General features: G+C 44.3%; 2 protein-coding genes and 2 non-coding genes across 10 annotated transcripts; 2 read left to right on the top strand and 2 right to left on the bottom strand.

Moving 5' to 3' along the window:
* Positions 1 to 19563: 19563 nt before the first annotated feature.
* Positions 19564 to 23700, bottom strand: TOB1 (transducer of ERBB2, 1). Of its 2 annotated transcripts, none has more exons than XM_049771016.1 (2): positions 23457 to 23700; positions 19564 to 21524 (listed from the first exon to the last, which is right to left on the bottom strand). In XM_049771016.1, the coding sequence occupies exon 2, from the start codon at positions 21377 to 21379 to the stop codon at positions 20318 to 20320; it is 1062 nt and encodes a 353-aa protein (XP_049626973.1). In that variant the 5' UTR covers positions 21380 to 21524; positions 23457 to 23700; the 3' UTR covers positions 19564 to 20317. The 2 variants fall into 2 exon arrangements, with proteins under 2 accessions (XP_049626973.1, XP_049626974.1); XM_049771017.1 differs by having other exon boundaries at positions 19564 to 21322; positions 23457 to 23605.
* A 90284-nt stretch (positions 23701 to 113984) lies between these two features.
* Positions 113985 to 256622, bottom strand: SPAG9 (sperm associated antigen 9). Of its 6 annotated transcripts, none has more exons than XM_049770948.1 (30): positions 256294 to 256622; positions 220722 to 220842; positions 197685 to 197755; positions 191091 to 191185; positions 183736 to 183886; positions 170911 to 171118; positions 168768 to 168867; positions 167527 to 167648; positions 159871 to 159928; positions 156799 to 156951; positions 156321 to 156372; positions 152358 to 152488; positions 149630 to 149686; positions 148506 to 148679; positions 146555 to 146684; positions 145441 to 145530; positions 145019 to 145186; positions 143748 to 143919; positions 143188 to 143406; positions 141598 to 141796; positions 137928 to 138053; positions 135870 to 135950; positions 134777 to 134844; positions 130983 to 131131; positions 128164 to 128335; positions 124238 to 124351; positions 122688 to 122726; positions 121164 to 121340; positions 119400 to 119549; positions 113985 to 117617 (listed from the first exon to the last, which is right to left on the bottom strand). In XM_049770948.1, exons 1-30 carry the CDS (start codon positions 256594 to 256596, stop codon positions 117502 to 117504), a joined length of 3966 nt encoding a protein of 1321 aa, XP_049626905.1. In that variant the 5' UTR covers positions 256597 to 256622; the 3' UTR covers positions 113985 to 117501. The 6 variants fall into 6 exon arrangements, with proteins under 6 accessions (XP_049626905.1, XP_049626913.1, XP_049626929.1 ...); XM_049770956.1 differs by having other exon boundaries at positions 137928 to 138050; XM_049770972.1 differs by having other exon boundaries at positions 141598 to 141649.
* On the top strand, positions 187565 to 187671 carry LOC125996972 (U6 spliceosomal RNA). The gene has a single exon (XR_007491616.1). It is a non-coding gene; the product is annotated as a U6 spliceosomal RNA (small nuclear RNA).
* Positions 256623 to 276123: 19501 nt separating the features above from the next.
* Positions 276124 to 276230, top strand: LOC126026025 (U6 spliceosomal RNA). The gene has a single exon (XR_007501557.1). It is a non-coding gene; the product is annotated as a U6 spliceosomal RNA (small nuclear RNA).
* Positions 276231 to 288358: the final 12128 nt, after the last annotated feature.

Here is a 288358-nt window from a genome sequence, read left to right as displayed (position 1 = left end):
CACTCCCAGTCTACCCTCCTAAACTTGGGGGCATTCTGTTGCACCTGCTTCCAGGCTGAGAGTCCCCTTAGGGAAAGATCTGCAGCCTGAGGGACCAAAATCCTCACTTGAGCTATGATCCCAAACAGAGAGCCCACGTTTCTTTCTTTCTTATTTTTTTTCTGGGTCACACCCAGCAGCACTTAGGGATTACTCCTGGCTTTGTGCTCAGAAATCGCCGCAACAGGCATGGGGAACCATATGGAATGCTGGGATTTGAACCACCATCCTTCTACATGCAAGACAAATGCCCTACCTCCATGCTATCTCTCCGGCCCCCAGTGAGCCCACTTTGTTCTGCTTTCCTGATTGACACTTGGGATCCAGGGTAGCCCCTTCTTGGGGCTTGCTGCTCAACCCTTGAGAGTGCCTGACTGTTACTGTCATTACATCCATGTGCCAATGTGCTGAATATGGGCTCTGCCTTGCTCTTTGGATTCTTTGGGAGTCTTTGGAAGCTTTGTGGAGACAATGCTTGGGCCTTGGGTAACTGCAGGGCTTCAGGAACTAGAGTCTGGCCCTGAGCTATGGCTCCCTGGCCAACTATGGGCTCTGCTTTCTTATAGTTTATCTCTTATCTAATCACCTCACAGACTGACTTGGGGCCAGACAATTCAGCACTTAGAAAATGAGGGTCTTGGGGCCAGAGCGGTGGTGCTAGAGGTAAGGTGTCTGCCTTGCAAGTGCTAGCCTAGGATGGACCGCAGTTTGGCAATACCCGACATCTCATATGGTCCCCCATGCCAGGAGCGATTTCTGAGTGCATAGCTAGGAGAAACCCCTGCGTATCAAATGGGTGTGACCCATAAAACAAAACAAAACAAAACAAAAAAAAGGAAATGATGGTCTTGAATCTGTGCTGATTTCAGGCATTGCACATGGCCTCTGCTTCCTTGTCCCTGATACAGAGCCTGCCCATGGTCTCTGCACTCCCAGCAAGATCTCAGAAAGGATGTGCTGTGTCTCTTGGGGTTGGGGGCACCACTACCCCTGATCTGAGACACAGGGAGATGGACCAGACCCACTGCTCTTCTGTTTGCATCCCTGCTTTCACCCTCCTTTCCTTTCTTGCTTTGTTACCCCAAACCTCCAATCTCGCCTCTTCACAGGCCTGGTCAGGCACTGGCTGTTCAGGACCAGTCCCAAGGCCTCTGGCTTTTTCCATCCTCGCCTACCCTAGCACCCCTGGCCCCTGGGACACTCAGTCCCATTGTCTGGCCAGCTGCTCTAGAGTCTGATGTCACCCCGACAGTGGGACCAGAGAGCAGGGGCAGAGGTGGTGGGAGGGATGAATAAATACAGAGCCACATGGGGGATAGTAGGGCTTCCTGTGCTGGGGGAAAGGCCTGGGAGGGCCAGCGGTGGGCAGGTGCTGGCTATGTGCCAGACAGTGCCCCTAACCCTTCACCCTGCTAGACCCAGGTCTGCTTTAGCATTCAGCTGGTGGGGCAGAGCCAAGAAGAGATCCAGCCAGATTTCAGACTCTTTGTGTTTTTGTGTTTATCTTGGGGCCACACCCTGTGTGGGTTGCTCCTAGTTCTGTACTGGGGATGTGGGGGGTAGGCCTAGCAGTGCTGGGGACGAGGAAGCACAGGCACTGGAGCTAAGGATGAAGCCCAGGCCTTCTGCATGCAAGACACGCACGCAGCCCTTTGAACTATCTCCTGGACCCCCATTTCAGAGCTCTTAAAACTAGGGTTGCTTTATTTCTCCCAAGGTTACTTTATTTCTCTGTCTCACACAGATAAGTACACATATTCACAAATGCTCACATACATACATACGTACTTCACACACACGTTCAACATGTACTTGCATATGCTCACACACATATATACATACTCACACATGGATGCTTACACAAGACCCGGAATCACCCGGAATCACCTGGCTGCTGTGGGTGCACCATGTCATGGGCTGCAGGGCTGACTGTGTCTAACTCACTCATCGGCAGTTGTGGCCTAGATTCCTGAGCAGGGCATCAGCTCTGCCTGCTCATTCCTTGGGCCACTTGCTGTGCCTGGAGAAGCCGCCAGGATCTGAGGCTACACCAACGCTTTTCTCGAGGGTCCTTGCCCCTCTCTGGTATGACTTCAGACCTAGGAGTGTCTTGTTTGGAGGATCCAGAAAACCTGGGGCCCAACCTGAGGAGGTCAGGAGGTGGGTGCTGGGTGAAAGTGGGTCTCCTGGCTGTGAGATGCTGTGAGGGGGTCCCTTCCTCTCCCCACTTCCTATCTCCACTTCCTGATGTGTCTCTCACTGCTGCCCCCATCCTCCCCTGGTCTCAGACCCCCTTCTGAGCCAGGAATGTGGGATTAATATAGGTAGGAGGTGGCACGTTTCCTGGGCTTTATTCTTGGACGTGGCCTCATTCTGGAATGTGCCCCGAGGTCAAGTGATGGGGCTGTGACTGGAACTGGATGAACCCCAGGAAGGGCTGGGTGAGGGTGGGGTGGCTCAGAGTGAGGGTGGTAGGGCTATGGGTGAGCTTGTTGGCTTCTGGGCCCTGTATATCTCAGTGTCAGGAGGTGTCTATGTGTCCCCATTCTCAGCCATCTGAGGACCCTAGTTCATCTCTAGTAGTGCCTGACCTCCCCAGTCCCACACAGACTAGGAGAAAGCATGCCTTAGTTCCCAGACTTCCACATTCCCTGGTGGAGACTCACAGCATGTCTGTCAGGGCTAGCTGGCCTCTTGGACAGTTCCTGTCTTTTCAAGGGTCCAGATACCAGGTAGGATATTCATCTTTTGTGTCACTGTGAGGGACATAGCCTGTCCTGTTGGAGAGGCTACTGCTTGTTTCTTTTCTGGTGTGACTGAGCAGCTAGGATGCAGAGAAGGGGTTGGGATTATGGGGGTAGGCTAAGGAGAAGGGAAAGATGGGATCAGAGATGACCCATCCCCTGATCTGATTGGGACATTTCCAAAGTTCATCCCTCCTGCCATTCCGCAGAGCAGGCTGACTGGCTTGGCTCTCCCCTTTCCCTGCAAGGCCTGGCCACAGAGGATGTGCCACACTGCTGTGGGCTGCAGGAAGTGGGAGGAAGTAGGCTGGAAGAGCCTTCTATGGCACACAGTGCCATTGACAGATGCTGAAGCTGACTCTGTTGCCCAAGGTCGCAGAGCCTGTGAGTGGAGGAGCTCAGACTCAAGCCCAGCCTGTCTGACTGACATTAGAGCCTCTGTTCTCCTTGGGACAACACAGATACTTGATCTGTTTTGGCCAGTTCAAGGCAGAGCTTCTCCTGGACACCCAAACCTGCTCTTTCTAGTGGTCCCTATTCTCTGGGGTGCCCAGCTCCCTGGGAGGTTGGGAAGCTGTTCAACAATAACATCAAACTCAGCTTAGTGATTTCAAGGAAAAAGACTTCCTTTGGGCTAGAGTGATAGTACAGTGCATAGGGTGCATGCGTTGCACATAGTTATTCTAGGTTTCATCTCCAGTATCCCAAAGGGTCCCTGAACCAGCCAGGAGTGATTGCTGAATAAAAGTAGGAATAACCCATCAACATTGGTAGGTGTGATCCCAAACAACAATAACAACACAACAATAACAAAAAAAGCTTTTTTTTATTTTTGAGGAAGTGAGAATTTGGGTCATACCCAATGAGTTTCAAGGGTTCTTCCTGGGGCTGGAGCGGTGGTGCAAGCTGTAAGGCAGCTGCCTTTCAAGCACTAGCCTAGGACAGACTGTGGTTCGATCCCCTAACGTCCCATATGGTCCCCCCAAGACAGGAGCGATTTCTGAGTGCATAGCCAGGAGTAACCTCTGAGCATCAATGGGTGTGGTTCAAGAACAACAACAAAAAAAAATTAAGTGTTCTTCCTGACTCTGTGCTCAGGGGTCACCCTTGGCAGTGCTCATAGGACCAGGGGTGGTATTGGGGTGGGTCCCTAAGTGCCTTAGCTCCTATACTAGCTTTTTGGCCTCTGAAATAAGCACTCAAAATGGGTTTCCTAGGTATTATTAATAATTATTATCATTATTACTTCCCTGACTAATAGTTAACAGTGTGTTCCACAGACATGATCTCATTAAATCTCTATGATGCTTCGTGTCTGCCATTCACCTCCATTGCATCATCTCTCATTTCCAAGGGAGGGAAACTGAGGTTCTGGGAGGTGGGGCTGTGTGCTCACGGTCCCTAGTCCTCCAGCTGACAACCTGACAACATGTGATGACTCCTGGATCATGTAGAGTTATGACTCCCCTGTCTTCTGCCTCCCAGATTCTAGAAGAGTGAAGTATGAATAGCCCCTCATTTCTTCTCTCTCTCTCTCTCTCTCTCTCTCTCTCTCTCTCTCTCTCTCTCTCTCTCTCTCTCTCTCTCTCTCTCTCTCTCTCTCTCTTGCATGTGCACATGATATCTTCCTCTCTCTGCCAAGCCTGCAAGGAAACATGAGCCCTGGGATTCTCTGGGAAAGACCAGGTCTTTAAGGCTAGCTGAACTCCCCTTGGTACAGCAAAGATCACATTTCTGAGTTGAACAAGTGCAGAGGGACAGAGAACAAGAGACCCCAAGAAGTGCAGAGATCAAAAATTACACTCAGGGAAGAAGAGGGGGTATACCCCCTAGCCCCACTCACCCAGTTCTCATAGGAACCAAAGCAAGCAGGACTGTCCAGACAGGAAATATGAGACTGAGAGGTTAAAAATTCAGTTCAAAGTCTGAGCCTTAAGTTCATGTTCTTTCTCGGGCAGGGAAACTGGGGGTTGTTTTTATTTGGGTACATAGTGGTAGTGAAGCATTCTATTCAGTTCTCCAGCAGTGGGGCCTCACCTCTTTCCATGCTGGGGAGCTAGGCAGAGTGAAGCCCCAGGAGAGTGGTGTCTTCTGGGCCAAAACAGCAGAGTTAAGGAGGGACCCTTACAGTTCCCAGATCCCCGCAGGGGCTTGGCCACACGGGAATGGCATTCCCAATGAAGTGTCCCAAATGACAACCTCTGGGGGCCATTTGGCTCTGGCTAACAGTATATAACACCCCCTCCCAATCTCCTCTAATTTCAGCTCAGCATGAAGCTATTGCCAGCACCCTCAAAGCGTGTTCCCCAAACTGGAAACCAACCCCTGTGAACTGAGAAGACTTGCTAACTGAGCTCAGAATAGAGCAAGGGGGTGGAGGAGAAGGGGGTTGACGAGGCTCTGAGTTCAAGAAGTGAACAACCCCTCTACCAGGGACTCCTAACTTCAAGGACCTCTCCTAATCACAAACCCAGGACATTTTGTCTATAAAGGTAGGAAAGCAAAAGAGATGACCCCTAGAGGGAGCTTCTAGCCTGAGGAGGTATCAGCCGGTACTGAAGTGAAAATATGGTATAAGGGAGACACTGCGGGGCTTCTTCTTCCCAGGGAATTCTTCCTGGTCCAGCTCATCCACCTGGACTCAGTGCACAGACATCCCTCCCGAAAACAGCTCAGAATGAGGATGCACAGGTCAGGGTCCAGATTATGAGGCAAGGAGTCGCTTTCCTCAGGTACCCCTGGTGAGAAAGAGAAGGCAGGGTTCAGGTCTTCTTTCCTTCCTTGGGAGCCCAGATATTCAGGGCCTACACTTCTCAAACTGCTCCATTTTCCATGCTTGGTAACATCTCCTCAATCTAGAATCCCTGAGATGGGCAGGATCTCTTTTTTCTTTGGGGTTCATATGTGTAGGATTATTTTGGCCCCCGGATTATTTTTTGCCTGCAAAGTCTTAAAGAGGGCCAGAGGGATAGCACAGTGGTAAGGCATGTGAACGATACAGGACAGACCCCGGTTGGAATCCCGACATCCCATATGGTCCCAGAGCCTGCTAGGAGGTACTTCTGAGTGCAGAGCCAGGAGTAACCTGTCGGGTGTGACCAAAAACCAAAAAAAAGAAAAAAGTCTTAAAGATTTTATATCTAATTTTATCAATTCTTAGTCCCATGGAAGATCAGGAAATGTGTTGATTTGGAGAAATCTAAGGTTTGGGTTTCATTTTGGGGGGAGAACTCTCCTGCGGAAACTTGGCCTGGCTTTGTGAGCCTGATGGTTCAATGCTCAGGCCCAAGGGTGTTCCAGGGCTATTCTGGAGGTGCAGGGGGCAGGGAACAGTCACATGGAGCTGAGTGAGCCCAAAACATGAGAACTGGAGGCCTTGCACCGTTCCAGATATCTCCCAGCCCCTGGGGAAAGTTTCCATCTCACTTTGAGACAGTCTGGGAGCCTGATGGAATCTGAGCCCAGAGCAAAGCTCAGTGAGTATCTCAAGTACTGGTAAAGCCCAGAATGCAAGACACAGGTATGCAAAGTGCCTGCAGCCACTTCTCAAAGAATTTGATCACGCAGATATTAGCAGTGACATGATAAATCAAGGGCCAGCACCTATCCTCAAATCCTCCCCCTTACCTCATCTTGCCTTTAACACAGGTTCTTGCTTCTGTCCAAGGCTTAAGGGCAACCTGGGTTGTTAAGTAAATTGTCACGCCCAGGATGATGCTGGGGGTGGGTGAGCTAAGCAGGTGGTGGGCTGGGAAAGAGAGGACCAAAATTCCATGTTAAATGACTTCTAAGTGAGAAGAGATTTGTTCTCTCATAGGCCCTTCCCAGAGTGTCACCCTAAGAGGCAGTGGGCAATGATGGTTAAGGAATATGAGCTTGGCACTCCAATCACCCCAAATCCTCACTTGACCTTGTCATAGGCTTTCTACTTCCTGCGCTTTATCTGTAAAGGAGAGAACTGGCACAACCTACAAAGGATTCTTATGAAATTTAAATGAGCTTCCAGGTACAAAGGCTAGAACAGTATCTCTTCAGAGTCAATGCTGCAAAGGGTTGGCTATTCTCGCTGAACTTCTAAGGCCATGCAACCCTTTATTTTATTTTTTTTTTCATGCAAACCTTTCAAGACTGTGAAAGAAGGGGCCAAAGAGGTAGTACAGTGGGTAGGGCTTTTGCCTTCACACAGCCAACCTGTTCTTTTTTTTTTTTTTTCGATCCTCTGGTGTCCCATATGGTCCCCCAATCCAGGAGCGACTTCTGAGCGCATAGCCAGAAGTAACCCCTGAGCGTCACTGGGTGTGGCCCAAAAACAAAAGAAGAAGAAGAAGAAGAAGAAGAAGAAGAAGAAGAAGAAGAAGAAGAAGAAGAAGAAGAAGAAGAAGAAGAAGAAGAAGAAACCCAACAAACACTGTGTTAGAAGACCCAGTGGTCCATTAAAGAAGGCATTGGGCTCATACGAACTGTGTGATACTACCAAGATCCTTATCATCCGGTGCCCAGAGTGAAAAATACAGCGGGTAAGGTGCTTGCCTTAAAGAGCAGCTGGCCTAGGCTTAATCCTCAGCATCTTATATGATCTTTCCTGCCAGGATCGAGTCCTGAGCACAGCCGGGTGTAGCCCTAGACCCATAACTAAAAACAACCCCAAATCCTTATTATTCCAATAGGTCCACGTCAGGTCCAAGTGCAGCTCCCTATCATCCTTTCAAGTCTGGAAGAAAAGGCACATCGTTGGGAGAATAGACTGCTACATTTCAAAGGAGTTCATGCAGGAGGAGTTCCAGATGATGTGTCTCTGTTCTCTCCTTCAGGGTTCTTCCAGTTGTCCCAAACCTTGAAGGAAGGGCAGAGATGGGGAGGCCCTCTTCCACCTGCTACCTGATTCAATTTTTGTGGGTTGGAGCACAAATAGGAGTCCTCTTTCAAAACACATCTTCTGAAGTTACCACTACCACTCCCTTCCACCCTTCTACCAATTTTTTTTGAAGATTCAGAAAGAAGAAATTCCCCCCAGTAAAATCTTGATATAGCCATGTGAAAACAGGGCTATTCGCAAAGACTGTTTTCACTGTCTGCTAATGGTCTTGGGGTTTGGCCCAGGTTTTAAATGGATTCACCATCCTGCTTCCTGAAACCAGACAGGAGTTAGCAGAAAGGTTGGCAGTGCTACAGAACCAGAGAATGTCTAGAGGTCAACAAGGCCAGGTTCTTTTTAGGAAGAAAGTTTAGAGGACAGCAGGTAGGTCCAGATACACATACACACACACACACACACACACACACACACACACACACACACACACACACACACACACACACACACACACACACTAAAGATTAGTTCAGTACCTTGAACGACTGAACCTGTGTCTGGGGCAGGCAGACTAGCACAAATGATATTTGCAGGTTCTTTTATTTCATATTCCATTTTTTCCTCTTCCTTCTTTCCTTCCTTCCTTCCTTCCTTTCTTTCTTCCTTCCATATTCCATTTTTCCTCCTTCCTTCCATATTCCATTTTTCCTCCTTCTTCCTTGCTTCCTTCCTTCCTTGCTTCCTTCCTTCCTTGCTTCCTTCCTTCCTTGCTTCCTTCCTTCCTTGCTTCCTTCCTTGCTTCCTTCCTTCCTTCCTTCCTTCCTTCCTTCCTTCCTTCCTTCCTTCCTTCCTTCCTTCCTTCCTTCCTTCCTTCCTTCCTTCCTTCCTTCCTTCCTTCCTTCCCTCCCTCCCTTCCTTCCTTCCCTCCCTCCCTCCGTCCCTCCGTCCCTCCCTCCTTCCCTCCCTCCCACTCAGGGCCTTGTGGCTCTATGCTCAAGAGTTCAGAGATCATTCTGGGTGAGGCTGGGGATCATATGGGAGTGCCAGTGATTGAACCTGGGTCAGTCACGTGCAAAGCAAATACCCTACCCACTATGTTCTATCTTTCTGACCTAGATTCCATTTCTTTGGGGAAATTTTTCAGCTAAGTCACTTATGTTCAGGGGTCCATAGAGTGCTGGCATTAAATCTAGAAAGGAGGCATTAAAAAACATGTCCCCAGCGTTAATTCCATTTCCCTTGGGTCCAATTCCACACCAGTGGGAGTAGCGGTCCTCATCTGCTAATGCCAGCACTCACAGTATCCTTGGGTACCTATTTGCTGCTAGAAGCCCAATTAGATGGAGGCCAAATCCAGGCTGGTCACATGTCTTCCTAGCCTGAGGAATATATTCAGACATTGTTCTATATCAAAACTCATGTTTAGGGGAACCTCACAACCCAGCCTTCACACCGCTCACAGGGCTGGGGTGCTAGACTCTGCCATTTCTCAACTGCAACCAGAAAGGCAAAGAAATAGAGAAACTCAGGAGTTGCAGAGAAGTGGTGTTTAAAAATAGAAGCAACCTGAGGCTGGGAAGGAAGTTTATGTTTGATTTTTAACACTCAGCACCGGTCCTCCCCACCTCCAGCACACCATAAAGGCAATGTTGCCCTGATTTTGTAAATTGTGGGGTTTTTTTTTTTTTTTTTGGTTTTTGGGCCACACCCAGTAACGCACAGGGGTTACTCCTGGCTATGTGCTCAGAAGTTGCTCCTGGCTTGGGGGACCATATGGGACACCGGGGGATCGAACCGCGGTCCGTCCAAGGTTAGCGCAGGCAAGGCAGGCACCTTACCTTTAGCGCCACCGCCCGGCCCCGGGTTTTTTTTTTTTAATCATTCTTTTGGAAACCCTTGAGAAGTGTCTCCAAGAAGGGATGTGACCTCCAATCTATGCCAAGATTTGGCTAAAAATATTTCACACCTGTTCTCCATTCTGCACACTGGTCATATTTGATCAGTGAAGTAAAGTCCTCAGAAGGCCAGAAGGAATGTCTTTTCCCTTCCAAGACACCTCAATATTTTCCCCTTCTGTTAAAGCTCCTTCTACCTGCACTAGTGAAAATCATTAAGCATGTGGCACTTCTTTCGCTAGAGCTACATTTGAGTGAATGCTATTCCTGAGCACTATTGTTTAAACAGCCATGAATAAGCATTTTGATGCCTTTCACAACAAGCCCTGATACTTTAGCAAACATTTTTGGCTGCCCTCAAAAGGGCATTCTAGTATACTGGGTTTAAATCAACTTGCTGATTGTAGGGGAAAAAAAAAAAAAAAGAATGCTGAAACACTGGTTTCATAGTCTCAAAACTATGAATACACTCAGGGGTATTTATTACTAACATGAAGAGAATGGTTTTCAGCTAGGACTGTAGTATTTAATAATCTGTTGATGCAACTAACAGACTGGGTAACAAAAATGTTAATAATAAAGACAGTTAATTACTTTTTGGATTTATTTTAGTGGGTGGGGGTGTGCCTACCCAGAGATGTTCAGAGGCTACTCGTGGCTCTACACTCAGAAATTATTTCTGGTGGTCGTAGAAGACCACGTGGGATACTGGGGATTGAACTCAGGTGGGCTGTGTGCAAGGCAAGTGCCCTGCCTGTTGTATTATCTCTCCAGAACCTACTTTTCTGATTTCAAAGGACAACAGATTTGAATTAAATTCTGGACCTGATTTTTATTTTTATTTATTTATTTATTTAGGTGTTTAGGCCACACCTGGTGGCGTTCAGGTGTTACTCCTGGCTCTGTGCTCAGAAATCACTCCTGGCAAGCTTGGGGACCACATGGGATGCCGATAATTGAACCCACCTCTATTCTGGGTTGGCTGCATGCAAGGCACATGCCCTACTGCTGTGCTATATCTCTGGCCCCAGGATCTAGTTTTTAAAATCATTTTTGGTTTGCTTTGGGGTCACACTGGCAGAGCTCAGGGCTTACTCCTGGCGGTGCTCAGGGGGCCCATATGAGATATCAGGGATCAAATCTGGGTTGGCTGCCCTCTTATTGCTCCGGCCTCAAATTCTGGACTTCATTACAGATTTTGTTCCTTTAGATCACTAACTACTTTTGATTTTTGAGGTGCTAGGAATCACATGCTAAGCATTGCCCTCTACCATTAAGCTATACTGACAGCTTTTAAAAGTGGACTTGTTTCTCATAGCTCCTTGAAGCAGTACAGTGATATCACCATACCCATTTTGCAGATGAAGAACTGAGCAATTTGGGTCAAATAACTATGCTTAGGAAAAGAATTAGGTCCATAATTTCAAACATCCTCCAGACATGAATTACCTCCTAATTACATGCTTTCCTTCCTAATTATGAGATGATCTCAAAGTTCCACTTACAAACTATATGTTCAAAGCAAGTCTTTCTAAAGTACACGTATTGAGAAATATTTCTATTGAGAAATAGGAAAATATAAGTATTTGAGAAATGGTTAGTAGGAGTTTTGCTACTTACAAATCAAATCCTATTCCCGACAAACTCTTTAAACCAGTGAAAACCTACAAAGCCTATAAGCGTTCAGCAATATTTGATCCAAACAAAATTTTAGGGGACAGGGGGCCGGGCGGTGGTGCTAAAGGTAAGGTGCCTGCCTTGCCTGCGCTAGCCTCGGACGGACCGCGGTTCGATTCCCCCGGCGTCCCATATGGTCCCCCAAGCCAGGAGCGACTTCTGAGCATAGCCAGGAGTAACCCCTGAGCATTACCGGGTGTGGCCCAAAAACCAAAAAAAAAAAAAAAACAAATTTTAGGGGACAAATGAGCACTAAGAATTTAACAGTAGACACTTAGCATGTGAAGATTTATCTAGCTGGAAAGTACAGAAATGATTCTGCATCATTTTTCAAATGGGCTTTTCTGTTTACTGTACACATTTTAACTAAAATGTGTCAAAAACTGAGGATAATACAGTGGGTAGGGCATTTGCTTTTTTTTTTGGGGGGGGGTCACACTCAGCAATGCTCAGGGGTTATTCTTGGCTTTACACTCAGAAATCGCCCCTGGCAGCTCGGGGGATCATATGGGATGCCGGGATTCAAACCAGCGACCTTCCGCATGCAAAGGCAAACTCCTTACTGCTGTGCCTATCCTCTCCAGCCCCATAGGTAGGGTATTTGCCTTGCTCGCCATTAGTTCAGATTGATCCCCGGAATTCGATATTGTCCCCTAAGCACCACAGGAGTAATCCTTGAGTACAGAACTAGGAGTAACACCTGAGCATTGCTAGATATGGCTCAAAAAAGCAAATAGAAACCAGGAACTAAAAACACATGCAGAAAAACACCTAATTGCAACTCTAAAGGTTGCTATAGCTCATGCATAATTATTTATGCTTATAAAATGTGACTTTAAATTTTTTTTGTTTTCTGTTTTGGGGCCGGAGCAATACTACAGTGAGTAGAAAACTTGCATTGCACACAGTTGAACTAGGTTAAATCCCTGGCATCCCATATGGTCCCCTGAACCACCGAAGTGATCCCTGAGCATAGCACTAGGAGTCAGCCCTGAGCACTGCCAGGAGTGCCCCCCCCCGCAAGAAACACAATTTTGGGGTGCACATTTAGTGTTGCTTAGGGACTACTCTTGGCTTGCTGCTAGGATAGCTCACTATTGATGGTGCTTTGAGGACAGGAGATGGCCATATTTTACAGCGCGTTTGTTTACAGGGAGCAGAAACTTGATGCAGCTGTACTTCTCTCCCTCCCTCCCCTCCCCTTTCCTTCCTTCCTTCCTTCCTTCCTTCCTTCCTTCCTTCTTCCTTCCTTCCTTCCTTCCTTCCTTCCTTCCTTCCTTCCTTCCTTCCTTTCCTTCCTTCCCTCCTTCCCTCCTTCCTCCTCCCTCCCTCACCCTTCCTTTCCTCCTTCCTTCCTCCCTTCCTTCCTTCCTTCCTTCCTTCCTTCCTTCCTTCCTTCCTTCCTTCCCTCCCTCCCTCCCTCCCTTCCTTCCTTCCTTTCTTCCTCCCCCTCCTTCCTTCCTACTCCCTCTCCCTTCCTTTCCTCCCTCACCTCCCCTTTCCTTCCTTCCTTCCTTCCTTCCTTCCTTCCTTCCTTCCTTCCTTCCTTCCTTCCTTCCTTCCTTCCCTCCTTCCTTCCTTCCTCCCTCCCCCTTCCTTTCCTCCCTCCCTCCCTCCCTCCCTCCCTCCCTCCCTCCCTCTCTCCCTCCCTCCCTCCCTCCCTCCCTCCCTCCCTCCCTTCCTTTCTTCCTTCCTTCCTTCCTTCCCTTCCTTCCTTCCTTCCTTTCCTTCCTTCCTTCCTTCCTTCCTTCCTTCCTTCCTTCCTTCCTTCCTTCCTTCCTTCCTTCCTATTCATGGTCTGTGCTAATCATTCCTGGCAGTGCTGGAGGACCACCACACATGGTGCTGAGTACTGAACCCATGTTTGCCACATGTAAGGCAAGTGCCTTCCCTCCTCCACTATTTCTCCAGCCCCTTGGTTTTCTTCAAGATAGATTTTTCAAAAGCAGCATCAAATAAGATATTTCCTGTTATCCTTAATGTTTTGTTTTGGGGCCACACCAGTGGCAGCAAGGGATTACTCCTAGCTCTGAGTTTAGGAATCACTCCTGGTAGGCTCAGGGGACCATATGGGAAACGGGATTGAGCCTGGGTCAGCCACATACAAGACAATTGCCTTACCCTCTTTACATCTGTCCCTGGTTTCCTTAATGTTTTAAAATAAAGGTGAAAAGACCATCTATCACAACTAACCTTATAGAAATGTGTATAAATATCACCATTAGATTTTCAGGACTGGGGCCAGAGAGATAGCATGGAGGTAAGGTGTTTGCCTTTCATGTACAAGGTCGGTGTTTCGAATCCCAGCATCCCATATGGTCCCATATGGTCCCCTGAGCCTGCCAAGAGCGATTTCTGAGCGTAGAGCCAGGAGGAATCCCTGAGTGCTGCCAGGTGTGACCCAAAATCCAAAAAAAAGGGTGGGGGGGCGGAGAGATAGCCTGGAGGTAAGGTGTTGGTTTGCCTTTCATGCGGTGGTTCATATCCGGCACCCTATATGGTCCCCCGAATCTGCCAGGAGTGATTTCTGAGCCAGGAGTAACCCCTGAGACACCACCCCCCCCAAATTAAAAAAAAAAAAAAGAAAAAAAGATTTTCAGGGCTGTGGAGATAATGCACATTTTGCATGCCATAGGCCCTCAGTTCAACTCCCAGCACATTTTGACCCCCAACCTCCATTTAGTAGACCTGGTGGCAACCCATTCCACCAGCTAGAACATTGCTAAAGCCAAGGGTAGCCCTGTGCTTCTAAATACTTCTGGAGGTCTCTAAAACTTCACATTTAATTTGGAAAGATACCTTTTAAAGTGATTGTTTATTTTTACTTTTTTTTTTTTTTGTTTTGTTTTTTGGGTCACACCCGCCAGCCAGTGCACAGGGGTTACTCCTGGCTCTATGCTCAGAAATCACTCCTGGCAAGCCTGGGGGACCATATGGGATGCCAGGATTCAAACCAATGACCTTCTGCATGAAAGGCAAACGCCTTACCTCCATGCTATCTCTCTGGCCCCTTTACTTTTTTTTTTTTTTTTTTAATTTGGGGGCCTTACCTGATGGTGTTCAGCACTTACTCCTGGTTCTGTAGTCAGGAAGTACTACTGGTAGTGCTGGGGAACCATATAAAATGCCAGGGATAGAACTTGGCTTGACCACATACAAAGTGCCCTAACAGCTATACTAACATTCAAGCCCCCAAAGTAAAAAAAAAAAAAAAAAAAAAAAGTTAATAGGTTGTTCTACACAAATAGGAACAAGAGTTGAAGACTATTTTGTTATTTTGCTTTGTCCATTTCTTATCATGTCTATCAATGAACACAGAAAAAGGGATGTGTGGAAATAGCCATAGGGCAATGGCCACAGTTGGTTTTTTATGGGGGGAGGGGTCACACCTGGCAGCACTCAGGGGTTAGTCCTGACTTTGCGCTCAGAAGTTGTTCCTGGCAGGCTTGGGGACCATACGGGATACTGAGAATCGAACCCAGATCTGTTCTGGGTTGGCTGTGTGCAAGGCAAACGCCCTACTGCTGTGCTATCTCTCTGGTACCCTCACGTTTTTATATAGAAGGAACATGGTTACTCACACCCAGGCCTTAGTCTGAAGAAGCCATCTAGGTACTCTAACTTTAAAAATGTCATTTATAGGGCCTGGAGAGATAGCACAGCGGTGTTTGCCTTGCAAGCAGCCGATCCAGGACCAAAGGTGGTTGGTTCGAATCCCGGTGTCCCATATGGTCCCCCGTGCCTGCCAGTAGCTATTTCTGAGCAGACAGCCAGGAGTAACCCCTGAGCACCGCCGGGTGTGGCCCCCCCCCCCAAAAAAAAAGTCATTTATAGGGCCTGGAGAGATAGCACAGCGGTGTTTGCCTTGCAAGCAGCCGATCCAGGACCTAAGGTGGTTGGTTCGAATTCTGGCGTCCCATATGGTCCCCCGAGCCTGCCAGGAGCTATTTCTGAGCAGATAGCCAGGAGTAACCCCTGAGCACCGCTGGTGTGCCCCCCCCCCCAAAAAAAAAAAAAAAAAAACGAAATGTCATTTATAAGACTGAATTAGAAAAATTAGCAAAATCAGAGCAAATTAGCAAAATCAGAGCAAAATCAATTGATATTACTGATTTCTGAAGAACGACTTCCAATACTTTGGGATAGTGTAAATCCACCAGAAATAGAAAGTACCTCTCTCAAAAAATCATCATGATTTCTCAGTCTGGCCAGAAGTCTTCACCTCATTAACACACTTGTAAGAGATCCTAGTCACAAGACATATAAGTAACATACACACACACACACACACACACACACACACACACACACACACACACACGTCCTATTGCTCCTGATTTCTAGTCAGAATAGTAGCCAATCTTAGGGAACAAGTCAGAGTCTCTAAGATATAAAACCAAGCGATCTGAACCCCCACAATCTGTATCCCAAGTCTGTCGCTCATTGACTTTATATCCTTGTGAATGAGTTAATAAACTGTGATCCCAGGGTCACATGTAAAATGAGTTAAAACTCTACATGGCCCCTAGTACCAGGTTTGTTAAGTGAATTATTTAAAACATTCAACCCTGCAAGGGCTGCACTAACTTTTCCATCATATGTACAGATATAATGGATGCCGGGTTTTGAAAATGAAGATAATGCCTTCTTAATATAACACAAAACGGAGGAAGCCTGATCTCAAGTGAGCCGAGGCACATTCATCAAGCATCAATTGATGGGCATAGTAAACAAAATTATGGTTTGATTCAGCAGTGGCAATCGCATGTACTCGTCGTCTAATAAGGTGGTTTTTCTCATAATTTGATTTTGTCCTAGAGTTGTTATCCTATTCCTGATACAACCACACACATCTATTCAAGGCTCTCGACTCCTGTGCCAAAATTCTGTTTGCTGTCTGTGCAGGAAAAGGGTGTGGAGAAGGTCTTTAAACTAGCATTTTACTTCTCACAGTAGTTTATGCATGTCCAGACTTTATTTTCTTTCTGTCACAGTGGTTTACTCTAAAATAACCTAAGTCTTAACGATTTGTTAGGTCAGCTCACAAGTAAAATGCCAGCATATAAACCTTTTTCAAGGAGACTGAAATTCACAGCAACACATATAAGAAAAACATTTTGAACCAGGGCAAATTAGGTTTCATTCTCAAAATCTCAAAAGCTAAGAAGTTAACTGAAATCAGAGCAGAGTGTTTTTCTTTTTTCTTTCTTTTTCTTTTCTTTTTTTTTTTGGGGGGGGGGCCACACCCGGTGGTGCTCAGGGGTTTCTCCTGGCTGTCTACTCAGAAATAGCTCCTGGCAGGCATGGGGGACCATATGGGACACCGGGATTGGAACCAACCACCTTTGGTCCTGGATCGGCTGCTTGCAAGGCAAACGCCACTGTGCTATCTCTCCGGGCCCCGAAGTGTTTTTCTAAAGTGTTTTAGCTGCAGTTTATATTAGCTGTCTAGGGGCCGGAGAAATAGCATGGAGGTAAGGCGTTTGCCTTTCATGCAGGAGGTCATCGGTTCGAATCCCGGCGTCCCATATGGCCCCCCCCGTGCCTGCCAGGAGCAATTTCTGAGCCTGGAGCCAGGAATAACCCCTGCGCACTGCCGGGTGTGACTCAAAAACCACACACACACACACACACACAAAAAGTGGTACTATATTAGCAGTCTAAAAAAGATGGACATTTAAAGGAGCTGTCTAACAAGGCACCTTGTTTGAGAAAAAATGGGTAAAGAACAGGGAGATCTCTCACCATGGAGCCATGCAATCTATAAAGGTATTTGTGCACACCAGGAGAGGGCCATGGAGAGGTTGCTATAGTATCTTTATAGAAATGAAAAAAGATAGGGAAAACCTATTGAGATAATTAACTCATCAAATTGGCAACCCAGTTTCCTCATAGAAAAGTGTGAAGGCTCTGAGGACAGAACTGAGACCATGATGCAAGCTTTTCTAAAGCATGCTATACAAAAGCACTTTTTTTTTTTTTTTCCGGTTTTTGGGCCACACCCGGTGACACTCAGGGGTTACTCCTGCCTATGTGCTCAGAAATCGCTCTTGGCTTGGGGGACCATATGGGATACCAGGGGATCGAACCGTGGTCCATCTTAGGCTGGTGCCTGCAAGGCAGACAGATGCCTTATCGCTCGGCGGCGTCACTGTTCTGGCCCCACACAAAAGCACTTTTAAAGATGTTTTCATTCCAATTGTGGAAAGAAAAAAAAATAGAGGATAAAAACACCTTTGTTCAGTCTTAAACACAAAACAAAACAAAACAAATTCAGGTCCTTAAGGACACTAACAAAACTCAAAATTTCCGGAAGCCAATTTAAGATCACATTTAATCTTTTTTTTCTGGTTTTTGGGTCACATCCGGCAGCCCTCAGGGGTTACTCCTGGCTCTGCACTCAGAAATTGGTCCTGACAGGCTCAGGGGATCACATGGGATGCCGGGATTCAAACCACTGTCCTTCTGTATGCAAAGCAAATGCTCTACCTCCATGCTATTTCTCCGGCACCTAATCTTTTTTAAGAATCAAACCAACATGTATACCCAATGAAAATTTTAGTAGACAGATTCCTAAAATCAGAGATTAAGCTAAAAATCTAAATTATATCTTTGTATTTAGACCAGATAGTTACAAATTCTATTGCTGTATCTACTGGCTAGCCATCTTATTCAGCTTTCTCATAAGAAGGCTGTCGAGTCTTTCATTAAAGTTAAACCTGTAATAACTTCACCAAGACTCCAACATTAACTGGTACTTAAAAACATTACTTATTGTCCCCTTAGCTATTCAAACTTTGTGATCACAAAAGCACATAATTGATAGTGTTGGCAGACCAGGCCCCTGCCAGTTCTACTCACCATCCTAATACTTCTTCGTAGCCTCATTCTGTCCACTGAAGGACAAAGGCCTCACCATGGAGCTGATGGAATAGTTTTGCCCTATTATTTCCAGTGCTTGTCTCCTTAAAACTTTTTATTGCTGACTTGGATGGGTAATAGACAAAAGGCTTTTGTAGACTGGTGTCTAAAATTCTCATTTAGAACAAATTTATTTCACTAGCAACCCAGACACTGCTGGTTTCCTACAAAAGTACAGAGAAAGTTATTTTTTCTTGTGTACCAATGATTTTTCTCACTAAAACCATGTCCATAGTTATTAATGGACAATTTAGGGAAATGGATCATTATTTTACTTTATCTCCTTTCCCAACTTACATTTCTTATTTTTCTAGAGTATTTTATTGGGGGGGGGGGTTGGGCCACAGCTGGCAGTGCTTAGGGATTACTCCCGGCAGGCTCAGGGGACTATATGGGATGCCGGGAAACAAACCCAGGTCTGTATGGGTCAGCCAAGTGCCCTACCGCTGTGCTGTCACTCCACCCACTCCCCAACTTACATTTTAAAAACCAACAAATTACTATAAAATGACATTGATGACTCATTTTTAAAACCCCTCACCCCCAAACTAGGTTAGCTATACATTTGCAAAACAAGTAGAAATTTTGCTGGGAAAAAGCACACAAACACAAGCACTTAGCAATCTGTCCCATCCTTCAGTTGACTTATTTAATAAATTCTCCAGCAATGGAAGAATGGAATTTAAATGTAGGGATTAGCAAATAGTCCCAGGCCTTTAATATAGTTATAGTCAGCTGCCTTGTCCAAGAAAGTTCTCTTATCTTTTTATGTTGAATAAATCAATCTTCGTAAATTACATAATTTTCAATCTATTCCTTGACTCTTAGGTGTCAGCATGACATGTTAAAATTTTTGCTACAACATGGGCCAGAGAGATAATCGCACAGCAGTAGTATGTTTGCCTTGCATGTGCCCAACCCAGGAGACAGTGGTTCAATTCCTGGCATCCCATAGGGTCCCAAGAGCCTGTCAGGGGCGATTTCTGAGGACAGAGCAGGAGTAACCCAAGCACCGCCTGTGTAACCCAAAAACAAAAAACAAAACAAAAAAAACTCTACAACATAAGGTTTTCTAGCCTTAGCTTAACCCCCCAAACATGGGGAGGGTAGATGTAAAATAAACTGCTAGAACCAGAAACTATAGCTAGGCCAGGCATTGGCTAGGTCACAAACTAGGAATCTGTGACACTCAGGAATTACTCCTGGCAAGCTTGAGGGACCATATGGGATGCTGGGGTAGAACCCAGGTGGACCACCTGCATAGCAAATGGCCTACGGGCTGTACTAGATGGGTCTGACCTCATACAGAACAACTTTTTAGGTGGCAAACTACTATCAGTTCCACTAACAGAACAATTGCTTTCCATTATTCCTTTGTGATTCAGTGAGTCAGACCTACCAGCATCATTAGCAGTTATAACTCCAGACTTAGATCTCTGACAAAGGCTTAAAGACAAAGACCACAAAAAGCACATTTAATTTTAAAGAATTTTAATACAAACTTAATATAAACTATTTCAGTCCCTCTTAACATAAGACACTGACTCAAAATACTTTATACCGTTTTTTTCAAGTATTGCACAATATAGGTACAAAATTAATATTTACGATTACATTTTCTTCCATAATATATAGCAAAAATCTTTAAACCTTTAACAGAAAATACATTTTTTTGAAAAAGCAAATATTCGTACATTTTAATTCCACCACTAAAGGAATATCCTGTACACAATTTTAGAATCGATGTCTTTAAGATGGATATTTTACAATTTCAGTAAAAAAAATACAACATGAAGCTGGTGCTATCACAGATCACTGTAGTAAAAAGATATAAATGCGACACCGTGTCGTAGAAACAATATATATATCCTCTGATATTTTACAAACTTTGTAGTAAATTAAATTATACAATTAGAAAAGACCAACAAACCCACGTATTAGTGCCAATTTTTTTATAAAAAAAAAATCAGCCATGTCCTTGCTATATCTTGAATACTGTAAGAGGCCATATCTGAGCGTATACTTTCAAATATACAGTCAGTATAAAATAACTTTTGTGCTTGGTTGGCAAATGAAAGATGATGCATATGCATGTTTTATTTTTGTAACCAAGCCTGAATGTATCCTTATTGTAAGCTTAAAAAAAATCACAAGGAGGTCATTAAAAAAAGAAATCCCCCTTGGGCTCAAGCAATTAAACTTGTAAGATACATTTATTATTTTTTCTTTTAGTTAGCCATAACAGGCTGAAATTGCTGGTTAGAATACTGCATGTTATTTAAGCTAAAATTCAAACCATCTACAAAAGATTTCTCATTGAGGCCTCCATAGGCCGCAAACACATCAAAGGCATTACTGTACTGGAGAGGACTGAGGTTAAGGGGGCTTTCACCTGGGAAAATTCCATTGGTACTACTACCTTGACCCTGCATATTAGGAAAAATAAATTCCTTGGCATTCGGAGAAAGAGCAGAAGTTTTCTGCTGCTGCTGCTGCTGCGGCGGCGGCGGCTGAGGCTGCGGCTGTGATGGTGGTGGCGGTGGCTGGGCGGGCTGCTGATGCTGCGACTGTGGCTGCTGCTGGCTGCCCAGGCCGAGCCCGTACAGAGAGTGCATTGAGGACGAGATGGCTTTCTGCTTCAAGAGGTCATTCACATTCAAGCCGAGGTTGATGGGAGAAGTGCGGGCAACCTTGTTGCTGCGGCCACTGTTCTTCATTTTGGTGGAGCCAAACTTGGTGGCAGCAAAAGTGGCAGTGGTAAAGGTTAAAGGCTGAGTGGAGCGGGCCATGAAGGTAGGGCTGACAGCAGCAGAGTGACCAAAAGGAGGTGATGGAGAGCTGGACACTGACGACGCCGGGTCGCTTATGGGCATAAAAACTTGGGCCTCTGGATTAAAGCTGTTTTTGATCTCCTTATCCAACTCACATCCGTTTTCATTAGTGTCATCCACATAAAGCACCTTCACTGGTCCCTTTTCGCCAATTTGGTAGGAAACCTCAAATGGATCAATCCAAACACTAAGATCCTGTGGCAGATTGCCACGCACATCATCAATGTCCAAACCACTTTCTTTGGATGCTTGTTCAATCACGGGGTCCACTTTCTCCCCGATATGTATACATCTAAACCCTGATCCTTTGTATGGCTTTTCAGGATACCAGTGCCCTTCATATTTCTTCTTCAGAAGTCTTTCAAGCTCTTCACCAAAAATGTTGACACGTCTCCTGGGAAGCTTATTGTACAGGTATGAAATAATAAAATTTAGTGCTACTTGGATTTCAAGCTGCATAGCTGCTATGTCTCAAAGTTAAGTTTGTGTTTCAACTCCCTCTCCCACACACACACACCAACTGTTCAGTTTGTGGTCAAGAAATAAACTTTCATTCAAAGTGCCAGTATTAGAAGATTATCCTTCACCTTGAGTGGTCTTGTTCCTTCAAGAAAAGCAAAAACAAAAAGAGACAAGTACAATTTAGAGAGAAGTTCCACCATTTTTTTTTTACCTCCCCCAGCAACCTCACTTTTGGAAAAAAAAATCTAATAAAAAGCCTAAAATATATAATCGGCTCAAAATGAAGGGGCGTACAGTTAGAACACTTTATCAAAGTAAAAAAAAATCTCATGGAAAAACTTAAGACAGAGTTAAAATACTCTTAGGCTTATAGTTTTGCTTTTGTTTCTGAATAGTAGAAAACTGTCTCCAAAATATATTAATGTGTTTCTTCTTCCCTTAACTTTCCTAAGAATGTTTATTGGAAACTATATTCAACACATTCACCAACATTTATGTCAGTTTTAGAAAAGTTGGCATATCCCTATCTGCCAATTTAAATGTGAATCCCCTATTTAAGTTTAATTTGGATATGTACGTACTATTTTAACCTGCCTTACTCTAAACATTTAGAAATCTGAGAAGTGAAGAAAAATTAACTTCTAAATCACTAAATACTAAGTTAACGGCCATCGCAGCGAGTGAAATAATGTTGAACCAAATTCTCCTATTTAAAATTGAAAACCTGAATTTACTAAAATAACACAATAATGGAGCTTCCCTGTGTTGCCCCCTCCTCCCCTAGATGTGGCTTTTATTTTTTGAAGTCTACAAAAAAATACACTTTCGCAGCACATGTAACTAAAGCAGCAATGAATCCCCAAACTCTTCTAGGTTTTTAATTCTGATTTTTTTTTCCAGGTTTCAGAACCACCTCCCTCCCTCCCTCCCTCCTTTTCTCGATAAGTGAACAGCCGGAGAGGCGTGGACGATAAGGTCGACCTTTAAACGTTTGCTGGATCAGCACTGGGTGGGGATAAGAAAAGATCAAGGGCAAACAGAAGATATTTGCTAAGGGGATCTATTTGTACACTGAGGTTGTTTGGAAAGGACCTTTAAAAAAAAAAAAAGAAGAAGAGGTATTGACCCATCTGTTCCATTTCCAGAGTGGTGGTGACAAAGGCAAAAACAGAGGAGAGATGACAGGGGCGGCCTCTTGCAAACTACAAACACGGTCCCAAGTAAATAAAAATAAATAAATAAATAAATAAATAAATAAAACCCGAGTTAGGAGGCAAAGGCAGCTAGCTGGTGAAGCCCAAGGGGCTTGGATGGAGGGTGTCGCTGCGAAAATGCAAGCTGGGCTGGGGCGGAAGGTAGTTTTGGAAAGCAACGCCTTAAGACAGGAGTGAGAATTACATAAACAGCCAGTTGGGTCTCATTAGATTTCTGCTCACAGCCTTGGGAGCCTGAGCGCTTGCAGCAGCAGCAGCAGCAGCAGCAAGAGGAGGAGGTGGAAAAGGAGGAGGAGGAGGAGGAGCTGGAGCAGCAGGAGGAAGAAGGGGTAGTAGCTCGCAGTGGTGGGGAGCTGGCAGGCGATCACGGGACAGAGCAGAGAAGCCCCCGGGTGTTGGCAGCGGGGCAAATAAACGGGGGACCACCACTCTCCGCCCAGGGTCAGCCGCTCCCTTCCCCCTTGAGCCGGAACCTGACCCGCCGCTCCCCACTCCCCGCCCCGGGGAGGCTCCTCCTGGGACCCCGCCAGAGAGCCCGGGGAGAGCACCGGTTCCCCGGCAGCAGCAGCAGCAGAGGCAGCAGCAGAGGCAGCATTCCCCCTTCCAGCCCGCCGCTCCTTCCTGGGGCGCCCCAAACCCAAAACCCAGCCCCAATCCCAACCCCGGGCCTGGTGGTGGTGGGTGGGTAGGTGGGTAGGTGGGTAGGTGGGTGGGCGCCGCAGAGCCAGCAATCCCTGAGCCCTCGAGAGCCCCAAAACCCGGGGCTCGACGTTGCTGCTGCTGCTAATGCTGTTGCAGCCGCCCCCTTCTTCTCCTCCTCCTCCTCCTCCGGACCACGCCCGGCGCCCCCCGACACTTACGGGCTGCTTCCACCGCCACGGAGCCGGCCGCTGGGGTTTGGGGGGGAAGGCAGGCAGGACCAGGGGCGGCAGGCTGGCTGGCTGGCTGCGTGCACGGCCAAGCTGGGGGCCCGGGGAAGTCGGGGAGGCGAGGTTCTCGGGGTCCGTGTCCGCTCAGCAGCCCCAGCGCCCGGCGGCCCAGCGTCTCAGCGCCCCAAGTCCGGACCGTGCGGCCACCCACTCGCTCCGTGCCGGGCCTGTCCGAGCTCCGCTCTTTCTGCCGCGGCGCGCGCCCCGCCTCTCGTTTTATAGCCTCCTCCCCGCCCCCCCGCCCGCCCTCCCGAAAAGGGGCGCGCGCCCGGCCGCGTCACACAGCTCGGGGGGGCCCCCGCGTCAACCATTGCCCGCCCATCTCGCACCCCGATTTCCACCGCCACCCCCATCCGCGGACAGCTCGCTCCGCCCCGGCTTGCCGACGCCATTGGCTAAGTTCCCGCCTGCCCATACTCTGACGGGCGTCGGAAGGCCCGGCTCGGCAAAGCCAAGCCACACCCCCTCGGCTCCGGAGTAGCCAATGAGATGGCGAGTTTGGGATTTTAGAGGCGGGACTAGGAGAGGATCTGGAGGACGATTGGAGAAAGGATGTGTCAGTCAGAGCGAGGGCCTGGAGGAGGTGAGGGGAGGCGCCTGACGTGTCCAGGCTGCAGGGCGATGCGAGAGACACACACACACACACACACACACACACACACACACACACACACACACACACACACACACACACACACACACACACACACACACACACACACACACACACACACACACACACACACACACAACCCAGAGAGAAGCAGGTGTCGGAGCAGGGAGGACAGTCCCAAGCTTCCCAAGGAGGGAAGAGTTTATAAAAATGCCCGAGCGAGTCGGGATTAAGGCTGAAGAAAAACCCCACTCGCGGCTGAGTTTCCAGTCGGCCTCCTGTGCACCTCAGGAGAAAGGGAACTTGCAACCGGGACTCGTGCACCCCCTGAATTGACTATTAATCACCTCCAGGCCTTAGGCTAACTGCCACCCCTTAAGAGTGGCAACTGCAGAATCCAAAGCGGCCGTGCCAGGCTTGGGGGTGGGCTGGGGAAGGGAGACTACCTGGTCCCCCAACAGGTGACCGTTTAACCGTCTCCGATCTCCCCGTGAGAGCCTTTGCAAGCCCACTCGGACCTCGGGGCGATCTGAGACTGTAAAGAAGAATCCCGTTTGATTGCAAAAGGTTCCCAGGCTCGAGCCTCGGGGACAAAGGCCTACACACTCCCCTATCCGAATGTGTAGGTGTGTGAGCGTCCCCTTGAACATAAATGCACGGAATAAACCAGGTGCTTTTCTCGGGGTGCACCTTTTAAAACCTTTTTCGCTCGATCTCTGTGCGGGGAAATAGTGTAGGGGGAGAGAAAGAGAAAAGGGGGCTCCAGGGCGGCGAAGAGCGCCCCTTTGCCACAAGCCAGGGCCAGGAAACACACACCGAGTGACGTGGGGGAGTGGACCTGAGCGAGCGTCCCTCTTAGCTAAAAATAAGTCCTCCCAGGTAGCAACGACGCCTGATTGGTCGGCTTCTCCTCCAGCGTCCTTGTGATTGGCTGTCTGGTATCCAGGAGACAGACGTCAAACTCGCCGGGTGGGCGGGGTGGGGGAAAGGAGCGAGTCCTGGGGGAAGGGAAGGGATGGGAGGGTGGGAGAGGGGAGCGAGGAGCAATGAATGAATGAATGAAACGCCCCTCGCCCATCCTTCTCTGCTCTCCACTCCAGGAGTTCTTACCCGAAAAACAGCAGTTGGGGTGTCGCCCACCCCTCAAAACGGAAAGGGTCTGCTCGCCCAACGTGCTAAGAGCGAAGTTTAACGGCAACTCTCCCAAGGATTTCGGTGGAGCCGGCTGGGTCCCTCGGATACCAACCCGCTTTCTGTGTATAATCTAGCTTGTGGCTTTTTAGGGACGCCAAGAAGCATGGTTGTGACCCTTTTTTTCCCCCTCACTCCTGCCCGTTTATCCAACCCCACATTTGCACTCCACAACACACACCGTTTAAAAGGAACTGAATTGCAAAAAAACCATGTCTGAAGTCACCGAGTGTGTGAGACTAGAGGGAAGGTAGGTTTTCTGGAATGAATGTACACTGATGACCAATTTTATGTTTAACAGGCTGATTCCTAAAACTTTATTTTTGGTGGTCACCTCTGGATGGGTGCATGGGTGCTATTCAGTTCTGGAGTTTTTGGAGGCCAGTCCCAGTATGCTGGGATATGCCCAGGCATCCTGCTTTGAAATTTCAGCACATGTTCTGGACACTGGAGTTGTCTTTCAGGACCCGGAATTTGCCCCCCCTTTTTTTCCCAGTGGTAAACAAGGAAGAAATGGGGATTTGGTTGTGAAAGTATGACAAATATCTTCAATGAAAACTGCTCCTTCTACTAATCAACCGCTGTAATGTTAATCATTCACGGAAAGCTCTTCCTTTGGGTTCATTTGGTTATTTTTTGTTTGGAAGAAAACAAAAATGTTTAGACACTCATCCACTTTAAGATTAAAAGCGTATTATTAAAAATTCTGTTAAGGGTGCAGAAAAAGAAGTATATTTTAGTGGAGACTGGAAATAGAATTGTGGAATATAACATAGCATCGAAAAATATAAGAAACAGATTATTCAAAAGAGAAATAGAACATAGAATTAGTTGAGCAAGAAAGGAGATAGTATGTTTTGGGAGTGATCTCCAGAGAAAAGCATTTGGTTTTTCCCTGTGCTGAAAAATAATTGCTTCTTTTTTCATTAGACAAACTGGTGTGGGAGCGGGTTCGCTGGACCATGTGTTTGGCCATGTGTCTTGATTTATAATTTGGAAACTATATTACTATAATTAGGGGAGTATATTAGGTTTGGCTGAGAGGAAAGTGACTAAAATAGCTGTATTGTGATTTGTATTTTCAGGCTGATAGATACTTTTCAAGAATTCTCTAAAGGAAAAGGACCTTCCCAATGTCCTCAGTCACCCCAGGTTTTAAATTTGAGCCTGATCATCCTCTAGGCATGGGTTAACTCCCAATAACACTTCAGTGAATGTTCAAATCAGTTATATAAATGACAGAGATGAGAGTTATTGCCAGTTTGAGGTTTCAAACAGAATCCAAATGTAAACCTGCATCTACAAAAGTCCCATAGATAACTGGGAATAGCAAAGAATGGCAGGCATTGGTAGATCTAAATTTCTTGCTTATTTCTGCCAACCGACTTCTCTTTAGCTATGAAATGGAGTAGGTGCAATAACTCATACCATGTCTGTTACAAATCCCAGGGGCAGTGCCAGAGCAATAGCACATCGATAGGACTTTTGCCTTGCGTGCAGCAACCCAGGACAGACACTGGGATTCCATATGATCCCCCCAGCCTGCCAGGAGCTATTCCTGAGCATAGAGCCAGGAGTAACCCCTGAGTGCTGCCAGGTGTGACCCAAAAACAAAACAAAACAAAACAAAATCCCAGGAGCACAGGGAAGGTGCAATGGCAAAAGCAGCTGCCTTGCAAAGTTGAGGTCATCCTCCTGTAGGCATCCCATGTGCCCTGGATGTTTGGGGCCCTAGGGACTCTGCCTCCAGGTGTGTCTGAGCTCTAAAACTGAAGTGTGCAATACCTTGTGAACATCAACACTGAAATGTGGGGAGCTCCAGGCATGCAGCTTTCAGCTGTGGCAGTGACCACTGCCACTAAAGTGTGTGCCTCCTGGTGAGTGCTATAGCCAACTGTGTAGCACTGTGTCCAGACTCCTATCCTGCATTTCACACAATACCTAGTGTAGAGCTTTACCCCCCCCAAAAAAAAATGTAATAAAGGCCAAAGAGATAGTACAGTGGGTAAGGTGCTTGCCTTGCATGTGGCTTACTCAGGTTCTGTGCCTAACCCTTGGGCACTACTAGGAATAAGCCCTGAGCATTGCTGGGAGCAGCCTCCTGTTCCTCTCCCAGTCTCTGCCCAGAAGAAATGTAATGATTGCTTGATAAGTAAGTTCCACTATCATTGTAAAATAGAGTTCTTGAAAGAATCCTGAATCATTACTTTATTCACACTTTTACACACATAGACACTCCCCTTTGATTTTAGAGAGTTCAAACTTTCTTTTTTCTTTTCTTTTTTTTTTGGGGGGGCACACCCGTTTGATGCTCAGGGGTTACTCCTGGTAAGTGCTCAGAAATTGCCCCTGGCTTGGAGGGACCATATGGGACACCGGGGGATCGAACCGCGGTCCTTCCTTGGCTAGCGCTTGCAAGGCAGATACCTTACCTCTAGCGCCACCTCTTTGGCCCCTGAATTCAAACTTTCTAATTCTCATTTTATGTCCTTGTAACTGACAGAGGATTTCTAGAGAATCACTTTTACATAGACATAGGTATTGTGTGTGTATACAGGATATACTGAGTGCATGTACTATGTGGACTGAGTTTATGTATCGTATTACTGTATGTATGTATGGTGTTATGTACTATGTATGTGTATATTGAGTGGCACTCAATGTCTCGCTTTTATGGAGTCAACCTTTTATTTGGAAATTAGTTAATGTAGGATTGAACTGTTCTTTATTTCACTCATTTATTCTAGACATTCTTCAACCTTTTCATACCCGAAGGTCAGCACCCATTTTGCATACCAGTCCACAGACCAGCAGTTAGAACCAAGGAGGTAGACCAGTGGTTTTCACCTCCACACCTGCAGACTGGCACTAGGGCCCTGGTTTGTGGACTAGTGGTTGAAGATCACTGTTTACACAGTTATGCAACACAACCCACAGTACACATGGTTTTTTTCAATTTGGTAATAAGATCAAGAATGTGGCTCAGTGCCTTGCACGTGCTCAATTCCCAGCATGACGTGGTTTCCTAAGAACTGTCAGTAGCAATACTCAAGCACCAAGATAGGAGTAGCTCCTTAGCTCCACTAGAATAGCTCCCCAACAGACAAATTCCTAAGCAACTAGCCCCAACATCAAAAGATAAATTTAGGGGCCATAGCAGTTGTTGAGAAGGTAAGACACTTGCCTTGCATTCAGCTGATTTCCTGGCATCCTACATGTTCAGTTTTCCTGCATCCCACCAGGAGTGATGGCTGAACTCTGAGCCAGGAGTAACCCCTGAACACTGATGGATATGGCCCCAAGCAAATAAAAACAAAAGATAGATGTAAAATGTAAAAAAATGTCGGGGGGGGGGGAGATTTGGATTCTGCTCCAGCCCTACTGTAAAAATTTTTAATAATAAACTGAACACTAAGTTAGGAAAAGTTAAGTAAACTTCACAAAGGCAGACTCACTATTTTTAAATTCAGTTACCCTGTGTTATAAAATTACCAAGTTATACACAATTGAGTTTTAGGTGTACAGTGTTCCAACACCATTTCCTTCACTACTTCCCTTCACCAACCTCCCCAATTTTCTTACGAGTCCCCAGTCTGCCTTTTGGTAGCTACTTTATATTCCCATTCAGAAATCCATTCTCCTCTAGTCAAGTGACCACTTCCCTCCACCAATGTCATGTTGTCACCTTCCCCTTCAACACTCTTGTCCCCCAACCTAAGGACAAGCTTCGTACTGGAAATCACTTCTCAGGCCCTTTGTTTCTGTTGTCTTTGGGCAATTGTTATTCCTCTATTCTGTTTTCTTATATCCTACATATAAGAGAAATCATTCTGTGTTGGTCTCTCTCCAGCATAATACTCTCTAGATCCATTCACATAGCAACAAATTGCATGACTTCATTTTTTCTTATGGTTGAGTAGTATTCCATTGTATATAGAGATGGTATCTTCTTTATTCATGCATTTATTTTGGGCACTTTCTTGTTTTCAGATTTTGTCTATTGTAAATGGTGCTGCAATGAATACAGGAATGCAGAGGCCTTTTCTACATTGTGTTTTGGGTCACTGGGGATATGTTCCCAGGAATGGAATTACTGAGATCTATACTTATTTTTTGTTTTGTTTTGTTTGGGCCACACCCGGTGACACCCAGGGGTTACTCTTGACTCTGTGCCCAGATCTCGCTCCTGGCTTGGGGGACCATATGGGACGCCAGGGGATCGAACTGCAGTTTGTCCTATGTTAGCGCATGCAAGGCAAATGTCCTACCGCTTGTGCCACCACTCCGGCGCCTGAGATCTATACTTTTGACTAGGGAAAACTACAGGATTTTTTTATGGGTTTAGAGGAAGAACACGTATTCTCCAAAACGGACAGGCACACAGACATTTTGATTAAAAGATGTAGGGGCCAGGGTAGGTAGGTATCATGGAAAGTATCATGTAGAATGAAATGAGTCAGAAGAAGAGGGACACACATAGAATGATCACACTCATCTGTAGGAAATTAAAATAAAACAACAACCATAGTATGAGAATAATACCCAAAGACAATAAAAATGATGGGGGGGAGTGGTTTTAAGACTAAGAAGGGACAACTATGACAATAATAGTTGGAAATGATCACTCTAGACAAGAACTAGGAATTGAAAAGAAGTAAGGTAATATGCACGATACCCCTGCAGTAATAGTATTGCAGACTAAAGTGCTTAAAGGAAAAAAGGAGAGAGAAGAGAGACAGAGATAGAGAAAAGAGGAGAGATATAGAGAGACAGAGAGAGAAGCTAAGTGTCTGTCTTAGAGGTAGGCTGAGGGTAGGGGTGGGGGACAGGAGGGTAACTGGGGAAATTGGTGGCAGGAAATCACCACTGGTGAAGGGATGGGTGTTGAAACATTATGTGACAAAAATTCAACTATCAACTCTATCTCATGGTGATTTAATGATAATAACTTAAAAAAAAGATGTAGGAGTTGGAGCGAGCATGCAGCAGTAGGCACTTGCCTTGCATGTAGCTTCAGAGCCTCAACCCTGGTTTGAATTCCAGGACCACATATGTGCCTCTGAACACCACCAGGGTCACTTCTGAGCCAGGAATAGTCACTTGAGTACTGTCAGATGTGGTTCAACTGTCCCAAATGTAATGAAAAGATAACTAACTTAAAATAAACCCATTTCTCATAGAACAGGCAATTCCACTGAAACTGTGTGCTCTGGTAGGTGAATGTCTCCTTATAACCTGCTCATTCTCTGTTATCTTGATGAACAAAAGTCCAAACTGAATCTGGAAATTTCCTGCCATTTGCCAAGGACGAGGAATTTAATTTTAGCCAGATATTCTCGCTACAGATTCTAGGAGTGATACAGTGTTCGCATTCTAAACACAAAGAACATTTATTTAAAGTTCTCTGAGAGCTAATGTTATTAGAACACTTTAAAAATATGAACGCTGGATTTCATCCATTGCACATGGTGTTCAGGAACATTGTGGTACTCTAGGTAAGGATATAGGTTGCATCTGTTGTGTTGCTGCTTATAAAATAGATCATATATATATATATATATATATATGTATATATATATGTCTATATGACAGTTTCAGCAGACAGTTGCTAACTTACCCATTTCCCTTGTCTCTTCCACTCCCCCTTGTCTTCCTTACTAAAGAGGGTAGGAGCTAAATACGTATTTTCCCAGGCTTCCTTGCAGTAAGGCTGGCATTGTGGCACTGTGCTGTCAATGAGATATAAACAGAAGTCAGCTGGGATGGGTTCAGAGAAAGCCTTGCTTTTCTCATCAAAGACACTTTCAGCACTTTACTATAAACGCTTCATGTAAAATGGCACAACTTAGTGAACCCCGCAGGTCAGAAACTCAGACAGGGCTCAGGAGGAGAGGAGAGGGAACTGGCTTCCACTTCATACAAATCCAAAATTTCAGCCAAGGAGATTCTCAACCCTCAGGAACCATCTACAGTAGATCCGTCTGCTCAAAGTTTCTCCTGTGATGGAAATGGGTTCCTTCTGCACTACTAAAAATGATAACCACTAATCACCTGTGACAACTGAGCCCTTAAAATGTGGCCAGTGGGGGGCCGGAGAGATAGCATGGAGGTGAGGTGTTTGCCTTTCATGCAGGAGGTCATCGGTTCGAATCCCGGCGTCCCATATGGTCCCCTGTGCCTGCCAGGAGCGATTTCTGAGCCTGGAGCCAGGAATAACCCCTGAGCACTGCCGGGTGTGACCCAAAAACCACAAAAAAAAAAAAAAAAAAAAAAAAAAAAATGTGGCCAGTGGGATGGAAGAAGTTTTTGTGCCAAAATTGATATGCCCACATATGGGCTGTGACTCTGGAATGGGACAGTTTGGCTCTGGAGCTTCCTTCATGGACATGTCTAGACCTGTCCAGTGAGCAGTGGAGGAGGTTGGCCCTGAGGGTTGGAGATATCTCCACAGAGTCTATGAAGTGCTCCTTTTGCTTTGGCCTCTCAGCATGGCAATTGGTTCTGAAAGCAAAGTTGGCAAGGGGCCAGAGAGATAGTATAGCAGACAGGGCACTTGCCTTGCATACAGTTAACCTGAGTTTGATCCCAGCATTCCATATGGTCCCATGAGTACCACCAAGAGGATTCCTGAGTTCAGTCAGGAATAACCCTGGAACATCCCAGGTGTGGCACAAAAGCCAAAAGAAGAGGGTCAGAGCAATAGCCTAGTGGGTAGGGTGCTTGCCTTGCACATGGCCCACCCAGGTTCGATCCCCAACATTCGATAAGGTCCCCTGAGCCTGCCAGGAGTAACCCCTGAGTGCTCGAGTGCTGCTTAGTATGACTCCAAAACCCAAAACCAAAACAAGCAAACAAAACAAAAAAATAAAAGAAGAAAAAGAGAAAAAGTTTTTAAGAGGAATATAATTCTGGCAGATGAATATAATTCTAGGAGCCACCAGCCTTTGATAAGGTTTGATAAGCCTTTGATAAAGCTCAGAAGCCAGATGGCACCACTGGAGAGCTACTCTAAGGGTTGACGTGATCACTAAGATAACTATCCTAAGATAATTCATGCCTCAAAGCAAAAAGAGAACACCTAAATCACCCTACCATGACTTCTTCAGAAGGAAATGTCAAAAAAAAAAATTTTTTTTTTTTTGGTTTGGTTTTTGAGTCACATCTAGCAGTGCTCTGGGCTTACTTTTAACTATTCAAGGATCTACCTGGTTGTGCTCAAGTAGATCATGTGATTTCAGGGATCAAACCAGGGTCTGCTGTATGCAAGACCAGCATCTAAACCCCTGTACTATCTTTCTGGCCCTGAAGTGTATTTTTAAAACACCACTGGGACACATTCACCTTTTATGCTGCCTCAAATGGATCTGATGGCAGGAGCAGCAGCAGCCTTTTTATAGCCACGAAGAGAATGCAAGCTCATCACAAGGGGATAGAGGCAAGGTCATCCCAGAGGTTCTCTGAATTAGCAACTACTAAGGGCTAGCTTGTTTCTGAAGCCACCTTAAGTGCTCCACAATAGATAGCTGAACAGAAACACCCCAAAAGAAACATCAACTTATTATCTTTAAGGAGACCTGAATTTGATTCTTAAAAATGTACTTCTTTCTAGTCTATGAGATCAGGGCTTGGGCCAGGGATATAGCTCTGCGGTAGAGCATTTGCATGTGTGAGACTCTGGGTTTGACTCTAGAGCCACAAAAGAAAATAAAGGGAAAGGTGGTGGTAGAAAATGATTAGGGCTGCTTTCTCCAAGTCTGGAATCGCTCATTATAGAAAATATAGAAAACAAAGAAAATAACAATCATCTTTAATCTCCCCCAGGCTGTGATAACAATGAAAAACACTGGCTCTATTTCCTGCTGAATGAGTTTCTCCTGCATTGGCAGTTTGTTTTCTGCAGTTCACTTAGCTCACATTGTTCATATTTTCTCCTGACACTAAGCATTTGTCACACTTTTTTGAAGGGCTGGAATGGCACCCAGGGTCTCCCCTGTGTGAGGCACGTGCAAGGCACGGAACACATCACCAGCCCTATAGTCATTCTTTTGAATGACTGCGGACTATTCTCTAGTTCTCTCATGAAATTATTTAATCATCGCTAGACAAGTAGGTTGTTGAGACTGTATTAAAAACCGATTTTATTCAACATTTTACACATCTTTTTTTTTTTGGGGGGGGGGTCACACCCGGCAGTGCTCAGGGGTTACTCCTGGCTGTCTGCTCAGAAATAGCTTCTGGCAGGCACGGGGGACCATATGGGACACCGGGATTCGAACCAACCACCTTTGGTCCTGGATCGGCTGCTTGCAAGGCAAACACCGCTGTGCTATCTCTCTGGGCCCCATTTTACACATCTTTAACTGCATCATCGATTATAGATACATGTAATATATATATATACACACATATATTTCTATTATATAACCGAATAGAATATAACTCCTGCAGTACTCAGAGTTACTCCTGGCTCTGTGCTCAGAAATTACTTCTGTCAGGCTCCGGTGACCATATGGGATGCTGGGAATCAAACCCAGTTGGCTGTGTACAAGGGAAATGCCCTACCTGCTGTAGTATCTCTCTGACCTCTGAGATGGGATATTTTTTGTTTGTTTGGGGGTCACACCCGGCAGTGCTCAGGGGTCACTCCTGGCTCTATGCTCAGAAATCGCCCCCGGCAGGCTCGGGGGACCATATGGGATGCCAGGATTTGAATCACCATCCTTTTGCATGCAAGGCAAATGCCTTACCTCCATGCTATCTCTCCGGCCCCCCATGAGATGAGATTTTTTTTAATGGAACACAACTGTGATACTGCGTTGCGGAGAATTCTATATAGGAATGGAATGAACTAGGAATATCACTTACGCTAGCATGCTAGGCATGTGCTCTACAACTTCGGGTGTTTTTCCTAGTCAATAATTCCTTCCTTCCTTCCTTCCTTCCTTCCTTCCTTCCTTCCTTCCTTCCTTCCTTCCTTCCTTCCTTCCTTCCTTCCTTCCTTCCTTCCTTCCTTCCTTCCTTCCTTCCTTCCTTCCTTCCCTCCCTCCCTCCCTCCCTCCCTCCCTCCCTCCCTCCCTCCCTCCCTCCCTCCTTCCCTCCTTCCTTCCTTCCTTCCTTCCTTCCTTCCTTCCTTCCTTCCTTCCTTCCTTCCTTCCTTCCTTCCTTCCTTCCTTCCTTCCTTCCTTCCTTCCTTCCTTCCTTCCTTCCTTCCTTCCTTCCTTCCTTCCGGCAGCACTCGGGTTACTCCTGGCTCTATGCTCAGAAATTGATTCTGGCAGGCTCAGGGGACCATACAGGATGCCAGGATTTGAACCACCGTCCTTCTGCATGCAGGGCAAACACCTTACCTCCATGCTATCTCTCCAGCCCCATACTTAGCCTTTTTGAGCCATCTCCCTGGCCACTGCAATTTTTCATTGAATCTTGATGCATAATGAAGATCCACTTTCCAGGAAGATTGTATTATTTTCCACTTCCAGTATAAAATGTTTATTTCACTACATCCAAATCAGCTCTCCTGAGGAAGATTTCTTTTTTTTTGGGGGGGGGTGTTGGCCACACCCTGTGATTGTGATGCTCAGGGGTTACTCCTGGCTCTGTGCTCAGAAATCGCTTTTGGGGGCCCGGAGAGAGAGCACAGCGGCGTTTGCCTTGCAAGCAGCTGATCCAGGACCAAAGGTGGTTGGTTTGAATCCTGGTGTCCCATATGGTCCCCTGTGCCTGCCAGGAGCTATTTCTGAGCAGACAGCCAGGAGTAACCCCTGAGCACTGCCGAGCAAAAACCAAAAAAAAAAAAAAAAGAAATCGCTTTTGGTTTGGGGGCCCATATGGGATGCTGGGGGATCGAACTGAGGCCCGTCCTAGGTCATTTGCGTGCAAGGCAAACGCCCTACTACTGCACCACTGCTTCAGCCCCTGAGGAAGATTTCTTGTTTTTGATCATTTGATGATCAACTTTTGCTAGACAAAATTACACCCCTTTGCAGTTTTGATTTGCAAATATTTGATTATGTATAGAATGAGCAGCCATATATCCATTGGTTCCTTGTATCTATCTGATTATCTCCCTTCCATTTTTGGCTGTCATTGTGATGGGCCAGGGCTGTGCCTACTTGGTTGGGGTGCCCCCTTGACTGGGAGACTGGCACGCTTTGGTTGAGCACTCACTTGGTTTAAGTGCACTGGAGATCATTACACTCTTTGGTGTGGCTTTGGCATCCCCAAAGGTAGTACCACTGGGATTACACTCAGCAGATATGTGGGGTCGTGTTAAGGACTGTTGAGCTCTGGGCAATGTTTGCATGGTGCAATCACTACTCTGAACCCCTCCTTGTATGCTATTTTGGGGAAGTCACACCTGACAGTGCTTAGGGCTTAGTCTTGCCTCTGCTCTCAGGAGTCATTCCTAGAGGGACTTAGCGAACCATATGGAGTTCTGGAGATCTAACTTGGACTGGCTACTCTACCTGCTGTACTATCTCTCCATCCCTGTTGTATACACTTCTAATGAATTTTGGGAGGCGGGGGGCACAGCTGGCAGTGCTCAGCTGCACTCAGAAATTGCTCCTGGAAGGCTCAGGGGACCATATTGGATGCCAGGAATCAAACCCAGTTCTGTCCAGGGTCAGCTGCATGCAAGGCAAATGCCCTACCTCTGTGCTATCTATTCAGCCCTCTTCTGATGAATTTTCTATTCACACCTTCTCTCCAGGTTTCCATGGGAAGCTTTTGCTAACTGGGATTCTGATAGGCCATTTCAATTTCAAATAGACCCCAATTTTTTTTTTTTTTTTGCTTTTGTAGTTATTTTTTGGTTTTTGGGTCACAACAGCAGTGTTCAGTGGTTATTTCTAGCTCTGTACTCAGAAATTGCTCCTGGCTCAGGAGACCATATGGGATGCTGGGGTCTGAACCCAAGTCTGTCCTGGGTCAGTTGCATGCAAGGCAAACGCCCTACTGCTGTGCTACCACTCCAGCCCCCAGACCCCATTGTTTTAAGGTGTTTTTAAGGCTTTGACTCCTGATTTCCCATCTATTGTTTGACTTTTTAGTAAGTGATCAGATTCAAGGGTGGCAATGAATGCTTGGGATTGGGAAAGAAGTACAGCAAGAAAAAATAAATTCTAATTATTGCCTTCACTCAGTCTTTTCAGATCTCTTTGACCTGCGAAAAATTTTTACTGATTACTAGTAATGGCTTGAAAGATGATCTCTCATAGATATAAACTCTACCTGGCATGGTTGCTGTAGATGAAAATGTCTGACTTTGAAAGCAACAAATTTGTGTTTGAGTCCTGCTCCACTACTGGATCTACACTGAGTTTCAACCCTTTTTGCAATAAATAGAAGCAATAATTACCTTTGGTACTGTGTGAGATTCAAATGAGCGGGTGCTGTGAAAATGCTTTGTGAACAGTACAAGCCAGTGTCGTTGCTAATATTTTCTTCCTTCCTCCTCTTCCTTCTCCCCTTCCCACTTCTTTTTCCTTCCTTTCCCCTCCTTCTCCTTTCTGATAAAAATGTGGTTCAGCTCAAGTAGGAGAAAATCTAAAATTGTTTTGGAACTTTAAACAAGGATTATTAACACCTTCTTCTCTTATACACAGTTCCCCCAAACCTGTGGTTCCCACCCTCGAAATGTCTCTCGCCCCCTCACACCTCGGTGTTGAGGTTGTTACTTAATTCTTGGGTTATCTCACCTTTGTGATATAAAAACCATTTGTGTTAGTGCCCTGTCTCTGCTGGACAGAATCTGGGCTTATGGGCTTAAGCATTAGCACAGTCGGTAGGGCATTTGCCTTGCACAGTCCAATGCAGGTTTGATCCCTGGCATCCAAATGGTCCCCCTAGCCTGCCAGGAATGATTGCTGAGGACAGCCAGGGGTAACCCCTGAACACCACCAGGTGTGGCCCCAAACAATACAACAACAACAAAATCTGGTTTCAAGCCTTACACAGTTTTCTGTCTTTGTGGATGTGTTCTCTAGAGTCTTGAGATTGATATGGACTGGGAAATAACTCCATTCTCCTTCCCAGACCACATAAGAGTATAGACTAGCTGAGAAATTTTGGTGGGTGACTTAGAGGGTTGGGTAGGGCTCTTAACCAGGGGTGTCAAGAGGAAGCCCAATAGGCAGGTGCAGATGATCAAGGATCTGTGGCTAGAAAATTGGAAAATTTTGCATTTGATAAATGGGAAGATGTTGAATGATTTTTTAGTAGAGAAAGGACATTATTGGAATTCTGTTTGAAGCATGAACTTAGCTCTGGACCACAATATCTAGGGTAGCACTTGGCACACAGGAATCATTTGTAGGTGTACAAACACTTTAATCACAATGGAGTAGTCTTCAATTGTGTGGTTATTTTTTATATTTATTATTATTGTTGTTGTTATCATCATAATCATCATTAGGTTTGGGGTCATTCCCAGAAGTGTGCAGGGACCAATGAACTTGCTCCACAGCAGGGGTTCACTGATAGAACCTTAGATTGGTTTATTTGTTCTTTCTCATTTGCTCTTTTATTCCTGTATCACTCTCTCCTGCTTCTTAGATTTCACTCTGTTGCAGTGGTAGGTAGCAATTACTGATCTTTTTTGGAGGGATTGATTTTTTATTTGGTGAGTTACACCAAGCTGTGTTAGGACGTACGCCTGGCTCTGGGCTCATGGATCATTCCTGGTAGGCTCAGGGGACTATATTGGAAGCCAGGAATTGAACCTGAGTTGGCTGAGTGCAAAGCAAGAACTCTATCTTCTGAAGTATAATTTTGGTCCAAGCCATGATTTTTTTGTTAATGGTTTTTTTTTTGTTTTTTTTTTTTGTTTTTTTTTTTTTGTTAATGGTTCTCAGGTCATTGGTTCTCAGGGGGGAGTCATTCCTGGCTCTATACTCAGAGTTCATTCCTGCTAGGCTAGGGGGCTATATGGAACCCAAGTTGGCCCTGTGCAAGGCAAATGCCCTCCCCATTTTACTATCTCTCCAGTCCCAAATCATGATAATTTTAAAACTGTTTTTAAAATTGATTGAGGTTCTATGATTTTTATGTTAATTATAGTTTCCCATGCACAGGAATTCAATGTCATACCTACCCCAGTGTACCCACCTCTGTCCCCTAACGATCCCATTGCACATCCTTACTAACTCCCTCCCACCAATCAATTGTGTGGATCAATTCTCCTGCTGAGCTGCCTATGGCTCATTGTTGCTAACTTGCCGTGTATCTTTAACTCCTACAGAAGAGAAAGATCATTCTTTATTTTTTCTTCTGCCTGACTTCACTCAGCATGATATACTCTAGTCATGATATCTTTTTGTTCTATGCACGTTGTGGCAAATTGCATGATTTTGCTCTTTCTTGGTTTGTTTGTTTGTTTGTTTGTTTTTGGACCACATCTGGTGGTGCTCAAGGGTTTCTGCACTCAGAAATTACTCCTGGCAAGCTCGGGACCATATTGGATGCCGAGAATTGAACCCAGGTTGGCCACATGCAAGGCAAATGCCCTACCTGCTTTGCTAGTGCTCCAGTCCCAGAAGTAGAGGTTCTTGTGAGACTTTCCAAGAACAGTCTTTTCAAATATCCTTGGGGCACATGTGCTCCCTGGCCTTGAGCACATGTCACCTGCATCTCCCCTTTTGAGATGTTGACTTTCCTACTCTCATGCTGGATTGTGTACCAGGGCTCTCTCCAGCTTTGGGGAAGCCCAAACGCTCTCTTGAGTGTGTTACTCTCTCCCTTTATTACCCTATGTTGTATTAATTATTAATTAATAAAGAGTCCTCATAGTGGAGAGTGATGGATGGGTTGGTGAGGCCTTTCTTGGCCCAGCCCAGCACTGTAGCCCCTTAGGTCCGTAGGTCTGTTGGTGCAGGGTGACTGTGAAGAAATTATCCATAGCATTCAGATAAAGTTTCAGGAGACATCCAGTTTTATTACGAGGCCCTAATCTCCATGTGCCATTTTCACTTTGCCTCAATGCTAAGCTTTATTCAGCAGTCTCCATCAGCTGCTCTGCATTCATCCTCTCTCATCCCTCCCTGCTGCATCTGCTTCACCCTTCTCCCTAGGTCACTCAATTACCAACCACAGACCCTTCCCAGCTGTGGAAGAGTCTCACCATACAGATAAGATTAACATTTGGCTTTGGGGAGGGGTAACATCCTATCCTTTCCCTTCCTCAGAATTTCCAAATAAAACCTTTTTTCACTTCAAAAAAAAAAATCTTTGGAATAATTTACTATTACTTGTGTAGGGCAAGGCAATGATCTAAAGCACAGGCTTTGCATGTGGGAGGCCCAGTTTCTTTCTTTCCTCTCCTCTCCTCTCCTCCCCTCCCCTCCCCTCCTCTCCCCTCCCCTCCCCTCCCCTCCCCTCTCCTCCCCTCCCCTCCCTTCCCCTCCCCTCTCCTCCCCTCCCCTTCCCCTCTCCTCCCCTCCCCTCCCCTCCCCTCTCCTCTCCTCCCCTCCCCTCTCCTCTCCTCCCCTCTCCTCCCCTCTCCTCCCCTCTCCTCCCCTCTCCTCTCCTCCCCTCCCCTCCCCTCCCCTCCCCTCCCCTCCCCTCCTCTCCTCTCCTCTCCTCTTCTCTTCTCTTCTCTTTCTTGGCCCAGTTTAAATTCTCAGCATGGCATGGTACCTAGGATCCCTGGAAGTAACCTTCAAGCACCACCACCTGTGGCTCAAAAATCCCAAAATATTAATAATAATAATAATTTAAACTACCTATGTAATATACCACAGAATTTTTGTTAATTCCTAAAAAGTAGATATCCTGGACCAGAAGTGACAGTACAGCAGGTAGGGTGTTTGCCTTGCACATGGCTGGCCTGGGTTTGATCCCTGGCATCCACATGGTACCCTGAGCATCACCAGGAGCAATTTTTGAGCTCAGAGCCAGGAATTAAGCTCTTAGTATTGCCAGATATGGCTCAAACAAAAACATAGCCATCCTATGAACACATCGTTCACTAAATTATAAATGAATAACAAGTATAGAAAAAAATTTATCTTATGGTCCCCTGAACATTGACTACCAGGAATGATCCCTAAGCACAGAGCCATGAGTAAGCTCTGAGTAAATCCATGTGTCGCCTCTCCCCCCACCAAATTTATTAACTTACAATTTTAAGGTACTTCATTATTTATTCTTATTTATATTTTATGTTTCTGGGTCATCCCCTGAAGTGCTTGGATCACTACTGGAAAACATCTTGGAAAACCCTGCCAAGAAGGTTCCCAGAGTGCAGAGTCAGGTGTAAGCCCTGAGCATCTCCAGTGTGGCCCCAAACCAAAACAAACACAAATAAATAAATAAATAAATAAATAAAATAAAGAACAAACATCAGATACCTGACATCAAAAGCTGATGATTTGCCAGTTAAAACATAAAGTTTTTACAAGTCTGATCAAGAGAAAAGAACTCAAATGCACAGTTTTAGAAAAACCGTATACGAAATGAAACTATTACAACCACCTACCTGGACAAGTATTGTTGGGCAGTCTTAAGGGAAAGAAGTTGCGTCATAACATGCAAAAACATTTCGGGTGGGGGGCCGGAGAGATAGCGTAGAGGTAAGGCGTTTGCCTTGCATGCAGAAGGATGGTGGTTCGAATCCCGGCCTCCCATATGGTCCCCCGAGCCTGCCAGGAGCGATTTCTGAGCACAGAGCCAGGAGTAACGCCTGAGCGCTGACGTGTGTGACCAAAAAAAAAAACATTTCGGGTGTTTTAAAAGTCAAAATTTTACTTTATTGTGGTTATTGCTTTGGCTAACCCTAGAGTGCTCAGGGGCTATTCCTGACAATGCTAGGGGACCACATGGTGCTGGAGATCAAAACACAGTCTCCTGAATGCAGAACTTGCAAACAAACCCTTTGAGCTACCTTTAGGGGCCCTCAAAACATTTTGAGATGTTTTGGGACCATGCCTGGTGATGCTTGAGTTTTTTTTTTTTTTATTTAAACACCTTGATTACATACATGAGATGCTTGAGTTTTTTATTTTTGTTGTTTTGCTCAGGGATCACTCCTGACAAGCATCTTAATTCTTTTTTTTTTTTTTTTTGCATCTTAATTCTTGTACTCTCTTTCTCACTCACTCACCCTAAACCACCATTTAAACCTATAATTAATAAGATACAAATATACAAACAAAAAATTAAGTTGGGGGCTGGAGAGAGTAATGCAGGTCACTTGCAGAACAACTTAGATTTCATCCCTGACATCCTCGAGTCTTACCAAAAATGAATCCTGACTCTGTTCTGAGAGTCAAAAGTAAGCCCTGAGCACCACCACTGGATGGTGACCCAAAATCAAAACTAAAAGTCACAGGCGGGGCCGGGCGGTGGCGCTGGAGGTAAGGTGCCTGCCTTGCCTGCGCTAGCCTAGGACGGACCGCGGTTCGATCCCCCGGCGTCCCATATGGTCCCCCAAGAAGCCAGGAGCAACTTCTGAGCGCATAGCTCAGTTAAGTTGGGGGCTGGAGAGAGTAATGCAGGTCACTTGCAGAACAACTTAGATTTCATCCCTGACATCCTCGAGTCTTACCAAAAATGAATCCTGACTCTGTTCTGAGAGTCAAAAGTAAGCCCTGAGCACCACCACTGGATGGTGACCCAAAATCAAAACTAAAAGTCACAGGCGGGGCCGGGCGGTGGCGCTGGAGGTAAGGTGCCTGCCTTGCCTGCGCTAGCCTAGGACGGACCGCGGTTCGATCCCCCGGCGTCCCATATGGTCCCCCAAGAAGCCAGGAGCAACTTCTGAGCGCATAGCCAGGAGTAACCCCTGAGCGTCACAGGGTGTGGCCCAAAAACCAAAAAAAAAAAAAAAAAAAAAAAGTCACAGGCAAACATTCAACTCTGAAGGAAAAAAAAATACAACTTATGAATAAGCACATAAAACAACCCACATCCTCATTAATAACCTGAGAAACAAAAAACAGTGAGCTATTTTATTTTGTCACTGTTTTGCTGGCCTTCAGGAAACATTGCCAACTACTCCTGCTGACCAGTGTGTGGGCTGGGTTGGAGGCGGGGGTCTCTCCCACAGAAATTCTCGATGCTGTAGGATGAGGGCGGGAGGGCAAGTTCATGCCACTCTAGAGAGAGACCAAATGCCCACATCTCTGCAGAACGTCATCGCTTTAAATATACTTGAATATACTTGCTTGTGAAATGGTTCAGACTTGCAAAGAAAATGAGAAGACTAGGCTATTTTGGAACCCTCTCTTAATTTGCTGGGTTGTTTTGTTTTGTTTTGTTTTGGGCCACACCCTGTGGTGCTCCTGGCTGCACTCAGGGATCACTCCTGGCAGGGCTCAGGGAACTATATGGGATTTTGGGGATCAAATCCAGGTCAGCTGTGAGCAAGGTAAGGGCCTTCTCCCACTGAACTGTTTCTCCAGCTCCATGGAATGTCTTACTTAGAAACCCTTAATGTGAGTTTCTAATCTAAGCCTTTCATCTAAGCTTGTCCTTTTCATTTAAGGTTGTCCTCAGAACCCAGTGAGAAAGAGACTGGAAGTTCTGCTTGTGAGGTAAGTCCTTCTCGAATCACACAGCTGGTACAGCTTCCGAGCTGGGACTTGAACCTCAGAAGTCTGCTTCCAGGGCCTTTGCCCCTGACCATGACCTTGAAGCAGACTTTCATAGGACTCTGTTGTATGGAACCTTGAGCAATCTCAGAAAAATGTTGAATAATCTCCTCTCCATTAAAATCAGAAAACATGTTTTTTTTTTTTTTTTTTTTTTTTTAAAATGGGTCACACCCAGCAGCGCTCAGGGGTTACTCCTGGCTTCATGCTCAGAAATCGCTCCTGGCAGGCTCGGGGGACCATATGGGACGCCGGGATTCGAACCGATGACCTTCTGCATGAAAGGCAAACGCCTTACCTCCATGCTATCTCTCCGGCCCCAGAAAACATGTTTTGATGCAAAGGCAAAAAGTGGTTACAGCTGGCAAGGAGAAGCTGGGGGCGGGGCAGGGTGGGTAGGGGTGGGTACAGGGGTGGTTGCACACTCTTTTTTTTTTAGAATGCTCTCACAGTGAGCAATTAACTTTGACAATTAAAAATATTGCTTAATTTATTCAATATATATTAGATATTAGACATCATTTCTACACCCTGATTCTTTCTCCATTTGACATCTCCATCGTTGTTTATGCAGCGCTATTTCCAGAAGCTTTTCTTAGTTCAAACTATTATCTTGCAGAGAAGAAAACAGAAAGCTCACCCCCACTTATCTGCCTACATTCCAAGAGCATTAATTTACCACTGTGGAAGAGATCCGATTTGGGTACATTTTGAAATACCTGTTTGTCACAAGAATTCTGTAAATGATCTGGCTGAAATGGCTTTCAGTGGACACCTGACATCACTCCTCATAGAATTTGCCCTTTGGTTCGATAGTGCAGGCTTTCCCTTCCCAGGCTTTTGCTGAGACATTGAGCTGAGGGGGCAGGGGAGGGAGGCAGCAAGATGAAGTGAGTGAGCCCAGGCTCCTGGGAAACACAAACACTTTGCAAGCAGGATACCAGATACATGGAGTGATCATAGACACCCCCCCTTTTCTGACCTGGTCCATTTCCCACCTGCCACTGGACTCTCCTGTCAGACCTTTGAGCTAATGACCTATTCCATATATCCATAATCACAGCTGACACCTGGACCACAGTGCCAACCCCTTGGCTTTCTCCTGCATACTCTCCCCTTTTACAAACTTACTCCCCTAGCCTACACCACAGGTCTTTATAAAAGGTAAATCAGACCTATTCCCCTTCATCTGTCAGGGTAACTCCTCGGTGTGTCCCATTTCTCTTAGGATGCAGATCCAATCCACGTCTCTACCCTGAGAAACCCATTTTCCCTGGCCCAGAATCTTCACACGCTTCCCGGGGCCCTCTTTGTTGTCTGATTTTCAGTAGGGCAGGTTATGATGGTCCAGAGACAATACAGGAGTTAAGGCTTGCTCTGCATGCAGCTGACTCAATCTATACCTAGGAGCAGCCCTCAAGCAAAGAGCTGGAAGTAGCTCTAAAAAGATATAGTACAGTGGGTAGGACATTTGCCTTGCTCACAGCTAACCCAGATTCAATTCCCAGCATCCCATATGGTCCCCCAAGCCCCACCAGGAGTTATTCCTGAGTGTACAGCCAGGAGTAACCCCTGAGCATTGCCACGTGTGCCTCCCACCACCACCGACCCCCTCCCAAAAAACCCAAAAAACACCAGTGCTCAGTTCTCTCTCATTTTTGGTGACTTTGCACTATGCAGATCCCAACTGAAGCCTTGAACCCAAAACCTCACCTCATTAGATTTTAGCTATTATGACACTAGATTTTTGTTTGTTTGTTTTTATTATCGGGTCACACCCAGCAGCACTCAGGGGCTATTCCTGGCTCTACACTCAGAAATTGCTCCTGGTAGGCTCTGAAATGCCGGGATTCAAACCACTGTCCTTCTATGCAGGACGTCCTTCTATGCAAGGCAAATGCCTTACCTCCATGCTATCTTTCTGGCCCCTATGTCACTAGATTTGTGTGCTTAGCCATACTTGGTAGTGCTGGTGTTCGAACCAGGCCTCTCACATACAAAATCTACATCCTTACCCTTTGAGCTTTCTCTCCAGTCTCAGCTCTTCTTTATGGAATTGTACAAGCCTCCTTGGTAGTGTAGCACCTGTACCCTGTCTTTGTACTGCTTGGAGCATTTTATTCATCAGCTGTGGGCTATACACAATGTCAGTTCTGCTCCCCACACTGTTCATGAAGTCAAGCTTGGGGTTTGGGTATAACACCACTGAATGACTGAAGGAAGGAAGGTGCAACTGAGTAAAGGAGAGAGTGTGTGAGTAATGAGGGGAAGGGCTGTTGCTGTCGCACCAGCTCCAAGGTGATAAGATGGCAGGATTATTGCCCCAGACTGATCTGCATGGAGCAGGTGTTAGCTGAGAGCAGGGCCACTGCTGCCCAAGGCAGGAGAGCAAAGACACAGAAGCCTGGTGGATAACCCGTGTCTCAACTGGGGGTTCCCAGGATATTTCAACGAGGCCATGATGACCATCAGACCAACCTGGCAGTGATCCCTCCTTCTGACTGGCACCAGATGTACAAAGCTGAGTTAGTGAGAGACACAGAGAAAGACAGAGGAGACAGAGACAGAGACACAGAGACAGAGAAACTCCCTTAGGTTCCCCCCACATTTACGTAGGGAGGTGTCTGCCCACCCCAGCGCCCAGGCACTGAGTGTAAATGTGATAGGTTGCAGGGCAGAGATAGCAGAGAAGGACACATTGATGGAGCAGTAACAAGGTCCTTGAACTTCAGCCTGTTAACCCCCGTGGCCTTCTTTCTGTTTTTGCACTTGTTTCTGGGTCACAGCCAGTCATGCTCAGGTGCCGATTCCCACTCTGCACTCAGGAATCACCCCGTGGTGGTGTTCAGGGAACCATATAGGTCGCTGGGACCAAACTTGATGTCTGCCATGTACAAAGCAAGGACATTACCTGCTGTATCATCACTTTGCAACCCCCACCCCCACATCCATTTCCCGTGGCCTTTTGTATGCTTTTCTTTTCCTCTGGACAAGGGAGGGGTTAAAAGCTACAATCCTAAGGTTCTGGGGTACAGTTTCTTCCTTGCCTCTCGTCTGAAGCCAAGAGAAATTCATTCTCTCCAAACAAGATTGATGAAAAGGGAGCTCAAGGTAGTTCCCAAGACTGAGAGTTTGTTGTCTTCCCTTGAAGATACCTCACCTAACAAGTGCCTTCTGGGCCAGTCCTGCAGCTGGCCCTGTGGGCTCCGACCTCCCCTCTCCTGGCTTCCCTGCAGACATGTCAAACCCTTCAAAACCTGAAAGCCTCTTCTGACTTTAAGTTTTCCCACCTACTCTTTGGCCTTACTGCTCAGTCATGCTTCTTCCAAAGTGAGCTTGACTTGAATCAGAAAGTGCAAAATTGTTGAATTTTCTGGAAAAGTTGAGGTGCCTGCCTTTCACAAGCAGGAGCTCTTGGGTTGGGTCCCCAGTGCCACTCACACACAGAATGTGTGTGATCTCTGTCTCATAGCCAGGTGTGTGCAAACACTACAACAACTACAGATGTGTGAACACCACAGTTAAGAGTGTGACCCTCCCACAGTGTGACCAAATCAGCTGCAGATAGAAGAGAAGGGAAGAGATATCCTTGTGATCTCTGTGCTCAAGAGTTTCAAGTCAAGACACAGGGACTTCTCTACCCACCCTACCCTAAGCAATGAAAAGATCCCAGAGGAGGCCAACTTTGACCAACTATGGAACTGACATATAGCATGTGGTTTATCAGCCTATATCTGCACAAATGAACATTTTGGTGTCTTTGGAATCTTGATTTATATTTGTTTACGGTTTCCATTTTTAGGATTGGGGTCACTTTGCTTTGCTGTCTCACAGTCACCTCAACATTTATTTTCTTTTTCTTTTTCGCCACACACAGTAGTGCTCAGGGGTTACTCCTGGCTCTGCACTCAGGAATTACTCTTAGCAGTGTTTTGCCTCAAAATTGCTTCTGTTCTGGTCAACCAGCTCTATCTCCTCTAATTTAGATTAACCTTTTTCCCTCCTCCCCTGGGAAAAGTGGATCTACGATAATGAATTTCAGTGGCTGAAGGCACTGTCCAGTGTTGTTACTGACAAGGGGATAGTGGGTTCTCTGGGCATTGGTGCATCTCTCTACCACTCTTTACTCCTTTATTCTTCCTGGATCCTAAGGCTCTCATGGGACTTTGCCTATAGTTGGAAGGGGCTGATACTTCCCAGGCCCTCCTGCACTGCCTGGAGTTTCCTATCAATTAATGTGAGCTATAGCTGTGTAACACATCCGGGCATGTCCAATAGCTTCACAATGAACTTGGTAGCACTGTGGGCTGAGGTGCTGTGTGGCAATGCTGGGAACCTTGCCTGCCATCCTGGGCTACAGCTTTTTGGTAACTGGCACCTGGAAGTTGCTACAGCCTTTCATATTCCTGAAGCCAGACAGAATGGCCCCAAAGGAGAGCGGTGCCAACCTTGGAAGGAGGTATGGATAGTGGACGCTCTGGACCTGAGCTCCAGAATTTGCCCAGCATTATTTCTGTCTTTTTCTTGGTGGAAAAGAGTTAAGTGGTTGGTCCAGACTTTGGGGAAGGCAGGGACTCCACACTTCATGGCCACATAGGCCACAGGAAGTGTGAGTCATGGGGACCATGATGGGACCATCTGCCTTCCCCCACCCCCAGGACGCAAGGCTTGTGCAAGGGAGGTGTCCCTCTGGGTGGCAGAGAGAGAATCTGCTGTCCCTGTTCTCAGCAGCAGATGGTCTCAAGGTCCCACCTGGGCTTCTCTGGGCCTCCTGCTGACAAGGTCAGAGCCTGCAAGACAGTTCCCTGAGCCCAGTAAACTTCAGACAAGCATCTAGCAAATCCTCTTGTGAAATCATCTTCACCAAGCCTAGCAATCGGTTGGCACCCCACAAGCAGGCAGGGGGCAGGTAATGTCTGTGTGGTTGGTGGGGGACGACTTTGCAGCATTTGCTTATTTCTGTGTTGTGTACACTCCTATTGTCACCATTGGGTGGGGAGATATCCAGCAGTGCTCAGGGCTTATTCCTGGATTTGTACTTAGGGATTAATCCTGGTGGAGCTTGGGGGGAACATATGGGGTACCTAGGATTAAACCTGTATTGGCTGTGTGCAAGGCAAGCACTCTACCACTATACTACCACTGTACTTTCATTCTAGTTCCCTATTGTCCTCACCAGTTTTTTGTTTTGTTTTGTTTTTGAGCCACTCCCAGTGATGCTCAGGGGTTACTCCTGGCTATGTGTGCAGAAATCACTCCTGGCTTGGGGGACAATATGGGACGCCAGGGGATCGAACTGCAGTTCATCCTAGGTTAGCGCGCACAAGGCAAACACCCTACAGCTTGCATCACTGGTGGCTCTGGCCCCTCCTCACCAGTTTTAAATCACCAATGTGATCTAAATGAATTGCAAGTTCAGAATAGATCTGTTCAACTGATTCTTAGCCCTGGACAAGGTATTTTTACACTTTCTCCTTATCTCTGGAATTTTCTAGAAAAAGTGAACACGGTATTTAAACAAACAAACAAAAAAAACAACCTAGACAAAAAAGCAAAACATTAGAAAGTTAGTACAACTCGGAGGGCACTTGCCTTACAGGAAGCCAGCCAGGATTCAGTCCCTGGCACCATATACAATCGGCAGTACCATATACAGTCCCGAGTCACTGTTTTTACAGACTCTGATTCAGGAAGATTTAATCACAGATAAGCCAGAGACTGTGCTTGAAGAGTAAGGGACAGAGTGGTTGGGATATGTGGTTCTGAATTGTTTCTAAAATCAAAATCTTTACATTACCTCATTTCAGGGGCCATTCTTCCACCAAAACCTTGGGTACATTTACAGGACTTTCCCATGGGTATGGAGGGAAAAGCAACCCAGTGAAGAAGTCTCTGACATAGCTGAACTACAGAACAAATGTGAGGACATACCTTGTGGCCCCAAAGGATATCTGACACACTCCCTGGTCCTTGGAGCAGGGAAGAAAAGCAGGTTATGGAAATCTGTGTTCTTGGCAAGAAAGGTCATTCTGGCTACTCTGTTTCCATACTCTGTTTTTGAGAAAGAAACTTCATCACCTGAACCAAAGATTTGATTCAAGGTGGTTTTTGTTGTTGTTTCTTTTTGGAAGTGGGAGAGAGTTTGAGTTCCTTGAATTTGCTGGCCTTTTCCCTTGTCCTTTTTCTTAAAACAACCTTCAGGCAGTGATGAAGTAAACTTAAGGTCAACATAACACAAAAACAAGCATCCCCCCCAAAAATAAGAGTGAACACACCCAGGGCTATTTCTCTTGCAGCTTAAGAGGAGAGCTTTACTTGTAAGGAAAGGGCTTGCTTTGTTGGGAGGTGAGTGGGAAGAAGGTCCAGGAAATGGAGCACCACAGACAAAGGAGGACATGGAAAAAACTCGCCTCTCTGCAAATGAATAAAGGGGCATTAACTGTCCTCAGTCTAGAGTTTGATCCAAGACTGCTGTGTCCCTGGCTGGAACTTCAGTGGGGAGATTTTTCCCTCTGAGCTGGGCTCACTGCTAGGGGCCGCACACTGGGAGCTGAAGCTGGTTCAGCTCTATGTCTGTGCTTTTTTGGAAAATAGTCAACAATTCCCATTTCATTTCTACTTGCAGGGGGGATGGCAGCAGCGATGTGTCTTCCTAGTTGAGCTCCCAAGACTTATATCCCCACTTTGGCCTCATTGTCTCTCCAAGTATCTATCCTTAGTTGAAGGATAAACAGTGTGGATCAAAGGAATCACATTAAAGACCAAAAATACTTTCAAACAGACTTGCCTAGATAGTTGGGGTGGGGAAAGAGGCCAGCGGAATTGAGAATGGACAGGAAATTAAAAATTAGACATCATGATTAGGTTATGTCCCCATCTCACTCACAAGACACTTGGATGCACCCAAGAGACAGATTTCAGCTTAGATGTGGGTTAGTTCCATGCTTAGCCCCTTGCCTGGGGGCCTATTCTTTTCCACAAATGGTAGCCAAACTTAGATGGTGGCTGGGCCCTCCCCCAGAGGGTTGCTCCAGCCCTGATTCAGGTGACCCTGGGCAGAAAAGATGCAAGTTTCTGTTACCGTGGCTTCAAGAGCCCAGTCTGGTGCTCACACTTTACCCTAGACCCAGTCATTGAGGTCAAGGGCAAGACTGTAGATAGGAGCAGGAAGGAGCAGAGTGTCTCAGAGGGAGGCAGATGCTCATCTCCAACCAGGTACCTGAGAGTGCCACAGCTTGCATAGAGCAATGTCAGGTGTCCGGTCCAAAGAGCATGGGGACCCAGATGCCTGTGGGAGAGGACCCAGCTGGCCTTGGAATGGAATAAGAGTGGCCAGGCCAGAAACACATACTTAGAGAGGCCGCCCACATATCAGAGCAGTCAGCAGTGTAGGTACAGATGAGATCAGCCGGAAGTTCAGGGCCAGGTGCCTATCCACAGAGCTCTGGGCATTTTTTAGACTGAGACCATCAGGTAGTTCTGAGAAGGAAGGCCTCCTACCATGCCCATCACCATCACATGTTCTGACCATCTACATAGACATTTTGTACAGGTATGTTTTGCTTCCAATTTTGTTTTTGTTTTTGTTTTGTTTGTTTGTTTGTTTGCTTTTGGGTCACACTGGGCAGTGCTCAGTTACTCCTGGCTCTATGCTCAGAAATCGCTCCTGGCAGGCTCAGGGGACCATATGGGATGCTGGGATTCGAACCGCCTATGTTTTGCGTGAAAGGCAAATGCCTTACCTCCATGCTCTCTCTCCAGCCCCCAACTTCCAATTTTTTTCATGTGGGCCTCCCAAGAGATGCCCACAGCTACTTCTAGTGATTCTTGGCCTATATAGTTAGTGATTCAGTGAAAGAGCCCAAGTACCATCAGGACCACATTGGGCAGTGCTCAGAGGCTTCCAAAACCACATCTAGCAATGCTCAGGGAGCTATGTGGTGCTGGGGATTAAATCCAGGAGGTCACATGTACAAATCTTCACCCCATATTCTCTTCCCAGCTTCTTGGTTTTCAATTTATTTATTTACTTTTATGTTTTGAGTGCCACACCTGACAATGCTCACAGACTACTCCCAGTCTTGTGCTGGGGGTATTCTGGGGGTGGCAGTCACTCCCTGAATTGCTTGGGTGATCAGGTGATGCAGGTATGGAACCAAGGGCCCCAGCACATAAAGTATTTGTTTAGATCATTAAGTCCCTTGGGCTTATCTCTCTACACCCCCCTCCCCCCCGATTAAACGGTTTCTATTTAAATGGTTGTCAATTTTGAGGTTAGATTTGCTTTTATGTTTGTTCTGATTTTAGTTTTGGGGTCATATCCATCGGAACTCAGGGTTTACTTCTGGCTCTGTGCTCAGGGATCATTCCTGGCAGGGCTCAGGATCCATGTTCGGCCCTGGGAATTTGAACCCAGATTGACCACATGCAAGGCAAGCACTTAACCCCCTGTCCTATTGCTATAGACTGCCTTTTTATTTTTAATTAATTTATTTTAGCAGAGTTGGGAATCGAACCCTGGGCTTTATTCGTTATAGTCTTGTACTCTGCCCCTGACATACAGCTCCAGCCCTTATTTTCTTTAGAAAGTTCTGGGGGTTTCCCCAGTAGTGCTCAAGAAGACCCAGGGGGCTTTTCTCAGAGATACTGGGGCTGATGGATGGATGTTTCAGTGCTCAGCCTTTGGTCCTGGTGATCTGACCCTGCTCATACCCAGTGGTGCCAGGGGTTGTAAAAGCCATGCTGGGGGTGTGGGAGACATGGGATTTGCACTCAGATCCTCCCCCTGAGCTATCTTCCATCCTTAACCTTCTTTGCTGTAATATGGTTTTTGTTTTCTGAAATCATGGAGGATGGCGAGCAACCAATTTTTGTGGTGGTTTGATGGCTTCACTTGGTAAATTTAAAAAGTTGGTAATTGGAGCCAGAGGGCTAGCACAGTGGTAGGGCATTTGCCCTTGCACAGCGGCTGACCTGGGATGGACCCAGGTTCGATCCCCAGCATCCCATATTGTTCCCCGAGCCTTCCAGGAATGATTTCTGAGTACACACCAGGTATAATCCCTGAGCACCACTGAGTGTGGCTCAAAAACATAACAACAAATCTCATCATATTGATCCCCAGATTTATGGGGAAAAATAATAAAACAACAAATCTGCTCTGAAGAACTGAAGTCTGGTGCCCAACACACCCAATTTAAACCCCCAGGTGTTGAGCTCAGATCACCATCATGGCAGTGCTTTGAGCCGAGCTCTGCCAACACGTGCACAGTACGGATGAATCCCCTTCCCCAGTTCTGAACTCTGACTCACTTTCCTGTGCCTCAGTCCTCGTTTGATCCTTCTACTCCTGCCTGCCTCTCCCACTGTTGACCGAAGTCCCATTTGATTACTTCCTTACTGCAGATGCCTATTCTCATCTGGGACTCCCAGTTAGCTAATTAGTTTAAAGGGCTGCCTCGGACCCCATATCACCCACCCTCCCAGCTCTCATATCACTTGTCTCCCACACACCACCAGACCCTCTACATTCTTCTGGTCATGTTTCACAACCCCTTAGCCCCCTACTGCCCTCCCGCCCAATGGGGCTTTCCCTCTATGCAACATCCTGGGTCTTCTCTCCCCCTCCCACACTGACTATGTTATTTGCTTTCTGCCAGAATCTTCCCTGAACAACGCCCACCATTGTGTCACTTTTAGGTTTCTGCGGAGAGCCTTATTGTACTCCAGCATTCCTTGCATCAATTCTCTGCTTTCATCCCATGTTCAGTTTCTTCCCAGCAGCCACCAAAAGGGCATCAGGGGCCATGCTTGGCCATTGGTACGACCCCATTGTCTTCATCTTAGAAGGTAGATGTAATTATAGCCTCTATTTTACAGAAGAGCAGAGCCAAGCTCAGAGAGGCAAATATCACCTGCCCAGTATGACACAGCTAGCAAAGGGCAACAGTGGGCTTTGCGCTCAGGTGCTAGTGATCCAGACCTTCATCTTCCCATTTGCTGGCTTCTCCTGAGAGTTGAAGAAGCCTCTCACCGACAAGTTTCATTTCTCTTTAATGTGTGAGCTCAGGACCGTGGGAAGCCTCTTGCTCCCGAGTCCCCACCCTGCACCTTCCCAGGTTCTATAAGAAGCCAGAGCAGTGGTGCAGCCGTAGGGCATTTGCCTTGCACGCGGCTGACCTAGGACAGACCATGGTTTGATCCCCCAGCATCCCATATGGTAACCCAACTCAGGAGCGATTTTTCAGCACAGAGTCAGGAGTTACCGGGTGTGGCCCCAAACAACAACAACAACAACAACAACAACAACAAAGAATTCTTTCCTGTGTAGAAACCCTGGCAACCACACACTGAGCGGGGTGGAAGGTATTTAATTCAGTGCTCTGCAAATGTCAGAGCAGAAGATCTTTGCATCTCTATGTGGGACTGGGGGGGTGGGGGGAGGGAAAGGCAATTCCTGTCGAGTGTGGCCTGCAGAGCCCGGCTGGCATTCTGAGTCAAGTCCCAGCTCAGGAGCGTGTATGACTTTGGGCGATTCTTCACTTCCCCATGCCTGAGTTATCTCATCATTGAGGGCTGAAGATAATACCTGCCTCTTGCGCTGGAGCTTATTGTAGAGTTTCCAGATCCAGATAAAGCCATCGGAGGGTGCTGGGCAGACTCGGAGGGCATTGCCTGAGCAAACACTGTTATTAGTCGCAGGGCACAAGATCTGGTTTGTTACCACCATTTTGCAGCCAAGGAAACAAAGACTCCAAGAGGTGGGGTTGTTTTACACCCCCATCATGTGGCTTGCTGAAGGCCAGACTAGAAACCCAGGGGTTGCTGGGTCCTCTTTCCTTCCATTCTCCAAGTGCCAGGCCTCCCCACCTCAGCAAATCTCTCCAGCTAGTGGGCTCCACTGGGCCCTGCTGACCTGTGCCCAGTTGGCAGCTGGCTCAGCTACAGCCAGGGGGCTGCAGGCTCCCAGGTGGGGAAGGCAGCTGCCTCCCTGGGGTGGCTAATTATGCAAATCCCAAGTCAGAAATGAAGGGGAGATTGGAGCCTGCCCAGGATAATGAACGAAAGAGGCTGGCTGCCTTTATCTCCCCTATTGTACTGCCTGCCCGGCAGCCTGTCCCCTGGCTTTATCGCCAGTCGCTCAGCCACGGTATCTCAGCACTTTTGTGGCAGGCGCCGGGAACATGAAGGTTGAGCCGGGTTAATAGAATTCACCAATGACTCACCCCTGGAGAGGACCTGTGATGGATCATTGAGCTGTCTTGGACTTCTTTTAGTCCCATGACTGTCCCTGCACCACCACCACCACCCAGGCAAGCGATACCTGTTTCTTGGCCCCCAACGATTGACCATTTTCCCCCACAACGCAGTTGCACAGAATCTTTGAATGCCTTTCAGCCACGTACCCTGTGCACTGAGCATGCGTGCCTATCCCTTCACAAACGGCAGGTTGGTGTGGCACCTCTGGTCTTTTTTGATTTTTGTTTATAGACACACCTGGGGAGGCTCAGGGTTTGCTCCTGACTCTGCTTGGGAATCACTCCAGGCAGTGCTCAGGTGATCATATGTGGTGCTAGAGATCAAGGTAAGTGACTTACCTCCTGTTGAATTCTCTCCCCTTCCTTCCTCCCTCTCTCCCTTCCTCCCTCTCTCCCTCCCTCCCTTTCTCCCTCCTTCCTTCCCTTTCTTCCTCCCTCCCTTCCTTCCTTTTCCTTCCTTCCTTCCTTCCTTCCTTCCTTCCTTCCTTCCTTCCTTCCTTCCTTCCTTCCTTCCTTCCTTCCTTCCTTCCTTCCTTCCTTCCTTCCTTCCTTCCTTCCTATTCTTTCTTCCTTCCCTCCTACCTTCCCACCATCCCACCTTCTCACTTTACTTCCTTCTTTTCTTCAGTTCCTTCCTTCTTTCCTTTGCTTTTTCTCTTTTATCAGTTTTTGGGTCACACTTTGTTGCTTTTAGGGCTACTTCCCAGTTCAGCGCTCACTCCCAGTGGTGCTTGGGGGACTATGAAATACTAGGGATCAAACCCAGTGCTCTTGTATACATAGCTTTGAACCATCTTCCAGTCCCAGGCATGGGGAATTTTTGTTTTGTTTTGTTTTTGGATCATACCCGGCAGCGTTCAGGGGTTATTCCTGGCTATCTGCTCAGAAATCGCTCCTGGCAGGCTCGGGGGACCATATGGGATGCTGGAATTCGAACCACAATCCTTCTGCATGCAAGACAAATGCCTTAACTCCATGCTATCTCTCCGGCCGCATGGGGAAAATTTTATATTTAAAATTATTTCTCTGAACTCAGCCAATTTGTTGGCCACATCCATAAATATCAGAACCCAAAGCCAGAGACACCGAAATGCCTTCCTTTTACCTCCTGGTCTGAACAGGGTGATGATGACCTTGACCAAGTAATGTCACAGAGCTTCTTCACAACCTGTTTGACTGGGTGTCTGAGGCCAGACATTGACAGTGGACACTGTGCTTGCATCTTCTTCCTCTCAGTAGCCTAATGACCAGAGATACTTCTGAGGGTATATGGACTGTCTTCTCACCTGCAAAGTCTTGGACCTTTAGAAGGCAAATACCTTTCCACTCTTCCTTCTGGGTCTTCTTTTTTTGTTTGTTTGTTTGTTTGTTATTGGGTCACTCGCTGTCTGCTCAGAAATAGCTCCTGGCAGGCACAGGGGACTATATGGGACACCGGGATTTGAACCAACCACCTTTGGTCCTGGATCAGCTGCTTGCAAGGCAAACGCCGCTGTGCTATCTCTCCGGGCCCTTTCTGGGTCTTCTAAAGTCTTCACCCAGGAGCCCCGAGACCCGGAGATGACTTGGTATCTAAAGTACTTGCTTGCAATCATGAGGCTGTGAGTCTATCCCTGGTGTCACCTGCTCTTACCCCCATGTGATCCTGGCAGCTCTGTTGTCAGTGGTTCGTGGCCACTCTGAAGCCAGCTGCAACTTAAAGTATCATGACAAACTCCACCAGTGAAAAAAGATGTGTGAGCACCACCTCCCTGCCCCCCATTAAATGTGCAGCCAAAGCAGTGTGTGACCCCTTCGGAGGCCAAATATGTGGACACCACTGCCTGATACACTCTAGCTTCAATCCCTGGCCCTGTATGGAATGGCCCCAAAATAAATGACAAGGCCAGGACCAGAGAGATAGTACAGTGGGTAGGGCACTTGCCTTGTACATGGCCAGCCCAGGTTCAATCTTCAGTATCCCATATGGTCCCCTGAGCACAACCAAGCATGATTCTTGAGTGCAAAGGCCATGAACACCATTAGGTGTGAGCTAAGCCTCGCCCCCCAGGTGCTGTCATTATGTTGTATATTTTCATTCACTCACCCATTCCAAAGACACACACAAACCTCAGTTAATAACAGCAGCTAACATTCATTTAGGGCTTCCCAGGTCTATGGCTCAGCTTTGTCCATAGTAAGTAATTTCATCCTCATCACTGAGGCTTCTCTGGGAAGGAGCTATTCATAGGGCTGGATTGGGTTTTTTGGTTTTGTTTTGTTTTAAGGCCATATCTGGTTAGTGCTCAGGGGTTGCTCCTGGCTCTGTACTTGGGAACTACTCCCAGTGGTGCTTATGGGACCACATGGGATGCTAGGGATGGAATCTGGGTGGCTAAATGCAAGATAAATGTCCTACCTGCCCCACTATCATTCTGGACAGAGTTGTTTTTGAAATGCGTACCCTGAGACACACAGAAGGAACACAGAAGGAACGCAATGTACTCCAGGCCACATAGCTCACACACACTAGTTCTCCTGCCAGCGCAAGACTTGGGAACAGAGCCAGAGAAATGGCTCAAGTGGCCGAAAGCATTCTTTACATGCAGGAAGCTTGGGTTCTATCCCCAGCACTGCATGTTCCCCTGATTACTGCTCAGGAGCAAGCTTGAAATATTGGGAGTAGCCCGTGGATGTAGACCCCCTCCAAATAAAAAGACAGAAAGGGAAAGAGTAGTACAGGGGAACTATAGTACAGTGGGTAGGGTGCTTGCCTGGTATGCTGCAGAGAGAGAGAGGGGGGGGGAGAGAGAGAGAGAGAGAGAGAGAGAGAGAGAGAGAGAGAGAGAGAGAGAGAGAGAGAGAGAGAGAGAAAGAGAATAGAAGGAAAGGAAGAAGGAAGGAAGAAGAAAAAACCTAGATTGATGGCTAGTTGATGATTTTAGGGGAGTCAAAGAAAGAGAGAGAGAGAGAGAGAGAGAGAATAGAAGGAAAGGAAGAAGGAAGGAAGAAGAAAAAACCTAGATTGATGGCTAGTTGATGATTTTAGGGGAGTCAAAGAAAGTAACAATTTTGATGAACTGTAAAGGATACAAAGGAGATTATAAAGGCAAGGCTAAAGAAAAAGAAAAAGAAAAAGAAAGGCAAGGCTGTGCTCCCTTCTGCAGCACATATACTAAAATTGGAACGAAGAAAGACAAGGCTAGTTAAGGACTTTTCTTTGCAAGGAGGATAATAGATATAAAGTATTGAAGTTGAAAGGGCCGGCTCAAGTTTAATATTGTATTTTGTCTGGTTTTGGTTTTGGGTAACATTCGGCAGTGCTCAGGATTTAATTCTGGCTCTATGCTCAGGGTTTACTCCTGGTGGTGCTCAGGGGACCACATGGAATGCTGGAGATTGAACCCAGATCAGCCATATGCAAAGCAAACACTACCTGTGTACTATAGCTTCAGTCCCCTCAAGCTTAACAATTTAAAAAATTTTGCAGTGCCAGGATTGAACTCAGGGATTCACACAGGCAAGGTGAGTAGGTGAACTACTCTACCACTAAACTATATCCCCAGTCCCAGAATAATGAGAAGTTTCAAGAAACTAGCTCATGGAGGGGAGATAGCAAGAAATGGGCTGGGCAAGTAGGGTGTCCAAATCATGGAAAGTCAAAGACCAGAGAGAACTTTCAAAGGATGGAAGTACAAACTTCGTATGCAGGAGGCTTGGGTTTGACCCTCAACACTGTATGGTCCCCAGACCAATGGGAACAACCGCAAACACTGAGCTAGAAGTAGCCACTGAGTAACCCTGGATATGGCTCCCATATAAATAAAATCAAAATGAAATTAAGTGCTGGAGGGGCTAAAAAGGAATTGCATTATTTGTTTTCTTTTTGTGCCACACTCCAGAGTGCTCAGGGCTTACTCCTGGCTTTTTGCCTCAGGGACTGCTCCTTATGGAATTTGGGGGACCATGTGAGGCATGAGGGATAGAACCCAGATTGGTTGCATGCAAGAAAATCACCCTGCCCACTATATTCTCTAGTTCCAGAAGTTGCATTTTTTAAAAAGTTCTTTTGCTTGTTTTGCAGCCACACCCAGCAGTTCAGGGCTTACTTCTGGCTCTGAGCTCAGGACTCCTTCCAACAGGGCTTGGGGACCTTAAGTGGTGTTGGGATCAACCCCAGGTTGGCTGTGTGCAAGGCAAGTGAACTACCCCTCCAACTCCAGGTATTGCTTTTTTGATGAGAAATGGTGACTTGTTAATGGCATTTAACAAAAGAGTGAGGAAGATTCAATCCCCAGCATTCCATATGGTCCCCCTAGCCAGGAGCGATTTCTGAGCACAAAACCAGGAGTAACTCCTGAGTGCAGCCGGGTGTGGCCCAAAAACAAACAAACAAACAAACAAACAAAAAAGAGTAAGGAAACTTGGACTATACCTGAAAGAAATGGGAAAGAGGATCAGATGATGGAAGAGAAAGAAACTAGAAACTTGGTGGGAGAAAAGTAATATTTGTGGGGATTGGGGAGACACAGTAAACAAATGACAAGTTGGCTGGAGCCTGGGCTTTCACTCTTTGAACTCCCACTTGTAACTCTGATCAGTAAGTGCTCTTCCTGGAGGGTGTGATTGGGATTAGAAATAATGGGTTGGAGAGATAGCACAGCAGTAGGGCATTTGTCTTGCACGCAGCCAACCCAGGACAGATCCTGGTTTGATTCCTGGCATCCCATATGGTCCCCCAAGCATGCTAGGAGCAATTTCTGAGAGCAGAGCCAGGAGTAACCCCTGAGCATCACCTGGTGTGACCTCAAACAAACAAACAAACAAGACAAATTCTGGGGACTGGAGAGATCTCACAGCAGTAGGGCGTTTGCCTTGCACATGGCCAACCTAGGACAGACCCTGGTTTGAATCTCGGCATCCCATATGGTCCCCCATTCCTGCTAGGAGTGATTTCTGAGCGCAGAGCCAGGAGTAACCCCTGAGCACCGCAGGGTGTGACCCAAAAACAAATAAAAAAAAAATAAGGCCAACTAAAGAGTCAGGGTGACCAAAGGTTGTACATTCTGTGTTGAAGTGAGCCCATACTCCATTCCACAGTCCACACCCAAGGGATCCACTTTCCAGTTTCATCTTCTCGTTGACTCAGATAGGAAGTTGAGAGTCTTGGAGGAATCGAGACAAGAAAGGTTGGTCCTCTTGAGCCCCTGGGCACAGATCCTGAGCATTTCAACCTTTGAAAAGCAGAGCCTGGCATCCAGTGTGTTCCTGTTCTCACCTCCCTTAGAACCTTCCAGGCTGGGTTTTGGTTTTGTCTCTCTGTACCCCATGGCACCTGCAACCTGTCCATTTCTCTCCACACTTTAGGGTTACCTTCAAGAAGAAATACATTCTCGCACAGTCCAGGCTGCACTACTGGAGTGGACTCACTTTCTCTAACTGGCACCTCTGTGCATTTTGTAAACTTTCCAGGAACCGCTGGATCAATTAGATCCCTATCAGCAAAGGACATAGATCTTTTATCATCTGACCCTCTGACCCAACCCCCACACTCCTGCCAATACTCCTCCTTCTAAGACAGTCTCAAACATGGCCAGACCCTTATACCTTAGACTTGTCGTCCTCTGCTCTTTAGGGACCCAAATTTGATGTCCTATACCCCATAGTTACTAAGCAGTAACAGGTATAACCCTGGAACCCACAAAGCTGCAGTAGAACTGAATTCTTGAACCTGCTTGACTGAGTATGTCCTGGAGTGGCCCCCAGGCCGCCTCAGCTAAACCCAAGTTTTTCTTTTCTTTTGGTTTATAGTTTTTTTGGGTCACACCTGGCGGTGCTCAGGGGTTACTCCTGGCTCTGTGCTCAGGAATTGCTTCTGGCAGGCTCAGAGGACCATATGGGATACTGGGAATCAAACCCAGGTCCATCCTGGGTCGACCGTGTGCAAGGCAAATGCCCTATCACTGTGCTATCTCTCCAGCCCTAAAACCGAAGTTTTTCAGTGAAGATTTTGTTTATCCTGCAGGCTGGAGCAGCAGATCTCAGCGTTGTGCTGGGCCAACAGGTCTCCTTCTCTGTCTCCTTCACTTTCTCTCTTAAGCCTATACTTCTCTCTGTTTGTGCTTCCCGCTTCCTGACCATCAGCAGGAGGCATCTGGAGCAGCTGCTGTCCCTGCATGGGAAGTGTCTCAGGCCCAATGGGAGTTGGTGGCAACTTGGAACTAGGGGAGAGCAAGAAAGATGCCAGGAACATGCATGGATTCCTCTGAAAGGGGAGCTCTGCATAAGGGTCCTCAAAACCAGAAATGACCCTACCACCCTGGGTGGCAGGCAGGGGCTGGAGAGACCCATTAGAGCAGTAGGTTTGTTTTAAAACACAGAGACAGGGACAACGGGACAGAAAGCGACAGAGAGAAGAAAAATGTCTGCCATAGAGGCAGGCAGGGGGCAGCAAACCGATATTGGTGGTGGTGGGTGTTGTGCCCTGGATGGGTGTTGAACAACTTTGTAACTGTGTCTCCTGGTGATTCAAAGAACAACAACAACAGCAGCAGCAATAACACTCTTATATTGTAGAGAATAAGCCAGAGAAAAATGATGGCAACATTTTGGTTAATAATATATCTGTTTAAAACTCAGGTATAAATAGATCCTGCAGCCCATTTCACCAACAGCAGTCACTTTCTTGGTCTTTTTTTGTTTTGTTTTGGGTGTTTTTTGTTGTTGTTGGTATTGTTTTGTTTGGTTGGTTCACACCAGCATTGCTCAAGGAGTCTCAACGACCATACAGTGATGCAGATCAAACTCGGGCTTCCTGCATGCAAAGCTTATGCTTAGTTCATGGAACGGCCTCTCCAATTTCTGTAAACAGCCACTGCAAGGGATAGGGAGATTTTAGGAATATAAGGGGTCCTGCCCCTTCCAGCCCCCACAAGGCTGTACCATCTTACAAAAACTGCTGGACTTGTGGGGAAAATAAAAGGGCTTGATGGGAAGCAAGGAGAGGACACATTCATAACCCTCATTCCTATTTTGGGGTTTGTTTTTTTGGATCACAAGTAGCAGTGCTCAAAAGACCAGATGAGGTACTGGGAATCCAACTTGAGCCAGCTACGTGCAAAGCAAGAATCCTACCTACCCCATTTTTCAGATCCTCAAAACATCTTTTTATTCAGACATTGTAAAATAGTAAAGCCACTTTGGAAAACAATTGGTGGTATCTTAAAGAGTTAAACATGTTCATCATAGCATCCCGAAATTGCATTTCTATTTACTACTGCAAGAGTAATAAAGGCATGAATGTACATAAAGACAGCTAAGAAAGGGCCGGGGATACAGCTCAAAGTGTGGAGTGAAGCTTTTGTACCCAGGAACAAGGAGCTTGATCCCTGGCACCCCATAGCTCTATGAGTATTACCAGGATCTACTCCTGAGCACCACATGTGGTGTAGTTTCCAAATATCCAAATATAGTATGGTTCAAAAATATTTTTAAAAAAGAAGTGTTCTTACAAATGTCCTAGCAGCTTCATTCACAGCAACCACAAATGGTAAACAATTCAGAAGTCCAAAAGCAAGAGAGTGGACAAGCAGTCTATCATCTACCTGTAAAACATAACATACTCTGCAGAAAAATGGGAGCTTGGGACAAACAGAGGACACAGACGATTCTCCACATTAATAGGCAAGAAAGGATAAAAATAGATCTAAGAGCACAAACTATAGAAATCTGGATCTTCCTTGAATTATAATGGGTTTATATATAATATATTGTATTTTATATATTTTACATATATATTTACATACATATATATGTCAAATATACTATAATTTTATAATATGTTATATATATTCTGATAAACCCAACTAAGTGGGAAAATGCATTAAGTCTACCTACAAACATCCTAGTGGAACCAACCTCCTTTAAAAGTGCTCCGAACACTCCCATTAGCCTATCGCTTGGGCAAATCATCTTAACAGAAAGCCTATTTTCTTATAAAGCAAGCATTGACCATCTGTCGCTGATTAAACTCTATAAATGAACAGGACTCTCTCCCATCGTGTCACTTTCACAGGATCAGACAATTTTTGTTTGGTTTGTTTTTTTTGAGCCACACCCAGTGACGCTCAGGGGTTGCTCCTGACTATGCTCTCAGAAATTACTCCTGGCTTGGGGGACCATATGGGACCCCGGGGGGAATCAAACCAGGTCCCTCCTAGGTTAGTGCATGCAAGGCAGATGCCCTACCGCTTGCGCCACAGCTCTGGCCCCAACCATCAGACGATTTTAAAAGATGTGGCGTGTGGAGGAACAGAATTGGGTTTTTAGAGCATCTGGTTAGGAGTTCAAATCCCTGGTGCCCACCAGAAACTGGCAGTTCTGTTGTCTGTGATCCCTTGCACCATATCAGCTGCTCTGCAACCAGGGCTGTATGAGCAAAAACAGAGGTGATCGCTGACAATCACCAGCTCAAAAGACAGCTGACAAAGCTGGCAGGAAATGTGGCACCCAGAGAAGCAGCTGTGAGCACAGAGGGGCCATCACCACGCTGAGTGCCTCAACCCAGAGCCCTGGTGAATACATAGGCAGGCCAGTGGCACTGCTAATGGGGTCCTGGGAGTCCTAGGGAGCACCACAGCTAAAATCAGATGAGTACCACAGCTTGTGGCAAACTCCTACAGTACCCGCCCCCACCTCGTCACCACCACCACTACAATATCAGCAGCAACAGTAACAATAGCAGCAATCAAATCACATCTACAGGCAAGTTTATTCCATGACTCGAAAAGCTGTCAGTGGATTAAGGCAGGCAGGGAAAGGCAGGGGAAGGGCCACTAAGCCTTTCAGGGTGTTGAAAATGTTCTACAGTACCCCTGCCAGCAGATACCTCAGCACATACGTCAATCAACACACTGCAAGGCACCTCTAGAATTGGCATGTGCTGTATTATGTGTGACTCAGAACTCAATAAGGTTAACTTTAAAAAAAGCCACTCCTGGGGCTGGCACAAAAGGTAGGGTGTTTGCCTTGCCTATGGCTAACTGGGTTCGATCCCCTGCATCCCATAGGAGCCCACCAGGAGTGATTCCTGAGTGCAGACCCCTCAACATCACCAGGTATGACCCAAAATAACAACAAAACAACCAGTCACTCCCCAGAGCCTGGAGAAGAGGTTGGTGCCTCTGATGGTCAGAAGTGGCCACAGCTCTTCCTCAAACATGCAGGCATGTGCCTTTCCACAAACCCTGACCAAAAATCAGGGAAGCCTCCCTTGAGGCCTGGCCTGGTGATACTACCAGGCTGGAAAACCGGCTCCTGGCAGCCGGGAAAGGTCCCTCTCTGGGCCTTGATCCTTAAAAGGCTGGAATTTCTGGCTGAACAAGAAGGCCTGGGCAGCTTCTCTGCTCCGCTCTGGGCAGGACGCCCAGCACCTCTCCCACAGGGACCAACTCACTGCCCAAGTGTGGACCGAGGGCCCCATGGGCCCCAGCTGGGGCAGCTGCCATAACAGAGGGAGGTCAGCTCCTTGCCCAGTTCATCCTGGGTTCGAGCCACCTGGTGCAAGTGGGGCTCCCTCCTACTGAGTAAGCACTGAGAGTCAGTAGCCAGGTCCCAGCGCCCACTTCCTCCCCATTATACTCTGAACCCGTGAAAGTCACTCCAGATCTTTATTCCAAGTGTGTATATACGGGGGGGCACAGCCCACAGAGGTGGGAACTGACAGAACAAGGTCTGTGGACTTTGCTTTTGTTTTGTTTCTGGACTAGCCCAGGCAGCACTCAGGGTTTGTTCATGCTAAGGGATCACTTCAAGTAACCTTATGTGGTGTTGAGGACAAAACTAGGATGTGCACATGGCAATTGCCTTTACCCTGTCCTATCTCTGCACCCCAGGCCTGGCCCATGGACTTGAAACTGTGAACCCAGTGCCCTGTCCCCCGCCCCCGCCAACCAAACTTCTTGCTGTGGGAGGGATTTTGAATGGGTCTGAACAAGAGCTTTCCTGGGTGGGGCTGAGGATAGAAGGGGTTGCCTCTGGGGCCAAGGGGGCTTCTGGCACACTAGAGCCTGAGTTCAGACAATTGAGGCCAGGGCACAGTCTTCAGATTCTGAATCTGCCCTGGAGGGCCCTTCTGGGATTCTCCATGGGAGCCCAGATGAAACCTGGGATCTGCTTCTGCTGACTGTGAGAACAGGGCACAAGAGCAGCCTCCTCTCTGCCCCAGAAGCCTCCAGCCTTCTGCCTGTTTCTCAGCCCTGGCTCCTGCCCCTGCCCCTGTTGCTCTCTGCACCTGCTATTCCTGCCTGGCTCAGTGTCTCTAGCCCACAGGCTTTGTTCCCAGGGGCTTCCTCCTCTTAGCTTCCCCAATAACTGTTGGTCTCAGCCCAGGGAAACAGACTTGGTGAACAAAATGCTTCCTCCACCCCCACTCCCACCCCCCAGTTCTGCACTTCCCAGAACCACTGTGTAGAGCTCCTTGCAGTGCCCAGGAGTTCGGGTCTTGCCTGCCCTGCTGGGCAGCCCTGCTCACAATGGCACTGGGAACCGCCCCCACTGCCCTTATCTGTATATGAGAGCATGTCTTCACCTCCCAACACAGACGTACAATACACACCCACACAGCAACCCACACAACACACAAAAAATACACAGACATACAATATATTGCATGCAACATGCAAGCAACATACCCACACAATAGCCATACATAACAATATATAATACGCCATAAAGTACACCCATACAATAATAATACAGCACACACGCAACACAAGTTGCAACACGTCCATACAGCACACCCATACAATGCACAGAACACCCAAACAATAATATATAACACTACATACAACACATCTATACAACACACAGTGTAACACATATACAACATACCTGAGACACATATAAGGCGCACATACAGCACTCATATAATACACACTCATACAATATACCAGACACAGCACAAATGCAACATACATGCAAATCATACACAACAAACCCATGCAACATCATAACACAGTACAACACAGGCATGCATAGCACATCCTATACGCAATACGACACATATAACACAGAGACTATACAACATACAACACAAGCATACAAAATATACACAACACATGCCAACCACACATTCACATTTAATGAGCACATATTCAATATCCTCACAAAAAATAAATGCACACACACACACAAAACTCACCTCTCAAGGGCCAGAGTGATAATAAAGGGATATAATAATAATAATAATAATTAATAATAATAATAAAGGAGGTAAGACATTTGCCTTGTATGCAGTCAACCTGTGTTCGATCCTCAGTGTTCCTTATGCCCATGAACCAGGAGTAATTCTTGAGTGCAGAGCCAGGAATAAGCTCTGAGTGTATCTGTGTATGGCCCCCAAACAAACAAACAAACAAACAAATAAAAAACAAACAAAAGAGCCCAGAGAGATAGCACAGCGGTGTTTGCCTTGCAAGCAGCTTATCCAGGGCCAAAGGTGGTCTCATATGGTTCCCCGTGCCTGCCAGGAGCTATTTCTGAGCAGACAGCCAGGAGTAACCCCTGAGCACCGCCGGGTGTGGCCCAAAAACAAAACAAAAAAACAAACAAACAAAAAACAAAAAACAAAAAATCAAACCTCACTGCACAGTCATCCGCACTGCACACCAGTACATATCAGCTTAACACACATATTCACCCAGAGGCCATGTGGTCAAAGTTGACATTTCTCAGTAATGATTGATTCAGCAGCTGATTTGGTAAGAAGCAACCCAAAGAGCTATGCTGTATCCTCGCATGGTTTTGCTTCATGTGAAACAGGATTTGAAATTTGTAATTACAGAATAAAATTGCATTTATCATGCTCTCCTCTACAATTCCAGCAAAGAAATATGACATTTCAGTTAAGCCCTGGTTGCCTTCACAGAGACAAATGTTTGGTTTCTGTTGGGCTTTTTGAAAAAGAAAAATTTGCTCCAGGTCTTTTGCTCTCCACTCTTTTTCTGGGCTGAGCTGGGCATGGGAAGTGGGGAAAGCTTTAAGACTTGCTCATTTTAGTAAGAGGCCAGCTGCCCCATTGGCAGTCACTCATTCAGCCTGGGTCCGCTCTCCAAAGCCAACTTTCAGCTGATGACAAAGGATATGTCAGGCAGGGCCAGGGTCTGGACCCCAAGACAGCACCTACTCCCCAACTCTCCCTGCACAAACCCCTCTGCTCCTCATCTCCAGCTCCAGCCAGCCAGTTTAGGTGGAAACACAAAGGGGGCCCGGTTGGTAGTGCCTTTGGGTTTTGGGGGACTGTGCCCAAGAGTGTTGGCAGTGAGATTGGGGATAGTCTGAACCTGGTGAAGGTGCAGGCAGTACTGGAGCCACCCCCAAGGAGACCCCTCACACTACACAGCTGTCACCTCTGTTCCCACCCTGCACCCCATCTGCAAAGAAGAGGGGAAAGCCTGAGCCCAGAGGACAATGCCAGCTTCAGACAGGGACCCTTGAGCTGAAGTCATAACAGTTGCCCTGTTCCCACTTGGTCCCAAGTGGATGTCCCAGCTGGGTGCTTCAGAGACTACAAATTTCACCTTTCAACCCTCCACATTCTCTCTAGGGTGAGGGCTTCCACTCTGGTTGGTTTGCAGCCTTAAAACCAAGGGTGGGTACCACTCTGAAACTCATAAGTAGGCACCTGCCTTAAGGGGTTTGGTACCCTTCAGGACCCAGGAGTGGACACCCCTTCAGACTCAGGGAGTGGGACTCAGGAGTGGCACCTGCCTTGGACCCTCCAGGCCAGAGCCCCAGGTTAGGGTGGTAGGGCACCTTCATCTTCCTAGCCCAGAGTGGACTCCGAGGGACTTTTCCTTTATTTGTGGGGGCTATATTTTGGTGCCACACCAGGCAGTTCTCAGGGGCTGTTTCTGGCTCTGTGCTCAGGTGTGGTGCTAGTGAGGGTCTTGGCTTCAGCAGATGCTTGCAAGGCAAGTGCCTTACATCTGGAACTGTCCTTACACCTATAACTATGCCTACCCCATTTCCTGGGACTATCCTTACCCTATGGACTATACTTATTCCCCAGACTATCCTTACCTCTGGTACTATCCTTACTCCTTAGACTATCCTTAGCAATAGGACTATCCTTACTTCTGGTATTCTTACTATTCTTACTCCCAACTCTAGCCTTACCCCCTCTACTATCTAGCTCTCTTGTACTATCCCTACTTCCTGTTTTATCTCTCGTGTACTATATCTCTTGTATTATCCTTACCTCCTGGGATATCTCTCCTGTACTATATATATTGTTCAATCATTATATCCTAAACTAGCTCTCCGTGCTAACCTTCCCCCCTTTGCTATTTTTCCTGGCCTAGTCTGATCTCCTGTATTCTCTCTCTCCTCTCTTTCTCTCTTTCTCTCTTTTTCTCCTTCTCTCTCTCTCTCTCTCTCTCTCTCTCTCTCTCTCTCTCTCTCACTCACACACACACACATTAGGAGATGGGAATAAAGAAAACCATTAAATCCTTATTAGATGGGAAGAGGTAGAGCCATCTCAGAGACTCAGAGACATGGGAAAGCCTGGCTCCAGGTCACTAGGGAGGCCAACCCAGTTGACCTGTGGCAGGGACAGCAAGTAGGCTATAAGCCTAGGCCACCACTGGACCCTGCTCCAATCACAGGGGAATTCTGAATGCCTTAAACTTAAACTCTCATACCTCTGCTTGTTTCCTCCTGTAGTCAGGCACTTGCTTTCCTTCCAGCTTTCCTCTCTCCCACTCAAGACCAATGCCACTACCACCTCCTTGAGGAAGCCTTTCCTAATTACCTGTCCTGCCCTCTACCCCATCACTCATGTCTCTCAGATTTTTTAGATTCCTGCCTGTGTGTTGTGTGTTCCCCCTCCAAGGGATGAGGAACATCTTTCTCCCTCCACATCTCTGCAAGCGCCCTCGGCGTAATACCTGATGACCCATCACAGGTACTCAGCAAAGGATTTCTAGCAGGAAGTACAGTTATTAATGATGTTGTTATTATGTGCAGCTGGTATTACCAGAGTCCTCACTTGAATCAGTTCTGGGCTTGGTAGGATAGTCAGAGCATCCTCAGCATTGAGGAGGCCTGGTTCAGGGGCAAGGAAATAAGGACCCCTGGAAATAAGTAATTGGCCCTGGGTCTCACAGCCAGGCTGGAACTTGGCCCCAAATGTAGCTGTTTCTAAACCTACATCAGTCCAGGAGCTGGATGTCTAAACATCTGCCCAGCTTCCAGCCTGCAAAGCTGTTTCCAGGAGCCAGCAGAGAAAGAGGCAGGGTCACCAGGCTCAGCCAGCCCCAGGAGATCTCTGCTACTGAGGACAGAGGTCCCCCTGGTGCTGCAACAAGTCCTGCTTCGACTTGCTCTTTTTGGACCCCTTGCCACGTTCCGAGGCGGCCCTGGTGGCTTAATCCTGCCTGGAATCCCCAGCTGGGCCAGGTGACAAGCGTCCCGCTGGCCCCCTGCCACAGGAACATGAAGTACCTTTGCACACAATCTCTCTTTGTCCCCAGCTGGTGACAGCCAATCGGCAGGCCCAGGGCAAAAATGGTAAAAGGTGGCAGAGTTTGTTTTGGAAGAGGCTGCACTTTCTCGGGTCTGGTCCTTTTCCACTTTGGGTTTCTGCCTGGCTGCCCCCCACCCTGCCCCCCAGGGACTGGCTCTGGGGTTTAACCCTGCTGTGACCTACAGGGGTGTGCCAGTGCTGCAGAGGGAAACATAGGCTATAATTTTCTTTGACCCTTTCGATGCCTCCCCCTACCCATGTTCGAAGCTCAATGGCAGACTGCCTCCTTCCTGGTGTCATATCCTTGTGCCAACCTCCAAGCGAGCTCCATGATCTTCTATCCTTCTAGTTGGCACTTTTGTATGGAGGTGGGAAACACACCTGGCAATGCTCAGGAGCCTGACTACCCCCAGCTTTATGCTCAGAAGTGGCTCCTGGGGCCGGGTAGGTGGCGCTGGAGGTAAGGTGTCTGCCTTGCAAGCGCTAGCCAAGGAAGGACCGCGGTTCGATCCCCCGGCGTCCCATATGGTCCCCCCAAGCCAGGGGCGATTTCTGAGCATATAGCCAGGAGTAACCCCTGAGCGTCAAACGGGTGTGGCCCAAAAAACAAAAAAAAACAAAAAAAACAAAAAAAAAAAAAAAAAAAAGAAGTGGCTCCTGAAGTGCTTAAGGGACTCAAACCAGGGTAGGCTGTTGTGAAAGACAAGCGCTCTAACTCCTAAGCTATTCTTCGGTCCCTCTCCAAACCTCCATACTTCTGCCAGGGCCTTTTAGTGCTTCCTATAGGACAGGCCTGTTATTCCCTTACACCTTTATTCTCCTGAATTTACTTCTTGATGGAATACGAATTCCCAGGCTTGGGGGCAGAGCAATAAATGGTACAGCATTGAGGCCATTTGCCTTGCGTTCGGTTGACCCAGCTTCAATCCCCAGCATTTCATATGATTCCCAGAGTTCCAACTGGAGTGATTCCTGAGTGCAGAGCCAGGAGTAAGTCCTGAGAGCTGCTGGAAATGCATAAATAAATAAATTTAATTTAATTTTTAAAAGAACACTCAGGGAGTTGGAGAGATAGCACAGCATAGGGTGTTTGCCTTGCACACAGCCGATCCAGGACAGATAGTGGTTCAAATCCTGACATCCCATATGGTCCCCCGAGCCTGCCAGTAACCCATGAGTGCTGCTGGGTGTGACCCAAAAACCAAATAAACAAAAAAAGCACACTCAGGCTTAGAGGGATTCAAGATGCTCAGGTCCATGGATCACTGTGGGCTCTGTTTCCACTAACTCCCTATTTCCATCCTCAGCAGCTCGAAGACCAGGCGACCTTTAGCTGGACAGGCTCTCGGCTTCGTACATACATACAGCTCTCAGCTGCCCAGCACCAAGGTGCCTCTGGGCCAGGGGCTACTGAACTCCACTCTGTGCCTGTGTTCTTGCAGCCAGATGCTGACAGTGCCAACAATCTGAGCCTCTATTTTCTCCTGGCAAACAGAGACAACCCCCCATCCCCTACATACGTATTTCTGGGATTCTTTTGTTTGTTTTTGGGTCACACCCAGCAGTGCTCAGAGTTACTCCTGGCTCTGCACTCATGATTCACTCCTGGCAGGATGGGGATGGGGTTTATGGGATGCCCAGGATCAAAACCAGGTCTACCAAATGAAAGGCAAATTCCCTACCTAGAATTCTTGTGAACATCCAGTAGAATCATCTGAGACAAATGCTCGGCACGGTAGTGGGTGTTAGGCTTGCTTGCCTATGTCCTCTGTGTGTGTGTGAAGGGGAATGGAGAGGAGGCTGCTGGCCAGGGTGATTAAACAGTACTCACAGGAAACCTCCCCACCACCACCACCCCCCCCAAAAAAAAAACAAAAAAAAAAAAAACTGATGGCAGTAACAAAACAGGAAGAGGAAAAAAACTTTAAAATTTGGACTGAGTAAAGGCAACAGTATAATCACCATCATTTATAAAAACGGCTTCCCATTAATGCCTAATTCCCATGAAGCGCAACAATCATTATCTCATTACCTATGTGTCAGATGAACTTTGTTGTAGGTTTTATTTGATTAAAACAGTGAACTTGCAACATGTCTGCTCAATTCTTCATTATCTTTGGCTTCTGGAACAGGTCTCTCTCTTGGCAACTTTTTTCTTCTGAATAAGAAGGGTTTGTTTTCCAGGACTGGGTCTGCTGAGGGGTTTGGATCTGCAATGTGAGAGGGGCCAGGCCCAAGAGATAGCTTCCCACCAGGGCCCACCTTGGAATATGCCCATTCAGGGGTGAAAAGTGAACTGGGTGTTGAAAACCTTGGGGGGCTTTGGTCTCAGGTGAATATTATCCTCTGCATTGATTTTGTGTGTGTGTGTGTGGTTTTGGAAGGTGCTAGGGTCCTTATCCTCAACACATGGAAAGTTCTAAGCATTACTCCCTGGATTCTGCCCTCCTCTGGGAAGATGTGATCTGTCTTAGGCACATGAGCCAAGATCATTTTTCTCATTTTCTGACATCCAGTAAAGCCCCTCTCACTTCCTCCCAACCTCTATAACAGACAGAAGCTATGGGCTGCTGGCTTTCTGCTCACAGAGAGAGAGCTGAGACTGCTCAACAGGGAAGTGTCAGGCTTTGACAGTTCTGAGGAAGACAGGATATAATTGCCTGGGGTGATGGGCCTGGACAGTGATTTGAAAGAACGCAGGGGTGCAGCACTGCTGAGTAGGCTGGCATAGCCCTTGATAGCCAGGCTTGAGCTATCACTGACCCCTGACAGCCTGGGGGGGTCTCTACGTGTGTCACTGCAGTGGGACTATTGCTGCAGACCCCTCTGCATCCAAATGAGCCACTTTCCAAGATCAAAGGCTGTTGTGGGGGAGGGAGAATTCAGGAGGAAGAAGAAGCCAGTTCCAGAACCCAGCTCCCAGGTGAGGGTTGTTAACCCCTATGACAGTTCCAGGAAAGGAAGGCCAGAGATCTGGAAGCAGGGACTCATATTAGCGGTGGGGTGCAGGGTGGATATGTCCAGAGAGGCATCTACTTACTCACATTTGGCTTTTGAGGTCAGAGACAAGGTCCCCCAAGGATGGGTGGGAGACTGTGGGAGGGCCCCTGACAACAGGGCTGGGTAGAATTCTGGCTTGCCCCTCCATCAGAAACAAGCATCCAGGAAAAAAAAAAAATCCCCCCTCACCCCAGAGCAGTGCTCCTCTCTCCAGCATGGCGCCCTGCCATGGGGTCCAGATCCTTCACCTTTGGCCACAGGACAGAGATCTAGAGCATCTCTCCAAACAGAAATCAAATGCTAGCACGCTCCTAGAGTTTCCCAGGAATCCCATTTTTGGGTGTTGGGATTTTTGGTATCTTTTTAGGGGTGCACAGTGCTCAGGTGCTCAGGAGTTACTACTGATTCTTCAACCAGAAATCACTCATCGTGGTGTTCTGGAAACCACATGGAATTTGGAGAATGGAATTTGGGTCAGCCACATTCAAGGCAAGAGCTGTACCTACTGTACTATTTCTCTGGCCTCTCCTCGGAGTTCTGTTTAATAAATGTAAAGAAAAATAGACAGTAGGTTAATGTTAGGCATATATTTTGCTTTAATCAAATGTCTAGACTCTGCTGGAGAGAGAGCAGAATCTAATCATTTCAGCATGAATCAACATAAGAACATTTCTTACTTCTTTTTGGGAAGGCCATACCTGCTCAGGAAGTTACTCCTGGCTCTATACCCAAGGATCGCTCCTGGTGTGCTCAGGGGGCCATATGGTATGCTGAGGATCAACTCCAGATCAGGCTAGCTTCCTACCTGCTATCCTATCTCTTTAAATCTCTCTCTCTCTCTCTCTCTCTGTGTTCAGCCACATGCACAGCATGTACTGTATTTGTGTACTGTGCTGTCTCTTCGGCCCCTAAGATCTCTTTTTTTTTCCCCACGAACTCTTTTTTATTTGTTTTTTTGGGTCACACCCAGCAGTGCTCAGGAGTTACTCCTGGCTCTACACTCAGAAATCACTCCTGGCAGGCTCAGGGGACCATATGGGATGCAGGGATTTGAACCACCGTTCTTCTGCATGCAAGGCAAATGCCTTATCTCCGTGCTACCTCTAGCCTCCCCCACGAACTCTTCAGTTGTTCACACTTGCAGTCCATCAATCAGGTGAACCCTATAGTGGGAATGTGCTCAGAGCCATCCACGGAGTGATACCCACCCACCCCCAAACTGTAGGGCAGCTCAAAGCAGGGATTTAATTTGGGCCTAGCCATTCCCTACTGGCACATCGCCCCCCTCAGACAGTCTAGATGGTTCAGCTCTCCCTGCTGTGAGAGACAGACAGACAGACAGACAGAGTGAGTCTTTGCTTCTGTCTGCATTGATGAGGGAGGCCCGTGGGAAGTGCTGACAGGCTGCTGTTTAACCTGGAGCCATATCTGGCCCTCTGTCCAGACAATCAGAGTCCTCCTTCTCAGGTGAAGGATTTTCATGAGGTCTGTGTATTCCCAAGAGGAGACAGTCTTACCATGTCACACCATGCAGAAACCTAGTGCAGAAACTTGGTTGATAAGCCTCCTGGTGCAGAAGCCTACGACAGAGGTCGAGGTGTGGCCTCACCTCCCAGGCCCCCATTGAGGGCCCCAGAATACTAAGGAGGAAGCCTCTCCTTCCCCATTAATCTGCAGTGTGTATCTCACTTAAAAAAATAGGGGCCACAACTGGCAGTTCTCAAGGCCCAAGGCCACTTCCTGTGGGGTTCAAGGGCCACCTAGACCACACATCCAACTTCTTGGGGGGGTAGGGCAGTTAATCATGTGGGTTAAGGGTTCGGACTCAGGGCCTTGCATGTGCTCGACCAGTGGAGTGAGCTTCCCAGCCCTCACACATGTGTTTTTAGCCTGCAAGATCACATTGTGGGTTGCCTATGAACCTATAAATGAATCAAAACATGAAGCAGGCACCCATTTCAAGCTAGTGGTCTCTGGAGACAGAGGAAGGAAACTGGGCTAGAACAGGTGATTCAGTTCTATTGTCAAAATACTTAAAAAAGGGCCCAGAGAGATAGCACAGCGGTGTTTGCCTTGCAAGCAGCCGATCCAGGACCAAAGGTGGTTGGTTCGAATCCCGGTGTCCCATATGGTCCCCCGTGCCTGCCAGGAGCTATTTCTGAGCAGACAGCCAGGAGTAACCCCTGAGCATGGCCGGGTGTGGCCCAAAAACAAACAAACAAACAAAAAAAACAAAAAAAACTTAAAAAATACTTAGATACTTAAAAAAGTGTCTAAAGGAAACGTAGCAAACTGCAGCCCCGGAGTTAGAGCAAAAGACTGAGTTCATTATGTGGGAGGCCCAGTTTCCATTCCTGGCACCACATGGTCTCCTAAGCACCAGTGGGTGTGATCCAGACGTTAAGAAGTTTTTGTTTTTGTTTATTTTATTTGGGGGGCACACTCAGCAATGCTCATGGTTCACTCCTGACTCTGCACTAAGGAATCACACTTGGCAGTACTCGGGGGATCATGTGGGGTGCCAGGGATTGAACCCAGTTCAGGCACCTGCAAGGTGCTCTAGACTTAAAAAAATTTGGGGGGGGGTGCTTTTGGGCCATACTCGATGATGCTCAGGGGTTACTCTTGGCTCTGTGCTCAAAAATCGCTCCTGGCAGGCTTAGGGGACCATATGGGATATCGGGAATCAAACTAGGTCAGTCCCAGGTTGGCTGCGTGCAAGGCAAACTCCCTACTGCTGTGCTATCAAATTTTTTAAAATAACAAACATAGCAAAATAGACGCTGGAGAGATAATATATGGCCCAGGGGTCCTCAAACTTTTTAAACAGGGGGCCAGTTCACTGTCCCTCAGACCATTGGAGGGTCTGACTACAGTAAAAACAAAACTTATGAACGAATTCTTATGCACACTGCATATATCTTATTTTGCAATGAAGAAACAAAACAGATACAAATACAATATGTGGCCCGAAGGCCATAGTTTGAGGACCACTGAATAGAAGGTAATTTCTCCTTGCACATGGCCAACATGAGTTCAAATCCCTGACACTCCATATGCTCTCAGAGTCCCACAAAGAGTGATTCCTGAACTAAGCTCTGAATACTGCTGGGTGTGGCCCAGACATAAAACGAAAAGAGCATCTGAAACAGGATATCAAATGTGGGGTGGGTCCTAGAGTGATTTAGATCCCTGGCACCACACCGTTAACAAACCCTGCCAGGAGTGACCTCCTGAGCACTGAAGTTGGAGTAGCCTCTGAAGACCATCATGTGTGCCCCCGCCCAGTAAAAACATATCAAGAAAAATCCCATCATGTCCAAGAGGAACTTCAGTGGGTGGACTTCTCGTGGCTGCTGCTGTGTTGGAGAGAAAACGTGGGTTCCATCCTGGGCTCTGGGGCCCAACAGCCTGTAGACTGGGAGCACCCCCTCTTTGGTGCCCCCAGCCCACCTGCCTCTCCTGTGCTTGTGGTTTGCTCTCGAGCCCAGCTTGCCCCACTGAGGGACCAATTGACCTCCTAGGTGCCCCTCCTCCGTGTCCATCCCTGGGGCCCCAAAGAAGGTTCTAAAGCCAAAGTCACCTTGATGGGCCCGTGTGCTGGGAGGCGGAGGGTGTGGGAGGGAGCCCGCTGGGTCCAGCGGGGTTAGAGCAGTGCGAGCCACAAACAGGTCCTGCTGGTTTGCCATTTGGAGAGTTTGGCCCCAATTCCCATGAGCCGGTTAAATGGTAACTTGTCTTTTGGCTGTTTGTGGAAAAAACGACAGGGAATGGGCCAGCAGCTGGCTCGAAGCCTGAGGTGCCGAGAGCTTCTGGCCTTAATTGGGGTTCCTTTCCTTTGTGCCCCCCTCCTGACATGCCAATGCTTGGGAGCCGGTTCCCCAGGAAGCCGTGGTGCCCATTTCACAGGGGGAAGCACAGAGGCTAGCACAGTGAGGTCCCTTTGAGTCACACCCTGAGGCAGAGCCAGCTGGGCGGGACAGGTTCTCCTCCCCTGTTTCCTCAAACAGTCACATGCCCTGTTAGCCTTCGGACCCCTCAATTTGTGTGAGGGTGGGTGGGGCCCCTTCCCTGACGTGTGCCTGCAGACGGCACTGAAGATCAGAGCTCTCACTTCCCCCACCTACACCTCAGTCAGGGGCCAGGTGGCTCAGAGGGCCAACTGGAGAGCTCAGGGCCATGGGCAGGCCCCGGTCTTGGCTGGGCTCGCAGGCCCTGCCCTGGGTCCTGTACAAGCTCAGAAACACACTCTGAGTTTATGACTTAAGCAGGCAGCTGCCGCCTTGTCTGGGACCACTGGTGTCACCTGTGGTATCACCTGGATCTTGCCTGTCACCTTGTGCTCACTCAGTGTCAACCTTCAAAAATCTCAGGTGGGCGGGTGGGGCACCCAAGGTAGTCTGGGTTGCTTGGGGACAGTCTATGCGAGCCCCAAGTCCCAGGGTGGGCCTTGTGAAAGGGCTTCAGGCTGCACCTGCCATACAGGTGCCCGGAGTTGAAAAGAGGCCCCCAGATCACCTAGAGGAGATGTCCTTTGGTCACATCTGCTCCTGCTTCCCAAGGCCCCAGTGTCGAGGAAGTGGCTGAGAGCTGAGAGGAGAGCTGAGGCCACAGGACCACAGCCAGCCACTGCTGCCAGTATCCTCAGTCCGCTCCCCTTTGGTTCTTCTTTATTTTTTTGTTTTGGTCATTCCCAGCGACACTACTCAGGGGTTACTCCTGGCTCTGTGCTCAGAAACTGCTCCTGGCAAGCTCAGGGGACCATATGGGATGCAAGGAATTGAACTGGGTCCATCCCAAGTTGGCTGTGTGCAAAGCAAACGCCCTACTGCTATGCTATCACTCTGGCCCCTCCCCTTCAGTTCTGAACATCAGTGTGGGGTTGTGGATGGGGGTGACACAGCCCATTCCAGTCACAAGACTGGCCTGGGTTGGCCATTGGCCTGCAGGCAGCTCTGGCAGCTTGCTCAGGCCAGAGCAAAGGCCGGTCTGAGTGGGTTCTGCCTAGTGGGTTCTGGGAGAGGAAAGCCAGACCTGGGGCCCCACCACCTCCCTTCATTCCTGTGCCTCCTGCCAGGTGCTACCAACCTTTGACCTAATTATTCTCTTCTGAGGAGCATGGGACTGGGTGGGGGTGTGATTGTGTCCCCAATGCCTAAGTCCAGCCACTGACCTTTGAGGGGCATGGGTGGTTCTCTCCTGTGAGGAGTCTGCAATGGACCCCAACCCCCACTTTCCTTTCTGGACGTGCCTCTGAAGGGCTGGTCTTTCTCCCCTAGTTTGCTGGACCTTTTGCTCCTCAGAGGCCCGACTCCTCCGAGTCACCCCACAGGAACTCGAGCACCCTTGGACACAAACTGGCACTGTCCTGACAGAACCAGTTTGTGGCCAAACAATGACATGTCACAGCCCAGTCACGCAGGGCTGAGCGCTGGTCAGCTCAAGGCCACGGGGGACGAAGAGTCCCCCAGGAAGTGGCTGAGCACATGTGTGTTAGAGCCTGCCTTCGGGTGTGTGCTTTCTCACAAGCAGCAAGACTGCGCCTCCCCCCCCAGAGATAACACAAAGAAGCAGGGGTGCACTGTTGGTCCCCATGGCTGCCACCTGAAACCCTTGAAGTTTGTAGGGCTGACACATTGGAGGCCACCGAGTCAAGTCTGGGGGACTGGGAAGGACATTGAGAGCACAGGTACAGCTGGGCAGGGGTGGGATGGGACTTTGAAATAAGTCCTGGCTTCTAAGTCTTTTGGACAGGGAGAAACAAAGCTGGGGTTGAGGCCAGCAAGCCATTGGGGGCTGAGGCGAGGAGCCCCGGGCCAGAGATGCTAGGGGATGAGTCCTGGAGAAGCGCCCCACTCCTGTCTTACAGCGCATGAGGAAGCAACTGCCCCCAGAACCTCTGACAGAGAGGAAGTGGTTTTCTCAGCCTCGTGCATCAGGGATAGGGGCGCTGGCCTGCATGTCGGCAAGTTCAGGGGCTCACACACTCAGCATTGTGCTTCTGATTTCCGGCACAGCTGTGGGGTGTGGAGGCACCCTGCACTGCGCCCACCTTGGGTGCAGGGGACGCTCTGCTGGGGCTTTCCAACTGCCTCCTGGGCCTGTGACAAGGACCCACCTTGCACCTCCACCCTCCAGACGCGAACATCTTCCAAGGGCTCCTCTGTCTGTATTAGAGAATGACCCTCACTGCGGTGGGCCGAGGATCCCTGTCTTCCCTGACCTGTGCACACCCCTCTGCCAGGTCCCATTATCAGGGGCTCCCCTGAAATAAGCTGAAGACCTCTCCTTGCTGGGCTTATGGCCTAGTCGTGCTCCCCCAGCCATCTCCAGCACTGTGCCTGGAGCTTAGAGGATCACTTCGGTCATTTGGGGGGGGAGTTCTCTAGCTGTGGGGGCTGCTCCTAGTTCAGTGCCCAGGGGACCCCTCCTGTACTGGAGCCCTCTGAGCCATGGTCGCTGCCTGTCAATCTGATCTTTGGAAACAGAGATCAGCCTCAGGCTTTGCTTTGTTTGGAGTTACCTGGTCAGGTAGGAGAGGGGCCGGGTTTGAACCCCATCACGTAGGGCTCAGGGTGGACTGGGAAGGCCCATCCCAGCTGAACCCATCCGAATGGGATGGTGCTGCGGGGGGCTGCTGCATGAACACCCAGGCACCTCCATTCAGGACCGGCTCTGCAGCCGGCTGAGCGGGTGATGTCAGCGTTGCCATGGAAACCCTTCCCCAGGCATCCAACAGGACCAGCCTCCCAGTGCAGTTTCCCTTTGTGTGGACTTTGCTATGCGTTGCCAAGGCAGTGGGGCCTGCTGGGCGGGTTGGCAAGGGGTGGGAAGGCAGACAAAACCCCATGGTGCCTCCCAGCAACCAGCAGCTCACAACATGGCCCAGGAGAGGGAGGGGCTCCGGGCAAGGTCCACAGGGCTAGTGCCAAGGCCACAAGGTGTGTGTGTGTGTGTGTGTGTGTGTGTGTGTGTGTGTGTGTGTGTATGTGTGTGTGTGCAGAACCCCCCAATCCCCATCTGACAGGAGCTGTTAACATCTTTAGTACTGTCTTGGGGTCCTGATGCATCAATATCACCTGGGCCAGGGTTTTGTGGCAAAGGCTAACCCCAGACACATCCCATCTGGAATGATTTGGATGTGAAGTCAAATTCTGAGAACCACAGTTTAGGGGAGAAGGAGGTTTATAGAGCATCGGATAAGTGCAAATAATATCTGGGAAGTGAACAGAGAAAAGCTGTTTGGGTTGTTTTTGTTTAGTTTTTGATTTGGGAGCCACACCTGGTGGTGCTCAGGGCTTATTCCTGGCTGTGCTCAGGGATCACTCTTTTTTTTGTTTTGTTTTTTTTTTGGGGGGGGGGGCCACACCCATTTTGATGCTCAGGAGTTACTCCTGGCTGTGTGCTCAGAAATCGCTCCTGGCTTGGGGGGACCATATGGGACACTGGGGGATCGAACCTCGGTCCATCCTACGCTAGTGCTTGCAAGGCAGATATCTTACCTCTAGTGCCACCTCTCTGGCCCCTCAGGGATCACTCTTAACAGTGCTCGGGAGACTCTATTATGCCAAGGATCTAGTATGGGTCAATTGTGTGCAAGGCAAGTGACCTACCTACTTTACTATCTCTCTGGCCCCCAGCCTTTCTCTGACTTTGAACCCAGACTTTAGTGACTTAATCTTGGGCAAGCAAGACAGGGAAGCTGAGTTTCAAGGCCCTTCACTTAGAAATGCAGACAAAAGGACTGGAGAGATAGCATAGAGGTAGGGCATTTGCCTTGCATGCAGAAGGACTGTGGTTCAAATCCCGGCATCCCATATAATCCCCCAAGCCTGCCAGGAGTGATTTCTGAGTGTAGAGCCAGGAGTAACCCTTGAGCACTGTCGAGTGCAACCCCCCAAAAATGCAGAAAAAAACAATAGGGCCAGAGAAATAGTACAGTGGGCATTTGTCTAGCACACAGCTGACCAAGGTTTGATCCTGGTATGATGGTCCCTCAAGCACTGCTAGCAAAGATCCCTGAGCAGAGTCAACAATAAGCCTGAACATTGCAGGGTAGTTCCTAAAAAAAGACAAAGCTGGAGACTGGGAGGTTCCTGGCCTCATCAGGACAGAGGCAGATGGACACAGGCCACCTAATTGACTCCCCTCCCATCTCCCAGGGCTTCTATCTGTTTTTCTGCTGGAAGCACACAGCATGTGTGCTTAACATGTGTGTGGGTTCCTTAACACCCAAAACCACTGTCTTTTCAGAAAAAGTTCCCACCCCAGCACCCCTCTCTATCTTGTTCTGACACTCATTAGGCCTCTTCCTTCCCCAGGTGAGCATCCCTGCTTGGAAGGCCTTAAGAAGAGAAACTCCATGATCTATGCTGGCCTTTCTCTGGTCCTCCCTTCAGCTCTCTTGCTAACCTGGGGCTGCATCCTGCAAGTTTGGGTCTGTGGTTCTTAAACCCAAAGGGTAGGAACTCCACATTTGTCCTCTGGCTGAGGACTTGTCCTCTCTACCTACAGTAGAGAGGTGTAGGTACAGGCAGCTCTGGTCCCGAATTGGTCATGCCAAGAATTGTTGGCGGGCCTCTCAGCCCTGTGCGGCTGCGTTCCTGCCTCGGCCATGACTGGGCTTTGCCTATCATTCTTTCATTGAACAAGTATTTCCTGAAGTCTGCGACATGCTAAGAATTTTTTTTCTGTCTTTAAACAAGCTAAAAAAAAAAGGATGGAGATGAATTAAAAAAAAGAAAAAGAAAAGCTCTCTCTGTTAGTACCTGTGATCCCCGACTCTGAGTCACGTTTGCATCACTTGGGGACCCAGGGGAAATCCCTGTCTTCCCATGGTTGCAGGAGAGTCTGGCCACACTCCCAGGTCCAGCCTTGTGCACTCTCAAGACAGAGATGCCATCTACAGCCTAGGAGTCTGGAGGGTGAGTCAGAGGTCACTAATTCTGCCTTGACTACCTGGGCATGCCCAGACTTGTCTTTAAGGATCCCCATTCCACTTCTGCTGGCAGGTGAGGTTGCCTGGACCCCCCAGACTGGGACCTCAGTCACAGACCTTTCACCTCCTTTCTGGCCTGGCCAGCCTTGGGAGCAGACGACACAGGTCCTGCTTCCCTGAGCGGAGGACATGTGGGTGGCCAGACCTGGCCCAGCCTGTTGTCATTTGTCTGCTCCAGAGGGTGCAGCGAGCAGTTTCACGTGGCAGGCACTGGATATACCTGCCAAGGGGCAAGCAGACACTCCCAGGGTCAGGGGTTACTCCTCTCATCCCATCAAACCTCATCTCATCAAACCTGCTTATCATTGGGGTGTGAAGCCCTCTGCTTGGAGGCAGGAGTCTCCTGAGCTCTGGGGTTTCTCCAATGTTCCAGGGGAACAGCCAACCCTGACGGTGAGAGATTCCATTATGTGGGATAGTCACACATTGGAGCCCCTGGAAGGCCTCCTTCTCAGGCTGCGTTTGCCCTGAATGAGTGAGATGAGGAAAGCCAGGTGTGTATGTGTGGTGTCTTGCTAACATAATTCTACAGCGTGTTCTGAGAGAACAATTCCCTCAAAACCAGAATGTGGAGAACCAGTGGTCATGCACCCACCTGCTATGCTGGGAACTGACCCTCCCAGGGGTCCAGCAGGGAGAAGAGGTCTGGGAGTTGGAGCTAGAGGTTTGGCCTTCACAGAGCACCCACAGGCCTCTTTGGGGGTAGGTGTTCACTTGCAGCTGTGCCCAGAGGGCTCTAAGTGTGGGATACAGGAAGTATCCCTTTCCAATAAATAGGGATGGTTTCTGCTTGCTCCTCCCTAATCACCCCTGCATCCAATTCACCAATCAGAACAAAGCAGACAGAGATCAGCACCATCTGCATAGGCTCCTGAACCAGTTTGGAGTTTGAGCTCCAAAGCAAACCCCGATGGCCACAGCCTGCCCTGGACTTAATGTGACCAGTTGAGTTTCTTTCCATTTATCCATTTTTAAAATTTATTTATTTCTTTAGTTTGGATTTTAGGTCATACCTGGTGTTGCTCAGGGCTTAGTTAGCTTCTGGCTCTGCACTCAAGGATCACTCAAGGCTCAGGGGATAATACAGGGCTTTGGAAACTGAACCCAGGTAGGCCATGTGCTAGGTAAACATCCTACTCACTATACTATCTCTCTGGCCCTTTATTTGGTTATTTATTTTTGAGGGTGGATGACCCACACCCAAAGGTAGAGGGTAGGATACTCCCTGTGCAGTGCTCAAGAATTGCTCCCGGGGCCAGAGAGATAGCATGGAGGTAAGGCATTTGCCTTGCATGCAGAAGGATGGTGGTTCAAATCCTAGCATCCCATATAGTCCCTTGAGCCTGCCAGGAGCGATTTCTGAGTGTAGAGCTAGGAGTAACCCCTAAGCGTTGCCAGGTGTGACCCAAAAACCAAAAAAAAGGGCCCAGAGAGATAGCACAGCGGTGTTTGCCTTGCAAGCAGCCGATCCAGGACCAAAGGTGGTTGGTTCGAATCCCGGTGTCCCATATGGTCCCCCGTGCCTGCCAGGAGCTATTTCTGAGCAGACAGCCAGGAGTCACCCCTGAGCACCGCTGGGTGTGGCTCAAAAACAAAAACAAAAAAAAAAGAATTGCTCCCATAGGTGCTCTTCATTGCATGCAGTGTAGAGGGATCAAATTTGGGCCTCTGCTTGCAAAGCAAATGCTCCAGGTCATCTTTTTGTGAAATTTATTTATTTGGGAGACACCAGCAACAGAGCTCAAGGATTACTCCTGGCTCTGCATTCAGGAATCAACCCCGGCTGGCTTGGGAGAGCATCAGAGATGCTGAAGATCAAACCCAGGTCAGCTGTTTTCAAGAAAAGTACCTTGGTTGCTGTACTATCTCTCTGGCCTCTAATACTTTTTTTTTTTTTTTTGGTTTTTGGGCCACACCCGGCGGTGCTCAGGGGTTACTCCTGGCTGTCTGCTCAGAAATAGCTCCTGGCAGGCACGGGGGACCCTATGGGACACCGGGATTCGAACCAACCACCTTTGGTCCTGGATTGGCTGCTTGCAAGGCAAACGCCGCTGTGCTATCTCTCCGGGCCCCTCTAATATTTTTTTTTTTTTTGGTTTTTGGGTCACACCCGGCAGCGCTCAGGGGTTATTCCTGGCTCCATGCTCAAAAATTGCTCCTGGCAGGCACGGGGAACCATATGGGACACCGGGATTCGAACTGATGACCTCCTGCATGAAAGGCAAACACCTTACCTCCATGCTATCTCTCCGGGCCCCCCTCTAATATTTTTTAATCATTATACAGGACCTGGGATGGCAGCTCAAAGGGCTGGAGTTCATGCTTTGTGTGCAGGACGTCTGAATTTAATCCTTGCACCTCAAGGTCTCACCCCATGGTCTCACCCATCGCTCCCAACACCACCCGGAGTAGCTCCCAGCACCCAGAAGAGCTGCTAAGAATATCCCCCCAAGACCCACAGGATGTGCCTCTTGGGGGGAAAAAAAATCATTGCACAAACCCTAGGTTAATACCTGCAAAGAAGCCCCAAAGACCAAAGATAATCCGAAACCCTCAAGTATCGTTTTGCTACTGCTTCTAAACACAGTGCCTAGGAAACGCCTGTTTCCTTGCCTCTGAGATAAACATTTTCAGCACTTGTAAAATGCAAACACATTTCATAATCGCTTTCTACAGCTAAGGTGCCTTTATTTTTTTTCTGCTTAAAAAAAAAGTCCTTGAGGGGCTGGGGTGGTGGTGCTAGAGGTAAGGTGTCTGCCTTGCCAGCGCTAGCCCAGGACGGACCATGGTTCAATCCCCCCCCCCGAGTCCCATATGGTCCCCCAAGCCAGGAATGACTTCTGAGTGCATAGCCAGAAGTAACCCCTGAGTGTCACCGGATGTGGCCCAAAAACCAAAAAAAAAAAAAAAAAAAAAAAATCCTCGTAAATCTCTGGTGTCATAGAATCTAAGAAATTGAATATGTCACTTTGCAGAACGAAGCACCCAGGTAATTTGTTCCTGCCCCTCAGCACCACACAGAATTTAAAGGAACCACCAGGCCCCACTGGAAGAGCTCAGGATTTTGGAATGCCTGGCTAACTGTCTGTGCCTAACAGAGGTTGCAATTTGACTAATATTGAAATAAATCACAACAGTTGTAGGACTAGGTAATCCAAAGCTCTAGGGACCCACAGAGAAAAGAGAAGTAATCAAAGGGTTAGTGAGCTCCTGTATGCCAGCTGCAGGTGGGAGGAGGGCATCTTCCACAGAAGCAAGGCGCACAGGTGGCCCACAGACAGCCCAGGGATTAAGGTATTTGCCTTGCACATGGCTGACCTGTTTCCCTCGCCAGCATCCCATATGGTCCCTGAACCTACCAGGAGTAATCCCTGAATACCACCAGGTGCTACCTCAAAACAAAGCGTGGGTTCTCCTCTCTCCCTGAACCTTGGCAAGGAAGGAACTCCAATACTACTCCATCCCACAGTGCAATGTCTTTATTTTTTACTTATTATGGTTTTGGGGAGCTACACCTGGCAGTGCTCAGAGCTTACTCTTGGCTCTGTGCTCAGGAATCTATTCCTGGTATTGGGAGACTATAAAGGGTTCAGAGGGTGAGCTTTCTATGAGGTTAGTGCCCTATTCACTGTATTATTTTTGACAATACCCCCTTTATAAAAATTATTTTTATTTTTTGTTTTTTTGTTTTTGAGCCACACCCGGCGGTACTCAGGGGTTATTCCTGGCTGTCTGCTCAGAAATAGCTCCTGGCTGGCACGGGAGAACATATGGGACACCGGGATTCGAACCAACCACCTTTGGTCCTGGATCGGCTGTTTGCAAGGCAAACACCACTGTTCTATCTCTCCAGGCCCTTATTTATTTTGGTTTTTGGGTCACACCAATAGTGCTCAGGAGTTACTCCTGGCCTTACGCTCAGAAATTGCTCCTGGCAGGCTCAGGGGACCATATGGGATGTGGGATTTGAACCACCAACCTTCTGCATGCAAGGCAAATGCCTTATCTCCATGCTATCTCTCCGACCCCTGAAAACTATTTTTAAATTAAATTTTATTTTTGGTGTTTGGACTACACTCGGTGGAGTGTTCCAGACCACATGGTGACTGGGATGGACCCCAGCACTCCCAAGGCAAAGTCTGCTCTCAGCCCTTTGATCTCTCACCCCACCCCAAAGGGCATCTTTTAGCAAGTGCTGCTTGTTAATCTGATTGTTTTCCAGAGTGGCCAGACACCAGACAGGCCCCAGCTGGGCCTCAGACACCACCCTCCCCCAATCTAAAAGGCAAGAGGAAGCTTTTGGAGATCCCTCAGGGAGTGGTCCAAAACCAGATGGGCCACACCACTTAGGTGCTGACCCAGTAGGGGGCTCTGGGGTGTGTGTATATAAGAATTTATATTTTTAACCAGTTGCTAGAGGTGCTGGCACTTGCCTGCCCAGGTGGATTTACTGAGTTGCTCTCTTAAAATGCATGTGCTGGGGCCCCATTGGCCCCCACTTGGATTTGAGGTTTTCAGGATAGAGGTGGTGAGAATTCCACAGGCAGTTCTCACCTACTGCCTGCTCTGAACCTCACTGGTAATCGTCCCCACAAAGCCAGCAGGTATAAATTCAGTTTGTGATGTCTGCAGGGGCCTTGGAGCTCTTGATGATCTGCTGTGGTTCGCAGATGAGGGTCAGCTGAGCGGGAATTCTCCCAGCTGGGAGGGAAGCTGAACTGGGCAAATGTGCCTCCACACCTGTGTCTTGGGACCCAGTAAATTATTTGCTAAGACTGGAAAAACTGTGTCAGCCTATTGAGTTTCAGTGGGGTGTCCTAAAACCAAGCCTTCAGGTTCCTCCAGGATAGCACCTGAGTATGTGATAGAGGCTGAATGGCACTAGCAGGTGGGTGCTAGGCTCATCCTGCCAGTCTATTAGTCCCTCCTGACCTGAGAGACAATCATTGATTTCAATTGCTTAGAGATATTCATGCCAATGTTTCTTCCTCCACCTCTCTTCAGCCCCGCCCCCTTCGATCTTGTTCCTTTACTGAGCCTTCCCTGTCCTACCAGTTGGACCCCTGGTCTTTCTTGTGTCTTGCCCTCCCCACATTGACATGACTTTGACCTCTGGCCCTCTGAGACACCCTGAGGGGTCACAGGAGGCCAGATGGCCCCAACCTGAGGGGTCACAGGAGGCCAGATGACCTACATCTGAGACATTTGACCTACACTAGCCCCTGTTATGCGCAGGCATGAGTGGGCAGGTGATCTGAGGGTGAGGACTCAGCAGAGGCAGGGAACATGAGGAGAAGGCTGTGTGTATGTATGTGTGAGCATGTTTGAGTGTGAGTGAATGGATGTGATTATGCAGATAATCTCTGCACCTCTTAGAGAAACTCAGGAAGGGAGGAAAGGAAGAAGGGAGGAAGAAAGGGAGGAAGAAAAGGAGGAAGGGAGAAAAGGAGGAAGGGAAGAAGGAAGGAAGGAAGGGAGGAAAGAAGGGAGGAAGGAAGGGAAGAAGGAAGGAAGGGAGGAAAGAAGGGAGCGAGGAAGGGAGGGAGGAAGGACAGACCTCAGCATTAACATTGAGGCCTGTGTGCTGTAGCTATATGGGATCATTAACAGCAGATTTTCAAACTGCACCCCAGGCTCTGTTCATCTCCTGAAATCCCAGCCTCAGCACCAAAATGCACCTCCTAATTTTTACCCAAGTTGCCTTCTTAAGGGGATCTAAAGTGGAGCAATGACTCAGCCTGCACTCACCAAATGATTCTCCAGGTTCCCTGCAGATGCAAGTCTTAGAATCAAGCTACCCTTAGTTCTCACCTTCTGCTTTATTAGCTTTTGGTGCCCCCAAAACATCCTGGACCCAGAGTCAGCAGCTCACCCCTCACCAGCTATGTGACCTTGGATAAGTTGCTTAATCTCTGAGCTTTTAAAAATTGAAGAGATAGTATAGAGGACAAGACACTTGCTTTGCATGAATCCACCGAGGTTTGATCTGCAGTAGAACCCTGAGTACTGCCAGGAGTGAATCCTGAACACAGAACAAGAATAGTAGTAAGCCCTGAGCACTGCATGGTATGCCTTCCCCCAAAATGACCTTACACTCAGAGCAGTTAGAGACAGTGTTTGCCTTAATCACCAGAATATACCCAGCACATAGGTACCCAACAAATATTTTCTGAGTCAGTAAATGGATCAACTTAAGGATTGTGTTGAGGGGCCGGAGAAATAGCATGGAAGTAGGGCATTTGCCTTGTATGCAAAAGGACGGTGTTTCGAACCCCGGCATCCCATATGGTCCCCTGAGCCCACCAGGAGCGATTTCTAAGTGTAGAGCCAGGAGTAACCCCTGAGCGCTGCTGGCTGTGACCCAAAAATCAAAAATAAATAAAAAAGGATTGTATGGAATACATACAGGTAACAGCATTGGTGCTAAGTAAATATTTCTGGGATCTGAATCAACCAGATACCTATATTTCCATCCTTGCCCTTTCCTATAACCCCTTGTTGGAGCTTGGTACCTATGGGTACCCCACAGGCAGTGTACCCATAGCTAGGCCTATGGGTATCTCACTCACCTCTTCCTACACCTCCCTGGTAAATCAACCAGCCAGCCAGCCCCCAGTGACTCTCCAGTCCACTGAACACCTGTCACTCTAACCATGCTGTCTGTTCAACACAGGACAGGATCCTCTTGGGGGCACTCCCCAATTTTCATCTGATGGAACCTCAAATGAGCAGCTGAACATCTCCCCTTAGACCTGCCACAATCAAACCAAACATCCCTCCTCTCCTCCACATTGCCCCCACCCTGCACTCTCTGATGCCATGGCCACCCCAGAAACCCTGGACCAAAAGCCAGGATCCACCTAGGACTGCCCCAGCAGGCCCGTGTGGCTTCTGACCTGTCTTCTGAATCTTCCTTTCCACAGAGCTCTCTAGCCCTCTACCCTCTTAGCACTGGACCCATAAAAGCCCTTGCCTTGTGTTACCCCTCCCCAAAATTCCTGCCTATCTTACCTGAATAGTGAGACCTTCCCACAGCTGGGAGGGGTCTGTGGTTGGTAATTTAGAGTGGCCTGGGGAGGGGTGAGAAAGAGAGATGCAGCAAGGGGTGAGAGGCAGAGGGAGCAAGATGGATGGAGGGCAGCTGAAGAAGGCTGCTTAAAAAGCTTGGCTTAGAGGCCATGTGAAAAATATGCACATGGTGGTTAGGGCCTTGTAATAAAGCTGATGTGTCCTGAAACTTCATCTGACTGCCTGTGGATCATTTCTTCGCTGTCACCCTGATACCTACAGATCCGCCAGACCGTAGGGGCTGCAGGAGTGGGGCCAGACCCAGAAAGGCCTCACCATCCATCCACCACCTCAAGGACTATATAATTTAATAAGTGATACAACAGCCTAACCTCTATCCTCCTGGATGGCCTCTCCCTGTCCTGTCTTTGACTCCTCCTTGTCTTCCTCCCAGAACTTTCCCCAGGCTCTGCCCCTTTCTTTCTTATCCTTTGCCTGAACATATCCCTCAGGGTTTCCAGGATCCCAGGTACCTGCCTCTGCCCAGCCTCTTGGCCCAGCTGGTATCACCCCATTAGCTGCCTGCAGAGCTGGCTGGGCTGCCTGGGCTATCAGCTGGGATGCCTTTCCTCCTTCACCTCAGCCCTTCCTTGTGCAACCCTTACTCACCTTTCCAAGCCTGTTCCTTGTCACCACCTCCAGGGAAACCATCTAGACCCCACCCAGCCTAGATTACAGACTCCACGCGGTTCCATATAACCTGGGCATGACTCCATCCTTGTGCTGACCACATTATTTTGTAATTATCTGCTGAGGTGTTCAGCTTCGCTGTGAAATGATTGGTTTGTGGGGGGCAGAAACCACGGTTACTCATCACTCTGTTCTTTTGTACATGGCTCAGGTAACCCCCTTTCCAGATACTCTTGTTTTAGAATAAGTCACCCCATAACCCAGTGGCTAAAATTGGCTTTTTGAATTTATTTTCCAGAAGGATCACCTCAGCAGTATGGGAGAACTCAGAACCACTGCCCAGCAGTATTCTGGGAACACCAGGTTTTGGGGGATCAAACTCAGGGCCTCACTTGCATACTCTGTCACTTGATTTTGGTTTTGGTTTGGGAGCCACACCTAGCAGTGCTCAGGACTTATTTCTGACTGCACTCAGGGATCACTCCTGGTGATGCTCAGAGGACTTTATGGGGTGCCAAGGATTGAACCAGGGTAATCCATATGCAAAGCAAGATCCCTACTACCTGCACTATAACTCTGGCTCATCTACGCTTGATTTATCTTCTGAATACCCTCTTTTGGGGAAATTTCCAAGGGTTGTTCCAAGGATCTGGGGCCACTTATTTTTTTTAAAGTTCCCCTTTTAAACAGATTTTTCATGGCCTCACCTGGTGCTACTCAGAGCCTGAGGCTATCCCCAGCTGAGCTAACTTGGCCAGGCAGAGGCTGGCAGTGCGTGGCATTTGCTTTCTCACTTAAGCAATCTCCTTAATCCTAACAATTAGGGTTAGGGCCTTGTCTTGTACGCGGCTGACCCTGGTTCAAATCCCTAGTACCATATACTTCCCCACCCGAGTATTACCAGATAGAACCGTGGATGCCCCCAAGCACCCAAGGGGTGTTCTCTGTTGTCTGTTGCACTCACTGCAGGACTCACAGCAAAATACCTGGTAACCAAGTGTTTTCACATTGCCAGTTATCCCAGTTGTCCAGGGTCTCTGCGAGTGGTCCCAGAATCCCTTGGAGAAGCCTGGAATTTGCGTCAGTCTCAGGAAGAATGTGGTCACTTGGGGCCAGCCATGACCTGAAGCTCTGGATGGTGCCGACACATGGTGTAGTTGATGCCTGGCTCCTCAGGGCTCTGACCCACTAGCTGCTGTCTCGGTGGAGGAGTGGGTGGCACAGGCTCTAGCTGACTTCACACTCCTTCATCCTGCAGAGCCCGAGGAAAGCTGTAGGACCTCTAGAACACTCCCCCACAGGAGGCTACAGTTGGCTTCTTTCGATTCTTTGGGTTACTAGTGAGTCACTTTCACCCAGATACAAGAGGAGGGGACAGGGATCCTCTTTTCAATGGCAGGAGAGTTGCAGAGTTTTCATACCTGCTTTAAAAACAACACAGAGAGAGGCCGGAGTGATAGCACAGTAGTAAGGCGTTTGTTTGCCTTGCACACAGCCAACACAGGATGGACCCCGGTTCGAATCCCAGCCTCCCATATGGTCCCCCGTGCCTTCCAGGAGCGACTTCTTTTTTTTCTTTTTCAATATATTTTTTATTTAAGTAACATGATCATAGTTGGGTTACAGTCATAACGAGAATGCCCCCCTTCACCACTGTAACATTACCCCCCCTTCCCATCCCCTACCTGTATTCGAGACAGGCATTCTACTACAGTTATTTGTTTTTAAGTTCAGTTAGTTGTATTTTTTTCCTTAAAGGATAAGAGTAAAAAAATATAGTAAAGGTGTGGTAGTGGCAATTGCCGTTGTTTGCATAGGTCCAGAAAAATGGGAAAATGGAAAAAAATTCTTGACCTGATTACAAAAAGGCCTCACCCCAGAAGTTTATTGGCGGGCCCGGAGAGATAGCACAGCGGTGTTTGCCTTGCAAGCAGCCGATCCAGGACTAAAGGTGGTTGGTTCGAATCCCGGTGTCCCATATGGTCCCCTGTGCCTGCCAGGAGCTATTTCTGAGCAGACAGCCAGGAGTAATCCCTGAGCACCGCCGGGTGTGGCCCAAAAACCAAAAGCCAAAAAAACAAACAAACAAAAAAAAAAGAAGTTTATTGGCATGAGACTGACTCTGGGTTCAGGCATACCAGTCCGTCCAACTCGAGTCATTCTCAAGGTCCCGGTAAAACTTTTTCACACTTTAGCTATTGTTGGTATCAGATTCTTATATTTAAAGACTCTGGATTCTGTGCATTTCTTTCATCGATGTCAGGCTGATGTGGAGCATCCTCTAGTTTCAGCATACCATTAAATGTGGAACAATCTGCCCTGCATGCAGGCTGTTGCTGAGTCGTCTCGGTGTTGGGAGCACTCTTTGGAGTAAGTCAATGCCAAAGCAGTGGTAGGTCTTCCCTGGTAGAGGCTTGGATCCTGGTAATGTTATAGACAATTGTGGTTGTTTCCATAGATGGTATCCATTGTTCAGGTGTGTGTGGGCGATGCCCATTCTTCTGAGGCCTAAGCCAAATCATTATGCCAATGTTCAGGGTAAAAGGCCTAATTACATTACCAAATATGTGTTCCCATTTCTATTAGATAAGAACTTGTTTGCATATGTATTATTTTCCCATTTTAATGTGCTTATGCAAAAGAGAAGCAATGCCACAAGATATTGTTAGTGCATCTGGGGGCCGACGAAGAAAGTCCAACATTCCCCGTAACTTGGTTCAAACATGAAATTTATACAGAGATACTCTTCTGTAGCATGAAATAATTAACGATGGGGCTGGATGGCGGTGGATGGCGATGGATTTCTTTTTGCCATCCCAGGCCACGTGGCTCAGCAACCCCATGAACCAGCGAGTTTCAGGCCCAGGTGAAACGCGAAATCACTCACTCACAGGCAGGCGTCAGGAAGCAACAACTTTATTCATGCCCTATTCACCACATGTGTGTGGCCTACTCATAACCTTTCAAGCATTCAGCCATTCTAGGCTAGCCCTGCGTCTTAACTCACTTTAGCCATCTTCAGGGCCAAAGGAAACGGCCAAAAGGGCAAAGAGCCAAAAAGGGCCGAATTCCCTCGGTTCCAGCCTTATCTATCTTTTCCAAGACCCCTCCCAGGAATGGGAGGGTTTTGCAGGTAAGGTTACACCTACTATTCAGTTCCCAAGACCCCTCCCAGAAATGGGTGGGTCTCAGGTACACTACACTCTTCTACCAGTATTGCTTATAAAACAGATCTCAAAGGGGGAAAATCAAACAATCAAATAACAAATCCAGTGGGCAAAATTGTCACTATATGAGGATGTTCGAAAAAAGTTATAGATGTTAAGGGAATACATCTGAGATATACAAAGGAGATACACGTGTCCCTTTTATGTTTTAGAAATAGTCAAGAGGGAGGGGGATGTTTCCGAGACACCACTGTGATTTGGACAAGCGAAGAGAACGTGGAGCCATGTCCTCCCCTTGTTGCCTGCTGAAGCTTCCGACTCCCCGAGAAGCATTTGCTTCCTAATTGCTGGAAGTTGAAAGTTCACCAGTCCCCTCCCAGTCCCTTGCAGGAGCAAGGAAGCCTGGGGTCTCTTTTAAATTGCACCTCACCGGAACCCACTTGCTGGGACCCTGAGCAGGTGTCCAGAAATAACCCTGGTGACGGGGAGGAAGGAGAGAGAAAGCTGTGGGGGGCAGCCGAGGCTGCATCTTCACCTTATCTTGGCCAAAAGCCTACAGCATGAAACCTTGCCGTGACGCATTGCCTGCTGAAGCTTCAGACTCCACCCAAAAAATTACTGTGAAAGATATATAATCCACCTTGGCCAAAACAAAAATCATTAGTACAGAAAAATGGTTAAATGTGGGGTAACAAGAGATGGGAGTGAGGGAGTAAAGGAATAAAACGAGCACGAGGAGCGACTTCTGAGCACAGAGCCAGGAGTAACTCCTGAGCGCTGCTGAGTGTGACCCAAAAACTAAACCAAAACAAAACAAAACAAAACAAAAAACCAATGCAGAGGGACCAGAACAATTGCACAACACGTAGGACATTTGACTTGCATGCAACTGACTGACCTGGGTTTAATCCCTGGCATTCTTTATGGTCCCTCAGCAGTACCAGGAGTAATTCCTGAGTGCAGAGTACGGAGTAAGCCCTGAGCATCACTGGATGTGACCCAAAAACAAAACAAGTAAAACAAATAAAAACAATGCAGACTTCAACTATTTTGTGGGTCACACTGCCCCGTACCTAATTCTCCCCACCCAGAGTTTGAACCTCAGCACCTCATGCCCTCCCTCCAGTGTGAGAGAAGTTCCTGAGGACACTGGGTGTGGCCCTTAAACCCTGAACAGTAAAATTAAAAGCATCTTCCTTCATATGCATTGCAGGTGCAGAGACAGCGCCACTGAGGACACCCATGTGGACTGTGGGCTCTTGCTTTCTCTCAAGCAATTAATTACTTTTAGTTATTTAGCTGTGGGGGGTCACACCACAGAGCATTCAGGGACTATCAGACCTATGCCCAGCATTCCCAGAGGGGTCATGCAGTGCTAGGAATGAAGGTGACAGAGACTCCAGCTGTGTGTGTGTGTGTGTGTGTGTGTGTATGTGTGTGACTCCTGGTGGTGCTTGGGAGGCTATTCGAGATGGTGGAAATCGAACCCAGGTCCACTGTGTCAAAGGCCAATGCCTTCCCCACTGTGCTCTCTCTCTAGTCCACGTCTTGGGTTTTATTTACCATAAAGGTCATGCTGTGTATGCGGTTCTGGACTTGATCTTTTCCTCTTTATTCCCAGTCTCCCATCTCTTCAAGAGTCAGGGCATGATTTCAAGAGTCAAGAGATGACTTCCCAGCTGCTCCATCATAAACTGGGGTGACCGAGTAGGCGCCCCCAACGCTCCTTTGCACCCTGTCCTCACTCTCCAGCACTCAGTCTGGGCCTCCAGACTCTCTTAGCTCTGCATGGTCTGGGGCTCGGGGCTGCAGAACTCTGCAACCCCGGTTCCAGCCCAGAGGCACACGGGTCTGGGGCAGCTCCCCCCAAGCTTTCAGGTGAAGAGCAGAGGGGGCAGGAGCTGCAGAGGCGCGGGGTGGGGTGGGGAGCTGATTCTGCTCGCCTGGGAAGGGGCCCCCCCCCCCCCCCCCGCTTATCATCGCCGCCGGGCTCTGGCGCCGGTTACGTAAGGAGCCGCTAATGCTGCTTTCCTCGTCGCTGGAACCCAAATTAAAAGAGGAAATTATTCTCCTGATGCTCAACTCGCCTAATCCCCATCTGTCTCTCCCCGGGTCGCCCGCGCACGCCGAGCGCTCGCATGCAAAAGGTCTTGAACGCGCTCCAGATTTCTAATTTAGTTTGCTTATGCAACCAAAAATATGATGGCCGCGTTTCCTGGGGGTGATTAAGTCTGTATTCTGGGCTCCCAGCACGCTAAAAACGGCAGTCGGCCCCGCAGCTCGCGAGAGCACTACGCGCCGGGTTGAAATTTTTTATTTATTTATTTATTTTTTTTGGTTCCTCCCAGGCATAGCTGGTGATGGGGCTGCAGGAGGGAGAGGCCAGCTCGCCCCGCACCAAGGACTGCCACCGAGCATCACGCACCAGGCGGGACAGCTGTGGTTCCAGTTGCCCCAGGGTCCTTCTCCGACTCCAGGTCTCTGTCCCAGCCCTGAGCTGCTGCAAGCTGTTCCTTTGCACTGAAATCGCGAGAAATCAGGCAGAACTCTCCAAAGCATAGCGAATAATGAAATAAATCAGTCATTGGGAGAATAAGGTGCAGCTGATTTGGGGGGGGGGGTCGGAGCACCACCCCAATGGTGCTCCTGAACCACCGTCCAACCAGGCCTCCAGCAGGAAGAGCCTCTCTGTCTGTGTCTCCGTCTCTCTCTGTTTCTCTGTCTCTAACTGCAAAATTGGGTAGAGGGGCACCCAAGACTAATAGTAGGAGGGTGGGGCCTTTGCCATTTGTGTAGTCAACCAGGCTGAATCCCTGGCACCAGGGATGGGACATCCAGCGCACAGCTCCACCAGGAGTGACCCCTGAGTAGCATTGGGTGTCACTCAAGCCCCCTCCCACCAACCAGAAAAATAAATAAAATGGTGTAGGTGACGTCATATTGAGGCAGATCTGATTTAAAAAAAAATTGTCACGGTACAACAATGCAGTGATTTAAAAAGCCAGTCTCAGAATGGAAGCTGGCACAGCTGGTTACCTCGGATATGGGGTCCAGGGATGGGAAGCTGGAAAAGAAATGGTTTATATGACATTCTGTTTGGTTTGGATGGAGACTGTGTGTGACTTGCAGTAAGTCTTTGCTTTCATTTTTTTATGGGGGAGGGAAAGTCTAAGTCTCCCCAATCCCCAACTTTATTTTGGTTTTTGATCACCCAGGCCATGTGCAGGGCTTACTTCTGTGCTCAGGAATCACTCCTGGCTGGCTGGAGGGGAGAGGCAAGGGGGCGATGCTAGGAATCGAACCCTGGTCAACTACATACTAGGCAAGTGTCCTACCCACTATACTCTTAGCTCTCTCTGACTCCCCATCTTGTGAAAGTATCCCCCCACCTTGTGCAGGAGGCCTGTCCTGGTCTTCCCCTTCAGATGTGTCACACATCACCCTGTGATGTGACTTGTCAGTGAGGCTGAAGTCAGAGCACTATTAAGGTGGCAGAGCTTTCCCTCTCTTGGGGGCACAGATGCCTGCTCGCTCCCAGAACCTAAGAGTACTGCCCTGAGGTCTAGGTCTGAACGGCTACTCAGCCACCTTGGGAGCAGTGTCTCCACTTGTAGGGAAGTGGGGCCCTAGAGACAAAAAACCAGGACATGTTTCTGCAATCTGACAACCACTTCTTAGATCTGGAGCTCAGGAATCCTTTTCTTCCAGAAGAATAATTGGGGGGGGGTGTGTAGAACAGGTGCAAGGAGGGGGATCAGGTTTCAGGTGACACCTGAGCACAGAGCCAGGGATAAGTCCTGAGCACCTCCAGGTGAGGCTCCAAACAAAACAAAAATCAACAAGAGTATGAGAAATCAAAGGCCACCTCAGCTGTAAGAGCTTACAGAGAAACAGCTGGGGCGTCATCCCATCGGGATACGTTGGAGGACCCTCAGCTTCCCTTTGCGTGGTCCTGATCACACGCACATCTGTGCCCACATGGAAGCACACAGGTACGTTTACATACTTACAGACATTCAAACACATACGCGTAACAAAATGTCAACACACATTCATACATGCATGCACAGGCTCACACAGAAGGTTCACACCAGCACCCTTAAGCCAGCATGCTCACACCCCCGTTACACACTCATAGTCCTGACAGTAGAGCACTGGCCCCGTGCCCCTCCCTCAGGTTCACCCCACACAAGCCCACAGGAGCTGACACCCCAGAAGATGAGCCCACAAAAGGCACCAGAGCACCACCGAGACGGCACCTTGGTGATCTCAGAACCCCTAAGCCACAGCAGCTGTGTTCACACAGTGGGGGTGATGGGGGGGGTGTACCCATAGACCCCATCCCACTCAGTGTAGAAGGGCCTCACTCCTGTGGTCACGGCCTTGCCCTCAGATACAGCTGCTCTTAGGACCTTGGGAGGTGGGGGACTATACGGTGGGAGGGGTGCAAAGGCCCATGGAGGCATATTTAGCAAAGCTGTTCCCAAAAGGCTTCTGTCCTTAGAGTATTTTTATCCTTCACACTCATGTGTCTAGCAGACTGGCGGCTTCACGACCAACACGACCAACAGGGAGAAGGGCTGGACTGGATCCACCTGCTGCCTTAGGACCATACTTGCCTGTGGACCACACTCATACAATCACACAGATACACACAGTATATAATCAGGCATATGTTCATAACACTCACACATGCACTCTCTCTCTCTCTCTCTCTCTCTCTCTCTCTCTCTCTCTCTCTCTCTCTCACACACACACACACACACACACACACACACACACACACACACACACACACACAGGGTTCCCCAGGAGCCTGCCCAGATGCCCCCTCCCTACCAGAAAAATGCTGCAGGGCCAATTCTCCAGTCCCCAAACCACCTGTCTCAGGGTCTCATCTCTTAGGTGCACTTTGAGGAGGGTAGAGAGGGGTCTAGGGCAGATGGAAGGGGGCTGCTGCCTCTTCCTGACTTCCCCCAGGGTGTTTCCCTTTATCCCTGCCCTGCAGAGAGGTCAGCTTGTACCCGGCCCCCCAGCTGGTGGATTTGGAAAGCAATTTAATCCCTGGGTCTGACGCACCCACTTCGCCACCGAGCAGGATCTGGTGCCCACAGATCTGATGTCAGAGACAGCCCTGGCAGCACTCCAGCCTGCCTGCCCACATGGCAGCGTGGCAGAGCCCAGAGGGGCCCTGGTTTCACCGCTCAGACCACAACCATACGCTTCACACTGGGCCCATAAACACCGCGCCGTGGAGCAAATGAAGCAGATGAAAAATAACACGGCTAAGGAACCCGCATTGCCGAGTAAAGACACCAGATAAGCGAAACATCAGGACCCGAGTGTTAAAGACACAACGACTATATTTAGGCAGAGGGAAAAACTGGAAAAACTAACACAGACTATCTTTAGACCTTTATCTCGTGGCAAATATTTATTAAGCACCTAGTATTGGTCAGACTGTTCTAAATGGGGGGTGGGACAGTGAAGAGACAAAATCTTAGTGGATCAGCTGGGACCCAGAGCCTTGAAGAATTAATAGGTGATCAGAGAACCCCCCAATTCAAGGTATCATGTGCTAAATGATGGTCAGTGTGATGGGAAGAAGGCAGGGACATGGGACTTGGGGGACCCTTATTTTGTATGAAATTTTATTTCATTCTGGGGGAAGGACACTTCCTAAAGTAATGCCCAGGGGACCCGGGGTCAGTCCCAGCAATACTCAGGTACCAACCAGAAGTTCAATGCTCAGACAAGCTGTCATGGGGCTATACGGCTTATACCTGGCTCTCCTTTGGGGGCCTAACTTGAAAGGCAAGCATGGCATGATCTCTGAGATGTCTGAGCTGTCTCCCCAGTACCTAGACTTTATTTTCAAGAAGTTTTAGATTAAGAGGAAAAATCCATTTGCACTGTTAGTTCCCTGAGCCTTTTCCTACCCTGCTGAGTGTCCTATGAGTGAGTCTCATGAGAAAGGTACATTTCTTAGGATCGCTCAACAAGTCAGTCTATGTATATTTTATTATGTGTGTGTGTGGTTCCGGGGATTGAAACTGGGGCCTCCCATATACAAGGCAAGTGTCTTAGCACAAAACCACAGCCCCATACACACGAGCACAGACATATTAACTAAGCTCAGTACTTTATTCAGATTTCCTTATTTAACCAATTTCCTTTTCTGTCCCTGAGTCCCTTCCCCCTCTCCCACATCTTCTTGTCTGGGCTTGTTGATTGTCATGTTTATCAGCCTCAGTCCTGTGTGACCTCGGTTGTTCTGGGAGGTCATTCTGGGTCAGGGTGAACTAGGTTTCACTGTTGCTAGGACGATGGATTTGGGGAGCAAATGTGGCAGAAGCCACATACAGCTTGTGCCACCCCTGTGTCTGGTGGCCCCTGATGTCCTTGAATGCCCAGTTCAGGTAGTGTTTGTAGGGTTCTCTGTCAGGATCTCCACCTTCACACACATCTTTCCCTACTGTCCTGGTGGACAGGAAGTAGCCCTCACGGCTAGGAAAGAAGCAGGAAAAAGCTGAGGCTTCTTGGGGATTTGGGCTCTGTGCTGAAAGTTCGCCTCTTTTCCCCTTTCTGGTTGTTGAGAGAGTCACAGGCATTTTGGTGACATCTGTTATAATCCAATGACACTTTATTTTGCTGTCCATCTTCCTCCTGCTGTGGCTCGTGGGAGCTCTTGCCTGTGGGCTCCTCTATCCTTGTACACATCTTTGGACAATTTTTATTTTTTCTTTCCAGTTCTTCTGGCACCGCAACTGTCTGGGCTCATCCTGTGTGCTTCCTGCCTGCTTTTCTAAAACTAGCCATTTATGCGAGAATCCCCAGTCCCCTTTATTGTGTGATGGCTGTGGACACTGACATCTAGTCACAGGGGGTCAGGGGTTTGGTGCTGTGAGTTCAAATATGGGGTGAACGGGGCTCTCTGAAAGGCAAGTGGGTGAAGAGGATAAGAAATGAAGAGGAGAAAGGATGAAGAAGAACCGCGAGTGCCAAGGTCCTGGGGTGGCCTGCTCATTGTATCTACTGGGGCTCAGGAAGTCATTGTGGTCAGGCAGAGGGGATAATGGGGAGGGCAGACAGCAGGGGCCACAGGAAGGGGCCGAAGGGGCTCTGGCTTGACCTTGGGTTGACAGAGCCGGCCAAAAAGTGACAGGATGGGACCAAGCTGGTGGCCAAACCACGAGTGCTGGGACTTGAGTGAAGGGTCAGCAGCAAGCAATTGAGGTGTTGGCCTCCCTTGATCACAGCCATATAGGTGGGGCGTGTGGGATTGAGATGCCTGAGCAGAAGAACTGTTTTTTCCTACAGTTGGGAACCATCTGGGTGAGGCAGTATATTGGTCTGATTTCCGGAGGGAAGGGGTAGGGAGAGGAGGCTGGAGGGGTGAGGGTTTGGGAGATCCTGGTCTAGCTGGGTTCCAGAGGTACACAGTTCATTGGGTCTGAAGCCCAGGGCAGAAAGAGGGGCGAGAGGCAGAGAGCACTGTTTGGTAGAAGCCTGGGCTCTGTGTCTTAGCTGTAGGCATGCCTGTGGCTGTCTGTGTGAGTGAATGGTTAGTTGTTCTGTTCATCAGGAGCTGCTGCAGGGAGTGACCTCCAGGATGCCTTGAGTCCTGGTTTCTCATCTGGGGTCTCAACAGAGACTCTCATGGTTGGCCCCAAGAGCTCTGAGAGACTGTTTTCCTTCTTACATTTCTGTCATTTTCAATTGGGGGTGTATTCCCACATTCGCTGTTTTTGTTTTGTTTTGGAGCCACATCCAGTGGTGCTCAGGAGTTATTCCTGGCTCTGAACTCAAGAATCATAGCTGGTGGCCTTGGGGGACCATATGGGATGCTGGGATCTACCTGTGTCAGCCATGTGCAAGGCAAAAAGTCTACCTGCTATACTATTGCTCTGGCCCTGCCCTACATTTCTTAGAATGAAAAGTAAAAACTCTACCTTGAAAATCCATTCTTATTAAAAGGTGGATTGAAAAGCAGCATGTTGGGGCTGGAGAGAAAATACAGTGGGGAGGGAGTTTGTCTTGCGTGCAAATGGACGACCAGGATCCCCTGCACCTCATATGGTGCCTTGAATACTGCCAGGACTAATATATGAGTGCAGAGCCAGGAGTAACTCATGAGCACTGCCAGGTGGCCCCAAACATACAAACAAACATTTCTGTATCTTCTAAAGCTGAGCAGGTCTCTGCCAGCACAGTCGTGGTTCAACGTGCTGTAAGTAGAACAGTGTTCAGGAGTAGAAGCCCAGCCAAGTGGCCTGAGTGAGTGAGAAGCAGCCTCTGAAAGGAACCTCCTTCAGGTCTGGGCTGTGCAGGGAAGCAACGAGGTTGGTCTCAGGGACACATCCAGGACTTGGAAAGAGTGTGGCAGGCCTGCAGGAAGTAGCCTGAAGCTACACAGGGGCTCTGGGCACATATAGGGAAGAGCAGAGCCAGGTGGAGGTCTGAATGTGTGGCTTCTGCCCTTCAGATTCATGAAATTAAACTCAGGCCAAAGGCTGTGTCTACAGCAGGTGGAACCCCTCCTGGTGCCGTGCCCCCTTGGGAGGATCCCCCCTTCCTGGTCCTGAGAATCCCCAAAGCCCTAGGCTTGGCTCTCTCTCCACCCAGCCTAGAGAATAACAGGGGATCTACGGTCAGTTCCCAGGGGCGAGCCTGTCTGTCTCTCCTCTCCGGGGCTCTGACCACCAGCCTGGGACAGTCAGGGCGACTGGGACTGGTGGGGAGGGGGCCAAGCTGGATGTGGGAAGTCCACGTGCAGGGCTCCTTATTTCTGAACAGTCTCTGCCTGGTCTTGGCCAGGTGGAGGCATCGACAGTCCCAGCCCCCAGCAGCAGGAGAGAGCCCCAACACTGGGGCCTTGTCAGACCTCACCCCTAAAGGTCACCGCAAGGCTGGAGGGGTTCAGGTTGCAGCAGACGGGACAGGGGGGCAGTCAGCCATGGGTGCACAGGAAGCCTAAGGGGGGGGGGGCGTCCAAGGCTGCTGGGGCTTGGGCGAGGTTATTTATAACGGCGGGTCAAGTTACCGACCTTCAGCCTGAGCCCAGCGATCCGCAGCGATTAGCATCTCCCCGCTGCCCATTGCGCACAAGCGAACAAACAGGGCTCTGTGCGCCCGCCCGGCTCCCTGCGGGGCGCTGCAGGAAGCAGGATGTTGACCCGGAGTCTGAACTGTGGTTCCCTGGGCGGGCCCAGCCACGTGGGCGCTGGGGAGGTGGGTGCGGTTTTAGGGGGAAGGTGCGAGCGCCCCAGAACCGCTCTGGTCCCTGGTTCCCAGGTGGCAACGCTGCTCCACCCTGGATGGCAGCTTTACTGCTCTCCTGCCGGGGTCCGCTCAGGGCGGGGTCCTCCAAAGGCTACAGGGCTCACGCAGCTGAGACCGCATCCCTCTTCCACGTGGTGGTCCCTGGAATCCCAAGGCCAACTGCAGACTCCTCTGTGCCCACCTCAGTCCCAGACAGAGCTGAAGCTCAAAATGGCCAGGGACTGTGCCAAGGTCACTCGGCCTGGTGGGAGTCCCTGACTCCCTTCATCTTCCCTCCTTCCCCTTCTCTCCTCCCCACTCCTTCCATCCTCCATTTCTCCCCACACCTCTTTTCTTCTTCCTTCCTTCCCACTCTCCCTCCTCCCTCTCTCCTCCCCTCTTTCTCTTCCTCCCTCTACTCTCCCTCCCTTTCACTTCTCTCCCTTCTTCTTTCTTCCTCCCAGCCCTCCTTTCTTCCTTTCTTCTTTCTCCTCCCTTCTTTCCTCCCTCCTATTTCTGTGGGTGCCCACTTGGGACTAGGCAGAAACCCTCTCCTAGTATCCACAGTCCAGGGATCAGAGATGGTTTCTGAGTCCCTGGAATGTGGGGTCCTTGGGTGGGGTCACATACCTGCAGCTACTATTGGCCTGGAGCGTCAAGGTGTGAGACGGGGAGGAAGATTGAGGCAGAGGGCCAGGAGGGCAGCCCATGGTGGAGGTGGCCCGGGCTTCCTGTGTTGTCCCAACAGGCCATGTCTACCCTGTGGGCCCTGCTCAGTTAGCTCCTGGGGTTCTGAATGGCACAGAGGGTGTGGGATCATTTGGGCCAGTCTTGAAAACCTTCCTGGAGGAAGCCCGGTCTCTGCTGCTGGGGGAAACTGAGTTTGAAGAGGAGGAAGTGAGAGGCTGGGATCCGAGTCAATGCCTGGGAGCGTTGGGTGGTCTTTACTGCTCCTTCCTATTCCCTGGCCACTACGAACCAATTTTTTTCTTTTAATGGGGAGCCTGGCTGTGTTCAGGGACAACCCCTGGTTGGGTTTGGGGGGTTCCCTATGGGTTTCTAGGGACTGAGTAAGGGTCAAACAATGCAAGGCAAGTGACCCACCTGCCTTGATCGCTCCACAGTTCCTGGAACTAGGAGCTGGGGTGAGAGGTCAAGGTGTGAGGTGTGGCTCAAGGTCTCCCAGTTGTCTCTCCTGGACTCTAGTCTGGCTTGGCATGTGTGTGTTAGTTTGGTCATTGGTGGCTGGCTGGTGAGGGAGGAGGTGTCACTTGAGCTTGTGGCCTTTGGGGGGGGCCTGAAGCATCATGGACTGGGGGGGCTAACTCCATTCGTAGGTGCTGTGTGGGACAGAGCAGGGCTGACAGATGGGGGCATGTGTAGTAGAGTGTCTTGAGACTTGAAGTAGGGGTGGGGGACAGCTCTTTGGGCCTCCTTGCCAAATAGGGTGAGGTGTCAGCATGGGACGAGGGTGGAGAGGGGTGCTGGATTGCATCATGGGGAACAGGCCAACAATTTCATCCCAACCAGCCTCCAAGCCCTTGAGGCCCTGGGGGATGGGGATTTAAGGCCCAGCTGAGGGGACGGCCCTTGAGCCCCCACTTGAGCCCCATTTAGAGGCAGGGCTGGAGAATTGCATGAGGTAGGGGAGACAGCTCTTTCTGCATTTCATGCTTATTTCTGTAGTGCCTTGATTATGCAGGGCCTCCCCAAAAGGTGGGTTCAGTCCCTCTACAAAGACTAAGCCTGCTCCAGGGCCTTTTCTTCACAGTTCCATGTCCGATTGTGGGAAACAGCTCAGGCGTCTCAGCCCATTCCCCAGATGAGACAGGGACCTTCGGCTAGGCCAAGGATGTGGGAAGCTTTGCTCCTGGCTGATATAAGTCTTTCTCCTGGGAACAGGTACTCCACACTCTCCTCTACTATATGGGGGACATGAACTTGAAATTAACCCAACCTGGAGTCCAGAGGTGGCTCCATGGTCTCAAACAGCAGTTGGCACACAGGAGACCGTGAGTTCAAATCCCAGTACCAGTGCTATGACCGTCCATCCTGCCAGCCTGCCGTGGGCTTCCAGACAAGGACCAAACAAAGCCCTGCACAAGGAGAAAGAGCAACATCGGAGCTGCCACACCCATAGAAGCCACTAGAAGTCTCCATAAAGCTCAGACCCTTTCTCTCTGGGCACCAGCTGAGGCCAGGCCCTCGGCCCACAGAACACACGCCTCAGCAGGCCTGACTCACAATACAATGGCTGCGTGGCCAGTTCCTTTGTGGGACTCGAGGGGCCCCGAGATCACACAGCCAGGGGTGGGTGTGAGCCCTGTCTTTGAATCCAGAAGCTGAGATCAGCTTTGGGGTACTGTTTTCTTCCACCATTTACTAGTCTCTCATAATACTTCTAATAACCGGCCCTGCCTTTGGCTCACAACGCACTTTCACACACTCTGGTCTTCGAGTCTGTGAATCTCTGGCCAGCCTGTGATGAGGACAAGAACTGGGGCTTCTGAAGCGGGGGTGGGGGGCAGGTTCTGCCTCTGGTCTGAGATCACACAGCCTGAAAATGGTAGGTTCCTGAGCCCCTGAGTTCTTGCTCTCACAGCCAGGAGCTTGTGTGGTGACCGTGTTGGTCCACCTCCTGCGACAGTAGGGAACCAGCAATCTCCTGTGTCCACTCGGACCCATCACCTGTAAAGACTGGAACAGAAGCAACGATGGCCAAAAGAGATGGTGATGACCTGTGTGTGTGTGTGTGTGTGTGTGTGTGTGTGTGTGTGTGTGTGTGTCTCCCTGTAACCCTTGACCCTATGGCCAAGCAGAGAGTGGAAGGGACCAGCAGTTCTTGGGAGAGGGGGATTAGGAAGGCAAGGGGGACACTTTGTTCTCACTTGTTTGTAGCAAACAAAAGGGAAGAAAAGGAAAACATTATGAATTTCTTGAAAGCTCAACCTACCTGGAACAGGTGTGTGTGTGTGTGTGTGTGTGTGTGTGTGTGTGTGTGTGTGTGTGTCCCTCTCCTTGGACATACCTTTGCATGTCCTTAACTCAGCAAAATGAAAATCCAGTGGCTGTGTCAGATCCAAACTGTCATTTTGGAAATGTCAGTGACCTGAGGAATATGGGTGCCTCAGGGCTGGCCCCAGTTCCATGAGCTACAACCCAGGAGAAGGCTCAGAAGGCTCTTGTTTATGCAGGGTGGGGGTGGGGTCCTATGGGAACAGTTGGGGGGGGTACACAGGGGTTGGGGCTCCAGACAGGCATTCCCCAAGAAACCAGAGCACTGGGGACATGTGAGAGGCTGACAGGACGTTCTGAGAAGGGGCTGGGGGCCAACTGTCTCCTCTGAACCCAGCCAGGAGGAAATGTTCTCTTAGCCCTCCCCTACCCCCTCTACCCCCCAAGGCTGGTTCCAAAATAACCCAGGGCCCAGCAGACACATGTCAGGGCCGCCCTGGCTGCCCGCCCTCCCATCCAGAGGGTGTGTGGATAAGGCTGAGCTCAAATACAGAGGGAAAGGGATTGCCAGGGGGGCCCATGGGCTCACCTACCCCATTCCTAGCAGGCTCTGCACACCTCAACCCAGAAACCAGGACGGACCCACCCCAGGATGTGTCCCAGCAAGTCCAAAAGGGAGCTGAAGGCTGGACCAAGGGGGATAGGACCAGGCTGGAAGCAGGCAGTGTGTGTGGGGGGAAACACCCCTCCAAGAAGGGTCCCCCAGTACTTTTATAAGCGTCACTGCCCACAGGATCCAGGTCGGAGGACCCGGGGGCCCTCCGGGTGGCGCCAGTCCTGCCCTCTGTTCTCTCCAGCTTCCCAAAGAGGCCGAGGTCATAAACCCGGGGGGTGTGGGGAGGCAGCCAAGTCGAACCCCAATAAAGTGCGGCTTGAATGGAACTGCAAATACTTGGTCCTGCTCGCCCAGGTGGCCGCCACCCTCCGCGCCCGGGGTGCAGAGTCAAAGGGCAGCGCTGCTGACGCACTTGTCGGGGAGACGCGCGGGCTGGAACCGCCACGATGTTCCGCGGCGCCCCGAGGTCGCGAGCCCGGGCCCGGGCCCGGCCGCGCTCCCTACCCGGGGTCGCACACTGGCGCCCGGGCAAGGCGAGCTGCGGCACCTCGGGGTCGGGTCCTATGAGGTCCTTCCCTCGCGCCCCGCAACCCGACCCCGCTAGTCAACTTGAAGGGGTTCGTCCCGGGCAGTTTTGCTGTCACCGTCGCCTGCGCGCCGGTGGCGTCCCCTGGCGGTACCTCGGTGCCTCGACTCCGGGCTTTGGGTGTGGCTGCAGCCCAGCAGCCAGGCCTGGAACTCTTGGATGCCCAGGGTTTGCGGGGTCCCGAGGGGAGCTTGTCCCGCACCGCTAGTCGCTTTGCTTTTCTGCATCTGAGCATTGATTCCAGCCCCAACCTGCGCCCCAAGGCTCCTGGCTAGGAAAACGACTTCTTTGCACTCGGATTTCTCCCGAAAAGCAGAACTACGTGGACCCACTCACCTGGTATCCACGCTCTTTGGGACCCTGAGTGTCCCGCTATCCAGGCAACTGGGTGGGCACCGTTGGTCGGGATGGCCACGGCCTTCCTTCCTCTCGCTTATTCGGTTTAATGCATAGAACGTGCCACGGACGAACGCCCTGGTGGACGCAATCATCGATGGTGATTGCTAGTTGAAGTTTGCAAGCTGTCAGAAGTTTTCAGGGGTTTTTTTTTTTTTTTTTTTTGGTTTTTGGGCCACACCCGGTAACGCTCAGGGGTTACTCCTGGCTATGTGCTCAGAAGTTGCTCCTGGCTTGGGGGACCATATGGGACACCGGGGGATCGAACCGCGGTCCGTCCAAGGTTAGCGCAGGCAAGGCAGGCACCTTACCTTTAGCGCCACCGCCCGGCCCAGTTTTCAGGGGTTTTGAAGGATCTGTGCTTCCCCCAGCCAGCATTGCATATACAATTGCAGTACAGCACGTGCAGTAAAAGATATCAACAGAGGGGTCTGAGCGATGGCACAAATGGTAGGGCGTTTGCTTTGCATGCAGCCAACCTGGGAGTGATCCGGGTTTGATCCCTGGCATCCCATATGGTCTCTCCAGTCTGCCAGGAGAGGCAGAACCAGGAGTAACCCCTGAGTGCCACCGGGTATGATCCAAACACCCCCCTCTAATGTAAACAGAGCGGTGACAACCGTAGCATAGCTGGAAGAGCTTTTTTGCCTTGCATGAGGCCCACCTGGATCAATCCCTGGCATTCCATATGCCCCTCACTGTCCCCCCACCACGTAGAGTAAATCCTGAGAGTAACCCCTGCCCCCCCCAAATAAACAAAAAAGAAAAAGAAAAGAATATCAACAGGGGATACTGGTGAGTGACAAGAAACCTTCTAATTCTCGACCCCTGTTTTCCAGAATGAGACAAGCCAAGAGGCAGAAGAGTCAGTGCGCCAGTACAGCTCCTAGGGAGAGGACAGAGCCCTCCACAACCCAGGCCCCTTCTCAGTTCTTGGGGCCTGGACTCCTGCCTCAGGGCCAGGTGTGCCTGACCAGGGGTGAGATCACTGCCACAGCAGATGCCTTCTAGGATGAGACGACAGGTAACGTCCAGGCAGTTGTGAGGTAGGACGCTTTCGCCAAGAAGCCTGGACCCCTCCCACTCACTCCCACTTTCTGCCCCCAGTACACCCACCCACCTCCATCCCCCGGGGCTTCCTGGGGAGGAGGGTTAGAGGGCAGGCAGGCCCTGGGCCTGTTTTCCAGGCAGTTGTCCAAACAGTCCCGGAGGGAACCAGCACCTGGAATCCAGAGCTCCTAGAATTCGAGGGTGGAGCTTGTTCTGGGAAGAGTTCCAGGGCGACCTTGATTCAGGCAATGGGCAGCCAAGTGGACAGCCAGGTGCACATGTGCCAATCTCTGCACCTTGGACACCTCCTCAGAGGCAGCCCTTCTCAAAGGGGACAGTTTTGCATCGAGGACATTTGGCGATGACCTTGTTGTTGCAGTTGGTGTGTGTGTGTGTGTGTGTGTGTGTGTGTGTGTGTGTGTGTGTGTGTGTGTGTGTGTGCGCGCGCGCTCCTGGGAGGCCATGGGGCCATCCTGCAGGGCTGGAAGGCAGCAAGGCCCCAGTATCAGGCTGCATGTTTGCAGACTGACCAGGAAGCGGTGCCTGCATGGAAGTCTCTGGGCTCAGAGTGTCCCAGGAGCTGTGCCTGGGGTCCTGAGTGGTACCAGCCTTGGGTCCCGAGTGGCACTGGAAGTACAGGGGCAGGGAAGGCAAGAACTCCTTTGCTCAGAGGCACAATCCTCAGCAGAGGCCCAGAGTACTTTTGAAGGTGGTGACCCCAGAAGCCAGTAGCCAAGAGTCTCTTCTACAAAGGAGACTAAACCTCATACCTGCATGGTGTGTGTGTGTGTCTGTTCAAAGTGGAGGAACCTCCTCTACCCCCAGTAAATCACATAGTGGGATAACCCCTTACCCCTTCAGAAACTGCTTACTTGTGGGTGGTCTGGGGAATTAGGGGTTCAAAACAACAGAATGTGTAAGGCTGTTGTTTCAGGGGGTGGCCCTCAGCGTCTGGTCAGGCGGGTGGGGCAGGGCTCAGGGCTCTGGTCTGTGCCTGGAAGAAGGCAGCTGACTAGGGACAAGCCCAGACACGCAGTTTCTGCCTGGACCGCTTGTGGGGGGGGGGGGGGAGGCTGAGCAGAGTCAGGACCCACTGGGGGGACAAGGTCCCCCTGCTCCTAGGCTCGAGGTCTCTTCTCGTGCATGCTGCAGATTCCTGACAAGGGACTACCCATTACTTTTCTCTTGCCTTAGCTCTCTGTAGGTGGGTCCCCCACCACCACCACCAAGTTTCCTGCCCTTCCCAGGTGTGCCCCTATGGGGCCCATCCTACCTCTATCAGTTATCTCCATTGGGGTCTCAGACCCTAGTCCCCTGAGGACTGGGTTGCCTGGCTGCTGCCGATTCAGGGTACCAAGGGCCCCCAACCTTCTATTCCACTCCTGTGGTCCACCCCACGTCAGAGCCCCTTCTCTTCCCTTCCTCCATTACTGTCTCAATCTTTCCCTTCAAGATCCAACAACTTCTTACACATAACTGGGGGTAGGGGAAACAGGGCATGAGAAGATAAACAAGACCTAAACCCTTTTTGTGAGGTGGAGACTCCAAGTGGTGCTTAGAAGGCCCAGAGCCACCTCTCCACAATTCTTATCCAAGAGCCAGCTGCCTTGTGGGGGTCCAAGTGTGTCCTTGCTTGCTGGAGGCCATCTGGGCCACCTGGTGGCACTTCAAGGCTCCTGGAATGCACCCAGAGAAGATCTAAGGAGCCTATGTGGTGTCAGGGTTGAAACAGGGTCAGCCACATGAAAGGCAAGTGCTTCAATTCCTATGCTATCTCTCCAGGTCTAACCCCACTTTCTTTTCCCTAGTTTTTTGGCCAACCCGATGGTTTCAGGGCTTACTCCTGGCTCTTCCTAGTGGATTCAGGGGACTGTATGGGGTGCCAGGGATCATACCTGGGTTGGCTGTGTGCAAGGCAAACACCCTATTTGCTGTACTATTTTTGGCCCCAGGCCTACTCTTTTGTTCCCATTTTTTAGAGTCACAGGGCTGAAACTCCAGAAATCAACTAGCTAAATATGATTGGCTTTATCAACTCTTTGAGAAAAAGGCCCCCACCCTGAAAATTTGTTTTTAAATACATGGAGATGCCCCAAATTGTACCAGTTCTACTACTGGCCCATCCAAGCACTACTGGAACACAAGGGTGGGGTATGGCTCCCTTTAGGAAACAAGGATCTTTCCAGGCTTTGTCATTTCAGAATAGAAAACTGTATGGACCAGGAACCAGAGAGAACAGTAGGTAAAGCTCTCGCTTTACACACAGCTGGCCCAGATTAGATCATATGGTCTGATCCCTGTGCACAGAGCCAGGGAAAAAACCTTGAGCACTGCCTATGCTACACAAAAACCAAAGACCTCACCACCATCACTGCAAAAATACCTTGCAAATTAGAGTTAAATGGCAGCCTGAGGTGAGGGTTGGAATGCAAGGTTTGCAAAGACAATTCCACAAGCCTCTCCAAGAATGACTGCAGGGGTAGCCTGTTGGGGCCACAGTGGGGACCGAGGAACAGACCCTGGATTTATTCCAGTCACACACAATCTCCCCCTCTAATCCTCACCCCCTGCTTTTTCCTGTTCAGCCACAGTTATAAAATCCAGGAAATAAATGTGGATTGATGGCCTATAAAAGGGCTTAGTGCTGTGCCCTGCTGGGTTATGTAACTCCTTTTTTTTTTATCGGCCTTGGATGAGGTTTCTTTGCAAGCCAGTCACTAAGCTGACTCCATGACATTTCCTTTAGCCTTGTTCTGATGGGGCAGCAGCAAGACATTCTTCTGTACCTTCAAAGGCCAGAAATCAGCGTCGATGTGTTTGTGCCACTGCTTCTTTCATGGCATCGAGCCCACTCGGACTTCACCTTGGCTAATGTCCTGGACCCTAGATGAACTATCTTTTTTTTTGGACTCTGGGCTCTAGCTGTCTTGATGGGGAAGCTGGAAAAAGGCATATTCCAAAGAAGAACTTTGGCCTGATAGAATCCAGAGACAGCCTGGTAGAAGTCAAAATCTAGTCAGAGCTCTGCTCTAGGACAGCAGCTACTTTGGGCCTCACTTTGTTAGGAAAACAAACGAGTTTCCCTTATCTGTACAATTTGATCCCTATAAGAGGCCTCCTCCTGGTCTGGTCTGGCCTGCCTTGCTGGGTCGACAAGCGAGGACACAGGGCAGGGATGAGAGACTGACAAACCTAGGGTAATATTAACACAGCGCCACCTTGTGCTCAAAAGGGAGCAGTGCCCAACCCTATTAGGTTTCAAAAGCATTATGAATACAGTAAACACTGCTGTGTCATTTGTCGCTATTTTTTTTCCTGTTTTAATACTTCCTTCTGTGCATGACTAGGAATAAAGCAAATGTGCTGATTCAGAGATCACGGGCCTCCTATGTTTATAGTTCTCCTGGATCACACCTTTCCCAGGCATGGGGGAGAGATGGGAGCCAGAGAAAGGCCTGACAGGGTCCCTCTGCTTCCCAACATGATCTAGAACACTGAAAAATTAACTAGAAATATAGATATGTTGCTTGAATTAAAAATGTAAGAAGTCTTCCTCTTGTTTTTGTTAAATTATTGAATAGTCAGAGCAGACAACTCATCAATACTATTTGTTTACCTAGTGCGTTTATCAGTCATACTACTCCACCACATGACAGTTTCTGTATTTCCTTCCTTCTTAGCTCTAATATCCATGAGGGTGTGTTACTCACTCTCACATTCCTGAGAATGCAACCTCAGGAGCCTCTGAGGTTGCAGCTGAGTATGGCAGGTGCTGAACCAGTTGCTGTCACAGGAGCACTGTGCGTAGTAGTCATCACAAGCACCTCTGTGGTGTGATTCCTTTTGTTTTTGGAGGTCACACCCAGTTTGGCTCAGAGCTTTACTCAGGGCTTTGCATTCTAGATCACTCTTGGTGGGACCTGGGGGACCATGAGATGCTGCGGATAGAAGCCAGGTTGGTCGTGTGTAAAGCAAGTACCCTCCCTGCTGTACTCTCTCCAGCCTCTTCCTTTTTATAATAAAGGGATGGAAATGAAGAGACTGCAAACTAGTTTAGCTTAGTTTAGCAAACTAAAATGGACCCAGGATTCAATGGAAGCCTCCTGACTTCAGGCTTGGTCCTCTTCCTACCTCGCAGGGATCTCTAGTGTGGATCGAATGCTTTCACCCAGAACTCAGCTCAGTGTGGCCTGTTACACTTCAGCAGGCCTGGTCCCTCTGATGCCAGGCTCTCGGTCATTTGTGGCTGATAAACTCCAGACTTCTTTGCTGACTGACCTGTGAACTCAATTCTCTTTTGTTGTTGGTTGTTTCAGGGCCACAATAGTGATAGTCTTGGCAATGTGAGGCAAGAGCCCTACCAGCTGTATTATCACTCCAGCCCCTCACCTGTGACTTAGGGTGACAACAGTGTGAGCAGGATGAGCTGCTTTGCATATATGCTCTCTCTCTCTTTTTTTTTTTTTTTGGTTTTTGGGCCACACCCAGCAATGCTCAGGGGTTACTCCTGGCTGTCTGCTCAGAAATAGCTCCTGGCAGGCACGGGGGACCATATGGGACACCGGGATTCGAACCAACCACCTTTGGTCCTGGATGCTGTGCTATCTCTCCGGGCCCGCATATATGCTCTTCATAATACCTGAAGCATTAGTTTCTTTCCTGTGAAAAAATAATCTCATCACAGTGAAGCTGTTAATGTCTATTTATTGTTTTAGGGGTCACACCCAGCAGTCACGAGGACATTAAGGAGCTCCCAGAATACACTTAGTAGATAACAGAGGACACACATGCAGTGTCAGGGATAGAAGTCAGGGCCTTACACATGCTAGCAGGTGTCCTACCACTTGAGTTTATCTCTCAAATCCTTATGAATCAAGGTAGCAGTAAGTTCCAAGTGCCTAAACTTCAGTCAGCCATAAGCCACAGAGAGTACTGGACTGCATATGGGTTAGGCCTGGCAGCAACTCATTTAGCAACTAAGAATGAAAAGAGCTGGGCTCCTGGGATAGATGCTGGAGTCCAGTTAGGCTGCTCTGAATGAATTCTTCTTAGGCAGTGTTCCCAATGGCAGGAGCACAATGACCTGGGTAACCATTTTCCAAATACACTGGGACATATGAGAAAGAAGTATTACCTGAGAACTCACTTGGTGATTCTGGCCATACCTACAAAATCTGCTTCTGACCTGGTTAAAAACTGAGTCTTGGGACTGGAGAGATAGCAGGAGATAGGGCATTTGCCTTGCATGCAGAAGGATGATGGTTTGAATCCCGGCACCCCATATGGTCCCCCGAGCCTGCCAGGAGCAATTTCTGAGTGTAGAGCCAGGAGTAACCCAAGAGCTGCCAGGTGTGACCCCCCAAAACAAAACAAAAACAAAACAAAACAAAACAAAAAAACCCTGAGTCTTTTATGGGAAGTTACTGGTCTTTCTGAGCTGGAAAATTTTTGTCTAACTCCTTCAAAGCCGTAAGTCAAATCATAGCTACTTTTGGGCTGTGAGTGGGAGCCAATGTATTATTTGGACATAAAAGCAGGTAACTAAACTATCTGGCTCCTTTTGTACAGCACTGTTCACTAGATTAGAAATTCCAAGCCAATAGTCCCACTTGCCAGAAAATTGGGCCATGTGGGGAACTGGATCTAAGCCCATTTTAGACCGGCACAGCAGGCTTGGTTGATGTCCACGCAGACAGCAAACTGGGGCAAACGAGAGCCAGGGTCACAGAACCTGAGAAGCAGGATCTTCAATCCCCCTGGCTCTGTCTGGACTTGATGGCAGATAATATATTCTCCAACCCAACTCCCACCCCAACACCACCAGGTAAAATACCTTGAAACAAAAGACAAAAAACAAACTGGCATTGTATAAAAAGACATACTTTTTTTGTAGTTCCCAAACTACAAAAACCTTTCCCAACAAATTGGTAAAATGAGGTCCTCGCCTTTCTGTGATGGCAGATGTGCTCAAATCTAACCTCTCTGAGGCCAGAGAACTAGATGAGAAAGACCTGTGGTCTTTTTTTTGGAGGTGGAGGCACACCTGGCAGCGCTCACGGATTATTCCTGGCTCTGCGCAATTTAAATTGCTCCTGGCGGGCTCAGGAGACCACATGGGACGTCGGGGATTGAATCTGGGCCTGTCTCTGGTTGGCAGCGTGCAAGGCAAATGCCCTACCACTATGCTATCACTCCGGCCCCCAAGACACGTGATCTTTTTTTTTTTTTTTGGTTTTTGGGCCACACCCAGTGACGCTCAGGGATTACTCCTGGCTATGCGCTCAGAAGTCGCTCCTGGCTTGGGAGACCATATGGGACGCCGGGGATCGAACCGCGGTCCGTCCTAGGCTAGCGCTGGCAAGGCAGGCACCTTACCTCTAGCGCCACCTCGCCGGCCCCGACACGTGATCTTTAAGCAGTATCTCCCCAATAAGATTGGAAAGGTGTGTTTTTTTTTAAAGAGATCTAGAGCTTTTGTTTATTTTTGAATTTTTTAAATAATTTAAGCACTGTGATCATATCTGGAGCAGGCATTCTCTCTCTGTCTCTCTCTTTTTGACACATTGGTTTGCATTAATATTAATGAAGGGGTACCATGCATGCCACTTTATCCCACTTTTTTTTCAGAGTGATCAGTTCCAACTATTATTGTCATAGTGGTCCCTTCTCTGATTGCACTCACTGCTCTTTGTGACAAGTTTCCTACAATGGACTAGTCCTCCTGGGCCTCATTTCTATTGTCCCTTGATATTATCATACTGTTGAAAGACAATTTCACTACTGGGTGGGCTCAGTACCAGCTATAATAATAGCATTCTTATCCTGTTCCTCTGAAAAAAAAATGAAAAGAGAATGTTATTTGTCCCTGCTACTGCTCTGGCATGTTCCTGTTCCATGCTGCTACTCTGCCTCAATGAACAGGTTAGTTCACAGAGATGAAAAAATAAGATTCAAAAGAATCCACTGCCTAAAGAATGGCATGGCAGCCACCCCAAGACCAATGGGGCAGCTGCTGGGGTAAGCCCTATAAGGTAGGCATAAGCCAGGCTATTACTTCTATGATGGACCATCCTCACTGTACACACGACTGAGCTGGCCTCCAACAGGCCAATCAGGACTACTTAATCCTCATGTCTAAACTCCACATTTCTTCCACACGAACACTTCCATACCTTTGCAAAGAATGTGGATGCACATTGGGCTACCTCATGGTTTGTTTTATAATCATCCCTCTCCCAGTGTCTCTCCAAGCAAAGGGATCAAAGGTAAGTATCATTTGTTATTCACATTACAGCCTACCTCTTAGGACTGAGTAATCTGGCAAATGGTGTGCCTGAGTATCATGTGTAGGTTGTTATAAAGCACTCCCGCAATTCTAGAAAGCCCTGCTCTTATTCATACCTTGTCTGAACACGTGAACAGCAGACATGAGTATTCCTACTGTCCACCTTCAGGCAGTACCAAAGAACCCTCAGAAATGATGGGAGATTGGATGGAAAATTACTAGACTTTGAAATAATCAAATTCAGATCTCCTTGGAAAAGCAAAAAACAAAACACACTGGAACTCATAAATGTTTCATATACATATTTATATATATTTCATGTACAAAGTTACATTCCGAACCCCAGGGATTCCATAAAAGAAATAAATACTGAAATAACTACATTGCTAAATGAGCTCTTTGCTCAGAGAAATGATATCTCAGCCTCTAAGAGAGAGCAAGTGAGACACTCTAGAACCCATGTTTCAGATTATAGAGGCAACATGATTCTGGATAAAACGTCTAGGACAAAAAAAAAAATTAGAACACAAAATGGTTAAAATATATTCAAATATTGAGAAACATACAATAAAATTAATCAAAAGGACATTTCTTAAGAGAAAGAAAAGCTACAATTAGTGTTACAAAATAGTGTTAAGCCTGTTAGAAAAGCATTTGTGATTTCCATTTTGAATTCTCTCTACTCTTACTATACCACAAACTGGAAACAAATGAGCCCCTTTCTTAACATGATCAATTCAGAAGACCCCTATATCTAAGTTGAAAACTTTGGTAAAGGCCATAATACTCAGAAGGAAACACATATTCAGTTCCACAGCACTGGCAAGATACATATGCTTTAGGCCAGTTTTATTTTTGTTTTGCTTTGTTTGGGTACTAAGGCAGCCTGGTTAAAGGGTCTACTCTCAAATGTAGAGAGACCATCCTATGAAACAGACAGTACAATAACTGAGAGAATGTATTTTACCTTTTTCCATGCAAACACACTTAATTGAAAGCTATGTGCTGCATTATTTTGGTGCGTGTTCCAAATTTCTTAGACTCACAAAGCTGCAGCTAAGTAAGTTATACATTTCTATTTTGAAATTTTAGATCCATGTGACAGATACACAAACACTTGAGTTTCTATTTTGTTTGTGTGTGCTGTGTCTTGGTAATAGCTGCACAGTAGCAACTTCACGTGGCTCAACCTTATATATAAAACCCCAAAATAACAAAACCAGAATTCTCCAGCATTCCTTATTTCTTCCAACAGGTATAACTTTCTTTTACATGGAGAGATCAACTTGAGGTACTTAAGCCTCTACTCTGCCCTTGACATGAGAGCTACAGGTAGTTCACATCATTTTTTTTTTCCTGCCTATAAGCAGCTTGCCATTTTGGCATTTTCTTCCAAAGGTTATCACCTTGACCAAAGTGAACTTCACAAGAAATAAATCCATTTGGAGATGTGGGGGAAAGGGTGGGGAGAAAGGCATAGAAGGGAGGAAGTAAAGCAATCTGTAGACAATATTTAACAGAAGTTACAAACATAAAGACAAGCCCCTAAAATCAATTGTACAGATGCTTTTATACTCTCTCTAGTCCCTGATGCTAATGAACAGGACCACAGACAGTCTGTCAGTTTTATATAAAATAACCACACGCCTCTATCTTCCTTAACTTAAAGCCAGTAAGTTTTAAAAGAACAGTTACAGTTATCATAATCTGTTTGCATTTTTCAGTTTAACTCCTGATTTGCTCAATTACATTCGGTCGTACAAACATGTAAAAAAAAATCTGAACAGCAAATGGAGTCTCCCTCTGGGACGTCTGCTACTCAGAGTTAAGATTCCCACACTTTGGTGTCTCTTTCTTGTAAAGTTCTACAACATTCCCCAAAAATATTTAATAATGTTTTTTCTATGGTATTACCAAAAATCACTCTGATTTAAAATAAAATCATAGCTTTAAGTGGTGGGAAGATGGCCTATGATTTGATGGCCAGAAGAAAAGTGACTCAAAGCAAGAAACTATTCTTTTAATACAATTTTTATGAAAACTTTATTTTATCTAGCCATCCAAAGTGGCCACAATTTTTACCATGTATACAATGTGCTTATATATAGACACATGTAGCCAAAGGCTTCCTCCGGCTCATTAAATTCCATTTAAAAAATTCTAACCTAATCATATAAATGCGTATAAGACACTAGAGTACTTTTTAAAAATATCTTTGCATGACAGGTCAGAAACCAAACGCCTAGTACCCAAGAAGGCTTTAATGGTATGAAGACTTTGCTCTGAAGCAGTCTTTCTGATGACTAGAGAGCCTTTATACCGTAGGTTTGTATTTTTAATTAGCACTTAAATTGATATTTAGTTTGCTTCAAGTACTGTCTAAGAAATGATAGATAAGACATTTCCATAAAATTTGAGAGGGGGGAAAAAGACTAGCAGAACAATGATTTTTAAAACACAGTAAAGACCAAGGAGATATCTTAACTTGTTTTAAAGGTAACTTGAAGAGCATGCTGGAGCCTTGGGCAGCCATAGTTCCCTGAACACCAGCCCCAAGCACTGCCAGGTGTGTGGCCCCAAAACAAAACAAAAACTCAAAAAACAATAAAATCAAGGTAATCTCTGATATGGAGCTGTAATGGTGCTGTGAGTGAAAAGATGGAGTTAACATTTACTTCGTGGCATCTTGGCTTTTCCCCCTTCATCATTTTCCTCGTTGGAGATGACATTTTAATATCAAAAGGACACAAAAGCTTAAATGTGCCATTTACATACTAAATATCAAGTGCCAGATGTTTTGTAGTTTTTATATAGAACGTGAGGAAGTAACATTGATAATTCAATTCTATCTATATTCCCTACAATGCCAGGCTAACCCCATCCCCAATGCAGCTTTACCCAAGCAGCCTAAGAATGAGTAAAGAAATAAGATTTTACATGGAAAAAAAAAGTCAGCTAACCACCACCATCTGCTGGTACAAAAAATTTCAAAATGTGTTTTCCATTAAAAAAAACACACACACACAAAAATGAAAAACTCCCGATGCTGAGGCATATCTTCTTCAGAAATAACAAGCCTTTCAAATATGTCAATATGGAAATGAGCCAGAGTAATTAAAAGAAATTCAGAGTATGCAGAAGCAAGCCTCATAAACTAGAGCTCTTAAGTCAGAAACAGGAAATTTTTATTTAAATAGTGTAGACTTAATTTCTTTAATATAAAAACCTCCCCCATCTGATGAAAACAAAGTTTTATATAACCCTATAAACAAGATTTGTCAGATCTGAAAGTGAAAGTTAAAGTAATTTACAGTTAGCTTTAAATGCCCTCTTGGGACATTTAGATAAATCCTAACAATCCACCTGATATTAGTTTGCGTCAATCCTAGAAGACTTTGGGGGAAAACTCTACTATTGTACTTATAGTACAGCTTCACTTATCAAGCGTATCCATTAATTCCATTATTAGTAATAGCCAAAAAGTGATCCTTTCAAACGAAGTGAGTGACATTAGCTGTGGCAGAATGACCACATTTGGATTGCTTTCTATAATTCACCAGTTTGCAGAAAGTAAACATTTTTTGATTTGTTCATAATATACTGAAATTTCCTATAATACTGGTGCAGTAAAACAGCTAGTTCTGTGTTGTTACAGTAGGACATATTTTGTAATAGAAAGTTAACAGGGAAAAAATGCTCACGCATTATGTGGTGAAAGTCCTCACTAAGAGAGCATTAAATAAAAGGGCAAAGGGAAAAAGAAACCATGCAGAAAGAGCTTCCCATCTCCAACTTTTTTGCTACCGGCTCACTCATTGCCATACATCACTTGCCATACGATCAAGTGACTTCTTTCTGCTTTGGCAACAGAAGGTTCTAGTGGAAGATCCTCTCCAAGAAGTTCTGATTCTCCACCTTCATCACCTGGTGGATGATAAAGAGACTCAGGTTAGGTTGAGAATGAAATATGCAGAATGATGTATTTCAGACTTAGCCTCACCATACTCTGCCCACAAAGACTAGACACAAAACCTGTCCTATTGCCATGGCAGAAAAACAGTGTGCAAGAAATGCCACGAGTCACTCTTCACTACTGACTTCTGAAGAGGTTGATTCATTTTCCAGATGACAGCTAAGAAAGTTCATTCTACTATGTTGGAAACTCAACCCATATGTCTGCCAACTGAAATGAACAGAAATGGGAAGCCAAGTAAAGAACATTCAATTTACGTGTGTGTTCATCATACATGGATGAGCTATACTTGTTTGTTGCAAACTAAGACCTGGAATTAGACAGTGTAAATGTCCAAGAACGAAAGTAGAGCATAGAAGGCAAAATCTGAACAATTCATGTTTATTCTCCTTAGGTAAAATAGAGGGTAAAAAGATAACTGACACAGTACATGGACACTGAAATTGCCTCTCTGTAGTACTGTTAAGATGATAGCTTTCCATGGGCCCGGAGAGATAGCACAGCGGCGTTTGCCTTGCAAACAGCCGATCCAGGACCAAAGGTGGTTGGTTCGAATCCCGGTGTCCCATATGGTCCCCCGTGCCTGCCAGGAGCTATTTCTGAGCAGACAGCCAGGAGTAACCACTGAGCACCGCCGGGTGTGACCCAAAAACCAAAAACCAAAAAAAAAAAAAAAAAAAAAAAAAAAAAAGATGATAGCTCTCCTTCCCATGATTTGCAGGTTTGATTATAATTAACGGTACAATTTGTGAATAACTCATCTAGTAGAACAGCTTCTTTAGCAAAATTTATGGGCCAGTGGAAAAAGAAATACTGAAAACTAGAATTTTATCCTTTTCCTTACAAGAATTTCAGTTGGTAAAATACTCAAACTGGTAATTATAAAAAGAGAAAAACCCTCACATTTTGCAGTCTTCTCTAACTCAACTGTCCTTTACCAACCACCTTTTAGTAGCCTTTCTCAGTGATTTCAGATCCCTATCTCAATCCTTCCCCATTCCATATCCAGAGGTCTTTAAACTTTATATATCTGTGGAACAGTACCAGTTCCAGAATAACAGTTGAAAATCATTGCCATGCCCCAATCAAATTCTTCAGACTAAGTGTGGAGTCATCTGAAGTTCATTTAACTTTTTTTCTTCTTGGGAGAACTGACTACTATTTGTCCATAGAGGAACTGTGACCCTCTCATAACGTATTTTTCTGTCTGTACTATTCTATAAATGAAGACTATGTCAATTTCTTCCTATCTCAAGCTTAAGGATGATAGACACTTATTTAAAAGATATTCAATGATACTTGAGAAAATGAATAAATATAATAAATTTTGATAGATCTGAAGTATATTTCATTTATTCATTTTTTCAGGTGAGGAAGCTAAAATCTGTCAAGTTAAATAATTTCCCCAAGGCCTTTGACTCCACATCTTATGCTTTTCATATATATCTCAATATATAACCAAATACTGAGATAGTGAGTGGGGAGGGAAAGCTCAGTGTTCAGGGGGCCCAGGAGCCATTCTTAGTCTCAGTGAACCAGGCCAATGGTTCATGTTCCTCCAAACAAATATACTTTTGTTATAAAAAGCAATAGAAAAGACCATACAAGTCCATTCCCTATAAACATTTCAAAGAAAATCTCTTAGAAATCATTTTTCAGAGTGATGTTATTTCCTACAGGGAATGAAAATCTATCACAGAACACAGTGGAAGATTAGCCCCAGATGTACGTACCCATGCGGAAGTCAATGTAGCCTTCCCCTCCACTGATGACAAGCATAGACTTCAAGGGCGGCTGGTTGCCAGGTTCCTGTGCAGATGGCCCCGCTTTGTCACCTGCTAAATCTGTGCCACTACTGCCACTTTGTGGGCTGATAACTTGGCCTATTTACACAGAAATAGAAGTGGGTATTATTTGTCCCAGACTGGAGTACAGGAAATATATACCCCAGCTCCCCCTAAATATCTTCAAAATAAAAGTTGGCAAATATAAAGTCTTTTTTGGGGGGGGGGCCACACCCGGCGGTGCTCAGGGGTTACTCCTAGCTGTCTGCTCAGAAATAGCTCCTGGCAGGCACGGGGGACCATATGGGACACCGGGATTCGAACCAACCACCTTTGGTCCTGGATTGGCTGCTTGCAAGGCAAACTCCGCTGTGCTATCTCTCCGGGCCCAAATATAAAGTCTTAATGCAACTGAAGTACTAGGAATGTTAGGATGATGATAAAGGTCTCAAGAACCCAATAAAAAATTTAAGTGAAGCAATTTTATACCAAAGTGGAACAGTCTAAAGTCCATCCTTTATATCTCTGTAAGCCAAACAGGCCAGAGTCACCTGCTTCAGAGGGTTCCATCTACATGTCTTGATTTGAGGACCCTGGAAAGATCTCTCCAGTCCAATTGTCTATGTGAATCTGTGTGCAATAATAAATACCTTTGGGGGCCTAGGGAACAGCCTGATGGTTAGAATGCTTGCTTTGCAAGCATAAGGTTGTGAGCTTGATCGGCAGAGCAGCCCTATGTGCTGAGTGCAGTCCTGGCAGCTCTGCTCTTTGGATCATGGTACTGCAAGTGATGACCAGCCCATTACAGCTGTGTGTGTGTGTGTGTGTGTGTGTGTGTGTGTGTGTGTGAGAGAGAGAGAGAGAGAGAACCCAAGTGTGTGTGTGTGTGTGTGTGTGTGTGTGTGTGTGTGTGTGTGTGAGAGAGAGAGAGAGAGAGAGAGAGAACCCAAGTAAAGGGGCATCCCCAGTGTGTGTGTGTGTGTGTGTGTGTGTGTGAGTGAGTGAGTGAGTGAGAGAGAGAGAGAGAGAGAGAGAGAGAGAGAGAGAGAGAGAGAGAGAGAGAGAGAGAGAACCCAAGTAAAGGGGCATCCCCACTGGAAAGCTGCACAAATAAAAACAGGTGTGTAACCCGATCTCTGGTGGGCATACAGAATGTGTGCAAGGTAGCAGAGTCTAAGAAGTGTGATCCTCCAATGAACACCACAACTTATAGGTGTGTGAGCCCTGCCCCCATCACACAGAGACAGTGAAAGCATTACAAAAGTGTTCAAGTTAAATCTTTATGGGTAATGTTTCTGATTTGGAATTACATCTGGCAGAATTTCTTTTCTTGTATATATATTTTTTGGGTGGGGGGCTGGGGGTAGTCTGGGACACACTCGACAGGGCTCAGGGCTTACTCCAGGGCTAGTACCTAGGGATCACTTGGTGGGGTTTGCGGGACCCTATGGAGTACCGGGGATTGAACCTAGGTAGGTCGAATGCAAGGCAAATGCCTACCCGCTGTGCTATTGTTCCAGCCCCCCTAATATTTTATTTTATTTTATTTGGTGGAGCCGGGGCACATGGTTTACTCCTGGCTCTGTGCTCAGTTATCACTTCTGGTGGTACTCAGAATGTAAACCTCTGGGTTAAGGTAAGCACCTTACCCACTGTACTATCTCTCCAGTTTAGAAAAGAGATAATATAATTCTCAACAGAATTATAACTTACCTGGAACTGCCACAAAGAACTTCACAGCATCCCTGTGCCCATGGAAGCAAAGCTGTGCATGTGCCATTGAGCAATAAGGTATAAATGTCCCTGGAGTCACTTTATCACTGTTTTCATCACCATACACACGAATGACACTTCCAGGACGATTTCCTGATGCTCCTGAGGTCTTATTTGCTGCAACAGAAAAGCCAAATACCAATTTTTTTTTCACTCTAGAAAATAGTAATGATATGCGAGGTTACTGGTTAATCTTTATGATATTATCTAAAAGCTACAGCCAATTGAGATAAAACAAGGGCAGCAATGCCAACTCAAGACAAAGCTAGGAAAAAAAGATAAATATATATTTTTATATAGCATGCTAGTTATTTTTAAGTTCCTCAGTAAATGGAGTAGGGAATTTTGCTAGTCTAGCAATAAATAAGTGTATTTTAAATTAAAAAATCATTTTAATTAACAAAAACATATTTGAACGTCTTTTTCTTTGCTTCTTTTATCTTCAAAGACTAATTCATTTAAATAGGTAGATTTAAAACTTTGGTACTTTTTTTCCTTGTGGCGAAGATGTTTTGAAAGGGGGAAATAAGAGTTGTTTAGAAAATTCGGCCACTACAATAAAGCTGTGCATGTGCCAGCTTTCTTTTTCTTTTATCTTTCTTTTTTTTTTTGGGGGGGGGTCCACACCCGGCAGCACTCAGGAGTTACTCCTGGCTCTGTACTCAGAAGTCGCTCCTGGCAGGCTCAGGGGACCATATATGGAATGCCGGGATTCGAACCACCGTCAGTCCTGTGTTAGCCGCATGCAAGGCCTTACTGCTGTGCTTTCGCTCCGGCTCAGAATTTTCTTTTCTTTTTTTTTTTTTTTTTTTTTTTTTTTTTTTTTTTTTTTTTTTGTTTTTGGGCCACACCCAGTAACGCTCAGGGGTTACTCCTGGCTATGTGCTCAGAAGTTGCTCCTGGCTTGGGGGACCATATGGGACACCGGGGGATCGAACCGCGGTCCGTCCAAGGTTAGCGCAGGCAAGGCAGGCACCTTACCTTTAGCGCCACCGCCCGGCCCCTTTTTTTTTTTTTTTTTTTTTTTTTTTTTTTTTTTTTTTTAAAGAATACCAAAATAGTGGTGTGCTAAATTCTTTTCTAATGACCAGACTCGCAAAATATCCCCATTCCATGGTCAGTAAGTGAATAAAAGAAACATGATTGGTAACAAGAGTAAACAATGTAGATTAATGACAGTTTTAAGAGATGGTCCATGTTTTTATTGGAAGAAAAATAAAGTTTGAAAGAAAGTTCAGCTGCAACAAAAGATGATAAATAGACTAAGCTGCTGAGCAGTAGTTTGGTGGCCGTGTAACAAACATTAAAAAGAAAAAAAGAAAAAGAAAAACATTTGCTGCAATGCAGTGACTGCAAGTGAATGACATTTAGGAACATTCAGGAGGGTAGTTCTAGAAAAGTGAGAGCAGCCTCCTAGTGGCTCTGAGAAGCCAGGAGAAGAACGGGTGTAGGATGTGCACTTACCCCTCAGCCCCAGTAAACGTCCCTGGTGGAGGATTACGGCTACAGTGAGAAAGGAGGAGAGGGCACATGGAGAGGTGCACGACAGGAAGGAGAAGGATTACTATGAGCCACCACTCTCAGCATCCTATCTGGCAACTGGGCACTCATGCTTCTTAACCAAATTACCCAAATCTAACTTGGCATAATACCAAGTAACATATGCAGTTCTTACCAAACCCTTCAGAAATCCCTGCTCAAACAAGACATTTCAATTTACTATGATTTTGTTTTCCTGAATTATAAAGTAATCTCAGTGAATAAAAATTTAACTTCCAAAGAGCCTGTATACCCCTTTCCTTAAAAAATTTCTGTTGTGCCAAAAAAAAAAAAAAATTTCTGTTGTGGGGACCAGAGAGAGAGAGAGAGAGAGAAAGTGCTCACAGGACTTAAGTGTTCGCTTTGCTTTTTGGAGCCCTGAGTTCAATATCTGGCACCACATGGTCCTCCAGCATGGTTGGGTATGACCTCTGAGCTCCAAGCTGGGAGTATTCTCTGAACATTGTCAGATGTGGCCCCAAATAACAAAAATACAACAACAAGAAGAACAAAATCCTGTTAAAATTAGAATAATATAACAGAACTCTCTCTCATCACAAACCAACAGAAATACTGGAATCTTTTAGGATATAAGAAGGACAATCTTTTGGCCTAAACTTTTAGATTTAGAAATTATTGTAGGAAAAATGCAGTTGGGATTAAGAATTTAATGTTCTATACAGGATCCAGATATATCATTTTCTGGGTCTTCCTCCCTTACTTGCCTATGAATTTTGCAACACAAAAACAAATAAGTTCATTAATGAATGATGTAATGGAACATACTATGAATAACATACAACATACATTTTATTCACAAGCACAAAAAAAGGGAAAATACTAAAAATATATAATATATATTTTAGTCACATTCTTTCCATATAAAAGGGCAGATGGCTTATTTCCAGCTTAAGGAAGGAGTTGCTGACTCTCCTACAGCTTTTTCTCCAAATCAATAAGCAAAATGGAATAAACTATCTGCCAGGGAGAGACAAAAACTAGGATGAATACCAGGTAGTGTTTCAGGATACTGGTATAATAAAGCTGAAAGGAATATGGACTTCAACCTTTATTTGAAAGATGAAACAGAGATGACTCTTGAAATTTAAAAATAAAGAGTTTTTGGGGGCTGAAGAGATATTGCAGTGGGCCGGGCAAAAGCCATGCATGCAGCCAACTGGATTCAATTCCTGGCTCCACAATCCCTGATCACCACCAGCAGTGATCCTGGAGCACAGCCAAAAGTGAGCCTGGAGCAACTCCCCGCTCCTCACACACAGTTTCTTACAAAACTTCTAATTCTAAAGTGGGGTGCTATATGTGGGAACAACGGTTAGATCTTTGCCACCAGCTTGATTTTCTAGATTACCAGAGATTTGGTTAAACTAAAAACCATTCATTTCACATGCATCCTAGACACAACTATTCCTGCATCTCTTATTTACACTGTGATAGTTAACTAGAAATATACTTACTTTCTGTCAGTGGGATGGAGATAATGACACCATTTCCTGTCCCCACCCATAACCGATTGCAAGACACCATAAGAGCAGTTATCCTCACAAAGGAGAAGCCCAGTTTTCCAGTACCTAGATGGCAGAAGGGAAAAGATTTTATCATGAAGCAAAAGCACATGGTGTTTTAGGATCCATTCTCTCAGAAGAGAGAGAAAAGTGACCAGAGATAATAGATATTTCTGAAGGTACACATAAAAGCAAACTCCCATTAGGCTCTATCACCTTGATAAATTCCCAATTAAAGAAAAGAAAAAAAGTATTAAAAAGGATTAGCATCTTTTTGAATCAGTAGATATTACCAATCAGGAACTGATTTAATTAGGAAGCTTCAAAAAATAAACCAAATTAAATGAAAGTAAAAATAACAAAATTAAAAATACCTTGATAGAGAGTCTATATGGAATCAAACATCCTATTTTTTTTAAGTTGAAAGAGTTCTGGTGACCTTAAATTTCTTTTTTTTTTTTTTTTTTTGGTTTTTGGGCCACACCCAGTAATGCTCAGGGGTTACTCCTGGCTATGCGCTCAGAAGTTGCTCCTGGCTTGGGGGACCATATGGGACACCGGGGTCCGTCCAAGGCTAGCGCAGGCAAGGCAGGCACCTTACCTTTAGCGCCACCGCCCGGCCCCGACCTTAAATTTCTTTGCAAAGATAAAAACAACTTTGCTAACAAAACCCACACTCTTTTCTTGTTCACATATTTATTTACGTCTTTTCTTGTTACATATTCTAAATTTTAAGATGTGCCCCCCCATCACATTTAATTTAGGGAGAATGGGTACATTTTTTAATTTCAAGGTCTTATTTTTCTGAGACTTTAAAGGAAAATTTATCACACAAATAATACATTTATGACAAACAGCATTGAGTCACTCCTAAGACTTAAAGTCACTCCTAAGAATTAAAGGTGTACAGAGTACAGCGGGGAAGGTGTTTGCTTACATGCAGCTGATCCGAGTTCAATCCCCATCGTCCCCTGTAGTCCCCTAAGCCAGCCAGGAATGATTCCTAAACTCAAAGCTAGGAGTAACCCCTGACCATCTCGAGGTATGGCCCCAAAACAAACAAACAAAAACAAGCAAAGCACACCAAAAAGAAAAAAAACTAACAGTGGGCTAGTGAGAAAACTCAATTAAGTTGGAGCAGATGCTTTGAATGCAAGAGCATTGGTTTAAGCACCATCACCACCTAGATCACTTCTGGAATAGTCCCTGAGCACTAAGCTGGGAGTAGAATACCAAGTACACCTGAAAAAAAAATCAATAACAAAAGTAAATTGAGAAGATAAGTTTAGAATCATAAAACTCAGAGGAGAGGGGGAGAGATTGTTTGGTGGGTAAGATGTTTGCCTTGCATGTGGCTGACCCGGTTTGATCCTCAGCATCCATATGGTTCCCTGAACCTGCCAAGAGTTATTCCTGAGTTCAGAACCAGGAGTAATCCCTGACACTGCCAGGTATAGACACCCTCCACCAAAAAAAAAAAAAAAAAAAGTGGAGTAAATTCAAGAATGACAATCAATAAAGGAATAAAACCTTTACAAAATACTTTTTTTTTTGGGGGGGGGGGCCACACCCGGCAGTGCTCAGGGGTTATTCCTGGCTGTCTGCTCAGAAATAGCTCCTGGCAGGCACGGGGGACCATATGGGACACTGGGATTCGAACCAAACACCTTTGGTCCTGGATCGGCTGCTTGCAAGGCAAACGCCACTGTGCTATCTCTCCGGGCCCTACAAAATACTTCTTAAAAAAAAAAGAGGGAACCTGAATGACAATTCAGTCTATGGTCAAAGTATAGCCCTGGAGTTGCTCTGTGCCTATGTGTATATATGCCCAATACCATGAAGAAGGCACATGACTATCATCAGATGTTCTATGGGCAATGCCCCTAAGAAAGCTAAGACCACTGAGACACAGCTCATACTTTGTTCATAAAGAATTGTCATGACAGTCCTGATAGTTTAAAGCACTGAATCGGGGCCGGAGCGATAGCAGAGGTCAGGCATTTGTCTTGCATGTGGCCAACCCAGGATGGACCCTGATTCAATTCCCAGCATCCCATATGGTCCCCCAAGCCTGCCAGGAGTGATTTATGAGCGCAGAGTCAGAAGTAACCCGTGAGCAATGCTGAATGTGCCAAACAAACAAACAAACAAAAAGCAAAGCATTAAATCAGAATTAGGTGTTTGGGACACATGAAGAAACAGGGCAGAAGTGGTCTCTGCCCTTAATGGGCTATGGTCTACATGGAAATTTTATATAAGATTAGTGTCATCGGGCCCGGAGAGATAGCACAGTGATGTTTGCCTTGCAAGCAGCCGATACAGGACCAAAGGTGGTTGGTTCAAATCCCGGTGTCCCATATGGTCCCCCGTGCCTGCCAGAAGCTATTTCTGAGCAGACAGCCAGGAGTAACCCCTGAGCACAGCCGGGTATGGCCCCAAAACAAAAACAAACAAACAAACAAAAAGATTAGTGTCATCAGGGCCGGAGAGGTGGCGCTAGAGGTAAGGTGTCTGCCTTGCAAATGCTAGCCAAGGAAGGACAGCGGTTCGATCCCCCACGTCCCAAATGGTCCCCCCAAGCCAGGGGCAATTTCTGAGCACTTAGCCAGGAGTAACCCCTGAGCATCAAACTAGTGTGGCCCAAAAAAAAACAAAAAAAAAAAAAAAAGATTAGTGTCATCACAATAATAAGCCCATGAAGAAACTGTATAAGAGGACCTATAAAATTGGAAGGTATGGAAAAGTCTCTTGTGGATATGACAAGTAAACTATGTTCTAGAAGGTAATCAAAAAGGGATCAAGAGGCTGGAGCAATAGCAAAGCAAATAAGGCATTTGCCTTGCATGTGGTTGACCCAGGTTCAATCCCTGGCACTCCATATGGCCCCTGAACCCACCGGGAGTGATTTCTAAGCATACCCAGGAGTAAGGACCAAGCAACACCATGTGTAGCCCCAAAACAAAAAACAAACCAAAAAAAAAAAAAAAAAAGGATCAAGATGAATAACTCAGTCAAGTCCACGGAGAGAGCTCAAAAGGCGGGAGTGCATGATTTGTACATGGGAGATCCAGATTCAATCCCAGTACTACTGGTTCAAAAAACTAAACAAACTAAAACAAAATGTCTCAAGCAAAATACACAGTACATGTGAGGGTCCAAAAATGGGAATGTCAAATCAGGGTCAATGTGGGTAGAACAGAATGAATGAGAAGAACAGTCAGCCCACTTAAAATTCTCTGGCCACAAAATGTCAACTCACCTAAGGAAAAATAATTTTTTTATAATTTTTTTTTTTTTTTTTTGTTTTTGGGCCACATCTGGCAGTGCTCCTGGCTGTCTGCTCAGAAATAGCTCCTGGCAGGCACGGGGGACCATATGGGACACCGGGATTCGAACCAACCACCTTTGGTCCTAGATCGACTGCTTGCAAGGCAAATGCCGCTGTGTTATCTCTCCGGGCCCGGAAAAATAATTTCTAACTGTGGCTGGCATTACATTAAGTGTAAGTAAGTCAATGCTATCTGCATGCTGTGATAATGCAGCAGCAAACAGAGGAGTGGAGACAGGGAGAACAATTAGCAGGGTATGGCTATCCAATGGGGAAAGGAGGTGGGTACTCTATGGGATTTAAGATGTCACTGAATTAGCTATTTGATTTAAGATATCTTTGGAGGCAAGATTAATAATTTATTGGGGAATAAGATCGACTTTATGCCAATCTTCTGTAAAGAAGCTCTGGATAGGTAAAGCATCTGATACTTCTCGTGATGAGTTTCTTTAGTCCTGGGGGCAACTTATTTGTTGGTTTTACTCAGCATTTGCGATCGTTCAAAATTAAACATTTCTACTGATTAAGATAAAATGCTTAGGAAGCTTACCTAGCATTTTGCTTACGTAAGGTTCAATGTCCACATCCTGGAGATGTTGATACGTGTGTGCATGATAGAGACGAAGTGTGGAGTCCAGGCGAATGGAGACCCACACACCATCACCAACCCATGCAAGTTGCCGCACTTGGCTCTCTTTCCTGGGGTGTGCATCAAATGACTTCTAGAAAGATCAAAATACAATGTTATTTTTACTACCTCGTAAGGGTTCAACTTTAAAGTTTGTACTAAATTGGGAACTGGAGATGAAGTGGCAAGGCATGCTTTCCTTACAAGTGAGGCCATAAATTGGAACCCCAGTGCCACCCAAATGCTCCATCTCTGGTCTGTAATGTGCAAGTACCTCAATTAAAGTGAGCACTCCTGGGAAGCTGAAGATGAGAGTGAAGCTGTCAGAAGTGTGAACCTTGACAAGGACCACAGTGACTGGCCCTCAGTTAAGTTTACTACAACCAGAGTTCATTAGCACCACAGCTAGAGTGCATCCACTTTAGTGCTTTCTTTACCACAATAAGTACTATGGCCAAGCTCTGAGCACCACAACCAGCTATGCAACCCTGATAAGCACCACAACCAAACAGGTATGTGAGTACCAATCATTAAAATAACTGCTAAAGGATAAAGGAGGAAAAACCTGATTTTTTTTTTTTTTTTTGGTTTTTGGGCCACATCCGGCAGTGCTCAGGGGTTACTCCTGGCTATCTGCTCAGAAATAGCTCCTGGTAGGCACAGGGGGGGTGGGGGGGCATGTGGGACACAGGGATTCCGCTACCGCTGTGCTACCTCTCCGGGCCCGATAATTTGTTTAATAATTTGGTAAACTGTGTTAAAAGAGGAGGCAAAAAACTGTTCACTAAATATTCTTTTTGTTTGTTTGTTTGTTTGTTTTGGGTCACACCTGGCAGCACTCAGGAGTTACTCCTGGCTCCACGCTCAGAAGTCGCTCCTGGCAGGCTTGGGGGATCATGTGGGATGCCAGGATTTGAACCACCGTCCTTCTGCATGCAAGGCAAAGGCCCTACTTCCATGCTATCTCTCCGGCCCGTTTACTAAATATTCTTATAAACAATTATCCTACATTATAAAAAGAAAGAGCCAAGGACTAAAGGATACAGAAATCCAGTACTATATAGGCTATCAACTCATGAAAGCAAAACTGGCACATACTTACTAGCTACGTTCGATAAAACAGAGAGATATAACTGAATATGCTAAGCACACACTTTGCAAGTGAGAGGTCTGGGTTCAATCCCTGACAGAGTCCCCTGAGCATTGCTGGGAGGAACCAATATGCACAGAGTTGAGAGTAGCCAAGCTCATGGCTAGGTGTGGTCCCAAAGTCATAAATAAATAAGTGAACTTTCGGGCCGGAGAGATAGCACAGTGGCGTTTGCCTTGCAAGCAGCCGATCCAGGACCAAAGGTGGTTGGTTCGAATCCCAGTGTCCCATATGGTCCCCCGTGCCTGCCAGGAGCTATTTCTGAGCAGACAGCCAGGAGTAACCCCTGAGCACCGCTGGGTGTGACCCAAAAAACAAAAACAGACAAATAAGTGAATTTTCAACTAGTATAAAAAAATGCATGAAAATTCTATTTATACTTAAAAACAAGCTATATAGCTCTCTGTGTGTGTGTGTGTGTGTGTGTGTGTGTGTGTGTGTGTGTGTGTGTGTGTGTGTGTGTGTGTGTGTGTGTGTGTGTGCGCGCGCGCGCGAAGAGATCTGAAAAGAACACCAAGGATTATAACTTTGGGGCTTTCAGGCAGGGAAGGTAGTTCAAAGGGCTGAATGAGTGATTTACAAATGGAAGGTTAAATCTAGCACCAGACGGTCCCTTGAGCACTGCCAGTGTGGCCAGACAGGCCTCATATCTTTGCATTTTTTAAACAAGATAGATGTATGCATTGTGATGAAACATTTAAGAAAGCAGTACTGGGGTGGGAGCGATAGCACAGCGGTAGGGCGTTTATGTGCAGCAGACCCAGGATGAACCTGGGTTCAATCCCCAGCATCCCATATGGTCCTCCTAAGCCTGCCAGGAGCGATTTCTGAGTGAGTAACACTTGAGCACCACCCTGAAACCAAAACTAATCAAAAAGCAAGCAGTATTAAGTAGTTTGTCTTTACAACAAACTTCCAATGCAATCTTATTTTTTGTTTTTGTTTTTGTTTTTCGGACCACACCATTTGATGCTCAGGGGTTACTCCTGGCTAAGTGCTCAGAAATTGCCCCTGGCTTGGGGGGACCATATGGGACGCCGGGGGATCGAACCACGGTCCTGATCCTTGGCTAGCGCTTGCAAGGCAGACACCTTACCTCTAGCGCCACCTCGCCGGCCCCCTTATTTTTTAATGTATGAAACACACTAAATGTGCTGATATACACATAATGGAGAACTGAGAATTATCTTCCCACACAACACATATGTAGGCACTACTCAAGAAGCATGTATTCAAATACATGTGTCCACCTACTCAGATAAACATGAAATGTTCATGTGTGAATCCTTTCTCTTTTATATCAACTTCCTATTTTCTCTTGCAATAGTGGTGAGAGGTGAAAGAGAGAAAGAGAAAGAGACAGAGAGAGAGAGACAGAGAGAGAACATGGGCTTTTTTTAACTAGATGACTAAAACATACTGATTTAGAAAATAATTCTTCCTGCTGGAGCAATAACATGGTTATGTAACCCGAGCACCGCTAGGTGTGACCCCCAAAACAAACAAACCCAATTCTAAAGAAGCTGAACATAATCTCAAAATCACTAAGTAATACAAATTTAGGAAGTACAGAGAATATAAATTAGCTTACCTCTATTTTCATGGCCTTTGGCTGTACCACATAGATTTTGTTCCTGTAGCCACACCAGACTTTGTCGTGTACCACAGTCATGCATCGAATAGAATGGTGAGGCCGCCCAAGGTCTAACAGGTGATAGTTCGACAAATCCCACTGCCCATCTTAGAAGAAAGAGATTACTAGTTAGAGTAGACCATCTTTTTTTTTTTTTTAATAATTTTTATTTTGACCACAGTGGATTACAAATCTTTCACAGTAATATTTTAGGTACATAAGTAGACCATCTTTTATTAAAAGAAACATTCTATTTGGATGTACAATTAAACTCTAACCTGCAACCTGAAGGGGAAGACCTCAAAGATCATCTGATCCAGTCTGCCAAACAGCACCTGAATCCCATTGTTCTTAGCAGTAATGACATGATTGGGCCAGTTATCTGTTGGTAACAGCACTTTTTTTTTGGGGGGGGGGGGGCGCGCCATACCCAGTGACATTCAAGGGTTACTCCTGGCTATGTGCTCAGAAATTGCTCCTGGCTTGGGGGAGCATATGGGACTCCAGGGAATGGAACTGAAGTCTGTCCTAGGTCAGCCATGTGCAAGGCAAACGTCCTACTGCTGAACCACTGCTCCAGTCCCAGTGACTACTTTTAAGAATTATAATGGATTCAATGTTATTTGGGAATACAAGTAACTTTCACTCATGTGCTTTTTAATATATTTTCTCAATTAGAAGTTGAGCACTTCTGGGGCCGGCGTGGTGGCTCTAGAGGTAAGGTGTCTGCCTTGTCAGCGCTAGCCTAGGACGGACTGTAGTTTGATCCCCCGGTATCCCATATGGTTCCCCCAAGCCAGGAGCGACTTCTGAGCACATAGCCAAGAGTAACCCCTGAGCATCATCGGGTGTGGCCGAAAAACCAAAAAAAAAGAAAAAAAAGAAGTTAAGCACTTCTAATACTTCAGGACTTAGGGATGCTATAATATTTGTGATGACAGAAAATACAGTTAAGAACCAATTTCTTGAGATCTTTTTGCTTTGTAGCTTCACTTGAAAAAGGTTGATGAAAGAAAATGTACTACCTCACAAAGTATCTTAGCCATTTCCAGAAAACTAATGGTCTGAAAATTACCTCCCTTATCTAGCTAAAGCAGGGTCTCAAACTCGCGGCCCTTTGTACAACATTTTGTGGCCCGCGGCCAGCCTTCAAATATCGAAGTAAGCAATAAAAATCGCATTAGTAAGAAAAAAATCGCATTAAACAATCGCATACCCCGAGCAGTTCCGTTTGGGGCATGCAAATGTTTAATGCAATTTTTGGCGAGATTTTTCTTACTGATGCAATTTTTTATTGCGAATATTCGGTAAGCGAAATCCCTTATGCTGTCCTGCCTCACCCCGATTTTGCCTCCTGTGGCCCCCAGGTAAATTGAGTTTGAGATCCCTGAGCTAAAGTCTACTTCTTTGTATTTAACTGCCCATTAGTCTAAAGCTCTATTTTCCCTTCACTCCTTTCATCATCAAGCATCCGTGGTATGCATCTTGTGCATATTACAGTTTATAGGTCTTCCACATTACATGACCATCCTATTCTGGACACTAATTTCTATGAGGTTTAAAATATTAACTTACCTTGAATTTGTAATCAACCTTTAGATAAACTCTCACTCTTCTTTTTTTTTTTTTTTTTTTTTTTTTTTTGTGGTTTTTGGGTCACACCCGGCAGTGCTCAGGGGTTATTCCTGGCTCCAGGCTCAGAAATTGCTCCTGGCAGGCACGGGGGATCATATGGGATGCCGGGATTCGAACCGATGACCTCCTGCATGAAAGGCAAACGCCTTACCTCCATGCTATCTCTCCGGCCCCTAAACTCTCACTCTTGAGGTATGGTTTTTCCACCTAACTCTTCTTAAGCCTAAGTCAGAATTTAACATTAAATGCTTTTGGGGCGGGGTGGGGGGGCAGCCAGGATTCACTCTGGCAATAGTACTTTGAATTTAGCTGGCATAAATAGATACATATTTTTTGGGTCATACCCGGCAGCAGTCAGGGTTTACTCCTGGCTCTACGCTCAGAAAACACCCCTGGTAGGCTCGGGGGACCATATGGGATGCTGGAATTCGAACCACCGTCCTTCTGCATGCAAGGCAAATGCCCTACCTTCATGCTATCTCTTTGGCCCCTGGCATAAATATTTTTATTCTATCTTCTCTAGGCTCTTCCAACTTAGTAAGTAACCATGTCACTAAATTCTCTGTGCTTCAGTTTACTCTTCTAAATTGCTGTGGAGATTAAACTCTAAGTCTATAAAGAGCCAGACCATCATAGAGTCCTTTGACTCTTTGAGGATATGGTGCATTTGCATTGACCATCAACCTCTGGGTACCTGTCAGATACAAAGCCTACCAAGTATCATCTATTTCACATTTGTCTAAGTTCAAATGGATAAACACTTTGACAGTGGCAAATGGATCACTAAGAAAATTACTTAAAGGACTGGCATGTCTGAGATCTCCAAATTTGAACCCCAGAACCATATGCCCCACTGTTCCCCAAACCTTCAGATATAGCCCGGTGGCCCCAAGCACCACCACTGGGCCTAAGCAGCACTGCATCACAGGGCCCAAGCACCGAAGCAACCAGCTTCTATAGCAAGGCTGAGTATCACCACTAGTGGCCCCCAACCCTACAAGGACTGCCTAGGAGCACCCCCCCAATACTCCAAAAATCCTTGGGAAAGTCTTGGTAAACTATATTTTTATAACAAATCCCCAATCTACCAATCTAGTAGTAGAAAATAAACTATCATTTGTGGTTTATATGCATATATTAAAATTATACAGTGGGGTTGGAACAGTGGCACAAGCGGTAAGGCGTTTCTGCCTTGCGCACGCTAGCCTAGGACAGACCACGGTTCAATCCCCCGGAGTCCCATATGATCCCCCAAGCTAGGAGTGATTTCTGAGCACATAGCCAGGAGTAATCCCTGAGTATCACAGGTGTGGTCCAAAAAAAACAAAAACAAAAACAAAAAAGAGTTATATAGTGATACAACTCAATTTCCTTAATTCACTCACGTCAGATCTGGCACCATAACTCACTCCACATATATAGATAGCAATACCTGACTGGGTTCAAGAATAACTCCTGCAGGGTTTGGGGGACCCATGGGATGATGGAATCAAAGTTGGGTTGCCTTCAAACAAGGCAGGCACCCTACCTATTGTACTATCACTCTGGCACCAACACATTTTTTTAAGGGGAAGAATAAACATAATGATGTTAAATTAAAAACATTTCAGGGCCACAGCAACAGTACAAAGTAAGATGCTGTCTTGCATCAAAAGTGCTTACCTTCAACCCTTGGCATCCCATAGAATCTTCCAAGCTTACCAGGAATAAACCCTAACGACTGTGGGTAAGGCCCCAAACAAACAACAATGACAAAACTGCTTTTAAATAGGTTTCCAAATGTATGTGAATGTAAGTTATTTATAAAATACTATGTAAAATATTTTTATTATAATTTTCCTATATGGATATTTATAAAAAAAAATCCAATGTCTAGATATTTGCTCCTGTTGGCTAACATGCTTTCACTAGATAGACTACTAATAAAACTAGTATACCTCCAAGCAGGACTCTCTTATTTTACTATGTCACATATTGTTAGCATTCCACTTAAATCTCTATTCTTTCTCCTGTTAAGCATCATGTATTTAAAACATAGGAAGTCAACCTGTTTGAAATTGCTTGTGTAAAAAAAAAAACCAAATAACTACACATGTTCTGCATTCATAACAACTCACCAACTCCTCTGTGAAAGATTGCTAGGGTGCCATCAGCCAGGGCCACTAACACAATTCCTTTCACATGTCTGCAAAAAGAGAAGGAAATTTCAGAGCTCTTCATTCAGGAACACAGAAGACACTTTATACTACTGAACTAGTGGAGATACTCTTACTCTCAGGGTTAATCTGTGCTAGAGGAAGAACTTATACCAGAACCTAAATGATGTTACTCTTTCCTTCACTGAGAAAGCCTAGTTAAGAAAATATCAGCCAGATCAAATGAACAGCACAAGTGGTGACACTACCTGTTTCACTTTCTGACAAAGCTTGGACTCTCATCACACAGTATGGATTAAAAGTTCACAGAGTAGAGATACAACACCATAAAAAGATGAAAAGAGTCATGTCTGTGAACAGACTTTTGAGTCAACATATAGAAAAGGACAAGTAGGGGCCGGAGAGATAGCATGGAGGTAAGGCGTTTGCCTTTCATGCAGAAGGACGGTGGTCCAAATCCCAGCATCGCATATGGTTCCCCCTTTGCCTGCCTGGGGCGATTTCTGAGCAAGGAGCCAGGAGTAACACCTGAGCACTGCGGGGTGTGACCCTCCCCCAAAATAAAGAAAAGGACAAGTAAATAAATGCCCCAATGCACATATTCGCAAAGTAAATAATATTCTAGAACAAATATAAACTGACAGGTACTATTATTTTCCTCATAGAACTAAACCTCACAGTACAGTGAGGAATTAACCAGAAAAGCATTCACTTCAAAGCTTCTCTTAAACTAGAGAAGCTACCTGGGCCACACCTGGCAGTGCTCAGGAGTTACTCCTGACTCTGTGCTCAGAAATTGCTCCTAGCAGGCTCCGGGGACCATATGGGAATGCCCGGGAATCAAACCCGGGTCCATCCCTGGTAGGCCATGCACAAGGCAAACGCCCTACTGCTATGCTCTCTCTCTCTGGCCCCCATAAAAGTAATTTAAACAAATCCACAAAACCCCTGGATATTGAGAAATGGAATACATGTTAGCTTGTATAATAATCTTTTAAAATCCAGTTTATTCTAAAATACTTATTTTAAAAAGAATTTCTGAAATAAAACTTACACAATACTGAGAATTGAATCCTTGAGTTTAATGGAATGAAGACATTTCCTCCACTGGGCTACAGACGAATGAACATATAAACTGCAAGAACAAAATCAAGACTGGTTAGGCATACAGCACATTGAGATATAATTTTTATCTGATAATGATCAAAAATTGGTTTTGGGAAAAGAAGGAAATTAAGATTTCAGGGAAACTATCAATGAGAAAAAAAGGTAGATATAATGCAGAAAAAGGAGTTGCTCAGCAATATAAGACTGAAAAGTCAGGGCCCGGAGAGATAGCACAGCGGTGTTTGCCTTGCAAGCAGCCGATCCAGAACCAAAGGTGGTTAGTTCAAATCCCGGTGTCCCATATAGTCCCCCGTGCCTGCTAGGAGCTATTTCTGAGCAGACAGCCAGGAGTAACCCCTGAGCATCGCTGGGTGTGGCCCAAAAACCAAAAACCAAAAACCAAAAAAAAAAAAAAAAAAAAAAGAATGAAAAGTCAGAACTTGGTCAATTAGTTCCAAGTTACCCTATACTACAGTTTGGCTAAAATTCCCTAAAAAATCATTCATTGTCTGGCTAAAAAGATAGTTCAATGAGTTGAAGTGCACACTTTGCGTTTCAGAGGCCTAAGATCTATACCAGATATTATGGTCCCCCTAGCACCAGTCAGAATGGCCCCTGAGCATCACTGAGTGTGGCCCCAAGACCAAACAAATAAAAACTGCTACCTTTCTAAATCCTGACTTTTAATCTTGGGATAACAGAAAGGAATGAGACAACCTATATCCCACAGTTTATGTCCTTGTGTTAATATTGTCTGCAGGCTTTTTAAAAATGCAGGCTTTCAAAGATTTTAATAGTGGGGGAGGGACTTAAAAAAGCATGTTATGGCATGAAATTCTAACTTCATTGTCCCTAAAGTTTTTTTTACCAGACTACAGTCTAACTCATGTAATGTACTGCTAATGCAATGGTACTTTTGGAACCACAATAGCAGAGTGGAGCAGTTGTTAGAGATCACATGGCCAGAAGATCCAAATTATTTCTTATCTGATCATCTGCAGAAAAAAGATGCAGACTGTTCATTTTGTAGTTTTATTTTTTTTTCCCTTTGGTTTTTGGGCCACACCCAGCGATGCTCAGGGGTTACTCCTGGCTGTCTGCTCAGAAATAGCTCCTGGCAGGCACGGGGGACCATATGGGACACCGGGATTCGAACCAACCACCTTTGGTCCTGGATTGGCTGCTTGCAAGGCAAACGCAGCTGTGCTATCTCTCCAAGCCCCATTTTGTAGTTTTAGACCCTGGCAAAGATGTGCTGAGTGACCTTGCTTAACCTTTGGAAAAAAAAATAATCATAGGAAATTTTCCAGTGTATACTTAAAAAGTTTACCCAGGAGCTGCAGAGATAGCCCAGTGGGCTGAGCACATGCTTTGAAAAGCAAGAAACCCAAGAACCCCAGTACCACATGACAAGTACTCCAAGGAATAACCCTGGAGCACAGAGCCCCGAGCACAGTCCAAAAAACAAACAAAGAAAAAAGTTCATCCACAATTTAACACTTTATCTATCTTCTCAAGAATATTATTTTACAGGGAAACTGTAACTAAGAAATAGTTTTTCATTCAGAATCAAGTTTAATTTATGAGGCAATTATAACATAACTCATATTTGTGTACTTAGCATCAAAGAGATGGCTCAAGATGGCTCACCAGGCTGGAGTGCAACTCAAGCCCCAGCACTTCATGGACCTTTTAAGACTGTGGGAATGGTCCCATCTCCACCCAGAAATAGCACCCTTCCCTTCACACATTGCCAGAAGTGGGTCTCCAAAAACAAAATGTGTGTATATATAATTATTTGTTTTGATAAGAACATTTTTTTTGGTGTTAAGGATTGGACTTGGGGTTTCCCTTACAGCAGATGTGTACTTTCCTGCTGAAACACATTACCAGTCCTTTTTTGGTTTATATTTTGTGTGTATCATACATATTTGACTAATTTTCAAACTTCAAAAACAAGACAACAGATTAAAGAAACTCTAATACTAAAAAAATTGGTACCTACCAGCCATTCTGAGCTCCCAGCCACATAGTTGGTAAAAGACTACTCATTTTCTGGGCTTCTTCTCTTACCAGGTCTTGTTCAGTTGGCAATACTGATATTTGATCTTTAAACACATCTGAGGCACTACTGACGAAAGTGAAAAATAAGAAAATAAATTTGAATATGCTTATAGTTTGCAATGAGCTAATATTTCTTATTCTTTTCAATATCCAAAGTAATTAAAGAAGCTTGATTGAACCGAACATTTCTTTTTTTGGGGGGTGCACACCTTGTGAAGCTCAGGGGTTACTCCTAGCTATGCGCTCAGAAATCGCTCCTGGCTCGGGGGGACCACATGGGACACCGGGGGATTGAACTGTGGTCTGTCCTAGGTCAGCTGCATTAAAGGCAAATGGCCTACTGATGTGCCACCGCTCTGGCCCCTGAACCAAACATTTCTGTATCTCACAAATGTTAGTTTAAAAAAAAAATTAAAGAAACTTCAAAGTGAGGGGCCGGAGAGATAGCATGGAGGTAAGGCATTTGCCTTTCATGCAGGAGGTCATCAGTTCGAATCCCGGTGTCCCATATGGTCCCCCGTGCCTGCCAGGAGCAATTTCTGAGCATGGAGCCAGGAATAACCTCTGAGCAGTGCCGTGTGTGACCCAAAAAAGCCAAAAAAAAAAAAAAAAAAAAAAAAGAAACTTCAAAGTGAAATGCTCATATTAAATATTTTAACAGTGCTGGAGAGATACTATGCATGCTGATCTCAGCTTGATCCCCAGCAGGAACATGGGATTTTCCAAGTACAGGGGCCTCTAGGAGCGACCTCTGAGCACACAGCCACAGTAACCCCACAACACTCTCAGTTATGGTTCTCCACAATCCCCTCCAAATACAAATTTCAATGACTACTAGAATTACACTAACATACTTAGATACTCGAGGTGCAGATAAAGAAGTTAATCCTGGTAGAGAAATTCAAAAGGTAAATTTAGACATTATTAAGGGCCCTCCCTTACAATTATCTTGTGCCCGTTTTTCCTGACAAGGGTGAAGAAGTAGGAGAGAAGAAGTGGGATGGTGTTTTAAAACCATAGGTGTAGAAAGATAGTACAGTGGGTGATCGCCAGATATAGTGTCCTAAGTCTGCCAGGTATGATTCCTGAGTGCAGAGCTAAGATTAACACTAAGCATTGCCAGGTGGGCCTTCTCCCCGCAAAAAACAAAAACAACAACAACAACAAAAACAAAAAAGACACACACGCACATACACAGCTCTAACAGCCACGTCCACATTCACACACCTACTGCCACATAAACTCATCAGCCCAGCTTCATGACTAATCTTGAAAAGATGCAAGCCAAGCAGCTAAAATTCACGGGTCCACTGGTCTTATGGCTGAAAACTCTAGAGCATCCTCTGGTGGGAGGGTGCAGGCTGAGCCTCTGCCCTACCAAAGCCTGGGAAGCCGCACCACACCACAGCTGCTGCCCTGCAAAAGGCCCAACTTCACTGCTTCATGACTAATCCCTACAGAGATGCCAAGTAAATGAAAAGCCTGGTACAGAGTTTTTCAGGTTGAAAACCCCCCCTCCCACCTCCCTGCCATACTGTCAGAAGCCCCAGCAGCAATACCCACATCCCTTCATGTAAACAATGGATCCATTTTCCAATTTTATAGCTTCACGACTAATCTCATAAGCGATGCAAGCCAAGCTAAGATACTGAAACTCATCAGCCCAGTTCTACAGATCTTGGAGTTTCTGGAGCTGCATGACACATCCATCATATTGACAGCCCAGCAGAACCCAGATTAAATGGAAAAGGAGCATAGAATCCAACCAAATCCAATAAAAAAATAAAAAACCAAAAAAAAAAAAAAAAAAAAAAAACAACCACAGTAACACAGAAGGCACAACTAGCAACAAACAGCATAGTAAACCTTCAGAGAAAGACTTAATGACCGCATTGTGAGATATAACAATTTTCACAAATTTTCTTTTACTGAAGTATTCTTCATTAATTCCACTAGCCATTTGGTTGTAACAAGCAATATAAAGTAAATTATGTACCTGCTAAGAGGGCAGGCTTGGTGGTAGTGAGAAAGTGGGGACAATGGACAATGATGGAGAGAAGGTGGGGTTTGTGTTGGAACACTGAGTGCCTGAAACTACCTTATGAACAACTTGGTAAACCATAGTGTATATAAAGAAAATATTTTTCAAAATCTTTATATAGATTCAGAGAGATAGCATAGCGGTAGGGTGTTCACCTTGCACGCAGCAACCCAGGACAGACGGTGATTCAAATTCCAGCATCCCGTATGGGTCCCCCAAGCCAGCCAGGAACAATTTCTGAACAGAGAGCTAGGAGTAACCCCTGAGCGCTGCCGGGTGTGATCCAAAAACCAAACCAAACTAAACCAAAACCAAAACCTAAAACAAAAAACCCTTCTATATACAAGGAAAAAGTATAAAGATTTTCTAAAATAAGTATCTTACATTTGTATTATAGCCCCAAACTTACTTTCCTTGTTTTGTCACAGCACATTTAGTTTAAAAAAAGTTTATCACAGGGCTGGAGAGATAGCATGGAGGTAAGGCCTTTCATGCAGGAGGTCATCAGTTCAAATCCCAGCGTCCCATATGGTCTCCCGTGCCTGCCAGGAGCAATTTCTGAGCCTGGAGCCAGGAATAACCCCTGAGCACTGCCAGGTGTGACCCAAAAACCACACACACATAAAAAGTTTATCACACACTAAATAGGCAAATGAATCTACTAATTCGGAAAAAGATTACTTAGTTCTTATATTAACAATTAAATGCTGACGATGACTTAGTTGCTCTACATATCAGAAGAAAAAATATTAAATTGCAAGAAGGATCCAATTTAGGTGAATCTTATCAGTTTTTCATTATGACCCAGAGAAAGGTTAAAGAACGGTTAAAGAATTCACTAACATCCTGAGTTTATAGAATCTTCTAAGGTTGTTTTCTAATAAAATGTCAGAAACTAAATTTCAAAGGTCATTTAAACCCAGAAGGGAAATTTAAACAATGGCCAATTTTTGGTGACAATTTAAAAGTTGGATACTGAAATGGCCAAAGTATTAACAGATGAAAAACAAAAACTACAGTGAAGAAATGATTGTACCAGAGCAGAAAGTGACCAGAAAAACTTCAGTACAATAGATCATTTTTCTCAGGTGTTGAAGCATTGTATGACTGAAACTCAACTATCAACAACTTTTTAACTCTATCTCAGAGTGATTTAATTAAAATAATAATAAACCAGATGATATTTCTACCAAAACTGTTCCTTAGGACTGGAGAGAGAGTATAGCAGGTAGAGCACTTGCTTTGCATGCAGTCAACCTGGTTTGGATCTTGGCACCCTATATATGTCTCCCAAGCCCATCAGGAGTAAGTCTTGAGCACAGAGCCAGGAGTAAGTCCTGAGTACAGTGGGTATAGTCCCCCCAAAATCAAAATAAATATAATATTTTTCTTTTAAGTTGGAAGGAATAGAGAAATTAGGGAGGGGCACAGAAATTCAGAGAGAATGCAGTGGAATGAAGACAGTGTGAAAATCGGTCAGAGCATTCTATGCCACAACAATGCCAATTAAGACAATATTTCAGCTTCTTGAGGTTCTTTAGTTTCCTAAGATGCTAGTGTACTTGTATACCTTGACTGGTACACTGGAGAGAGGTCTTCTGGGATCTGAACTCCTAAAGGATCTGTAAAGACATGTTCTGTGTAAACACCAGTCTGTGCTGTGTCCACAACTACGTCTTCTGCTGACCCCGAATTGCCTTCTGTGGCTTCAGTAGCTTCTTCTGCTGTTGGAACATTTTCATCAACCTCACTATTTTCTGCTTCTTTCTCTATAAAGTAAACCATGCCAGGTCAGTTTTATAAGAATTTCTTCAAACAAATCGATGCTAGACCCCCTTCTCTACCCTACAATATGACACTGAAAAATAGGATGTGGAGGGAAATGAAGGAATCCAACCCAAAGCCTTACATGGGGGTCAGCACACACTCTAGGCCAGGAACCCCCAAACTATGACCCATCGAGTATTTCTGCTGCTGCTACCAGTCCTGTTTAGCAGCCAACTCGTCCTGGACCTGCAGTGCGCTACATATTCCAACTTCCCTCCTCTCTGTCTCTCAACTTCCCTCTCTCTGTCTCAGGCAGGAGTCCTCAAACTATGACTCACCAAAAACAGGGTCATAGTTCTCATAGAAATACTGGTAAGTTTGTTGGGCCAGAGCAATAGCAAAGAGGATACGGTGTTTGCCTTGCAAGAGCTGACCAGGATTCAATTCCCAGCATCCCACATGGTCCCCATGCCTGCCAGGAGGATTTCTGAGTGCAGAGCCAGAAGTAACCCTGAGCACCGCCAGATATGGCCCCAAAACAAGAAATTTTGGTAAGTTTGTTGATTTAATTTTACTAGTTCTTCATTTTAAATATTGTATTTAAATATTTCTTTTCTGTTTTTATTTATTTATTTATTTAAATTTTTCCTTTTAGAGACAGGGTCTCACTATGTTTCCCAGGCTGGAGTGCAGTGGCTATTCACAGGCGCGATCCCACTACTGATCAGCACGGGAGCTTTGACTTGCTTCGTTTCCGACCTGGACCGGTTCGCCCCTTCTTAGGCAACCTGGTGGTCCTCCACTCCCGGGGAGGGGGGGTTACCATATTGATGCCGAACTTAGTGTGGACACCCGATCAGCATAGTGCACTGCAGCCCAGAACTCCTGGACTCAGGCGATCTTCCAGCCTCAGCCTCCCGAGTTGCTGGGATTACAGGAGCCCGCCACCACGCCTTTTATTTTTTAAAACTTCAAAATATGTGCAGTGTGTGTAGGAATTTGTTTGATTTTTTTTTTTAACTACAGCCCAGCCCTCCAATGGTTTGAGAGACAGTGAGCTGGCCCCATTTAAAAAATCTGAGAACCCTTGGAGCCAGAGAGATAACACAGCATTTGCCTTGCACACAACTGACCCAGGACGAACCTGGGTTCCATCTTGCCATCCCATTTGGTCTCCATCCCAGCAGCAGAGCCAGGAGTAATCCCTAAGTACTGCCAAATACTCAAAACAAAAAACAAAACAAAACAATTGAGGACCCCTGCTCTAGGCTGTAGTAACACCCCCAGTCTACAAGTTACAGGAACTTTCATCCTTGTTAAATTAAGATCATAACAAAGCATCTGGCATAGGCTCAGACTCTATACAGATTATCCATAAAGAGGACAGATATACCTGGTGGCCTGTCTATCACTGGAGAAGCACCATTGGTACTAGGGGAAGTGGCAGCTGTTGTCCCCCCTTCTGCAGAACAACCAACCACAGTGATGCCCCCCAGCAGACTGTCTGTCTCGGCTGAGCTGTTGCTTGTCATACTCCCACACAAAGATGCTTTGTCCACCTGTCCAGATTCTGAGAGCTCTTCTCCTGCAGGGTAATCTGTTTCTCGTGCTCCTGGGGGAAAAAGGGAAAGTAACTTAACTCAAAACAGAAAAAATAATTACATATGAAATCCTAGAGGCACTATTCTGTATATAAAAGCAACCGTAAGTTTGAAGTAACAGTGTGAGCTGAGAAAAATTGCTATTTGAGTAATTTAATCAGTTTTTATTTTCATGTTATTTGAAAATACCTTATTGTAGCTACTTAGATACAATAGATATTGTTCTAGCTATCTAACCTAGTGTTTCTAGGGTTTGTTTTTTAGAACATAAACTCCAAGATAGCACTGATTGAACTTTATCTTCAGTACCCAAATGAGGCTTTCCACAGAAGGAGGCCCAGTGCACTCTTACCTGGCACGCTCGCTATACAAAGAACATGGGAGTTGCAAACGGTGAAACTGTCAAGGATGTTGCCTGGCTGAACAGCATCAATAATGATCACTTTTGTGGCTGAATGAGTGCTGGTACAGATCCAGACTAGGCTGGATAATTCTTCTTGATTCTTCAATTCCTTCTGCTGTTCCTTGTAGAAACAAAGACAAGAAAATGTTTTAAATTTTAAGTGCTGTTTAAGCAGCTGTGCTATTGTGAAAGGCAATACTACTTCAAATTTATGTCAAAATTACTTGAAAGACTAAAACTACGAATACCTAACAATATAATTACTACACAAAAAATAGTAATACTTAAAGGAGATCAGTTATAAAAAAATGATCCATATTGGGGGAGGGGGGAATAGGCAGAGTGATAGTATAATGGGTACTGTTTGATTGAAACTGAGCCAGGTTTGATCTCCAGCATCCTATGTAGTCCTGAGTACCATCAGGATTGATGCCTGGTTCTATAGCCAGATGTGGCCCAACCCCCTCTCCATAAAAGAGAAGTTCTATAAGGGGAAACAGTGAGATCATTCAAAGGGCAGTACCATGTTCTTTGCATCCTCATTGCTGGGTTTAATTCCCAGGATGGACCACACTGACAACCACAGAGGATAAATTCCCAGTATCCAAGTATCAATCAACAAGTAGCCCCTGAGCACTGCCAGGGGTGGCTCAAAAACAACAAACCGTGAAGGTTGAGAAAAATAGGCACGTGCATTTGTGTCTGTGGGGGTGAAGAGGGGTAGTACTCCCAGCTTTTTGATGCATTCGGGGTCATTCCTGGCAGACCTCAGGGAACCATAAGTAATACTGGGATGGAACTTGGTCAACTGCATGCAAGGTAAACACTTTACCCACTATACTATCTCTGGGCCTGGAACATGCAAATGCCAAAGCTCTTTCAACTATATAACCAATTCAACAGTATACCAGGATCAAGGGTATCAATAGTCCCCAGATCTCCTGGATCCAAAAGACCAAACCATTAAAATAAGTGTCTCTAAGTGTGTATGTGGGGGGTTACGCAGAGTGATAGCACTGCTGTAGGGTGTTTGCCTTGCAGGCTGATGACCCAGGCCCAACCTGGGTTCAATCCCCGGCATTCCATATGATCTCCTGAGTCTGCTAGAAGCAATTTCTGAGCACAGAGCCAGTAGCAACTCCCTGAGCACTGCAGGGTGGGAGGGGGTGGGAGGGGGTGGGAGGAGAGGGGAGGGGAGGGAATCAAATGTGTGCACTTACCTTTAGCTCCTGGTCTAACTTGTCTAAACTGCTTTGAGATGCACTTCTCTGTTCACTGCCTTCTGTATCCAAACCAGAAATGTCTTTGTAAAAAACACTTGCTCCAACAACAGAGCCACCATCTCTGGTCTTTCCACCTGATAAATTGACTCCAACAGCACACCACAGCTTTTGGGGTTAGTCAGGGGGAAAAAAGGAGGGACGGTAAGGAGACATTAAGTTACTGTTCTCTAAAAATAAAAATTTCCATATTTTTTAAACAAAAATCTAATTTTCTTCAATATTCAGAGTATAACTGTCTAAACTTATAAAATGAACATTAATCTCACCCTCAGAAGTAAAAATCATTGTTTAGTTTTAGTAAGGACAAAATCCACCCAAAGTTTAAAAGTATATCAGATAATTTCAAAATATATAGTCACCTTCATTGATGTATCTTTTTCATCTAGAGGTCTGAGATAGACAGGTACAGGTAAATTTTTCATTTTATTTTCTCCTTGGCCATTGGTTACCTAATAATTGGTGCCCAAGGTTTGGGGGTAAGGAAGAGAAGGGGAAAAGAGCGTTAGAAAGTATCATCAAAAATGAATCTACAGGAGTAGAAAAAGAAAAAAAAAAGAAGAACCTACAGGGGCTGGAGCGGTGGCGCAGAGCAATAAGGCATCTGCCTTGCTGGCGCCAGCCTAGGGAGGACCACGGTTTGATCCCCCGGCATTCCCATATGGTCCTCCAAGCCAGGAGCGATTTCTGAGCGCATAGCCATGAGTAATCCCTGAGTATCACCCAAAAAACCAAAACCAAACCAAAAAAAAAAAAATAAGAACCTACAGAACCAATGAAATAAGAGTACAACGACTATTCTTTAAACTAAAATTCAAGATAATTTTGTTATTGTTATTTGAAAATGCATGTAGATGGCATTGATGGCAAATTTACCCCCTGCCCCCCCCCCAAAACACCAAGATGCTATAGGTGTTCAGAAGAGAAACAACAATCCACTTGGTTTATTTTATTCCCTCATTGTTGGAATGTGTGTATTGGACAGGGGACAGTGTGTGTGTGTGTGTGTGTGTGTGTGTGTGTGTGTGTGTGTGTGTGTGTGTGTGTGTGCGCGCACACGTGCGCGCACACACTCAGAGGGGTGTGTATATATATATATATATGTTTACTGAGTTGTTTAAATTTGAAAATAATGTAATATACAGATAAAGCTTCTGGAAACCTAAACTGAATTTTAAGCCAACAGTTTGAAAGACTTCCAACAATATTTTTTTCTCCATCTTCTCCCAAGATGTTATTTTTTAAACCACGAAATATTAAATATTAAATACAGTATTCTTTGTTTCATGTACATTCCTTGGAACACTAAGCTCTAGATCACCTGAAAATGAGAATCACCACTCTCAATTCTTCTCTAAATGTGGCCCAAACCCTTGAAACAAGCAGGTATGAAACGTGTACTTTGATTCCTTCAGGATCTGACGCAGGCCTGCCCCTGCAATTCCCACTAGATGCCATTAGCATGTTCCACTTTACCTGCTTATACTTTTGAGGCAGACTCCAGCCGAAAGCCTGAACTCTCCCATCTTCCTTCTGAACATGTGCCTTTACTTGACGATACTGTTCTCTCTTTTGTTCTCTGCGTGAAGCTAAGCTAGCTTCAGTTCTAAAACGTAAAGAAATTTTCCTTTTAAATTAAATGAATATATCATCAGCGGTCTCCCTTCTCCTGCTAAAGTAGCAAAACATAATAATAATAATCAAATTTTCTTCGGATTATTTCAGGCTACAACCTATCCTTATAAAGTGTTTATTAAAGCAGGTCTTTTAAAGCTGTGGTAAATACAGTATTCAACTTTTACAGGAAAGCAAGGATTTGTTGCATTTTGTTGAATCATCAGTAGTCAAATCTTCGTTTTCAAAGCTTCATATTTTGACCAAATGAAAAGGAAAAAATCTTAAAATATTTTTGGTTCCGGGCCCGGAGAGATAGCACAGTGGCGTTTGCCTTGCAAGCAGCCGATCCAGGACCAAAGGTGGTTGGTTCAAATCCCGGTGTCCCATATGGTCCCCCATGCCTGCCAGGAGCTATTTCTGAGCAGACAGCCAGGAGTAACCCCTGAGCATTGCTGGGTGTGGCCCAAAAACCAAAAAAAAAAAAAAAAATTTTTTTTTTTGGTTCCTTGTTCACCAAATATTCCCTGAGAACCTTCTAATGCTATAAAATGTGTCAAAAGTGAATAAAGCTCACTTTAATAAAGCAGAGTAACTTCTTAGGAAAACACTTCAAGTTAACTTTTGTATTCTGTTAACTTGTTAAGAACAAAAATATAAGGGCTGAAGAGATAGCACAGCTTTTGCCTTGCAGGTGGCTGACCTAGGATAGATCTGGGTTCAATTCCCTGGCATCCATATGGTCCCCTGAGCCTGCCAGGAGCAATTTCTGATCACAGAGCCAGAAGTAACCCCTGACCACCACAAGGTGTGGTCCAAAAACCAAAAACTGAAAGAAAAAAATACCCACAAAAACAAAACTATAAGATGGAGAGAAAGTACAGTGGTTAAGCTGTTTGCCTTGTATTTGGCTGACCAGTGCAGTCTCCAATCCCCAGAACCCCAGATGGTCCCCTAAGCCTCACCAGGAAATATCCCTGATTGTAGAGCTAGGAGTAAACCCTGAACCCCACTAGGTATGGCTCCAAAACAACAAAAATACTATGATTATATTGTAAAAAAAATTTGTCTTCTCTGGGGCCATTCACAGTTTTTGTGAGTTAACCTCCTTTACAGATATTATATAATTCAATGCTAATACCTAAGTAATACTCTTAAGCAAAGAAACAAGGCTCTGAGAGGCTAACTTGAAAGAGATAATATACAGAATGAATAGCAGTCTCAGATACCTTCTGTTCAAATATTTGGGCTTACATACGTCTTTAGTGCTTCCATTAATATTTATAAATTTTACCATACCAACAAAAATAAGAATTGAAAAAACTGCTTTTTTTTTTTTTTTTTTTTTTTTGGTTTTTGGGCCACACCCGGTGACGCTCAGGGGTTACTCCTGGCTATGCGCTCAGAAGTCGCTCCTGGCTTGGGGGACCATATGGGACGCCGGGGGATCGAACCGCGGTCCGTCTCCTAGGCTAGCGCAGGTAAGGCAGGCACCTTACCTCCAGCGCCACCGCCCGGCCCCTGAAAAAACTGCTTTTTAGGCTGGGAATGCGGCTCAGTAATAGAGCACGTGCCTCTTATGTGTAAGGTCCAAATTCTTCAATCCCTAACACCAGAAAAGAATTTTTCCCTCTTTATGAATATTGTAAGTTTAAATATTCATAAAAGACAAACTACAAATAATTTACTAAAGGGCAGACAAATTACAATAATAGTTTCTTTACAGATCTGCATCTTCATAACATCTGTTAAGAGGCTAGAATATTCCAAACTATTAATTTAATTAATAATTGCTAGTCTAGAAAATACTTACTCTTCACTAAGGAAATCAAAAGCTTTGGATTTATCTCCAGGGAGCTGAGATAAGGTGCTGCTTCTTTTCTTCACATTAGGAGTAACATGAGAGGTGGGTGCGTTATACTTCAGATTAACAGGGGGTTCGGGCTTCTTGGTAGTGTTACTTGAAGAGCTGAAAAGTCTGCTGAAACTAAAGAGGAAAAAATGTGCATGTAAATGTATGTGTGAGTGGTTGGGAGTGGGCGGGTGTGAGAGGATACATGCACCAGAAGTACAATCTATAATCTTTCACAAACTCAAAAAAAGGCAACAAGTGAAAAACTGACAAAAATATTTTGGTTTTGCTGTCACACACTACAGTCTTTGCAATAATTCACAGCCAAACTAGACATTTGGAAAAGATAACCACTACTGAGAAAAGCAAAGCCATTCCCAAAAAAAAAAAAAATTCTTCAATTAGAAATTCCCATAATTTCATGGTTTCTTTAGATAAACTTGAGGCTAGCTGGAATAATAGTTAAAAGCAGAAGTTTAATATGCAAGCTCTAAAGAAACATAATAAACATACTAATGTAATCCACACTTCGTAAATGTTCTTATTAAGCAAAATTTAAATAACTTTTCACATCTACTTAAAAAAAATCAACAAATATCTATTAAAAAGCAGATTCATCAAAAAGGGATAAGTTTAAGCAAAGAAAATGCAATCTTCCTGGCACAAACGTAAATCAAATCCAAATCACACCAAAAAATACTCAAACCCTGAAAACAACAATTTCAAATCTTTGTTGTGTTCCTTGGAATCATACAACCACTATACCAGTAACTTACTGAATAAGGATGCAGGTAACTATCAACTTTATAACTAGTACCCAATTATTTTATTTAATTTAGCACAGAATTCCACCATATGCATAATCAACATGATGCAGCTTACGCGAGCATTATTTTCTGTCCTCAAGAACAGCCTTACCGAACTGGCATACTATATTAAAAAGGAAAAAGTGTCAATTTAACTACATACTTTACATTTTAAATATATACCTATATACTTTAAATTTTTGAGATTTTTTTTTGTATTATAATCTTGTCCTAAAGAGCTGTTTTTATGTGTTTTCAGATACACATTAGGATACTCACAACTGCCAAATGCTTGACCTTTTTTTTTCCTGCATGGCTGGATTCTCCCTTGATGCTCTGTATTTGGGGGAAAAGAAAAAGTTAAAAAAATGAAAAGCAAACCCAAACACAATCCTGTATGTAATAAAGTTGTTTAAATAAAAAAATAAAAAAAAAGAATTGTTAGAAAGGAAGCGACAAAAAAAATGAAAAGCAGGTTTAAAAAAAAAAGAAAAAGAAAATGAAAAGCAGAGCTATATCATCAGCTTTCTAGTTCTAGTTTTCTATTGAAATGTGACTAAGAAGTTAATGGAATACACTAAATTCAGTAAACAGTGAATTAAAAATAGTATGTGTCATTGATTCTCCTAACCCTGAGATACAACTAGGATAAACAAAAATGTACATCACTTTTTTGTTTAAATTCAAAAGGTCAAATAAAAGAAATGTTCCTAAACTTAGTGATGTGAATTTATCATTTGAAGATGTAGATGCATTTTATTCTTTCTGGTAAGTCATTGCAGTTTTTGTGATGCAGTCTATTGTTTATATGTTTTTTGCATGTTTTGGGGTCAGCTCCAGTAATACTTGGGTTACTCCTGTCTCTCTGCTCAGGAATTACTCCTCGCAGTGCTCAAGGGGAACCATATAGGATGCTGGGGATCAAATCCATGTCAACTATATGCAATCCCTGCCTGCTGATAGAGGAGAAAATTATCTGTAATTGGTGGGCAGCCCAAATACCTAAATTTTAAGTATTTTGAAAATTTTATTGAAGGTCAGAGAGCTATAGCTCAATGGGCTGGGTGCAATCTCCTGCACCACATAGTACCACAAAGATACTGCCAAGAAAGCAATAGAATGATTACTAATGATTGTGGTCCCAAAACAAAACAAAGCAAAAAATTATTGAGGAGAGTCATTACTCTCCCATTTATCAAAGTATTTCCTTAAAAATCTCCATCTTGACACAGGACTCAACTGTTTTATCCTTCCAGCTCTTGCAAAATAGCCTGTAACTTAACTGTTTCAAATGGGTCATTTTCCCTAGTATAAAAACTTTCCCATCACTTAAGAAGTAACTATGAGGGGCCGGAGCAATGGCACAGCAGTTAACACATTTGCCTTGCACGTGGCTGACCCAGGACTGACCTGGGTTCAATCCCCCACACCTCATATTAAGCCCTGAGCCTGCCAGGGGCAATTTCTGAGTGCAGAGCCAGGTGAGTCTCCCCTCCTCCCCCAAGAAATAACTATGAAAGTAGATACATTAAACTGATAACACAATTTCAGAAGAATAGTCATTCCTCAGACTGGGGAGATAATTTTTGGAGAGTTGAGTACATTCTTTGCATGCAGGAGGCCTGGGTTTCATCCCTAGTACCACATGATCTCCAAGTACCTCAAGCACTGATCTAGTTAAAGTCTAAGCACTACTGAGTATGGCACAAAAATAAAGAAGTCAAAATAATGTTCATAAACTTTTTTTGTAGAGAGGGTGTTTCCAAGTTATGCTTAAGAGGCTCAGGGTCAACCCCCAGCAACTATTGGCCAACCAGGTCAGTGATTCAATGTGAGGGTCTGAGAATGGGCCTTTGCTTAGTCCCTGCACTGGTAGAGCTTAGTCAGGCCTCCCTGGTGGTGTTTTCAGGGACTCCAGGATCATACCTGTTCATGCTCAGTGGATCATGTGGTACCAAAGATTGAAACAAAGAAGAAAACAATCTCCTGTACTATCCCTTGACCCTTGTTCAGTGTACACTGTATTGGTTAATCTGATGTGACAAACCAAACTATGAACAATGAACAAATGAGGGGATAACTAATTTACAAAATTTAAACAGCATGTGTATACTATTATAAGGAATTCTTTTCCTAATAATATGGCCATTAGATGGCAGCAATGGGTGAGAGAAGATGCAACCAACAAAGATATCTTTGGAAGGTACATTCTATGTGAATTTTAGAAAGCAAAAAAAAAAAAAAAAAAAAAATCAAGCAAGACTATTTGATAGAAAAAAAAAAACTGAGTAAAACTGACCTAGTCTCTTTGTTTTTTTTTTGTTTGTTTGTTTGTTTTTTGTTTTTTGGGCCACACCCTTTTGATGCTCAGGGGTTATTCCTGGCTATGTGCTCAGAAATCGCTCCTGGCTTGGGGGGACCATATGGGACGCCAGGGGATCGAACCGAGGTCCGTCCTACGCTAGTGCTTGCAAGGCAGACACCTTACCTCTAGAGCCACCTTCCCGGACCCTGACCTAGTCTCTCATGGGACATATGGAATAACATTTTATTGATGTGATATTATTTATATTATATTAACATATTATATTATATATGGTATTATTTATGATATGATATTATTATATGATAACATGATATTATTAAACATCTAGCACCAATTTCTATATCTCTTTGAGAAATAACCTGGGTTTGATCTCCAGCATCCCACATGGTCCCCCCAAGCACCACCAGGAGTGATCCCTGAGCACAGAGTCAGAAGTAACCCCCCTAAGCACCACTAGGTGTGCCCCCCACCCCCGCCAAAAAAAAAAAAAAAGCTCTGGGACATTCTCTAAAAATTCATACTAAAACAGAAGGCACCCACTTTGATTACATTCAGTTATTAATCCCAAATGTTACTTTAGAAATTCTTGCCTAGTAGTTAAGTCATCCAAGAAGGACTCTTTCTGAATCAAAGAATTAACTGAAATAGCAGAAAAGCACTGGAAGCAATTCTCATACTAACCGAATCATCTCTGTCCATCGAACAGCTTCCTGAAGCTCCATCAATCTCTCTTTATATTGATTTCTCTCCATCAAAACGCGGGCCATTTCTACTCTAGTAAACCGTTTTCTTTGGGCTGTAGGAATATCACTCTATAATGAAAAAAAAGCATATATCAGTCTGGAGTTTATATATATTTTTGATGATATCTCAGACATATTTATACTTTTAAATGCTACTTAATTTTTTTTCGGGCCACACCCGTTTGATGCTCAGGGGTTACTTCTGGCTAAGCACTCAGAAATTTCTCCTGGCTTGGGGGGGACCATATGGGATGCCAGGAGATCAAACCGCGGTCCTTCCTTGGCTAGCGCTTGCAAGGCAGACACCTTACCTCTAGCGTCACTTCGCAGGCCCCAAAATGTTACTTAATTTTTTGTTTGTTCGTTTTTCGTTTTTTTTTTGGAGGGGGCACACCTGGTGGCAATCAGGGGTTATTCCTGGCTCTGGCTCAGAAACCGCCCCATTGTAGGTTCACATTTGGGATGCCAGGAATCAAACCCAGGTCAGCTTCGTGCAAGGCAAACTCATTACCTGCTGTGCTTTCACTCCGGCCCAATAAACATTGCTAATTTCTAATCTAAATGAATCACTTAAAGAAAAAGTGTTATAGGGGTCAGAGCAATAGCATAGCAGTAGAGCATTTGCCTTGCACATGCCGACCTGGGATGAAACCGAGTTCCTGGGATGAAACCAAGTTCGGTTCCTTGCATCCCATATGGTCTCCAGAGCCTGCCATTAGTGATTTCTGAGCAGAGTCAGTATTAATCCCTGGGTGCCTCTGGGTATGGGCCAAAACAAAACAAAACAAAAAAAGTAAACAAACATACAAACAAAAATGTTATAAAATAAAATCAATACATTTCAACAATTAGTTATGACAAAATATGTAGAAATTTAGACTATATATATAGATTCTTGGCAAAATCAAAACAGTCCAAATTTCAAACTAAGATTTATGAAAACTTAATTTTATCTAGAAATTTTGTTGCTATATTCAATTCATATTTTTATCAAGTGCTAATCATTCATAAATTAGTAACAGGTTAAGTCCAAAGAGGTTCAACACTTATATATGCATAATATGATCAGCATAAAGCATAAATTTACTGGCTAGCTTCCAAGACATCTAATTCTGAGAGAGTCAGTTTTAGTGGGACATACTTACTAATAACTAGTGTTAACACCCTAAAGCAGGGGTCTCAAACTCAAGGCCTGCGGGCCACAAACGGCCCTCAGTACAACATTTTGTAGCCCTGTCCTAGAGGAATCTTTTGTTTTGTTTTGTTTTAGTTGTTTGGGTCACACCCCCCAATGTTCAAGGCTTACTACTGATATTGCACTCAAGGATCACCCCGACTTTGCCTCTTGCGGCCCCCAGGTAAATTGAGTTTGAGACCTCTGCCCTAAAGAGATATGTTTGTTCAACTTCCTTCTACTGCTAATTTCTAAATGTTTATCTAGGGATAAAAATGGGGTCTCAAACTCAATTTACCACAAAATGTTGTACGGAGGGCTGTTTGTGGCCCGTGGGCCGCGAGCTTGAGACCCCTGATTTAGATGCAGAGTTTCTGATTTGCTAAGTGGAGTATGTTGATTTTAAATCAAAACTGATAGGTTTGTGACATAGGAGATTGAGTTCAATTTTCAGCAGTCCTTCCTCCTTTTCCTTCCTGCCACAAAACTCCTTAATTAAAATAATAAACAATTAAAATACTTTGAATCTGTGATAGAAAAATCTTACTAATAATTTATACCCTGGAAAGCCTAAGAAAGAGATTTGTCCTATAACATTCATTAACAGCACTATTTGTCATAGTTCTAAGTGAAAAGTAACTTAAATGTGTGTAAACTCAAAGGTAAATAGATCGTAATGTATCCACATGATGGAATATTATAAAATAGCAACTGTGAATGAATCTCAGCATTAAACTGGGGTTTCCTTAAAATAAGCAAATTTTCAAGACTAAATACAGTATGGAATGCAAATAATAAAAATTAAATCATTAATTAATATATATAATTATATATATAATTATTTTTAAAGGTAAGAAAAATATTAAATAAAGGACAGAGTTTTACTCTAGAGAAAAAGACCACAGGGAATCTTCACTGTTTAATAATGTTTTTAGGTGATGAGTTCAGGATTATTTATTATGTTTCAAAACATATTTGTATATGCCAACTATTAGGGTTTGGCTTTGTTTTGGGGTCACAGCCGGCAGCGCTCAGGGTTTACTCCTGGCTCTACGCTCATAAATTGCTCCTGGCAGGCTCGGGGGACCACATGGGATGCCGGGATTCGAACCACCATCCTTCTGCATGCAAGACAAATGCCCTACCTCCATGCTATCACCCTGGCCCCGTCAACTATTAGTTTAAAAAACAAAAAACAAAAAAGCAGGGCCGGAGCAATAGCACAGTGGGTAGGGCATTTGCCTTGCACTCAGTCAACCTGGGTTTGGTTCCTGGTATCCCATAGGATACCTCAAGTCTGTCAGGAGCGATTTCTGTATGCAGAGCCAGAAGTAACACCTGAATGCTGCTGGGTGTGACCCAAAAACCAGGGAAAATTTTAAATAAAAATTAAAAAAAAATTCTTTTGTTTTGTTTTTGGGTCACAGCCAGCAGCACTCGGGTTATTCCTGGCTCCACGCTCAGAAATCACTCCTGGCATGCTCGGGGAACCATATGGGATGCTGGGATTCGAACCAATGACCTTTTGCATGAAAGGCAAATGCCTTACCTCTATGCTATCTCTCCGGTCCCCAAAATTAAAAAATATTTTAAAAAAGACTAACTACATTACATGCTCATCCTGACCAAGATACCCTTAGACCTTATCTAATACACAATAAGCAAACATTGATTACAGAGATAATAATCTACCAACATAACTGCTAGTATGCTAGCAACACTGTAAAAAAAATCACTAATTCTGGGGTCGGTAAAATAGCACAAAGGGTAGGGTATTTGCTTTGCACGTGGCCGACCTGGGTTCAATCCTTGACATCCCATATGGTTCCCTGAGCCTGCCAAGAGTAATTTCTGAGCACAGAGCCAGGAGTAACCCTGAGCACCCCCCATTGGATGTAGCCCCAAAATAAAATGAAATCATTAATTCATATTTATACATCGACTAAAAGGGTATATTTCTTTTTGTTTGCTTGTTTTTTGTGCCAACGAGGGCTAATTTCTGGTACTAAAGTTTCTAGTCTTTTTTATTTATATTTAACACTATTGAACAATTTTTACTATCAAGCATTCATATTTCTTTTTTTTTTTTTTTTTTTTTTTTTTTTGGTTTTTGGGCCACATCCGTTTGACGCTCAGGGGTTACTCCTGGCTATGCGCTCAGAAATCGCCCCTGGCTTGGGGAGACCATATGGGACACCGGGGGATCGAACCGAGGTCCGTCCTACGCTAGCGCTTGCAAGGCAGATACCTTACCTCTAGCGCCACCTTCCCGGCCCCCGAGCATTCATATTTCTAAACCAAAATTCAAAAAACAAAACAAAACAAAACAAAAATAGCAACAACAAGGCCAAAATGTGTCCCAGATGGTCTTTGTGATTGAATATCCAAACAAAGATTAAGCTAAAGGCCTAGAAAACTGAAGGTATAAAAAGCATGGCATGAAGCTAGAATGTTTAACATCTACATACTATGTGTGAGTAAGTATTCATGGCCAAAAACAGACCCTCTGACTTTTGGAAATCTTTTTGTTTGTTTTTGGTTTTTTTTTGGGTCACACCCGGCAGCGCTCAGGGGACTGACTATATGGAATGCCGCGATTCAATCTCTCCGGCCCCTGACTTTTGGAAATCTTTACGATGCAATATCTAAAGCTTAACTGGTACGCTTGTCCTAAAATATAAAACAGTGGTAAGATAAAAAAAAAAAAAAAGAAGGTCATAAACCTACATCATCTTCATCTTTTGCTTTTTGTCTTGCATCTTCAGCTTCTGCACGAGCTCTAGTAGGGGGAAAAACATATTTTAGTTTAGCTCATCAATTCAAAGAATAACTGAGATCAATTATTAACCACTAGTAAATAATAGTTTTTTTCTTTTCCAAATATTGTTAAGCTGCCTTCACATAAAAAGGCATATTCTAGGGGAAATGGTTACTATATAGAAAACTAAGCAAAAGGAAAATTGTGGTCCTAATTTCCTATTATCAATACTAAACAGTTATACATTTTTCTTCACATCATGCAAGACACAAAAATAATAATGCGAAGTAAATAATGTCTGCTTGAAGTAGAGAGGTCCTGTACCCTAGCCCAGCTTTGGGCCCCTTCTTGATGGACAAGGCAGAAGGCAGACATTCCTTGATGGCTCCTGTAATCTTCTGTGGCACATTGGCAAAGATAGTTGCTAGACAACAGAGTAAAACTTACTTTCTCAGCTCTTCCTCCAATTCTTTGTTCTTTTCCTCGAGTTTCAATTTGGCTTGTTTCACAGCCTCTAGTTCCCCTTCCAGCACATCTTTCTCACAGGTCAGCTCATCCACTTTGGCTATCAAATCATTCTTCACAACATTCAAGGCATTTCTAAAAGGATACGCATTTCCAGTACATCATCATGAATATTCTTTCCATCTTTCACTTCACTCTCTTGTAGACTAAAATAACTATACAGATACCGAATAGCTGAACACTTTAAAAGGTCTTCTGCCTGATCCTATTTACAGATAAAGTTTGCAAGAAAAACACCAGGACCAGAAGATTCAGTGATTAAAGTGCCTTCCTTGTAAGCATAGGTTTGGTCTCCAGTGCTGCCCACATGGATCATGTACAATCCAATCAGCTCTATTGTCCGTGACTCCCTAGCCCAGTAATTTCCATTCATATCATGGATTTCCATCCATATTACAGCCAGATTATTTGTGAGCATTACAACTGAAACAAAGACAAACTCCAATGAGCACTAAAGAGATGTTCAAGGATCATGGACATGGTTGACTTACATGTAACTAAAGTACGTAATTCTGAGCAAATACCACAACCAAATGGGAATCAGACAATAGTACCGTGGGTAGGGTGTATGCCTTACATGGTGGCTAGCCTGGGTCTAATCCCCAGCAACCATATGGTCCCTCCAGACCTTCCAGGAGGATACCTAAGCAGAGCTAGAAGTAAGCCTTGAGCATTGCTGGATGTAACCAAAAACAAACAAACAAACAAACAAACAAAAAACACACCCAAGAATGTGACCATTATAACCAAGTAATGTACATATACCAAGTAATGTATATGTACATGTATGTGAACCCAACATTGAAAAAAAATCAAGAGAGGGAAGTGGTGGGGTATTAGAATGTCCTTATAAGAGAGAGAACCACAAAGCAATGATCTGAGATTTTATTCTTCCTTCCTGCCAAGTGAAGAACAAATGAATAAAGGCAGACCACTAATTAATGAATGTGCAATAATCAAAATTACAATTCAAAGAAAACAGAACCCAGAAAGATAAACAAACGGGGGGGGGGGGAGAAAACAGTAAGAAAAAACCCCCAAAGAACTAGGGTCGGAGAAGTGGCGCAGCGGTAGGGCGATTGCCTTGAACGCAGCTGACCTAGGATGAACCACAGTTTGATACCCATATGGTCCCCCAAGCCAGGAGCAATTTCTGAGCACAGAGCCAGGACTAACCCCTGAGTGTTACCGAGTGTGGGCCCCGCCCCTAAAAAGAACAATCCCCCCCCCCCAAAATAACAAAGCAAATAAGGGCAAAAAGGAAAGAAGGACTAGAACCCAGGGTTAGAGATCTAGCTCAAGAGATAGAACATATATGCCTTGGGGCCGGGAAGGTGGCGCTAGAGGTAAGGTGTCTGCCTTACAAGCGCTAGCCAAGGAACGGACCGCGGTTCGATCCCCCGGCGTCCCATATGGTCCTCCCAAGCCAGGGGCGATTTCTGAGCACATGGCCAGGAGTAACCCCTGAGCGTCAAACGGGTGTGGCCCAAAAACCAAAAAAAAAAAAAAAAAAAAGAACATATATGCCTTACATATATGGGGCCCTGGTTTCAACCCCTGGCAATACAATGTCCTCCAGACCTCTCTTTACCACACACAACAGTCGGTAAAGGCCACTGTGGTCACTCCTTAAGTACCACAAGTTTCAAGTACCGCTGGGTGAAGTCCCACAATAATTTTATTTATAAATGAAGTTATAAATTTATTTATAAAATAAAATGTAAATAAATAAATTTATTGTTATTAGTATAATTAATATATATAATAATATGCCTAACACAAGGACATATGGGTTCTATCCCTGGCCTTCTATATGATCCCCTGAGCTTACCAGGAGTAAAATTCCTGAATACAAAACTCAAAGAAATCCTGAGCATGGTAACATGTGTCCCCCCTCAAAGAATCATCAAAAAATTTTTAAAATTAATTGCAAGAGAGAACAACCAAAAAAGACCATTGTTGTCAATAAATTCTGAAAAGATGTTATCTAATCATAAAGTCAAATTACTCCTTAAAATTACTCTTAACAATTAACAAGAAAAAGTTGAAATTGGAAATTTTTTAATTCTAGATTCTTTTAGTAGTAGGGAGGCATAAGGCCTCCTTACAGATGCTTTCCATACTGTCTATGCACAGATGTTCCAAAGTTGAAGTGACAACAAACTGACACCTGGCCTGATTTTCCTCTTAACATAAGCAGGATTTGCCCCTAAATAAGACACCAATATGTTTGAGGGCCTACAGCCCCACAAGTCACACCTGAGAATGATATGTCCAAAGGAGAAAGCTATGAAGAGGGAAGCAAGAGTCAGATTATTAACATTTGTACACAAATCCAAAAAACCGCAGAAGTATGGAAAAGACAAAAATCCCCAGGAAGGGAACAAGAAAAGCAGTGGACTTGTGAAAGATTAAAAAGAAAAGCAGGCCTGAGAGATAATACAGCAGGTAGGGCATTTTTCTTGTACAAGGCGTCCCTTGAACACCACCAGGAGGAATTCCCAAGTATCACTAGATGTGGTTCCAAAACAAACCAAATGAAGAAAAGAAAAGCATGGTTGGGGCTGGGGCAATAGTACAGGGACTAAGGTCATTTGCCTTGAATGTGTCTGATCTAGGTTTAACCACCAGCATCCCAAATGGTTCCCTGAGGCCACAAGGAGCGATTCCTGAGCACAGAGTCAGGAGTAAGCCCCAACTGCTGTCCTGTATGACCCCAAAACAAGAAAGAAACAAAAAGCATGGATGTTGAAGTGTGAAAGAGATAAAACTCATTTTTGTAAAATACTGAACAGTGAATTATAATTATACCTATTAGTGAAATTAGATCCCATCATCTATTTTGGTCTATGTATTTATCATGTGTGTATACACAAAAGAGGAAGAAATCAGGAAAGTTTTACTGCGGTAGAACTATGTTAGAGTGAAAATATACTGGGATAAGAGAAAAACTGAGTATCTTTGGTTTCTTATTCAATGTTTTTATATACTTACTTGGTTTCCAAGAGCTGTGTATTTTCTAATATAAGATTTTCAACTTCACGACCCATTCCTAACAAAACAAAAAGGAAAAATACCTGAAAATCATCAAATAAATTTAAGTTTATAATAAGCTATAGATATACCTTGTTTTATAAATGTTATCCATTCTTTATGCAGTCTTATTCTGTCTATAATTTCACTTAATATATATAGCTGTATGGCTTATAATATTATAAAAACAATCCAACACAATTAAAAATGAAAGATTTTGTTGGATAATTTACTTATAACTTTTAATCCATATTTAAAGGATTCAATTTTTCCTGTCAAATATTCTAAAATGTCGCATTATTTAAGGGGACTACAAGACTCACTAATATGAATCAGACACTGTTTACAAACCACCGATGGTCTTGTAGCCATGACTTTTGCTTAAAAATTTGGTATTAATAAAGAGAACAGGCAGAAACAGGGCCAAATAAAGACAGCACCCCAATGCAGATGAAACCTTACCAAAGAAATTATGGTCTTAAAGCCCATGCATTCCATGTAAAGCAAAAACAAAGAACAAGAAATGTTTTATGTAAGAAACAGCATGAAATATATTAATCAGTAAAAATTTTATGCATGATATGAAAAACAACTGGAATCACAATGTTGACTGAAAGCATAATGATGTTTAAAAGACAAAAACTAATATGATTTTCCTCAAATAGAAGGAATTTTTCTAATATGTCATGCCCTTAAAATATTTTACCAATGCAGCTGAGAGAGTACAGTGGTCAAAACATAGGCTAGGCACCCCTACCATAGAGTCACCAGCACCCTGGAAGCCTCAGGAACCCCAGCATTGGTCCTGGTGGTCTCTGGTACCATAGAGACTGAGCAGAGCCATATTCTCAGGGTTGGATGGCCAGGAATGTCCCTGGGTACTGTAAACAAATCTGGGAGTCCCCCACTTCCAACACACACAAAATTTTTACTGATTTCTCTCACAATAAAAGTGAAAAGCTAAACTGAAAATCCAAATATCAGAGGTTAAAAATGGGGTTCAAATTATAGACACATGTTTTGCATGTCCGGGTTTGATCCTGCCACCTATAGCTCCCAAGTATCACCCTCAATAGTAAATTAAAAATTATGAAGCCTGAGGAATAGGGCACTTGTCTTGCATGTAGCTGACCCATGTTTGAGTTCCAGCATTCCATATGGTCCTCAGAGTACCTCTAGGAGTGATTCCCAAGTACAGAGCCAAGAATAACACCTGAGCACTGACAAGTGTGAACAACAACAAAAATTTAAAAAAATGTTTTTTCATTACTTTCTTGGGGGACCAGAGAGCTAATATAGCAAGTAGGGTATTTGCACATGGCTGATCCAGCTCTGATCTATGGCATAATAAATGGTTCTCTGAGTCTACCAGGAGGAATCCCTGAGCTCAGTAAACCCTTAGTAAAAAGTAAACCCTGAGCACAGCTGGGTGTGGATCCTCCCTCTGCAAATTATTTTTCTGAAAAATTCTAAATCAGGGGTTGAAGAAATAGTACAGTGGGTAGAGAGCTTGCCTTGGTCAGCCCTGGTTCAATTCCCAGTTTTCTAAATAATCCCCTGAACTTCAGAAGAAGTAATGAATCTGGAGTAATGAACCTGAGCATTGCCAGGTGTAGTCCAGAAACTGGGGGTAAAAAATCTGAAATCAACTGTAACAAGTTTGCTTCAAAATACTGCCTATGAGGAGCTAAATGAGGGTAGGTGTTTTCCTGAGGCTAACCCAGGTTTGTTCGATTCTCAGATTACCCTGGGACAGCAAGGAATATTCCTGAGTGTAGAGCCAGAAGTAACCCCTGAGTACCACCAGGTATAGCCCAAAAATTAAAAAAAATAAAATGACAACCCAAAAACCACCTACGAAATGTTACTGTTCAGTTGTCTTTACAGATAACATTTAATCTGCTAATCAGTACTATAAGTTAGGCAGAGTATTCAATGTAAGAACCAATATAGTGATCATTAGAGAAGAAATGTATTTAATATTTTTCTCAGAAGGTGAAAAATACCCCTAAACCATAGTAGGGAATTGATCTCAAAAAATTACCCCCACAAAAAAAGTCAATGTTGAAAAATTACACATAACAAAGTAGAATTCATAATATATCTAAACAGGAAGTAACTATAAATGTTAAAACTTCAATTTTCATGTATGAACTCAATACAAATCTCAAATTTCTCAACCATTAGGGTATTTCTACTTTGAAGAATCTGGTATCAGAAATAATGTTTTAATCATCTAACTAAATAATTCTTTAAAACCTGTAAACAGGGATAAACAGAAAGTGTTTAAATCCTAATTCCAAAAGAATTTTTGTAAGATGTATTCAAATATTTGATTTGACCATTAATGTGAACTGATCAATAAAGTTATAGAATCAGAAAGAAGTAGGGTTAGACTGTTTTATAAGACTTCTTATCTTCTATAAACTCTCAAGCACATAGAAAGATAGGCATAAAAGCTGAAAACATATATAGGGCAAAGAAATAATAGTTGAGCAGAAAAAAAAGAGAGAAAAATGCACTAAATGTGAGCACAGCAGCCAAGAATACCTAGCTTTAAAAGCAATAGTGTTAAAGTATTTAAAAGCATACACACCAGAATATTCCCCTGGGTGAGCAGCCCAAGAGAAAAATGAATGAGAATCTCAATTAGACTGTTTTCAGAAAGCAAAATATATACTCATTGTCTTCAAAATGAGACAAAAAATTAAAAATATGTAGAGAATTAGTGAAACACAATAAAGTATAAATATTAAAAAATAATTTAGAAATATATACTATACGGAATTATAATCTATACTGCAGTTTATAAAGTTACCACATTCCTATCAAAAAGTCTTAAAACTTTACCATTTTAAAATTTTAATTTTTATTAATTTATACTCAATAGGATTGCCTAAAATTTTCAGTTTGAAATATATGATTACAAAAAATAAGAAATATATCAATACAACTAATAACTAAAAGAAAACCTTGATCTAAGATGGTCCCATTTTTATCCTAGATTTCAACCAAACACAAACTCAAATATGACACATATTCCGTATAACCCCCCAAAAAAACCCACAAACAAATGCCAGCCTGTCTTAAAATTATAAAAATCTCATTTGAAGTTTAATATCCAGTCTAAAGCTAGGTCTATACATCGACTTTTGAATTATCTGTTAATTCCTGGGAAAGTTTGCAGTTTTACCTCATTCTATGTTAAAACTCCATTTTTCTAAATGTACACTGCTATTTTACAAATTCTTCTGTAAATAGTTTAACTCCAAAAGGTGAAGAACACAGGTTCAGGTTCAAGGGTAGAACAAAAAGGTACTAGAACTAATTAATAAGAAATTCATTCTTTAGTTGCTGTGCTACATGTTCAAAAAGACATGGCTACAGTGAGTATATATTCCACCCAGGCTTATTTTAAAAAATGCAGTAAGACTAGAGAGTATAGCAAGTAAGGCATCTATCTGCCTCGCATGTGGATGAGCCGGATTTGAACTACAGCACTACATAGAATCCCCAACCTCTGCCATAGCAGAAAGCCAGGAGTAAGTCCTTGGCACACCAGAGTATGGCTCCCAAACCAAACCAAACTGAACAATAACAACAAAAGAAATGCAATATAGTATGAAGAGTAGCACAATAAAATACAATACCAAGGGAATAGACTTCAGGGACTACAAAATTCTAGTTAGGAGATCAAGTTAGAATTTATAGGGGAGGATGTACTAAATAGAGGTATAAAAGAAAGATACAAGCGGCCAGACTGATAATTTACTGGACAGGGTGCTTGCCTTGCATAGAGCCAACTCAGGTTTGCTCCTCAGCATCCCATATGGTCCCCAGAGCCCACCAAGAGTGATCTCTGAGTGCAAGCCAGGTATAAGCCCTAACATCACTGGGTGTGGCCCCAAGAAAGGAAGAAAAGAAGTTTGTTCCAGGCCAGATAAGTACAAGCAAGTATACCTAGAGACCAGGAAAACACTGCCAGTAAAATGTCACCACACTTGAGGGCCAGAGTATAATGGGTAAACCACTTGCTTTGCATAGGCCAAAGCAGGTTCAATTAATGGTATCACATATGGTTCCCCCAAGTCCCACCAGGAGTGATTTCAGAGCTCAGAGCCAGAAGTAACTCCAGAGTACTGCTGAGTGAGCACCCCCCCCCCCACCGCTAAAAAATAAGTCACCACAATTTCAAGAGTCTTTTTTTTTTTAATCACTGACCAATCACTAACAACTAGAAAAGTACATAAAAGCCACATCATAGCTATTGCTATATAGGGGCTAAAAGATAAGACGGAAGAGTAAAGGTAAGTGCTTTAAAAGAAGCTGATTTAGGTTTGATCCCTACCACAGCATATAGTCTCCTCAGCACTGCATCAGTGGTCCCTAAGCACAGCCAGGTGTGTACTACATAGCACTGTAACTAGCAATGAGAGCAATGGAAAAAACGGGGTGTGACAATAATGAAGATTCAGGGAACGAGAGGACAGATTTTAATTTTGATTGATAGGGGTTCATATCCACAATGCCATATGGGTGAAGCTACTGCACTGATGGTTAAGGGTTTAGGCAAAGGCATTCAGACACCATCCTGGCAAGATTTGGGAGTCACCATGGCTAGACCTGGGGGTGGAAGGATAGAAGACTGCAATAGTGCTAAACAGATAACTTCAGAGCCTCACACATGCACTAACTGGACTCCATGCTCCAATTTTTTAAAATTAAAGGTACCTGAAAATGTTCAAATAATAGTGATTAAAGACAAGTTGAAAACAGTAAGAAATCAAAAGAAACTTCAATATCTGAACATGATATATGATTGTCAAGTTCTAGAAAGTGGCCATTAGGGATGACTAAAATACATGAAGATAAGAGTTAGAAAAGGGGGCTGGAGAGAGAGCATAGAGGTAGGGCATTTGCCTTGCATGCAGAAGGATGGTGTTTCAAATCCTGGCATGCCATATGGTCCCCTGAGCCTGCCAGGAGCGATTTCTGAATGTAGAGCCAGAAGTACCGCCTGAGCGCTGCCGGGTATGACCCCCCCAAAAAACCAAAACCAAACCAACAAACAAAAAAAGAGAAAAAAAAAGGATCGAGATGAAAGAAAGGGCAAATTGGGGTGTGTGTGTGTGTGTGTGTGTGTGTGTGTGTGTGTGTGTGTGTGTGTGTGTGTGTTAATATTTTATGAATTATTAGAATCAGAAAAAATGAGTCAGAGAAAAAAGTGCTCAAACAAACAAGCACATGCATTTTTGCATATAGAATTCTGGGTTCAATCCTTAGCATCGCATAGTTCCCTTGCAATGCCAGAGCAATTCCTACTCAAATAGAAGAGCAGTGGCAGGTATGGTCCCAAAATAAAAGATAAACACACTTAGAAAACAATAGTGAACTTACTTATATAAGAATCACAAAACATATTTCCTCAGATAAAGACATAATAATGCATTAAATGAAAAACAATGAGTTATAGAAATGAAATGATTTATAATCCAAGATAAATTAATGAATTTAGAGGAACAATTTTTTAGATTAGTGTAACACAGCTAGAAAGTTTTAGGATTACATTTTAGCTGCTACCATTTAAATATATAGAAAAGAAACCAAAAAAATAAAATTTGCCTTAGAAATCTCACTCATCATCTTTATAAGTAGGAAGCCACTGCACTTAAGGTAACAAATCTAATCTAGAAAATTCTAGAATGAAATCTGCTCTGTGTCTAAACCAAGTATGCATCTCAGTGGAAAAGCACTTGCCTTGCATGTGTGAAGCCCTGGGTTCAATTTCTGGGTACCACAAAAATAATTACACGTTTTAAATTTATTTTATTTTTGGTTTTTGGCCACACCTGGTGATGCTCAGGGGTTACTACTCTGGAATCATCCCTGGTGGTAGTCGGGGAACCATAAGGGATAATGGGGACTGAACTCGGGTTGGATGCCTTGCATGCTATTGCTCCAGCCCCACATTTTTCAAATTTTTAAAGGGACAGACAGAATGAACATGGGATTGCACACAAGAAGCGTGAGTTTGATCCCTGCCAACATAATTTCTCAGACACTGTGACAACTGCCAGGAGTAACCCACCAATAAAGAGCCCGAGTACCCTAGAGTAACACTGGGTATAGTCCAAAAGTTAAAATCAAAGGAATAAACAAAAGAATCTGAGACTATAAATTTCAAAAATTATATGACTAGATACTGTATTTTGAGGCAGCAGAGGATAGAAACATTAAAAAAGTACTTCATTCTGAATAAGGTGGACTGGCAGTTAATATGGAGACCCTGGTGAGGTTATTGGGCACTTTAGTGATGCTGCACTAAGAAAGCATACATCAAAACCATACATATTAACTACTGTAACCATCAGATGCCAAAATCTAACAAAGGCCGATAAAAGGGCTGGAGTGATAGTACAGTGGGTAGTTGTGCTTGCCTTGCACAGTGGCCAGGCATACTACTCCCAAGCACCATCAGGTGTGACCCAAAAATCAAATAGAAAAAAAAACCTTCACTCTCATTTAACAAAAAGGACAATAAGTGAATAAAACTAAAAATGAAGAAAAAAAAAAAACAGAAATGAAATGAAAAACATGATGAAACTGCAGGACAAAAGTATACCAAATTGTGGGGTTTTTTTTTGGGGGTCACACCCGGCAGCGCTCAGGGGTTACTCCTGGCTCTATGCTCAGAAGTCACCCCCTGGCAGGCACAGGGGACCATATGGGATGCCAGGATTCGAACCATCGTCCTTCTGCATGAAAGGCAAACGCCTTACCTCCATGCTATCTCTCTGACCCCTTGTGGGTTTCATCATATAGAAATGTAAACATTTAAATTTTCTTCAAATATAATGTATCTACCACTCAATTTTATCAGGGAGTTTTTTTAAAACAATCTTTTTTTGTTTTGCCTTTTTTTTTTTTTCCGTGGTTTTTGGGTCACACCCGGCAGTGCTCAGGGGAAACTCCTGGCTCCATGCTCAGAAATTGCTCCTGGCAGGCACGGGGGACCATATAGGAAGCCGGATTCGAACTGATGACCTTCTGTTAAAACAATCAATCTTAAAAACTGAAATAAATCAAATGTAATATTTCTTAAAAAAAGGCTAAAACAGGGGCCGGGCGGTGGCGCTAAAGGTAAGGTGCCTGCCTTGCCTGCGCTAGCCTTGGACGGACCGCGGTTCGATCCCCCGGTGTCCCATATGGTCCCCCAAGCCAGGAGCAACTTCTGAGTACATAGCCAGGAGTAACCCCTGAGCGTTAGCGGGTGTGGCCCAAAAACCAAAAAAAAAAAAAAAAAAAAAAAAAAAAAAAAGGCTAAAACATATACATATCAGTATGTTCCCCATATACAACACTAAACTAGTAATGTAACAGGATTGAATAAAATGTGTTATATGAATTTAAAAATCAAACTTAAATGCAATTCAATTTTGGACAAATCCATATGCAAAGACTATTTTCTTTAAAATAAAAATCATAATCCAAGGTTTCACTTGATTAATTAAAGTACAATAACTATCCCAATGGGCTAGTTAAGAATATTCTAAGGAAAGTTTTCATTACAAAAAATTTTATAATTTATCCATTGACTCTTTGGGTAAGCTCTCATACCTAATAAATCTGCTCCTTCATCCACATCTCCAATTAGGCCTGAGCCAGCTGAAGACAGTTCTTCGAAGAGAGATTCTGTGTTTCGATCAAAAGCTTTATTCTCAATGCCTTTGGTAGGAGTGCTATGAAACAAAAAACAACAAAACCAAGTCAGCATATATTACAGTTTTTAAAAGTGTAAAAAAAAAGAGGTTGTTATATTTAAGCTAGTTAAAACAATATGTAATTTTAAAAGATTTATCATGTTTCCTAAGAAATTCTCATTAATTTCCACATAGAAAATTTCTGAAGAAAATAAAATGCTTTTTGTATGAAGATAACAGAAAACAGCAACCTGTGGAGAACATATCTCTGCTCTGTATATCAGGTACTGGTCAGTTTTACATAGATTACTTGGTTGAATTATTACCTAACTGCAAAGAAGGTTCAAATGAAGAAATAAAGGTTAAAAAATTAGTCAGGAATAAGCTAAAGATGTAGTTCTGTGGCAGAACACTTTCCTTGTATGTGTGAAGTCCTGAGTTTGGTTTCTGGCACCACATGCCCCCCTCCAAACACTTCCAGATTGAGACCCTAAACCAAATCTTACCTCCACCCCCAACCTCAAAAAAATAATGTGCCAGATTCACAACAAAAATCAGTGAGAAGCAAGATAACAGAGCTCATGAACTAACTGCCATCTTCTATGTCATTTGGAATAAGCAGTGTTCAGGCGGTCCAGGGCCTTTGCCTTTCAATGACTTCCAGCTGCTGCTCACTCAGTTTCCCTCCTTACTGAAGGGGATTTCTCAGAACACCTGGTAGCACTTTCAAAGTGGTGTTTAGGGTGGGGTGGGGGTGCCCAGGGCTGCACTAGCACTAAACATATCCTTTGCTTGTAAAATGTCAATAAAATGATGCTAGTTTCTTCCAATGATGAAATCATTACAATTCGAAAAGAATTCTTCCCCTTCTTCCAAATCTGGAGAAAGAACCAAGTTTGATCAAACTGTTACTTGCTCCACCCTGCTTCAGTATTGCCTCATGTTTCAGAAAGCATGAGGCATTTCTTGGTGATCTTTATCTCCCAGTATTTCCATATGCTCCCTTATCCAAAATATTTAAAAGTCACATACCATGTCCAATTTCAAAGCAAAAACTAGAACAAAATACCAACATTTCTTCAGCCAGACATTTGAATACATGTGTCTGGGAAAGAGGATAAAGATAGATTTGTTATCTGAATCTGATATTCATAGTACCTTGAGCCTTTATATCCACTGAGATCTTTGTCCATATCCAACTCAGGGGTGGATTCAATGATTGCCTGAACTTCTGATTTCTCTTCATTTTCAGCAGAGCCTAAAGGAAAAGATGACACAAATAATGCATGCATCATTTACTGCCCCTAATATGAGTCTTGCTGCTATGACTGTAAATACATAATTTAAGAGCAATTTATTTCTGGTTTCTTGTGGTTTCCCACACTTGGGACTGCTTGGAGGCTGTTCCCAACACAGTGCTGGGGGAGAGGGTGGTTGTGCCCAGGAGTGCTTGGTAAACCATTTGGCACTGGGAATAAAATCTGCACTCCATGGAAAGCCCTCTGAACTACCTATCTCACCTGCTCTCAATAATAAAAATTGTTTTCTTCTTGGGGTTTGAGGGTGGTGGGTTTGGGTCTTACCTAGTGTTCCTCCGGAATTATTCTTAGCTCTGTACTCAGAAGTAATCTCTGACATAGTTTGGTGACCCATTTTGGTGCCAGGGATTCAAACCAGCCTAATCATAAAATAATTTTAAAGACTGGCTTGAGGGGCCAGAGAGATAGCATGGAGGTAAGGTATTTGCCTTTCATGCAGGAGGTCATTGGTTCGAATCCCAGCGTCCCATATTGTCCCCCGTGCCTGCCAGGAGCAATTTCTGAGCAGGGAGCCAGGAGTAACCCCTGAGCCGGGTGTGACCCAAAAACCACAAAAACCACAAAAAAAAAAAAAAAAAAAAAAAAAAGACTGGCTTGAGAGACAGTACAATGGGTAGGGCACTAGTCTTGCATGCAGCCAACCCGGGCTTGATCTTCAGCACCCTAAATTGTATACCTTTGAGTATCACTGAGTGTGGCCTAACTGCCCACCCCCCCTGAAACCAGAAGTAGATTCTGAAAAACATAATATTTCTAATATAATATGATATTCTAGGAAGCATAATAAAAAACAATATCTCATTTATTCAAAGATAGCTCAAAAGTAGAAAGAAAATACAAAAAAAGTTTTTTTTCTTTCTTAGAACATAGAAAATCCCATTTTCATTCCCCCCCTTTTTCTTAAATTTGATTTTTTTTTTTTTTTTTTTGTGGTTTTTGGGTCACACCCGGCAGTGCTCAGGGGTTATTCCTGGCTCCATGCTCAGAAATTGCTCCTGGCAGGCACGGGGGACCATATGGGACACCGGGATTCGAACCAACCACCTTTGGTCCTGGATCGGCTGCTTGCAAGGCAAACACCGCTGTGCTATCTCTCTGGGCCCTTTAATTTGATTTTTGGGTCACATCCAGCTCAGGGGTTACACCTGGTTCTTCTGGCAGGAATGGGGGACCACATGGAGTGCCGGGACTCGAAACACCATCTATCTTGAATTGGCTGCATGCAAGGCAAATGCCCTACCGCTGTGCTATCTCTCTGCCCCTTTCATTCCTTTTTAAAGAATATATATATATATATATATATATATACATATAGAAAAACTAACTATATGAGGTTAGTGAGACAGGTATTAAGGTGCATGTCTTAAAAATCCCAGTTCAATCTTCAGCACCACACATGGTCAAGTACCACTAGGAATGAATCCTAAGCATAGAGCCAAGAGCCAAGTCCTGAGCAGATAGAGGTGAACTGACTCCTCCCAACAAATGGAAAATAACAAAGATAAGGTCTATAATCTACAACAGAAAACAGAAGTAGTTTTTATCTTTTATATTCCTCAACCACCAGCCATTACTGGCCATTACCCGAAAAGCTTAACTATTACCTCTTTTAAGTTTGCATCCTGGTTAATTTACCTTTTCTTTTTCTTTTTTTTTTTTTTTTTTTTTTTTTTGGTTTTTGGGCCACACTCGGTGGTGCTCAGGGGTTACTCCTGGCTGTCTGCTCAGAAATAGCTCCTGGCAGGCACGGGGGACCATATGGGACACCGGGATTCAAACCAACCACCTTAGGTCCTGAATCGGCTGCTTGCAAGGCAAACACTGCTGTGCTAGCTGTGCTATCTCTCCGGGCCCTAATTTACCTTTTCTTTTTAATCAACTTAGAGAAGCCAACACCCCTCAAACCAAATACATCACTCCAATCCAAATCCTCTCAATTTATGAAAAAATTCAACATGAAATAAACATCTAGGGTCACTCACCAGTTGACACATTTCTAGTATCTTGGGCTACCTGTACTTCAATGTGTTTGTTTATCTCTGACTTATTTGGTGTATCTGCAGCCTTTGCAAAGTCTTCATGATCTTCATTTAAGGGAGTATCTGTAGGAATCACAGCCACATCTGAAGTGGCAAGTGATGCTGGAGTGGTAGCTTTCGATCCTCCTTGGCTCACATCAGAGAGTTCATCCTATAAGTAAAGTAATCATGAAAACACTTTGAATTTGCCTTAAACGACTGTTTTAAAAATGGGTGAAGAATAAACTTGCCAAAAAAAAAAAAAAAAAAAGAATAAACTTGCCAATAGAATTAGAGAAAATTGTATTTAAAGTTAATAGAGTCACTATCTCTGGAGTCTGTATACTAATAATTGGAAATTTTAAGCAAATTTAATTTTACCACATATTCATGAAGTTCTTACAGTTAAAAATGATAAGAGCAGGGGCCGGGCGGTGGCGCTGGAGGTAAGGTGCCTGCCTTGCCTGCGCTAGCCTAGGACGGACCGCGGTTCGATCCCCCGGCGTCCCATATGGTCCCCCAAGAAGCCAGGAGCAACTTCTGAGCGCATAGCCAGGAGTAACCCCTGAGCGTCACAGGGTGTGGCCCAAAAACCAAAAAAAAAAAAAAAAAAAAAATGATAAGAGCAGTAGATAGAGTTAAGGTACTTGCTTTGCATGTAGTCAATTCTAGATTGATCGCTGGAACAATGTTTGGTTCCCTGAGCTCAATGATAAAAATAAGTAAAATATATATAATAAAATGGAAAAATCACGCATTTACTATGAAAAAAAGCATACATTATCTTAATTAATATATATTAATATATATTAACTCCCAATAGTTCTATTTATCCCTTTTTATCCACTGTTACATCATTTTGATTTAAAACCATCTCCTAGAAGCCTCTGAGTGATGCAAATTAGAAATTACTACTTCTAGTTTATACTTATCAAAAAACAACTGATCTCTTAACCTGTTACTTTGATCACATAACTATGAAATCTTCCTGGAATTTATTCTTATCATCTTCAACACTTAACACTTAACTTATTTGAAAAGTTTAACATACCTTTTCTGTTTTCTATTATTTGTAAAACTATTAAATTAAAATGTAATCTAGATTAAAATGTCTTTTCCACAAACTATACATTCATATTAAAAAATTTTAGTAAGATCATCATGAGATACAGAGTTTAAAAATTCAACTACTTAGCTGAGTTTCAGTCACATAATATTCCAACACCCATTCTTTCACCCATCCTTTTTTAAATTTCTACCTGTTTATTTGCAAACTGTGGTGTGGGAGAAGTATTTCTTTGGAAACCAAATTCCTTACATTTTAAATATTATTGATTTAGAAATTTATCAGTTGTTTTTAAAAATGTAAAATGTAACTGGCAGAGAACTTTGTTACTTTTCTTAAAAAAGCATAGATAAGATTCACAATGAACAAGAAACCTAACTACCTTTGCCTTAATATTTGTTCATAGAATCTCTGATTCAAGACTTTAGCCCTTCTCAAATAAATTTAATGCTTTAAACTCTAGGTTTAAAAGATGGCATTAGAAGCCGGAGAGATAGCATGGAGGTAGGGCATTTGCCTTGCATGCAGAAGGACGGTGGTTCAAATCTCGACATCCCATGTGGTTCCCCGAACCTGCCAGGAGCAATTTCTGAGTGTAGAGCCAGGAGAAACCCCTGAACCAGGGGTCTCAAACTCAATTTACCTGGGGGCCGCAGGAGGCAAAGTCAGGTGAGGCAGGGCCGCATAAAGGATTTCACAAAAAAAAAAAAAAAAAGTCCTCAATCGTCATTATTAACAGTTTTAATTATTTCTTCTGAACATGAATAGAACATTGAGTGAAGATCATGAACAGTTCTTCTGAATATGGCATTTTTGCCTATTCCTTGCTGCCAGAGACTTGACAGTGCTTCTTCTCACAAATCTGAACCACATTTGGCTTTAGAGAGGAAGCAGTTGAGACCCTCAGTATGCTTTGAAGATCATCATCATTAAGTCTACACCTGTACTTTGACTTATTGAAGTTCAATGTAGAGAATAACTTTTCACACAAATATGTGCTCCCAAAAAGGCACATGGTGCGCTTGAACATTCGGGAAAGCTCAGGAAAGCTGGGGGGCAATTCTTTCAAAAATTGCCCATGCATGCCTGCTTTTCCACTAGTCTCCCTGAACTTGGCTTTGAGATCAGAGTTGCACTGCAGGTCAATGAGCTCCATTTGAAGCACAGGAGGGGCATCTTGCACATCAAAGGAAAAGGGGTCCACAAAAATTTGGAAAGTGGCTCTGTGCTTTTTGAAGTCTGCAAATCTGTGATCAAATTCCTTCTCTAGCTTAAAAATAGCATCAACATATTTCTCACCACTGAATGGTATGCCTGCATCCACAAGTTCCTTGCATGCTGGGAAATGGCAAAGATTTGTCTGAGAGAGCAGGGATTTCCATAACACAAGTTTTGTGGAGAATGCTCTCACGTTGTCATAGGCAGCACTGATAAGCTGCCCTGGGCCTTGTAACATTTTGTTTAGTACATTCAGCTTATGTGTGATGTCAACAAGAAAAGCTAAGTCCATGAGCCATTTGTGATCACTCAACTCTGAAACAGCATTCCCATCCTTCTCCATGAAGGCTTTCACTTCTCTCAACTCAAAAAATCTTTTCAGGACATTTCCCCTGCTGAGCCATTGTACCTCGGTGAAATAGAGCACATCTCCATATTCTGACTCCATTTCCTCTAAAAAAGCATGGAACCTCCTGTGCTTTAAGCCCCTGGATCTGATTGGTTGATGCATTTCACAACAACAGACATCACATTGTCATACGGCAGGCATTTACTGCAAAGGGCCTGCTGATGGATAATGCAGTGAAGAGCAATGGCTTTCTCTACACCCTCCTCTTCAAGTTTTTTTTGAACAAGTGCCACCAGTCCATTTTTCCTCCCTGTCATCGATGGCGCTCCATCGGTTATTATTCCAACAAACCTCTTCCATGGCAAACCTGCATTCTCAATGGCATCACAGAGATGCCGAAATATCTCATTAGCGGTGGTCTGGCCATGCATTGGAATTATTGTGAGCAGCTCCTCTGTCAATTCAAAATTGCAATCAACACCACGGACATAAATTGTGAGCTGCACAGTATCTGTTTTATCTGTGCCCTTGTCAAGAGCAACTGAGTATGCATCAAAACATTTGGCTTTCTCACACAGTTGATGATAAATGTCACTTGACATGTCAGAAATGCACTCTGCCACAGTGTTGGCAGAAAGGCTGATTTTGCTAAACTGACCTTTCTTTTCCAGACAGATAATACTTGCAGCCTGTAACATGCATTTTTTAACAAACTCTCCTTCTGTGAATGGTTTCCCTGCCTTAGCAATTATCTCACTAACCATGTAACTAGCTTCGACTGATGCAACATTCTCTTTGGTTGCTTTCTTGAAGAAATCTTGTTGCTTCATTAGACATGCTTTAAGACTGGCAACCCGCTTGGCTCTCTCATTTCCTTGATATTTTGCACATTCCTCAGCATGTTTAGTTGAATGATGGCGTTTCAAGTTGTATTCCTTGTGCACTGCAACTTTCTCTGAGCAAATAAGACATGTGGGGATGCCCCTGTGCTCAACAAAGAAATACTGCATCTCCCACTTTTCCTGAAGCTGTCTGTGCTCGTCATCAATCTTTCTCTTCATTGCAGGCTTTGATGAAGTCATGATGAAGGTATGACAAAATCTAATTCTGTAATAAACTTCTCTCCCTTAGGCCTCCGATAATGCAAGGGACAGTGGGCAGGAGCAGCGGAAATGACGTCTGTGCTAGGCGCAAAGTATTCACGATTATTCGCTTACCGAATATTCGCAATAAAAAATTGCATTAGTAAGAAAAAAAAATCGCATTAAGCATTTGCATACCCCGTATGGAACTGCTGGGGTATGCGAATGTTTAATGCGATTATTCGGGAATACTGCAATATTTGAAGGCTGGTCGCGGGCCACAAAATGTTGTACGGAGGGCCGCAAACGGCCTGTGGGCTGCGAGTTTGAGACCCCTGCTGAATGCTGCTGAGTGTGACCTCCCCCAAAAATAAAAGATGGCATTATAGAAAAAAATATTTGAAAGATAATTTTTAAAATTAAAGAAATTTTGAAATGCTGAGTATAAATTCATATTTACCAAAAATACTATGAATATGTACTATCACTTATATCAAAAAGGTAATAAGTGGTTTGAAGGTCAAAACAACTATCAATAATAACTAAATTATTGATTATTTATGGGAGCCACACCTGGCAATGCTTGGAGAGCCATGTAAAGCTGGGGGTAAAAACTGGTGTTCTTGCATGTAAAGCATGCACTCCATTTCCATTTCCCAGGCCCTATTTATTTACTTGCTTATTTATTCATTTATTTATTTTAACATTTTTGTTTGAAGACCACAGATGGCTATACCCAATTTATTCCTGGCTCTCTGCTCAGGAATCGTTCCTAGTGGGGCTTGGAAGATCATGTTAGGTGACAGGAACTGATTCTGGCACCATGTGAAAGGCAGCACCTGAACTCAGTGTACTATCTCCTCCCTCCAATTTACTTTTTTTTTTTTTGGTTTTTGGGCCACACCTGGCGATGCTCAGGGGTTACTCCTGGCTGTCTGCTCAGAAATAGCTCCTGGCAGGCACGGGGGACCATATGGGACACCGGGATTCGAACCAACCACCTTTGGTCCTGGATCGGCTGCTTGCAAGGCAAACACCGCTGTGCTATCTCTCCGGGCCCCTTAATTTCTTTCTTTTTTTTTTTTTTTGGTTTTTGGGCCACACCCGTTTGACACTCAGGGGTTACTCCTGGCTATGCACTCAGAAATCGCCCCTGGCTTGGGGGGACCATATGGGACACCGGGGGATCGAACCGCGGTCCGTCCTACGCTAACGCTTGCAAGGCAGACACCTTACCTCTAGCGCCACCTTCCCGGCCCCTTAATTTCTAATCTTGACAATTAGTTAATATCGGTGAATGCTGGGTATGGTTAACAAAAATAAATGTACTATGTTTACAACTTTTCTATATATCTAAAAGTACTTCTAATAAAAAAAGTATTTCTAAATAAAAGATTTAATTAATCTCTACCAGGGAAGACCCTACTGCTGCTCTGACATTGATTTACTCAAGAGTCTTCCCTTAACACTGAGAAGATTTAAACAACAACGACGACCTGCATACTGGACTGGGCTTTCTGCATTGCCCTTTAATTCTGAGTTGAAATGAGACACCGCTCCGCCACCATCCTGACTTCAATATAGAATATACTGATTCCAGGACCTTCAATACAGAAACAGGATACCAACAACAGAAACTGTGAAAAATATAACTGTATGGGCACTACAGACAATGACCAGGATTGGACAAACTAGTTTGCCTGGGGCCTAGAAATGGTCTTATGTCAGGAAACTTAGGGGTAAGGTCTCCTTGTACTTAGGCCAAAAGTTTTTCCTTTCCATGACTCCCATACTTTGGGCCCATGCAGACGATAATTACCACTCTAACATTGTTTATACAGTGGTCCTTTAACTCTAAACCTTTAAGAAACCACTAGTAAAAATATCTGGAACTGCAAAAAAAAAAAAAAAAAAGAGGTTTACATTAGTGTTAACATATATTAGCATTCTGGGGGATAAAGGAGGGAGAAAAGGATATATGCTTGGGAGCAGTGGTGAACGGAGGACAACACTGGGGGTGATGGATATTCCCCTGATTCAATGTTAATATGTACCTAAAATACTACTATGAAAGATATGTAAGTCATTATGATAAAAAAAAAAATTGTGTTTTATTTAGAAATGTTCTTTGGGGCCCAGAGAGATAGCACAGGGCCGTTTGCCTTGCAAGCAGCCAATCCAGGACCAAAGGTGGTTGGTTCGAATCCGGGTGTCCCATATGGTCCCCCGTGCCTGCCAGGTGCTATTTCTGAGCAGACAGCCAGGAGTAACCCCTGAGCACCGCCTGGGGTGGTCCAAAAACAAAGAAACAAACAAACAAAAAAGAAATGTTCTTTGACTTACATGTATTATATTATATTAATTATATGTTACGTTATGTTACGTTATGTCAGTTTACCTCAATATGTTAATCAATTTTGTCTCTTGAAAAAATTCTTACAATAAAAAATTTAAAAAAAGGTTTAGTTAAGATGGGTATGTCTATCAGTGGTAGATTTGCAATTGTGAAGTACTGGGCTTAATACTCAGCACAACAAAAAGTATCTTTAAAATAAAAACGTTTTGATCTATTTTGAAATTTTAAGTACAGATGTTTTTACAGCAGGAAGCCTTAATCGCTGAAGACATAGGGAAAAAGTCCAATTACAGTAAAGATTCAAGTTTGGCAAAGTTAAATTACAAGGAACAGAGGAGGGGGGGGAATTCTTATGCATAAGAATGCTTGTTCTGTTCAAAGAATTCCTATTCTGTATTCAAAGCACATCCCTTGAAAAAAGCAGCACACACTGGCCAATGGCTTTACATACCAAACCCTACTAACAAGAGCTTCTCACACTGCTCCACTGAAGTGTTTAAATCACACGGTCTCAGAAGAACTCTTTAAAAATTTCACAAGTACAAATCTAACCACTATTTAGTTGAAATAGTTTTTTAATATCTGTTTTAAAAGTCACACTCTACCATCAACAACCTAAAATAGTTTCCAAAAAAAGTTTCTGGGGTGCCGTAAGTATCCACATGCGCACACATATACATCCCTTTTTTGTTCAACTTTACTTAAACCAAGTTGTTCTAATGCAGTTGTTTCAATGTCCCAACACTAATTCCACCACTCCCTCCACCACTGTCCTCAGTTTTCCAACTATACCACCCAAAACCCTTGGTAGGAACAAAATCATTTCTTTTATGTTGCTTGCTACAACTAAGTGGTAATAGAATTATTAAGAAAAAAAAACCCTTACGATGAAAAATTAGATCAATAAGGGAAAATTTGTAATAATTGTTATTTCTGGGCCGGAGAGATAGCATGGAGGTAAGGTGTTTGCCTTTCATGCAGAAGGTCATCGGTTCCCCGTGCCTGCCAGGAGCAATTTCTGAGCATGGAGCCAGGAATATCCCCTGAGCACTGCTGGGTGTGACCCAAAAACCACACACACACACACACACACAAAAAGTTATTTCTTTCAATGGCATTATTAAGTCACTTTTAAGGTTAATGCTACCAGCAATACCTTGTGGCATATGTATTTTAGCATCTCTCAGAGAAAAAAGAAAATATTCCCATCCTAAGCCCATATTAATGACTTATTAATACAGGTTAACATCATTAGTGAATAACTATGAATAGTCAGCTGATAATAAATGAATTATTCCATTCCATGTTCGATTAATTTCTGGATTAAATAACCAGGTGTCTTACACGGTAATAATCAGAATATATTTCCCTCTGCCAGACATTTTTGTTTTGGGGCCACATCCAGTGATGCTCAGGGGTTACTCCTGGCTCTGCACTTAGTAATTAATTATTCCTGGCAGTGCTTGAGAGACCATGTGGATGATATACCAGGGACTGAATTACGACTCAGGCACAGGCAAATGCCCTACTGGTTATACTATTGATTCAGGCCCGGGTACACTTTTTTGAAGTATGAAAAGTATTCCTCCCACTTAATTTTGTTTTGGGAAAGGAACACATTCAAGTATGCTATGGAGGATGGGTGTTTTCAAAGCTCTAATACACCTACATGTAGGCTAAAAAAAAAACCATTGTGTCTGTGGGGGGAGAGTGTTTCCTAGTTGCATCACTGGACTGATACTGAGCAGCTTTATTAATTTCTAATAAAACAAGCAAGGAAATAAATTTCAGTACTATGTTGCTAAAAATACTTTCCTGGAGCCAAGGAAGTGGCTCATGGGGCTAAAACATATGTGCAGGAAACCCAGGATTGACCCAGAATACCATGGTGAGACCACTTGAAGCACCCTTAGGAGTGGCCTCTAAATACTGCTGAATTTGCGCCACCCTTTTTTTGTTTTGTCGGACCACACCTGGCAGCGCTCAGGGTTTATTCCTGGGCTCTGCACTCAAAAATTGCTCCTGGCAGGCTTGGGAACCATATGGAATGCTGGGGATCAAATCCGAGTCCATACGAGGTCAGCTGCATGCAAGGCAAACACCCTACTACTATGCTCCTTGCCCCTATTTTTTAAGAGCAGTTTAATGGGGGAAAACTGGTTATATATATATATATATATATATATATATATATATATATATATATATTTTTTTTTATTAACAGTTTACTATTCTGAAAACATTTCAAAGGTCAATAAACAATTTTAAATTCTTCTACCTCCCAGAGCTGAGAGCTTTTATTATATGAATTTTTTAACTCCAAGTAGATAGTCAACAAACATATTCTGAGTGGTCACCAAGTACTACTAGGCTCTTTTCTAAATGCTAGGGATATAACAGCAAGTACAATAGAACTTATATTTTATAAAAGCACATAGATTTTGGGGCTGGAGAGATAGCATGCAGGTAGGGCATTTGCCTTGCATGCAGAAGGATGGTGGTTCAAATCCCGGCATCCCATATGGTCCCCAGAGCCTACCAGGAGTGATTTTTGAGTGTAGAGCCAGGAGTAACCCCTGAGCGCCGCGTGTGACCCAAAACAAACAAACAAAAAGCACATAGATTTTGTGTTCTTGTGGAGAAACAGACAAAAATATGTAAATGTGGGTTAAAGTGATAGCATATAGGTAGGGCATTTGTCTTGTGTGTGGGCCGACCTGGGTTCAATCCCCAGCATCCCATATGGTCCCATGAGCCTTCCAGGAGTGATTTCTGTGTGCAGAGCGAGGAGTAATCCTGAGAGCTGTCAGGTGTAGCCCAAAAATAACAACAAAAAGTAAATGAAAGTTTTTTGTTTTGTTTTGTTTTCGGGCCATAACCAGTGACACTCAGGGGTTACTCCTGGCTATGTGCTCAGAAATCGCTCCTGGTTTGGGGAACAATATGGGACACCAGGAGATTGAACAGTGGTCTGTCCTAGGTTAGCGCATGCAAGGCAAATGCCCTACCACTTGTGCCACCATTCCGGCCTCAAATGACAGTATTTTAGAAGTTACACAAGGGTAGCCTTCAAAGTACTTAGCCCAAGATTCTCCCCCAATTACATTGAGTGTCAAGTTGCACATAGTTAAATAGAATTAATTATTGGTGGGCCCAGAGAGTGTCAAGAATTAAACTGCCCGGAGAGATAGCACAGCGGTGTTTGCCTTGCAAGCAGCCGATCCTGGACCAAAGGTGGTTGGTTCGAATCCGGGTGTTCCATATGGTCCCCCGTGCCTGCCAGGAGCTATTTCTGAGCAGACAGCCAGGAGTAACCCCTGAGCATCGCCGGGTGTGGCCCAAAAACCAAAACCCAAAAACCAAAATATATTATTGGTGGCCTGTTCAGAAGGTTTTACAATGTAACAACTATAATCAACATTTTCTTTTTACATGAGGAATGGAGATGGATCAAATTGGTGGTGCCTGAGGGTTGAAGTAACTGGTTTTCAACCTATTCATAATATCCTTTCAATTCATGTACTTATCCCACCTGGGCAGGCAGAAATCTGGATTGGCCCCCATCCCTATCTGTTCTCTACCCATGGGGGTGGTTCTACTCTTCCCAATAAAGACCAGAGGTCAAAGAATCTTTTTCCAGCTTTGGCCCACAGCTTGTCTGTCTGCCTGCCAGTGCCCTTTTGTCTGCTTCAAGACAGCGTGTAGTGGAAGTTCCGGAACCCATTTTATCTCTCTAACCTGTGTGGATTATTTCTGGTGTCAGTGTCGCTTCTAGATCCGAGTCCCAAGATTGGGGTAAGAGGTTTCCTCTAGCTTACAGGAGATAATCGTGCCATACTGGGAAGGAAACCAGGGCTTCCCACATGCAAAGCATGTGTTGAATACACAAGTATGTGTGTGACCCCTAGTTGTCATAACAATAATGACTAGGGCTGGAGAGATAATACAGCAAGTAGAATGCTTGCCTTGTGGTTGACCTGGAGAGGTGGATGGGGTTTGGATCCTTGGCATCCTATAAGATCTTCCTGAGCAAAAATCCAGTTATAAACCCTGAGTTTTGCTGGATGTGCCCCCCCCCCCAAACAACAACAAATCCAACCCTCCTCTACATACACATACAATAATGACAACAGGGAAGAGGAAAAATCAGTAAGCAGAACTGGAGATATAGTGCAGGAGGTAAGGTCTTACTTGCAACCAATGCCAGTTTAAATCCTTGGCACTGCATATAGTGTTCTGAGCATTGCCAGGAGAGCTCAGGAGTAAGCCCTGTGAATTAACAACCAAGTATGACCCTAAAGTAAAAAAAAAAAAATTATCTTGGGATCAGAGACACAGAGTTTATCTTGCACATGGCTGACCAGGGTTTGATACCCAGAATGCCATATTGTCCCCTATTGTCCTCTAAGGACAGGACTCAGGCAGGACAATTCCCGAATACTTCTGAGCATTGTTAAGTATGGTACACACACACACCACTAAATAAAAGGGGCAGAAGAGTATGTGGAAACACAAAGTTCAACGGCTAAAACACATGCTTTGCAACTAGAAGCTTGGGTATGATTTCCCAATACTACAGTCAGAATATCAATAGGAACAACCCATGAGTACTGCTACGTGGCCCAAAAGCCCCAAACTTCCCTTTATTTTATCCTTTTCCCAAATGAAAGATACAGGTTAAACTCTTATGCTTCAAAGAATCAGGCCATAAGTTAATTTATCAGACTGGTGACCAACGGTCCTTTCTAAAAACAGCTTTTCTGACTTTTCTATATGTTGCTTCTTGTGCTCAAGCAGGTAAAATGATTCTCTAGACCTCCAGTCCACCATCTTCCAACTTGTAGGTATGTTTGTCTACCTATTAGTCTTTTGAGTTCTACTTAAGCAATAGTACCAGATCAATAAGGTCACATTTATTTGATATCAAATTCTTGGTCAAGAATATAATCTATAGGTGCACACGTATTGCCTGGGTACCTGGTACTCATATTGCCTGCATTTCCCCTCTTGAGATGTGGACTTCCATGCTCTCATATTTTCACTCTGAGATGTGTAATGGGAATCGCTCCGCCTTTTTTTTTTTTTTCTTTTTGGTCTGGGTCATACCCAGTGTTGCTCCTGGGTTACTCCTGGCTCTGCACTCAGAAATTGCTACTAGCAGGCTCAAGGGACCATATGGGATGCCGGGAATTGAACCAGAGCCCTTCCTGTGTTGGCTGCATGCCAGGCAAACACCCTACTGCTGTGCTATCACTCTGGCCCCTACTCTAGCCTTCTTGTCCTCTCCTTTTCCTCCCTCAGAAGACCCAAATAAAGCCTGTTCTGACTTTAAAAAAAAAAAAAAAAGGAATATAAGGAATATTATCTCTAAGAGGCTAGGAGATGGCTCAGTGACTTAAAGCACCTGCCTTGCAAGTATGAGGCCAGGAGTTCAATCCCTAGTATCACCCACAGCCACTGAATAAACCCCAGTAGGCTCAACTTTTGGAATGTCCAGTACCACAACAGAGTGTGTACACAGTCATGTATGCAGAGCACTGAGACCAGTGGTTCAAACTTAAGAAACTGTGAGAATCCTGACCACCCTTGAAAAGAACTCTAACTAGACCATGCTCAGGTACTATAAGTAAATGACTGAAACTCAAAAATAAACACTGCAGTGGGATGTGTGGCTTCTAAGGAACACTACAACAAAGTGATAAGATCCTCAAGGTCATCACAACAGCAGCAACCAATGGATGGGGAAAAGGTGAAAAAGGAGCCAGAGAAATAGTACAGTGGGTACAGTATCAACCCAGTTTGATCCCCAAGCACTACATAAGATCCCCTGAGTGATACCAGAGACAGAAGTGATCACTGAGCACAGTCAGGCATGGTCCCAAAATCACAGTTCAATCCCCCAGTGTCCCATATGGTCCCCTAAGCAATTTCTGAGCACATAGCCAGGAGTAACACCCGTGCGCGCGCGTGTGTGTGTGTGTGTGTGAGAGAGAGAGAGAGAGAGAGAGAGAGAGAGAGAGAGAGAGAGAGAGAGAGAGAGAGAGAGAGAGAGAGAGAGAGTTAATGCTATGACTGTTTATCTAAACATTTGCAATGCATTTTTGAATTTTGTTTTATAATGGGCTTGGGGAAAGGAATTGGTTTATTTCTGTTTAACTAATGACACTTCCAACAGTAAAACACAAATTTCAGGTAGCAATCATTTTCTGCTCTGATGTAGCATAAATCAAATGGCAATTTTAATCATTAGTGTCATTTGTATACTAATCCAGATGTAATAATACTGTTGTTTTTTTTTCTTTGACACATATAATGAAAAGGATTAGTAAATCTCAAATTTTGTGAAGAGTTCACATTCACATTGAAAAATAATTTTACCAACTAAAATTCATTCAGACTATTCCATTTTGTTATGTTTTGGCCATTACTTTGAGTTTAAAAACATACACATATGTAGGGGCCAGAGAGACAGTAGAACAATTAGAGCATTTGTTTTGCAAATACATAGCTACTCAGTTTTGATCCTTAGGACCATATATAATTCTCTGAACCCTCCAGGAGTGATCCTTAAGCACAGAGCCATGACCAAGCCCTGAGGTCCATGAGGTGTGGTCCAAAAACCAAAAAACCAACTAAATAAACAAAAACACCAAATCACACACAACAAAAACAACAACTATAAAATACAAATTGAAGATTTCAGTATCGTGAAACTTACCTTGAGACTGGTATGAGAACGTGGTTGACTTAATTCCTGAAACTTCCACTGTTCTGATCCAGGGGTCTCCCCACCTTTTTGAGTATCCGGTGTAAGTAATCCATCTCCAGCAGGTAATGGGAAAATCCCTAATGAGATAGGGCGTTCTTTTCTGTTTGGAGAGGGGAAGGGGGTGTGAAAAGTGAACCTTCATTCATTCATTTTTACGTTTTCCTATTCCTCATCACTGTAAATAATTAGCCTGAACTTTTATAGCATCATCATCATCGCTCATATAATAAATACTATTTGCCTCTCTGAACAAGTGGACTTGCCAAAGAGTCTCGGCAGTCTAAACTAGCCCCAAGAAATCATCTAAGAAAATCCTAAAAAACAATTTAGGTAATCTTTTAAGTTACTGATAAGCTCCTCACCCAGAAAATAGTCCGTGGCCTGATTCAGAGCAAGAGTTACTCAGCTATTACTCATGCTTAGTCCTAGTGAGACCTGCAATGCCTTCTTTAGCAATAACCCCCACTCGGACCTACTCCATTTTCCAAATCCAAACAATCCCCAAAATGTTTAACCAAATCAATTTAAAATAAAGAAAATTAGTATATAATCTAAGTCAGTATTTTTTTTTTTTTTTTTTTTTTTGGTTTTTGGGCCACACCCGTTTGACGCTCAGGGGTGACTCCTGGCTATGTGCTCAGAAATCGCCCCTGGCTTGGGGGGACCATATGGGACGCCGGGGGATCGAACCGCGGTCCTTCCTTGGCTAGCGCTTGCAAGGCAGACACCTTACCTCCAGCGCCACCTATCCGGCCCCCTAAGTCAGTATTTTAAGAAGCAATTAGGGGTTGTAGTGATAGCACAGCGGGTAGGGAGGACATTTGCCTTGCATGCAGCTGACCTGGGTTCAATCCGTAGCATCCTCTGTGGTTGCCCTTCCCCACACCCAAGCCCACCAAGAGTAATTTCTAAAGCCAGGAGTAATTTCTGAGCTCCACCAGGTGTGACCCAAAACCAAGACCAAAAAATGTATGTAGGAAGCTGTAATTTGTAATTTTACACACACACACACACACACACACACACACACACACACACACACACACACACACACGATAGCGCGCATACGTTCCTTTCAAAAACTGTATAGAGAAGCTGGAGCAACAGTATGACAAGTAGGGCATTTGCCTTATACGTGGTTGACTGGGGTCCAACCTCTGGCATTCCACAGTGCCCCAAACACTGCCAGGAATGATTCCTGAGTACAGAGCCAGGAGTAACATCTAAACATCACCAAGTGTGGCTCCAAAACAAAATAAACAAAAATTGTACAGAGAGAGGACCAGAATACATAACTCACTGATAACAATATAAACCTGCCATGTAATAAAATCCTGCGTTTGATTGTTGGCACTGAAAAAAACAACAAATTCAGTACATAGGAGAAAACCCATTATAATTTTTTTTTGAGCAAGAAAATAAAATGAAATCAATGAAAGATGGAAGAATTTCCAACTTTGGGGGATAAACGTCAATAAACAAGAGTTACAATTTTAATAATAAAAGAATTTCAATAAGACACACACTCTTAGTTGATGCATAAAGTCAAAAGAGCTTTTCAGAGAGAGGAAATGAGCTCAATAACAGGTCATTCTGGGTCATTAATTCAAGAGTGAGACACTAAAGATTTGGGACTTCCTGAGACTATTGCCTCTTTTGGGAAGAATAAAAAACTGAATATTAATATTTAATTAACATTTGGTTCTGAGAGAGAGAGAGAGAGAGAGAGAGAGAGAGAGAGAGAGAGAGAGAGAGAGAGAGAGAGAGAGAGAGAGAGAGAGAGAGACTATAAAGGCAGGCAGTGGGGGAAGGGCAAGGAAGAGGACAGCAAGGAAACAGGGGACATTGGTGACTGGACATTGGTGAAGAGTGTTGGACATTATATGACTGAAACTCAATCATAAAAACTTTGAAAAACTTTGGAAAAGTCAAGAAAAACAATGATTCAATTAAAAATATATTAGAATTTTTATTAACATTTAAAAAATTTAAAGCAACAGAAATACCATATATACCAATCTTCTTATGGTATTCAACCTGTTATGGTATTCAAATTTAAAACAGACTGATACAATGAAATAATTATCAAAGTGGGAAAATATTCCATTTTCTAAATTATTCTTTTGCTCCATTAACTTCATTTTTGGCACCTAAAACTTAAGCCATTTCTTAAATATACCCTTACCTAACACAAAGGGAGAGCTCCACCATTCCCCCAATCAGAAAAAAATCATAAAACTGTCAGAACACCTTCCTAAAGATTAGGTAAAGAGAAAGGTTGAGAGATCGCACTGTATTGAGATCTATGTACTCGGAAGTAAGAACAGATTTTTCCCTATCACTTACAGTTAAATTTTAATGACTTTTACAAATTGGCTTCCTTTCTTCCTATTTGGTTTGGGGAAAATTTTAGATATAGGTGCACAGCTAAATATAAAGCAAATTTTAATATCAAATCTAAAAAAAGTCAAAGCTAAATTAGTGATTATAAGGTGCCATTACCATCAAATGACAAAAGTTAAAATAACTAGTCAGTTCTATTTAATTACGTCTTCCTGAATGCCAGTTCACAGCAAAAGCAAGCATTATATCCTTACTGAGTAACACAGTATATATAAATACTTCCAAAAAGCCAAGAACCTGTTTTTTCTTAAGAGTATCTGAACATTTTAGGGGCCAGAGAGATAGCATGGAAGTAAGGCATTTGCCTTGCATGCAGAAGGATGATGGTTCGAATCCCGGCATCCCATATGGTCCCCGGAGCCTGCCAGGAGCAATTTCTGAGCGTAGAGCCAGGAGTAACCCCTGAGCGCGCCGGGTGTGACCAAAAAAGAAAAAAAAAAAAAGAGTATTTGAACATTTTAAATTCTTTTTTTTTTTTTTTTTTTTTTTTTTTTTTTTTTTTTGGTTTTTGGGCCACACCCGTTTGACGCTCAGGGGTTACTCCTGGCTATGTGCTCAGAAATCGCCCCTGGCTTGGGGGGACCATATGGGACGCCGGGGGATCGAACCGCTGTCCGTTCCTTGGCTAGCGCTTGTAAGGCAGGCACCTTACCTCCAGCGCCACCGCCCGGCCCCACATTTTAAATTCTTATTGTTTTAATTTAATGTTCGTGGTGGTGGTGATAGGCTCAAACCGAGTTTGACCCTATCGAGCCCCTGAGTACCACCCAAGAGTGATTCCTTAATTCAGAGTCAGCCTGAGAACAACCAGAATACAGTTCAAACCCTCTCCCTAAAAATAAAATAACAGCAACAGTGATTGGAAATTAGCTATTTTTTAATGCCAATACTGACAAAAAAAAAATCTAAAAGACTTAGTATAATCTAATATTTGTTCCCTAACTTGGTGGGGAACATATTTTGGGAACTAAGAATCTAAGGATCTGAGAGCTATAGACCACTTATTTTTCAACATATTACAGGAAAATAACAAGTATTTAATCATGTTAATATAAAGTTCTCTAAGTAAAATATAATGATCACCCAGAAGATAGTAGAGAAATCATACACACACAAAAATCCAATCGGTAGGCTTGCCATTCTATGTTAATGATACATTCATTGCACACATTATCAAAAATAGAAAAAGTAAAAAAAAAAAAAAATCAGGTAGGCCACATGGAAAGCAAGCAACCCTATCTGCTTATTATCTCTCCAGCTTCCATACTTTGTTATTTATGATCTTAATTTATGATTCAGAAACTACACTAAAGAAAGTGAATTTTTCTTGAAACAGGTTGCTTCTGTCATGAAGTTAATTAATAATGGAGTTACAGTGCTCGCTTCAGCAGCACATATACTAAAATTGTAACGATACAGAGAAGATTAGCATGGCCCCTGCGCAAGAATGACACACAAATTTGTGAAGCATTCCGTATTTTTAAAATAAAAAATAAATAATGGAGTACAAAAATGCTTTCTATACATGTGGCCAACCGGGTTTAATCACCGGCTTCCCATTTCCAGTACCCCGTATTGCGCCAACTTTGCAAATTTCTACATAAATATCTTTTTTCCTGGGTTTACTGATAAATTACATGAGTGAGGAAGAGGGAAGAGATAAATTATCCAAGTTAATTATAATTCTAATTTCAAAAATATCCTGAAAGATGAACATTATACGATGCTGGTATGCATATTTGGTGTCATCGTATTCCAGGATTTAGTAAAACTCACAGAAGAAAACTAAGAATGGGGGCCAGGAGATATAGCACAGTGGTGCTTGCCTTGCAAGCAGCCGATCCAGGACCTAAGGTGGTTGGTTCAAATCCCGGTGTCCCATATGGTCCCCCGTGCCTGCCAGGGGCTATTTCTGAGCAGACAGCCAGGAGTAACCCCTGAGCACCGCCGGGTGTGGCCCAAAAACCAAAAAAAAAAAAAAAAACTAAGAATAGGATTCATAGGGAAAATACCAAGTGGAAGATTTGTTTCAATGTGCCTGAAATGTTTCAATATGTTACTATTCTAAAGCAACAAAACTAACAGAATACTTGTTTCATTCTTTACTAAACTGCCTTAGTTCTATATACTAATCTTAGTTGATTATTTAAGTGTTACCGTAGTGATATAATTAAATAAATGTTTTGAGTCTTTTGACTACCTTCATATTTAAAACAATTAGTCATTAATAAAATCTACAAAAGGGCAATAAAAAAAGAATTCATCTATTCAACACTGCCATGTGACAGATGATTTATTTACACATCTGATTTAGTTCTCATGAGAAAACAGTCTTATTTCCTCAGTTTCCAGATTTTCTTAAAGTGGTGCCAATAGACATTAGGCACTAAAGTAGCTAACAAGGCAGGGATTCGGTTAGGCTTGCTGGACTCCAAGATCCCGGGAATTGTATTTCTGGATAACTGGATCTTACTCTTCAAGAACCTGATGTCTTTGTTCAATTGGATCGACAACTTTTTGGTAAAGAAAGTTAATGCAAGAGAATGATCTCACTTGTGTTTTTAAAACTCATAAGATTATTATTTCAGGTTTTTTTTCCAACTCTAGAGAATCCCATTCTCTCTTGAGTAAGTATACTCCCCTCTCCTTCTTTCTCTTTTCTTACATTTTTCTAATTTATTTACATAAAACTACTTTATTTCACTAAAAAGAAAAACTTATTACAAGTCAAGGAAAGTAAGGCTCAAAGAGATTCAACAACTTGTCAAAGGTACTGGAGCGCCCATGGAGCACCAGCATTCAACTCTTAAAGCTCTGACACTCTCCTCAAGGGGAACTTTAATCAAAGATTTCCCTAAAACATTCAGCTTTAATATTCGTTTAATTTTATGAATATATATGTGTACACATACATAGTCATATACAAATACTTTATGCTGCTAAAATATGCAAAGTGGTAAGCCTGCTCCCAATTTTTATAAAATAAAGTAAGAAAATAAATAGCCGGTATCTGGTTTTAGAACACAGACAAAATTTAATTTCTGGGCCTTAGTGTCTAATAGGAATTACAAATAAAAAATAAACACAGGTAACCTACTGCTTTAATTCATCTTATGTAAGTCCACAATTAGGATGAAAAATTAACACTTAAATAATTAAAGCTATACCTTCATTTAAAGTCAAACACAAAGCAGAAAATCTGAACAAAAGAAAACAAAACCTTAAATGTCTGAAACGTAGGAGATAGTTTTCACAGAGTACAAGCAGACTAAAGAATGGAAAAGCTATAAAGATTAATGACTCCTCTACAAAAATGGCATCGATATTTGTCACCCAAGTCTTCAAAGAAAGGGCAAGATCACATCAAACAATAGTGAAAAGCCTTTGTACAGCTTCCACAATTTCTATTTCAGAAGTATGGATAATAGAGGGGGGTGGGGAAGAAATGCGTTCCTGTCTTAAAGATTTTAACCCCTTTAGTTTAAACTAATGTTTTGTTTTAGAAGAAAAAAAAATTTAAACAGTCCATCCCCTCCCCATGTGCTACTATCAAAACTACAAAAAGATTCTTGTATCTCCATCGATCTTAGGAAAACTCAAAAGAAAATTAACCTATGGCCTGTGTCAAATTGGGAAGTCCTCAAATAAAAGAAAAATTGCCCCAGAATGCTCAAATGCCAAACGCTGAGGCTGTATACATGTGGGTCTCATCTCTGTGAACACTCTGCTTATGACAAGACCACATTGACCTTGTACTTATGTCCAAGAACGATATTAAAATTCTTTCCTTAGCTCAGTGCTTTCCAAGCACAAAGCCAATCCACTAAGTGAGGATTCCTACACAGAAAACCAGAAATCCTAGCTTCAAGCCATTTTCCATTGTTTCAATCTGCAACAAAAAATGGTTACAAAGCAGACCCATGAAGCTAAAATCATTCTGAGAAATATCAACTACACAGGGCCTTCTAAGAGAGACTGTAGTACCTGAGTATCCTTGGTAGATTCTGCGTCAGAGCTGGCACACCGGTAGAAATAGAAAAGTGCACAAGCAGCAAAACAGAGAGAGATACTAAGATAGCAGAATTAATGACCACCGCCCCGCCAACAAAGCCAAACACAAACAGCAGCATGCATCCAGGACTCATGGCGCTGTGCTGGCATGATGAAACACCCAGACCAGGAGGCCTACACAGGGGCCAAAGGGGTATCTTTGTAGTAAGAATCTGTCATTCAGCTGCTGCCACAAAAACAATGCCATCAGCAGCAGCTTTCCACTCCATCCTGCAGCAGTTCCGAAGCAGTGATGTCATCCCTTTTCCCCCACCTCAAAACCATAGAGCTGCTGCTCCTAGCATTTATGCAGCAATCCAGGGCGAATGTCAGCCTATCACCTATTTTCTTCTCCTCTCGGAGTGCTGGCTGTGCTCATTGGCCACAGTGCTTGGAGATCTACATAATTTATTCACACTCCTACATCAAACAGATGTCTAGCTAACCCTTTCAAACTTGCCTCTCGGTAACACAAAGGACTCTAAAAAACCAGTTATACAGAAGAAACGACTGTTTTTGGTGGTTTTTTTTTTTAGCACTTGACAAATCAGAAAAAAATTAACCTAATAAAATAACCAGTTAAATATTTTTTTTTATAAAACAGCAAATAGCTCACTATGCTGTTTACTTTAACATTGTTCACAATTTACCTTAAATAGTCAAAGTCGTTTCTATTTTTCTAAGCTATTCTATCCTGCTGCCATTCCACACACAATAAAGAGCTTTATGGATCAGTCTTAACAACTATTGTTCCAGGATTAAAGAACAGAGGAAAACAGAAACTTTATTTCGCTTTTTCTCAAGGCAAAAATGTATGTTAAAACTTTTTTTTTTTGTATGTTAAAATTTACCTGATTCTACTATGAGCTGTGGACTCCAGCTGATCACTCCCTGTGAGTTGATGAAGTTTTGTTCTTTCTAAGTGTTCCATATAATTATGGATCATCTATTTTGAAGAAAGAAAAATACATATTTTTCAGAATAATAACGAATACAAAAACACATGCTTACCAAAGATAACAAATGTGTATGTGTTTAATTTATCATCTATGTACACATAGCTCCAAGTATATTATTAAACCATATAATTTCACATGGCATTTTAAAAAATCTGTTCACTAAACTAGTAAGGCATTCACATAAAACTTCAGAATAAGCCACACCCTTAAATGATGTTTCATTCTGAAAGGATTCACAAATATAAATTTTAATTAAATAGCAAGATTATTATTTGCACCTGAAGATTTAATTAAAAATGCCAATTTTTTTCATGAATTCATTAGTGTCATTACTTAATACAGCCATCTATAACAGCAGTAGATTAAAGCAAGTAAAATACAAGCATTTTGACTGAGTATTAGATAAGAAATAACCGATAAACAAACTGAGTCTAGAAGTGAAATCTTAAAAAATATCAATTATAGGGGTCAGAGCAATAGCACAGCTGTAGGGCTTGCATGCAGCTGACCCAGGATGAAACTGGGTTTGATCCCCAGCATCCCATATGGTCCCCTAAGCCAGGAGTGATTTAAAAGTGCATAGCCAGGAGTAACCCCTGAGTTTCACCAAGTGTTGCCCAAAAACTTAAAAAAAAAAAAAAAAAAAATATATATATATATATATATATATATATAAATATATATATATTTTGATTATATAAACTGTTAAAAAATTCAAAGTATGGGCCCGGAGAGATAGCACAGCAGCGTTTGCCTTGCAAGCAGCCAATCCAGGACCAAAGGTGGTTGGTTCGAATCCCGGTGTCCCATATGGTCCCCCGTGCCTGCCAGGAGCTATTTCTAAGCAGACAGCCAGGAGTAACCCCTGAACACCGCTGCGTGTGGCCCAAAAACCAAAAAAAGAAAAAAGAAAAAAAAAATCGAAGTATATTAGACTCTTGATAATTTAGCTTCATGCTTTGAGTGGAGAGCCCACAGTTGTACTCAGGGGTAGGCTACCCCTAGCTTAGATGTTGAAGATCACTCCATTAGTGCTTGGGAAACCACATGGTGCACAAGGCATATGCTCCAACCTGTGAGCTAAAACATAGGTCCACATTTCTTTTGTGTGTGTGGGGGGGGGGGATGGTCACACCCGGCAGTGCTCAGGGGTTACTCCTGGCTCCATGCTCAGAAATTGCTCCTGGCAAGCTTGGGGGACCATATGGGATGCCAGGATTTGAACCAATGACCTTCTGCATGAAAGGCAAACGCCTTACCTCCATGCTACCTCTTTGGCCCCCAACATTTTATTTTTAAGAAAACTAAATCCTGTAGCACAGTGGGTAGGGCATTTGCTTTGCCACAGCTGACCTGAATTCAATCCCTGGCATCCCAGATGGTCCCCTGTGCATGCCAGGAGTAATTTCTGAGCACAGAGCCAGGAGTAACCCTTAAGCACTGCTGAGTGTGCCCCCTCTCAAAAGAAAAATAAACAACAAAAAACTAAATCCAGGACTGGAGTAATAATACAACAGATATGGCTCTTGCCTTACACGTGACCCATCTGGAGTTCAATCCAAGTCCACCATGAGTGATTCCTAAGTGCAGAGCCCGGAGAAAGCCCTGAGGATGGCCAGGTATGGCCCAAAATTGGGGGAGGGAACAACACAAAACTAAAACTAGGGCTAGAGAGATAGTATAGGGGAAAATATGAATATACATGCTATACAAATAACTTAACTTACTTATAACAAGAGAAACACTTAATTGTTTTTAATTTAATTTTTATGTTTGATTCTAGGAACTCCAAAAAGGGGACTGCTCCTGCCAGTACTCCAGCTCCCATGTGGTGCCAAGGTCAAACCAGGAGCTCCCACATGCAAAGCGCATACTACAGTCCTATGTGCAGACTACTGGCCTTACAAAGTATGTTTTAACTATAAAAAGCTTACCCGGTATATATTTATGAAACTTAAGAAATAAGTATAAAAAAACCTGATACTCAACAGGCTTCAGCACATACTTTACAGGCAGGAGACCCAAGTTCCAACCTGACACCACACTGGTGCTTAGGACTACCACCATCTGAGTACAACCCCAAAACAAACCATTTAAAAGGGCAAATCAGTGTGAAAATATTGATTCCAAGTAAACAAAAGGAAATGAAAATGAGTCATACTAAACCATGGTGTTTAAAGAAAGTAATTTTTTTAAAAAAAAGTGAGCAATTCTAGTAGATGAGATAATGCAAGTATGCCTGAGCCAGCTTCAATATCCATCATTGAATGGTCTCCTGAGCATTGCTGAGTGTTACTTGGGAGCTCCCACTCCCCACTCAACTATGGTCATCCCCAGTACTTAGAGCCTGAGCAACATGACATCTGAGATCTACCACTGTATATAACCTCCCAGTTGATCAAGTATTACTGAGTGTGTAATAAGGGCCCCCGAGTATTACCTTAGGAGGCAATGCCCCCATAATTAAGAAATGAGCAAATCTAACAAATCAAATTTAAAAAGTAATGAAACTGGGGCCTGAGTGATAGTGCAGTGGTAGGGCGTTTGCCTTGCACTCAGCTGACCCAGGAGGTACCTCAGTTCAATCCCCAGCATCCTACCTGGTCCACAAAGCCAGGAGAAACCCCTGAGCATCATTGGGTGTGGCCCAAAAACAAAACACCAAAACAAAACAAAAAAAGTAATCAAACTGTTTCACAATTAAGACCATCCTAGGGCTCGAGAGATTGGGGGGCTGAGGCACGAAGACAACACTCAGTGGTTCTCAGGACTTACTCCAGGCTCTGTGCTCAAGAATCATGACTGGTGGAACTTGGGGAACAATATGGGTGGTGGAGAGGAAACCTGGGAGGCTGCTTGCAAAACAAGTGCCCTGCCTGTTTTGATCCCTGGCACTGCCAGGAGTGATCCCTGAGCACAGACCAAGAAGAAGCCCTAAATATCACTGGCTATCATCCCCAAAAGAAAGAGGCTATTATAACAAAGTGTTGGGCTACTGAATCTAAGCTGGATCCTTTTTTTCCCCTTCAGTTTATTATTAGAGGTGGAAGGGGTGGGATGGGGAATCTCAGCAGTCTACAGGGTGACACCCAGCTGCACTGAGTGGGGTCATGAGAGGCTATGGTTGAAACACTGGCTTTCTCCCTAGTCTAAGTTTAACTCTTTAACTGGATTATAATCATATGAAATTGATTAGTTCAAGTGGAACAACCTAAAGTTTCTAAGTATTCAGATGAAGAAAAAACAGAAGCTTCAGCTAGAATGCTTTGATAGTAAATTATTCAATTAGAAAAATATAAAGGTAGAAATAAAATCCAAGGATGGAATCAGTTCTAACCCATCCCCAAATTCAGTAGATTGATTCTTGTCTTTATTTTTGGTGGGCTTGGAGTGTTAGGCTTCACCCAGCAGTGCTTGGGAACCATTTCTGGCTCTGTGATCAGTAGTTGAGTCTGGGCAGTACTTTGTCAGGATTGGAACCAAAGTCAGCAGAATCCAAGGCAAGAATCTTTTTTTTTTCTTTCTTTCATTTTTTTTATCTTTATTTAAATACCGTGATTACAAACATGATTATAGTTGTATGATTACAGTCATGTAAAGAACACCCCCCTTCACCAGTGCAACATTTCCACCACCAATTTCCCAGATCTCCCTCCTCCCCACCCCCCTACACCTGTACTCGAGACAGGCTTTCTACTTCCCTCATTCATTCACATTTTTATGATAGTTTTCAGTGTAGTCATCTCTCCAACTGCACTCATCACCTATGTGATGAGCTTCATGTAAACTCTTGTTTTTTGTTTTGGGTTTTTGGCCACACCCAGCGATGATCAGGGGTTACTCCTGGCTATCTGCTCAGAAATAGCTTCTGGCAGGCACGGTGTCCCATACACCGGGATTCGAACCAACCACCTTAGGTCCTGGGTCGGCTGCTTGCAAGGCAAACACCGCTGTGCTATCTCTCCAGCCCCAAGGCAAGAATCTTAACCCCTGTACTATCTCACCAGTCCTGATTCTTGTCTTAAACTGCTCAATTTTAAAAAAAAAAAAATTAACGGGGGGCCGGAGAGATGGCATGGAGGTAGGGCGTTTGCCTCTCATGCAGAAGGTCATCAGTTCGAATCCCGAATCCCGGCGTCCCATATGGTCCCCTGAGCCTGCCAGGAGCGACTTCTGAGCGTGGAGCCAGGAGCAACCCCTGAGCACTGCCGGGTGAGACCCAAAAAAAAAAAAAAAAAAAAAAAAAAATTAACAATACTAACACTGGATTCTAAACCTCCGTCCTTTATCTTCTTCATCTGATATTATCTACAATGACTAATCCCTAAATCTTTGAAGATACAGTATCTGACATTCCAAAATGGTCTGTCATAGAGGTGATTACAACCCAACTAAACCTAAACTTAATGAATAGATGAATAACTACAAAATTCCAGTTCACATTTATTGAACATTAGAAGTCAGTAAATTTATAGACATGTATAATTTAATCCTTACAATATTATAATTTTATAGATTAAAATTAAGAAGGTTAAAGAACCTATCCAATTTGACCAGCTAATTAATTGTGTTCTAATTGCCACAATTAGGTAGCTGGCTTTGAGCCCAGAATTCAGGCCTATTCAATTCAATCATCACAATAGTTAAAATTAAAGGACTCATGTTTTAACTGCCCTTTTAGTTAATTCTCTAGGCAGTGAATTCATTGTTCTTTCTTCCTCACACCCACAAGAAACCCCACACCCTAAAGCATTTCCTGACGTTGGATAGAAAATATGTACTACATTTTACAAATCTAAAAAAAAGGAGGAAAAAGTTAACTGCATATTAAAATTTTAAATTAAGGGCCAGAGTTATGGTTAATGTGAGTAGGGTACTTACTTGCCTTGCATTTGGCCGACCCAGGCTCTATCCCTTGTACCACATATGAAGTCCACCAGTCCCACCAGGAGTAAACCCTGACTGTATTACTGCTCTGGTCAATGGTAGGAGAGAATTTTTTTAAACTATTTTTAAAGTTAGGGATAGAAACAGAGACATAGGGTAGGACTTTTGCCTTGCACATGGACGACCTGGGCTAATCGCCAGCATCTCATGTGGTTCCCTGAGTTTACTAGGAGTTAATTCCTGAATGCAGAACTATACTAGGAGTTAATTCCTGAATGCAGAACTAGAAGTAACCTGAGTATAGCCAGGTTTGCCCAAAATAAAGAAAACAAAACAAAAAAATGGATTTAGTTGGGGTCAGAACAGTAGTACAAGATTGTGCACATGCTTTGCATGACACCCAGTTTTGATCCCCTGAACTGCATGGTCCCAAGTAGAAAGTTTTCTGAGCACTGCCAGGTATGATTCAAAAACAAAAGAATAAATAAGGTGCATTTTAGGGCCCAGAGAGATAGCACGGCGGCAATTGCCTTGCAAGCAGCCGATCCAGGACCAAAGGTGGTTGGTTCGAATCCCTGTGTCCCATATGGTCTCCCATGCCTGCCAGGAGCTATTTCTGAGCAGACAGCCAGGAGTAACCCCTGAGCACCGCCGGGTGTGGCCCAAACCCCCCACCCCCAAATAAGGTGCATTTTATAATCATTTTTGAAAGATATTACAGCTAAAATAGTGTTCATTTAAAATACTGAAAATGCATGCAAAAATATAGTTTAAAGTCATTTTATTTAACATACAATCATTTCTATTTAATTTATGAACTTAATGCAAATAAGCATTAATACTGTATTGTAAATATAGACTTACCAATAATTTGGTAAATCCATCATTGCAAAATCAATCAATCCTCATATTAGTATTATGTACACTTTTTATTAAAATTACATTATTCTATAGGACACTTACATGAAACTTAACTGCAGATCAAAAAAATTTATAATAGATGATTGTCAATTAAAAAATAATATTTCTAGGACTATCCTTAATCTCAATATTTAGCATGGATAGAAAATACTGATACTGGGTCAGAGCGATAAGGCTGATCTAGGATGGACCTCAGTTCGATCTCGGCATCCCATATGGTCCCCCGAGCAAGAAGCGATTTCTGAGCGCATAGCCAGGAGTAGCCCTGAGCGTCACTGGGTGTGGGCCACTCCCCCCCCCAAAGAAAATACTGATACAGGGGCTAAAGCGACAGCATAAAGGTTGAGAAGGAGGGAGGGGGGCATTGGTGGTGGGAATGTTGCAATGGTTAAGGGGGGGTGTTCTGTTTATGAGTGAAACCCAATTACAATCGTGCTTGTAATAATGGTGCTTAAATAAGGATTTTATATATTAAAAAAAAAAAAAGGCACAGTAGGTAGGATATTTGTCTTGCACACGGCTGACCTAGGTTCAATCCCCAGCATCCCATACGAACCCCCAAGCCTGCCAGGAAAGACTGCTGAGAGCAAAGCCAGGACTAACCCGAGTGCTGTTGCTGGGTGTGTCCCCAAAACCAAAATAAATAAATAAAAACAAAAAAGAAATACTGATACCTACCTCAGTGTGCCTTTGATGTAATGCATTATATTCCTTCTTCAGTTCAGCTTCTCTTTCTTCAAGTCTGCTAACTGAAAGATACATACATTTAATTACAAATAAATAAATTTACTCAAATATTACATCTTTGAAAATTAATACAAGCTATCCATGATTCTTGATTGTTTTTTGGGGAGGCCACACAAGGTCTTCCATGGGGAACCAGGACTCTCACATAGAAACTATGTATTCCGGGGCCGGGCGGTGGCGCTAGAGGTAAGGTGCCTGTCTTGCCTACGCTAGCCTTGGATGGACCACGGTTCGATCCCCCGGCGTCCCATATGGTCCCCCAAGCCAGGAGCGACTTCTGAGCGCATAGCCAGGAGTAACCCTTGAGCGTCACCGGGTGTGACCCAAAAACCAAAAAAAAAAAACAAAAAACTATGCATTCCAGTGCTTTAAGTCTTTGCCTTTACTACTTCAAAACTCAGTGTTTTGGGGGCTGGAGAGATAGCACAGCAGTAGAGCGTTTGCCTTGCATGTGGAAAGACAGTGGTTCGAATCCCGGCATCCCATATGGTCCCGGAGCCTGCTGGGGAGCAATTTCTGAGCTTAGAGCCAGGAGTAGCCCCTGAGCGCTGCTGGGTGTGACCCATAAACCAAAAATCAAAAACAAAACAAACAAACAAACAAAAAACTCTCAGTGTTCCATAGGAAATCTTTACAATGCTAGTGACTGAATCATTAGAGGAATAAATGGAATTTAAAACTTAGGCCAGAGGCCAGGGAAAATGGTTAGTAGTAGAGTATGCCTTGCATACAAAAAAGACTTGGATTCAATTCCTGGCACTGTGAAAATAAAGAAAATAGAAGGCTTTGAGAAACAGTGCCAGGAGAACATCTGCCTTGCAATTCATAAGTTCAAATGCCCAAATAGTATACATGCACTGAGTGCAATCCCAACAGCTTTGCAGTCAAGGACCAAAAAGATATGCAAATGTTATGCGATCTTTGGAGACTATTGTGAGTGCTACAGTGACCTTGGAAAGCACCACAACCAAAACACCAAGTGTGCAGACAAGTGTCTGTCTGAGCACTGCAACTCAAGAGGGGCAGCCCTCAGTGAGCAGGACAACCAAATGTATAAGCACCCCAAGTGATGTGCAACCCCTGACAAGCAACAGAGCAAAAGAAAAACTTTTTTTTAAAAAAAGTAAACAGATATACAACTCCAGGTCATCACAAAAACAAGAAAGGGAAGGAGTGGGTAAAAAAATAGTAGAGTGGTGGCCTGAGAGAAGGCTCAGAAATAAAGGCACACACCATGCATGCAGCCAATGCTGGTTCTATATGCAGTACCACATGGTTCCCAAAAGCACTGGTAATCCCAGCACTGCATCCTTGGGCCTCAAACTGAACTGCCAGACTGGTTGGATGACCTCCACAGCCTCCTAAGCACTGCTGGGGAAGACAAAAAAGAAAGGGGCCAGAGAAATAGTACAGCAGGTAGGGCGCTTGCTTTGGATACTGTTGACCAGGGTTCGATTTTATGCATCCATTAGGTCGGAGACCTACCAGAAGTGTTTCCTGAATGCAGAGTCAGGAGTAACTCCTGAGCACCGCCCAGGTATGACTCAAAATCAAAAACAACAAAAAGCAGCCCAAAAAGGGAGAGGGGAATTCTCTGAACATCATATTTTACATCATAATACACTTGTATTTATCAGGTTGTCCCCTTAATATATATTTATCATAATATAAAAATAACCTCTTGTGTAAATACTTTACAAATGACGTCAGAAGGGGCTGGAGTGATAAGACAGTACAGCGAGTAGGGCACTTGCTTTGCACAAGCCAAGCCAGGTTCCATCACTGGCAATCCATGTTTCTCCAAGCCCCACCAAGTGTGATTTCTTGTTGGTTTTTTTTTTTTTTGGGGGGGGGTGTTTGGGTCACACCTGGCAGCGCTCAGGCTTTACTCCTGGCTCAACACTCAGAAATCACTCCTGGCAGGCTTGTGGGACCATATAGGATGTTGGGATTCAAACCATCATTCTTCTGCATGCAAGGCAAATGCCTTACCTCCTGCTATCTCTCCGTCCCCACGTGTGATTTCTGAGCTCACAGCCAAGAGTAAATTCAGAGCACTGCTGGTTGTGATCCAAAAACCAACCAACCAAAAAAAAAATCACTTCATGGGGCCGGGCGGTGGCGCTGGAGGTAAGGTGCCTGCCTTGCCTGCGCTGGCCTAGGACGGACCGCGGTTCGATCCCCCGGCATCCCATATGGTCCCCCAAGCCAGGAGCGACTTCTGAGTGCATAGCCAGGAGTAACCCCTGAGCGTCACCGGGTGTGGCCCAAAAAACCAAAAAAAAAAAATCACTTCATGAAAGCCTTAACTTGGGGGGGGGGGGAGACCAAAATATTAAAATATTATTCAAGCTCTTTTCTATAACTAAGCAGTATGAGAAAATTATAATTATAATTATAATTAGTTATAAGTATTATACTTCAGGTCTCAATTTCAGAAAATTATTTCTTTTATTTAGCTCCCTCTGCTGATTGAATCTATGTGTGGCACTGCTTTGAGCAGTTCTCAGAATACAATTGAATATACATTAAACCTGTCTGCTTTTAAAACACAACCAGCTCAGAGCTCAGGGAGCACTCCAGGTGATTTTGGGAAACCATGTGGTGCCAGGGATCAATGCCAGGCCTACTTTTTTTGAGCTTTGGATCCTGAGACACCATACAAAATGTTAGGGCAGAATTTTATAGGAAAGACTATTATCAGATTTCGAAGAGCAGGTAAAGAGTCCAAGCAGGGCTGCAAAGAAATCACAGTGCTCAGGATTCAGAATGATAGTACAGCAGGTAGGGTATTTATTTGTCTTGCACATGGCAGACCTGTGCTATCCATATCACCATAAGGTGATCGATCCCCTGAGCACGCACCACCAGGTGTAATTCCTGAGGGCAGAGCCAAGAGTAACCCTGAGCATTGCTGGATGTGGCCAAAAACAAACAGATAAACAAAAAATCAGTTCTCAAACAAGACAGTGATGAGAGATTTGAGGTGCCATTAACATATGGAAGGAAACACCAAACCAAGGAGGGGGTAGGTGAAGCACATTGCGGGCTGTTGTGCAAAGCTGCTACTAACAAACAGGAGATAAGGACACAAAAAAGCTAGTGTGTCTGAGGAGTCTGTCAAGATTCTCTTTTAAATTTGCCTGAGAGGAGCTAAGTGATAGATGAACAGAGCAGAGTGCATGCTTTTTGCCTGTGGGAGATCTGGATTCCATCACCAATACATGTAGTCCTCTGAGCAAAAGCTGACTGCCATCAAATGTGCCCCCCCCCACAAAATATTTTGTTTTGCTCAAATATCTTCAATTAGCTAGAAATGTTCTTTTGGTATAAGGATCTGCAGGCTGCAAACAGGCAAAGTTATTTATGTGACAGTCTGTAACTGTGTCAGATGGCTGCAGAACTACTATGAACAGCATACACAGCAATGTTTAAGGGGCTTAAATAATGTTAACACATCAAGCACCAAACAACATATTACTTGTGCTGCCTGGTTGTCCTGTTTAGTTTGTGTAGCTTTATGTATCGCCTTGACTTGAAAATCTTGAAAATAACATTTTTAGTTACAAAAAGCATTTAACTCTGACCGGCTTCCAATCAAGATTATATAGTGGTTCATTAACTGTGCACCAGTGAGTAAATACACACCAGAGTATCCAGGGAGCTTACAGCCAAGGCAAGCATCGTGCCAGGCAAGGATTATAAAGACATGTGCTGCTCATCAACCCTGTGTTAAAAGCAATAATAAGCAAACCTGCAATGCAGCTATGATGCGATAACACATAGATATTAAACCTATTATATTTTTGTTTGTTTGTTTTGGGATCACAACTGGCCATGCTGAGGAGTTACTTCTGTCTCTGCACTCAGGAATCACTCATGGCAGTGATTGGGAACCATATGGGATGCCAAGGATCAAACCTGGGTTGACCACATGCAAGGAAAGCACCTTACCTGCTGTATTACCTCTTTGGCCCCCAAACCCCAAATACTTTTTTTTTTTTTGGGTTTTTGGGCCACACCCGGTGACGCTCAGGGGTTACTCCTGGCTATGTGTTCAGAAGTCGCTCCTGGCTTGGGGGACCATATGGGACGCCAGGGATCGAACCGCGGTCCGTCCAAGGATAGCGCAGGCAAGGCAGGCACCTTACCTCTAGCGCCACCGCCCGGCCCCACTTTTTAATGATACTTTGTGCTTTTATTCAACAGAAAACCTGGGGTAGGGAGAGAAAGGGCTGGGGCACATGATCTGGACCCGAAGGTTCAAATACCAGCACTCCATGGTCCTCCAAGTACTACTGAACTGGGAGTAGCCAATGAGCACCTCTAGATATGGTATTCACAAACAAAACAAAACAAAAGTAAACACCAACCAACCAAAAAAAAAAAAAAAACCAACAGGAAATTCAAGCAAAATCTAATTTGTAAGAAATTCAAAATAAATATTTTTTACTTTTATGTATAAACTTAATGATCAATGAAATTGAAAGTATTTCATTAATTAAATTTATCGAAAATTTATCTCAAGAATTCTGAATAGAGGGGCCGAAGCAGTGGCACCGAGCTGTAAGGCGTCTGCCTTGCTAGCGCTAGCCTAGGTCAGAACGCAGTTCAATCCCCCAAGCCAGGAGCGATTTCTGAGCGCATAGCCAGAAGTAACCCCTGAACGTCACCAGGTGTAGCCCCCCCAAAAAACAAACAAACAAAAAGAATACTGAATAGGGCCAGGGCGATAGCACAGTGGTAGGGCATTTGCCTTGCATGTGGCCGACCTGGGATGAACCCAGATTCAATTCCTGGCATTCTATATGGTCCCCCACAGCCTGCCAAGAGCAATTGCTGAGTGCAGAGCCAGGAATAACCCGTAAGTGCCACCAGGTGTGGCCCAAAAAACCCAAAAGAATAAAAAAGAATACTGAATAACCTACATATCCAACATCTGGCAGAGACAACCCAACTCCATAACTAGCCTCTAAAATAACATGATGCAGCTGAGTCTTCCCAGGTAGACCAACCTGGACTAAAAACTCAGGAGGGGCTTTCTCAGAATGGGGAAGGGCAGATTCCCCATACTCACCCTAAAAAAACTCACTGGCATAAAAACAGCCCAGGAGGGGCTGTAGAGAGTAAGCAAGTAAACAAGTACTACCTATGGTCCTCAGAGTCCTGCCAGGTGCAATCACTGAGCTCAGTACCAGGAGTAAACCTTGAGCAAAGAAGGATATGGCCCAAAAAACAAATAATTAAAATTACTAAATGAGGAGCCAGAAAAATAGTATAACAGGCAGGTGCTTGATCCCCAGCACTCCAGATAGTCCCTAAACTGGAATAATCCCTGAGCATAGAGCCAGGACTAAGTCTGGCAGTTGTGGCCCAACCAAATCACTAAATGAAAGCTTGGGAGCTGGCTCAAAGAGCTAAAGTTCAAGCTTTATATATATTGGCCCGGGAACCAATACACAGCTCTGAGCTGGGAGTAACCACTGGGAACTACTAGAGATGATCCAAACAAAATTTTAAAAGATCACGGGATCACTTCCCTCCTGTGGTCATTTCTGAAGTAGGAACAGCCAAAATGAAATTCAACCCTTTTGTGACTTCTAACTGGAGCAAGAACTGTAAAAGACATTTAAACGCATTTTTCCAAATGTGCAGGAAGATTGTCTTCTCTTTCTAAAGAATTGAGAAAGAAGTACAATGTGTAACCCATGCCCATCCGAAAGGATGATAAAGTTCACAAGTTGTAAGAGGCCACTACAAATATCAACAAATTGGCAAAGTAATCCAAATTTATAGGAAGAAATATGCCACCTACATGAAACGAGTCCCACAAGGGAAAGCAAATGGCACAACTGTCTGTGAGGGCAGTAAGGTGGTGGTTATCACTAGACTAAAACTGGGCAAAGATAGCAAAAAGATCCTTTGCATATGGAGACCTGGGTTTGATCCCTAGAACCACAAGGTCTCTCTCTTAAGCACAGAGTCAGAAACTGCTCCTAGGTATCACCACCATATGTGGACCAAATAAATGAAACAAAAAAGATACAGAACTTGACTTTTTTTGTGGCAGTCTATTAATAAATGTTGATGTATATAGCTTTATTATAACATACTAACTAATTTCAAGATTGCTGTGAAGAAAACATCAATATACCATTAATTATCAAAGATGACTTAGTTAACCTACATGAACAAGGTGAAATGGCTTTGTTTAATCCACTTAAGTTCCTTGAAGTTCTATTAATCACTTTGTTCCCCTTTAAACATTTTGGAATATCCCTATTTATAACTTAAGTCTCCATTTACCACTTTCTAAGTCATACAGGGCTGGAGAAATAGAACACAGATTAAGGCACTTGCTTTGCAAACAGTTGACTTTAGTTCAATCCCCAGCACACATCGTGGTCTCCCATGTACCACCTTCAGAAAAGGAAGCATCATCCCAGGGACGACATGAGGCCTGAGCAAGCCAGGAGAGGTCCCCAACTACTATCAAAGACAGCCCAACAAAATATAGAGGAAAAAGTGTCTACAAAAATTGATTTAAACCTGTGAAAATGACTATCAGCATTTTTAGCACAAGGATTATCCACTTTCATCTTCCAGTACAATAAATTACAGCCTACCCTCCTCAATCTACTTTACTTAAAGCCTTTAAATTAAATTATTTGTTTCTCTATCCCATTAAATTAAACAGAAGACTGGAGACATAGTTCAATGGGCTGGAGGGCATGCACTGCATACAAGAGTCTCATGTCAAAAGCCAGCCCTGAAAACTGAGCTGGACATAGCCCCTAAGTAATGACAGGTTGGTACCCAAACCAAATAAAATTAAAACAGGTCGGCAGGTGGAATAGTCATGAGGACGTTGCAAAGCATGGCCTCAGAAATTTGCCAGCTGTGGTGACAAAAACTAAACTAAACTAAACAGAAAAAGGGCCCGAAGTAATAGCCTAGGAGCTTAACAAATGGTCACAAGTTTAAATATCCATTGTCCCACATACAATGAGGATTCAAAAAATCCTGGCTACTCTGATGTCTGTGAACTCTGGTACCACAAGCAAAATTTTCTAAAGTATATGTAAACACCACACGCAATAAAAGGTTTGATACCACCATGAACTGTCACCCCAAACCACCTCAGCAAGTACAGCAACTAGTAAGATGTGCAAGTGCCGTAGTAACCCTCCGCCAGTGCCACAACCATAAAGTTTGAGCCCTGGTGACTAGAGTGGTGCAAAGGAGTGAACACCACAGCTGATTCAATGTGTACCCCCTGAGCACCAATGACTCCCCTGACCATCACATAAACAACAAAAAAAAACAACAAGAGAAAGGAAAATAGGAAATTTGATTAAGCATATTTTATGTTTTCACTATCTAATTAGACAAATCAAGAACTACTGAAGCATGGAGCTGGGGATAGTACTGTGGGTAAAGGGCTTGCCTTGCATGCAATCAACTTTGGTTTGATCACCAGCATCCCACATAGTTCCAAGCATCACCAGGCGTAATTCCCAAGCGCAGGGCCAAGAGTAATCCCTGGGCATCACCAGGTGTGCTCCCCCCCAAAATATACAAACAAATTAAAAAGACTACTGAAGTATTATGACTGGTAGACAATCAATGCATTAAAAAATGGCTCTAAAAAAATGGCTCTAAACATTGTTTTCTACTTTCCCAACAAGAAATTCAAATTGGCTCTTCAATATATGGAAGTCTGAAAAAAATTATATAGGCTTTTAGAAACTTGGGTTTAAGTTTTATTTGCTGAGCTGGATACTGCAGTTTAACACCACCAGAGGTCACTCCTGAGTATAAAGTCAGGAAAAAACCCCAAGTACCACTTGGGTGTTCCTCCCCCACAAATAAATCAGTGGACTTTGTTATATGAATTATATATATATATATATATATATTTATCATTGGGAAAAGGTATCCCAAGCAATATTCAGAAGGTACCAGGTCATGTGGCAATAACTGAACAATCAAGCTGGGCAATTCTGTGTTAAGACACAAGGATGTGGGGCCGGAGAGGTAGCATGGAGGTAAGGCGTTAGCCTTACATGCAGAAGGACAGTGGTTCGAATCCCGGCATCCCATATGGGCCCCCGAGACTGCCAGGATCGATTTCTGAGTGTAGAGCCAGGAGGAACCCCTGAACATTGCCAGTGTGACCCAAAATTACGAAAAAAGGAAAAAAAAGACACAAGGATGTATGTAGAGCTATTTAGAACCCATGGAGCCAGGGAACCACTACAACAGTACTTGGGGACTTCCAGAATTAATAAATCATGTTCAAGAAACTGCGTGGTACCCAAGTTTAAACTTAGGTCCTAACACTAAGCTTTTCTCCCCAAAACTATATATATTTATAGTTAGTGCCATAAGCTATTCCTGGCTCTGTGCTCAGAAGTGGCCCCTGGTGATATTCAAGAAATCATAAATCACATGCAAGGCAAGTGCTTTAACTACCTCCTCAGTCTCATTTTGTCCCTGTGTCTATCTGTCTGTCTCTCTCTCTCACACACACACATACATACATACATACATACATACATACATACATACATACATACACATACATACATAGTGGTATTTGAGGGTTTCAGGACATTTCCAACAGCTAAGGGGCCATGTGATTCCAAGGCTCAAACTCAGGACTTTGAATATATTAAGTACACGCTCTACTACCTCCTCAACACCCAAAATTACATCTTAATTTAATAATCATCTATGGGAATGGACACAACCAGCAGTGCTGCTCCCACCTTGATGTAGGAGGTCACTCTCAACCATGCTTTGGGAACCAGGCAGCTCTGGACACTTGACCCAGGGTTCCCGCCTACAAAACACACACTTCAATCCTTAGAATTATTTCCCCAGCCTAAAACCTAATCTTAAAAAATAAAAAACACTTGGGGGCAGGAGTAATAGCACAGTGGATAGAACATTTATGTTGCATGCAGCTGACCCGTGTAGGATCCCCAGCATCCCAGAAAGTCCCTTGAGCCTGTCAGAAGTAATTTCTGAGTGCAGAGCATGGAGTAACCCCTGACCGGAACACCACCCAAACAAACAATTTGTCTGTTATTGTTTTTGACATTATTGTTTGTGTGTGTGTGTGTGTATGTACACACACACACACACACACACACACACACACGGCTAGAGAAAAGTACAGTGGGAAGGGCACTTTCATTGCATGAAGCTGATCCAGGTCCCCTAGTCCCTACCAGGAGTGATTCCTGAGATCAGAACCAGGAGTAATCCCTGAGTACCACCAGGGTGTGGCCCCAAAACAAAGCAAAATTCTAAAAATACAATAAATTAAACTTACGAAAACATCCTAGGGCTATATCCTAGGAACACAAAAATGCAATACAAAAACCCCTTCCTCTGGGACGGAGCGGTGGCACAAGCGGCAAGGCATTTGCCTTGCCTGTGCTAGCCTAGGACGGACCGTGGTTCGATCCCCCAGAGTCCCATATGGTCCCCCAAGCCAGGAGTGATTTCTGAGCGCATAACCCCTGAGCATCACTGGGTGTGGTCCAAACCCCCCCAAAAAATTCCTTCCTCACAACTATTTTCAACTATTTACAACTCTGGAAACAACCAAGATGCCCTTCAACAAATGAATGGCTAAAGAAACTGTGGTACATATACACTATGGAATATTATGCAGTCGTCAGGAGAGATGAAGTCATGAGATTTTCCTATACGTGGATGTACATGGAATCTATTATGCTGAGTGAAATAAGTCGGAGGGAGAGAGAGACAAACACAGAATAATCTCACTCATCTATGGATTTTATGAAAAATAAAAGACATTATTGAAATAATTCTCAGAGATGAGGGCCGGAAGGACCAGCTCACGTTATGAAGCTCACCACAGAGTGGTGAGTGCAGTTAGAGAAATAACTACACTGAGAACTATCATAACAATGTCAATGAGTGGGGGAATTTCTGTAGAAAGCCTGTCTCAAATACAGGTGGTGGTGGTGGGGGGGGGGGAGAGACAGGGGCATTGGTGATGGGAATGTTGCACTGGTGGGGGGGAGTTGTTCTTTTTATGACTGAAATCCAATTACAATCATGTTTGTAATCACGGTCTTTACATAAAGATATTATTTCAAAAAAAAAAAACTTAAGGAAACAAAAGCCGGAGACCTAGTACGCAGGTAAGGGCGCTCACTTTACATGCATCTTTTCTAGGTTCAATCCCCATCCTCCCCAACTAACCTGCCAGAAATTATCCTGAAGGCAGAGCAAAGAGTAAGCTCTGAGCATCACTGGTGTGCCCTCAACAACAACAACAAAAACAAAAGGGAAATCTCAACAATTCTGAAATGTCAGCTAAGTAAAGAGATTCACAGTGAACAATTTTAAAGAGCTAAAATTTACTCCATAGTAGCCTAGAAGCTATTAATAAATCAGACTATATATCTACAAATCATGCTACGTTTTAATGATTTGTCTCATCTTCTTTCCCCAGTAATTCACATTAGAAAAAGTAAGCAGATGGTTGTTAATTTTATATATATATCCGCTCTCCTGCCTCAGTATTTTAGCAAAATCAAGTATCTTTATTATGGGAAAGAGAATGAGACAGAGACTAGCCAGATAATAGCCAAAATAGTTTTCTCAATTTTTTGTATGAGAAAGCATGCACTCTGGCCCTTTGAACTATCTCTAAGCTATAACAATAAAGGTAGGGGGGAGTCAGAGGGGTTCTACTATAAAATAACTTTAGACATCACTTTCATTACTTTTCCACATTCTTCAACTTAACATAGGTAAGTATGATAAAGTTACAAAAAGCCTGTGTCTCCAAAGGAGTCATAATACCTATTTAAAAATTTCATGAGAGGGGCCAGAGCAATAGTACAGTAAGTAGGATGCTTGTCTTTTACATGCATGGTCAACCAAGGTTCAATCCCTAGCATCCCATATGGTTCCAAGAACACAGCCAAAAGTAGCCCCTGAGCACCACTGGATTGACTCAAAAACAAAACTTCATGAGAGCAAGAAGTAACATTTGGGAACTTTGTGTTTTGTTTGATAGGTAATATAGGCATAAACCTACAAACATACATTAAGATTCTTTTAGAATTCTAAATTGCCAGTATATCATACTTAATAATGCTTTGGGGTTTTCTTGTTTTTGTTTTTGTTTTGCTTTTTGGGTCACATCCAGTGACGCTCAGAGTTTACTCCTGATTATGCGCTCAGAAATTGCTCCTGGCTTGGGGGACCATATGGGACGTTCGGGGAATCGAACAGCAAACCATCCTAGGTTAGAATGTGCAAGGCAAACGCCTAACCGCTTGCACCACTGCTCCGGCCTCTACTTTGTGTTTTTTAAATTAAGAATTTATTATTTAATCCACATTCATAGTGCTTTAAAAGACTGTAATTCCAAAAAATTTTTCTGAATATTATTCTGACATTATTCTCTCTAACATAATACATTTTCCCCTGGGTGACACAACCAGCAGTGCTGAGGGATTATTCTTGGCTCTGCACTCAGGAATCATATCTGGCAGGGCTTGATGGACTATATAGGGTGCCAAAGATTTAACCGAGGTTGATTTTGTGCAAGGCAAGCATCCTACTGTCTACTGTCTCTCCAGGCCTTCCAACTTAATACTTTCAAAGAAAGTATTTGAAAGAAATTATTTATGGCTTTCTGTATTTCATATGTTATGATTATAAATATATGTATCTATTTTTAGGTATAGTAGTAAAATATAAAAATTATATAATACAAAACTACAACCTCTCCTTTTCTAAAAACACTCAGATTACCCACTACAACAATTGTCAATGAGCTCAGTCTTCCCATGGTCCATGTAAAATCTTACAAAATGAGGGGCCAGAGAGAGCACAGCGGTAGGATGTCTGTCTTGCAAACCCAGGACCAACAGTGGTTCGATTCCCGGCATCCCATACAGTCCTATCCTGGTGCCTGCCAGGAGCGATTTCTGAGCAGAGAGCCAGGAGTAACCCTGATCGCTGCTGCTGCCGCCGTCAGGTGAGGCCCAACCTCCCCAAAAAAAGTCTTACAAAATGAACATTTTTGAAAAGTACCTTTAAACACTGGAAAGACCAATCTCTTTTCAAGTCCTGAAAGCACTAACTCATCAATAAAGAGATGGGGAATGAGAAAGAAGAAAGAGTGGTAGGGGTAGTGGGAAAGGCCTATCAAACCTTAATTACCAGAGTTAACCGGTTTCCAATATCATTAACATTATATCTGCAATTACCATAAAATAATTTGTTCTTAGTTAATTTCCGTGTAAACCCAAACCTCAAAATGAGCAAGAAAAATCAATACAATCCCTAGTTTTACTTAAATTAGTCACAACCTGATCTAAAAACAATTAAGACTTTATTACCCTTTCACAGTCCAACACAACAGATAACTAACCTACCCCGCCCCTTTTTTTAAATCTGCTAATGTTTCCTAAAGGACACCCCCAACACAAAAAAAGAAAAGAACAAACAACACAAAGAAAGCAAGACATCTAAAACAAAAAGAGGTTGGAAGGAGAAAAAAACAAAGAACCAAGGACTACTCCCAAATGTCCCCCTATGCTAAAGGACATCTATCTACCTTCTTTTAAATGCTCTTTCTATATGTCTTTCCAAAGAGCAAGGGGTTGTGATTAAAGCAGGAAGAGCTACCTGCTCTGCCTGCTCAAAATCAGAGCTTACCTCCCGAGATTGATGGCCTGTGCCAAGTTTGGAACACCTTCCATCTCTGTTGTCTTCTGCCCCATCAGACTGCTGATAGGCCTATGGGGGGAAGAAAGAGAAACAGACCTGCTAGAATGCCATATCCAACTGATTATTTGCCTCCTCTAAAAGGAGGAGGCACTTCTTACTTTTCATGGAAGGCAGATAATCCAACTATTACTTGGCCTACAATTCACATTGGCCCTCCAAAAGCTTCTCCTTGAAAAATTTAGCATCAAAAGTCTCAACAGGTAAGCAAGAATCAAATACTAACTTAAGAGCAAACAATATCACACAACCACACCAGAACAATGAAGCAACTCCTCTACCAAATGGACTACATCCTCCACCACATTTCAATTTTTTTCACATATATTGTATTAGTAATACAATGGAAATTCTAACATAGTCTTATGAATCAATGATTATGTCCTTAAAACAGTAGAAAGGACAATTTAAAAATTCCCATATTGGGGGTTTCTTGAGATCTAACCTACAGTAATGTTGTCTTGAAGATGTTACATAAACCACCCAAGACAGAACACTGATAATATTTTAATAAGTCTCTATGCAGGAAGAGTTCAGAATTTACCACCTAAGTAAATATTTGTATGTATGACCTTTCAGAGTCAGATAGTACTTCCTCATAAGCAACCAAAAAAAATCACTTTTTTCGATAATCTAGATTTATAGACAAGCAAACTTGTCTATAATATCACTATTCATTGCTGGACTTGTTTTAAAGGGCTAACCAACACATTTTATTCTACTCTCTCAGAAAAATCACCAAATCTTTAATCCTTCTCAAATAAATTATACACAAAACCAAACTTCCTCATATAATTTTAAATAAACCTGTTAGTTCCAAATATTAATTATAAACTACCTTTATAACTAAAAATTTTAAAGGCCAAAGTGATAGCACAGCAGTAGGATGTTTGCCTTGCACATGGCTGACCCGCACCAATCCAGATTTGATCCCTGACATCCCATATGATCCCTCGAGTCTGTCAGGAGTGATTTCTGAGCACAGAGCTAGGAGTAACCCCGGAGCGCAGCTTGGTGTGGTCCCAAAACAAACAAAATCTATAATTTTTATAGGCAACATTCGACTACAAAAATCAATAGTCCAAGAGGCTGAAGTACAGCAGGAATGCATTTGCCTTGAAATGCACTTGTTTGGATCCCTAGCACATAATATGGTTCCCTGAACACTTCCAGGAGTGATTCCTAAGTGTAGAGACAGGAGAAAGCCCTGACTAATGCCAATGTGCCCCCACCCCTGTCAAACCAGGAGTCCAAAAGATTAGTAACACATATATAATAAATCTGTAGACTGCATAGTATATTACCTTAAAAGGAAAAAAATGCTTGTATAAGTTATCTTAAAACTAAGTTTCTGCTTTCCTTCTCCTGTATAAGTTCCTAAAGCAACATGTAAATTAAATGTATTAAATATAATGGTATTCTTAATATTGCAAAGGACTAAATTTGGGGACCGGAGAGATAGCATAGTGGCGTTTGCCTTGCAAGCAGCCGACCCAGGGCCTAAGGTGGTTGGTTCGAATCCCGGTGTCCCATATGGTCCCCTGTGCCTGCCAGGAGCTATTTCTGAGCAGACAGCCAGGAGTAACTCCTGAGCACTGCCGGGTGTGGCCCAAAAACCAAATAAATAAATAAATAAATAAATAAATAAATAAATAAATAAATAAATAAATAAATAAATAAATATTGAATCAACCAAACTTAAAAATATTTAAAATATAATTTTAATTTTTTTCATATTTTTTCAATTCAAGAAATACCAATTTGAAACTTTATGCTCTCCCCCACACCCTTTTTTGGGCGGGGATTTTGGGCCCCTACTTAAACTATTCTAATAAGCTTGTCAAAAGAAAGGAAATGTGGGGGCAGGAGCAGTGGCGAAAGCAGTAGGCGAAAGCGTCTGCCTTGTGATGCACTAACCTAGGATGGACTGCGGCTTGATCCCCAGGCATCCCATACGGTCCCCAAACCAGGAGCGATTTCTGAGCGCGCATAGCCAGGAGTAACCTCTATGCATCTCCCGGTGTGGCCCAAAAAACAAAAAACAAAAAAAACAAAAGGGAAATCTGGGGTCGGAGCGATGACGAAGCAGTAGGGCATTTACCTTACAAGGCTGCGCAGGTCGGACCTCGATTAGATCCCTGGCATCCCATATGGTCCCCCCAAAGCCAGGAGCGATTTCTTCTGAGTGCTAGCCAGGAGCAACCCATGAGTGTTATCAGCGGGTGTGGCCCCAAAACAAAAGGGAAATCTGAATACTACTAGAAGGGAATCTGAGCACTGCAAAGTGTGACCAAGAAAACAAAACAGTTTTTTGTTTTCTTGGTCACAAAGAAAAGGGAAATTTATGATTCTAAAAAAATACCCCAGAGGCCGGAGAGATGGTGCAACGGTAGGGCGTTTGCCTTGTACACGGCGGCTGACCCCACGGCGGCTGACCCAGGACAGACCTTGTCCCAATATGGTCCCCCAAGCCAGGAGCTATTTCTGAGTGCATAGCCAGGAGTAACCTCTGAGCATCACAGGGTGTGGCCCAAAGCAAAACAAAAATACTCCAATATGATTATGTCTCATATAAAAGATGAACAGGTGCCTCAGAGATAGTACAGCATGCTGGGTTCTTGACTTGCATGTGGCCTATCCTGATTCAATACTCAGTGTCCCATATCGTCCCTCAAACCCTTCAGGAGTAATTCCTGAGTGCAGAACCAGAAAAGGTCCTCAAAACAATGGGTACCCACCCACAAAAAATGAGCAAAAGAAAAAGTTGGGGCTTAGACCACACCCAACTATGCTATACTCTCTTTTCAACCTCCAGATTTGTTTTTTGAATCTACATTCATTCACTTTTTTTTTTTTTTTTTTTTTTTTTTTTGCTTTTTGGGCCACACCCGGTGACGCTCAGGGTTTACTCCTGGCCATGCTCTCAGAAGTTGCTCCTGGCTCAGAGGACCATATGGGACACTGTGGGATCGAACCATGGTCCATTCTGGGTTAGCGTGTGCAAGGCAAATGCTCTATACCTTACGCCACTGCTCCAGTCCCTACATTCATTCACTTTTAAGAGCCTACCATTACAATTCATTGGAAATGTATAAAATGGGTAGCATATAAATAATAAAAAGGGCCAGAGTGATAATAGCACAGTGGGCAACAAGGTCATTTGCTTTACACACAGTGACCAATGTTCGATTCCTGGCATCCCATCTGGGCATCACATATGAGTCCCTGAGTACAGAGCTAAGAAGTGAGAACCTCTGGATATGACCCCAAAACAAAACAAAAACAAAAGACCTTTTTTTGGGCCAAAGAGATGGTACAGCAGGTAGGGTGCTTGACTTGAATCTAATTGACTTGAGTAAGATCTCTAATATCACATGGAGGTCTGAGCCCCACCAGTAGAAATCCTTAATTACAGATGGATATGGACCAAACACAAATAAAAAAACAATAATGTGGGGCCTGAGAGATAGCGTGGAGGTAGACCATTTGCCTTGCATGCAGAAGGACAATGGTTCGAATTCCAGCATCCCATATGGTCCCCCATGCCTTCCAGGAGCGATTCCTGAGCATAGAACCAAGAGTAACCCCTGAGTGCTGCCGGGTATGACCCAAAAAACAAACCAACAAAAAACAAACCAACAACTCATCTTTTATTGGAGGGATCAAAAAACTAAAACATTGGAACCAGAGCAATAGTACAGCAACTAGGATGCTTGCCTTGCATGCAATGCAGCCAGTCTGAGTTTGACCCCAACCCTCCCATATGGTTCCTTGAGCACAATCAGGAATAATTCCTGGGGCTGGAGCGATGGCATAGCAGTAGGGTGTTTGTCTTGCACATAGCTGACCCAGGATGAACCAGCTGACCCAGGATGGACCGTAGTTCGATCCCCTGGCTTCCCATTTGGTCCCACACCAGGGGCGATATCTGAGTGCATAGCCAGGAGTAAACCCTGAGCATCACTGGATGTGACTCAACACAAAAAACAAAACCAAGAATAATTCCTGAGTGTAACCAGGATTAACCCCTGAGAACCGCCAGGTATGGCCCAAAAAGAAAAAATATATATCTGGAGCACTTGCTTTGCTTACAGGTGATCCAAATCCCATGCCTAGGTACTGACTGGTCCCTCAAGCATTGCCAGCAGTGACCCCTAAGTAGAGTTTAGAGTAGCCATTGAACTCCAGCAAGAGTGGCCCATTAATTAATCAAATAATTTATCTAAAAAACAAAGTGTTCTGGGGCCGGAGAGATAGCAAGGAGGTAGGACGTTTGCCTTGCATGCACAAGGATGGTGGTTCAAATCCTGACATCCCATGTGGTCCCCCGAGCCTGCCAGGAGTGATTTCTGAGCGTAGAGTCAGGAGTAACCCCTGAGAGCTGCTGGGTATGACCCAAAAACAAACAAACAAACAAAAAACAGTGTTCTGAATTTCAGAGTAGCCTACATTAAGAAAAAAATTCAAGGGCCCGGAGAGATAGCACAGCGGCATTTACCTTGTAAGCAGCCAATCCAAGGACCAAAGGTGGTTGGTTCGAATCCCGGTGTCCCATATGGTCCCCCGTGCCTGCCAGGAGCTATTTCTGAGCAGACAGCCAGGAGTAACCCCTGAGCACCGCCAGGTGTGGCCCAAAAACCAAAAAAAAAAAAAAAATTCAAGCTGTCATTAAATAGATGGCCTTTCGTCCTTAGAGAAAAAGAAGAAAGCATAGTTCCTCCATAAAATAAAAACTATTAATAGTCAAGTTTCAGGGGGCCGGAGAGATAGCATGGAGGTAAGGCGCTTGCCTTTCATGCAGAAGGACAGTGGTTCGAATCCCGGCATCTCATATGGTCCCCTATGCCTGCCAGGGGCGATTTCTGAGCATAGAGCCAGGAGTAACCCCTGAGCGCTGCCATATGTGACCCCCCCCCAAAAAAAAAAGTCAAGTTTCTGGACGATGTAATCATTTAAAAAATATTAAATGATGGGACTGGAGCAAATAGCACAGTAGGTATAGAGCATTTGCCTTGCATGCAGTAGACCCAGGTTTGATCACCAGCATCCCATATGGTCCCCTGAGCCTGCCAGGAGTGATTTCTGAGGACAGAACAAGGAGTAACCCCCCTGAGCATTGCCAGATGTCCCCCCACCCCAAAAAACACAATAAATACAACAAATTAAACACTATATAGGGAAAATATTACAATGCTAAGGAAAAGATACAAAATTATATTCCTGGGTTGGAGAAATAGAACAACAGGTAAGACACTTGCCTTGCATGCAGCCAACCCAGGTTTAAACTCTGGGCCCTGGGTCCCCTGGGCCCAGCCACAAGTGATCCCTGAATGCAGAGCTAGGACTATGTCCTGAGCACTGCCAGATATGATCCCAAAATAAAAGAAAACATACACTAAAAAAATGTAAACTCTTTATATAAAATTGATCAAAACCGGGTTTCGGCACACACACACACAAAAGATAAAAACATAAAACACGAAAAATATACTAAATATTCACACATACAATCTCTTTGTCCAATAAATTGTGATTCCTTTGACTCCAATGACCAAATCATATTCTTCCATACCTAGACAGGACAAGTGGACAAAGGACTACTGCCATATTATGATTGACAAGGTGAAATATAAAGTTATGTAGTTGAAAAGTTCAATCCACAACTTTTACATTTTACATCAAGTATATTTCAGTCTTCCCTAAGGCTCACAAGACATTAAAGACTAAGAACAGTTAAGTTATTCCAAGATAAAAATATACAACTTTAGGGCCGGAGCAAAAGCACAGTGGAGAGGACGTTTCCATACATGCAGCCAATCTGGGTTAAATTCCCAGCATCCCATATGGTTCCATAAGCCTGCCAGGAGTGATTTCTGACAATATAGCCAAAAGTAACCCCAAAAGCACTGTCAGGTGTAGCAATACTAAAAGCAAAAACAAACAAAATTACACTTTAAAAGAAATGACTGAAGGAAAAAAAAAAAGAAGACTGGTTCAATCAGGAATATAGCTCAGTGAGTTACAAAGTTAGCTCATGAGGCCCTGGATTTGACCTCTAGAAATAAAAAAACAAATAAACAACAGGGCTGAAGAAACAGTACAGTATGATCCCTGGAGCCACGTCAGGTCCCTCAAACTTTAAGAAGTAATCCCTGAGCACAGAGATAGGAGTAATCCTGTGTACCACCAAAAAAAAAAAAAAACCAAGCCAAAAAAACAAAAACAAAAACAAAACAACAAAACCCAAACAACATGCTTTTAACATTGAAAAAAAATATATAGATATTATATAGTTCAAATTTTTAATGTAATCAGACACCTCTAAAATCAAAGCTCCAAAATTATTACAAAAATTTTACAGACTCAAATTCTCAACACTGTAAAGTCGTACTACAAACCAAGAAAGTTCTATACTGTCAAAAGCCATTAATATATCCTTTAATAGCTTCTTTGTAAAGAACTTTTACTTCTCAACTAGCAGGGAACTATAAACAAAATTTATCAGATTAACATAAAACTTCATCTTTAAAACAGGAGTTGGACTTTTATTATGGCTACTTTTTACTACTGGGGATAAGGAGCATAAGGGGGAAGAAGAAATGCCACTTCCAGTTATGTACAGAGGACTGCAGTGTTAGGAATCAAACATGGGGCTTCTTTGCTCCAGTATTAAGTGCTTTTGAGATTAAAAACAAGAAGACATAAAACAATGACCAAAAATGTTGGATAAAATTTACTGGACATAATGGAGATGATTCAATGTACCAGAGCACATGTTCGCATGTGGAAGCGGAGTATCACGATCAACTCCCAGCACTGCTAGGTGTCTGTCTTACACACACGCATGCGCACACATAATCTCTCATTCTCTTTTTCATACATACCTACATGCACAAACACACACATGACCTCTAAATAAAGCTTACTAGACTAAATGTCAAACCTGTGAAACTGAAGACAAATATTCTACTATTCTATGGGGCCAGACTGATAGCACAGCAGTAGGGTGTTTGCTTTGCATGCGGCCAATCCAGGATGGACCTTGGTTCAATCCCTAGCATCCCAAATGGTCCCTGAGCCAGGAGCGACTTCTGTAAATAGCCAGGAGTAACCCCTGAGCGTCAAAGAGAAAATAAAAGATACTTTACTCTAAACTGCCACATTCCTTAGTTTAAAATTGAAAATATTATGGTTTTGTTTTTATTGATTACAAAGAAACAGGGGAATGGTTTTCTTAATTTCTGGTAATAAAATAGTAAAATATATGAAAAAATCTATTTTGTTTAGCTACATTTTTTTTTTGCTTTGTTTAGCTACTTTTTTTTTGGTCTTTGGTTTTTGGGTCACACCTGGCAGCGCTCAGGGGTTACTCCTGGCTCTACACTTAGAATCGCTCCTGGCAGGCTGGGGGGACCATATGGGATGCCGGGATTTGAACCACCATCCTTTTGCATGTAGGGCAAACATCCTACCTCCATGCCATCTCTTCGGCCCCGTTTAGCTACTTTTATGAAAGAAAAAAGCAGTATTCCCTGTGACCGTGAGATACTTTGATACCAAAAGAACAATTTCAAATACTAGGTTAATCTTCATTTAATATCTCCATTATTACAGAAGTACATTACTTAATGCATTAAAAAATGTTCTGCGGCGCCGGAGAGATAGCATGGAGGTAAGGCGTTTGCCTTTCGTGCAGAAGGTCATCGGTTCGAATCCTGGCATCCCATATGGTCCCCCGTGCCTGCCAGGAGCAATTTCTGAGCACGAAGCCAGGTGTAACCCCTGAGCACTGCCGGGTATGACCCAAAAACCACAAAAAAAAAAAAAAAATATTCTACACAAGTAGTTAGCTCCTTTCTAAATCAAAAGAAAATTTCCGGGCCCGGAGAGATAGCACAGCGGCGTTTGCCTTGCAAGCAGCCGATCCAGCACCAAAGGTGGTTGGTTCAAATCCCAGTGTCCCATATGGTCCCCTGTGCCTGGCAGGAGCTATTTCTGAGCAGACAGCCAGGAGTAACCCCTGAGCACTGCTGGGTGTGGCCCCCAAAAAAAAATTTCCTTAGTCAAACTTGGATATCTTGGGTCAGAGAGATAGCATGGAGGTACAGCATTTGCCTTGCATGCAAAAGGACGGTGGTTTGAATCCTGACATCCTATATGGTTCCCTGAGACTGTCAGAAAAGTGATTTTGATTTCTGAGCGTAAAGCCAGGAGTAATCCCTGAGCGCTGATGGGTGTGACCCCCCCTCAAACAACAACAACAACAACAAAACTCGGATTTCTTAAAACAACAGTAGGGCCCAGAGAGATAGCACAGAGGTGTTTGCCTTGCAAGCAGCCGATCCAGGACCAAAGGTGGTTGATTCGAATCCCGGTGTCCCATATGGTCCCCCGTGCCTGCCAGGAGCTATTTCTGAGCACACAGTCAGGAGTAACCCCTGAGCACCGCCGGGTGTGACCCAAAAACAAAAACAAAAACAAAAACAACAGTAGCCAGAGCAACAGTACAGTGGGTAGGGTGGTTGCCTTGCAATCGGCCAACCCAGGACAGGCCTGGGTTCAATCCCCAGCATTCCATATGGTCCTGCAAGCCTGCCAGGAGCAATTTCTGAGTGCAGAGCCAGGAGTTAACTCCTGAGTGCCCAGGAGTGGCCTAAAAACAAAACAAAAAACACAACAACAAAACTTGATCATCTTCATAAATCAGAAGTAAAATGTGGGGCCGGGAAGGTGGCGCTAGAGGTAAGGTGTCTGCCTTACAAGCGCTAGCATAGGACGGACCGCGGTTCGATCCCCCGGCGTCCCATATGGTCTCCCCAAGCCAGGGGCAATTTCTGAGCTCATAGCCAGGAGTAACCCCTGAGCGTCAAACGGGTGTGGCCCAAAACCAAAAAAAAAAAAAAAAAAAAAGAAGTAAAATGTGATAGGTAAAATAGTAAAAGATTAGTTAGGGCAATGATGCCTTTTTGTGGGAGCCACTCCTTGGAACAGTGAGACCATGTAGCAATGGGGCTTGCACTCAAAAAGCTCCAGCATGCAAAACATATACCCCCGTCCTTTAAGCCATTTCCCCAGCCCTCAAAAGGGGGGATTTTTTGGTGGAAGCAGCACTCAGCTGTCACTCCTCGTGGTGTCTTAAAGTGCTTGGGATCAGAGATTATACCAGGGGTTACCACAAAACATGAGCATATGCTTTTAAAACTGACCTTCCCGAGATTTTTTTTCTTGCAGGGGAGGGAATCAGAAGAAGGGAGGTTGAGTCACACTAGCAAGGCTACTTTGTGGCTCTGTGTTTGGGAGTCACTTCTTTATTTTATTTTTTTGTTTTTTGGGTCACACCCAGCAGCACTTGGGTTACTCCTGGCTCTACACCCAGAAATTACTCCTGGCAGGCTCGGGGGACCATATGGGATGCCGGGATTCAAACCACCATCCTTCTGCATGCAAGGCAAATGCCCTACCTCCATGCTATCTCTCCAGGAGTCACTGCTGACAGTGCTCAGAGATCAAACTGGAGTCAGCCATATGCAAGGCAGGCACCTTAATCCCTGTACTCTATATCTCCAGTCCTTCATAGTAATTTTTAAACTTCAAAGCTGGAGTTTCTCTAATAGTTTACTTTTTCAAAGGAATACCAGAGACAACAGAACTTTGGATACTGCATCAAAATTATAATGATCCACATGTGGGGCTGGAGAGATAGCACAGTGGTAAGGCGTTTGCCTTGCATGCGGAAGGTCGCTGGTTCAAATCCCAGCATCCCATATGGTCCCCCGAGCCTGCCGGGGTCAATTTCTGAGCGTAGAGCCAAGAATAACCCCTGAGCATTGCCAGGTGTGACGCAAAAAAAAAAAAAAAAAAAAAAAAGAATGATCCACATGTACAGAACACACACCAGAACCCCACATGATGAAAACAGCATGTTAGCTACAAAGGCTGACAATTCAATTGAAGAGGAGTAATAAGGATCCCTGATGCAATCATTTCTGCAGACATTGAGATCCTACTGGTACTACACAAAAATGGAAACTGAAGGAAACTGAACTAGTTCGCAGGTCTCTCTTGAGTCAGATGGCAATTCCAAACACATATTTGGAATCCTGTTCAAATATCAGTGTGAGTCATTGCAGTATTAGAACCACTCTTTAAAATGTACTTATGAAGAGAGATATTTTTACTTACTCTGATCAGCATAGTTTTTTGCTTTGAGTTCAAGCTGTCTTGTTTGAGATTCTAAAGATTCCACTCGGGTCTGTAAATCCTTTTTTTCCTGTTCTTGAGAATCTTCAAATTCAATGAATTTCTAATAAAGAAAGGAAAGTATGTATTTTCATTAGAGAAACTTAATATTTTAATAGCTTTAACTCATATTTCTAGGTATCAATCACAATTAGACATCAATTATATCTGAAAAGATCTTAGAATCTATAAATTAAGTTTGAGTTTCTCTTCAAAAATTGATTTTAACTTCTTCCTTCTATATCTGGATGCCCTTTATTCTTTTCTTGCCTAATTGCTATGACAAATACTTCCAGCACTATATTGAAATTTAAAATTAAAAAAAAAAATTGATTTTAAGCCAGGGCAGGGAAGGTGGCGCTAGAGGTAAGGTGTCTGCCTTGCAAATGCTAGCGTAGGACGGACCGCGGTTCGATCCCCCGGTGTCCCATATGGTCCCCCCAAGCCAGGGGCAATTTCTGAGCGCATAGCCAGGAGTAACCCCTGAGCGTCAAATGGGTGTGGCCCAAAAACCAAAAAAAAAAAAAAAATTATTTTAAGCCTCCAAATATAGGCCTATAGGAGAAAGTTCAATCAGTAGAACATATGCCTAGCATGTAAGGGCAAGGTATTTTTTTAGTTGCTGAGAGAGAGAGAGAAAGAGACAGAGACAGAGAGAAACTGAGAAGGGAAGGAGAGAATCAAGTGCAAGGATTTATTTCTCAAAACTTGATGCCATAAGTACTACAAGGTGTGGTCCCTATATTTTTAAATAAAGGAGGGCAGGGCCAGAGAGATTGTACAGTGGTTAGGGCACTTGCCGTGCATGCGGCTGACCCAGGTCCAATTCCTCCAAACACTGTCAGGTTAAATTCCTGAGTAGGAGTAATCCCTGAAAATAACAGGATGTGGCCTCCCAAAATTTAAATTTTATCTTAAAATATATAAAATTTAAATTTAAATGTGTTTAATAAGAGGCGAGAGGGGCCAGAGTGGTGGTGCAAGTGCTAAGGCGTCTGCCTTGCCCGTGCTAGCTGAGGACAAACTTTGATTCAATTCCCCCGGCATCCCATATGGTCCCCAAGTTAGGAGTGATATCTGAGCCCATAACCAGGAGTAACCCTTGAGCGTCACCTGGTGTGGCCCAAAAACCAAAAAAAGAAAAAAAGAGGCCAGAGTGATAGGTGGGTAGGGCATTTGCTTTGCAATATGGCCGACTTAGGGAGGACCCAGGTTCAATCCCCAGCATCCCAATATTCCTGAGCCTGCCAGGAGCTATTTCTGAATGCAGAGCCAGGAGTAACCCTGAGCACTGCCGAGTGTGATCCAAAACCTACAAAAAAAAAATTTTTTTTTTTAAAGAGTGTATGTGTGGCAGAGATACTTCAATGAACTGGAGTTCATGCTTTGCATGCAAGAGACCTGGGCTCACCTATACTAGCAGCACTACCAAGAATAAACCCTAAGCAAGAAGTTTGGGCACTTTGGGATGCAGCCCAAAAGCAAAGTAAACCTCCAAATATAAAAATAGTAATTTGTGGGGCCGGAGAGATAGCATGGAGGTAAGGCGTTTGCCTTTCATGCAGGAGGTCATCGGTTCGAATCCCGGCGCCCCATATGGTCCCCTGTGCCTGCCAGGAGCAATTTCTGAGCCTGGAGCCAGGAATAACCCCTGAGCACTGCCAGGTGTGACCCAAAAACCAAAAAAAAAAAAAAAAAAAACAGTAATTTGTTTATAGCATTTAATTTTATATAAGACATTCAAAGGAGATATATATCTCCTTCTCCAAATGCATAAGTCTCTTAGAATGCTTGCATATTTATCAGAGCTGTTCAACACTATATTTTTTGTAGCTTGTATACAACAGAGAACTAAAGAATGGGTTTCATAGAACCATCATAGGAGTTTAAAACCCTGATCTATGGATTTTAAACTCCTATTAAAGAACCAGGAGCTCAGTGGGTTGACACATGCTTTGCAATCCCTAACGCTACATAGTTCCCTTACATGTACCACTGGAAACAATCCCCAAGCAACACCACATATAGGCCAAAATCCTCCAAAGATAAATTTGAAAAATAAAATAGGTACCAGAGAGATAGGATAGCAAAGCAGGGTGTTTGTCTTGCATGCAGCTGACCTGGATTCAATCCTCAGCATCCCAGACGATCCCTCAAGCACTGCCAACAGTAATTCCTGAATGCAGAGCCAGAAGTAATCCCCGAGCATCACCACGTATGTACCAAAAATTAACAAACAAAAAAAGAAAATAAACTCCTAAGAAAAAGAGCATGTGGGGCCAGAGAGGTAGCACAGTGGTAAGGCGTTTGCCTTAGATGCAGAAGGATGATGGTTCGAATTCTGGCATCCCATACTGTCCCCTGAGCCTGCCAGGAGCGATTTCTGAGCATAGAGCCAAGAGTAACCCCTGAGCGCTACTGGGTGTGACCCAAAAAAAAAATCACAAAAAAAAAAAAAAAAAAAAGAAAGAAAAGAAAAGAAAGAAAGCAAAAGAGCATGTACTAAAATGATCTCAACCAACTAAATTTAATTGAAGCCGAAGTAATAACACAGTAGGTAGGCCACTTGCCTTGCTTGTGGCCAAGCCAGGTTGGATCCCTAGCACCACATATAAATCCCTGATCCTACCAGAAGTATTGTGTGAAACTGAGATACATATCGGACCTATTTCAGCCAGCCTCTATAGCAGACATTTTTCTTCTCTCCCTCTTTTTTCCTTTTAGGCACTATACTTTGCAATACTGTTACTAAGGGATAGCATGCTATCCCTTTACGGCCTTACTACCCAGTTTTTGTCTGAGTGATCATTTCCAAATATTGTTGTCATAGTGGTTCTTTCTCTGCACTAAATGCACTCTCCTGCTATTTGTGGCAAGCTTCCTACCATGGACCAGTCCTCCCAGCCTTCGTCTCTATTGTCTTTGAGTATAATAATAACCATGCTATCTTTTTTTTCAATATCCCACAAATGAGTGAGATCATTCTATGTCTACCCTTATCCCTCTGACTCATTTTGCTCAGCATAATACTCTCCATATCCATCCACATATAAGCAAATTCAATGACTTCATTTTTCCTAACAGCTGCACAGTATTCCATTGTGTAGATGTACCACAGTTTCCTTATCCACCCATCTATTCTTGGGGACTTGGTTGTTTTCAGATTCCGTCTACTGAGAATAGTGCTGTAATGAACATATAAATGCAGATGCCTTTTCTTCTCTGCACTGTGGTTTTAGTATCCTTGTAGTATAATCCCAGGAGTGATGTTATTGGGTCATATGAAAGCTCAATTTCTAGCTTTTTGAGGAATATCCATATTGTTCTCCAAAAAGGCTCGACCAGTGTACATTTCCAGCAGCAGTGAATGAAACACTTTTCTTGCATCCATGCCAGCACTGGTTGTTTTTGTGTCCCTTTGTTTTTTTAGTTTCAGTTTCCAGTTGTGGGGGAGCACTTGCCTTGCATATGTAAGGTCTAGATTGGGTTACTGGCATCACCAAAAACAAATTTTTCCCCAGATCTTTTCCTTGGCTTCCTTCCAATATACTCGCTTCTCCTTCTTGATCTTCTTTATTAGGTTATTGTCTTCTCAACCTCATTAACATTGCTAACTTAACATTGATTCAAGCCTGCTTGCAATTCCTCCAACATTTCAAGTTCCTGGGCAACTTTTTTTTAATTGCTTAGTTTTATTCCCTGATTATCTCTTCCAGTTTCATGGCTTTAATTACTAATTATATGTTGACGATTTCCACATTGAGCTATGTCTTACCCCAGGTGTAAATTCCATATTTTATACCCTACTGCATACTGGACAACTTCACTTGAATATTTAATAAGCATCTTAAATTTAACATGTCAAAGATAATAACACATATTCTTACCTAGCTCATTAAATTACTATGGTCAATTGTGTAGGCCCAAAACATTAAAATCTACTTAGTCTCTTCTCTTTCTCTAATACCTCACTTTCCACTGGATTTATAGACTTTTTGTCAAATCTGCCATCAACCTAGTCAGTAGCACCTAACAAGATATGTTTTAGTAGTTGATCTTATCATCTGCCTGCCTCACTAGAATGCAGACTGTATACAGTCTGGTACTTTTATTTGATGATATATTTCCCAGTACAGGGATGATAATGGCACAAGGCAAGCACTTGATTATTTATTAAATTAATTAAATCTTGAAAGTGAGTAACTGAAATCCACAGAGAAATACATATAATACACACACACACACACACACACACACACACAACTTGACATCACTAAATATATCCTAGATTTAATTTTCTGGTTCATTACCTACTTTATCTCTTCTGAAACTCTGCAGTCACTTGGCCAGTGACTGAAAATGGGCTCTGTCTTTGTCTTTTTTTCTCTGCCCATATTGCCTTTCTTTTTTTTTCTTTTTTCTTTTTTTTTGGGGGGGGGCACACCCGGCAGTGCTCAGGGATTACTCCTGGCTCTACACTCAGAAATCGCTCTTGAGGGGCCGGGTAGGTGGCGCTGGAGGTAAGGTGTCTGCCTTGCAAGCGCTAGCCAAGGAAGGACCTCGGTTCGATCCCCCGGTGTCCCATATGGTCCCCCCAAGCCAGGGGCGATTTCTGAGCGCATAGCCAGGAGTAACCCCTGAGCGTCAAAAACGGGTGTGGCCCAAAAAAAAAAAAAAAAAAAAAAGAAATCGCTCTTGGTAGGCTGGGGGACCATATGGGATGCCAGGATTCGAACCACCGTCCTTCTGCATGCAAGGCAAACACCCTGTGTCCATGCTATCTCTCCGGCCCCGCCTTTCTTTAAGGATCTTCTCTCCAGTCTCACGCAGATCCTGTTCCATTCCTACAAACCAAATGATAACAACTCCACCTCCTTGAGATATGCAGAGAACTTAAACCAGGCTGGTCAGAGTCCTCTCTGCCACTTACTGAAAGAATACCACCTCTCACCCTCTAGAATCGCCAACTCTAAGAATCTAACAGGCTTTAAGCAATAGTTGCGCATCTTTTTCCATGGGAAAGGGCAAGCCTGAGAATAAAGTCAAAATGAAGAAAATCAAAGAGTAAAAGATAAGAAAAACCTTAATTAAAGATACCATCTGAATGCTGAGTCCAATAGTTCCTGGGACCAGCATTTCCATTCTACAGAATGAAGACAGATGTACTCAGAATTAGGAAATAAGTATAAATAAAGGTCTACTTTAAAACTATACACTCTACACCACCTCATTCTTCCCTACACTTTAAAATTATTTGCAACATGAACAGAGTAAACTGGAGTACAGACGCTGAAGGTAGGAGCCCAAGGTTTGATCATCATCACCATACGGTCTTTTGAGTCACACTCTCACTCACTCACTCTACTGCCAGGTGTGGCCCAAAACCAAAATAATAATGTAACGAAGAATTCTCAATAAAACTAGACAGTTAATTTTATTTGCAATAACTGCATAAAACTGTTTTAGTGAAAAGTAAAAGATTTTGGAAGCTTTATCTTAGACATTTTGAAGGGGGGAAAAAAAGGAAATTTTCGGGGGCAGGGAAGGTGGCGCTAGAGGTAAGGTGTCTGCCTTGCAATCGCTAGTGTAGGACGGACCGCCGTTTGATCCCCCCGGTGTCCCATATGGTACCCCCAAGCCAGGGGCGATTTCTGAGCACATAGCCAGGAGTAACCCCTGAGCGTTAAACGGGTGTGGCCCAAAAAAAAAAAGTACAAAGAAGAAAAGAAAAAATAAAGGGGCCGGCGAGGTGGCGCTAGAGGTAAGGTGTCTGCCTTGCAAGCGCTAGCCAAGGAAGGACTGCAATTCGATTACCCCACACACACACACACACACACGTCCCATAAGGTCCCCCCAAGCCAGAGGCAATTTCTGAGCGCTTAGCCAGGAGTAACCCCTGAGCATCAAATGGGTGTAGCCAAAAAAAAAAAAAGAAAGAAAATTTTCACAAAAAGCTTGTGGGCAATCATAAATGATCTAATATGACAGTTCCTTTTCAGTGGCCTAACTTTATAAAGGTCAAGACAGTATCAAAATCAAGGTAGACGAGGGGCCATTTTTTCAAACTATAAAAGCATTCTAAAATTCTGGTTGTTCCCTTTCCTCCATCTTCCCTAGTCCCTCCCACCCCCAACCCCCAACCCCATAAAAAAGTTTTTCAGATCCTTCAGGCAAGATGATGAGTGTTTTAAGAGGATGAGAGTGTTTTACAAAGTGTTAGAGTTGCTGGAGAGATAGTACAGGTGTTAAGGTATTTCCTTGGCATGTAGCCAACTCCTATTGGATCTGAGGCATCACAAACATTACTGGGAGGGGCCGGAGAGGTGGCTCTAGAGGTAAGGTATCTGCCTTGCAAGCGCTAGCCAAGGAAGGACTGCAGCTAGCCAAGGAAGGACTGCAGCTTGATCCCCCGGCGTCCCATATGGTCCCCCCAAGCCAGGGGCAATTTCTGAGCGCTTAGCCAGGAGTAACCCCTGAGCATCAAAAGGGTGTGGTCCAGGGGCCGGGCGGTGGCGCTGGAGGTAAGGTGCCTGCCTTACCTGCGCTAGCCTAGGAGACGGACCGCGGTTCGATCCCCCGGCATCCCATATGGTCCCCCAAGCCAGGAGCGACTTCTGAGCGCATAGCCAGGAGTAACCCCTGAGCGTTACCGGGTGTGGCCCAAAAACCAAAAAAAAAAAAAAAAAAAAAAAAAAAAAGGGTGTGGTCCAAAAACACAAACAAACAAACAAAAAAAAAAAACCCATTGCTGGGAGTGGTCCAACACCCCCACTAAAAAGTCAGCAGGCAATACAGGTTTATGTCAGCAAAACTGAGCAAGCGGGGTGGGACCCAAAACAAACAAATCAAAAAATGCTTAGCTAAAGACTGTATTTTATTGAAATAGCTATCTAAAAGACACAGGTGGGAAAAAAAGTACCCTTAAAATAGCAATTTTGAGGCTCTAGGGAGACTGCTGCACAAGTGTACTTATTCCACATGCTTAGCTTTGGATCTGAGTACTAAGAAAGGTGAACCCCCAAAAAAAGAACACCCCAAAATATGCCAACTATCACTACAGTAGTTATCTTAAAAATGATGCCATTAAATAAGAGGTTTATCATTAAACATATACCAAGATATTATCCATCCTTCTGTAGACTAGAAGGGAGAAAATTTCTATTACATTAATGACTATTAAGTTGAGTTCTAACAATAAAACCTTTTGGTTTGAGCCACACCTGGCAGCACTCAGGGTTATTCCCAGCTCTGCACTAAGAAATCCAAGGCTCTCTGCAGAGACACCAGTCTGACCAAAACTCCAGATCTGCTGGTATTTTGGATGACATCACCAGGACTTTCGAAATGAGTGCAGGCATCAGGCATCTTCCCCAGCCCTCCACCCCCCACGCCTTTTTATACTTCTGGAAGCCCTGGCAGCAGAAAACAAGGCCCATAAAAGTCACAGTATTAGTAAGAGTGCTTGGAATTCCTAGACGGTACAGCGGTATTGGCAGCCTTGTGACAACTCCAGCTTTTTTTTTTAAGTCATCTAAAGTTCATGAAAAAGAATAGAATAATCAACTAGCAACAAGAGTTTACTAAATTTTCTGACAAAGACTTAATGACCTCATTGAGAGATACAATAATTTTCACAAATTTTCTTGTTACTTGTACTTATTTTTCTTTTTTCTCCCAATAATTTTGCTTCCATTTCCTGGAAACATGATGAACTATGCTAACTATGTAACACATGGTCTTTAAATAAAGTAATTTATATTATTAAAAAAAAGAAAAGTAAAAAAATTGTTGGTAAATAAAGTGCAAGGAGAGGAGGACTAGTAGACATTAAGAGAACTTAAGAAACATGTTGGAGCCAGAGAGATAGCACAGTGATAGGGCATTTCCCTAAGCATGCGGCCAACCTGGGACAGACCCGGTTCAATCCCTGGCATCCCCCTAGCTTGGTCCCCCAAGCTTGCCAGGAGCAATTTTTGAGCACAGAGCCAGGAGTAACTCCTGACATTGCTGAGCATGGCCCAAAAACCAATCAATCAATAAACTGCTTTAAAAACACACACAAAAGAAACATGTTAAACCACTGGAGAGATAGTACAGCAGGTAAGGTACTTCCCATGCATGAAGCTGACCCAGGTTTCATCTTTAGCACCATATATGTTCCTCTGAGCACCACCAGGGAATGAAGCATAAAGTACAAATGTATAAATCTACATTTATCAAAGCCAGGGAGGTGGCTCTGGGATATGTTAAAGTCTAATTTCACCATGGCACTGCAAAAACAAAAACCACCTCCTGTAATCTACTTTTTTTTTTTGTTTTTGGGTCATCATACCTGGCAGTGCTCAGGGGTTACTCCTGGCTCTACAGAGCTCCGAAATCGTTCCTGGCAGGTTTGGGGGGACTATATGGGATGCCGGGATTAGAACCACTGTCCTTCTGCATACAAGGCAAATGCCCTATCTCCATGCTATCTCTCCGGCCCCTCCTGTAATCTATATTTATAATATAACTGTGAGATTACTAATCCTGATTAAATATTTTTAGAGAACAATCAAAACTTTCAGTTGTAATAAAAAAAAAACTAGTTTTATAAAATCTTTTTTGTTTTTTTGACTTTTGTTGGGGGGGGCACATCCAGTGGTACTCAGGAGTTACTCCTGGCTTTACACCACTCAAGAATTACTCTTGGGGCCCGGAGAGATAGCACAGCGGCGTTTGCCTTGCAAGCAGCCGGTCCAGGACCAAAGGTGGTTGGTTCGAATCCCGGTGTCCCATATGGTCCCCTGTGCCTGCCAGGAGTTATTTCTGAGCAGACAGCCAGGAGTAACCCCTGAGCACCGCCGGGTGTGGCCCAAAAACCAAAAAAAAAAAAAAAAAAAAAGAATTACTCTTGGGGGGGCCAGAGAGATAGCATGGAGGTAAGGTGTTTGCCTTGCATGCAGAAGGTCGGTAGTTCGAATCCCGCCATCCCATATGGTCCCCCGAGCCTGCCAGGAGTGATTTCTGAGCATAGAGCCAGGAGGAACCCCTGAGCGTTGCCGGGTGTGACCCAAAAACCAAAACCAAAACCAAAAAAAAAGAATTACTCTTGGAGTGCTCTGGGGACCATACAGGAACCTGGATTGACCGTGTGCAATGCAAACGCCTTACCCATTGTACTATCCCTCCAGCCCAAACCCTCTCTTTTAGAACCTGAGAGACAGCTGAACAGTAGAACCAAATGCTTATCACATGGAGCTCTACACACGATTCCTGAAGCAAAAGCCCTGGAATCCCAGAAACAAAGCTAAAAAAAAAAAGATTCCGTGAACTGCAGGTGTGACTAAAAACAAAAACAAATAAAAGACAAAGCCTGCTTTTGTAGATGGACTGGCATGTGCTCTTTGGTCTGATTTAAAATTATGGTGGGGGGCTGGGGAGATAGCACAGTGGCGTTTGCCTTGCAAGCAGCCTACCCAGGATCTAAGGTGGTTGGTTCGAATCCCATTGTCCCATATGGTCCATATCTGCCAGGAGCTATTTCTGAGCAGATAGTCAGGAGTAACCCTTGAGCGGCGGGTGTGGCCCAAACCCCACCCCCCAAAATAATAATAAAATTATGGTGGATGGCTGGTCCCCAGGTTTAATAGCAGATACTACATATGTCTCTGAGCACTGCCAAGAGTGATCCCTGGCACAGAGTCAGCCCTTAGTACCACAAAACATGATTCAAAAACTCACTTCCCTCCAAAATAAAAAAAAATTGCATATGTCCCACCCATCCAGTTTGATCCTTGGCACAAAATAGTGGGCCGGAGCAATAGCACAGTGGTAGAGTGCTTGCCTTGCACACCGCCAACCCGGGAGAGACCTGGGTTTGATTCCTGGCACCCCATATAGTCCCCAAGCCTGCCAGGAGCGATTTCTGAGCACAGAGCCAGGAGTAACCTCTGAGTGATCCCATTGTGACCCAAAAACAAACAAAAAAGGTTCACAAGCATTGACAAGTGCAGCTAGAGAGGCCTATAAGCACCACCAGAAATGACTCTGGAGGCCCCTGAATGCTAGTGGGTATAGATAGGAATCTCTGCACCACAGGGATAGAACAGTATTGCATCGTCAGCTTCTCACATTGAACCACAGACCTAAAGGACCAAGACTATCCAGAAGGTACACACTTGAGAAGCCCTCCACCAATATTAAACAAAGGGCTGGGAGATGGCTCAAAGGTGAGAGAGCATATGCTTTGCATGACCTCATGGCCTCACATATGGCACTCAATCACTGCCCAGAATGATCAAATATACTATTTGTGTATATTCGAAGGGAACCCGCTTCGAATGTGGCCAACCCAGGTCAATCCCAATCACTACATATAGACCCACAAGTACCACCAGGGGGGCCACTCCGGAGCACAAAGACAGGAATGGCAAGGACCATCGGGTGTGGTCCTTTGAGCCACCCCTCAAAATGAAATTTAAAATTAAATACAAAACATTAAAATCAGATAATTAAGCACAAAGGTACATGGACAAGTATATCTGTTAAAATGCTATTAGAAACCAAAGTTCAAAACTAAAAGCTAATTTAAATGTCCATCATCAGTGAAAAGGGAAATTGTGATTGACCCATACCGTGGAAATAATGTAATCGGAGAACTGATATGAGAACAGAGATGAATGGAAGGTTAAAAGCACTAGTTAATGGCTGGGTGCATGCTTTGTACGTAGGAGGCCTGTGTTGTATCCCTGGCAACACCTGAACTGATCCCCAAACAGAGCTGGGAGTAGCCTCTGAACACTGCTAGAGATAGCCCCAAAATAAAAACAATAAAAAAAAAAAAGTTCTAGTTAATATTATCTCTAGTAGTTTTCTCCAGCATCAACTCAGAGCAGCCAGATTGCCCTCCTAGACTCCCTCAAGTGAAAAGTTTGCTTTCTGAATAAACTCAACAAAAAAGATTCTAGAGTAGTGGCAATCAAGCATAGCCAGGTTCCAAATAAAAAGAGGAACTATGATTTATAAACTAAAAGCTATATGCCAAACAGTAAATACGAACAGTCCCTTTCTCTCCTTTCTCCTGCCCTCACTGAAATTCCCCTATCTAACACTCTTTTTTCCTGCAGAGATGATCTTTCTTTGGAAAAATCTAACATCTCAGAAAAATAGCAAAGGATACTGAAATAGGCAACAAACTGCATATAGGCACAGATTCTGGCCTTCCTTTTTTAGCCTCACTCTTAAAACATAAAAGGATAATTAAAGGTTATCAGCCACTTGAAGCTTGAACCTGAAAGAAACTAAAACTATTGGGGAGTGGGGGGAGGAAGCGAGGGGGGGGGTTGATTCTGAAGAAACAAAGCAGGGAACAAATAAAAACTATAATTAATATGCTCAAAGACCAAAGACAAGTCATTGCATCCATGAAACCAGAATAAGATGCTATTTCCAAAAAGAAGTAAGGTGAGGACAGAGCAAGAACAAGGAAGAGGTCTTGGAAGTGATAAAAGTATAAACTGATGGAGCTGGAAAAATAGCAAGGAGGCAGGGTGTTTGCCTTGTATGCAGAAGGACGGTGGTTCGAATCCTGGCATCCCATATGGTCCTCCGAGCCTACCAGGAGCGATTTCTGAGCGTAGTCAGGAGTAAACCCTGATCGAAGCCAGGTGTGACCCAGAAAACAAAACAAACAAAAACGACAAACTGAAGAACCAATCACTTTGCCTTCTTTTTTTGCTTTTGGGCCACACCCACCAGTACTCAAAGGCTATTCCCACTTGGTACTCAAAGGAACATGGTCAAACCAAGGACTCCTACATGCAAAGCATATATTTCCATTCCTTGATCTCTCTCACCAGCCCATCTGATCCTCTCAACTATTTGGAGAAAGGGGTATTCCAACAGTGCTCAAGGAACTATGAGGTACCAAGGATCAATTCAGGAAGGGTTCCTGAGGGCCCTATATGCAAAGCAAACACTTCAGTCTTTTTGAATTATCTCCCTGGGCCTCGAGTTTTTTTTTTTTTTATACTTAATTAATGTGGCGATTAGGGAAAACACACCCAGCTCCGCACAGCTTATTCCTGGTGAGTTGTGGGGAGGCACATGGATGCCAGGGATTTAAACTGGGTGGCCAGTTATAAGGCAACTACCTTACCCATTGCTCTATTTCTCCAGCTCCTTATATGTTTGTTTTAGGAAGGTTTTGAAGCTACACCAGGTGGTACTCAGGGCTTATTAAGGCACAGGGGTAAGGGATTCCAGGAATTGAACTCAGATTGGTCACAAACACCTGCCAGGCAAGTACTCTACCTGCTGTTCTATGTTTTTGGTCTCCTTTTATTTTTTTGGTAAGGATGGACTTGGCAGTGCACAGGGATTTCTTCTGGCTCTGTGCTCAAGCAACACTCTTGGAGTCTCTGGAGACCATATGCAGTGTCAAGAATTAAACTGCGACAGGCTGCAAACAACACAAATTCTTTAATACCTAACTATCTCTCCAATAGTATAGATATTAAACCTGATATAAAAAAAAAAGGTTTCTTTTATTTGGAAGGGTTTGGGCCACACTTGGCGATGCTCAGGGGTTACTCCTGGCTCTGTATTCAGAAATTGCTCCTGGCAGGCACAGGGGACCTCATGGGATACAAGGGATCTAACTCCAGGGCCGTCCCGAGTCAGCTGCATGCAAGGTAAACGCCCTACCACTGTGCTATTGCTCTGGTCCCACAAAAGGTTTCTTTTTTGCAACAACTTTCCAGTCCTTTCTACCTGGTTGTTTTAAAAGACACTGATGATTATATAACAGAATACTACAAAATCCTTATAAAGTTTAATTTAGAAACTCTCAGCTGTACATTATGGCCTGTTATGAGTAATAAATTTGAACAAGCAGTTCACAGAAAAAGAATTTTCAGGGGGTCAGAGAGATAGCACAGCAGTAGAGTGTTTGCCTTGCACACAGCTGATCCAGGACAGACAGTGATTTGAATCCAGCATCCCATATGGGTCCTCCATGCCTGCCAGGAGCAATTTCCGAGTGCAGAGCCAGGAATAACCCCTGAGCAGCACCAGGTGTAATCCAAAAACCAAAAACCAAAAAAAAAAAAAAAAAAGAATCTTCAATAAATATTCAAGAAAAATGTTTCAATTGCCGTAGTGATATGAGGAAAGCAAATTAAAACAATGGACTGGTTCTCAACAGACTGGAAACAGAAAGCAAAATGTTGATAGTGCCAAGTATTAGCAAAGATACAAGGAAATAACCACTATGTACTAGTAAAGGAAATGTAAGTCACTATATTTGTTTGGCAAGCAAACTGTTGTAGCTTGTTAAATTTTCAAATACATCAGAGACCAAGCAAATAGTTTACAGAGTTCTGCATGAGGGAGACCCGCGTTCAATTCCCAGCACCACATGGCTACCTAAACACTGAGCCAGTACACACACACACACACGCACGCGCACACACACACACACACACACACACACACACACACACACACACACACACCTACCTGTGTGACACAAATACAAATAAAATATTTTTTTTCTACTCTAAGTGATTGCAGGTGCTTCTTTCTATAACATGAAATCAGGGCAGTGAACACCACCAGCATAGGTCCTAATTTCTAAATTACCTGAGATCTCAAACCAATTCCTAACTATCCATTGCCAACAGGTGGTTATAATCTAAAATACTCAGTAGAACAATGAAAATGTCTCAAGACTTGTGTTAAACATAAAAGCTAATTACAACATATTACATACATCATGATCTCATTAATTTTAAAATAGACTTACTGGCCAGGGAGACAGCACAAAAGGCTGGACCACATGCTTGTATACTGGAGCCACAGGCTCTAGTCCCAATGATGTAGAGTCCTAGTTAAGTCCTATAGAGTGGCCCAACAATAAACAAATAAAGCAAATCAATAGCATAGGGTGAGGGATGTAGCAAGCATATGTCTTGCATGTTTGTGTCCCTCAATTTGATCCCAGAGCACAACACATATGTATGTATATAAAAAGGTACCTGCCAGATATATATTAAGCAATGAATAGTAAGTTCTGTTAGGCAGCATTCAAAAAGTATTCCTATAGTACCTTGGTTTGATGTTGTTTTTCTTTTTAATGTTTTCTTTTTTGTACAAAGCGCATGTTTTTATCTGTAAACAGGGAAAGCAAGCACATAATAACTAACAAAAACCACTAGTTGATTAAGAAATTATGACCAAACAAGGACCACACATGTATTTGAGTTTAGGGTCACACCTGACAGTACTAAGGGGCTATTCCCAGCTCGTGCTCAGGGGACCATATACGTAGTTCTGGAAACTGAACCCAGGTATCCTGCAAACGAAGCAAGCAAACTAGCCCTTTTGATTCATTTCCTCACCCCAAGTATCACACATATGAAAGAATAAGTTTACTCATGTGGCTTCTCACATGCAAAGCACGTGCTTCCAGCCCTCTGAGCTTTCTCCTATTAAAGGAATTTTCAATACATGTAAATGTGGAGAGAATAGCAAATGCTATCACCCAAATTCAACAATGTCCAGTATATTCTGATTCCAGTTTATCATAAACACGATAAGCTTTATTTTAAATGTTTTTGAGTATATTATGATACACTGAAATGTACACAGAGGAACAAACATCTCTCGTATCAATAGCTATCTTCCCAATAAATCTCAGGCTGAAGCTGAGATTTCCTTTAACTCTGCATGCCAACCCTATCTCATCCCTTCCCATTCTTCTTGACAGGCCGGCTCCTATTTTTAAACTATTAGCTACTTTCCTGTCTCACCTCTTCGCCTGAAACATACTCGTGGCTGATGATCTTGTCTCCTTATCCTTCGTGTCACTAATGAAATGTTATATCCCAGTGACCTTCCCTGACTCCTAACAAAGATTATTATTTTTAGCTTTTCACACAGAACTGCAATTCTCGGGTGTATACATAACATCTTTTAAAGGAATAATTTTGATTTTATTAAATTAGCTTTCTGTCTGGGCAAAAGAAAAATTCCCAAATGTTAAATAAAAACTCCCATATCTAAAAATATTTAAAAATATTTAATCTTGGGGCCGGGTAGGTGGCGCTGGAGGTAAGGTGTCTGCCTTGCAAGCGCTAGCCAAGGAAGGACCGCAGTTCGATCCCCCGGCGTCCCATATGGTCCCCCCAAGCCAGGGGCGATTTCTGAGCACATAGCCAGGAGTAACCCCTGAGCATCAAACGGGTGTGGCCCAAAAAACAAACAAAAAAAAAATTTAATCTTAAATCTAAAACCCAAAAATCATTGTGGACCTTGTATGACAAAACTCAATCATAACCAACTTTGTATCTCATGGTGATTCAATTAAAGAATGGGGAGGGCAGAGCGATAGCACAGTGGTAGGGCATTTGCTTTGCACACAGCCAATACGACAGACCTCGGTTCAATTCCCAGCATCCCATATCCCATATCCCCTGAGCCTGCCAGGAGTGATTTCAGAGCGCAGAGCCAGGAGTAACCCCTGAGCACAGCCAGACGTGACCTCCCTCAAAAAAAAATTTTTTGGAGCCAGAGAGATAGCATAGTGGTAGGGCATTTGCCTTGCACACAGATGAATGGTGGTTCAAATCCCAGCATCCCATATGGTCCCCCGAGCCTGCCAGGCATAACCCCTGAGCACTGCTGGTGTGACCCAAAATCCAAAATAATAAAATAAAACAATTTTTAAATATTTGACATGGAGCCTAAGAGATAGCTTAGTAGCGAAAAATGCCTCTCATATGTGCAAAACTCTCCCACCTCCAGTTCCTTCACTTGAGCCAAGTGTGTTCCTGGCAGCTATGCATGTGGGAACTCCAGCACTTCAACAGAACACGCAATCTCTGGCACACAACCACAGATGTGAGAGCCACATCTAAAATTTGTGACCCTAACTAAAGAAATACCAGCACCATGACCAAAGATAGCTCAACAGACTAGACAGCATGCTGTACAGAGGCCTGGATTTTACCCTCAGCTCCAAATATTTTGGTCCTCTGAGCACAATACTACAAGTGACCTTAGGCAACAATCCAGAGTAGCTTCTGAGCACTGTAGTGTATGGCCCTCAAAACAAAACAAAAATCAGAAACATACTTTATAAACAAAATAGCTGGAGCCGGAGCAATAGCACCAGCCTTGCAAGCAGCCAACCTGGGTTCAATCCCCAACATCCCATATGGTCCCCTGAACCTGCCAGGAGTGATTTCTGAATGCAGAGTCAGGAGTAACCCCTGAACGTCGCAGCGTGTGGCCCAAAAATCAAAACTTAAATAAAATAAACATAATAGTCAAGCAAAGCTTTTAAGCAATCCAGATCTCAATGTCCAAAATAAAAGAAAAAAAGTTTTTTTTTATTCTTTTGTTCTTCAGAATAAGTGTTTTCAAGTGAAAATTTTTTTCATTAACCACTCTTATTGTACTGCAGCTGTATTCTAATTAGAAATGCCTGGAGTAAGATTACCAGCAAATAGAATTACATTTTAGCACTTAACTTGCATTTGCATGAAAGAATTATTCAAACAAGCTAACATATTTTTTAAGCAGTAATTCAGAAACATGTGGCTAAAGTGAAAGAAGCAACATAAACCCAGTATCAAGCATAATATAATCAGACTCATAATGTTAACAGAACTTTAAAGAACACATATGGCGGGGCCGGAGAGATGGCGCTAGAGGTAAGGTGTCTCTTGCAAGCCCTAGCATAGGACTGACCGCAGTTCGATCCCCCGGGGTCCCATATGGTCCCCCTAAGCCGGGAGCAATTTCTGAGCACATAGCCAGGAGTAATCCCTGAGTGTCAAACGGGTTGTGGCCCAAAAACCAAAAAAAAAAAAAAAAAGTTTCTTGGGCCCGGAGAGATAGCACAGCAGCGTTTGCCTTGCAAGCAGCCAATCCAGGACCAAAGGTGGTTGGTTCGAATCCTGGTGTCCCATATGGTCCCCCGTGCCTGCCAGGAGCTATTTCTGAGCAGACAGCCAGGAGTAACCCCTGAGCAACGCCGGATGTGGCCCAAAAACCAAAAAAAAAAAAAAAAAAAAGAACACATATGGCCTGGAGAAATAGCACAGCAGTTAAAAATTCTTGCCTTGCATACAGCTGATCCCAGTTCACTACCCTATATGTTCTCCCAAGAACCTCCAGGAGTTCTCCCTGAACACAGAGCTTGGAGTAAGCCCTGAGAACCACTGAGTGTGTTCCCCCAAAAGGAATACCTAATCCAGTATTTGAGAATACTTCTGACAATAGTCTAATGATTTCTTGTACATAAATATTTCTAGTAATTACTATGTACAGGATAATATCCAGTATCTGATATAACCTAAGGCCCAAATTCAATCCTAATCTGAAAGTTCCCTGAGGACCCAGAGAGAAAAAAGGGCAGGTAGGGTGCCTGCCTTGCATGTAGCCAACCTGGCATCCTATATAGTTCCCCAAACATCGCCAATAGTAATTCCTAAGTGCAAAGCCATGAATAACCTCTACGTATTGTCAAATGTGTCCCCCCAAAAAACCAAATCAATGTAGCCTGAATTCTTCTTAGAGTGACACCCCAAAGTTCATCAACCAGTAATAGTCCCTGAGCACCACCGTGTGTAGCCCAAAAACAAAAGTATTTGAAATAACTAGACTCAAGAGAAGCCATGGTTTTTCTGCATATGCAAATTCAAAGAACTTACTAAAAAAAATTTGGAAGACTTAGAATAACTTAGTAACATTAAGAATAAGAATTTGGGGGGCTGGAGAGATAGCATGGAGATAGCGCATTTGCCTTGCATGCAGAAGGACGGTGGTTCGAATCCCGGCATCCCATATGTCCCCCGAGCCTGCCAGGGGCGATTTCTGAGCGTAGAGCCAGGAGTGACCCCTGAGCGGTGCCGGGTGTGACCCATAAACCAAAAAAAAAAAGGAATAAGAATTTGAATCCACAAAAGAGAACATTAGGGACCGGAAAAATAGCAAAGTTGCATGCAGAAGGACAGTGGTTCAAATCCCAGCATCCCATATGGTCCCCCCGAGCCTGCCAGGATCGATTTCTGAACTTAGAGCCAGGAGTAACCCCTGAGTGCTGCCGGGTGTGACCCAAAAATAAAAACAAACTAACAAAAAATTAAAGGCTAAGGTTGGAGAGAACACTTTTTGACTTTTTTGTTTTTGTTTTTGGGCCACACCAGCTGACGCTCATGATTGCTCCTGGCTCCTGCCTTGGGGGACCATATGGGATGCCAGGGGATGGAACCACGGTACATCCTAGGTTAGCATGCACAAGACAGATGCCTTACCACTTGCGCCACCACTCGGCCCTACTTTTTGCCTTGTTTTAAAAGCAACCTAAGTGTAAAGTATGGTTCCAAAGAAAGAAAATGCTATCCTGGCATGCAATTAACCCAGATTCAATCCCCAGCACCTCACCAAGCCCTGCTAGGAGTGATCCCTGAGCACAGAGCCACCCTGAGCACTAACAGGTCTGACTCAAAAAAAGAATAAGCTGAAAACAAGACTGGAGAGAGGGGGCCGGGCGGTGGCGCTGGAGGTAAGGTGCCTGCCTTACCTGCGCTAGCCTAGGAGACTGACCGCGGTTCGATCCCCCGGCGTCCCATATGGTCCCCCAAGCCAGGAGCGACTTCTGAGCGCATAGCCAGGAGTAACCCCTGAGCGTTACCGGGTGTGGCCCAAAAAAAAAAAAAAAAAGACTGGAGAGAGGGCTCAAAGAGCAGATTTGTGTCAAGCAGGAGGTCCAGATCATATCCTCAGCACTGCAAAGCCTCCCGAGCAGCAACATGCGATTCCCCTCGCACAGTACCAGGAATAGGCAACCATCCTACTACCACCATTAACTCTGGCCCCAAAAGCAAGACAATTTTATTATTTGTTTAACGTTGAAATGGAATAGACCCTTGGCTCACCACCCACTTTGCAAGGAACAATTTTTTTTAAATAAAATAATTAAAAGTTGGAAAGAAGCCAATGTAGCCATGACCAGGCTTTTGGCTAAGGAGATAAAGATATGGAACTGGGAAGTAAATTCACATATGAACAATTCGGGAGATGTTAGTGTCCAAAAAGCAATAATCTGAATGGTTTTACAGAACTTGTTGCTGTTGTTTTGCCACATCTGGCAGCTCTCAGGGGTCACTCCTGGCTCTGCACTCAGAAATCACTCTTAGCAGGCTTGGGGGAACCACAGGACCGACAGGGATCAAACCCGGGTTGGCCGTATGCAAGGCAAAGGCCATTGCCACTGTGCCATTGCTCCGGTCCTGGTCGTTACAGAACCTTTTTATTATTTTTCCCTTTTCCCTTTGCTGCTCTTGCAATGTCTGAGGGTTACACACCTGGTTGAGGTATTCAAGAAGTTACACACTTGTGCCAACGGTAGCACTCAGCAATGTGAGTTGGTGCAGGAACATTCAATCTCGGCCTCAAACTTGCAAACTCCAGCTTTAGAATTCACAGCTACTGGCACTTAAAGTACTTCATAGGTTCTTACCTCCAGGAGGAAACAATCTTGTCTTTTTATTCACCACTGTTCTCCAGAAAGGCACAGTGTTAGGCACAGAATTGATAGTCAATAAAGATCTGTTCAATTCATTAATGAGATAAATATTTGAAATAGTTGACATGATAACTGAGCGCATGGTAATGCAAACAAGCAGCCAAGCAGGATGCAAAAGTCAACTAATGGGGAGGGCGGAGCAATAGTACAATCAGTAGGATGCTTATCTTGTATATGACCAACCCGATTTTATCCCAGAAACCCCATATGGTTCCCTGAATCCACCAGGAGTGATCCCTGAACAAAAAGCCAAGGTACATCCTGAGCATCATCAGGCATGGCCAAAACAAAACAAAAACAAGTTATGAGAATCTTAGAATTAACTCCAAGGAAGACCAAAGCTAAAACATGAAGAATTCAGAATGGTAAAACAGAAGAAAACCAAGAGATTTCAAAGTAATCCAAAAATAATGTTTCTTAAAGAAATGACTATATCAAATATTGTTGGAAAACATAAAAAGACATAAAAGATAAAGAAGAAATAGGAGCTGCAAACAAGGGGAACATGATTTGAGTGCACAGGACCCTAGCTCAATCCCAATGGTTCCCCAAGCACACTACATGTAACACTAGAAGTCCCCAGTATGTCAGATGTGGCCCTAGGTGTGTCATGCACTGCTGCATTGCTCTTTCTATTGGTTCCCCACCTTGTCTTCCAGAGCAGTGTCACACCGGAGGGCCCAGGAATTGAGCCATCCAATATGGTAGACTGAGTGCCTCTGGAGTGGCCCCCAGACTCCATAATAGAGAAGAGGAGGAAGAGAAATACATTTATGAGAGGTACTCACTTTTCTAAATATTTAATGATAGGAGAAACTCTTGACTAGACATGCCTGAAAGGTGTTAGGACTAAATAATTACTCTTGTGAGATGGATTATTTCCTGCAGGACAACTTAACCTTTTATAAACTTGTTTGTTCTATTTAAGTGCCTACTTCTTTACTCTTTATCACACCACCTCTTTTATTTCCAGCCTGGCATCTATCATAATCTGTAATTAATTGGCTTGTTTGTTTTTTATTATAATATTAACCCCAAGAAAACTATCTTCCTTGTCTGTTTTGCTTGTGGCTACATTCCCAGAACCTATGATAATGCCTGGCTCAAAAATACTTGTTCTTGGGAAAGGAGCAATATTATAGTGAGTAGGGGGCTTGACTTGCACACTGTCAACCTGGGTTCGAGTCCAGCATCCCATATACCCATGAGTCGTACCACCAGGTGTAACTCCTAAGTGTCCAGGTTGGACTCTTGACTTGCTCATGGCTGACCCAGATTTGATCCCTGGCACTACAAATGGTTTCTCAAGCCCTACGGGGTGCTTCCTGAATGCAGACCCAAGAATAAGTCCTGATAATCACTGGGTGTGGTCCCAAAAAATTAAAAGAAAAATGCAAGAAACCTTGTTCTTTGGGCTGGAGTGATAGCACAGTGCAAGCAGCCGACCCTGGACGAACCAGGATTCGATCCCCAGTATCCCATAAGGTCCCGAGACTAACAGGAGCAATTTCTGAACAGGAGTAACCCCTGAGCACCGCTGGGTGTGGCCCCAAAACAAACAAACAAACAAAAAACAACAAAAAAGCCTTGTTCTTCTAGTCATCTAATTGTATCCTTATTTTTTACCAATGGAAAAGTGAGAGAATAGAACTAAAAAGTCATGAGTTTCCTCCCAGTCCTTAAAATACTACAGAAAAAGAAATGGGGGGGGGAGGGAGAAAGCGAGAATGGGAGATAAGGTCTTGCAGCAACCAAGCCATTTTAACACTATAATAGTATATATATATATATAGTGATATATATATATATATATATACACACACACACACATATATAAAACACTATATATTGTACTATATATGGTCACCCCAGTGCCTCCAGGGGTCAAGCCTAAACACTTCTGGGTGTGGCCCAAAGCCATTGCCGCCGCCCCCCCTCCCCAACAAGGGAGCAAATGAAAATGTTTTGGGAGCTGAAGAGATAGTACAAAGTGTATGGTGCTTGCTGTGTATGTGGCCAACCAGTACCTCATATTGATCCCCGAGCCTGCCAAGAGCAATCCCCGAGCACAGTCAGGAGTAAGCAGTGTACCACCAGGTGTGGCCCAAGACGAAGGAGAGGAAGAGGAAGGAAGAAAGGAAGGGGAAAGAGGAGAAGGAGCAGTGGTGTTAAAGGGCAATGATAGAATCTAGATGACAAAAATGTAGATCTATCCTCTATGTGAAAGTGAAACAGCAAAACCTTAGGAAAAACCTCTTCTCAAGCTCTAGAACCAAGGTCAAGCAGGTATGCAATCAGAAACAAGATTGTGGGGGCCGGAGAGATAGCACAGCGCTGTTTGCCTTGCAAGCAGCCAATCCAGGACCAAAGGTGGTTGGTTCGAATCTAGGTGTCCCATATGGTCCCCCGTGCCTGTCAGGAGCTATTTCTGAGCAGACAGCCAGGAGTAACCCCTGAGCACCGCCGGGTGTGACCCAAAAACAAAAAACAAAAACAAAAACAAAAGGAAACAAGATTGTTTCGGATAATACCTAAGGCTGAAAAAGCACGCATGCATGCATGCACGTGCGCACGCGCGCGCACACACACACACACACACACACACACACACACACAAATATCTGTTTCAAAGGAGGAAAAATAAAGCATGATATTGTATATGATATAATTTTCAAACAATTTTAACCAGTTTTAATCAACTTCATATCTCTCAAAATTTATTTATTTTGGGGACCCATCCCAAAAAATGCTCAAAGAGCAAATGAAAATATGTTCAAGCACAGGGGTTAAGCCACTTGTCTTCCATGCGGCCAATCCTAGTTCAGTCCTCACCACCACATTATGAAACTCTGAGCACCAGCAGCACAGAGCCTGGAGTAAACCCTTGAGCACCAAACGATACGACCCAAAAAATAAAATAAGCAAAAAAACCCCTTTACATATATGCTTATAAACAGTGCAATGTCACTTCAGGGGACCCACGAATGAGGCTAAATGACAGCAACTGCCTTCATCCAACCCCAGGACAGCCGCAATACATGTGCGATTTAGTCATGACACTGCAGTTTGATTCCCAGCAGCACAATAAAGTGAGCCTCTCAACCAAATGTACAACCCCCTAGTTACAATCATAACAATAATCAAGAAAAGGGAGGAAAATACTTCAGTATCACTGTAGTAAAGAGGGGCTGGGAATGTGGCTCAGCGGAGAGCACTTGTCCTGCATGTGTGAGGAAGCCAGCACAGTCAAACTCCCTGCACACTACCAAAAACCAGAAGCCAGCAAGAAAAAAGACAATAGTATTTCGCTATTACAGTCAAAAATCTCTGAAGTTAAGAAAACAAAACAGGGGCCGGGTAGGTGGCGCTGGAGGTAAGGTGTCTGCCTTGCAAGCGCTAGCCAAGGAAGGACCGCGATTCGATCCCCCGGCGTCCCATATGGTCCCCCCAAGCCAGGGGCGATTTCTGAGCACATAGCCAGGAGTAACCTCTGAGCGTCAAACGGGTGTGGCCCAAAAACCAAAAAAAAAAAAAAAAAAAAAAAAAAGAAAAGAAAACAGCGGTTAACTACCATTTTAAACAGCAACTACTCTACCACCACCAACACGGAATCTAGAGAACAGATGGTTCATTTTAGAAAATGCCCAAGTTGGGAATACTAGGGCCAATGACATTGGAGCATTATGAAGCTTATTCAAATTATTGGGTGGGGGTAGCAGGCATTTTTGTCATTTTTATTTTTCCCTTTTTCTGTTGTTCTTTTCATGGGGATTTGTTCTGTTCTAGTTTTAGAACCACACCCAGTGGTACTTGTAGGTCAGTCCCAGCAAAAGGTCCATGACAGTGCAGGGGTACAAGCTCATGTTCCCATATGTAATACATGTAAATATAGCATAGTCCTTTGGGTATCTCCCTAGGCCTGTTTTTAATTTATTTTGGTCCTTATTTTCATCTGGACATTTTATTTTTACCTTGTTTTTAATTTTATTTTCTTTATTTTATTTTATTTTATTTGGTTTTTGGGTCACATCTGGCAACGCTCAGGGGTAACTCCTGGATCCAGGCTCAGAAATCGCTCCTGGCAGGCTTGGGGGACCATAGGGGATGCCGGGATTCGAACCAATGACCTTCTTCATGAAAGGCAAACACCTTACCTCCATACTATCTCTCCAGCCCGTTTTTAATTTTATAATATGAAAAGATCTTTTTTTTTTTTTTTTTGGTTTTTCAAGCCACACCTGTTTGATGCTCAGGGGTTACTCCTGGCTAAGTGCTCAGAAATCGCCCCTGGCTTGGGGGGACCATATGGGACGCCAGGGGATCGAACCACGGTCTTTCCTTGGTTAGCGCTTGCAAGGCAGACACCTTACCTCTAGCGCCACCTCGCCGGCCCCAATATGAAAAGATCTTACTTAAATATCAAGTGTTGGGCCAGGGCAAAGCAGTAGGGTGTTTGCCTTACACTCAACTGACCCGGCATGGACCTGAATTTGATCCCAGGCATCCCTTATGGTCACCCAAGCCTATCAGGAGCAATTTCTAAGCATAGAGCCAGGAGAAACCGCTGAGAGCTGCCAGGTGTGACCCAAAAACCAAAATCATAATAATAAATAAATAAAAATCAAGTGTCTTGGCCTGAGCAATAGTACTCCTGAGAGCAGAGCCAGAAGTAACCCTTCAAACACTATGACCCCAAAACCATTAAAATAAATGTATTTTATTAATATGCACCAAATATGGCCTTCTAAAACTTGTTTGAATGTATACTTAAGTAGAAAATAACTTTCAAAAAGTGTTAATCAGGAGGTCTGACTGATAGCACAGTGGTAGGGCATTTGCCTTGCATGCAACTGACCCAGGATGAACCTGGATTCAATATCAGACATCCCATATGGTCCCCCAAGAAAGGAGTGATTTCTGAGAGCATAGCCAGGTATAACCCCTGAGCGTCAACAGGTGTGGCCCAAAAACATAAACCAGAAAAAAAGAAAGTGTTAATCAGGGGCTGGAGAAATAGCATGAAGAAATAGGTAGGGTGTTTGCCTTGCACGCTGCTGACCCAGGACCGAAGTCCTTGCTATGATTGCATGTTCTTTATATTCCTTGCATGTAGCTGACCCTGATTCCAATCTCTAGCACCACATATGCGCCCCCAAGCACCAACAGAAGTTACTGCTAAGCATCACCACATATGATGCAACCACCCCCACCTCCAATTTATGTCAATTTTCAGGGTATAAGGTCTCATTGTACTACAAGATTTGTGTGTTCCCATTTCTATTAGATAAGAATTTATTGGTATGTATAGTATTTTCCCATGTTAGTGTGCCTACGCAATCAAGATATAAAGCCACGTGGTGCTATCAGATATATGGGGGCATAAGAACATTTCCAACAAGACCCATGACTTGGTTCAAACATAAGTATTAAACTGAGGGATTCTTTCACACCAAATTCCATATTGAGCAGTTCACAAAGAGAAGATAAAAAACATGGGGGGGGGGATCATCACTGTATAAGAAAGTATTTAGTAAAAGTTATAGCAAAGAAAACACCCATAAAATGTTGAAAAGATATGTGTCCTTTTTGTGCCTTTTAAAATAGTTGGGTGGGTGTTAACTCTAGGGCACCACTTTGGTCTGTGACTTAGGACTCAACAGTACTTAAGTTAGAAAGGGTAAAAAAGGAGTAATGATGATAGGAGTTAAAGAAGTTAAAGAGAAATATGAACTTATGAAGGGGTATGCAAAAGGGCAGAGTACAAAATGGACATTCTGCATACATAAAAACATAATTCAATGATAGTGAGTACTATTAATGTTTCTTGTGAGAGTACTATTAATGTTTCTTGTGAGAGTACGATTAATGTTTCTTGTGAGAGTACGATTAATGTTTCTTGTGAGAGTACTGAGCTGCACCTACCAGCCCTCATCTCTCTTGTCTCTGAGATACTGTTAAAAATGTCATTCATTTTTCTTAAAGCCCATAGATGAGTGAAACCATTCTGCGTCTTTCTCTCTCCCTCTGACTTACTTCACTCAGCATAATAGATTCCATGTACATCCATGTATAGGAAAATTTCATGACTTCATCTCTCCTGATGGCTGTATAGTATTCCATTGTGTATATGTACCACAGTTTCTTCAGCCACTCATCTGTTGAAGGGCATCTTGGTTGTTTCCAGAGTCTGGCTATTGTAAGCTGAGGCACATCTGAATTCAAACTTGAAGCAAGAGGTCCATTAGGCAAATCAGTACCACTCAATTGCTGTGGTACCGTGCTTGAAGCTTCCTGGTAACAAAATTAGTCTTTACTCCCAATGTCAGTTATTAGAGATGAACTTGTTGCTTAACTGTCACTCAAGCCAGGGAAGAAATGGACATTAAGAGAACAATCCCGGGCCGGGCGGTGGCGCTGGAGGTAAGGTGCCTGCCTTGCCTGCGCTAGCCTAGGACGGACCGCGGTTCGATCCTCCGGTGTCCCATATGGTCCCCCAAGAAGCCAGGAGCAACTTCTGAGCGCATAGCCAGGAGTAACCCCTGAGCGGCACAGGGTGTGGCCCAAAAAAAAAAAAAAAAAGAACAATCCCATTCACATTAGTGCCACACAAACTCAAATATCTTGGAGTCAACCTGACTAAAGGTGTGAAGGATCTATACAAAGAAAACTATAAAACACTGCTCCAAGAAATAAGAGAGGACACGCAGAAATGGAAACACATACCCTGCTCATGGATTGGCAGGATCAACATCATTAAAATGGCAATACTTCCAAAAGCATTGTACAGATTTAACGCTATTCCTCTAAAGATACCCATGACATTCTTCAAAGAAGTGGATCAAACACTTCTGAAATTCATTTGGAACAATAAACACCCACGAATAGCTAAAGCACTCCTTGGGAAAAGGAATATGGGAGGCATTACTTTCCCCAATTTTAAGCTGTCTTACAAAGCAATAGTTATGGGGGCCGGGCGGTGGCGCTAGAGGTAAGGTGCCTGCCTTACCTGCGCTAGCCTAGGACGGACCGTGGTTCCATCCCCCGGCGTCCCATATGGTCCCCCAAGCCAGGAGTGACTTCTGAGCGCACAGCCAGGAGTAACCCCTGAGCGTCACCGGGTGTGGCCCAAAAACCAAAAAAAAACAACAAAGCAATAGTTATAAAAACAGCATGGTATTGGAATAAAGACAGACCCTCAGATCAGTGGAATAGGCTTGAGTACTCAGAGAAGGTTCCTCAGACATATAACCACCTAGTTTTTGATAAAGGAGCAAGAAATCCTAAGTGGAGCAAGAAAAGCCTATTCAACAAGTGGTGTTGGCACAACTGGTTAGCCACTTGCAAAAAAGCGAACTCAGACCCACAGCTAACACCATGTACAAAGGTAAAATCCAAATGGATTAAAGACCTTGATAACAGATCTGAAACTATAAGGTACATAGAACAACATGTAGGTAAAACACTCCATGACATTGAGACTAAAGGTATCTTTAAGGAGGAAACAGCACTCTCCAAACAAGTGGAAGCAGAGATAAACAGATGGGACTATATTAAGCTGAGAAGCTTCTGCATCTCAAAGGAGATAGTGCCCAGAATAAAAAAGCCACCCACTGAGTGGGAGAAATTATTCACCCAATACTCATCAGATAAAGAACTAATATCCAAAATATACAAGGTACTGACAGAACTATACAAGAAAAAAAAAATCTAACCCCATCAAAAAAAGGGGAGAAGAAATGAACAGACATTTTGTAAAAGAAGAAAGGCAAATGGCCAAAAGGCACAGGAAAAGATGCTCAACATCACTATTAGTCAGGGAGATGCAAATCAAAACTACTATGAGGTACCACCTCACGCAGCTGAGATTGGCACACATCACAAAAAAGGAAAACAAGCAGTGCTGGCGGGGATGTGGAGAGAAAGGAACTCTTTTTCATTGCTGGTGGGAATGCCTTTCACTGCATGTGGGAATGCCGTCTAGTACAACCTCTATGGAAAGTGATATGGAGATTCCTTCACAAACTGGAAATTGAGCTTCCATACAATCCAGCTATACCACTCCTAAGAATATACCTGAGGAACACAAAAATACAATACAAAAATCCCTTCCTCACACCTATTATATTCATTGCAGCACTATTTACAATTGCCAGACTCTAGAAACAACCAAGATGCCCTTCAACAGATGAGTGGCTAAAGAAACTGTGGTACATATACACAATGGAATACTATGCAGCCGTCAGGAGATGAAGTCATGAAATTTTCCTATACATGGATGTACATGGAATCTATTATGCTGAGTGAAGTAAGTCAGAGAGAGAGAGAGAAAAATGCAGAATGGTTTCACTCATCTATGGGTTTTAAGAAAAATGAAAGACATTTTTAACAATATCTCAGAGACAAGAGAGATGAGGGCTGGTGAGGGCTGGTAGGTGCAGCTCATGACATGAAGCTCATCACATAGAGTGATGAGTGCAGTTGGAGAGATGACTACACTGAAAACTATCATAACAATGTGAATGAATGAAGAAAGTAGAAAGTACAGGTGTGGGGGTGGGGAGGAGGAAGATCTGGGAAATTGGTGGTAGGAATGTTGCACTGGTGAAGGGGGATGTTCTTTATATGACTGTAATCATACAACTATAATCATATTTGTAATCATCGTGTTTAAATAAAGAAAAAAATTTAAAAAATAAATAAAATTAAAAAAAAAACTGTCACTCAAACTTCATCAGGAGTAAACCCTGAGCACAACTAGTTGTGGCTGGTCCAAAAATAAATAAATATCAATTCCTATTTCTAGTCCATGGTTCTTACTCCGCCCTCCAGTGTTCAGATACTTTCAAAGAAACAATTTGATTAAAGACTTCAAACAAAAACTGGAAAGATGGCACAGCAGGTAGGGCGCCTGCCTTGTGAACATGTGGCCAACCCATGTTATCAATCCCTGATACCCTGAGCATTGCCACGAGTAATTCCTGAATGCAAAGCCTGGAGAAACCCCTGAATATCACAGGATGTGGCCCAAAAATAAAAGTTTAAAAATTAAAAAAAATAAAGACTTCAGGGCCAGCGAGGTGGCGCTAGAGGTAAGGTGTCTGCCTTGCAAGAGCTAGCCAAGGAAGGACCGCGGTTCAATCCCCCGGCCCCATATATTAGCGCTTAGCCAGGAGTAACCCCTGAGCATCAAAAGGGTGTGGCCTGAAAAACAAAAACAAAACAAAACAAAAGCAAAAAAAAAAAATAAAGACTTCAAATAAAACAGTAATTTTGTAACTGCTTGAAAGTGCTGATTGGGGTCCTGAGAAATAGCACAGCGGCATTTGCCTTGCAAGCAGCCGATCCAGGACCAAAGGTGGTTGGTTCGAATCTAGGTGTCCCATATGGTCCCCCGTGCCTGCCAGGAGCTATTTCTGAGCAGACAGCCAGGAGTAACCCCTGAGCACTGCCGGGTGTGGCCCAAAAACAAAAAAAACAAAAAAAACAAAAAAAGAAAATGCTGATTCACTGGGTGATTGGCTGATTCATTTTAAAATTCTCAGTAGTATTTCAGCATTTAAGCACCTTTGTACGTTTAAGCAAAAAGCCACAGAAAAGCGGCTGTTATTAATTATTATAACATCATGTTTCCAGCAGGGTTATTCTTTTTTTTTTTTTTTTTTTTTTTTTTTTTTGTTTTTTGGGCCACACCCGGCAGTGCTCAGGGGTTACTCCTGGCTGTCTGCTCAGAAATAGCTCCTGGCAGGCACGGGGGACCATATGGGACACCGGGATTCGAACCAACCACCTTTGGTCCTGGATCGGCTGCTTGCAAGGCAAACACCGCTGTGCTATCTCTCCGGGCCCCCAGCAGGGTTATTCTTAATAATTCTCTTTATGTATGCTTCTATCATAGAAGGAAGTAAGGAAAGAGAAAAGAGGGAACATCTTTATTTCTACGTGCAAAATTGCCTTTGACCACTGATGCTATATAATCTCTATAATAGTGGTGGTATTATTCTGTGATAGGCCCCCAGAATCTTTCAGAATTAAATTCTTCAGAAAAAGTTTCTTGGGGCCGGAGCGGTGGCACAAGCAGTAAGGCATCTGCCTTGCCTACGCTAGCCTAGGAAGGACCATGGTTCGATTCCCCACCCCCATCCCATATGGTTCCCCAAGCCAGGATCGATTTCTGAGCGCATGGCCAGAAGTAATCCCTGAGCATCACAGGGTGTGGCCCAAAAACAAAACAAGCAAACAAAAAACAAAAAAAGAAAAAGGTTTTTTTTCTTTTTTTCATTTTTATTTAGGGGGCACACTAGGGCAGTGCTCAGGGCAAGTAGATTCCAGGTTCTACACTTAGGAATCACTTCTGGTGAAGCTGGTGGATCATACAGGGTGCCAGAGATTAAACCCAGGGCAGTCTTATATAAACTCTCTTTAGTTTTTAAGTTACTTAAAGAACTTTAAAACTTAAAGTAACTTAAGTTACTCAAAGCAAAACATTCCTACTTAAAAATAGAACTTACACAAACCAAATCATATAAAAAAAAAAAAACACTACTGACATTTGTCCCAGAATAACATCTCTTTCTAAAGATCATTTTCTACTAAGATTTGTTTTTAAAAATCACCAATTTACAAACTAATCAGTCACAACATTTTAGAGATAAACAAGCAAGGACTCACTGGAAAAGTGAAATTCAAGCAGAGCAAAAATGAGAAGCTAGACAAGGATGAAAATCTGAAGAAGGGGCCGGGAAGGTGGCGCTAGAGGTAAGGTGTCTGCCTTCCAAGTGCTAGCCAAGGAAAGATCGAGACCACGGTTGGATCCCCTGGCGTCCCATATGGTCCACCCAAACCAGGGGTGATTTCTGAGGGCTTAGCCAGGAGTAGCCCCTGAGCATCAAATGGGTGTGGCCCAAAAAAACAAAAACAAACAAACAAAAAAAATCTGAAGAAAAAGCATTCTGGGCCACAGCAAGAATATAGGCAAAGATATCAGAGTCTGATTAAGAATGAGATGATAGGCCGGGCGGTGGCGCTAAAGGTAAGGTGCCTGCCTTGCCTGCGCTAGCCTTGGACGGACCGCGGTTCGATCCCCCGGTGTCCCATATGGTCCCCCAAGCCAGGAGCAACTTCTGAGCGCGTAGCCAGGAGTAACCCCTGAGCGTTACTGGGTGTGGCCCAAAAACCAAAAAAAAAAAAAAAAAAAAAAGAATGAGATGATAGGGGCCCGGAAAGATAGCACAGCAGTGTTTGCCTTGCAAGCAGCCGACCCAGGACCAAAGGTGGTTGGTTCGAATCCCGGTGTCCCATATGGTCCCCGTGCCTGCCAGGATCTATGTCTGAGCAGACAGCCAGGAGTAACCCCTGAGCACCGCTGGGTGTAGCCCAAAAACCAAAAAAAAAAAAAAAGGAATGAGATGATAGAGGGCCAGAGAGATAGCATGGAGGTAAGGCATTTGCCTTTCATGCAGGTCATTGGTTTGAATCCCGGCACCCATTATGGTCCCCTGGGCCTGCCAGGAGCTTGTTCTGAGCATAGAGCCAGGTGTGACCCAAAAACAAAAAAAAAAAAAAAAAAAAGAAAGAATGAGAAGATAGGGCTGAGGAGAGATAACATAGCGGTAGGGCATTTGCCTTGCATGCCACCTACCCAGGAGGGACCTGGGTTTGATCCCCGGCATCCCATATGTTCCCCTGACCTGCCAGGAGTAAACCCCTGAGCGCCGCCTGGTGTGACCCAAAAACAAAAACAAAACAAAAAAAAAGAATGAGAAGATAGGGCCAGAAAGATAGTTCAGCAGGTAGGGTTCTTGTCTATGGCTGATCTGGGTTCAATTCCCCAGTATTCCATATGCACTCCAGTGCCCACTATAAGTGATTCCTCAGTTCAAAGCCACAAGTAACTCCTGAGCACTGCCAGGTGTGGCCCCATAAAACAAACAAAAATGAATGAGAAGGCAGGGATTCGAGTAATAGCGTAGCAGGTAGAACATTTGCCTTGTACGCAGTCAACTTGGGTTCAGTTCCTGGCATTCTACATTGTCCCCCAAGCATCACCCAGAATGATCCTTGAGTGAGGAACAAGCAGTCAATCCTGAGTACATCAAAAGTGGCCCCAAACCACAGTGCAAAAGGGAAAGTGATACAACATAAATAAGATATTAAAAATAATTATAAGATTAAATTTCTGGATTAGCATTTGAATCTGGTCATAATCCATCAAATCAGCCCTCCTTCAGATTGCTTTTAAATAGGGAAACAGTATATTTCACACAAAAATTCAAATAAAAACAAAGAAAAATATAAATGGCATTCAAATTAAGTATTGCAGTGAAGATGAAAATATTGATTTTGGGGTCTAGAAATTTATGACAAGATCGAGCCAGAGTGGTATTATAGCAGGTAAGAGGCTTGCCCAGGTACAATCCCTGGCTTCCATATGGTTCTCCAAGCCAGTGAGGAGTGATTCCTGTATCAGAATCAGGAGTAACTCCTGAGCATTACTAAGTATACTTAGAAGAAAATTTTACATATGTACTTACATACAGTGAACTGTCACTTTAGGGAACCCAGGAAAGTGACTCAATGATAAAAAAAAAAAAAAAGCAACTACCAGGGATCCCGAATGAAGTACATGAATAGCATGTGCTTCAGCTTATTCCTGAGAACAGACTTTAAATCTCCATTCTGAAAAATAACACTCACAGAAAATTAAACACAGAATTCACTCTCCTAAAACCAACTGAAATTCTAGGTGTAGGTAAACCTGACTTGTGATCTTTCTTACATCAAGACTGATAATAAGGTGCTATATGTTTGTGGTCCGGAGTTGGCTCATCTAGCATTTATCAGCTCGCTGTTCTCAGGTTATGACCCTTTGCCCAGAGGTTGCAACATGAAGAATTTATAGACATGTTTGAGAGAACACAAAGTACACAAGGTCACTGGAGAAGCTGATTTTAAAAATTCATGAGCTGGGTCCAGTGACATGCCCCAGTGGTACAATACCTGCCATGCATGTATGAGGCTGATAGTTCTGTCCCTGAGGTCTCCCTAAGTCCAAGTAGAAGCCACACAACTGCCAGGTGAGAGCCTCAGCATTACAACCAAGTGTTCAACCCCTGATACAGCAACACAAAATAAGAAGGCTGATCATGTAGGTGCCTGGTACATTTTATTTTTTTGTTTGTTTGGTTTTTGTTTGGGGGCCACAGCCAGCAGTGCACAGAGCTGATTCCAGGCTCTGCACATTCAGATCACTCCGAATGAGTTCAGGGACCATAAGGGGTGCTAGAGATCCAATCTGGGTCAGTGGTGTGCAAAGAAAGAGCCCTACCTGTTGTATTATCAGCTTGGCCCCTCTTTTTTTCATTTTTTGGCACAGTTCTCAGGGAGCTCTGGAGTCCCTACTAGTAGTTGTCTATAACCCAACAGAGATTCAATGCAAGGATCCCAAAATTTGATGCTGCTCAGGAATAATAAGCATGTACTCTAACCACTATACTCTCTTGACCCCCAAATGTATGTGAAAAAAAAAAAAGTCAGGAGCAGAGAGATGGTACAATGGGAAGAGCACAAACAGGAAGGAAGCCTGGGTTCCATCCCTAGCACCCTCAGGAGTGATGCCCAAGCACCAAGCCAGAAACCATGTCCAAAGACTGCTGAGTGTATCTCCAAAACAAAACAAACAGGGACCAGAGCGATAGCACAGTGGGTAGAACGTTTGCCTTGCATGCAGCAAACCCGGATTCGATCTCCCATATCCCATATAATCCCCCAAGCCGGCCTGAAGTGATTTCTGAGTCCAAAGCTACTAGGTGTGGCCCAAAAACCAAAAATAAACTAATTGAAAGTTGAGGGTAGGAATATACCACTCCAAGGGATGGAGCACATGCTTTGATTGTTGAAAGTCTGGTACTGCATGTACCTCTGAACATTAAGTCAAGAGTATCCCCTGAACACAGCTGTGCCTCCCACCAAAATTTTTTTCAACAACAAAAAATACACAATTTAGTGCCTAGCAACTAGGCACTAAATTATTTCAAATTCTACAACCTATAGAAAATGGTTTACTTGGCACATGTGACACTAGCATTTTGCCCATGTTTACATAAACTGACAGGAGTTGAAGCTGGAAGAATCACTTCTTCCTTCTAAGGCAGAGGTCTCAAACTCAATTTACCTGGGGGCCGCAGGAGGCAAAGTTGGGGTGATCCTTGAGTGCAAAGTCAGTAGTAAGCCTTGAACATTGGGGGGTGTGACCCAAACAACTAAAACAAAACAAAACAAAAAGATTCCTCTAGGGCAGGGTCACAAAATGTTGTACGGAGGGCCGCGAGTTTGAGACCCCTGTTCTAAGGTGATAGGTCATACAGGCCCTTCACCTATGTGCATGTAAGTAGTTAATAGCCCAGTCTCACTCATGGGTGTCCTCACACTGGCAAGGTCCTCTGTGCAACTGAAGGTATAGCCTGCCTTCTCCCAAACATGACCTGGCCTTTGTCCCATCAACTGTGCTAATGATGTGATAGAAATTGTGACCCCAGCTTAAGATCATTCCCCAGGCCCACCTTCCCTATATTCTTGGGGATACTCTTCTACTTTTGCAGCAACTCAATCACTGAGTCACAAGTAAAAACGTATCACTACAGTCATGTTTAGCATAGTTTGACTTCATAAAAACAAATGGTTCAGGATGGAGAAATAGTACAGTAGGTTGCCTTACATGTGGCTGACCCTGGTTCCATACGAGCACCGTATATGATCCCCCTGAACACTACCAGGAGTGATCCCTGAGCACAGAAACAAGAGTATGTTTCTGAGCACCTCTAGGGATGGCCCAAACATCCCCACCCACTCCTGAAGAAGAAAAAAAAAAAGTTTAAAAGATGTGTCTGAAGACGAACATCACACCTTAAAATATTTTCCTATCTGCTTATAGCCTTTAGTCATGTAGCTTCCCCTTCAGTCAGGTATCCTAAATGCTCAGGAAACAAAGATGATCAGGTCTTGCAGCCTGCACCAAAGTGTCACAAAAGTACCAACACATACTGAAAGTTTAAAATCGGGGATGAGCTCAAGAAGTAAAACACCAGCGGGGTGCTACACCCCCCCTCGCAACGTGGCAAAAGAGTCACAGTGACTCCAGGTGAGGGCACCAAGGTCACTGCGTGACCAAGGTGCCAGACTCCTAAACACGTCAAGTGCACCTGTAAAAAAAAAAAAGGGCTACCAGTCAAGAAAACTTGACCAGGAGTTGAGATGTTGGTGGGGGGGGGGGGTAGATAACTCACAACCCCGCCCCTCTGGGGGACCCCACTCCTTCACCCTGGGGGTTTGACGGGAACTGTCCAAGGTTAGCAGCACCGTGCAAATAAATAAAGCCACGCACGGGACTGGGCACCACCAACTAGGTGGGAACACGTTGCGCACCCCAACTTTGAGCCGAACCTTGCTTAACCCTGCTCCCTTGGCGCTGACCAGGTAGGTGACAGCCGGGGCGCACCCACGAGGAGAGAAGGAGATCTCTGCCTACCTGTCTGTCTGCCTGTCTGGCCGTAGCACCCCGGGGAAGAGAGGGATCGGGGGAGGCCCATGCAAGTCACAGACAAGACAGACCCCAGAAGCCCGAAGCGCAGGGAACGCGCTATCTTTGCACCCCCGTCTGGGGAAAAGTTTGAGCACACGAGCTCCCGGGGTGGGTGGGGGATTGCAAACTCCCACAGACACCCCAAAAATCCGTGCCTCGCCCGGCTGGCTCCCTGAGGTCCTGAGGGCAGCGACCCCACCTGAGCCAGGAAGGGGGTGTCCCGGGACGTCGAGATCGACCGATCGATCGGCTGGGGAGGCTCGACCCCGGGGCCCGGCCCGGCCCGGCCCGGCCTCGCCCTGCCCTCGCTCGCCCCGTCCGTCCGTCCGTCCGTCCGTCCGTCGGTCCGTCCGCCCCCCACCTACCTCCTCGGCGTGCTTGCGCAGCGCCTTCTCGCGCTCGTACTGGGTGATGAGCTGCTCGTTGTCGTCCCGCAGCAGCTCGAGCTCCACCTGGTGCTCCTGGTCCTGCGCGAACACCGAGTCGAGGTTCTCCAGCACGGCCACCACCAGCGGCATCAGCTCCTTCACCACCTCCTCGTCGTAGCGCCCGATGAGCCGCTCGAACTCGCGGTAGATGGAGCCGGCCAGGCCGGACACGCGCTCCGACATCACGGCCCCCGAGCCGCCGGGCTCCTCCTGGTACACCACGCCGTCCTCCAGCTCCATGGTGGCGGCGGGCCGGGCCCGGCTGGGGCTGCGGGGCTGGCACCCGGGCTGACACCCGGGCTGGGCTGGGCTGGGCCCGCGGGCGGGGTGCGGGTGTGGGGCGCGGGGTGGGGGCCCGGGCCGACTGGGAGGGGAGGGGAGGGGAGGGCTGAGCTCACTCCAGCCCACAGCCGCTGCACCAACTGCGGGAGCGGCAGGGCCGCGCGCGCCGCACGTCACCCAAGGGGCGGGGCCCGCGCCGCGTCGCTCGGTCCGGCCGGGTGGGCGGGGCCCCGCGGTTGGGGCGGGGGTCAATGCGTCATCCAGAGTCGCCGGCAGGGTGGTGGCGTCCGCATTAGGCGCCGTCTTCCGCCAATGGCGAGCCCGTAAGGACTTGTCAATCAGCTTCGCGGGGTGGGGCCCGCAGGCCAAGGGAGGGCTTCCGGGAGAGTGACTTCAGCCGTCCAGATTTCACTCGACTCCCTCCCGTTTCTCTGCCTTTTTACTTTTTTTCTTTTCTTTTTTTCTGGTTTTGTTTTGTTCGTTTTTTCTTTTTTTTAATCTCTTCCTTTTTACACTTTTATTTTTTCTCTTTTCTTTTCTTTTTTGTTTTTGTTTTGTTTGGTTTTTTTCTTTTTTTAGTCTCTTCCTTTTTACACTTTTATTTTTTCTCTTTTCTTTTTTGTTTTTGTTTTGTTTTGTTTTTATTTTTTCTCTTTTTTTTGTTCGTCTTTTTCTTTTTTTAATCTCTGCCTTTTTTAACACTTCTTTTTTCTGTTTTCTTTCCTTCTTTTGATTTTTGGTTTTGTTTTATATTTTTTAATTTCTTCTTTTCCGTTTTTGTTTTATTTGTTTTTATTTTTCTTAATCTCTGCCTTTTTAACACCTTTCTTTTTCTCTTTACTTTTTTTGTATTTATTTTGTTTGTTTTTGGGTCACACCCATGCAGCATTCAGGGGTTACTCCTGGCTCTAGGCTCAGAAATAGCTCCTGGCAGGCTGAAGGGGGGTGGGGGGAAGACCCTATGGGATGCCAGGATCGAACCACTGTCCTTCTGCATGCAAGGCAAACGCCTTATCTCCATGCTATCTCTCCAGCCCTGAATCTTTTTTTTTTTTTTACACTTTTCTAAGTTCCTTCTGTTCACGTGTACACCTGCGTACACCTTTCCCCCACACCTCAGTCCTGTTTTCAGAGAGGAGGAAAAAGGAAGCCCCCCCCCCCCCACCGCCAAGCCTTCATTTAACTAAAGGTCACACGGCGGCGAGAATAGGTGACCTGGGGGACCCCGGACCGGCTTGATTGGAGAAATCCAGTCTTTGCAAAAAAAAAAAAAAAGTGGGAAACTTCGGACGGTTTAGCTAGGACAAGGTCTGCCCAAGAAGAATCAGGAATGGGACTAAAGTGTTCAGGAGGTAAAGAAAATAGCAAACTGCACTGAAGCTTTCCCAGGGCTCCCCCTCGGAGGTCCAGGGGCTGGAGGACCGAGAAAGTGGGTGGAGTGACAGCAGGAACAGTCCCGTGATTCGCGATCGCCGCCGGGGATTGGGAATCACATGCCAGGAATGACACAACATCCCAGCCTCGGGCGGAATCCGTCTAGGCTCGCTGTGTTTCCTGTGTTCTCAGCGACTCTCTGACTCGCCCCTGAGTCGTGTCAACGTCGCTGCAGGTGACTCAAAAGTCCTTCAGTCCCACTTATCAAAGTTGAGGGAGTTCGGAGTCAGAGCGATCCTACAGGAGGTGTGGGTGCTTTCTGGGGGCGGGTGTAGCCAAAAACAAACAAACAAACAAACAAAAATAAAAGAGAGGGCGAGTCAAGACTTTTATAAGAAAGACTCATAAATCCCCCCAACTTGGTCTAGTTCATTTTACCAAGCACCAATTAGCCCCTGAAGTCTCCCATGCTGAGCCACCTGGAATGGAACAAGAACAGATATCTTTAAACTCTGAAGAACAAAAACGAAAATTCTAGCCTTAACGGGTCAGATAGGACAGATTTTGCTACTGAACTGTCTCCCATTTCTACCCCATCACACATCTACTCTTGTCTGGTTGGGGTCTGGGTGCCAGGAATGCCATCAACTGGGCACAAGCCCTACATATCTTTTCATCTAAACCACCCTCTTGAAAAACCTGAAAAAGTCTTACTTCAGAACTTCCTTTTTTTTTTTTCTCTCTTCCCGTATGAGGGCTATCATTTGGGCAATCTATATTTATACCGCTGTTTTCCTAGGAGTCAAGTGCAGAACAATTAGAAGAAGGGTTTAGTTAGTCTTTCCCAATATTACCATACACACCTAGAGGACTAGGGAAAGAGTTCAACAGACTAAAGTGCATACTTGGAAAGCAGAGAATTTATCAAGTTTTTATCCCAAGCTTTTCATGTGTGAGGCTCCAAGCATCACGATCCCAGCACCACTCACACAAAAACACACATATATCATCTTGGTTTTTAAATGTGAGAGAATGATCATAATATGCTGTGTGTTGGGTATAAATTCAACACAGAAAGTAGTAAAGTCTTATGTGTTTGGTTTTAAGTTTCTTGTAATGTCCAGAAATCATATTTGTGAGAGAATGATCATAATATGCTGTGTGTTGGGTATAAATTCAACACAGAAAGTAGTAAAGTCTTATGTGTTTGGTTTTAAGTTTCTTGTAATGTCCAGAAATCATATTTAATTACTTAAGATAAAATTCAGTAAATATGCCTGAAGCCTGAATTTAGCATAGCATGTACAAGTCCATCAACACCACCAGATATATCCCTCATGGCCACCAGCACCTCTAGGTAATATTCCCCCCCACTTAAGAATATAGTCAAGGGGCCGGAGAGATAGCATGGAGGTAAGGTGTTTTCCTTGCATGAAGAAGGATGATGGTTCAAATCCTGGCATCCCATATGGTGCCCCAAGACTGCTGGGGGCGATTTCTGAGCGTAAAACCAGGAGTAACCCCTGAGTGCTGCCGGGTGTGACCCAAAAACCAAAAAAAGAATATAGTCAAGGGGAAGCAGGAACGATAGCACAGAGATAGAGCAGTAGAGCGGCACAGTGCAAGTCTTGCATGCAGCTGACCCAGGACAGACCCAGGTTCGATCCCCGGCATCCCTTATGGTCCCAGGAGCCCACCAGGAATAATTTCTGAACTCAGAGTTATGAGAACACTGTGTGCATCACTGACGGTGGCCCCAACTCCCCCCCAATAAATAAAAATAAAGGAATATAGTCAGGTGGCCAGAGAAATATTACAATTGTCAGAACATTTGCACATGGCAACTTAGGTTCTATCTCTGGCACTCTACATGGTCCCCTGAGTCAACCAGAAATAATACTTGAGTGCAGAGCCAAGAATAAGCCCTGAGCATAGCTGGATGTGGCCCAAATTAAAAAAACAAAAAACAAAACATTAGGGGCCAGAATGATAACACAGCAGTAAAGCTTTTGCCTAGCATGCTGCCGACCCAGGACTGACCTGGGTTCAATCCTGGTCATCCCATATGGTCGCCAAGCCTGCAAAGAGTGATTTCTGAGTGCAGAGCCAGGAGTAACCTCTGAGCGCCACTGGGTAAGGGCCAAAAAAAAAAATTATATATATATATATAGTTGGAAGGTAATGAAATACTTTAAATTTTTTGTGGTAGATATACAATTTTAAATATGAAAAAATACACTTTAAATCAGTTAATTGTGTTTAATAAATATGAATATATGTCAAAGTAAAATATTTCAAAATAAATAAAATGTATGAATTAAATGACTATAAGCAATGTAATAGAGGGATAAACGTGGTGAGAGAGGGGTAAGAAGGCAATTTTAATTTGGGAATCTTATATTCCAGCAAAAAATAGTAATTTTGAATCATGTGGGCCAGAAATAAACAGCAAAAAAGAAATAACAAAAAAAAAAAGAAATAAACAGAAAATCATTGTGTCACTTTCTTCAATAAGTGAGATGTTTAGCCTCAGTTTCTTCATTTGTCTGATGAAGAGGTGTGTTAGGGAATTTGTAAAATTGCCTTTTTTACTCAAATGCTTAGATAAATTCCTAGCACCCACCTCTATTCCAAAAACTGAGATTATTACAAAGTCATTCAGGAAAGCAGATCAGGTTGTGGCCTTCTGAGTAAATGTTTACTCAAGTTCTAAAAGGAAGGAAATTCCATTTTAAGATATTCTTTAGTCTTGCAAAAATAATGGAGCCACTAATGGGAGCAGCACTGAGGAGGAGCTGATGAGGCAGGAAGGGAGGGGTTTCTTCCTAAGCACAATAACTATAATCACTGGAAAGCTGAAATTGCTAGTCTTGGTGTTTGTCAAGTCTTCAGAAACTTTTATTTATTTCTGTCAATCAATTTTTTTCCAATTGCACAAACTTTCCTTTTCATCTGAATGGGGGCTTTGAAAATCGGACCCCATACTACACCATCCTCTGTGGCAAAGTACAATGAAGAGCAATTCATCACCCTACACCAACTAAAAGGCCTCAGAGTGACTTGCTGAGCAATCTGGTTTCTTGAAACGTACCAAAGGATTTTCCTGATTTTTTTTTCTTTAAAAGCTTCTCTTAGAATGTTTGTGATAAGATGGATTGCTATGTCCAGGCTGAAGTTGCAAAAGGCCTCTAAACAAGAATTGTCTTCCCATCTCCCAAAATTTCAGACTATCAGAAATTGACTTCAAGACAAAGAAGTTGAATGAAGACTCCCTCACAAGTGGGGCTGTAGTTTCTATGGGTCCACAGCATATTGGCCATACTTGTGCATGGTTCTATTTTCTCACTAGTTTCTTATATTGAATGGAAAGGAGAACGATGGGATCCATCACTCACCTCTCAGCACACTTTCTTTCACAGTGGGTCACTCTGGGAATAAACAGAAGGGCATCTTGTTTTTGTTTTTGAGCCATTCCTGGCGGCGCTCAGGGATTTTTCATGGCTCTCCATACAAAGTCATTCCTGGCAGGGTGCAGGGGACCATATTGGTGCTGGAGATCAAACCTTGGTTGGCCACATGCAAGGCAAGTGCCCTACCAACTATGCCATGATCCCTAAAAGAGGTACATCTTTTTCTCTCCTTTTCTTTTCATTGGTATTTGTTTAGTTTTGGATTTTGAGTCACACCAAATGGTGCTCAGGATTTACTTCTGGCTCTGCATTCAGGAATCACACCTGGAGGTATTCAGGGTACTGGGGATTGAATATGGACTGGCTGCATGCAAGGCAAACACTTTACACACTGTATTTTATTCTTTTTTTTTTTTTTTTTTTTTGATTTTGGGTCACACCTGGCAGCTCTCAGGGGGTTATTCCTGGCTCTATGCTCAGATATCACTTCTGGCAGGCTTCGGGACCATATGGGATGCCGGGATTCTGCATCCTTCTGCAGGCAAGACAAATGCCCTACTTCCATGCTATCTTTCTGGCCCTGTATCTTATTCTTTTTTTTTTTTTTTTTTTTTTTTTGGTTTTTGGCCCACACCCAGCGGTGCTCAGGGGTTGGTTACTCCTGGCTGTCTGCTCAGAAATAGCTCCTGGCAGGCATGGGGACCATATGGGACACCAGGATTCAAACCAACCACCTTAGGTCCTGGGTCAGTTGCTTGCAAGGCAAACGCCGCTGTGCTATCTCTCTGGCCCCATATTTTATTCTTTTTTCCCATTATTTTGATTTGGTTTGTTTTGGTTTGGTTTGGTTTTTGGGCCACACCCGGCGTTCTCCTGGCTGTCTGCTCAGAAATAGCTCCTGGCAAGCACGGGGGACCATATGGGACACCGGGATTCGAACCAACCACCTTTGGTCCTTGATCGGCTGCTTGCAAGGCAAACGCCGCTGTGCTATCTCTCCGGGCCCCATATTTTATTCTTTAAAAAAAAAACTTTTTTGATTGATTTATTGGTGTGGGGGACACACCCAGCTGCACTCAGGGGTTACTCCTGGTTCTGCACTCAGAAATCACCCCTGGCAGAGTGGGGGACCATATGGGCTACAGGAATCGAACCAGGTCCCTCCTGGGTCAAACGCCCTACCACTGTGCTATCTCTCCGGCCCTTATATTTTATTATTTAATTAAATATTCTTATTTAAATTGAGTAAATCCGCGGGGCCGGGTAGGTGGCGCTGGAGGTAAGGTGTCTGCCTTGCAAGCGCTAGCCAAGGAAGGACCGCGGTTCGATCCCCCGGCGTCCCATATGGTCCCCCCAAGCCAGGGGCGATTTCTGAGCGCATAGCCAGGAGTAACCCCTGAGCGTCAAATGGGTGTGGCCCAAAAACCAAAAAAAAAAAAAAAAAAAAAAAGAGTAAATCCTAAAGAGTGTGCAATTAAGAAGAACATATTTTAAAAATCATATACTAGGCAGAGAGAACAGAGAGAAAATATAATGGCTAAAAGACCTATCTTGAATGTTTCCATGATTTGATCCACAGAACTGTATTTAGTTTTCTTAGTTAACCCCAGGAATGACTCCTGAATGCAAGCCACAAGTAGGCCTGAGGCACCACCGCCACAAAAATTATGGATTATGGTGCCTGAGTGGGTGGGGCATTTGCCTGGCATGCAGCTGACCCTGGTTCAATCCCTGGCATCCCATATGGTCCCCCAAGCCTTCCAGGAGGGATTTCTGAGTGTAGAACCAGGATTACCTTGAGTGCCACTGGTGTGGCCCCAAAACAAAATCTAAAAAAAAAAATCGTGAATTATTTTTTTAAGTGTCTAAAGGGCTAATGTGATGCTTTGCCTGCAGGAATCCTGCCAGCACTGCATAGGTCCATGAGCACAGAGTCAAGAGTTGCCTCTGGGCCCGGAGAGATAGCACAGTGGCGTTTGCCTTGCAAGCAGCCGATCCAGGACCAAAGGTGGTTGGTTCGAATCCCAGTGTCCCATATGGTCCTCCGTGCCTGCCAGGAGCTATTTCTGAGCAGACAGCCAGGAGTAACAGCCAAATATAGCTCAAAAATCTAGAAAATAAAATTTGCAAATTAGTCAGTGTTCATGTATACTCCCATTATAAATGAAATGAGTTGTCACTACAGAAAAATGTACTAAACACAGAAAAGCATAGAGAGGTTGGGGAGGTTGCTCAGCTAGTTGGAACACGTTCTTTGCATGTAGGAGCCTTTGACTTGATCCCTATCCTCACTACCACATGGTCCCCTAAACACCACCAGAAAGGACACCTGAGCACTACACCAGGAATAGCTCCAAGCTTTGACAATGCAGCCAAACTTTCATACATATATGCAAGTGCAAGCATATGCACTTCTCTCTCTCTCTTCTCTCTCCTCTCTTCTTCTTCTTCTTCTTCTTCTTCTTCTTCTTCTTCTTCTTCTTCTTCTTCTTCTTCTTCTTCTTTTCTCTCTCTCTCTTTCTCTCTCTCACTCTCTCCCCCCACCACTCCCCTAGGTGACCCAGGAAATCTTCATTCTTTTGTGAGACAAATTAAGTCCAAGGACTTTTTCTAGAGGATGCATCCAGTGACATTCATCAACACAGCACTTGAATTTTGTACCATCCTAGTCTCAGTTCAGTTTCCTCAATAAATAGAAGGGAAGAAGTATAGGTTAGAATTTTAGAAACACTCAGAAAATCCCAGAGCCCATTTCTAAAAGGGTCTTTGAATCAATTTACAGGGATGAACTTGCAAATCAATTCTAGTTTGGAAATTAATTTTGACACATTTATTTGCAGTCATGCTGTGAAAGAAAGATAGAGAAACTCATTTTACTAAATGCCAATTAGTTTGTTTCAGAGAGAAGTCTGAATGACCCAATACTCAGTGACCCAATCACCCAGAAATGTGCCACCTTTAAGAACTCAAAGTGAGTCAACAAATAGTTCTACCTGTAGAACTCAGTAGTACTGAGTGTGAAGCTATGTCAAGTGAAGGGGCTAACTCAAAGTCAATATGAATCAAGCACAATGTTTGCTCAAGACAAGACACCTATGGGCATGGAGCAATAGTACAGCAGAAAGGGTACGTGAGCAGAGCCATGAGTAAGTCCTGAGCACTGGTGAGTGTGACCAAAAAGAACAAAAACGAAAACAAGCAATCTAACAAGAAATGCATGATTGGAAAACAAATTGCATGAAAGTGCAAAATCTAAATATGGGTAAGTTATTACGATAGTGAAGAGAAATTCCTGATTAACTAGGGATGGGGTTGTTTTCTTTATAATTTTTGGGTCACACTTGGCAGTGCTCTGTGTTATTCCCAATGATAGTCAGAGGACTATGCAATACCAGGGATTGAACTAAGGTGTCTTACTTGCAAAATGTGTACACAGCCCATTTGAGCTGTTTTTCTGGCTCAATTATGGAGGATTTGCTCTTTTTTGGGGTTTGGTTTTGGTTTTGGTTTTGGGGTCACACCTGGAGGTACTCAGAGGTTACTCCTGGCTTTGCACTCAGAAATTGCTCCTGGCTGACTCGGGGGACCATATGGGGCTGGGATTCCAACCACTATCCATCCCTGGTTGGCTGCTTACAAGACAAACGCTCTACCACTGTGCCATTTCTTCAGCCATTCTCTGTTTAGTGTGTGTGTGTGTGTGTGTGTGTGTGTGTGTGTGTGTGTGTGTGTGTGTTTTATTGTGTGGGGGTAAAATTTTGGGTCACACCTAGAAGTGCTCAGGGCTTTCTCTTGGTTCTGTGTTTGGGCAGTGCTTGAAGAACCAGATGAGGTTCCCACGATTCAATTGGGTTGGCTGTGTATAATGTAAGTGCTTTAAACTCTTTTTTTGGGGGGTGGGGGGTTTTTGGGTCACACCCAGCAGCACTCAGGGGTTACTCCTGGCTCCACACTCAGAAAACGCTCCTGGCAGGCCCGGGGGACCATATGGGATGCAGGAATTCGAGCCAAGGACCTGCATGAAAGGCAAACGCCTTACCTCCATGCTATCTCTCCCGCCCCAGTGCTTTAAACTCTTGACGATCCCCTTAACCTCAATTCTGGAGCTTTGCGGTAAAATCTCATAAAGTTTTTTTTTGTTTTGTTTTGTTTTGTTTTTTGGTTTTTGGGCCACACCCGGTGACGCTCAGGGGTTACTCTTGCCTATGCACTCAGAAGTCGCTCCTGGCTTGGAGTACCATATGGGACGCGGGGGAGGGGGAGGGGAGATCGAACCAAGGGTCCGTCCTAGGCTAGCGCTCGCAAGGAAGACACCTTACCTCTAGCGCCACCACGCCGGCCCCCTTTTTTCTTTTCTTTTTTTTTGGGGGGGGGTTTGGATTTTGGGTTTTGGGTCACACCTGGCAGTGCTCAAGGTTTCCTCCTGGCTCTATGCTTAGAAATCGCTCCAGGCAGGCTCAGGGGACCATATGGGATGCCAGGATTCGAACCACCAACCTTGTGCATGAAAGGCAAACGCCTTACCTCCATGCTATCTCTCCGGCCCCGTTCATAAAGTATTTTGTTTTGGGGTCACATCTAGAAGCCCTCATGGGTTACTCCTGCATTTGTACTCAGGGATCACTCCTGGCATGCTCAGGAGATCATAAGGATGTCAGGACAAAACCTGGCATTTGCTGTGTACAGGACAATCACTTTACTGACTATACAATTGCTCCAGCCCTCCAACCCTCATAGAAGATGTTTACCATGAAAGAAATAACATTGATAGAGACTTGGCTTAGAGATTAATTTACAGGAAGATTCAGAGAAGCAGGGAAATATGTATGATTTATTTATTTTGTCTAAACCTAATCTGTTCACTTCCTGAGATCTACTCACAGAACAGACCTACTTCAAAGGAAATCTTGATATAACTTTAATTCCTTTAGATTCTAAAGGAATTCTTGAAACAGACTTTAAATCATATGCCTTCAACATCTATATATGGTCTTCAAATCAAAGATTTGAGCTACTGGAACTTAGGATCCTTTTTTTTTTTTTTTTTTTTTTTCGATTTTTGGGCCACACCCGCATTGCTCAGGGGTTACTCCTGGCTGTCTGCTCAGAAATAGCTCCTGGCAGGCACGGGGGACCATATGGGACACCGGGATTCGAACCAACCATCTTTGGTCCTGGATCGGCTGCTTGCAAGGCTAACACCGCTGTGCTATCTCTCCGGGCCCTCCGTTATTTTTTTTTTTATTTGGGGTTTTTTTGGGGGGAAGGCCACACCCTGTGACACTCAGGGGTTATTCCTGGCTATACACTCAGAAATCGCTCCTGCCTCGGTGAACCATATGGGATTCAGGGGTTAGAACCCAGGTCCATCCTGGGTTGACCACGTGCAAGGCAAACACCCTACCCCTGTGCTATCGCTCCAGCCCCTCCATTGTTTTTTTAAAAATAAATTATTTAATTGAATCACCATGAGTTATATAGTTACAGAGTTGTTCAGGATTGAGTTTTAGTTCTGTAATGTCCAACATCCATCCCTTAACCAGTACACGTTTTTTGCCACCTACTTTTTTAGCCTTTCTCCAGGAAGAACAGTGGGTAGGGTACTTGCCTGACACATAGACAACCTGGGTTCAATCCTTGGCATCTTTTATGGTTCCCTGAGCATTGCCAGGAGTAATTCCTAAGTGTAGAGTCAGTAGTAACATCTATGTATTGCCAGGTGTGCTCCCTTCCCCCCCCCCAAAAAAAAAACAGGTCTAATAGAATGTCTAACATTACACAGGGATAAAATCTGACTGCAATAGGACCTTCTTCTAGTACCAATATCAGAGTCACCTGCTGCTGCCATCTGCCCTCACCCCAGTTCCCAGGTGAGCCTTGGGAAAGCTAAGCCTTTGGCTCTCCCATGACCAACCCAACAAACAAGTCAATGAAACATGCTTGCTCCCCAGATTGCTACTTGGTCTTCAGGGAAGCATCTTTCCAAGCCTCAGGGAGAGGAGAACAAAGTCCTTATCATCACTTTCATTGATTCAACATACCTCCTACTCCCTGGAATGAAGCCTAGACCTCCAAATCCGTAGACACCCATCTGATTACTTCCTCTCCTGTTCTTCTTAACTCTAGCCTACCAATCTTGAAAATAGAGGATTTTTTCCCATATGTTCTTTCTACATGTAATAATCCAAAGCTCAGTGCTTTGGGATTGCACAATACATTAAGAGGAATCAAACTAAGACTTCCAGATTGCTTTACTAATCTTATTGAGTTGTCTCTCCAGTCCCTCCTGGTTCATTTTTCAATTCCTCCTACTTCAATTTTCAACTTAGCCCTTGGCTAAGTTACTGATGTGCTGAAATGGTGGTGGAGAAGAAGCTCTGGGCAGAAATCAATACATTTGTCCCATTTCCCAGGCTGATGTCTTAGTTCACATACTTAAACTGATCTAACCTCAGTCTTTGTCTTTGTATCTCATCTTTATCTGTCTAATTTCTCTCTCTGCCCATCACTCATGTGACAGACAGTAAGGACATTGCTTTGAGGCCATTTCCTTCTCTGTTCTCAGGGATCGAATGATCCCTATGATGAGTGGAGGACCATATATTGTTTGTTATTATGGTTTATTTGAGGTTTTTTGGGGGTGGGGAGTGGCCATGTGGTGATGCTCAAGGCTATTCCTGATGATCCTTGAGAATTCCATATGGAATGCTGGGGGCTGAACCCCAGTCACATGTAAGGCTAGCATTTTACCCACTATACTATCACTCCAGTTCCACATTGCTGGTTATTGTACCTCCTATTAGATTAAGAAAAAACTTCAGGGGCTGGAGAGATAGCATGGAGGCAAAGTGTTTGCCTTGCATGCAGAAGTATGGTGGTTTGAATCCCGGCATCCCATATGGTCCCCCAAGCCTGCCAGGAGTGATTTCTTAGCGTAGAGCCAGTAGTAACCCCTGAGCGCTGCCAGGTGTGACCCAAAACCCAAAACCCAAAAAAAAAAAAAAGTAAAGAAAAGAAAAGAAAAAGAAAAAGAGGGGGCCGGGCGGTGGCACTAAAGGTAAGGTGCCTGCCTTACCTGCGCTACCCTAGGACGGACCACGGTTCGATCCCCTGGCGTCCCATATGGTCCCCCAAGCCAGGAGCGACTTCTGAGCGCATAGCCAGGAGTAACCCCTGAGCGTCACCGGGTGTGGCCCAAAAAACAAAAAAAAAAAAAGAAAAAGAAAAAACTTCAGGGACCAGAGAGATCACTCAATGGTTTTTTGTTTTATTTTGGTTTTGATTTTTGGGTCATGCCCAGTGGCACTCAGAAATCACTCCTGGCAGGCTCAGGGTACCATATAGGGTGCCAGGAATTGAATGCCATCCATCCTGGGTTGGCCGTGTGCAAGGTAAACCCCCTACCACTATGCTATCTCTCTGGCCCCCCACTCCATGGTTTGAGTGCATAATTTACATGGATTCAATTTCTAGCACTATGTGGTCCTCTAAGTACTGTAGGGAGCAACCCCTGCATAGAGAATAGTCCCTGAAACTACTGGATGGGCCCCTAAACTAGTAAAAAGACATTTAGGATCCCAGAAGCTGCTCCATAATAGAAGGTATATTGCATGAATCACATAAATAAGACTGGATTTGATTCTTAGTACCTTTTTTCTTTTTTCTTTCTTTCTTTCTTTTTTTTTTCTTTCTTTCTTTTTTTTTTTTTTAGTTTTTGGGTCACACCCAGCAGTGCTCAGGGTTTACTCCTAGCTCTACACTCAGAAATCGCCCCTGGCAGGCTCAGGGGACCATATGGAATGCCAGGATTCGAACCACTGACCTTCTGCATGGAAGGCAAACGCCTTCTATCTCTCTGGCCCCAGTACCAATTATTATTATTATTTTAGTTTTTGGGCCACACCCGGCATTGCTCAGGGGTTACTCCTGGCTGTCTGCTCAGAAATAGCTCCGAACCAACCACCTTTGGTCCTGGATTGGCTGCTTGCAAGGCAAACACTGCTGTGCTATCTCTCCAGGCCCCTCCCACCAGTTATTTTTAATTAAAAAATTAAAAACCATCTGGGGCTGGAGTGATAGCACAGCGGTAGAGCTGTTTGCCTTGCATGTTGCTGACCCAGGAACAATCCTCGGCATCCCACATGGTCCCCGGAGCCTGCCAGGAACGATTTCTGAGCACAGAACCAGGAGTAAATCCTGAATGAACACCACCAGGCGTGGCCCAAAAACTAAAAAAAAAAAAAAAAAAAAAAAAAAGGAAAGAAAAGGAAAAGAAAAAGAAAAGAAAAATTAAGAACCTCACGTTTTGTCTCAATTTTCCTCCCATTTTATTTATTTTGGGGGTATGGGGAAGATTTGGGCCACACCTGGAAACACTCTCAGGGGGTACTCCTGGCTCTTTGCTCAGAAATCGCTTCTGGCAGGCTTGGGGGACCATATGGAATGCCTGGAATCGAACCAAGGAGAATAAGGCTAAAAGAATCTGAAGTTTCAGGACCAGCTCTATAGCACAGGTATTAAAGCACTTTCAGGGTAGCCAACATCCCCCAAGTGCCATCAGAGATGACCCTTGAGCATAGAGCCAGGAGAAACCTCTGCATCCTTCTGCGGGTGGCCCCAACCCTTTAGGCCCTACTATACACAAAATAATGTAAAGCTTCAAAAGGTTAAAAGCACATGTTTTGCATACAAATGTCAAAGTTCTCCCCCCCCTACCTGATAGTCTCCTGAACACAACATAATGGAAGCAAACCCTGAAAACAAAGCCAGGAGTAGCAACAAAGCATAGTTTTAAAAACAAGCAAACAAACAAACAAACAAAAAAAAAAACCGCACCTTAGGGGCTGGAGTGATGGCACAAGGGGTAAGGCACCTAGCGCTAGCCCTAGGATGGACCGCAATTCGATCCCTCTAAGTCCCATATGGTCCCCCACGCCAGGAGCGATTTCTGAGCACATAGCTGGGAGTGACCCCTGAACATCAAATGGGTGTGGCCAAAAACAAAACAACCGAAAAACAAAAACAAAAGATACAAACAAACAAAAAACCCCACCTGAATAAAAAACATGAGGGAGAGGATAAGAATTTTCTCAGAAATTAGGAAAGAATTCCCCAAAATGGAAAAGAAAGGTCATCCTAAAAAAAGAAAAAAAAAAAAAAAAAAGGCAAATGGCAATTTTGTGAGTGGTTCTGTCCCAGCAAGACCTGGTTCCCTTTCAAGAATGCCAGTCAGTGAGGTGGAGAGCGGTGATTCTAGAGGTAAGGTGTCTGCCTTGCAAAGGACGGACCGCAGTTCGATCCCCTGGCGTCCCATATGGTCCCCCAAGCCAGGAGCAATTTCTGAGCTCATACCCAGGAGTAACCCCTGAGCGTCAAACGGATGTGGCAAAAAAAAAAAAAAAAAAAAGAATGCCAGTCAGGGGCCAGATCGATAGATAGCACAGCAGTAAGGCAGGTGTTTGCCTTGCACATGACCAACAGGACGGAGCCCGTTTCGAAATCCCATATGGTCCCGGAGCCTGCCAAGAGCGACTTGTGAATGCAAAGCCAGGAGTAGCTCCTGAGCACCACCGGGTGTGACCCAAAAACCAATAAATAAATAAATAAATAAATAAATAAATAAATAAATAAATAAATAAATAAATAAATAAATAAAAATAATGCCAGTCACCTTCTCAGGTTATAGTATTATAGATCAAGCTCTTGCTTTGCATGCAGCCTACCCAAGTTTAATCCCCAGCATCCCATATGGTCCTGAATACTGCCAGGAGTAATTTCTGAGTACAGAGCCAGGAGTAACCCCTGCGCATTGCTGGGTATGGCCCTAAAACATAAAATCAAAACAAAAGAAAAATACAAACGAAAAAAGACCCATATGTCTATGGTCACTTTGCAAGCTATCAAATGGGATCAAAAGTGTTAATATCAATCTTCATTTCAGTTCTTGTTTACATGCAACCAAGCTGGATTTGATCCCCAGGACCTCATTAGGTCCCAGCCAGGAGAAACTCCTGAGCACTGTGTAGATGTGGCCCAAAAACAAACCAAAAAAAAAAAAAAAAATCAATCTACATTCCTCAGAAAAGCACAGAGCCCAGGCTCTGAGAACAAGGTCAATCTACAGAGGACAGGATATGAACCAATCAAAATACAATAAAACACTGCAGTTTTCTCCTTAAAGTGCATGGCTGGGTAGGATTGGGGGTTGAGGGAAAAGAAATACATTTAAAACATTAAGCGTGTGGCTCATCTGAAGTAAAGCAGGAAAAGAGCCTGTTGGGAACAAGGTGTGGTATCTGGTCAGTAGGGAAATAATCCACAGGTCCTCGATGACCTCTGTCCTTTTTCTCCTCCACATATTCATGTGTGAAAATGACTCAGCTCTTGCTTGGATTATTTTTAGTAGGGGCAACAGAGCCAGCTGAACACCTAACCAGGATCCACCGCCAGTCAGCAGCCTAGAGCAGCAGAAGGGGAGAACAGACACTCACTTACCCTGTTCCTTTCTGGGGTGTGACTCACAGTCACTAGGGAGTGTGTTTTTTTCAAGGTATAGTTGCTGCTTCCTTCTGTCGAAGCAGTGCTGGAAACTCCCTGAGACTTATTCTTTTCACCATTAGTTCTCTTAGCCAGTGCTAGAGAAATAGCATCCAGTTGGTGAAATTGTCCAGTGAAATTGTTTTGAATTTGCAGAGGCTTTTCTTTCCTCCTTTGGGCCACACAAAGGTATCCTGCAGACTATTCCCAGCTTGGCCTCGTGCTTAAGGGACTCCTGGCAGTGCTTGGAGGGATGAAGTAGTGTTGGGGATGGAGCTCAGGCCTTCCACAGGCAGAGCATGTGCTCCAGTCCATTGAACTTTCATTTGCATTAACATTATATTGTTTTTTAACATTATATTTACCCATGTAAAGTAATGACTGTGTTGAAATCAGTGACTACAACTCTAGACACTCTAGTCATGCTCCATTCATCCCTTCTTTTTTTTGTAATACCTAAAAAAATAAAATATGTATTGATATAAAATTATATTATGTATCATACCATTGATCTTGAATATTTTCTGGTTTGGTGACTCATGAAAAAAATCATATCAATATTACACAGAAGGGAATAACTTTTTTTTTTGGGGGGGGGAGGGTTAACTTTCTGTTGCCCATTTTCAAAAATAGCAGGAACTCTGGGGCCAGAGATAGCACAGGCATCAGTCAATCCAGGTTTGATTTCCATCATCACATTTGGTCCCCTGACCCTGCCAAGTTTAATTTATGAATGCAAAGCCAGGAATACCCCTGAGTGATGCCAGGTGTGGCCCAAAGACAAGATAAACAAACAAACAAAAGCAGGAAGTTAGACAATACAGATGATCACATGCTTATGTGTAGAAATTCCAGGTTCTGGATCCAGAGTGACAGTACAGTGGATAAGATACTTGTCTTGCATGTAACTGGCCCATATTCAATCTCTAATTTCTCATATAGCCCCCAAGCACCGCCAGAAATAATTCCTTTGTTTTATTTTCTTTTTTTCTCTTTGGGCCACACCTGGCCATGCACAGGGGTTATTCTTATGTGGCCATGCACAGGGGTTATTCTTATTATTTCTGGCTCTGTGCTCAGAAGTTACTCCTGACAAGCTTGGGGGACCATATGGGATGCTGGGGATAGAACCCGGTTGGCCACTTGCAAGGCAAACACCCTACCGCTGTGCTATCACTCTGGCTCTTCCACCAGGAGTAATTCCTAAGTGCAAAGACATAAATAACTCTTGGGACCGGAGAGATAATATGAAGGTAAGGCGTTTGCCTTTCATGCAGAAGGACAGTGGTTCAAATCTCGGCATCCCATATGGTCCCCTGTGCCTGCCAGGGGTGATTTCTGAGCATAGAGCCAGGAGTAACCCCTGAGCAATGCCGGGTGTGACCCAAAAACAAAACAAAACAAAAAAATAACCCTTGAGTAATCTTTGAAAAAAAAATAATCATAAATAAAAGCCCAGACTCCTAACCAGAGTCTAGAGCACTGAGTGTGACCCCAAACCAAAACCAAAGTAAAATAGGAGAAACAAGTCTGGGGAAATGGATTAGTGGCTAAGCACATGCTTTGAATTCATGTATTAGATCTCTTGTACTTTGATCTCTTGCACTGGGGTGGGGGAAACCTCTAACCAAGGTTTAGAGGGATATGTTCTTTACTGCTTAATGGAAAAACTTGATTGTAAAACTTAAAACTAGTCACATCTGAGTATACAATGACTGAGACATAAGGGGTCTGGAATTAGCTCCTGCAGTCTGCATTGTTCTTCTACCACTTACTAGCTAAGACATCTTAGGATCTTGGGCATGTTACTCTCTTCTTCAATTTTGTCTTCTAGAAAATCAAAGTTGAGTGGCTGCAGCAATAGGACAGTAAGTAAACACTTGCCTTGCATGTGGCTGTCCCAGGTTTGATCCCCAGACCCTTATGTGGTCTTACAGTCCTCACTAGAAGTGATCCCTGGGCATAGAACCAGAAGTAAACCTGAGTACCACTTAGTGTGGCAACTAAAGTAAAGACAAATAAGTAAGATTAAATAATATTAAAGGAAATTATTTGAAAGGCTGAAGTCTGCATGCAGGAGTCCAGGTTTGATGTTCAGTTCCATGTGGTTCCCTGAATATTCTCAGGAGTGACTTCAAAGCCCTGAGTCAAGAATAGCCCCTGAGCAACGCCAGGTGTGATCCACAAAACAAAACAAACAAATAAACCAAGCCAAGTCTATTCTGGGGATAGTATCCTGATTGGAGACACAGTTTGAAGCCTTATGAGAAGTATATTCAGGTAATATTCTGTCATGCTCACCCTCTTGAAGAGCAGCCTCCAAGGAAATCAGCCAATGAGTCAGTCAATTCTCCTATTGCATAAGGAGAATACAAGAGAGAAGATTATAACCAAGTACACGAGCTAGAGAGACAGTGCAGAAGAAAGGCATTTGTCTTGCATGTGGCCAGCACTGGTTCCAATCCTGACAGTTCTTTGGTTCCCCTAATTTCTACAGAAATTATCCCTAAGAACAGATCCTAGGGGCCAGAGAGATAGCATGGAGGTAGGGTGTTTGCCTTGCATGGAGAAGGATGGTGGTTCGAATCCCGGCATCCCATTGGTAGCCCGATCCTGCCAGGAGCGACTTCTGAATCCCTGAGCACTGCTGAGTGTGACTCAAAAACAAAACAAAACAAAACAAAAAGAACAGGTCCAATGAGCAGATTCTGAGCACCATCAGGTGTGGCCCAAACTTGAACCCTGACCTTTGCAAAAGACACTGAGAACAGAGTTAGGAGAAACTCTAAAAACAAGGCACAATTTTTCCTTTCATAAAAGAAATTTCTTTTTTTGTTTGTTTGTTTTTGGGTCACATCCAGAAGCACTCAGGGGTTACTCCTTGCTCTATGCTTATAAATCACTCTTGGCAGGCTCGGGGGACAATATGGGATGCTGGGTATTGAACTAGGGTGGGCCTTGTACAAGACAAATGACCTATCTGCTGTACTATCATTTCAGTCTCCCTCATAAAGAAAATTTCTTCTGTAAAAGATGTCTCCCTCTTCCTAACCAGAAAGTGGAGGATTTGATTTTTTTATTTTTTTTTTTTGGGGGGGGGGTGATCACACCCAGTGGTGCACTGGGATCTCTCATGAGCTCTGTGATTAGGAATCACTCCTAAAAAAAAAAAAAAAGGGGCGGAGAGATAGCATGGAGGTAAGGCGTTTGCCTTTCATGCAGGAGGTCATCGGTTCAAATCCCGGTGCCCTGTATGGTCCCCCGTGCCTGCCAGGAGCAATTTCTGAGCCTGGAGCCAGAAATAACCCCTGAGCACTGCCGGGTGTGACCCAAAAACCACAAAAAAAAAAAAAAAAAAAAAAAAGGAATCACTCCTGACAGGGTTTGGAGGACCAAATGGAGTGCCAAAGATGAAATTCAGGTCAGTCTGGTGAAAGGAAATACCTAATACTCTGTACTGTCTCTTGCTTCTAGAGGAGGTTTCTTACTAATTCTTACTGATATATATATGGGACCAGAGTGATAGTACAGGTGGTAGGGCATTTGCCTTGTACACTGCCAACCTGGGTTCTACCTCCTGCATCCTATATGGTCACCAGAGCATCACCAGAGTATGTCCTGAATGCAGAGATAGGAGTAACCCCTGAGCATCACTGGTTTTGGCCCCAAACAAAATAAAAGGAAAAGATAATATATGCACACATTATTAGGGGTGATGGGCACTTCAGGGATCACTCCTACTACTGCTCAGGATACTATGTAGTGCTGGGTAACAAATACTGGGCTCCTATATGTTCTCCAGTCTGTTGAGTTCCCTCTCCTTCCATACAGACTCAATGTCTGACCATTCTTTTAAGTTCACTGATGGCTGATGCTTCCAGGCATACAAGAACCTTCACATGTTATTAAAGTTCTGTCTGTTTTCTTTTCTTTGTCTGTGGCCAGTCTAATTTATAGAGTCGTAGCTGGAGATTCAGAGAGTGGTAGAGGAAAAGATTTTGTGTGTGTGTGTGTGTGTGTGTGTGTGTGGTTTTTGGGTCATACCCGGCAGTGCTCAGGGGTTTTTCCTGGCTCCATGCTCAGAAATTGCCCCGGCAGGCACGGGGGACCATATGGGACGCCGGGATTCGAACCGATGACCTTCTGCATGAAAGGTAAACGCCTTGTGCTCGCTTCGGCAGCACATATACTAAAATTGGAATGATACAGAGAAGATTAGCATGGCCCCTGCGCAAGGATGACATGCAAATTCGTGAAAGGTAAACGCCTTACCTCCATGCTATCTCTCTGGTCCTAGGAAATGATATTTTACTGCCCCTATAATTAAAAAGAAGTATACACAAAACAGTAATTTTTAGGTTGGTAGGATTCATTCTTGTTTTTTTGTTTTTTGTTTTTGGGCCACACCCGGCGGTGCTCAGGGGTTACTCCTGGCTGTCTGCTCAGAAATAGCTCCTGGCAGGCATGGGGGACCATATGGGACACCAGAATTCGAACCAACCACCTTAGGGCCTGGATCGGCTGCTTGCAAGGCAAACGCCGCTGTGCTATCTCTCTGGGTCCTCATTCTTGTTTTTTTTTTTTTTTTTAGCTACACCCAGTGTTGCTCTGGGACTACTACACAGGGTTGTTCCCAGGGGAATTGCACTCAAATTTGAGGATCCTGCATGCAACGCATGTGCACCAGATATTTTAGCTATCTCCTCAGTTCAGAATTAATTACTTTACATTTCCTTAAATTGGGTCAGAGAGATAGCTCAGTGGGGCCAGAGAGATAGTACAAGAGATAAGCCATTTGCCTGGCATGCAGTGGATCCTGGATCAAATCCCCCACTGTGGTTCCCAAGCACCAACAAGAATCACTCATGAGCACAGACCCAGGAATAGGCCCTGAGAACCACCAGGTGTGCTTCCTCCCCCCCAAAAAAGAAAACTATACCCATTTAACCCAGAGTGATAGTATAGACTGCCTTGCACAAAGCTGACCCGGGTTTTACCCCCAGTATCCCAATGGTCCCCCGTATCCAATTATGGTCCCCCAAGCACCATTAGAAGTACTTCCCGAATGCAGAGCCAGGAATAAATCCAGATCATCACTAGGTGTGGCCCCCCCAAAAAACAAATAATATTCCAAATAAGAAAAACAAACAACACAACCCAATAGCACTATGGGCAATGTACACTTTGTTTGCAGGAGGCCTAAGTCTATTCCTACTATTGCACATCACCCAGGTGCAGGCAGAGCTGAAAAGAGTTTAGAGAAGCTCCTTAAAAAATGGTTTTCAAGGGCCTGGAGAGATAGCACAGCGGCGTTTGCCTTGCAAGCAGCCGATCCAGGACCAAAGGTGGTTGGTTCGAATCCTGGTGTCCCATATGGTCCCCCGTGCCTGCCAGGAGTTATTTCTGAACAGATAGCCAGGAATAACCCCTGAGCACTGCCGGGTGTAGCCCAAAAAAAAAAAAAATGGTTTTCAAAAAAAATATGGTTTTCCTTGAATACTGCTATTGTCATGTGCTTGATCAAAAACATCAGCAGGATTGGAGATAGCTCAACAGGCTGAGAGCACTTTGTGTGAAAGAGGATGGGGTCCAATTCTGGCCACATTATTTCCTTAGCTAGGAATGACCTTTGAGCATGGTGTTAGAAATAGGTATTGAGTACTGCTGGATATGGACCAAAAGGTAAAAAACTGAAAAATCCCCAAAAGTTCCTGGAAAGACAGAACAGTGGGTAGGGCATTTGCTTTGCATACAGCTGACCTGGGTTCAATCCCCAGCAACCATATGGTCACTTGAGCACCATCCAGGGTAATTCCTGAGTATTGCCAGGTGTGGCCCAGTCCCTTCCCCCAAATCTAAAAAATAAAATAGTATGCTACTAACACTCATTATGACCACAATGTGGGTGATCAGTGAGAAAAAGACTAATTCCTGCCTGAGATCATTGCCAAATCTCCAAGGGGTTTTCTTCTCACTTCTGTATTAGAGGATCTATGGGGCAAGGGTGCCAACAGTGGATTCTGACCACCAGCTCTATTCAATCTGATAGTATCACTTCAGTTTTTCTTATTTTACTTATTTTTTATTTCACTCCACACCAGAGAAAGGGTATTTCTTATTCTTAAGAACTCCATGGGGCTGGGCGGTGGCGCTAAAGGTAAGGTGCCTGCCTTGCCTGCGCTAGCCTTGGACGGACCGTGGTTCGATCCCCCGGTGTCCCATATGGTCCCCCAAGCCAGGAGCAACTTCTGAGCACATAGCCAGGAGTAACCCCTGAGCGTTACCGGGTGTGGCCCAAAAACCAAAAACCAAAAAAAAAAAAAAAAAAAAAAAAAGAACTCCAGGGGCCAGAGAGGTAGCACAAGTGGTAAGGCATTTGCCTTGCATGCAGTCAACCAAGGAGGGGCCCAGTGCGATCCCAGGCATCCCATATGGGCCAAGGGCAATTTTTTTTTTTTTGGTTTTTAGTTTTTGGGTCATACCTGGCAGTAATCAGGGGTTACTCCTGGCTCTATGTTCATAAATCTCTCCTGGCAGGCTCGGGAGACTATATGGGATGCCAGGATTCGAACCACTGGCCTTCTGCACACAAGGCAAATGCCTTACCTCCATGCTATCTCTCCGGCTCCACCAGGGGCAATTTCTGAGTGCAGAGCCAGTAGTGACCCCTAAATGCTAATGAATATTGTCCAACAATCAATCAATAAAGTTTTTAGAAAAAAGAACTCCAAATTTATTTTCAGAAAGCTGCAGTGGGATAGGGGTGGGGACAGGGTCTTTCCAGACTTTTCAGCAGAATGACTCCTGAAGAATAAAGCATGAGTGTATGCAACGAGAGAGAAAACATTCCAGCTGGAAGGAAAACTAGCCAAAGGGCAAAAGCTCAGTCATCTGGCAGGAGATGAAACATTCCAAAGGACAGGACTAAGATTAAACTATAATTTGTGGGCTTAAGGGTGGAAGGGTAATGTCCAAAGTACAACAGGATGAACCATACATGAAGCTCTACTAGGAACAAATGACCATGATAAGAACACAGAAGTTCAAAATTCTTCCTCTTGACCAAGGCTTAGCAACAAATTCTTATCTGCAAAAAAAAATTCCAAGTCAGGGCAGTTTGGGAAGAAACCTATAAATTGAACTCTGCAAAGGCAATCCATGCACTTTCCCATCATGGGATGGGGAGGTACCCAAATCTAAATTTGGGGTGAATAGCTCTTTTTTTTTAATTTTTGGGGTACTCTAAGATTCTCTTCTGGAAAACCCATGTTATCTCTTGAACACTTTTACTCTTTACTTCCTCATAATCTCTAATTAAAACTCTTTTACTTGGGACCGGAGAGATAGCACAGCAGTAAGGCATTTGCCTTAGATGCAGAAGAATGGTGGTTCGAATCCTGGCATCCCATACGGTCTCCCAAGCCTGCCAGGAGCGATTTCTGAGCATAGAGCCAGGAGTAACCCCTGAGTGTGTGACCCCAAAACCAGGAGTAACCCTGGGTGTGACCCAAAAACCATTAAAAAACAAAACAAACAAACAAAAATTCTTTTACTTGACAATTCTCCTCACGAAAGGTTTTTGGTTTTGTTTTGCTTTTTTAATTTTTTATTGTAGGGACTACGTACAATAATGCACACAACTTACTACTGGTTCTGCTTATGAGACCATATGGGGTGTTGGGACTTGAAATTGGGTTGCCCATGTGCAAGGCAAGTACCTCTACCTACTGTACTCTCTCCTAGACCGTCCACATGAAATTATTTTCAGCAAGAAAAAGCAACAGACCTGTATTGAACAGGGGTATAAGTTAGGATTGATTTTCTTTTTCCTGCAGAGATCAATTCCGCACTATAGCATGAGTTTCATGGTTCCACGAGAAATCTTGGGTGACAGGGATCATGCCAAATAGATCAAGAGGAACTCAGGCATGATCTGACGACTGTCAAGTATAGCTGATGGAACACAGGCATTCATGTCATATTGGTGTTTGTGAGTTTTTCTCAGTCCTGACACAGCCTGTCACTTCCCCAAGTGGCCGAGATGAATAGAGAAGAGAGCAGTAGGCCCCACTCTCAGGACTTCTCCTTCTCTTCTGCTACTTCACAGAAGTCACCTGCAACAATAGGGAGGACCTGCAGACACACAATTGAAGAAGGATGGACACATGATCATGAGAAGGATTGGTTCCTCTATAAAAACCTTAGAGAGATTCCTGCTCTTATGGTGTGGATTTGCAGTAAGAACAGAGCTATCAAAGAGGGAAGTGATGCTCACTAGACACTGAACTGCGGGCACCATCGTTATACACTTCCCAGTCTCCCACCACTGTGGGAAACAAATGCTTCTTGTTTATAAGCCATCCTGTCTATGATATTTTGTTATCATAGCTTGAATAGTCTAAGGCATGTAACTACTGTGATTTGGAGCTGGATTTCTTTGCTGTAGCACAACTTCTCTTTAAAAAAAAACAACAACAAAACTTATCCTTACATAAAAATTCCTGTCTCTTTACAACCAAATAAATATCCAACTATAATATAAAAAGCAGATTGCATGATCTTCTCCCCAAATCTGGAGAGGTTTCTGTGAGGAAGTAGAGGCATGCTGAACTGTGACCCTATTGTCATCATCTTCTTCCTCCTTCTTCTCCTCCTCACTATCTATAAAGACCAAAGAAAACCCAGGTCCATGTCAAAGATGCCCTATAAAAATTCCAGTGAGTCAAACCACATGAAAGCAAGAGGAAGATTAATGCTAAATTACCACTCTGAATATGAATTCCTTCATCCACACAATCCAAGTCATCAAATACTAGAAATATTACACCAAATTAATTTTCTCTTGGTCTTCCCTCTTTCTGGTAAAATCTTATCGTCACAAATTATTTCTTAGATGAAAATGTTTATAAAGCATAACTATTAAAAATGCAACAACCAAACAGCTGACATTATTTACTATGTGACAGACACAGTGCTAAATGTTTATGTGATTAGTTTATGTAATCTTCACAACAATCACGACACAGTCACTATTATTACTCCAGTTAGAAAATATAGAAACAGAGGCTTATTAATGCTGAGGAACATGTTTGAGGACACATAACTAAGGCTTAGCCTCATATTTTTTTTTAAGAAAACATAACTATTGATGTTTAAACTTGATTTTTTTATTTCCCTTGTGAATCATATTCAATTCACATATCATATCAGGAATCTCAAGAATTCTATCATAAACATTTCTTTGTCCACTTATTTGGGGGTGGGGTAGTGTGCTGGAGATTGAACCCAGGGCCTCACACATACAAGGCAAGCACTCTGCCACTGAGTTACATCCTTCCCTTTGAGCACTCTAATTCAGAGGAGTTACTATCTCCATTATTAATTATGGATGTTCTTGGCATTGTTCTAGTGGGTTTCTACTTCTCACCTCTCCCTATGCAATCTACCCTTCGGAGTGAGGTTGTATTCTTTCCAGTTTAACTCTCCCCAGGTGTGATCTGTTGATGTTCTGGCACTCCTGCTGACTGTGTGCTCAAGGGTTATTCCAAACAGTGCCAGGAGACAATGTAGGGATAAAACTTGGGGGCTTCTGCATGCAAACCATATACTTTGTCCTTTGTGCTTTCTCTCTGACCCTGCCAATATAATCTTTAAGATCTTAAGTCAGAGCCCCTACCTCTCAACTACCTGCTTATGACATCTTCCTATTCGACCTATGGCCACCTGGTAGAACCTTGGGGTTCTCATGAATTTGTGTGTAAATAAATTTGGATCATTGCAAGTGACGAGTGATCAAGGGCTAAAGACCAGTAATCAAGCATCTGCACTGGACACACAATTTTATGCCTCAGGGTTCAGAAATAGTCTACAATGTCTCCTCCTCCCTTGTACCTGCAGTTGATATTTTCTCTTCTCTGGCCATGTCAGGTAAGGAAGGACACTTTGAAATATTTTTTATGCAGTTTCTTACCCCTCAACTCAGAAGTAATGTCAAAATAGTGTGGAGGAAAGTATTAAACTAAAATCTTACAAGTCTCTATTCAAGTTTAAATTTGACATTTGCTGGCTATATGACTTTATACAGATCAATGCTTTCAATTATTTTCATACGATGTGTTTATTTATGACTTATTATGTCTTATACCTACTTACTATCACATATTTTATGTGAATAGGCTATTATGTTCTCGTGTAATGTAAATATATTGTGAGTGTTCATTCAAAAAAAATATCTTGGGCCCGGAGAGATAGCACAGCGGCGTTTGCCTTGCAAGCAGCCGATCCAGGACCAAAGGTGGTTGGTTCGAATCCCGGTGTCCCATATGGTCCCCCGTGCCTGCCAGGAGCTATTTCTGAGCAGACAGCCAGGAGTAACCCCTGAGCATTGCCGGGTGTGGCCCAAAAAAAAAATATCTTAAGTCAGGAGCCAGAGAGATAGAACAGTGGATAGGATGCTGGCTTTGCATGAAGTTAACCCAGATTCAATCCCTGGAAGCCCATATGGCCTCCCAACCCTTCTAGAAGTGTTCCCTGAGCACAGAGCCAGGAGTAAGCCCTGAGTACAGCTGGCTGTGGCCCCCAAAACAAACAAGCCTAAAAAATTGGGTCATCTCTTTTGGTCTGTATCTCTATTGAGTAATCTAGATAGCCTCTGGTGTCTGTCAAGTTCTAAAATTTGGAGCTGTTTCTCAAGTCATTGTCCCATCTCCAAAGCTTCCTGTTTCATTTTTCTGCATTTCACCCCAGAGATCTGCTTTTGGATTTCACCATTTTGGGAGTCCATACTCCCCTTCAATAGCAAGGACAGCAGGCACTGATTTGATCTCATTCATAATTTAATTGCTAAGGGGTGATGCCACTGTCACTCATAGTCCAATGGCTATGATTCAGTGACAGATTTAAAAAGGGGCTTCATTGGGAATGGGCCAACAGGTTGGGAGATGGTAGATTCACATCCTCAAAGTAACAATCTGGTTTTTAGAGTCACCAGAAGCGGTTTTTACAGGAAAGGAACAGGGAAGTACATTTTTAGAAAGGACAAGCGGGAGTGAGCTGGTGGGCACCACAGTGAACAATAAATTTTCTTCTGGGCCAGTCCCCTTAGGCCCACTCTCTGGCACACCCAGTATCATGGGATATTCTTGGTTCTGTGTCAAGAAGTAACCCCTGGCATTGCTGGGGCCCATATGCAAAGCTGGTGATCAAACCAGACTTCTTCCCCTTGTAAGGCAAGTGCCTTTTCCCCTGTGCTATCTCTCTAGCACACTTCTGCCTATCTGCAAACCTAACCAAAGGTTTCTGAGTAAGGGTTTAATATGATATTATCTTGGGTTTTGGGAAAAGGGGAAGGTATAGGATAACATTTTGTGCTTAGAAGAGCTTACTGGTTTTTAATTTTTAATTTAGTTCTTAAATTATTTGAGCTGGTTTTAATAGCTTTCTACCAGTGTCTAGCAAAAAGTCTGGCACAAAGATGACAGCCAATATACACTTGGAGAACAATAGCAGCATAGAACTAGAGGAATAGCGCAGTAGCAGATCATGAATTGAAATTCCATCATCTCGCACTCGCCAAGTTGGATTCCAGCAGCTTTCCTCTCTATGATATCCAGCACTACAAGCAGTTTCCAGCTGCATCCAGGCTAAAAAGCATCAAATTAAGAAGCAGCAACAACAGGTAGCCAGAGAGACAAAACAGATGTTAATACACTTGTCTTGCATGTAACTGACCCCAATTTGATCCCCAGCACCACATATGATCCTCTAAGTACCAGCAGGAGTAAAATTTGAGCACAGTACTAGGAATAACTCCTGAGAATGGCTAGGTATGACCCTTTAAAAGAGAAAAACACACACTAACAATATCTGCTTAGGACCAGGGACATAGCTCAAGTTATAGAGCACAGAACTAGCATGTGTTAATACTTCAAATTCTGATTCCCAGCACTACATGGCTCCTGAAAAAACAGTGCCCCTGAGCACTGCCAACTCTGTTCCCTATAAAAAACACAGGCATGGGACCAGAGCAATAGCACAGTGGGTAGGGCATTTGTCTTGCACGTGATCAACCTGGGTTCTATCTCGGCATTCCATGTGGTCCCCTGAGAACTTCCAGTAGTAATTTCTGAGTTCAGAGCCAGGAGTAACTCCCGAGTGCCACCGGATGTGCCCCCCCCCAAAACCCTAAAAAAAACCCAGGCAAGGGCCCGGAGAGATAGCACAGTGGTGTTTGCCTTACAAGCAGCCGATCCAGGACCAAAGGTGGTTGGTTCGAATCCTGGTGTCCCATATGGTCCCCCGTGCCTGCCAGGAGCTATTTCTGAGCAGACAGCCAGGAGTAACCCCTGAGCACCACCGGGTGTGGCCCAAAAACCAAAAACCAAAAACCAAAAAAAAAAAAAACAAAAAACCAGGCAAATGTTATATGTTTAATACCCTCTGCTTTTCACAAATAGTAGAAGTGTGGACATGGGCTGCCTTGAAAGAATGGGGAAAAAATGTATAATGGAGGTAGGATTTGGATTCACAAAAGATGATAAGTGGATGAATAAAATGGTATTAGGAGCCAGGAGAATAGCCAAGAACCAAGTAACCTGCAGGGAAGAGCAAGTATCTGAGAAGTGATCTGCCATGCATGAAAGGATGCTGTCCAATATCCCTGAAATATATCCCTGAAATTTTTGTTTCAGATCATACTTGGTGATACTTGGGGGACTACTCTAGGCTGAGTGGGGGATTCAGGCATCAATGCAAAGGTACCATGCAGCCCAGGTATCAAAGTACTCCAGTCCTCTGAGTTATCTCCTGTTCCTATCCTTAAACTCTTAGTTCCGTTTTGGGGCTACTTAGTTCAGTGGTGCTCTGGACTCTTCCTGCTCTGTGCTCAAAGGTGGATGCAGTGGTGTGGAGGAGCTCATCCACGGCACTTGTGTATGAAGCTTGTGCTCCAGCCCATTACACTGAATCCTTGCCAGTGTCTTGAAATTCTTCAGTTTTCTGATTTAGTTGATGTAATATTGGCCTGTGAAATCCTGGAGGGTTGTGTGTAGGATTAGGCAAGAAAGATTAGGATGGAATTATCATGGATTCCAGAAAGACGGGGACCTTCCTGTTTGCTATTACATATCCCTTCCTCCAGCTTCTGCCTGAGTAAGACCATCCATTGTATAGGATGGAAATTGTCTATTTACTATCAGTATTTGGGGGAAGTGTTTGGCATACACCTGGCCATGCTTAGAGCTTTCTCCTGTCTATGCTCATTTACTCCTGTAGATGTTCAAGGGGCCTGGGATGTGCAAAGCAACAGTGTAACCCCTGTACGATCTCTTCTAGCTCTGGAATAATTTATTTCAAAGGACATAGGTGTAGGGCAGGATCTTGTAGAGTCTATCAGCCTGTATTTCATAGCATATAGATTGAAGAATAGATTCTTTTTTTTTTTTTTTTAGTTTTTCGGCCACACCCAGTGATGCTCAGGGGTCCTGGCTATGTGCTCAGAAATCCCTCCTGGGGGGGGGGCAGAGAGATCGCATGGAGATAAGGTGTTTGCCTTGTATGCAGAAGGACAGTGGTTCGAATCCCGTTATCCCATATGGTCCCCTGAGCCTGCCAGGAGCAATTTCTGAGCATAGAGCCAGGAGTAACCCCTGAGCGCTGCCGGGTATGACTCCAAAACAAACAAACAAACAACAATAACAGCAACAAAAGAAATCTCTCCTGGCTTGGGGGACCACATGAGATGCCGGGGGATTGAACCATGGTCTGTCTTAGGTTAGCGCACGAGGCAGGTGCCTTATGCCCTGAGCCACCTCTCCAGCCCCGAAGAATAGATTCTTTACATTTGTGCACTTTCAAGAATCCCTTGATCAGGGGTTGGAGAGATAGCATGGAGGTAAGGCATTTGCCTTGCATGCAGAAGATTGGTGGTTCGAATCCCAGCATCCCATACGGTCCCCTGAGCCTGCCAGGAGTAACCTTTGAACGCTTCCGGGTGTAACCCAAAAAAACCAAAAAAAAAAAAAAAAAAAAAAAAAGAATCCCTTGATCACTTGTTTGTACACAGTAGTCCTGTTCTAATGTGCCCACTCACAAAACAGAGCTCAGCAAACAACTACTAAATTGAAACCAGAGACATAGAACAGGGAAGTAAGGTTCCTTGAATGTGGCTGCTTTTGATCCCATGTTGTCCCTTGAACCCTGCCAGGAGTAAGCCCTGACCATTGTCGAGTGTGACCCTAAAACGAAAAGATAGTAAAACAACTCCACATAAATATTTGCTTCTTTAAAAATATGCCCCCCACACTGTGATGGAACAATAGCACAGAGGGTAAGGCATTTGCCTTGCACGTGGCTGACCTGGGTTTGATCTTCGGCATTTCCATATGGTCCCAAGTCTGCCAGGAATAATTTCTGAGTTGAGTCAGGAGAATACTTCTGGGTGTGGCCCCCCAAAAAACAAAAATAAATTTTCCCCCTTCCTTCCTTTGCTATTGTTGCTAGTGAGATACTAGCAAAGCAAAGCTAGAGTTAGTTTATGCTTTGCTTATAGGAGGTCTGAGTTTGATCTTTGGCTCTGTATGGCCTACTGAGCATTTCTGGGTATGACTCCAAACCCAAATAAGTTGGGTTGGGTTTTTTTGTTTGTTTGTTTGTTTTTGTTTTTTTGGGGGGGCCACATTTGGCAGCACTCAGGTTACTACTGATTCTGCGCTCAGGAATTACTTTTGGCTGGCTCAGGGGACTATGATGCCAGGGATCAAATCTAAATTGGCCTTATACAAGGCAAGCACCCTACTTACTGAACTATTGCTCCAGCCTAAAGAAATAAGCTTAAAAATTTTTTTTGTTTTTGTTTTTGGGTCACATCTGGTGGTTTTCAGGGGTTACTCCTGGCTTTGGTGCTTAGAAATTGCTCCCGGCAGGCACAGGGGACCATATGGGATGCCAGGATTCGAACCACCATCCGTCCTAGATTGGCTGTGTGCAAGGCAAATGCCTTACTATCTCTTTGATGTTTCTGGGTTTCTCCTGGTTCTGTACTCAGGGATCTGTCCAGGTGATGCTTGGGGTGGTGGTGGGAGGGAGGAAGGATGGGGTGCTTGGCTAGCTATAGACTAAACAAGTCCTCTACCTGCTATGCTATTGCTCCAGCCCTAATTTTTTTTTTTTTTTGGTTTTGTTTTTGTTTTCAGGCCATACCTGGTGACACTCAGTGGTTTCTCTGGCTGCGTGCTCATAAATTGTTCATGGCTTGGGGGACCATATGGGATGCCAGGGATCAAACCAAGGTTCATCCCAGATCATTCACATGAAAGGCAAACCATACTGCTGCGCTATCGCTCCAGCCCAAAATATCATTTTTTTAAAGTGAGGTCCAAGGGCCAGAGAGATAGCACTTGGCCAACCCAGGAGACAGTAGTTTGATTCCTGGCATCCCATATGGTCCCCCGAGCCTGCCAGGGCCAATTTCTGAGTGCAGAGTGAAGAGTAACCCCTGAGTCCCACCAGATGTGACCCAAAAACAAAACAAAATAAAGAGAGGGCCAGAATGATAGTACAGGGATTAAAGAGCTTTCCTTGCGTGCTACCCACTCTGGTTATATTCCTGGGACCACATATGATCCTCCAAGTACTACTAGGATCGCTTGTACAAAGTGAGGCAGAAATAACCCTGAAGGGGCAATAGTGCTAGTATAGTGGTTCAGACACTCGCCTTACAGTCAGCAGACCCTGGTTTTGATCCTCAGCATCCTATATGGTCCCCAAAGCATCACCAGGACTGATTCCTGAGTACAGAGCAGGAGTTAGTCCTGGACACCATTGGGTGTGTCCCCCAACAAAACAAAACAAAACAAAACAAAGAGGAATAGCCTCTGAGTACCTTTGGGTGTGGCCTTAGCCATCACCCCCCAAAAATAAAAATAAAAAAAATAAAAAGGGAGAAAGAGACATTTATTCAGGTTGTATCAATAATCACTTTTATTCAGTGGGGTCCATACATGGTGTTACGGTCCTGGAGATACTGCGGGGAGGAGGAATGGGGCTGGGATTCAGACTCTGAGCCTTAAACAGGTTAGGCCTGTGTGCTAGCATTTCATATTCCTGGCTATTAGGACCACACCTGGCAGTGCTCAAGACTCACTTTTTTTTTTATTGGTTTTGGGGCCACACTCAGTGGCACTCAGGTGTTACTCCTGGCTTTGCGCTCAGAAATCATTCCTGGCAGGCTGGGGGACCATATGGGATGCCGGGAATCAAACCAGATCTCTCCCAGGTTGGCATGTGCAAGGCAAATTATCTACTGCTGTGCTATTTCTTCAGCTCTCAAGACTCACTTTTAGAGGTGCTCAGGGGCCATGTGGTGCTGGAAAAAATTGGGCCTCCTGTCTGTGTGCAGCACT

Source organism: Suncus etruscus, chromosome 1 (genome assembly GCF_024139225.1).
Source record: "Suncus etruscus isolate mSunEtr1 chromosome 1, mSunEtr1.pri.cur, whole genome shotgun sequence".
Taxonomy (NCBI): domain Eukaryota; kingdom Metazoa; phylum Chordata; class Mammalia; order Eulipotyphla; family Soricidae; genus Suncus; species Suncus etruscus.
Note: the sequence above shows the minus strand (reverse complement) of the source record. Positions and strands in the feature narration are given on the sequence as shown.

What these genes read in the sequence shown, in the direction of transcription:
- TOB1 (XM_049771016.1), bottom strand. Translation starts at nt 21,379, where the DNA reads ATGCAGCTTGAAATCCAAGTAGCACTAAATTTTATTATTTCATACCTG.
- SPAG9 (XM_049770948.1), bottom strand. Translation starts at nt 256,596, where the DNA reads ATGGAGCTGGAGGACGGCGTGGTGTACCAGGAGGAGCCCGGCGGCTCG. An exon ending in CAAAGGCCATGAAAATAGAG is followed by an intron (nt 128,336 to 130,982) that starts GTAAGCTAATTT and finishes TGATCTTTCTAG; the next exon opens with AAGTCATTTGATGCACACCC. An exon ending in CTCCATCCCACTGACAGAAA is followed by an intron (nt 122,727 to 124,237) that starts GTAAGTATATTT and finishes TTCTCACTGTAG; the next exon opens with CCGTAATCCTCCACCAGGGA.